At 37.9% G+C, this 243,793-nt stretch overlaps 27 protein-coding genes and 1 pseudogene across 35 annotated transcripts in view; 13 read left to right on the top strand and 15 right to left on the bottom strand.

The window, feature by feature from the left end:
• Window positions 1–288: 288 nt before the first annotated feature.
• LOC131769333 (uncharacterized) lies at window positions 289–3,367 on the bottom strand (the record flags this gene model as incomplete). The annotated part of the gene is made up of 4 exons (XM_066162301.1): window positions 289–1,159; window positions 1,698–1,783; window positions 2,277–2,535; window positions 3,253–3,367. Coding segments are annotated over 4 exons (648 nt in total), but the record flags the coding sequence as incomplete, so codon positions are not given.
• A 7,042-nt stretch (window positions 3,368–10,409) lies between these two features.
• Window positions 10,410–18,388, bottom strand: LOC131769330 (uncharacterized). The gene is made up of 9 exons (XM_066162320.1): window positions 18,254–18,388; window positions 16,935–17,246; window positions 16,584–16,733; window positions 15,421–15,564; window positions 14,712–15,003; window positions 13,472–13,875; window positions 12,501–12,762; window positions 11,851–11,936; window positions 10,410–11,317 (listed from the first exon to the last, which is right to left on the bottom strand). The coding sequence occupies exons 2-9, from the start codon at window positions 17,239–17,241 to the stop codon at window positions 11,130–11,132; spliced, it is 1,833 nt and encodes a 610-aa protein (XP_066018417.1). The 5' UTR covers window positions 17,242–17,246; window positions 18,254–18,388; the 3' UTR covers window positions 10,410–11,129.
• Window positions 18,389–20,947: 2,559 nt separating this feature from the next.
• On the bottom strand, window positions 20,948–29,228 carry LOC131769332 (uncharacterized). Its single transcript, XM_066162319.1, has 10 exons — window positions 29,098–29,228; window positions 27,616–27,927; window positions 27,278–27,427; window positions 26,078–26,221; window positions 25,618–25,761; window positions 24,931–25,222; window positions 23,976–24,382; window positions 23,001–23,259; window positions 22,360–22,445; window positions 20,948–21,812 (listed from the first exon to the last, which is right to left on the bottom strand). Exons 2-10 carry the CDS (start codon window positions 27,920–27,922, stop codon window positions 21,625–21,627), a joined length of 1,977 nt encoding a protein of 658 aa, XP_066018416.1. The 5' UTR covers window positions 27,923–27,927; window positions 29,098–29,228; the 3' UTR covers window positions 20,948–21,624.
• Window positions 29,229–31,676: 2,448 nt separating this feature from the next.
• Window positions 31,677–41,147, bottom strand: LOC131769192 (uncharacterized). The gene is made up of 11 exons (XM_066162691.1): window positions 41,122–41,147; window positions 40,928–41,035; window positions 40,500–40,611; window positions 39,643–39,896; window positions 38,927–39,074; window positions 36,677–36,820; window positions 35,967–36,258; window positions 34,722–35,125; window positions 33,752–34,013; window positions 33,102–33,187; window positions 31,677–32,565 (listed from the first exon to the last, which is right to left on the bottom strand). The coding sequence occupies exons 3-11, from the start codon at window positions 40,600–40,602 to the stop codon at window positions 32,378–32,380; spliced, it is 1,881 nt and encodes a 626-aa protein (XP_066018788.1). The 5' UTR covers window positions 40,603–40,611; window positions 40,928–41,035; window positions 41,122–41,147; the 3' UTR covers window positions 31,677–32,377.
• A 793-nt stretch (window positions 41,148–41,940) lies between these two features.
• On the top strand, window positions 41,941–47,980 carry LOC131769183 (ubiquitin carboxyl-terminal hydrolase 14). Its single transcript, XM_066162300.1, is given in 14 exon segments — window positions 41,941–42,028; window positions 42,118–42,263; window positions 43,071–43,103; window positions 43,677–43,781; window positions 43,896–43,999; window positions 44,695–44,812; window positions 45,452–45,514; window positions 45,868–45,969; window positions 45,972–45,999; window positions 46,536–46,554; window positions 46,888–46,931; window positions 46,934–46,969; window positions 47,525–47,556; window positions 47,915–47,980. Coding segments are annotated over 14 exon segments (912 nt in total). The 5' UTR covers window positions 41,941–42,012.
• Window positions 47,981–56,156: 8,176 nt separating this feature from the next.
• Window positions 56,157–67,730, top strand: LOC131769187 (telomerase protein component 1-like). Of its 2 annotated transcripts, XM_059084937.2 has the most exons (12): window positions 56,157–56,537; window positions 59,662–59,846; window positions 60,188–60,416; window positions 60,701–60,796; window positions 61,850–61,961; window positions 62,341–62,661; window positions 62,906–63,015; window positions 63,309–63,524; window positions 63,850–64,062; window positions 64,463–64,660; window positions 64,916–65,134; window positions 66,778–67,730. In XM_059084937.2, exons 1-12 carry the CDS (start codon window positions 56,325–56,327, stop codon window positions 67,087–67,089), a joined length of 2,424 nt encoding a protein of 807 aa, XP_058940920.2. In that variant the 5' UTR covers window positions 56,157–56,324; the 3' UTR covers window positions 67,090–67,730. The 2 variants fall into 2 exon arrangements, with proteins under 2 accessions (XP_058940920.2, XP_058940921.2); XM_059084938.2 differs by lacking the exon at window positions 63,309–63,524.
• A 5,538-nt stretch (window positions 67,731–73,268) lies between these two features.
• Window positions 73,269–80,400, top strand: LOC131769186 (solute carrier family 15 member 4-like; annotated as a pseudogene).
• A 1,520-nt stretch (window positions 80,401–81,920) lies between these two features.
• Window positions 81,921–89,222, bottom strand: LOC131769188 (uncharacterized). The gene is made up of 3 exons (XM_059084945.2): window positions 89,090–89,222; window positions 88,910–88,994; window positions 81,921–85,124 (listed from the first exon to the last, which is right to left on the bottom strand). The coding sequence occupies exons 2-3, from the start codon at window positions 88,971–88,973 to the stop codon at window positions 82,951–82,953; spliced, it is 2,238 nt and encodes a 745-aa protein (XP_058940928.2). The 5' UTR covers window positions 88,974–88,994; window positions 89,090–89,222; the 3' UTR covers window positions 81,921–82,950.
• An 898-nt stretch (window positions 89,223–90,120) lies between these two features.
• On the bottom strand, window positions 90,121–108,429 carry LOC131769190 (acetoacetyl-CoA synthetase). Its single transcript, XM_059084947.2, has 19 exons — window positions 107,900–108,429; window positions 107,300–107,403; window positions 106,875–106,992; window positions 106,390–106,500; window positions 105,576–105,673; window positions 105,315–105,429; window positions 104,739–104,820; window positions 104,111–104,252; window positions 103,933–104,013; window positions 103,548–103,672; window positions 102,783–102,847; window positions 102,468–102,590; window positions 101,434–101,547; window positions 100,006–100,131; window positions 99,612–99,681; window positions 98,410–98,468; window positions 97,685–97,784; window positions 95,389–96,830; window positions 90,121–90,345 (listed from the first exon to the last, which is right to left on the bottom strand). The coding sequence occupies exons 1-18, from the start codon at window positions 108,045–108,047 to the stop codon at window positions 96,593–96,595; spliced, it is 2,019 nt and encodes a 672-aa protein (XP_058940930.2). The 5' UTR covers window positions 108,048–108,429; the 3' UTR covers window positions 90,121–90,345; window positions 95,389–96,592.
• LOC131769191 (beta-ureidopropionase) lies at window positions 108,400–115,190 on the top strand. Its single transcript, XM_059084948.2, has 15 exons — window positions 108,400–108,453; window positions 108,652–108,803; window positions 110,047–110,218; window positions 110,524–110,611; window positions 111,120–111,214; window positions 111,731–111,815; window positions 112,209–112,285; window positions 112,480–112,534; window positions 112,680–112,794; window positions 113,024–113,105; window positions 113,401–113,443; window positions 113,769–113,795; window positions 113,893–113,933; window positions 114,225–114,311; window positions 114,767–115,190. Exons 1-15 carry the CDS (start codon window positions 108,415–108,417, stop codon window positions 114,854–114,856), a joined length of 1,248 nt encoding a protein of 415 aa, XP_058940931.2. The 5' UTR covers window positions 108,400–108,414; the 3' UTR covers window positions 114,857–115,190.
• Window positions 115,191–116,186: 996 nt separating this feature from the next.
• LOC131797381 (sterile alpha motif domain-containing protein 15-like) lies at window positions 116,187–117,674 on the top strand. Its single transcript, XM_059115004.2, has 3 exons — window positions 116,187–116,398; window positions 116,483–116,581; window positions 117,032–117,674. Exons 1-3 carry the CDS (start codon window positions 116,240–116,242, stop codon window positions 117,227–117,229), a joined length of 456 nt encoding a protein of 151 aa, XP_058970987.1. The 5' UTR covers window positions 116,187–116,239; the 3' UTR covers window positions 117,230–117,674.
• A 325-nt stretch (window positions 117,675–117,999) lies between these two features.
• LOC131797346 (GTP-binding nuclear protein Ran) lies at window positions 118,000–121,904 on the bottom strand. The gene is made up of 4 exons (XM_059114959.2): window positions 121,744–121,904; window positions 121,527–121,611; window positions 119,577–119,890; window positions 118,000–118,901 (listed from the first exon to the last, which is right to left on the bottom strand). Exons 1-4 carry the CDS (start codon window positions 121,780–121,782, stop codon window positions 118,683–118,685), a joined length of 657 nt encoding a protein of 218 aa, XP_058970942.1. The 5' UTR covers window positions 121,783–121,904; the 3' UTR covers window positions 118,000–118,682.
• A 2,992-nt stretch (window positions 121,905–124,896) lies between these two features.
• On the top strand, window positions 124,897–133,791 carry LOC131797307 (syntaxin-1A-like). Its single transcript, XM_059114910.2, has 12 exons — window positions 124,897–125,009; window positions 125,178–125,270; window positions 125,383–125,482; window positions 127,021–127,095; window positions 128,247–128,326; window positions 128,945–129,053; window positions 129,671–129,744; window positions 130,283–130,372; window positions 130,698–130,745; window positions 131,926–132,036; window positions 132,843–132,926; window positions 133,308–133,791. Exons 1-11 carry the CDS (start codon window positions 124,977–124,979, stop codon window positions 132,921–132,923), a joined length of 894 nt encoding a protein of 297 aa, XP_058970893.1. The 5' UTR covers window positions 124,897–124,976; the 3' UTR covers window positions 132,924–132,926; window positions 133,308–133,791.
• Window positions 133,792–136,011: 2,220 nt separating this feature from the next.
• LOC131797306 (phosphoenolpyruvate phosphomutase) lies at window positions 136,012–141,451 on the bottom strand. The gene is made up of 7 exons (XM_059114909.2): window positions 141,316–141,451; window positions 139,827–139,876; window positions 139,394–139,490; window positions 138,512–138,835; window positions 138,238–138,425; window positions 137,406–137,582; window positions 136,012–136,575 (listed from the first exon to the last, which is right to left on the bottom strand). The coding sequence occupies exons 1-7, from the start codon at window positions 141,371–141,373 to the stop codon at window positions 136,492–136,494; spliced, it is 978 nt and encodes a 325-aa protein (XP_058970892.1). The 5' UTR covers window positions 141,374–141,451; the 3' UTR covers window positions 136,012–136,491.
• Window positions 141,452–143,503: 2,052 nt separating this feature from the next.
• LOC131797361 (protein phosphatase 1D-like) lies at window positions 143,504–149,960 on the top strand. The gene is made up of 4 exons (XM_059114977.2): window positions 143,504–143,868; window positions 146,112–146,462; window positions 148,198–148,408; window positions 148,773–149,960. Exons 1-4 carry the CDS (start codon window positions 143,571–143,573, stop codon window positions 149,155–149,157), a joined length of 1,245 nt encoding a protein of 414 aa, XP_058970960.2. The 5' UTR covers window positions 143,504–143,570; the 3' UTR covers window positions 149,158–149,960.
• A 556-nt stretch (window positions 149,961–150,516) lies between these two features.
• LOC131797398 (calcium-transporting ATPase sarcoplasmic/endoplasmic reticulum type) lies at window positions 150,517–166,026 on the bottom strand. The gene is made up of 28 exons (XM_059115022.2): window positions 165,714–166,026; window positions 165,482–165,499; window positions 165,277–165,359; window positions 165,072–165,176; window positions 164,831–164,969; window positions 162,503–162,583; window positions 161,745–161,830; window positions 160,832–160,898; window positions 160,661–160,749; window positions 160,404–160,487; window positions 159,788–159,881; window positions 159,335–159,465; window positions 159,076–159,164; window positions 158,477–158,579; window positions 157,852–158,007; window positions 157,455–157,565; window positions 157,242–157,359; window positions 156,809–156,909; window positions 156,204–156,326; window positions 156,061–156,121; window positions 155,892–155,964; window positions 155,604–155,776; window positions 155,008–155,134; window positions 154,362–154,650; window positions 153,493–153,626; window positions 153,059–153,176; window positions 152,569–152,680; window positions 150,517–151,869 (listed from the first exon to the last, which is right to left on the bottom strand). The coding sequence occupies exons 1-28, from the start codon at window positions 165,829–165,831 to the stop codon at window positions 151,823–151,825; spliced, it is 3,030 nt and encodes a 1,009-aa protein (XP_058971005.2). The 5' UTR covers window positions 165,832–166,026; the 3' UTR covers window positions 150,517–151,822.
• Window positions 166,027–167,979: 1,953 nt separating this feature from the next.
• On the bottom strand, window positions 167,980–170,885 carry LOC131797355 (small ribosomal subunit protein uS10). The gene is made up of 4 exons (XM_059114972.2): window positions 170,753–170,885; window positions 169,563–169,662; window positions 168,787–168,986; window positions 167,980–168,086 (listed from the first exon to the last, which is right to left on the bottom strand). The coding sequence occupies exons 1-4, from the start codon at window positions 170,753–170,755 to the stop codon at window positions 168,030–168,032; spliced, it is 360 nt and encodes a 119-aa protein (XP_058970955.1). The 5' UTR covers window positions 170,756–170,885; the 3' UTR covers window positions 167,980–168,029.
• A 41-nt stretch (window positions 170,886–170,926) lies between these two features.
• Window positions 170,927–173,626, top strand: LOC131797353 (uncharacterized). Its single transcript, XM_059114967.2, has 3 exons — window positions 170,927–172,130; window positions 172,602–172,779; window positions 173,471–173,626. The coding sequence occupies exons 1-3, from the start codon at window positions 171,006–171,008 to the stop codon at window positions 173,623–173,625; spliced, it is 1,458 nt and encodes a 485-aa protein (XP_058970950.2). The 5' UTR covers window positions 170,927–171,005; the 3' UTR covers window position 173,626.
• On the bottom strand, window positions 173,404–177,433 carry LOC131797354 (ankyrin repeat domain-containing protein 66). Of its 3 annotated transcripts, none has more exons than XM_066162399.1 (4): window positions 177,122–177,433; window positions 175,919–176,074; window positions 175,035–175,263; window positions 173,404–174,334 (listed from the first exon to the last, which is right to left on the bottom strand). In XM_066162399.1, exons 2-4 carry the CDS (start codon window positions 176,055–176,057, stop codon window positions 174,124–174,126), a joined length of 579 nt encoding a protein of 192 aa, XP_066018496.1. In that variant the 5' UTR covers window positions 176,058–176,074; window positions 177,122–177,433; the 3' UTR covers window positions 173,404–174,123. The 3 variants fall into 3 exon arrangements, with proteins under 3 accessions (XP_066018496.1, XP_066018495.1, XP_058970953.2); XM_066162398.1 differs by having other exon boundaries at window positions 177,127–177,433; XM_059114970.2 differs by lacking the exon at window positions 177,122–177,433 and adding an exon at window positions 176,799–176,867.
• Window positions 177,434–178,665: 1,232 nt separating this feature from the next.
• LOC131797359 (all-trans retinoic acid-induced differentiation factor) lies at window positions 178,666–184,284 on the bottom strand. Its single transcript, XM_059114976.2, has 8 exons — window positions 184,000–184,284; window positions 183,120–183,191; window positions 182,059–182,142; window positions 181,423–181,538; window positions 180,829–180,870; window positions 180,647–180,702; window positions 179,533–179,621; window positions 178,666–179,016 (listed from the first exon to the last, which is right to left on the bottom strand). The coding sequence occupies exons 1-8, from the start codon at window positions 184,230–184,232 to the stop codon at window positions 178,977–178,979; spliced, it is 732 nt and encodes a 243-aa protein (XP_058970959.2). The 5' UTR covers window positions 184,233–184,284; the 3' UTR covers window positions 178,666–178,976.
• An 83-nt stretch (window positions 184,285–184,367) lies between these two features.
• On the top strand, window positions 184,368–210,516 carry LOC131797308 (intraflagellar transport protein 172 homolog). Its single transcript, XM_059114911.2, has 56 exons — window positions 184,368–184,504; window positions 185,229–185,372; window positions 185,768–185,880; window positions 186,071–186,110; window positions 186,634–186,702; window positions 186,921–187,000; window positions 187,257–187,344; window positions 187,797–187,899; window positions 188,491–188,599; window positions 189,335–189,458; window positions 189,841–189,936; window positions 190,264–190,326; window positions 190,827–190,925; window positions 191,737–191,790; window positions 192,403–192,506; window positions 192,617–192,702; window positions 193,266–193,330; window positions 193,429–193,476; window positions 193,646–193,813; window positions 194,168–194,304; window positions 194,834–195,026; window positions 195,425–195,595; window positions 195,716–195,796; window positions 195,950–196,045; window positions 196,218–196,289; window positions 196,967–197,045; window positions 197,148–197,268; window positions 197,480–197,575; window positions 197,691–197,739; window positions 197,831–197,920; window positions 198,376–198,473; window positions 198,573–198,633; window positions 198,782–198,856; window positions 199,312–199,428; window positions 199,615–199,681; window positions 200,263–200,338; window positions 200,827–200,985; window positions 201,450–201,537; window positions 201,988–202,080; window positions 202,213–202,269; window positions 202,363–202,415; window positions 202,876–203,011; window positions 203,911–204,006; window positions 204,675–204,784; window positions 205,107–205,170; window positions 205,803–205,889; window positions 206,306–206,422; window positions 206,603–206,713; window positions 207,071–207,184; window positions 207,339–207,434; window positions 207,849–207,908; window positions 207,995–208,093; window positions 208,208–208,264; window positions 208,497–208,593; window positions 209,245–209,336; window positions 210,136–210,516. The coding sequence occupies exons 1-56, from the start codon at window positions 184,466–184,468 to the stop codon at window positions 210,223–210,225; spliced, it is 5,247 nt and encodes a 1,748-aa protein (XP_058970894.2). The 5' UTR covers window positions 184,368–184,465; the 3' UTR covers window positions 210,226–210,516.
• A 1,569-nt stretch (window positions 210,517–212,085) lies between these two features.
• Window positions 212,086–217,997, top strand: LOC131797376 (kunitz-type serine protease inhibitor bitisilin-3-like). The gene is made up of 4 exons (XM_059115000.2): window positions 212,086–212,218; window positions 215,679–215,864; window positions 217,247–217,453; window positions 217,901–217,997. Exons 1-3 carry the CDS (start codon window positions 212,167–212,169, stop codon window positions 217,417–217,419), a joined length of 411 nt encoding a protein of 136 aa, XP_058970983.2. The 5' UTR covers window positions 212,086–212,166; the 3' UTR covers window positions 217,420–217,453; window positions 217,901–217,997.
• Window positions 212,213–227,182, bottom strand: LOC131797375 (N-lysine methyltransferase setd6). Of its 3 annotated transcripts, none has more exons than XM_059114999.2 (11): window positions 227,085–227,182; window positions 226,665–226,843; window positions 225,561–225,815; window positions 224,578–224,830; window positions 224,065–224,163; window positions 223,890–223,991; window positions 223,279–223,362; window positions 222,204–222,891; window positions 221,426–221,471; window positions 220,761–220,958; window positions 212,213–212,380 (listed from the first exon to the last, which is right to left on the bottom strand). In XM_059114999.2, the coding sequence occupies exons 1-10, from the start codon at window positions 227,172–227,174 to the stop codon at window positions 220,793–220,795; spliced, it is 1,962 nt and encodes a 653-aa protein (XP_058970982.2). In that variant the 5' UTR covers window positions 227,175–227,182; the 3' UTR covers window positions 212,213–212,380; window positions 220,761–220,792. The 3 variants fall into 3 exon arrangements, 2 of the variants coding, with proteins under 2 accessions (XP_058970982.2, XP_058970981.2); XR_010716686.1 differs by lacking the exon at window positions 212,213–212,380 and adding an exon at window positions 218,211–218,500 and having other exon boundaries at window positions 220,676–220,958; XM_059114998.2 differs by lacking the exon at window positions 212,213–212,380 and adding an exon at window positions 218,211–218,500.
• Window positions 218,464–220,657, top strand: LOC136279055 (PI-stichotoxin-Hmg3b-like). The gene is made up of 4 exons (XM_066162427.1): window positions 218,464–218,657; window positions 218,765–218,818; window positions 219,919–220,127; window positions 220,422–220,657. The coding sequence occupies exons 1-3, from the start codon at window positions 218,600–218,602 to the stop codon at window positions 220,119–220,121; spliced, it is 315 nt and encodes a 104-aa protein (XP_066018524.1). The 5' UTR covers window positions 218,464–218,599; the 3' UTR covers window positions 220,122–220,127; window positions 220,422–220,657.
• Window positions 227,183–227,360: 178 nt separating the features above from the next.
• On the top strand, window positions 227,361–228,219 carry LOC131797389 (uncharacterized). The gene has a single exon (XM_059115013.2). The coding sequence runs from the start codon at window positions 227,475–227,477 to the stop codon at window positions 228,120–228,122; it is 648 nt and encodes a 215-aa protein (XP_058970996.2). The 5' UTR covers window positions 227,361–227,474; the 3' UTR covers window positions 228,123–228,219.
• Window positions 228,220–229,333: 1,114 nt separating this feature from the next.
• Window positions 229,334–231,247, bottom strand: LOC131797380 (uncharacterized). Its single transcript, XM_059115002.2, has 2 exons — window positions 231,131–231,247; window positions 229,334–230,980 (listed from the first exon to the last, which is right to left on the bottom strand). The coding sequence occupies exon 2, from the start codon at window positions 230,763–230,765 to the stop codon at window positions 229,860–229,862; it is 906 nt and encodes a 301-aa protein (XP_058970985.2). The 5' UTR covers window positions 230,766–230,980; window positions 231,131–231,247; the 3' UTR covers window positions 229,334–229,859.
• Window positions 231,248–232,857: 1,610 nt separating this feature from the next.
• Window positions 232,858–238,758, top strand: LOC131797333 (histone acetyltransferase KAT6B). Of its 3 annotated transcripts, none has more exons than XR_009341206.2 (2): window positions 232,858–232,992; window positions 236,500–236,637. XR_009341206.2 is itself a non-coding variant. In XM_059114944.2 (2 exons), exons 1-2 carry the CDS (start codon window positions 233,764–233,766, stop codon window positions 237,981–237,983), a joined length of 1,548 nt encoding a protein of 515 aa, XP_058970927.2. In that variant the 5' UTR covers window positions 233,707–233,763; the 3' UTR covers window positions 237,984–238,758. The 3 variants fall into 3 exon arrangements, 2 of the variants coding, with proteins under 2 accessions (XP_058970927.2, XP_058970928.2); XM_059114944.2 differs by lacking the exon at window positions 232,858–232,992 and adding an exon at window positions 233,707–233,827 and having other exon boundaries at window positions 236,500–238,758; XM_059114945.2 differs by lacking the exon at window positions 232,858–232,992 and adding an exon at window positions 234,667–234,873 and having other exon boundaries at window positions 236,500–238,758.
• The window catches only part of LOC131797334 (aflatoxin B1 aldehyde reductase member 4), a 6,713-nt gene continuing 1,191 nt past the window's right edge, over window positions 238,272–243,793 (bottom strand). Inside the window, exons 4-13 of one of the 2 annotated variants that reach the window (XR_010716643.1) lie at window positions 243,662–243,722; window positions 243,517–243,553; window positions 243,222–243,368; window positions 242,606–242,655; window positions 242,377–242,456; window positions 241,169–241,235; window positions 240,877–240,977; window positions 239,876–240,030; window positions 239,293–239,396; window positions 238,272–239,174 (exon numbers count right to left, since the gene is read on the bottom strand). Coding sequence is in view for 1 of the 2 variants with exons in the window: in XM_059114947.2 (XP_058970930.2) it covers window positions 239,107–239,174; window positions 239,293–239,373; window positions 239,876–240,030; window positions 240,877–240,977; window positions 241,169–241,235; window positions 242,377–242,456; window positions 242,606–242,655; window positions 243,222–243,368; window positions 243,517–243,553; window positions 243,662–243,722 (847 nt within the window). In the remaining variant the exon portion in view is untranslated. The remainder of the gene's footprint in view (window positions 239,175–239,292; window positions 239,397–239,875; window positions 240,031–240,876; window positions 240,978–241,168; window positions 241,236–242,376; window positions 242,457–242,605; window positions 242,656–243,221; window positions 243,369–243,516; window positions 243,554–243,661; window positions 243,723–243,793) is intronic. The other variant, XM_059114947.2, reaches the window with a different exon arrangement.

Raw genomic sequence — 243,793 nt, 5'->3', positions numbered from 1 at the left:
CAGTACTTGTACTGCGAGTGATATATTAAAAAACCTGGCGCCAGTCTCTTTCGCTCCAAATGTGTCAATGATAACACGTCTTCTGATTTACTTATGTTTGTTTTGTGATTTATCTTTTGTTCGGTTTTTAAAGCACAAGGAAATTCATTCAATGGAATATCCTTCGCCCTAAGAGTCATACTAACAGTTCATACTGACTCACCATGTGGTGTACCAACATTTGAAACGTGTCTCTTCTGACCATACGACAACGAGGTGGGATTTCAGTGCGAAGAAATTTTATTTGAGCATTTTCTTTGGTAAAACTCCATAAAGAACTTACCTAAAATTAGTGCGAACGCTAAACTAGTTCCCAGTACCTCCTTCCTTGGTAGAATTTCAATTTACGAGTTTAAATAAAATGAACTAAAAATTTTTAAAACTGCAAACTACAAAACCTTGTTCAAAATATTACAGAACACCCAGCATCGTATTCATTAATTCCCCTTTTCGCCTCTAGAGCAAAGTTGGGACATGACTACTTTTAGCCACAGGTTGTTTGTTGTGTCAATTCTTATAATAGATATGAAAAAAACGGCCTTAGAACGAGTGAAAACAAGCTAAATGTAAGATCTTGATCGTCTTCCCTCAACAGTTTGTGTTCATTCGACTATCATTGTCTATAAAATAGCGAGAAGTCTAATTATTTCAATGTGAAGTCATTTTCAGCTCTGCTTCCAGTGCAATTTACAGTCATAGTGCTGATGTGCTTAAAAGGTGATTTAAATGCACAAACTTATCAATTGATCACGGGCTCAAGTCCTAGCCAGTCAAAGGCCCTAAAGGCAGCAACGTGTTTCTTCTCTTTCGTAGCCTTTGTTTGGGATGCCACGTGACATTTCTGTCATGACATCACAAGCATCAGCTGGGAGAGGACCGCAACCTGTGTCGCCAATAACAACTTGGATCAGCCAGGACTTGATACAGAATTTTTATTCCAGAACACGAATATCAGAAATCTTGAACTTGAACATCCCACACTTGCCAAAGGTGGATATCCCAGCATCTGAAGCGCCGCTCTCTCGTCTCAGACTGACTCCGGCTACAGGTGTATTTTGTTGATTTACCATCCAAAAGTGTTCATCACCACACAAAGCATTCACGCCATCGAATTGATTACCTTGAAAAGAACAGGGAGACAAATCTAATGTAGTTCTACAGTGTTTAATCATGAGCATGCTTATTGTTATCATCAATAGCTGAACTCAACGCAGATGTTTTTCCTGTGTATATTAACACAGTCTTACAGATCTCACCACAATGATCTATTTTTGTCCCAAACAAATTGATGTAACGGTGAGACTTTGGATCTAAGGAGACGTCGAGTGTGATGCGGACACAAGAGTCGTTAAATAATGTTACTACAAGCATTCGCCAAATGCAACCTACCCTTAAATTCATAAATTTATCAATGCCATAACTCTGCTGTATTCTTTTCCTTAAAAAGGGGAGGAGAGAGGGCTTTAAATAGTTTCATATTATATATCACACGGTGAAGTTCCATCGTCACTTTTGAACAGTTTCATAATTTAAATCTGACAATTGAAGGAAAAAACGTACTAAAGGAAATTATTTTAGGCGTATAAGACACACTTCCTTAAGTGACGTTACCAGTTAACTTTGAATCCCTTACAAGACTTTTTAGATGCCTTTATTACCATTTGGGCCAAGATATTCTTCTTTCCAAAGTTCATCCGAATGAAGGTCGAATTCCGAAACACCGGGAGTGTATATACTAGGGGCCCTGTAATGATGAAAGAATTAACCATGGATTGTTACTTATCCAAAAAGTTCCTTTGGCCGAAATAAAAAAGTCACTGCTTTGTTTAAATAACGATACAGCTTGATACATGTTTTGATACACTTGTTTTCCTGTATTTGACGCCAAATACGTAAATTGAGTCCTCTATAGCGCGTTATTTTTGTCTTTCTCCAGATAATATTATGATTGCTTTTTCTCAGGGCTTTAAAACCCTGAATCGAAGCGTTCGAAATAAACGAGGTTGACAGACAGAACACCCAGTGCTTTTCCAAAACTGCTGTTCGCAAATTCATAAATGACAGAGATGTTTCCTCACACACTATAAGACACAATAATTTGGTGCTCTGACCTTTCAAGGGCTTTTGTAAAGTTTAGAATTAATGAATCCCAAAGTATCCCCACCCTCCCCTTCCCGCGAATTTCCAGATGGACGATACTAACAAGAAAAATATGAGAGATGAAGTAAATATCTCACCAATCAGGAACGCTCCCAAAAATTGCAAAACATTCCTGAGTTTCCATGAACGTCTGCTTGTATTTGATTCGTTTCCAGCTTCCATCTACAGATATCAACACGCCGTCAACTGTGGCCGAATCAATTGCATTACTACAAGAGACTGGTGACTGACGCTCAACTTCGATAACTACTCCAGATCCACTCTTAAACGATTTCGTCGCCGAAACATTACTTGTTGTTTGCACATCCACCTCACTATCCAAAACGTCACGCCACTCTAAACAGAAAAATAAAGAATCACCCACCATAACTAAAGTATAGACCCGATAACTCGACTTAGTGTAATAATTAAAAACACAGTTTTTGGTAGGTTTATAGCCAGCGTTTACGTGTTGACAAGGGCGAATCTAGGGGGGGGAGGTCAGAGGGCTCCGAAACTCTCGCCTCTCCTTCAAGCCTTGTCAGACCTTCAAATCCTTTCTAATGATTAGAGATGAGCAGTTTGCTTCGCTTTGCGCTTCAAATAGAGCTTGCCCTAGGGTTATTGGTAAGTCCTGGTAAACGACAGAAAGTCAGGTGTCCTTAAGCACTTTCCTACTCTCCATCCCTTCCCACCCACTTTTTCTAGATAAATTTAACTTTGCATTTAGTACAGCAAATATATCATGTTAGACATTTTGGTGTGTAGTATAACTGAGTATTTTTACGAGTTGTGCCGTATTTTGACGAGCACGGAGGGCGAGTCAAACTACAAACAATGAGTCTACTCTAATAAGATATTTATGATCCAACTGCTTTATTAATTTCAAGCGCATTTCATTAAGAGTAGGAAAAGCGAGGCAGGTAGAGAAGCGTAGTGCGCGTAGCCGACAGGTTAAACAGGCTTAACCACTAGTACAATATCTCAGGATATTTGTACTCGACTCGCACGTTATTCGTACTTTACTTAATGCAGTTGGATAATAAGGCAGAGTATGAAGTCCATTAAACTTACGTCTCCCTGCAGAAGTGACCTTTACAAAATGAACGTCTCCAATCCTGGAAGAAGAACTAAGTTCTGGCCATTTAAGAATGTTAGGTATGTAATTTTTCTGAACTTCGTTGTACCAATTTGTAATTTGGGCATCAGTGAAAGGGTTAAACCAGATGTTTAAGTTTGAAATCCTTCCATAGAATGGGGTGTCGTTTGTAATAGTACCGTCATTGCCCTGATTTTGTCCGACGATTATTTGAGTCCACTGAACGTTTTCGTACTTAACTCCGTCGCTGGTCTTTTTTGAACCGAAATTTGCATTTACAATCGCTTCCATTTTAGGTGACTGGTCAGGTTGGATACGAACACAGAGGAAGACCATTTCATCCTTCGGAGAACTGGTAGCGAATACGTTGGAAAGGGAGGTCCTTCAAAAACAAAAACGCAAGTATGTACTTATAGGTAATCTCTTTATCCCCTATAGTACTGAATATAACTGAGTTTATGTAGCTCTTTCGCGTGCGCCGATTGGCTGGTTCGGAAGTGATTAGGAAGTACTACTCACCTCCAAATGGCCAAAGAGACAAAATAGCGCGTCAAAAATTTAACCGCCGCTCATTTTTTGGTTTGTTGACAGAAATAAGCTAGTATTTTTGGTTTCTGTGTGGTATATACTAAAACAATTATTTACGTCAGTGTCAGTGAGTAGTTGTTAACTAAGATTGCAACAATCTTACCAAAGGTTACATTATTTTTTCCTTCGCTTTAAACACATACTACTTAACTTAAAAATAAACATTAAAATAAACAGGACGACTGAATGTTGATATACTTGTCTTAAAATCAGCCTTTGAAACAAAAAAATGCCAAGCTAACAGGATCGGCAGGAAAAGTCTTCTCTATTTTAACGACAGAAAAAGCGCTTATAGAAATTGATAACGACAAGGTGAATGATTCTTCTCTGATAATTGTGGATTACAAAAACTCCTTACCTGTCACTTCCAAATGAAAAATAGATGTTGCCTTCTCCGTCGATTCTCAATCCCACAACGTTGTGGCTGCCGCCATTCTTCTCGTTCAAAATACTTATCACAGTCATCTCTTGGCTCTGTTGTAAATCTGGTGTGTGTATCCAGGCACAGACGGTAAAGTGGTCAACCCACTTGTTATTCATATCGTGTTTCACATAGCTCGTATGTTGAGTTTCTCTGAAGATAAGCTCAAAGTCATAATCATTTTTATTTTGAGGTTGTCCATTGCCTCTATCAAGACTTGCAACAGTTTCTACGAAATGGAAAACAAGTACAACTGTTACATTAAAATTGGGAAGTTTCTGGCCACACTCTTTGCTACTTCGCTTGTTTTCAGCCATCGTTTTTTAAGATTTAATTGAGCTGAGATTTAACGACATTTTGGTAAAATAAATCATAAATTGGTGCCTTCGTATTCCTTAGTAGGTCTTGTTTCTTCCCCCTCCTCCGCTGCCCCTCCCCACCCCCCACACATTGCATGCACGTTATTTGTTTGGTTCATTTGGCCCCAAACCTCGCTCTTATAAGGAAACAACTGCAACGCAAGCTAATATTGATAAGAGGTTTGTGTTGGAAATTGAATACTTTAAAAACTGCTTATTTTTGATATCTTAGAGGCTTTTCTTAATTTGGTAGGGAATATGCGGCATTTGATCATGGTAATGGCATTATAAGGAATGACAGGTTGAGTTCTTGGGATATCTTTGCAGTGGAAAAAGTGAAGAGAAAAAATGAAGTTTACTATACTCACGGGATGCATCCGTACTCTGCGCGACGGTTGTTGATTCTGAGCAGTTTTTGCCTGTGAATGCATCCGTACAGTTGCATTTGTAGGTTTTTCTACTGGGTACTTCTACACAAGTTCCACCGTTTTTACAAGGATTAGCGTCACAATCTAATGGACGAAAAAAAATGTATTGAAAGTGGTAAAAATTTCTAAGGATGAATTTTACAGTGAATCGATGTAAAGCAAGATGTAACTTAATAATTAATGTCATTGATGTCTTTTTCTTTTTCGTCATCGTCAGTGATCGTCATCTGTCCTGGCCGCATCCCCTCTTTTGAGAGGGAAAAATCGTGGGAGTTATAAACTCTTTACACCCTATCATTAGTATGCATTTCTTCTATACAATAGACAAGAGAGAATTAATTGAATGATCAAGAACTTTTCAAGTTGTCGATCAGTTGTTTTATTCTCGTGCCCTCAGAGTTTGAGGGGGGATCTCTGAGGTGAAATAAGCTGACAGGGTTACAATGTTGAGCGTTAAGAGGCAAATTGTGTTAAGACTCGGTCAACATTGTTGCACGCAGCGTGTTGCACACGTTTGGTCACCCTGTAGCAACATGTTGTTACAAGGTGTAGTAACATTTTGCTCCTTTATAACATCTTACAACGCGATCCAACATTATTACAAGATGTTGAAATGCTGCGTGCATTTGGCCGCGCCTTTAAGAGCAGGTTTTATACTTACATGTCACGGTCTGCGAACATTTCATGCCACAGGAGTTTTCAGCTCACTGACATTTGAAAGTAATATTACTGGCTATCGTTATAAATGCTCCTTGTGAATTGGCGTATTTGTTGTTAAATCGTATCATGAATTACTATTAAGCATCATGGAATTTGATAAATTGATAAATTAATGTGATTCATTGTACATTTTTGTGTGTTCGTTTGTTTTCTGATCGCCATTTTCGCCATTGTTTTCTTATCGTCATCGTCCTTCAACATCATCGTCTGAATTGCCACTGTGACGTCACAAACCAAACAATAAGAGTTATAGAGCATTATGGAAGAGAAGAAAGGCGTCGTTACAATCAAGAGAAAGTAAAGGCTCGCTGGTGGTCCATTAATTTTCTCTTAGACTTGAATGTATAAAATATAAAATATGAAGTAAAAACAATAGAGTGTAATACAAGGGCAGAAGAACCTAAAACTCACCTTTCACTGTATCACTACAATCAACCAACTCTGCCTGTCCCGTGAAACTGCTATCCAGCCAGTGCCTGTTGCTGATGTTGAATTTGCCTTCACTCGCCTCTATTTCCCGGCAAGATATCGCTGGTAATTCAGGAATGGAACCCAAGGGAACTGAAAAATTAAGAGTGTCTTTGATAAGCAATTTCGTTGCAAAGGTTCGCTCCATGTCATCTCGCCGGCCCAAAAAAGTCTGAGCATTTTTGTGATTGCATCTTTATCATTATCATAAGAAGGGCGTTGGTGCTGGTGGGTGATTCATCAAGACACCGAAGTAAACTAACTGTCAGAAACCATTAAAACTGATCACATACCTCTGTCTACGGAACGTCGCTTATAAAATCGTTCAGGGTCAGGACGGAAATTCAGGGGCCTCGCCTCCTTGGTACGGTTATTCAATTCGCAAATCCTCTCCCCTACGACGTAGTTATAGCTTTGACATGTGATTTCTCTTTCGCAATGGACTTCACACTGATGTGGGGCTGTTGCTGACATTATTTTGAAGACAAAACCATCAAGAGCCATACCAGGAATACTGATTTCTGTCCGGCATTGAGCACCAGCCATAACGAGGGCAGTAAAAGATGCCAAAAGATGTAAAATACAATATGTCCAAGTCATGTTACCTGTGTTTTAAAACTAAACGTGTCTTAGTTGAGCTCATAGTGGGAATAAGTCAGTCGCAAAACCAGAGGAAAGTATCGTGCACGCGAGCAAAAACCTATGCACGCACGAGCAAAAAGTCACACGTGCGCGAGCTAAAAGTCATGCGAGCACGACGAAAAAGTCACGCGTATACGATCAAACAGTCAAACGTACACGAGCAGAAAGTCACGTGCACTCGAGCGAAAGATACCGCACACACGAGCAGAAGGTCTCGCGCATACGAGCGAAAGTCATGCGTTCACGAGAGAGAAAGAGATTAAAAGGACAGCTATTCTTTCGCACCGTCAGATATTCATCAAGAATATTCGGTAATAAATTACATATCAAGAGAAAGACGCTCTGGTTTCTTTTCAATCAAGAATGATGCTGCGAGAGTATTATTCAGGGACCGCGCAGAGGGAGGGGCTGGGGGGGCTTTAGCCCCCCCCACTTTTTTGCAAGAATAAAAATAAATTAAACAAAAAACAATTTCACAAAAAAATTTTCCTTCACGCATTCTTCTTTAGCCCCCCTACTCGAAAACTTGTTGCGCGGTCCCTGTTATTCAATTCCTTTCGATCAAACAAGTAAATATAAACCAAGAAGTAGAGTACTTGCTTTCATTGACGCGTTTTAAGTTTCGATATCACTAGCATTAGCCTTATGTTGACCTGTATACAATCGATAGATTTCAAGTAAATTGGTCACCATTGTCTGATAAATTCTCCTTCTCTTTTTCGACGAAAGTGGAAGGAAAATAATTGAAATTTGTGTCAGATCAGTTCGCGGGTCAATTCTGGGCGGGAAAAAAGACGAAGTTAGGAAGAGGTGCCCGTTTATTTAGCGCTCAACATACTGATAAAGAACGAAAAGATCTCGAGTAATATGCTAAGTGTATGTATGGGAGTGTTTTTTGGTCTTTCATGGCGAAATCTGGTAGTAAAATATTAAAAGAGAATAGACTCAGATAGCAACCGAAGTTGAAAATCTTTTTACATAACAGTGAAAAAAATAACATTTCTGGCCAAAAACATTGATCAGGACAACGGCCACATTCTAAAAATCCTATTCAAATAAAGGAAATTTCTCTTAAGTCTAACTTATCAAACATAACAGAATTGTGATTAATATTGTTGATCCTTAGCAAATTTGTGGCGAAATTGCAACCCAAAATGTTCCTCACCTTCCAAGATGTCAGAAAACTGTTTCAGTCCTTCATAGCCTATTTAGCCAATTCTACGTGTAGCTTCAATCTAAGGAGCTTTCGTTGTATCTTTTGCTGACTGATTGCAGTTATAGCTTCCTCGCCAACAGATGGAAAAACAAGTTGTTTTTTCTCTTGTTTACATTTCACCCCAGTCGGCTTTTGGTATTTATTTCCTTTTTTTAACCACTAGAATATTAACTGCATTCTCATTTCTTTGAATAGCCGGAGAGTTTTTCATTTCCGCACCTTTGATCTCCTGCATAAATAGCAGTCTAGAAATTACTAACAATAGAAGGCAGGTTTTTAAAAGTAGACACTAATTTTAGATAAACATTCCCTACAGGTTCTGCTAGGAAATCAGAAGTATATTTATGAGGTAATTTCACGTGCAACCAATGAGGCGAAGCTGCTCCTAAAGTATTCATGTTGTTGAGACTTGCAGAAAGCACTCAAAACCCTCGCATAACCCCCAAAAGCTATCAGAGAGTACTTCTGTTTTCTAAATAAGCTTCATTCCGCAGAATAACATTTTCAACATCCCACCTCGTTGATTGTTTTTAAAATTTCCGAGAATCTTTCTATTTTCATGTGAAGACAGAGAGTGCCTAATGAGATTAAAACTTGCTGTAGCGAACAAAAAGCTCTATCTTTCAAGTTATTACGTATGTTGTCCTTCACAGTTACCCTTCACTACAGCGGCTCTATTTGAAGGCTAAATTTCCCAAATCGAAAGCAACAACTTACTACATATTATTCGGTAAAATATCACCTTTATTTATCTTAAACTGAACGAATTACTCTTTTTTTTCATTGTTCCCTTAATGCCGAACAGGTGTTCTTACATTGCATGATAAGGACGCCTTGATAAAATACATCGCTATAAGAGCACCTAGACCGGTGAAGCACCCTAAAGGTCCCCTGAAGAAACTCAAATAAACAAAATTGAACGTTGCGTATAAACTGTTTCGTTTTCCTCGAAAAACATAAAAAAGGAATATTTTCTTATCCGTGACTCTCTCGGTCTCATTTCAATCGAATAATCGAATACGCGAGCGAAAAAACACCCCGAAAGTGGCTCAATGCGCTTAATTTCCAGCGGATTCTAGCTCAGTGGAGAAATTTTCATTTGAATGTCGAGAGTAATCTGGAATAGTAATTTTCTATTTTCATTTGCTACGTCACTGATCTGGCAGAATCTAACTAAATAAATTATAGTTGATAACATATAACCTCCATATATCTGCAACTGGACGAACTGATCTGATGTTTTAATCGAAATAAAAATATTTATTTCATTGATCTCGAACAGGTGTTCTTGCATTGTGTAACAAGGGCGACCTCATAAAATACCTCGCTACAAGAGCACCTAGGCCGGTGAAGCGGGGAATCCCATTCGACCATCCACTCTTGCACCCTGAGAGTCCAGATATTTCAATTAAAACATCTTCATTCGCTTTATAATGTTTATTTTCCTTTGTTATATATTATGTCTACTGGCGAGGAAAATTTTCCCATCGCAAAGCTAGCTCAGGAAGAAGAATGAAATATTTGTCATTTTCGTCCTTGCTGTTCCCGGTGTATGTGTATAAACTGTTTCGTTTTCCTCGAAAAACATAAAGAAGGAATATTTCCCTATTCGTGACCTCATTCACACCAGCAAACAATGCTTGGTTAAACCGGGTTTTATTAAATGAAAATCACAAACAGATTTTTTTTATGTGCAACAACTGAAGTCGACAAACATCGGTTTAAGTAGCTTCTATGTAGAAAACAATTCTCGATCTTGTTTAACAAAGCAGCTTCAAAACATGTTTAAGCCTTGTATTGGTCTCGGTTCAATTAATTTAGCGGATAAGCGAATAAGCAGGCGAAATAACACCCCAAATGAGTGTCGAGATTAATCTGTAATCCGGTATTTTTCTATTTTGAGTTTCTATGTGACTGGCCTGGCAAAATCTCACACCACATTCTCAAGCAGTTACCAAGGAATAAAAACTATAATCACGAATAGAATATATTGTGGAAACAAGCAACATTAAAGATGGCGTTGGCACCTAGTACTTGTACTTCGAGTGATATATTAAAAAAACCTGGCACCAGTACCTTTCGTTCCAAACAATGATAACAAGTCTTTTGATTCACTTATGTTTGTTTTCTGATTTATCTTCTGTTTGCTTTTTAACACATAAGTAACTTCATTTATTAGAATACCCTGCGCCCTAAGAGTCACACTTACAGTTCATACTGACTCACCAGGTGGCGAACCAACATTTGAAAACTTCTGACCATACGACAACTAAGTGGGTTTTCAGTGCGAAGTAATTTTATTTCAGCATTTTCTTTGGTAAAAATCCTCAGACAAGTTATCTATAATAAGTGCGAAGTCTAAACTAGTTCCCAGTACCTCCTTCCCTAGTATAATTTCAACACGAGTTTAAACAAAATTTTTTGGAATTAATGAACTACAAACCTTCAACATTACATACCATAAACCTTGTTCAAAATATTTCAACGGCAGTACAACACCCAGCAACGTATTCATATATTCCCGTTTTCGCCTCTAAAGTGAAGTGAGAACATAACTACTTCTAGCCACAGGCTGTCTGTTGTGTTAATTCTTATAATTAGAAGTGAAAAAAAACAGCCTTAGAACGAGTGAAAACAAGCTAAATGTGGGATCTTGATCATCTTCCCTCAACAGTTTGTGTTCATTTGACTATCAGTGTCTATAAAATAGCAAACACTCTAATTATTTCAACGTAAAGTAATATCCAGCTCTGCTTCTTATGCAGTTTACTGTCATAGTGCTGTTGTGCTTAAAAGGTGATTTAACTGCACAAACTTATCGATTAATCGCAGGCTCAAGTCCTAGCCAGTCAAAGGTGCTAAAGGCAATTACGTGTTTATTCTGCTTCGAAGCCTTTGTTTGGGATGCCACGTGACATTCTGTCATGACATCACAAGCATCAGGTGGGAGAGGACCGCAACTTCTGTCGCCAATAGCAACTTGGATTAGCCAGGACTCGATACAGAATTTTTATTCCAGAACACGAATATCAGAAATCTTGAACTTGAACATCCCACACTTGCCAAAGGTGGATATCCCGGCAGGCAGCCCGCCGCTCTTTCGTCTCAGACTGACACCGGCTACCGGAGTATTTGGTTGATTTACCATCCAAAAGTGTTCGTCACCGCACAAAGCATTCACGCCATCAAAATGATTGCCTTGAAAAGAATAGGGAGACAAATCTAATGTAGTATTACAGTGTTTAATCATCGGCATGCTTATTGTTATCATCAATAGCTGAACTCTACACAGATGTTTTTCCTGTGTATATTAGCACAGTCTTAAAGATCACACCACGATGATCTAGTTTTGTCCAAAACAAATTGATGTAACTGTGAGACTTTGGAGCAAAGGAAACGTCGAGTGTGGTGCGGACACAAGAGTCGTCAAATGATACAACTACAAGTGAAGCAATCACCAAATGCAAACTAGCCCTGTTATTGATGAGTTTTTCAGTGCCGTAACTGTATTCCTTTCCTTATAGAGGTGAGGAGTGAGGGCTTTAAATAGTTTCATATTATATATGACACGGTGAAGTTCCATCGTCATTTTTGAATAGTTTCATAATTTAAATCTGAGAATTAAGGGAAAAACTTACTAAAGGAAATTATTTTAGGCCCATGAGGCACACTTCTTTAAGTTACCAGTTAACTTTAAATCCCTTACAAGGTTTATTAGATGCGTTTATTACCATTTGGGCCAAGATATTCTTCTTTCCAAAGTTCATCCAAATTAAGGTCGAAATCCGAAACACCGGGATTGAATATACCAGACGCCCTGTAGTGATGAAAGAATTAACCAAGGATTGTTACTTGTCAAATTATTTCTTTTGGCCGAAATAAAAAAGTCACTGCTTTGTTTAGGTAACGATACAACCTGATATGCCCTTGTTTTCCTGCGTTTGACGCCAAAAACGTAAATTGAGTCCTGTATGGCACGTTATTTTTGCTTTTCTCCAGATAAAGTTGTAATTGTTTTTTGTCAGGGCTTTAAAACATGTGAAGTGAAGCCGTTCCAAATAAACGAAGTTGACAGCCAGAAAATCTAGTGATTTTCCAAAACTGCAATTCGCAAGTTCATGAAATACACAGATGTGTCCTCACTCAATATGAGAAAAAATAGTTCGAGGAGGGGTTGAGGAATGGAAAATTGAATTCACGAAACAATTCCATGCACAGTGAGTTCCTTAAATAGAAAGAAAGTTGGCGCACTGACCTTTCAAAGTCTTTTTCAAGATTTAGAATTAATGAATCCCAAAGTATCCTCACCCTCCCCTTTCTTCGACTTTCCAAATGGACCGTACTCACAAGAGAAATATGAGAGATGAAGTAAATATCTCACCAGGTAGGAACGCTCCCAAAAATTGCAAAACATTTCTGAGTTTCCATGAACGTCTGCTTGTATTTAATTCGTTTCCAGCTTCCTGATACAGATATCAACACGCCGTCAACTGTGGCCGAATCGATTGTATTATTACAAGAGACTGGTGGTGACTGACGCTCAACTTCGATAACAACTCCAGATCCACTTTCAACAGTTTTATTTGCAACAACATTAACAGTATTTTTTACAAGCACCTCAGCATCCAAAACGTCACGCCACTCTAAATAGAAAAATATAAATACACCCACTGTAATTAAGTTATACACCCGATAGCTCTACTTAGTTTAATAATTAAAAACAGTTTTTGTGCCATCATTTGAGTGTTGACAAGGGGAAATCTGGGGGAGGGCGAAGGTCAGAGGGTTCCGAAACCCTCCCCTCTCCTTCAAGCCTTGTCAGATCTCCAAATCCTTTCTAATAGTTAGCGATGAGCAGTTTCCTTTGTTTTGTGCTTCAAATATAGCTTTCCCTTGGGTTATTGGTAAACGACAGAAGGTCGGGTGTCCTTGAGCACTTTCCAACTCTCCATCCCTTCCCACCCACTTTTTCGAGATAAATTTAACTTTGCATTAAGCACAATAAATATATCATATTAGACTTTTTGGTGTGTAGTATCGCTGAGTATTTTTACGACTTGTGCCGTATATTGACGAGCTCGGAGGGCGTGTCAAACTACAAACAATGAGTCTAATCTAATGAGATATTTATGAACCAACTGCTTTATTTCATGCGCATTTCTTTAAGAGTAGGAAAAGCGATGCAGATAGAGAAGCGTAGCACGCGCAGTCGACCGATTCAACAGGTTTTTTTCTGTACAAAATAACCAACTGTATAATATCGCAGGATATTTGTACTCGATTCGCGCGTTATTCGCAATCTACTCAGTGCAGTTGGATAATAAGGCAGCGTATCAAGTCCATTAAACTTACGTCTCTCAGCAGAAGTGACCTTTACAAAATGAACGTCTCCAAATCTCTTGGAGGAACCAAGTTGTGGCCATTTAAGGATGTTAGGTCCGGTATATTTCTGACCTCTGTTGAACCAATTTGTAATATCGTGATCGGGGAGATTAAACCAGATGTTTAAGTTCGAAATCCTTCCATAGAATGGGGTGTCGTTTGTAATAGTTCCGTCATTGTCCTGATTTTGTCCGATGATTACTTGAGTCCACTGAACATTTTCGTACTTAACTCCGTCGCTAGTCTTATTTGAACCGAAATCTGCATTTACGATCGCTTCTATATAAGGTGACTTGTCAGGTTGGATACGAACACAGAGAAAGACCATTTCATTCTTCGGAGAACTGGTAGCGAATACGTTGGAAAGGGAGGTCCTTCAAAAAAAAGTAAGTATGCACTAAAAGGTAATCTCTTTATCCCCTAGAGTATTGAGTATAACTGAACTTATGTAGCTCTTTTTATTTTAGTATATAGCACACAGGCGAAGAGAGCCTTTCGCGCGCGCTGATTGGCTGGTTTGGAAGTGATGAGCTTAAGCAGCAATCTTAAGCAATTCAAATGTCCCAAGAAATTTAAACATAAATTTACGAAGCTGATATTAGGTTAACTTCATTATTTAGTAATTTTATTCTTCTGATGTATATTTCTAGCTGTAACAATTATTTTATATTCTTAGTTTTAGTTTTATATCTTTTAACCATTTGTATTGATGCTGAAAAACCCATTCAGGGCGCTTCGATAAAGATCTGTATCAGTATCTGTAAGTACTATTCACCTCCAAGTCGCCAAAGAGACAAAGTCGCGCGTCAACAATTTAATTTCCGTTTTTGGTCAATTGACAGAAATAAGCTTATATATTTGGTTTCTATGTGGTATATATTGCAACAATTATTTACGTCAGTGTCAGTGAGTAGTTGTTAACTAACATTGAAGCAACTCTTATCAAAGGTTACAATATTTTTTCCTTCGTTTTAAACACGTACTACTTAACTCAAACATAGACATTTGATTTTTTTACTTTGTTACGAAAAAACGATTGAATGTCGATATACTTGCCTAAAAATCAGCCTTTGAAACAAAAAATGCCAAGCTAAAAGGATAATAAGGAAAATTCTGTTCTATTTTAACGAAAAAAAAGCGCCTATATAAATTGATAACGATAAGGTAAATGATTCCTATCTGGTAATTGTGGCTCACAAAAACTTCTTACCCGTCACTTCCTGATGAAAAGTAGATGTTGCCTTCTCCGTCGATTCTCAATCTCACAACGTTTTGGTTGCCGCCATTCTTCTCGTTCAAAATACTTATCACAGTCATCTTTTGGCTCTGTTGTAAATCTGGTGTGTGTATCCAGGCACAGACGGTAAAGTGTGTAATCCACTGTTTATTTATATCGTGTTTCACATAGCTCGTATGTTGAGTTTTTCTGAATATAAGCTCAAAGTCATAGTCATTTCCATTTTGAGGTTGTCCATTGCCTCTATCAAGACTTGCAACAGTTGCTACGAAATAGAAAACAAGTACAACTGTTACATTAAAATTGGCAAGTTTATGACCACACTCTTTGCTACTTCGCTTTTTTCAGCAATCGTTTTTTAAGATTTAATTGAGCTGAGATTTAACGATATTTCAGTAAAATAAATCGTAAATTGGTCTCTTCGTATTCCTTAGTAGGCCCCAGACCTCACTCCTCTCAGGAAACAACTGCACCGCAAACTAATATTAATAAGAGGTTTGTGTTAGAAATTGGATGTTTTAAAAACTGCACATTCCTGACATTTTATTGGCTTTTCTTATTTTGTTAGGGAATAAGCGGCCTTTGGCCATTGTAATGGCATCATAAGGAATGACAGGTTGAGTTTGTGGGATATCTTTGCAGTGGAAAATGTGCACAGGAAAATGAATTTTACTATACTCACGGGATGCGTCCGCACTCTGTGCGACGGCTGTTGATTCTGAACAGTTTTTGCCTGTGAATGTATTCGTACAGTTGCATTTGTAGGTTTTTCTACTGGGTACTTCTATACACGTTCCACCGTTTTTACAAGGATTAGCGTCACAATCTAATGGACAAAAAAAAGTGTATTGAAAGTGGTGAAAATTTCTAAGGATGAATTTTACAGTGAATCGATGTAAAGTAAGATGTAATTTGATAATTAATGTCATTGATGTCTTTTTCTTTTTCGTCATCGTCAGTGATCGTCATCTGTCCTGGCCGCATCCCCTGTTTTGAGAGGGAAAAATCGTGGGAGTTATAAACTCTTTACACCCTATCATTAGTATGCATTTCCTCTATACAATAGACAAGAGAGAATTAATTGAATGATCAAGAACTTTTCAAGTTGTCGATCAGTTGCTTTATTCTCATGCCCTCAGAGTTTAAATAAGGGGCGATCTCTGAGGTGAAATAAGCTGACAGGGTTACAATGTTGAGCGTTAAGAGGCAAATTGTGTTAAGGCTCGGTCAACATTGTTGCGCGCAGCGTGTTGCACACGTTTGGTCACCCTGTAGCAACATGTTGTTACAGGGTGTAGTAACATTTTGCTCCTTTATAACATCTTACGACGCGATCCAGCATTATTCCAAGATGTTGAAATGTTGCGTGCATTTGGCCGCGCCTTTAAGAGCAAGTTTCATACTTACATGTCACGGTCTACGAACATCTCATGCCACAGGAGTTTTCAGCTCACTGACATTTGAAAGTAATATTACTGGCTATCGTTATAAATGCTCCTTGTGAATTGGCGTATTTGTTGTTAAATCGTATCATGAATTACTATTAAGCATCATGGAATTTGATAAAATGATAAATTAATGTGATCATTGTATATTCCTTTTTGTGTTTTTTTTTTCTGATCGCCATTTTCGCCATTGTTTTCTTATTGTCATCGTCCTCGTTACCAAACAATAAGAGTTATAGAACATTATGGAGGAGAAGAAAGGCGTCTTTACAATCAAGAGAAAACAAAGGCTCGCTGGTGGTCCATTAATTTTCTCCTAGCCTTGAGTGTCAAATGAATAGTTAAAATATGAAGTAAAAAAAGTAGAGTGTAATACAAGGGTAGAAGAACTTAAAATCACCTTTTATTGTGTCACTACAATCAACCAACTCTGCCTGTCCCGTCAAACTGCTATCCAGCCAGTACTTGTTGTTGATGTTGTATTTGCCTTCACTCGCCTCTATTTCATGGCAAGATATCGCTGGTAATTCAGCAATGGAACCCAAGGGAACTGAAAAAATTAAGGGGTATCTTTGAGAAGAAATTTCGTTTCTGTAGTTCGCTCCATGTCATCTCGCCGCCCAAAAAAGTCTGAACATTTTTGTGATTACATCTTTATCATTATCATAAGAAGGGCGTTGGTACTGGTGGGTGATTCATCAAGACACCGAAGTAAACTAACTGTCAGAAATCATTAAAACTGATCACATACCTCTGTCTACGGAACATCGCTTATAAAATCGTTCAGGGTCAGGACAGAAATTCAGGGGCCTCGCCTCCTTGGTACGGTTATTCAATTCGCAAATCCTCTCCCCTACGACGTAGTTATAGCTTTGACATGTGATTTCTCTTCGGCAATGGACTTCACACTCATGTGGGGCTGTTGCTGACATTATTTTGAAGATAAAACCATCAAGAGCCATACCAGGAATACTGATTTCTGTCCGGCATTGAGCACCAGCCATAGCGAGTGCGGTAAAAGATGCCAAAAGATGTAAAATACAATATGTCCAAGTCATGTTACCTGTGTTTTGAAATTAAACGTATCTTAGTTGAGCTCATAGTGGGAATAAATTAGTTGCAAAACCAGAGGAAATTATTGTGCTCGCGAGCAAAAACCTAAGCACGCACCAGTGAAAAGTCACGCGTATACGATCAAACAGTCATGCGTACCCGAGCAGAAAGTCACGCGCACTCGAGCGAAAGATACCGCCCACACGAGCAGAAGGTCTCGCGCATACGAGCGAAAGTCATGCGTTCACGAGAGAGAAAGAGATTAAAAGGACAGCTGTTCTTTCGCACCGTCAGATGTTCGTCAAGAATATTCGGTAATAAATTATACATCAAGAGAAAGATGCTTCCAACTTCTGGTTTCTTTTCAATCAAGAATACTGCTGCGAGAGTATTAATCAATTCCATCCGATCAAACAAGTAAATATAAACCAAGAAGTAGAGTACTTGCTTTCATTGACGCGTTTTAAGCTTCGATATGACTAGCATTAGCCTTATGTTGACCTGTATACAGTCGATAGATTTCAAGTAAATTGGTCACCATTGTCTGATAAATTCTCCTTCTCTTTTTAGACGAAAGTGGAAGGAAAATAATTGAAATTTGTATAAGATCAGTTGGCGGGTCAATTCTGGGCGGGGAAAAAGACGAAGTTAGGGAGAGGTGCCCGTTTATTTAGCACTCAACAAACTGATAAAGAACGAAAAGATCTCGAGTAATATGCTACGTTTATGTATGGGAGTGTTGTTTTGGTCTTTCATGACGAATAAAATATCAAAAGAGAATGGACACGGATAGCAACCGAAGTTGAAAATCTTTTTACATGACAGTAAAAAAATAACATTTCTGGCCAAAAACATTGATCGACCTTTATATTTAGGACAACGGCCACATTCCAAAAATCCTATAGAAAAAAAGGAAATTTTTCCTAAGTCTAAATTATCAAACATAACAGAATTGTGATTCTTTTTGCTAATCCTTAGCAAATTTGTAGTGAAATTAGAACCCAAAATGTTCCTCACCTTCCAAGATGTCAGAAAACTGTATTCAGTCCTTCATAGCTTATTTAGCCAATTCTACGTGTAGCTTCAATCTAAGGGTCTTTCGTTGTATCTTTTGCTGACTGATTGCACTTATAGCTTCCTAGCAAACAGATGAAAAAACGGATTGTTTTTTCTCTTGTTTAGATTTCACCCCAGTCGGCTTTTGGCATTTATTTCCTTACTTTAAACCACTAGAATATTAACTGCATTCTCATTTCTTTGAATAGCCGGAAAGTTTTTCATCTCTATACCATTGATCTCCTGCATAAATACCAGTCTAGAAATTACTAACAATAGAAGGCAGGTGTTTAAAAGTAAACACTAATGTTAGATGAACATTCCCTACAGGTTTTGCTAGGAAATTAGAAGTATATTTATGAGGTAATTTCCTGTGTAACCAATGAGGCGAAGCTGTTCCTAAAGTATTCATGTTGTTGAGACTTACAGAAAACACTCGAAACTCTTGTATAACCCCAAAAGCTATCAGAGAGTACTTCTGTTTTCTAAACAACTTTCACTCCTCAGAATAACATTTTCAACATCCCACCTCGTTGATTGTTTTAAAATTTCCGAGAATCTTTTTAATTTCATTTGAAGACAGAAAGTGCCTAATGAGATTAAAACTTGCTGTAGCGAACAAAAAGCTCCATCTTTCAAATTATTACGTATGTTGTCCTTCACAGTTACCCTTAACTGCAGCGGCTCTATTTGTAGGCTATAGATTTCCCAAATCGAAAGCAATATCTTACTACATAGTATTCAGTAAAATATCACCTTTATTTATCTTAAACTGAAAGAATAGCTCTGATGTTTTAATCGAATTAGTTATATATTTCATTGTTCCCGTAATGCCGAACAGGTGTTCTTACATTACATGACAAGGACGACCTGATAACATACCTCGCTACAAGAGCACTAAGACCAGTGAAGCACCCTAAAGGTCCCCAGAGGTTTCAATTAAAAAGCTTTTTTTCGCTTTATTGTGTTTATTTTCCCTTGTCATCAAAGAATTCTACCGGCGGGGAAAATTTCCTATTGCAAAGCCAGCTCAAGAAGAACAATAAAATATCAATTAAGACCTCCTTTCGTCCATTCTTTTCGCTATATGTTCTTCGCTGTTCCTTGTGCGTGTGGTAGCCACTGAAGAAACTCGAGTAAACAAAACTAAACGTTGCGTATAAACTGTTTCGTTTTCCTCGAAAAACATCAAAAAGGAATATTTTCTTATCCGTGACTCTCTCGGTCTCATTTCAACCGAATAATCGAATAAGCGAGCGAAAAAACACCCCGAAAGCGGCTCAATGCGCTTAATTTCCAGCGGATTCTAGCTCAGTGGAGAAATTTTCATTTGAATGTCGAGAGTAATCTGGAATGGTAATTTTCTATTTTCATTTGCTATGTCACTGATCTGGCAGAATCTAACTAAATTAATTATAGTTGATAACATATAACCTCTATATATCTGCAAATGTAAGAATTGGTCTGATGTTTTAATCGAAATAAAAATATATATTTCAATAATCTCGAACAGATGTTCTTACATCGCGTGACAAGTATAAGCTCCTAAAATACTTCTTTTGCACCCTGGGAGTCCAGAGGTTTTAATTAAAACAGTTTTATTCGCTTTATAATGTTTATCTTCCTTTATTATATATTATATCCACTGACGAGGAAAATTTTCCCATTGCAAAGCTAGCTCAGGAAGAAGAATAAAATATTTGTCATTTTCTTCCACTTTTTCCCTATGTGTCCTTTGCTGTTCCCTGTGTATGTGTGTAAACTGTTTCGTTTCCTCGAAAAACATAAAGAAGGAATATTTCCTTATCCGTGACTCTCTTGTATCTCATTCACACCAGCAAACTATGCTTGGTTAAACCGGGTTTTACTAAATGAAAATCATAAACAGAGAATTGAAGAGCTCTATTTTCCATAGGATTAAAGTACTCGCTGACTTGATTTTTTTTATGTGCAACAACTGAAGTCGACAAATATCGGTTTAAGTAGCTTCTATTTAGAAAACAACTTTCGATCTTGTTTAACAGAGCAGCTTCAAAACATGTTTAAGCCTTGTATTGGTCTCGGTTCAATCAAATTAGCAGATAAGCGAATAAGCGAGCGAAATAACACCCCGAAGAGGTTCAAGGCGCTTAGTTTCCCGCGGATTCTTACTCAGTGGAGAATTTTTCTTTAGAGTGTCGAGAGTAATCTGTAATCCGGTATTTTTCTATTTTGAGTTTCTATATGACTGGTCTGGCAAAATCTCACACCACATTCTCAAGCAGTTACCAGGGAAATAAAACTATGGTCATGAATTGGATATATTTTGGAAACAAGCAGCATTCAAGGCGGCGTTAGCACCCAGAACTTGTACTTCGAGTGATATATTAAAAAACTTGGCACCAGTCCCTGTCGTTCCAAACGTGCCAATGATAACACATCTTCTGATTCACTCATGTTTGTTTTCTGATTTATCTTCTGTTTGGTCTTTAACGCATAAGTAACTTCATTTAATGGAATACCCTGCGCCCTTAGAGTCATACTAACCGTTCATATTGACCCACCATGTGGTGTACCAGCATTTGAAACGTGTCTTTTCTGACCATACGACAACTAAGAGGGTTTTCAGTGCGAAGTAATTTTATTTCGGCATTTTTTTTGGTAACAATCCACAGACGAGTCACCTATAATAAGTGCGAAGGCTAAACTAGTTCCCAGTACCTCCTTCCCTAGTAGAATTTCAACACGAGCGTAAACAAAATTTTTTGGAATGAATGAACAAAAAACTTTTAACGTTACATACCATAAACCTTGTTCAAAATATTACAACGGTAGTACAACACCCAGCAACTTATTCATATATTCGCGTTTTCGCCTCTAAAGTGAAGTGAGAACATGACTACTTCTAGCCACAGGCTGTTTGTTGTGTTAATTCTTATGATTAGATGTGAAAAAAACGGCCTTAGAACGAGTGAAAACAAGCTAAATGTGGGATCTTGATCGTCTTCCCTCAACAGTTTGTGTTCATTCGACTATCAGTGTCTATAAAATAGCAAACACTCTAATTATTTCAACGTAAAGTAATGTCCAGCTCTACTTCTTATGCAGTTTACTGTCATAGTGCTGTTGTGCTTAAAAGGTGATTTGACTGCACAAACTTATCAATTAATCGCAGGCTCAAGTCCTAGCCAGTCAAAGGTGCTAAAGGCAATTACGTGTTAATTCCCCTTCGAAGCCTTTGTTTGGGATGCCACGTGACATTCTGTCATGACATCACAAGTATCAGCTGGGAGAGGACCGCAACTTGTGTCGCCAATAACAACTTGGATTAGCCAGGACTCGATACAGAATTCTTATTCTAGAACACGAATATCAGAAATCTTGAACTTGAACATCCCACACTTGCCAAAGGTGGATATCCCAAAAATCCCCCTGCCCCTCTTTCGTCTAAGACTGACTCCGGCTACCGGAGTATTTGGTTGATTTACCATCCAAAAGTGTTCATCACCGCACAAAGCATTCACGCCATCGAAATGATTACCTTGAAAATAACATGGACACAAATCTAATGTAGTATTACAGTGTTTAATCATCAGCATGCCTATTCAGTGTTATCATAAATATCTGAACTCTACACAGATGTTTTTCCTGTGTATATGAGCACAGTCTTACAGATCACACCACGATGATCTATTTTTGTCCAAAACAAATTGATGTAACGGTGAGACTTTGGAGCAAAGGAAACGTCGAGTGAGGTTCGGACCCAAGAGTCGTCAAATAATATAACTAAAAGTGAAGCATTCGCCAAATACAAACTAGCCCTGTTATTGATAAGTTTTTCAGTGCGTTAACTCTGCTGTATTCCTTTCCTTGTAGAAGTGAGGAGAGAGGGCTTTAAACAGTTTGATATTATGTATCACATGGTGAAGTTCTATCGTCATTTTTGAACGGTTTCATAATTTAAATCTGAGAATTAAGGGAAAAACTTACTAAAGCAAATTATTTTAGGCTGATAAGGCACACCTCCTTAAGTGACGTTACCAGTTAACTTTAAATCCCTTACAAGGTTTATAAGATGCGTTTGTTACCGTTTGGGCCAAGATATTCTTCTTTCCAAAGTTCATCCAAATCAAGGTCGAAATCCAAAACACGGGGATTGAATATTCCAGAGGCCCTGTGGTGATGAAAGAATTAACCAACGATTGTTACTTGGGCAAAAAGTTCTTTTGGCCGAAATAAAAAAAGTCACTGCTTTGTTCAAGTAACGATACAGACTGAAATTCCCCTGTTTTCCCGCGTTTGACATCAAAAACGTAAACTGAGTCCTCTATGACACGTTATTTTTGCTTTTCTCCAGATAATGTTGTAATTGCTTTTTCTCAGGGCTTTAAAACACGTAAATTGAAGCCGTTCCAAATAAATGAGGTTGACAGCCAGAAAACCCAGTGACTTTCCAAAACTGCAAGTTCATGAAATACACAGATGTTTCCTCACTCAATATAAGAAAAAATAGTTCGAGGAGGGGTTGGGGAATGGAAAATTGAATTTGCGAAACAATTCCATGCACAGCGAGTTCCTTAGATAGAAAGAAAGTTGGCACACTGACCTTTCAAAGTCTTTTTCAAGGTTTATTAATGAATACCAAAGTATCCCCACCCTCCCCTTCCCGCGACTTTCCAGGTGGACGATACTAACAAGAGAAATATGAGAGATAAAGTAAATATCTCACCAGTTAGGAACGCTTCCAAAAATTGCAAAGCATTTCTGAGTTCCCATGAACGTCTGCTTGTATTTGATTCTTTTCCAGCTTCCAGATACAGATATCAACACGCCGTCAACTGTGGCCAAATCAGTTGCATTACTACAAGAGACTGGTGACTGACGCTCAACTTCGATAACAACTCCAGATCCACTCTTAAAAGATTTTGTCGCCGAAACATTATTTGTTGTTTGTACATCCACCTCACTATCCAAAACGTCACGCCACTCTAAACAGAAAAATAAAGAATCACCCACCATAGCTAAAGTATAGACCCGATAGCTCGACTTAGAGTAATAATTAAAAACACAGTTTTTGGTAGGTTTATAGCCAGCGTTTACGTGTTGACAAGGGCGAATCTGGGGGGGGGAGGTCAGAGGGCTCCGAAACCCTCGCCTCTCCTTCAAGCCTTGTCAGACCTTCAAATCCTTTCTAATGATTAGAGATGAGCAGTTTCTTCGCTTTGTGCTTCAAATATAGTTTGCCCTTGGGTTATTGGTAAGTCCTGGTAAACGACAGAAAGTCAGGTGTCCTTAAGCACTTTCCTACTCTCCATCCCTTCCCACTCACTTTTTCTAGATAAATTTAACTTTGCATTTAGTACAACAAATATATCATGTTAGACATTTTGGTGTGTAGTATCGCTGAGTATTTTTACGACTTGTGCCGTATTTTGACGAGCACGGAGGGCGAGTCAAACTACAAACAATGAGTCTACTCTAATAAGATATTTATGATCCAACTGCTTTATTAATTTCAAGCGCATTTCTTTAAGAGTAGGAAAAGCGAGGCAGGTAGAGAAGCGTAGTGCACGTAGCCGACCGGTTAAACAGGCTTAACCACTTGTACAATATCTCAGGATATTTGTACTCGACTCGCACGTTATTCGTACTTTACTTAATGCAGTTGGATAATAAGGCAGAGTATCAAGTCCATTAAACTTACGTCTCCATGCAGAAGTGACCTTTACAAAATGAACGTCTCCAATCCTGGAAGAAGAACCAAGTTCTGGCCATTTAAGAATGTTAGGTATGTAATTTTTCTGAACTTCGTTGTACCAATTTGTAATTTGGGCATCAGTGAGAGAGTTAAACCAGATGTTTAAGTTCGAAATCCTTCCATAGAATGGGGTGTCGTTTGTAATAGTACCGTCATTGCCCTGATTTTGTCCGACGATTACTTGAGTCCACTGAACGTTTTCGTACTTAACTCCGTCGCTGGTCTTTTTTGAACCGAAATTTGCATTTACAATCGCTTCCATTTTAGGTGACTGGTCAGGTTGGATACGAACACAGAGGAAGACCATTTCATTCTTCGGAGAACTGGTAGCGAATACGTTGGAAAGGGAGGTCCTTCAAAAACAAAAACGCAAGTATGTACTTATAGGTAATCTCTTTATCCCCTATAGTACTGAATATAACTGAGTTTATGTAGCTCTTTCGCGTGCGCCGATTGGCTGGTTAGGAAGTACTACTCACCTCCAAGTGGCCAAAAAGACAAAATAGCGCGTCAAAAATTTAACCGCCGCTCATTTTTTGGTTTGTTGACAGAAGATAGTATTTTTGGTTTCTGTGTGGTATATACTAAAACAACTATTACGTCAGTGTCAGTGAGTAGTTGTGAACTAACATTGCAACAATCTTACCAAAGGTTACATTATTTTTTCCTTCGCTTTAAACCCATACTACTTAACTTAAAAATAAACATTAAAATAAACAGGACGACTGATTGTTGATATACTTGTCTTAAAATCAGCCTTTGAAACAAAAAAATGCCAAGCTAACAGGATCGGCAGGAAAAGTCTTCTCTATTTTAACGACAGAAAAAGCGCTTATAGAAATTGATAACGACAAGGTGAATGATTCTTCTCTGATAATTGTGGATTACAAAAACTCCTTACCTGTCACTTCCAAATGAAAAATAGATGTTGTCTTCTCCGTCGATTCTCAATCTCACAACGTTGTGGCTGCCGCCATTCTTCTCGTTCAAAATACTTATCACAGTCATCTCTTGGCTCTGCTGTAAATCTGGTGTGTGTATCCAGGCACAGACGGTAAAGTGTGAAACCCACTTGTAATTCATATCGTGTTTCACATAGCTCGTATTTTGAGTTTTTCTGAATATAAGCTCAAAGTCATAGTCATCTGAATTTTCAGGTTGTCCATTGCCTCTATCAAGACTTGCAACAGTTTCTACGAAATGGAAAACAAGTACAACTGTTACATTAAAATTGGCAAGTTTCTGGCCACACTCTTTGCTACTTCGCTTGTTTTCAGCCATCGTTTTTTAAGATTTAATTGAGCTGAGATTTAACGACATTTTGGTAAAGTAAATCGTAAATTGGTGCCTTCGTATTCCTTAGTAGGTCTTGTTTCTTCCCCCTCCTCCGCTGCCCCCTCCCCACCCCCCACACATTGCATGCACGTTATTTGTTTGGTTCATTTGGCCCCAGACCTCGCTCTTATAAGGAAACAACTGCAACGCAATTTTCTTTTGGTAGGGAATAAGCGGCATTCGGCATCATAAGGAATAACAGGTTGAGTTCGTGGGATATCTTAAGCGAAAAAATGAAGTTTACTATACTCACGGGATGCGTCCGTACTCCGCGCGACGAGTGTTGATTCTGAACAGTTTTTGCCTGTGAATGCATCCGTACAGTTGCATTTGTAGGTTTTTGTACTGGGTACTTCTACACACGTTCCACCGTTTTTACAAGGATTAGCATCACAATCTAATGAATTTAAAAAAAGTGTACTGAAAGTGATAAAAACTTCTACAGGTCATGCACGTTATTTGTTTGGTCCATTAGGCCCCAGACCTCCAGGAATCAACTGCGCTGCAAGCGAATATTGACAAGAGGTTTGTGTTGGAAATTGGAGACTTTAAAAACTGCACATTATTGACATTTTATTGGCTTTTCTTAATTTGGTAGGGAATACGCGGCATTTGATCATGGTAATGGCATGATAAGGAATGACAGGTTGAGTTCTTGGGATATCTTTGGAATGGGAAAAGTGAAGAGAAAATATGAAGTTTACTATACTCACGGGATGCGTCCGTACTCGGCGCGACGGCTGTTGGTTTTGAACAGTTTTTGCCTGTGAATGCATCCGTACAGTTGCATTTGTAGGTTTTTCTACTGGGTACTTCTACACAAGTTCCACCGTTTTTACAAGGATTAGCGTCACAATCTAATGGACAAAAAAAAGTGTATTGAAAGTGGTGAAAATTTCTAAGGATGAATTTTGCAGTGAATCGATGTAAAGCAAGATGTAACTTGATAATTAATGCCATTGATGTCTTTTTCTTTTTCGTCATCGTCAGTGATCTTCATCTGTCCTGGCCGCATCCCCTCTTTTGAGAGGGAAAAATCGTGGGAGTTATAAACTCTTTACACCCTATCATTAGTATGCATTTCCTCTATACAATAGACAAGAGAGAATTAATTGAATGATCAAGAACTTTTCAAGTTGTCGATCAGTTGCTTTATTCTCATGCCCTCAGAGTTTGAATAAGGGGTGATCTCTGAGGTGAAATAAGCTGCCAGGGTTACAATGTTGAGCGTTAAGAGGCAAATTGTGTTAAGGCTCGGTCAACATTGTTGCACGCAGCGTGTTGCACACGTTTGGTCACCCTGTAGCAACATGTTGTTACAGGGTGTAGCAACATTTTGCTCCTTTATAACATCTTACAACGCGATCCAACATTATTGCAAGATGTTGAAATGTTGCGTGCATTTGGCCGCGCCTTTAAGAGCAGGTTTTATACTTACATGTCACGGTCTGCGAACATCTCATGCCACAGGAGTTTTCAGCTCACTTACATTTGAAAGTAATATTACTGGCTATCGTTATAAATGCTCCTTGTGAATTGGCGTATTTGTTGTTAAATCGTATCATGAATTACTATTAAGCATCATGGAATTTGATAAATTGATAAATTAATGTGATTCATTGTACATTTTTGTGTATTCGTTTGTTTTCTGATCGCCATTTTCGCCATTGTTTTCTTATCGTCATCGTCCTTGTTATCAACATCATCATCTGAATTGCCACTGTGACGTCACAAACCAAACAATGAGAGTTATGGAGCATTATGGAAGAGAAGAAAGGCATCGTTACAATCAAGAGAAAGCAAAGGCTCGCTGGTGGTCCATTAATTTTCTCTTAGGCTTGAATGTATAAAATATAAAATATGAAGTAAATACAGTAGAGTGTAATACAAGGGCAGAAGAACCTAAAACTCACCTTTCACTGAGTCACTACAATCAACCAACTCTGCCTGTCCCGTGTAACTGCTATCCAGCCAGTGCTTGTTGCTGATGTTGTATTTGCCTTCACTCGCCTCTATTTCCCGGCAAGATATCGCTGGTAATTCAGGAATGGAACCCAAGGGAACTGAAAAATTAAGAGTGTCTTTGATAAGCAATTTCGTTCAAGTGGTTCGCTCCATGTCATCTCGCCGGCCCAAAAAAGTCTGAGCATTTTTGTGATTGCATCTTTATCATTATCATAAGAAGGGTGGGTGATTCATCAAGACACCGAAGTAAACTAACTGTCAGAAACAATTAAAACTGATCACATACCTCTGTCTACGGAACGTCGCTTATAAAATCGTTCAGGGTCAGGACGGAAATTCAGGGGCCTCGCCTCCTTGGTACGGTTATTCAATTCGCAAATCCTCTCCCCTACCACGTAGTTATAGCTTTGACATGTGATTTCTCTTTCGCAATGGACTTCACACTGATGTGGGGCTGTTGCTGACATTATTTTGAAGACAAAACCATCAAGAGCCATATCAGGAATACTGATTTCTGTCCGGCATTGAGCACCAGCCATAACGAGGGCAGTAAAAGATGCCAAAAGATGTAAAATACAATATGTCCAAGTCATGTTACCTGTGTTTCAAAACTAAACGTGTCTTAGTTGAGCTCATAGTGGGAATAAGTCAGTCGCAAAACCAGAGGAAAGTATCGTGCACGCGAGCAAAAACCTATGCACGCACGAGCAAAAAGTCACACGTGCGCGAGCTAAAAAAAGTCATGCGAGCACGACGAAAAAGTCACGCGTATACGATTAAACAGTCAAACGTACACGAGCAGAAAGTCACGTGCACTCGAGCAAAAGATACCGCGCACACGAACAGAAGGTCTCGCGCATACGAGCGAAAGTCATGCGTTCACGAGAGAGAAAGAGATTAAAAGGACAGCTGTTCTTTCGCACCGTCAGATATTCATCAAGAATATTCGGTTATAAATTAGATATCAAGAGAAAGACGCTCTGGTTTCTTTTCAATCAAGAATGATGCTGCGAGAGTATTATTCAGGGACCGCGCAGAGAGAGTTTTTAAACAAAAAATAATTTCACAAAAAAATTTTCCTTCACGCATTCTTCTTTAGCCCCCCTACTCGAAAACTTGCTGCGCAGTCCCTGTTATTCAATTCCTTTCGATCACACAAGTAAATATAAACCAAGAAGTAGAGTACTTGCTTTCATTGACGCGTTTTAAGTTTCGATATCACTAGCATTAGCCTTATGTTGACCTGTCGAAATCGATAGATTTCAAGTAAATTGGTCACCATTGTCTGATAAATTCTCCTTCTCTTTTTCGACGAAAGTGGAAGGAAAATAATTGAAATTTGTATAAGATCAGTTCGCGGGTCAATTCTGGGCGGGGAAAAAGACGAAGTTAGGAAGAGGTACCCGTTTTTTTAGCGCTCAACATACTGATAAAGAACGAAAAGATCTCTAGTAATATGCTACGTGTATGTATGGGATTGTTTTTTGTTCTTTCATGACGAAATCTGGTTTTAAAATATTAAAAGAGAATAGACTCGGATAGCAACCGAAGTTGAAAACCTTTTTACATAACAGTGAAAAAAATAACATTTCCGGCAAAAAACATTGATCGACCCTTTCTATTTATGACAACGGCCACATTCTAAAAATCCTTTTCAAATAAAGGAAATTTCTCTTTGCTCTAAACTATCAAATATAACAGAATTGTGATTGATATTGTTAATCCTTAACAAATTTGTGGTGAAATCGCAACCCAAAATGTTCCTCACCTTCCAAGATGTCAGAAAACTGATTTCATAGCCTATTTAGCCAATTCTACGCGTATCTTTCTAAGGAGCTTTCGTTGTATCTTTTGCTGACTGATTGCAGTTATAGCTTCCTCGCAAACAGATGGAAAAACAAGTTGTTTTTTCTCTTGTTTACATTTCACCCCAGTCGGCTTTTGGTATTTATTTCCTTTTTTTAACCACTAGAATATTAACTGTAATATTAACCGGAGAGTTTTTCATTTCCGTACCTTTGATCTCCTGCATAAATAGCAGTCTAGAAATTACTAACAATAGAGGACAAGTTTTTAAAAGTAGACACTAATTTTAGATAAACATTCTCTACAGGTTCTACTAGGAAAGCAAAAGTATATTTATGAGGTAATTTCCTGTGTAACCAATGAGGTGAAGCTGCTCCTAAAGTATTCATGTTGTTGAGACTTACAGAAAGCACTCGAAATCGTCGTATAACCCCCAAAGCTATCAGAGAGTACTTCTGTTTTCTAAACAAGCTTCACACCGCAGAAAAACATTTTAAACATCCCACCTCATTCATTGTTTTTTAAATTTCCGAGAATCTTTTTATTTTACATTTGAAGACAGAGTACCTGATGAAATTAAAACTTGCTGTAGCGACCAAAAAGCTCTATCTTTCAAATTATTACACATGTTGTCCCTCGCAGTTACCCTTAACTGCAGCGGCTGTATTTGCAGGCTATAGATTTCCCAAATCGAAAGCAATAACTTACCACACAGTATTCGGTAAAATATTACCTTTATTTATCTACAACTGAACGAATTTCTCTGATGTTTTAATCGAATTAGTTATATTTCATTGTTCCCTTAATGCCGAATGCGTGTTCTTACATCGCATGACAAGGACGAACTGATAACATACCTCGCTACAAGAGCGCCTTGACCGGTGAAGCACCCTAAAGGTCCCCTGAGGTTTCAATTAAAACGCTTTTTTTCGCTTTATTGTGTTTATTTTCCCTTGTCATCAAATAATTCTACCAGCGAGGAAAATTTCCTATTGCAAAGCCAGCTCAAGAAGAACAATAAAATATCAGTAATATTAAGACCTCTTTTCGTCCATTCTTTCCCCTATGTGTACTTTGCTGTTCCTTGTGCGTGTGTGATAGCCACTGAAGAAACTCGAGTAAACAAAATTAAACGTTGCGTATAAACTGTTTCGTTTTCCTCAGAAAACATAGAAAAGGAATATTTTCTTATCCGTGACTTTCTCGATCTCATTTCAATCGAATAAGCGGCTCAATGCGTTTAATTTCCAGCGGATTCTAGCTCAGTGGAGAAATTTTCATTTGAAAGTCGAGGGTAATCTGGAATGGTAATTTTCTATTTTCATTTGCTATGTCACTGATCTGGCAGAATCTAACCAAATTAATTACAGTTGATAACATATAACCGCTATATATCTGCAAATGTACGAATTGGTCTGATGTTTTAATCGAAATAAAAACATATATTTCAATAATCTCGAACAGGTGTTCTTGCATCGCGTGACAAGTATAAGCTCATAAAATACTTCTTTTGCACCCTGGGAGTCCAGAGGTTTTAATTAAAACAGCTTTATTCGCTTTATAATGTTTATCTTCCTTTATTATATGTTATATCTACTGACGAGGAAAATTTTCCCATGGCAAAGCTGGCTCAGCAAGAAGAATAAAATATTTGTCATTTTCGTTCATTTTTCCCTATGTGTTCTTTGCTGTTCCCTGTGTGCGTGTGTGTGTGTAAACTGTTTCGTTTTCCTCGAAAAACATAAAGAAGGAATATTTCCCTATTCGTGACTCTCTTGTATCTCATTCACACCAGCAAACTATGCTTGGTTAAACCGGGTTTTACTAAATGAAAATCATAAACAGAGAATTGAAGAGCTCTATTTTCCATAACTTAATTTTTTTTTATGTGCAACAACTGAAGTCCACAAACATCGGTTAAAGTAGCTTCTATGTAGAAAAAAATTTTCGATCTTGTTTAACAAAGCAGCTTCAAAACATGTTTAAGCCTTGTATTGGTCTCGGTTCAATCAAATTAGCGGATAAGCGAATAAGCAAGCGAAAAAACTCCCCGAAGCGGTTCAATGCACTTAGTTTCCAACGGATTCTAGCTCAGTGGAGAATTTTTCTTTTGAGTGTCGAGAGTAATCTGTAATCTGGTATTTTTCTATTTTGATTTTCTATGTGACTGGTCTGGCAAAATCTCACACCACATTCTCAAGCAGTTACCAAGGAATTAAAACTATAATCACGAATAGAATATATTGTGGAAACAAGCAACATTCAAGATGGCGTTGGCACCTAGTACTTGTACTTCGAGTGATATATTAAAAAACCTGGCACCAGTCCCTTTCGTTCCAAACAATGATAACAAGTCTTCTGATTCACTTATGTTTGTTTTCTGATTATCTTCTGTTTGTTTTTTAACACATAAGTAACTTCATTTATCGGAATACCCTGCGCCCTAAGAGTCATACTAACAGTTCATACTGACTCACCAGGTGGCGAACCAACATTTGAAAACTTCTGACCATACGACAACTAAGTGGGTTTTCAGTGCGAAGTAATTTTATTTCAGCATTTTCTTTGGTAAAAATCCTCAGACAAGTTATCTATAATAAGTGCGAAGGCTAAACTAGTTCCCAGTACCTCCTTCCCTAGTATAATTTCAACACGAGTTTAAACAAAATTGTTTGGAATTAATTAACTACAAACCTTTAACATTACATACCATAAACCTTGTTCAAAATATTACAACGGTAGTACAACACCCAGCAACTTATTCATATATTCCCGTTTTCGCCTCTAAAGTGAAGTGAGAACATGATTACTTCTAGCCACGGGCTGTCTGTTGTGTTAATTCTTATAATTAGACGTGAAAAAAACAGCCTTAGAACGAGTGAAAACAAGCTAAATGTGGGATCTTGATCGTCTTCCGTCAACAGTTTGTGTTGAGGGAATAGCAAACACTCTAATTATTTCAACGTAAAGTAATATCCAGCTCTGCTTCTTATGCAGTTTACTGTCATAGTGCTGTTGTGCTTAAAAGGTGATTTAACTGCACAAACTTATCGATTAATCGCAGGCTCAAGTCCTAGCCAGTCAAAGGCGCTAAAGGCAATTACGTGTTTATTCTGCTTCGAAGCCTTTGTTTGGGATGCCACGTGACATTCTGTCATGACATCACAAGCATCAGGTGGGAGAGGACCGCAACTTCTGTCGCCAATAACAACTTGGATTAGCCAGGACTCGATACAGAATTTTTATTCCAGAACACGAATATCAGAAATCTTGAATTTGAACATCCCACACTTGCCAAAGGTGGATATCCCGGCAGGCAGCCCGCCGCTCTTTCGTCTCAGACTGACACCGGCTACCGGAGTATTTGGTTGATTTACCATCCAAAAGTGTTCGTCACCGCACAAAGCATTCACACCATCAAAATGATTGCCTTGAAAAGAATAGGGAGACAAATCTAATGTAGTATTACAGTGTTTAATCATCGGCAAGCTTATTGTTATCATCAATAGCTGAACTCTACACAGATGTTTTTCCTGTATATTAGCACAGTCTTAAAGATCACACCACGATGATCTATTTTTGTCCAAAACAAATTGATGTAACGGTGAGACTTTGGAGCAAAGGAAACGTCGAGTGTGGTGCGGACACAAGAGTCGTCAAATGACACAACTACAAGTGAAGCAATCACCAAATGCAAACTAGCCCTGTTATTGAAGAGTTTTTCAGTGCCGTAACTGTATTCCTTTCCTTATAGAGGTGAGGAGTGAGGGCTTTAAATAGTTTCATATTATATATGACACGGTGAAGTTCCATCGTCATTTATGAATAGTTTCGTAATTTAAATCTGAGAATTAAGGGAAAAACTTACTAAAGCAAATTATTTTAGGCCCATAAGGCACACTTCTTTAAGTGACGTTACCAGTTAACTTTAAATCCCTTACAAGGTTTATTAGATGCGTTTATTACCATTTGGGCCAAGATATTCTTCTTTCCAAAGTTCATCCAAATTAAGGTCGAAATCCGAAACACCGGGATTGAATATACCAGACGCCCTGTAGTGATGAAAGAATTAACCAAGGATTATTACTTGTCAAATTATTTCTTTTGGCCGAAATAAAAAAGTCACTGCTTTGTTTAGGTAACAATACAACCTGATATGCCCTTGTTTTCCTGCGTTTGACGCCAAAAACGTAAATTGAGTCCTCTATGGCACGTTATTTTTGCTTTTCTCCAGATAAAGTTGTAATTGCTTTTTGTCAGGGCTTTAAAACATGTGAAGTGAAGCCGTTCCAAGTAAACGAGGTTGACAGCCAGAAAATCTAGTGATTTTCCAAAACTGCAATTCGCAAGTTCATGAAATACACAGATGTGTCCTTACTCAATATGAGAAAAAATAGATCGAGGAGGGGTTGAGGAATGGAAAATTGAATTCACGAAACAATTCCATGCACAGTGAGTTCCTTAAATAGAAAGAAAGTTGGCGCACTGACCTTTCAAAGTCTTTTTCAAGATTTAGAATTAATGAATCCCAAAGTATCCTCACCCTCCCCTTTCTTCGACTTTCCAAATGGACCGTACTCACAAGAGAAATATGAGAGATGAAGTAAATATCTCACCAGGTAGGAACGCTCCCAAAAATTGCAAAACATTTCTGAGTTTCCATGAACGTCTGCTTGTATTTAATTCGTTTCCAGCTTCCTGATACAGATATCAACACGCCGTCAACTGTGGCCGAATCGATTGTATTATTACAAGAGACTGGTGGTGACTGACGCTCAACTTCGATAACAACTCCAGATCCACTTTCAACAGTTTTATTTGCAACAACATTAACAGTATTTTTTACAAGCACCTCAGCATCCAAAACGTCATGCCACTCTAAATAGAAAAATATAAATACACCCACTGTAATTAAGTTATACACCCGATAGCTCTACTTAGTTTAATAATTAAAAACAGTTTTTGTGCCATCATTTGAGTGTTGACAAGGGGAAATCTGGGGGAGGGCGAAGGTCAGAGGGTTCCGAAACCCTCCCCTCTCCTTCAAGCCTTGTCAGATCTCCAAATCCTTTCTAATAGTTAGCGATGAGCAGTTTCCTTTGCTTTGTGCTTCAAATATAGCTTTCCCTTGGGTTATTGGTAAACGACAGAAGGTCGGGTGTCCTTGAGCACTTTCCAACTCTCCATCCCTTCCCACCCACTTTTTCTAGATAAATTTAACTTTGCATTAAGCACAATAAATATATCATATTAGACTTTTTGGTGTGTAGTATCGCTGAGTATTTTTACGACTTGTGCCGTATATTGACGAGCTCGGAGGGCGTGTCAAACTACAAACAATGAGTCTAATCTAATGAGATATTTATGATCCAACTGCTTTATTTCATGCGCATTTCTTTAAGAGTAGGAAAAGTGATGCAGATAGAGAAGCGTAGCACGCGCAGTCGACCGATTCAACAGGTTTTTTCTGTACAAAATAACCAACTGTATAATATCGCAGGATATTTGTACTCGATTCGCGCGTTATTCGCAATCTACTCAGTGCAGTTGGATAATAAGGCAGAGTATCAAGTCCATTAAACTTACGTCTCTCAGCAGAAGTGACCTTTACAAAATGAACGTCTCCAAATCTCTTGGAAGAACCAAGTTGTGGCCATTTAAGGATGTGAGGTGTGGTATATTTCTGACCTCTGTTGAACCAATTTGTAATATCGTGATCAGGGAGATTAAACCAGATGTTTAAGTTCGAAATCCTTCCATAGAATGGGGTGTCGTTTGCGATAGTTCCGTCACTGTTTTGGTTTTGTCCGACGATTACTTGAGTCCACTGAACATTTTCGTACTTAACTCCGTCGCTAGTCTTATTTGAACCGAAATCTGCATTTACGATCGCTTCTATATAAGGTGACTTGTCAGGTTTGATACGAACACAGAGAAAGACCATTTCATTCTTCGGAGAACTGGTAGCGAATACGTTGGAAAGGGAGGTCCTTCAAAAAAAAGTAAGTATGCACTAAAAGGTAATCTCTTTATCCCCTAGAGTATTGAGTATAACTGAATTTAGGTAGCTCTTTTTATTTTAGTATCTACCACACAGGCGAAGAGAGCCTTTCGCGCGCGCTGATTGGCTGGTTTGGAAGTGATGAGCTTAAGCAGCAATCTTAAGCAATTCAAATGTCCCAAGAAATTTAAACATAAATTTACGAAGCTGATATTAGGTTAACTTCATCATTTAGTAATTTTATTCTTCTGATGTATATTTCTAGCTGTAACAATTGTTTTATATTCTTAGTTTTAGTTTTACATCTTTTAACCATTTGTATTGATGCTGAAAAACCCATTCAGGGCGCTTCGATAAAGATCTGCATCAGTATCTGTAAGTACTATTCACCTCCAAGTCGCCAAAGAGACAAAGTCGCGCGTCAACAATTTAATTTCCGACCAGTTTTTGGTTAATTGACAGAAATAAGCTTATATATTTGGTTTCTATGTGGTATATATTGCAACAATTATTTACGTCAGTGTCAGTGAGTAGTTGTTAACTAACATTGAAGCAACTCTTATCAAAGGTTACAATATTTTTTCCTTCGTTTTAAACACGTACTATTTAACTTAAACATAGACATTTGATTTTTTTACTTTGTTACGAAAAAACGATTGAATGTCGATATACTTGTCTAAAAATCAGCCTTTGAAACAAAAAATGCCAAGCTAAAAGGATAATAAGGAAAATTCTGTTCTATTTTAACGAAAAAAAAGCGCCTATATAAATTGATAACGATAAAGTAAATGATTCCTATCTGGTAATTGTGGCTCACAAAAACTTCTTACCCGTCACTTCCTGATGAAAAGTAGATGTTGCCTTCTCCGTCGATTCTCAATCTCACAACGTTTTGGTTGCCGCCATTCTTCTCGTTCAAAATACTTATCACAGTCATCTCTTGGCTCTGTTGTAAATCTGGTGTGTGTATCCAGGCACAGACGGTAAAGTGTGAAACCCACTTGTAATTCATATCGTGTTTCACATAGCTCGTATTTTGAGTTTTTCTGAATATAAGCTCAAAGTCATAGTCATTTCCATTTTGAGGTTCTCCATTGCCTCTATCAAGACTTGCAACAGTTGCTACGAAATAGAAAACAAGTACAACTGTTACATTAAAATTGGGAAGTTTATGACCACACTCTTTGCTACTTCGCTTTTTTCAGCAATCGTTTTTTAAGATTTAATTGAGCTGAGATTTAACGATATTTCAGTAAAATAAATCGTAAATTGGTCTCTTCGTATTCCTTAGTAGGCCCCAGACCTCACTCCTCTCAGGAAACAACTGCACCGCAAACTAATATTAATAAAAGGTTTGTGTTAGAAATCGGATGTTTTAAAAACTGCACATTCTTGACATTTTATAGGCGTTTCTTATTTTGTTAGGGAAAAAGCGGCCTTTGGCCATTGTAATGGCATCATAAGGAATGACAGGTTGAGTTCGTGGGATATCTTTACAGTGGAAAAAGTGCAGAGGAAAAATGAAGTTTACTATACTCACGGGATGCGTCCGTACTCTGCGCGACGGCTGTTGATTCTGAACAGTTTTTGCCTGTGAATGTATTCGTACAGTTGCATTTGTAGGTTTTTGTACTGGGTACTTCTATGCACGTTCCACCGTTTTTACAAGGATTAGCGTCACAATCTGATGGATAAAATAAAAGTGTATTGTAAGTGGTGAAAACTTCTACAGGTGAATTTTATAGTGAATCGATGTAAAGTAAGATGTAACTTGATAAATCATTGCGATTGATATTTATTTATTTTCGTCATCGTCATACTGATCGTCACCAGTCCTGGCCGCATCCCCTCTTTTGAGATGGAAAAATCGTGGGAGCCATAAAGCCTTTACACCCTATCATTAATATGCTTTAGTTTTCTCTATATAATAGACAAGACAGAATTGGTTTAATAATCAAGAACTTCTCAAGTTCTGGATGAGGGTCCCCAATAGGTTTTACGGGATCTGGGATTGGGGTTATTTAAAGGCTTGGATCCGGGAATTTAAAGTAAGAGGGGAGCGAGATGCGGGATTGCTATTATGAACAGGACACGGAAATCGGCGATTTTGAGGAGCGGGATTTGGGAAACAATCACCTAAATTAAGCGAGAACCGGGATGTCAGTTGACGAGGATTTATGAAGAAATTGATCTTCTCACTCCATGAAAAGTACCAGGCGTAAAGGTTGTCTAGCATTTAGGAGGCGGTCGGGCTGTTCAGCGACAGTCTACAGATATTGCGCTAGAAAGACAATTATATCCTGAGAAGTGAAGTTGCCAATTTACCAAAAACCCTCAACGGCCCACAAGGTGACGTGGCATCTAAGACTGCTGCGTCAGTTGAAAAGCTTAACGGCCTTGAAAAACCCCCAGCAAGTCTAAGAATCATACCGACATGACGCTCTTAACCTGTTAAGTTGTATGACACTAAACGTGAAGAATAATCACTTGGTTTTGCATCACAAAGGTACACTTTTCACGGTGTTAGATTACTCAAGAAACTTTGGAAATGCAGCCAAAGAGGGGTAAAGAGGACAACCCATTTGGCGACGTACTATTTTACAAATCCGTATTCTTGGTATCCTGTACCCGAACGTGCCATGATCCTGTTGGCCATACCAGCAATTCAACTCTTAACACCTGTACCGATGGCACCACAGAGCATACAGAAGATGAGGGACTGGGCGCTAACAACGATGGCAAGAGCTGGAACTTTTCTGTCTTATCTCTATCAGAGAAATTAAGCCCGGCCAACTGGTCAGCTTCGAACGCTCTGACTTCGAGGAGCAGCGAGAAAACATCGAGAAACAAGACGAAGAGGAAGATGGAATATTTGACCACGATTCCCCGAGTGATGATGGTGACATTCCATCTTTGGAACAAGGGGCTGATTTTCACCTCGGAAGAGGTTCCCGCTTCGTAAGAAGTATTCGCTTCAACAGCAGAACTGTGTTCACTTAATTTTTCTTTATTTCCGTTGTTATGGAACCATGGGATTGCCGTCACCTTTTGCGTTTTATGCACTTGTTGAAATCGTTATTCGTTTCTTTGATAATAACCTGTCTGTACTGATACGTTTGTTCGTGGTCAAATTTTAACGGAAGGAAGTCGTTACCGTGACTATAACGTACGTTATTCGTGCAATACCTTTAAAACTTCTAAACTTAATTAACTATATCATCATTTTAGTGAAAAGAGATAACTTACGCCTTAGGGTGACCATAGACTTCAACAGATCAATGGTGGTTGAAAAAATCATCACCCACCGAAAAAGCCCTTCAAGGTTAAGGAAATGGACTAGGGAAAAATTTTGGGGTCGGGATCGGGATTGGTCAGTATAAACCGTCAGGATTAAGGGATTGACAGAAAATTTTAGTCGGGATCTAAGGGGTGATCTCTTAAGTGAAATAAGCTACCAGGCACTCTACTATATTGAGCGTTTAGAGGCAAATAGTGTTAAGGCCCGGCCAAACGCACGCAACATTCCAACGCAACATCTTGCAACACTGTTGCGCGCCGCGTACTGCACACGTTTGGCCGACACTCTGTAGTAACATGTTGCAAGATGTTGGATCAAGTTTGAAAATGGTCAAATTCTTGTCGCAAATTTTTTAATTTTGCAAGATGTCGCGCACGTTTGGCCAGCTCCTTTATAACATCTTACAGCGTGAGTCAATAATATTGCAAGATATTGCGTTGCAATGTTACATGCGTTTGGCCGGGCCTTTGAGGTTAAAATTTTTATACTTACATGTCACTTTTTGTTTACATTTCTTGCCATAGAAGTTTTCAGCGCACTGACATTTGAAAGTCCTATTACTGGCTATCTCTATACATGTCCCGCCATTTTCACAGGGTTGAAAGCGACAAGGACTCTGTATCACTGGAGGAACAGTGGGCTGTTATCGGGGAAGAGATGAAACAATGTTTTAAAAGATATTTTAAAAGCGTCAATGCGGCAGACAAGAGTTAAAAGTTCGATGAAAAAGGGGGAAAGTAGAAAATGAAAGCAATATTATAATATTAATAGAAGGAAATTCAGTTTCATTTAAGTAGAAGCCTGGTTTTGAACCCAGAATTTAAAATAAGCAGTTTGCATTCGAATATGTCAACATTAAGAAAATTTAGCTTAACCACGTTACTTAAGTCGAGAGGGAGGATGAGAGAGGACCCTGGGAATGAGGTTGAATTTAGTAGTGTAACTGACAATCCTATAGCAACTCGCACATTTCTCCACCGGCTTTCTTGTACCTCGTCGGAGAGTGTATTTACCCGGCTGGTAACATCTCCATTGCATATACAAATCTGAATAAAAACCTTCTTTCTCGGTATTTGAGACAATTCTGTAATAGTAAGACAATTCTGGTAGGTAAGGATTACGGAATATAATGGGAAGATTCGGGGTTAAAAAGTTGTTACCGCATTACCAAGTGACAAAGAGGTCTATAATTTCCTGTTTACACTCACCACGTTTGTGGTTCCAAACTCAGTTTCCTCACTTCGTTGAATATGATAACTCAAATCGTAATGCACAAACTCCTTGTTGATCTTTACGGCCGCCTCGCCCGCCTCCCTTTGATTCAATTTGTTCAAAAAGCAATTCTTTCCTTCCCTCGATTTTTTGTAATTAATGGACTTGCAGTTGAAAGATAGACATCGCTTCACGCATTCGAACACTGAACTCGCTTTTTCTTCTTCGTGTTCCGTCTCTAGAAACGTATCTGTTTAAGAAAATTAGAGTAAATAGGACAAACAGAGTTTTCAAAATTTTTTTGTTTTTTAAATTGGAGCATAAGATCGCAAAAGACCGGACACTATCGTAGAATCTTCCTTTCGAGGGGATCACATCGTTTACAGAGGGAACGGAGGGTGGATCAGTTGTTGTTAACAGAATATATAGAGGGACCATAAAAAATTAACTGCCAATGAGGGGGGGGGTCATTAGAATCCAACAGAGCCTCAGGGGGGGTCGGGTCAATTCTATTGTGACACAACCACAACCAAAATCCTCCTTTAGGGACTTTCAATGTCTCCTAACTCGCGAAAGTACCTCATGCCTTCTATAAATTTCCAGTCTTAAATCAAAGTTTGATAAAAAGTATTCCGAAGGAGGAATTGTACTCAGACGATTCTCTCAAAGACTCATTGTTCCCCCGAACTTTTTCGTCAGGTTTTTTTGTATCCTATCCCTGAAACCTTTGTCAATTTTTCATACACGGTATTGAAAAAAGCATGTCAAAGTTCTTCTACCAAAAAACTGTAACCAAATACTTTATAACCTACCGGGAGATTATAAGCTGCTGGTTATATTATCTTGAACCTACCTGCTTCCGAAATGAATATTGGTACAGGATTCTGTACCGCCGCTGACAGAGTTACGAACGTAAAAATGATCGGTACAAAAAACAGACGTCTTCGACTCTCCATGATGTGGCCCTTGAAGTACAGAAGTATTTAAAAACAGTTAAACATCTTTTGCTTAATTCTGTTGATTCAAAATTTATCTCAGTTTTCTTCACTCATCCATTAAATTTTGGCTCTCTCCTACGTGAGCTCTTACTTATATTTTTTGTGCTTATGACGTAATCATGAAACCATCTCCAATAATTTTGATGATCTGAAACGAATTAGTAGAAATAACTGATAGCACTCTATAGTTTTCTGACGCGTCCGGTTAAAAATAAAGCTCAAGAACTTGATCTATCTAGCGACATATAGTTCTCAAAGGGTGTGGTATAAACTTTAAACTGACCTTCCTGAAAACAAAATTCTATTTTTTCTCCATGCGTTTTGTTGTCTGTGCCAACTGATCCAAAGTCCAGTCAGTTTTTTCTCAACACTTGCAGTCTTGTTTTGGGGACTAAACTCAATAACTTTTTGAAGATAAAATTAATCAGCACTTTCTCAAGGATTCCACGCAAATACTAGCACTTTGCAGAACTTTACCGTAGCACAACTGCGACAGCCTTAGCATTTCCATTTACACAAAAATTTCATCATAAACATCTTGAAACCAGATCAAAACAAATTGCACAAGAACAAAAACAAATTCGACAAGAACAAAAACCACAGCTGAATAAATAAATTATTTTCCCGTGTGATCATAACGTTACCTTTTGTTCCAAAAGAGTTATTACTTGAAGGTTTTTTTTTCTTTCAAGAAATGGCACGCAAAGAAAAAGTTTGAATTTTTTTTTTCGGGCGAAAATAACTAGCTTTTAGGCGCATAGAAGAGTTGATCAAAAAAAGATCCGTTTTCAGGGAAATTGCTTTATTTCATATATATTTTTAACTCATGTACATAGTGCTGGCTGAGAATTGAATTGAAGAGATGACTCAGAGGAAGTAAGTATTTCATCGTCGGCAAAGCAGGAGGGCAGGGCCCCCGCGGAGCCAAAGAGTGGGAGGGGGGGGGGGGGAAACAGCCAGATCTCAGTTACAGAGGATGAGCATCTGATATCCAATTATTGTAACATTTTAATTTTTTATCAAGATTTTCTACTGTTTTTTCCTTAAGTTTTTCAGTGTTTTTCTTGGGTCTTGTAGAATCCATGATTGTTGAGTTACGAGTAACGAAAAAAATTAACGTCTCTGAATTGGACGAAATAAGGACATCAACTTTAAGTTGGTTCTGTTCGGGTGAATAAGATCTTGCCTATAATCCCATCACTCTAGTACTTTGGGAAATAATGTTATCTCAACCCACCCCACCCTGGGAACGATTTTCTAGTTAAGAGACCTGAGCTCTAGTTGGTCAGCGGATAACTTTAAATTAGTTAAAACTTGCACGAGAAAACAAAATTCACCCAACTATTTCTGCTCAAAAATCTGTATAAAATGCCGGTTTTCACAGGTATATAATTCCACCTTCGTGCCATATTTGAATTTTATCTAAATATTGTGTAATTGATGTAATTTCCTTTCTTCATTCTCTTAAACTAGTGTCTGTAAAGTGGGGTCGTGAGAAGTTTGATAACATCGAGTTGAACAGCGATGAGTCTCCGGAGCTCTTCAAAGCTCAACTTTTCGCTTTATCAGGAGTGGCGCCTGAAAGACAAAAAGTCATGTTCAAGGGATCCGTAGTTAAGGTACATTGATCGCTCGATTCATTAACAGAGCAGTTACAATGCATCCTCTTTGAATTGCAAAACTATTTAGGGATTTGACAATTCCTGTCCATGTCTAGATTAATTACCACGTGATTGAATTATCTTATGACACATTGACGCCGGGTGTTACACTTAAATCTGTTATTTTTCACAGTATCATTATGATGATAATTGATTTTGAGTTTACAATATTTCCGTTTATCCTGTATCTACCTGTCGAGCTCGTCAAAATGGAAAAGTGTAACATTCTGTAGCTATAAAAGATTTCATTTCCTTTTAGATTGTCGATCCAAGCTTTTAACCTTAGAAACTTCTGGCAACAAACCGTAGATCAGAAATCCGTAGGCATCCCACAGAAAAGTGGTTATTCAGACATAAGGGTTTCATAGTAGAGTGATGGGATAAAAAATTACTTTGAACAAGAAATGTTATGAACTTTCATCAGGACTGTCAATTCAAACAAAAAAAATACTTAATTTGTAGTATATTAGTTATGTTTCACAGAGTGCTGGGGTATCAAGACATTTTCAAAACATTTAAGATGGCTCTGAACCTCTTCCACATGATAATTTAAACTTTACAAAAGACTTAATATGCTGAACAAGGTGATTATTTTGTTCAAAGAGGTAAAACAAAATGGTGTCACATGACTTGATATTAAGGTAAACCTGTTCAGGCAGGTAATACCATTGCTAAACTGAGGTCACAATGTGAAGGAGCTTCTCATGTGGTCTCTTAGTTTCAGGGTTATACTCATGTTTGAAAAAAATTTCTTCTTTAATTTAGGATAATGACTGGGGAAACTTCAAGCTTAAAAATGTAAGTAAATGATAAGAGCAGAGTACTTAAAGCTATTAGTTAAGGGACCACTGGCTGGCATTTCCTGATCAAATGCCACATTGTTCAAAAACAGTACTTTGCCTCCTTAAAAAATTTAAGTTCTGCATGATGTAACAACACCTTTTGGTACTGAATAAGTTCAATTCACACTTACAAGATCAGTACAAAGTCTAAGTACAAGCATAGTTTTATTTATTTATTACAATCTATGGTCAAAAAGGCCGAAGGATAATCTGCAAAGGAGTTTGAAATCCCATATAAAAACAGATCACCTATGAACTAATATAAATACACTAAAGATAATAAATTCAAGAAATGAATTTATGAAAAGGAAAAATACCCAAGAACACATGTGATGAGAATAAAGAAAAATGTCAGTAAGGGGATTATTAGTTTATCCAATACCAAATTCTCCAAACTGACATGAACATTTTATGGCAGGTAGTTAAGCAGAATTACCATTTAGATCTGGGAGTTAACAGGTTAATGAGAAGCTTCTGTCTGGTCTCCATGTATTGTTGCCTTTAGGTTATACTTTTGGTCTTATTTTAGGGAATTACTTTGCTAATGATGGGATCTGTGGGAGAACTGCCACAAGCTCCTGAACAGAAGACTCTTTTTGTTGAAGACATGACCGAAGCACAGCTGGCATCAGCAGTAAGAGTGGATTCTTAATATTAATTATTAATTTACTTTGAACCCTGTTTGAAATTTCACTTCAATCTGAAACTATTTGCTGTAGTCTCATGTTATGGTTCTACCTCTCCTTAGTATGAAATGCCTACTGGACTACAAAACCTCGGCAACACTTGTTACATGAATGCTACTGTGCAGTGCCTTCGTAATGTTCCAGAGCTGAAGGATGCACTTGCAAAGTAAGCCATGGAAATTATGCTTGATAAAAAAAAATTTCCCAGGTTGTGTTTATCCTTTCACTCCCAAGATCTTTTATTAAATAATTCTCCTTTATGTCTGCTATAAATTCTTATGATGTTAGTTTGGAGAAATTGGTATTGGATCAACTAATAATCCTCTTCTCTATATTTTTCTTTATTCTCATGACTTGTCTGCTTGATATTGTATTGAAATTGTAGAGAGAAACTCTATCTTGATCACTTATGAGAGTTTAAGGGTTAAAGCTTGAGGCTATTCATTTTACCTTTTGAATGAAAATTATGAAATGTTCAATGTTGCAGCGCAAATCGTGCTTCAAACATTCAGTATCATCATTATTTTATCTTTAACCCTTTAACTCCCATGAGTGACCAAGACAGAGCTTCTCCTTACATTATAATACTATGTCAAGCAGACTAGTAATGCGAATAAAGAAAATTATCAATTGGGGACTATTAGTTGATCTAATACCAAATTCTCCAAACTAATGTCTTGAGAATTGTATGGCAGACAGTAAGGAGAACTACAAATGATATCCTTGGAGTGAAAGGATTGAGGAGAAGGTATTTTGATAGTTTCTTTTTACAATATTTCTTTTTCTGATAAATTCCATATGAACACAAATTTAAAGTTTTTTCTTACACATTGACACATTCTTGTTATGATTTTATATCAGATATAATATCAGTGGGAACCCAAGAGATTCTGCACATTCCATTACAGTGGCACTCAGAGATCTTTACAGGATTATGGACAAAACACCAGATTCTATGCCGCCAATTATTTTTCTACAGGTAGGTCTTACCTGTCTTGACTATGAACTTGAAAACAGATTAAACTACTTTGTTTTGTGTTTTATATTGCCTTGGAAAGCTTTAACTCTTTATACCCAGACATCTGTTCAGTATCTATATTCTCTATACTCTTCTCCATACATTTTTTTTAATACTGACAAGGAGAATTTGTTTACAATCAAAACTTCTTAGGTTGGTGATCATTCCCTTCATTCTCATGATTTTAATGAATGGTTCAATAGTAATTACAGCAAGGAGAAGTTAGATGTTGATCACTATTAAAGTTGAAAAGGTCAAGGAAAACATAATCAGATTTCAAGGAGCCTAGCATACAACTTGTAATCAAACCATTACAAAACGTGCCATGAAATTTTGCTAAACTCTTAACACTTTAATCTGAGTATGCATATTCTCCATACTGTTCTCTATACATTTTCTAAGGTGCTGACAAGGAGAATTTGTTTAACAATCAAATGCTTCTTTAGTTGGTGATCATGCACTTTATTCTCCTGACCTTTATAATTGATTAAAGGCTGATACTGTAGGGAGAAATTAGATTCTAATCACTCTGAGCAGTAAAAGGGTTGAGTGGATTAAGGTCAATAACTTGTTGACTTGTGAACCATTTTTTTTTTCCAGATACTGCACAGTGTGTTTCCTCAATTTGCAGAGAAAACTGAACAAGGAATATACACGCAACAGGTTATAAAATACAACATCTTGTTGTTTTTTGAGCATTTGGTTACCAATGTTCACATTGAGTTTGCCATAATCCTGTATTTTTCTAATCTTGAGATACATTAATCAGTTATGTTCCTATACCTTTGGGTTTTTTTTTTTTGTGTGTGCAGCATTTTAAATAAATTTTAATTTAGGAGGGTAAATCTGAGCTGAAGGAAAGTTTTTTTGTCACAATACAGGGAAGTTTCAGTTAGCCATGTAGTGGGTTCTTTTTTTAACCCTTTAGACTTAAGAAGTTTATTTCATAAGTTGGAACAATTATTAACTAATTAAAAGTAAATTTTAGAGTTTGTTTCTGAAAAAAAACTTTTCAGGATGCAAATGAATGCTGGACACAAATAATTCGCATGCTGCAGCAGAAGATACCAGCCATAAAACCTGATGAAAATGGAGATGACTCTGGAGCCAGTGCAGCTGCAGCAAAGGGATTTATGATCAGTATTTTGGTAAGAGAATTGTTTGACAAGTATTGTATCACAGACAGATTAGTAGACTCCTAGAAATTTCCTAGAGTCATAAGCTTAGATTTAAACTCTTTAGGCCATGTCAATTTTATTTTATAGGCTTCCCCTTCTCCCCTCCCCCCCCCCACCCTCACAAATGGATTGGTCAAAATGTACCATTGGGAAAAAACTGCTATGGAGTGCAAATGAATAGAGGGGGAAGGGGGTTAGTTTCTAAGGAAACTGTAATGCTGCTCAATGGAGGAGTCTAACAAGATAATTTGGTTTAACAACTGAGTTGGTAAATGTAAATTGGCCACTGTCAAGTAGTTTTCAAAGCTGAGTGATGTTTTAGCATTAGCCCTTATTATGAAGTACAGTTAATAAAGTGGCCAATAGTCACACACTAGAAATCTTTCTATTACCTAAGATTTTTAATTTAATCAGCTTATCAGATAGTGACCAGAATATTTTCCTCTTGAATTGGCTGTGATACTGTAATGACATACTGACCTTACCTTTTCATTTTTTTATTTTAGGCATTGAGTCAGAGTCAATGTATCCTTTAAAGTTTATTAACCATATTAAAATCATTGTTTGGAGGTCAGGGACTAAGGATTTACTGTAATCTTACTTCAATGTTGCAATGAATGTTAATCCTTTGACCCCTAAGAGTGATAAGCGTCTAATTTCTCCTTTCAATATCACCCTGAATCACACATTAAGGTCATGAGAATAAAGGAAATGATCACTATTTAAGAGGCCTTGATTGTTATTCAAATACTCCTTGTAGCACCTGGGGAATTGTATGGAGAATATGCATACTGATGTTAGGGTGTAAAGGGTTTTAAAAGAAACTTTTACACAGCATTTTCCCTAACTGTGGTGTAGTATGAAGTGTAATGAAGCACCAGAGGAGCCAGAGACAAAATCCAAGGAACACTGTTTCAGTTGAAGTGTTTTATTTCACAAGGTGGGTGATATTTAGCTAGAGAAAAGTGATACCCTTCTGTCCCCGAAATCACAAGATCTGATTGTTAATTCTCCCCTTAGCTGTTTTGCATTTCCTGGTAAATTAGTTAAGAGAATTTGGTGTTACATCAAGATAACAACATCTGCCTGATAAGTTGAGTATTCTCATTATATGTTTGCTGGATAATGTATGGATGTTAGAGGGAAAAGTAATATGTTTTATCATTTCTGAGAGTTAAAGGGCTAAACAAGCTGAAATTGGCAGTGCTTGATTGCAGTGGAAATGTCCAAGTCATTATGATCCTTAGATTTTGAAATTACAAGTTTGCATAGAATTTCTGAAGAGGATTTGTGTTAAAGATGGAGCAACAAAAGGAAATCAGAGGAAATAATAAAAGCAGTTATTTTCAGATCCAGACATTGAACCACATTATTAACTGGAAGACTGTAGAAAATTTTATGCAATTTGTGATTAATTTTGCCTTTACTGCAAATTTTAAATTGTATTCTCGACATGAGTCAATTTTAATTTAAACAACATTTTTGTTGTTTTCAGATGTGAAATACATGCATACTGGTCTAAAAAGTGTAAGTGTTTTTCTTAATTCTCTTCCTTACTTAAACTCCTAGATCAAATTTGTCATTCTCCTTACTGTCAACCATACAATTCTTATAATGTTAGTCAGAGAATTAAGTATTGGATCAACTAATTATCCCCAAATTGATATATTCTTTATTCTCATCACTTATCTGCATGACATTGTATTGATATTGTAAGGAGAAATTCTTTCTTGGTCACTTGTGGGAGTTAAAGGTTAAAGAAAGTTAGAGAGTGTTAACTTCCTGTAAACAATAAACAATTGTTGTATTTTTTTCCTTGTTGTTTGCCACATCCACAAATGTTATGTTTTCAAAATCTTCTTTTAATGTTTTTCCTGGGGATTAGCGTCTTGAAGAAACTATGCAAAAACGTTCACCAACACTTGGTCGTCGATGCAGTGTACACAGATAAATAACTGTAAGCTGTTAATTGTTACTTTGTTTCAGATAATTCACAGAAGCATTGCTTAGTTTGTGCTTCATTTTCAGTGCGAAGGAATATCAAATGTTTCCAACAAATATCAGAACAGCATGACATTAAAAGGGTCAATGACTCTTCTTTATCAATGGGTGGTGAGGGGCAGCTCATTCCTTGAAATTTGGCCAAAGAATTTGCTCTTTATTCTCTTTCAGTCAAAGCTGAGTCGACGCCTGCCCTACCTAACTGTTCCAGTCTTGTCCGCGTTTTATTTCAAAGGACGGATTTGCAATTAATGCCAAGATTCTCAAGGTGGAAGTAAAAACTTTGTTGCATCCTCTCATGAGCTCTCAGACAACTCTCATGCGGTGATTAGTACTATCGGGTAACCGTATGGTAGCTCTCTGCAGGGACTCTGGAAAACGTGGCGGAGTCCATTTATCCCTTTCATCCATGGTTAGTTTCATTCTTTGGCTGGAGCTGAGATTCATTGATGGTGTGCACATTCTTGGAGTTCATTTTCATCGTTTTCATGCCTATGAATATTGTGTACTTTTTATATAATTTAAAAAAACGGATGTGAAGTTCCAATGTCTCTTGATGTCTTTGGATACTGTGCACTGAAGAACTTCAACAGAAGCTGTGCTCAGTTCGAACAAATTTTACAGAAGAACGTTGAGGACAAGAAAGTTGAAGAAAGCTGCTGGTAAGGTTAAGATACCTCCGTTGTCCTTGCAAACTAAAAGTTATTGACTTTCACACATTGGATGGTACGTCACTCAGTCTTTAGGTTGACTGATCAGTCTGTTGGTTGCCAATCTACAGGACCACCACTGAGTCAGTCCGTCTGAGCTCCACAGTCACACAGGAAATCAGTCACCACACAGTCACTCAGTCACACAGTCAATCAGTCACCACAGTCATCAGTCACACAGTAACTCAGTCACTCAGTAACACAGTCACTCCAGTCACACAGCACAAGGTCACTCAGTCACACAGTCACTCAGTCACACAGTCACTCAGGCACCAGTCAATCAGTCACCAACACACAGTCACTCAGGCATTCAGTATGTTAGGTAGTTCATCCTGTCATTCTGTTAGTGAAACAGTCCAGTTTGTTAATGAGTTAGTGGGTCAGTCATTTAGTCAGTCTGAGTCACTAAGTCAGTTAGTGAGTTAATAAGTCAGTTAGTAAGGAATCATTAAGTGCGTAGTAAATGAGTCCGTCAGTAATTCAGTCAGTCGGTTAGGCTGTGATTCATTCAGTAGGTCAGGAAAATGGTCGTTCAGCTGGCCAGCTCATTGATGGCTGGGTCATCTATCAATCACTTCAATTTTTTGCCTCATAAACTTGACACACCCTACTTTGAATTTGCATTCTTCATTTGATATACTATTTGTTGGTTTATAGAATCGTAAAAAGAAGCCAGGAAAACAAACGTGAATGGATGTGGACAAGAAAACAAAAATGGGGAGCCCTTTCATTCACAGTGATGGGCTGTTAGGAACCTCAATGATTAGTTTTAGCTTAGAGATTTAATCAGCCGACCTAAAGAACTGTCTCTAATACAAATAAATAGTTCAATGTTTAGAGGTACTTACTCATTTTCCATAGGCGATATCAGTCAAGTGAATTTCTACAGATATATCTCAAAGCAAATTTCTTCTTCCCCTTTAAAGATATTGGTCTAAAACACACAGCGGCTATTACGAAACTAACAGCAGTAGGAATCCCAAGGACGGTCTTCTTCATTCACGGGACAGGATTCATGGCTTGGATCAGAAGGAAAGGAGTGGTACCACAGTGGTTATTTTTAATCTGTCTAACTTTAGCCAAAGTTCCATTTTTTTTTTTTTTTTTCCCTCCCCCCGTTTTAGTGTGCTTGTTTTTGTTTATTTTTTATCTCTTAAGTTGTGTCTTGGTCTGAAAAGTATTAGTATGAAGTCTATTTTTTGATCGTTATTTAAAGGAAAAGGCTTTAACAGTATGCCCCTAACGACAATGCCCAAGCTGCTCGAAATGTCTAGACGTGGAAGGTTCGTGAACTGCATTCATTTGATGTTTGTAGAGCCTTGAAAACTATAATTATCTTTGAGCTTCTTTTCGGACGTTAAGAAAGCACGTAATGATTTGTCATGTAATGGCAAAGACCACTAAGAACTTTTATTTCGAAGGGTACTCTAAAAGCAGTTGGAAGATGTTTAGGATTAAATAACATAGTGAAAAAAAAAAACTTTTTAATTAAATCAAAGTCGGATGGACTAGTACAGGTAGCTAGGGTGAAATACTATCTCAACAAATAAGACTGTTTGCTAATGATTTATAGTAAGGTTGTTCACTTTTATTCCTATGAGTGACTCGCATCCAGGTCACGAGACCAAAGGAAATGATCACCAACAAAGATGCTCTTGATTGTTTTAAACAAATTCTCCTTGTCAGCGCCTTCGGAAATGTATAGAGAATGGTATGGAGAGATGGCCCATGCTGATGTTTAGGGGTAAAGGGATTGGATAATCGTAGGAGGATGGTAAAAGATATAGTTTTGGATTTGTAGATGAATGGTGAAGTGGGATGAGGACCAAGATGTCAAAGGTCCCAACCGAAGACATTATCAAACTGTCTGGCCCGGTGGTAAGACTGGTGAACCTTTTTGCCATTCACAATAACGTAAGCCTCAATGCTCAGGATTAGATAGTTGATTGCTAAGCGTTCAAAAGAAAAGTGCTGAATAGACTTCCGTATGACTGGAAACTCAGAAAACCGTGAATATTAAAGATGTTTGTGGTATGTCGTTGTGTTTCAAGAGAAAAGCTAGTCCGGAGTCAGAAATAGATCAGAGATGACGTCAAAGCGTGGTAAAATAAAAAAAAAGGCGCAAAGATGATATTCTTACACGTTTTGACGTCTGTGATCTGTTACTAGGGACTTAAGCAACTCACGACGGCAACGGCGACGGAAACGAGGATGTGGCAAAACAAAAGATCTAATGAGCAGAACAATAGCTCAGCACGTGCGTTTTAAAACTGTGTACATTTCTTAGCCGTCCTCTGCAAAATAACAGTGTGAAATCATCAGAATTTGCGTGGTCCGAGAAAGGAAACCCCGACGGCACATTATTTAAGTTTCCATTTAGAACTCAACGCCGCTCTCATACGTTATGCTGAGGTTAACTTGTGGCGCCATAAGAGATGGTAAACACATCCAGTCATTTGCGAAATTCCAACTAAAAATATGTATTCATTTTTAAATCGACGTCTTCCTTAGCGTTGCCGTCCTAACTACCAAAGGTCTCTACTGTACGAAACTACGGCAATGATGATGAATGCTAATGATGACGTCATCAACGTATCTGTCCTTAAATAGATCATGAATAAAGACCAATCGGAGTACGTGATTAGTTCAACACTATCAAATATTTTAAGATAACTATGGTGATTCTTTGTTTAGGTGACTGGCATTGTGCTTACGTTTTGCTTTACCGACCACGTCAACTGGAAGTTGAAGATGACAACTGAAATTGCAAACACAGAACAATGAAATGACATCTTTTACTACAACAATTTATGTTCCATCTTGAGACACAGCAAATGTTGGACTGGAATGTGAAAACGCTTTAAAGCGCAGTGAATCAAATTTCAAATAAAAGACTCTTAATTTCTCGGAAGTCTTCTTTTGTTTTGTTTTGTTTGGTTTGTTTTTTTTCACCGGCTCGCCTCAGTCCTCGTTCAAGACCAGAACCATTCAGGAGCCAAACTCATAAACCACCGTCCTGTGAGTTGCTGCTGAACGTGCCTTATAAATCTGTGTACAACCATTGTGATTAACTCGAATTCGGACCTTACTAAATAGTTAGACGCCGAACTTCTTCAATATTGGGAGAAGATAACTCTTGCATTGGGATCGAAAACGACCTATCGGCTCTAAATTGAAGTAGCCGCTCCTTATTGTGCACGATGTTAGGCTAGCCTCATCAAAATTTCGAAATAGAGAGGCGCTTTTTTTTTCCTGGTTGCAATATCAAGTTAACGCTATAACAGCGGTTTACTGTCAAGTCGCCCGAAGTCATGTTGCCCGAAACCTGAGTCGTGTTGCCCGAAATTTAAGTCATGTCGCCCGAAAAAAAAAGTCGAGTCGCCCGAAGAAACAAGTATTAAAAAGATCTGAATTTCAGACTGTTTATAGGCAATAACGTTGAGAAATTTTTATCACTACGGCGCTCTTTGTTTCCGACAACACCATGAAGATTCTTAAAGTGTTGTTCGTTCCTAACAACAAAGCGAAACATTATTCGTTTCCAACAACAAAATGAAGCGTTTTTCGTTTGGTATGTAACCGTTTCTTACTCACGGACGTTTTGTGAGCTTGAGAAACTCTTTCTTGGTTTCTAACAATACCATGAAGACTTTGACTATTCAGAAATCGATCGTATGCTCGGAATAGAAATATGTTTGAGTAACGATTCTAAAAGCGTTGTTCGTTTCTAAGAACAAGGGGAATTATTCTCCGTTTCAATCAAAAATATGAAGCGAGTACATACCAAACGAACAACGCTTCATTTTTTTTCTAGAAACGGACAACGCTTCCCTGTTATCACGCCTGCGCCCGGCGGACCTATTTTCAGTTCCTCCATCTAGGGCTCGGGTTTTCCCGGTTACTTAAAAAAATTAGAGGAGTTCGTGACTGGATTCAAAATTTCGTTTCATTGACGAATTTTCTCCTTATCGTTTTTTAATGAGAGGAGGTTGTTCGTCGTTTGGGCCGGAAGAAACTTCATACGATTTTCCAGGAGAGGAGAATCAATTAGAAAGCGGAGTGTTATCACCTGGCGAGGTCAGATCGACTCCAAACTTGCACGAATAGAAATCAGAATACAATCAGGAAGCGCTCATTCTAGATTCTGGGCGGAGAGAAATTTCACTGACGAAAAATGAGAAGGTTGTTTCGCAGTCACAATGTCAATATCACGTTGCAGACAGCAGCTCACAAATCCAAAATCATGAGCTAGAAAACTCAATAACCGTTTGTGATGTAAAGACTGAGCAATCTTTCGAAGTTGCTTTATCGCAGTTAGGTCAAGAATGTTTGTTTGTTTGTTGATAGCTCCAACAAAGGTCACGCAACCTGCACAGAAATCTCTACTGACGATCAAGTTTCAGGGAACGAAAAAGCATCAGAAGCTGATGTCTGAACTCTATTATTGACTATTTTGTTACTCATTAGAACGTTGGATTTGTGTTACTGTTTATAATCATTTTAGACTAAGGACATCATTATTTATGGATTCGCTGAGGAATACCAGCTTGTTATTCGAGGGGGGTCTGCAGAGAGACATGTTTTCGCCCAAGCGTCTAAATACCGCAGGAATGGCTCCGACCTGTGATTGGATGATAAAAATAGTAAAAATTAATAACTTATATCTGAACGCCTTCCTCGTGAGTATGATCAACCGCGTCCCTCGAAGCGGAACAATGAAATATAGCTCCAGTCTCTGGTCGTCCACGTGAACTGACTAAATGAATTTAGTCAGCGGAGCTAGTCAGCAGATAACTTTTTCATCGCCGGAATATCGCTGAACAAGCAACACTCTGCCTTCTCTTCATTATGTAAGTAGTCATTTCTTGTTTGACTCATCAACCGACTCATACAAGCGACTAAATACAGGAATGGCTGCGACCTGTGATTGGATGATAAACTTCTAATCTTAACTCCTTGCACGTGGGTATGGTTAACCGCGTGTCTCGAAGCGGAACAATGAAATATCAATGTGAAAACACCGTTGAGTCAAACAAGAAATGGCTACTGAAATAATGAAGAGAAGGCAGAGTCTAGCTTGTTCAGCGAGGTCGTTCAGCGATATTCCGGCGATGAAAAAGTCATCTGCTGACTAGCTCCGCTGACTAAATTCATTTAGTCAGTTCACGCGCACGACCAGAGACTGGAGCCATTCCTGTATTTCACCGCAGACAGGAATAGCTCCGACTCAATTTTAATAATTTTTTAAAATAATTTTTAAATATTTTTTTAACAGTTTTTGAAAAAAAAAATTTAAAACTAAACTAGTGAGCAGCGCTGTGCGAACAGTAGTTTTAAAACAGATGAAGAGCCCGATGAATGGATTTGTCCTTCATGTGAACAATAACCTAGAAAATTAGTTTTCCGCGGAAAAAAACTCCCTCGTTTGTGGCCAAGCCATATTTCTCCAGCAGAGCAGACTGTAAATTAGAAACATCGGTCGCAGCGTCACGCAACATTGCGTGATCTTCCAAACGTGACATGCAGTTGCGGCATTCTTTTAAAACTTAGGAACTACATGGCCCTGTAGTAAGAAAAGAGGGCTTCATTTGCAAGCACTGTAGACTTCAACTTAAGAAGAACCTAATAAATCGCTCTTTCAGTTTTTATCTCAGTGTATGAATTATTTAGCCAGAACGAAAAATAAAATTAATATACGCATGATTTGGAGCCATTCCTGTGTGCGGTGAAATACACGAATGGCTCCAGTCTCTGGTCGCCCGCTCAAACTGATTAAACTAGACCCTGTGAGCAGGGTAACTGGGATACCTGGATGGTACTGGATCCTTGGAATCAAGTGTAGTGATACTACGGGTGTCGGACTAGTATACTGAAATAGTTCGCTCAAGTCTGGCCAAGGGCATACACCTATTTCAAAACATAGGCATGCTATGCATGCAAAAGTTACTTTTTTGTAGGGTGGGTGGATTACTTGAAACATTGTGAGTGATTTCTACATTCTTACAAAAGGAGAGAAGAATATTAATGTGGGAAAGAACGAAAATGTCGAATTACCTCACTCACAGGTATTTTGAGGTAGATTATGTATGTTTTGCGAATAAATGTAACCAAAAATAAACTGTATTGGTGCCACGGATACCCGTTAGTAAAAAATGCAGACAGCAGACTGCAGACCGGATACAAAATATAGACTGCAGACTGCAGAGTAGGTACAAAATGCAGACTAAGAATCTGAAGAGTTTTTACGTCTGGTATATAATAACATGTCATCTTACAGCTTACCGCGCGTCACGCAATCGCTTTTTTCTGCGATCCCCCTTCACGATTATTTGCACTATTGTGGAATATTCCTGGCCCATTTCTTGATGAAAATCGATCGCAATATTATTTCAAGCTTTCAATATAGTCTTCTAACTTTGCGCGCGAGTTGGTTGGTGTGATGTCTGTACAGATTTTACCAACATAATAAAAGTAGATGACGTGAATAATAGTGATGGTAAAGCAAGCTTAAAACGGTAGAAATCGCCAGAAAATACAACGGATACACAGGGTATGAGTAAGTTTTATTGATTTTACGAGAAAAATGTTCATATTTCGAAATATGTATCGTTGTAAATCGACCATACTTCGTTCCCTATACTATTCCTTATAACGTGCAGTTCCTCCCGTAACTTAACACCGAGTCACACAATGCGTGACGCGTTCATGAATTAATCGTTGGCTTTTTCTCGAGACGTGAACTTGGGCCGCCTGCGACAAGACAATTGCGTAAACAATATTAACATAATAACATTATACACAAAAAAACACAGGGTTTTGGATCACGTATTTATTAAAAAAGAATATCCATACAACTACAATGAAAACAAACATAAGATTCACCTTTCTGATCGTGAAATTAATACCATTCGTACTGTTATCGTAGCTACGTTCCTTGCCATCAAGTGAATCCAACATGTCGTCTTTCTTCACAAGCAGTTTGCATCCATTATAGTTATGTTCTTCAGTCTCACGGTAGTAGTGTTGTTCAATAAATTGCATAAAGTATATGCAGTTTGGTTTCAGATTTCAGATTTTGCTTTTTACAACAAGTGAACGTTTTCAACTAAGACATTGGCATACTTAGTATACAAGGCATTCAAGGCTTTCATGGCTTTTAAGCGTTCGCGACTCAATCCGTTCCAAAATTACCGCTTAATAACATCTTTCAGTGTGGATTAGCCGCGATTAATAATACTTGTATATGCGTCTGTAATGCTCCGGGAGATCGCCATCCAAATATGTTGAAATACAAAATAACTGACCAAAGAATTTTATAAGCAAAATCTCGTGATTCGTCATGTGACCCGGCCCTGTTTGCCTTCTCTTCATGATTATGTATGACTCATCGGCGTTTTCACATTGATATTTCATTGTTCCGCTTCGAGACACGCGGTTAACCATACTCACGAGCAAGGAGTTAAGATATAAGTTATTAACTTCGCTGGATGTGTTCGCTTGAGTCGCCACTTTGATTAAACGTTGAATTACTAATTCACTCGTTGAACCTCTTTCTTGTCGGAATTTACCACGGCTGATCATCTGATGAATAAGTTAACACAAACTTCGGAAGAAGAAATCCAAGCAGTTGTTGACAAGTGCTGGCAGGATATTGGGAATATTTGCGGAGATGAAACGGTTAAAAAATCTTTATCATCGCCTTTTGACCCAAGAATTAGAGGTTGGAGAGTCGTTAGGCTATTTGTTTCATCAACGTTCGCCGATTATCATGCCGAAAGGGAAGTTTTAGTCAAAAAGGTAAGTCTTGTGTCTTTTTTAATATTCGCATTTTGTCCTTTAAGGTAGTTTGCACAAAGCAAGCTTTGAATTATTATTGTTTAATTTTTGTCTTTTTCCTAGTCTTCAATTTTCTTATAAAATGGTGCTTCTTAGTTAGCTTGAGGGTATATTTCATAAAGAAAACACGTTCATACGTCAGCGTGCGTTCATCGAAATATGGAGCACGCGGAAGTTTGGAGAGCACGAAAGATGCGTAAGAGCACTCAATTCTGATTAGTAGGCCTCCATCGGTCAGGGTCGACCATGGGTATAGCATCCTAATTGTGTGTTTGGCTGGAGCATCTGCGGCTATGACTGTGAAGGCCAATGCGTGAATGGCAGTCCCTGCCGCAAGTGCTGCACGTGTATGCTGTTTGTTGGACGTTGCTGATACGAAGTTTTCTGCGGGTCCGCCTCCTTGTGGCAGCTTGTGTCAGCTTCTCTTCTCCTGTTTTGAGGTGCCTTGTAACGGCTCCTCTCCATTGTGACCGATCAGCTGCGAGATTTTCCCAGGTCTCTGTGTCAATTCCTACAGCCTTCATGTCACGCTTCAAAGCATCTCGGTATCGCAGCTGTGGGCGTCCTCTGCGTCTACTTCCAGTGGCTAGCTCACCATACAGTAAGTCTTTGGGGATGCGGCCGTCTGGCATGCGATGAACGTGGCCCAGCCAGCGGAGTCTACGTTGCCTGAGTAAGGTTGACATGCTTGGCAGGCCCGCACGAGACAGGACCTCTGTGTTTGGGACTTTGTCTTGCCACGAAATTCCCAGGATGCGGCGGAGGCTTCTCATGTGGAAGGTGTTCAGGCGTTTTTCTTGTCTGGCGTACATCGTCCATGTCTCGCTGCCGTATAGCAGTGTACTGATGACACAAGCGCTGTATACTGCCATCTTGGTCTTCTCTGTGAGCATGGGGTTGGACCACACACGTGTAGTGAGGCGTGCAAGTGTGGCAGCCGCCTTTCCAATTCTCTGGTCGAGCTCGAAGTCTAAGGAGAGATTGTCAGTGACAGTGGAGCCTAGATACGTAAAATGATGGACCACTTCGAGCTCGTAATCGTCGATGGTAACGGATGGTGGTGTTTCTGTTCCTTGTTCCAGGACTTCAATTCTGATTATACAATGGTAAACGGTATTTAATTTCTTTATCATCATCAGATATAGAAAAGATAATTCAGTTGTCGGCTATTTCTGAATAGTCAAGTGTATTGAGTGCTCTCCAAACTTCCAAGTGCTTCATATCTCGATGAACGCACAGCTGACGTATAAACCAATTGTTTTATGACATTTTCAACCCGATGGTTTAAATGTTGTAAATGGGTTAATATTCCTTCTGTTACGCTTCAGCGCGTTGATAATTTTGTTTCAGGAAAGCATTTCGCTACGCTGTGAGCGATCTTGTCTTAGATTGGTAACAGGGAGGTGCGGGTTATGTGACAATTTTAAAATCCAATTGGTAGTTGAATTGAAAAAAAAAATGTCACCAACATGCGTTTCCACCTCTCAAGTAAATTTTATTGTGTTAATAGTGCCGCAAAGCGGCACGAAAACATGATGCCGACTCGAGTTTATTTCACGCATAATTAGTTGCGCGACGAACAAATTATTATCGGCACGCGTGAAAACAAAACCTTGATGGTGACAAAAATTATCCATAGATATCCGGCGCATCAGTAACAAATTTCCATTTAACACTAGCTTGAGCTAAAGAGAATTTTCCCGTTTTAAGGGACTTGTTAGGCCCAATAGAACCGGAGATATCGATTTTTTCAGAAATCGCCGACAGTACTTTATAATTCAACTTTTAATACTCACCCAGCTTTTTTTCAACAAATCATCATGGCGCTGAACGATCGCTCGCACAAAAATGTGGCCACAAATTCGCATTCTGTCAAGTATGAAACGTTGAGATTTGGGCATGGGCCGCTAGTGTTTTTACTATATAATCTTATCAATAAAGTACATGCTAATATTGACACAGAATTGTGCACGCTTCTGAATTTCTTTGACCTTTAAACTCGACAAAGACGCTTCGAAGTTTTCGAAAGTTGGATCAGACAACTTTTAAAAGACTGAAATGTATCACCTTAATGTCACGTTTTCGCCACCGAAAAGTTGAATAACAACGTGCGGGTTATCCACCAGTGCGGGTAATCTGGTGACTTTTTTTTTCGCCGTATGCAATAATCGGCCGGTGCGGGTAATCGGCCGTGCGGGTAAACGATCGGAAATTACGGTAATAGATCACAGATGACGTCAAAATGTGGTAAGAACAAAGAAGTGGCACACGAGGCGCAGCGTCTTTGGTGCCTCCTTATAATGAGAATTATGTACCAAAACAAAACGAGGCATTGCCAGCACCCCTGACCCAGTTGTTTAACGTTGCTTAGAACTGAATTTTCAAAATCTTCAAGAAGTGTGACGTCATGTGAAAATGAGAATTGTCATAAACTATTTATAGAGAGTTCTCTGATTCCCAGGAGACATCACTAAGAGAGGTGTATGGGAGGAGGGTAAGGAGTCCTAGTCACCTTGGGTAAAGTGAGGGTGGATACAAAGAATTTTGTGTGAAGAGAAAGGAGGAAGATGCTGTTGGTGTTAAGACTTATTAAGCTTAACCCTTTACACCCTAACATCAGTATGCATATTCTCCATACTATTTTCTATACATTTTCTAAGGTGCTGACAAGGAGAATTTGTCTAACAATCAAGAACGTCTTTAGTTTGTGATGAGATCCCTTACTCTCCTGACCTTAATGTTTGATTCAGGGGTGATATGGTAAGGAGAAACTAGCTGCCAGTCACCCCTAGGGGTTAAAGGATTAAGTTGTTCTGGCTAAGTCAATTTCAACTTAAGCATCAGATGATAAAGGACTAAATAGAATTTCAAACCAGGTCAAATCACTTTTATTTACCCATGGTTAATTCTTTAGGAATTACAGTATTGTGAACATGAATACAGGAGAAGGGGCCACAAGGCAAAACCTAAACACTTGCAGACTTCACAGACGGCAGCAAGAAGTTTAATAGGGGGGCAGTAGACTGCTCGTAGCCAGCTTTTACTTAAGCCCTTGATTTACTGTGATGAGTCTTGTGTCTGATAGGTTGTTCCAGAGCTGCGTGAGTGGTGTGAAGAGAAGTCAATCAATTTGATTGAATGTGACCTCAGATGGGGTGTCCCAAAAGACTCCACAACAGAAACAACTATCAGAACTTGTTTGGGTGAAATTAATCGCTGTGCAGCAGAGGCAGATGGGGAACCATTTTTCTTAAACATGCTGGGAGAGCGGTAATGTATACCACTTTCAAATTTTTTTCCTAATTTCTAGAGTCTAAACTGAATCCTTAACCCTTAAACTCCCAGAAGTGATGAACATGTAACTTCTCCTTTTTGATATCCATACTTTATCCATCAAACAGGTTACAAGAATAATCAAACTTATCAGATGGAAGTTTTTATCTTGATCTAAAACCAAATTCTTTTAACTTATTGATAAGTTATCTCACAGCTTTTAGTCTCAAATAACTTTTGATTGTTACCTTTTTTTAGTATTTAAGTCACTTAAACTGTATCAAATACACAAATGTAACAGTTATGCTTAAACTAAACAAGATCATTTACACCTATAGATATGGATGGATTCCAGATTCATCAGAAATATCAGAAGAAATTCAAGAGGAGTACCAGTGGATTTTTCCAACATCAATAACACACATGGAAATCATTCATGCTGCATACAAGATGCAAAATAAAAACGCACTATTTCTTTTGAGAGATTCTGAGTTTTTAGCAGATCTGCCCCCACAGATGATGAAAGCATTTGTGGATGATCATCCTCTGAATAAGGCACATTTAAAGGTAATTTAAGGGTAAATTCTGTATGAATAAACTTTTACACCACTGTTTTCAGCTGCTACTTTTTTCCTGAAGTACCAGCTACTTTAATGTAATCTTTTACCTAAAGGAGCTCTTGACTGCAGTGAAACAAATTCTCCTTGACAGCACCTTAGGAAATGTACAGAGAACAGTATGGAGAATATGCATACTGATGTAAAGGTCTAAAGGAGTACTGTTGAGCATCTACTGGTTTTTTTCCTAGTTTGGCAAATTTCTCTAAAACATATACCACAATTCTTTTGAAGGCATTGAAGGAAAATCTGAGACAAAGATATCCTGGACAAGTATTTGATTATTCTTGTCAATATGGTGGGATTGATGAATCAACAGGAAGGTCAAAGGTAGTAATTGCTGTTTCTGTAGCTTTTATATATTTGAAGTACTTAAGTGTGTAGTTCTTAGGATATCAAGAATCCATGATTAGTCCCAAAAAAATTGGAATTTTTTTAATTTTTAATCCAGAATACAAAATTGGCCACCAGTGTCCAAAATACAAAATTGACCACTAGGGTCCAAAATACAAAATTGGCTACTAGAGTCCAAAATACAAAATCGGCCACCAGGGTCCAAAATACAAAATTGGCCACTAGGGTCAAAAATCAAAATCAACCACCAGGGTCCAAAATACAAAATCAGCCAGTAGTGTCCAAAATAAAAAGTCAGCCACTAGTGTCCAAACCACAAAATCGGCCACAAAAATCCAAAATACAAAATCGGCCACTAGAGTTCATAACACAAGATCAATCACTAGTGTCTCAAATACCAAATCAGCCACTAGTGTCCAAAATATGAAATGGGCCATTAGGGTCCAACATACAAAACTGGCTACTAGGGTTCAAAATACAAAATCAGCCACTAGTGCCCAAAATATGAAATGGGCTACTAGGGTCCAAAATACAAAATTGGCTACTAGAGTCCAAAATACAAAATCGGCCACTAGAGTTCATAACACAAGATCAATCACTAGTGTCCCAAATACCAAATCAGCCACTAGTGTTCAAAATATGAAATAGGCCACTAGGGTCCAACATACCTAATTAAGCCCTAATTTGAAATGAATTCTGTATTTAAGGCAACTCACAAAATTCTTCCACTTCTGATTTCTGCTGCTGGAGGGGGGATCAAGGGCTCTTCTTCTTCTTCTTCGAAGTGGGAAGCTTTGGCATTGCAATAAGCTTCCACAACAGTTGCCCAGTACTATTTTATACTAGAAGGTATCTAGAGATGCACTCTGTAAAGCTCTGCTAGGTAAACAACCTCATCACAAATAATTGCTCTGTTGAAAGTCCAACACTCGAGCCAACCACATTATCAGTCATAGTGCTGAGTGGTTTAGACAATTTACCTTTGACTAAAAATAAATTTATTTTGTTCGACTTTTATTGATATTGCAGGTCAAACTCAAAGGGTTGGAGGTTTTCTGTCAAATTGTGCTCGAATTTTTCAAGTCAGCTATCAACAGATTAATTCCGACCGTAAACCAGACATTGTCAGTGGAAGAAATTGGTGAGTTTTCTTTGAAGCAGCTTAATTTCAGGTGGAAATGGGTTGACTTAACAGGTAGCTCGCAGGAGTATCGGTTGATAGGTCCAGGCTCGAGAACAGGCCAAGTCGTAATGCTGCGTGTTGTCGTCAGTTGTGTTATAGTCATAGCAAACCCTCGTCATCAACGCATCGGCACGAGCGTTTCTTCATCTGCGAGAAAATGTGAGGCCTTTTGCAAAGCAAGCTAATAAAAAATGTGCACGTCTTCAATCTTCTTGCAGGCGGAGAAACGCGCATCCTGCAGCTCTTATCATGAGGGCCTGGCTAGCATATTATCAATAGTATCACAGAACATTGTCTGTAAATTTTATTTCTTGACATTCAATCCTCCAAACCGCAGAGCTCTCAATGCATAATCAGTTCATTGAATTGAGAGGCCAGCTTGTACTTGGTCGTGGGGAAGAGATTACTACTGTAATGAACTATGTTCAACATGGAACCATATCTGATGGGTCTGGCTCAGGACGTCTTCCTCCTCTAATAGTTCTAGGGTCTTCAGGCTCTGGGAAGTCAGCACTCATGGCTTATTGTACGCTGGAGATACAAAATCTTGGACTCCCGTTGTTCTTTCACTTTGTTGGGGCATGTCCTGGATCAACGGTACCTTTAAAACTCCTGGAAAAGCTTGTACGATGGTTTAATAAAGGTTTTAGTGTGGAAGGTCTGTACATTGCTACTGAACATTTTTTGTATAAGACACTCGCAAATTCTTGAATGCTGATCTTTAAAACTGAATCGCGATTTTTTCCCTTGAAACTGATGTTTATGCACAGTTAGGACTGGCCGCAGACAATGATAAACCTCAATCTGCGTGTTAAATTCCTGTCTTAACAAAGAATCGAGAGAACTCAGTGATTTATGTGCAGTTAAGTAAGAGAATCATTTCCTTCTTACCCTCGATGCAGACATCGAGCAGATGAGTGTGAAACAACTTCAACAAGAGATCAAGGAAGGCGTAGAAGAGCTTGGTAAACGGGAAGAGGTGTTTGTGATAATGATCGATGCAGTCAACCAGGTAATAGTAAGACCTTTTATTTACAGTCTTTTCCAAGTATATTAAAAAACAAAAGCAGAAAAATCCAAAGATATACAAAATTTCTTGTTTTCCTTCGAGTTTCGCGTTAGTAAATGTCTTGCGTAGCCCACCGGCGAAGCTTTGGCGCGAAAATTTCCCGCCTTTTAGTGTCAAGAAACATGCAGGTCCTTTTTAAACGTGCGCACGTCGCACAATGAAAAGCAACTTTGTGCATTTCCTTTCATCTCAACGCGGACTTCTTTTTTTTACTTAATTTTAAATTTATGTGGTAGCTAGCAGATGTTGAATCCCAAGAACATATGGACTGGCTTCCAAGCTCTTTCCCGCACAATGTTCGTTGCGTAATCAGTGCAGTGACTGACAGTCGTTCTGTTATCCTCCTGTCCGACGAGCGCCGCGCACCTAGTCCAGTACCCCTTCATCTACCAGACCTTGATACGTCTGTCCGACAAAAGATAGTGGAACGTAAATTGGGCGAGTACAAAAAGGTATTGTTCAGTGCTATTCAATACCTGGCATTTTGACCTAACAAAGATAATGTTAAGACAGACAAGTCAGGTTAAACCAAGTGTCGCTTATTCCCTCTACTTGGTTCAAAACATGTCACACCTCCTCAGTCAAAACCAATCAGGTTATCACAACGTGCTTTTTCCCGCGCATGGCGCAAGTGTCACGTATGCTTTCTTTGAGCTCCCTTTGGTTCATTGCGATGTTTACGTTTCTTTTTATTGGCTGTTGCAACTAACTGCTTTATTTTGACCCAGCGTCATTTGATTGTTGGTGATCATTAACTATTTTGTCTGATGTTTCAAGAAACTGGATGCGGAGCAGATGAAACTGCTGATCGATTCTCCAGGGGCGTCAAACCCTCTTTGGCTATCACTGTCTTGTGAGGAACTTAGAGTATTTGGAGTTTTTGAGACCATCACTCGCCACATCGTAAATTTGCCGTCTACGTTGAAAGAACTTCTGAAGTTTATAATGAACAGGCTCACAGCAGAGGACGAAGACGACAACATTCAAAAGGTATCTCACTCTAGCTGATTAGAATTCAGTGGCCGATCAGTCGTTTAACTTTAAACTTGTGTTTGATTGTTCTTCTCTAATCAGAAGGACAAGAAGTTAAATTTATGACGTCATCTTGTCACCATAGGCATATGTCATATTACTTAAGAACACTCCTTCAAGAAGCTGCTGACCTTGTCAATCGTTGGAGTAAAATAAATTTTTTAAAAATGAAACTTGCCCATAAAAGTTGTTCTTTTGGCTTCTCCCTTTTTTTTTTTCGGAGTATCTGTGTGGGTGGATGAGGTTAAAGCACAGAAAGCCAATGTGATGCATACATCTTTATTCTCATCCCTTCCAAGCACTAGTATGTTGATGAAATTAAACTTAGCGAAAATAACGTTCTCTATTTTTCTTGAAGGTTTTGGGACTATTGGCTTGCAGCAGAGGTGGTTTGGGTGAAACAGAGCTCCAATACCTCCTGAGTGATGACCTTTCCAAAGCTGTGGCCATGATGGTCTGGGCACAAGTGCGTCGAACACTGAAACCTTTTCTTAGAAACGTTGCTGGCAGAAGAGAAGAGGAAAGACTTGATTTCTTCCACGCTTCAATACAAGAGGTGAGTAACCTTATTTCACACAGCATCGCCCGATTTCGGACTCAATCGTCCGTTTTCAGATAATATTATCAGATTTTGGATGTCGACATCCAAATTTGGCCGGTACTGTCCGATTTTGGACACTAGGGTCTGTTTTCAGACGGTAGTGTGTAAATTTTGGACACTTGTGTCCGATTTTAGAAATTCGTGTCCGAAGTTTGGTCGAAAATAAATTTCCACATTTCTTAAAATTCGCGTTTTAATATATTTTTACAGGTTGTCCTGGAAACTATTCTCCAGGATTCTGAGGAAAAGGAAAAATTCCATTTGAAACTTGCTGATTACTTTGAACTTCACTGTAAAGATAAAGACCGAGTGATCTTCATGGCACCAGAACAGCTTAAATTGGCCGGGAAAAGGAAAAGGCTGCTGGAATTTCTGAGGAACGAGGAGCGCTCTGGAAAACCAGGACAATGGAAAGACCGCTACTATGAGGTAGTTTGAAATTTGAAAATCTATAAAAAATCTTGCAGTTGGACGAGAAAAGTCCATAAAAGAAAGTACTTAAATTTCTAAAATAGAAAATCAACTGGTTGATCCTCTGTTGGGTTTTAAAGTTTATAGTTGTTGAGATAGCAACTGGAGCTACGTTCTTGGACAAAAGTCAATCACATTCATTTGCAAAAGCACTCTCAGCGCGATTCGAGGTGCTGTCCTCCCCCCGCCCCCACCCCCAAATGGTGATGATTTCAATCTCTCTAACTTTTCCTTTCGTTCTTAACATTGTTGTTAGTGGTGGTGGGAGGGGATGGGATGGATAGAAAGAGAGGTCGATCAATTTGAAGCACCACTACAAATGTTGATGGTGGTAGTAGGGGGGGGTGGGTGGGTAGAGTGAGAGGTCGATCAATTTGAAGCACCACTACAAATGTTGGTGGTGGTAGTAGGGGGGGTGGGTAGAGGGAGTGGTCGATCAATTGAAAGCACCACTACAAATGTTGGTGAAGGGAGGGGGGTGGGTAGAGGGAGAGGTCGATCAATTGAAAGCACCACTACAAATGTTGGTGGTGGGAGGGGGTGGGTAGAGGGAGAGGTCGATCAATTTGAAGCACCGGTACAAATGTTGATGGTAGGGGGGGAAGTGGGTAGAGGGAGAGGTCGATCAAGTTAAAGCACTAGTACAAATGTTGGTGAAGGGAGGGGGTTGGGTAGAGGGAGAGGTCCATCAATTGAAAGCACCAGTACAAATGTTGGTGGAGGGAGGAGGGTGGGTAGAGGGAGAGGTCGATCAATTTGAAGCGCCACTACAAATGTTGGTGGTGGAAGTAGGGGGGGTGGGTAGAGGGAGAGGTCGATCAATTTGAAGCACCGGTACAAATGTTGATGGTAGGGGGGAAGTGGGTAGAGGGAGAGGTCGATCAAGTTAAAGCACTAGTACAAATGTTGGTGAAGGGAGGGGGTTGGGTAGAGGGAGAGGTCCATCAATTGAAAGCACCACTACAAATGTTGGTGGTGGGAGGGGGTTGGGTAGAAGGAGAGGTCGATCAATTGAAAGCACCATTACAAATGTTGGTGGTGGGAGGGGGTGGGTAGAGATCAATTAATTTACAGCACCACTACAAATGTTATCTGCAATATCTATGTATACATGTGTGAGTTGGAGTCATTTAGAGTGTGTTTGCGAGCTTTTGGGACGTTTGGTCACGATTGTAGCTTATGGGCTCAAATTCTACCGCTCTTTCGAATAAGGTATTCATGCTGCCCGACTTGACCTGCCCAGACCTGCTTGGCCGTTGAAGGTCAGGGTACGTGACGTGACTAATTGCTGCTCTTAGAAGAAAGGGGGTGGGGTGGGGGGAAGGAGCGTGGGCTCATTTTCCTGACAGTGCATGTCTCATACGCTATTTAACTCATAACCCATTACATTTTAACATCAAGATGCAAATTATTCATACTATTCTCCATGCATTTCCTAAAGTGTAGACAGGGAGAATTCGTTTAACAAAGTTGGTGATCATTTCCACTCTTCTCATGCCCTCAATATGTGATTCAGGGGTGATATTGTAAGGAGAAATTATATGCTGGTCACTCTTAGGGATCAAAAAGGTTAATAGTGAGCTGCTCGTCTTCTCCTCCAGGATTTGCGTTGTGACATGAGACTCCTACCAGGAACCGCCTTCTCTCACAACGTTCACATCTGTAGGTTCTGCGACATGAAACGTGGAGCTTTTGGCGAGCACTCGTGTTTCATCTGTGGTCGGTTTACGCCTTGGAGAAATGACATGCAGGCTGCTAGGGTTTGTCATGCGCATGAGCTTCCAGGACCGCCAAACTTGGTAATGTGTTATTTGTGCAGAAAACCTGCCTTTATCGACTATGCTATGGTTTATTTATGTGCTCTTTGTGAGAATGTAGCAATAAAGAGATGTGCTATGCTTGTAACCGACTGATCTGGCTTAAATTATAAAGGCTGATACACAAAGGGTTTGCATCCGGGTAATGCCATAAGTACAGCCTTCAAGCCTTTCTTCCTCTGTCTAGGAGACCTTGCAATTACAAAGCCCTACCTTCCCAGGACTAATTGAAGAATTAACATTCTCATGTTTTTTTTCTTCTGTTTTGTTTTTGTTATGCTGGTATTTGGTTATTAGCGCATTTTCATCGAGCGTCCTAAAACCAAAGCCTAAATATTAATAACAGCTAACAGTACGCAGAAAAATATTCCAGTAGGCCGATAAGAATGCAAAGTAAGAACAACCGAGTTGTTGAAGCGCGGGAAAGCGCGAATGACTGGCTCACAATTAGTTTTTGATTTGAATGTGATTGGCTAGGAAAGTGGCACGAACTCTAAGGATCAATCAGAGGACGAAGTGAAGAAAACCATAGCACTGTCGAATTAGTTTCGACACTCGATTGAAAATGTCTCTCTAACCGAATTTGCTCTCTTGAATTTCATAGGATTATTAGGATTATTATCTTATTATCATACCATTTATAGTGTTAAAAAATATAAAAAAATAGAAATATATCTAATCTAAAAACATTGTAAGGGTTTCCTTTATTAGTGTTGGAAAATAAATGGAAAAAACATTGGTCCAACAAAACCAAACAGGCAATCCAACTAGGCTACGCAAATCGTATAATCTATTCCAATATATTATTATTCGATCTAAAGAAAGAACGAGATACATTTGAGAAATTGAACAGGATCCATCGATTCATAAACACACGAGTAAAACTATTAGATAGAATTACAGCACTGAGAACTTACTTCTATGACGATGTCTAGTAGGATTGTTTCACGGTGTATAGCTACGTACAGGTCAACAACAGATGAAACAGGTCAGGGTATAACAGAACACGGGTCAGCAAGACAGGTTAGCAGCAGAACTTGTACGTATCTTCGAATCTTAAGTATCTGAACTGAAAACTGAACTATTGACGTGGCTTGATTACATAAGCTAGTGTCAATCAAAATCAATCAGGAAAATCAAGTTAATAATTCATTATATTGACGAAACAAACATATTTGCATGAGCCATTCAGTAAACATTTTAATAAGCCGGTTGATCATTTCTTATTCCTTTTGGCGGTCTTACCTTACACATAGAGTTTGGTCACCTTTTCCTTATCGTGATCGTGAAATTGACATGGAAACAGATGTTTTGCGTATAGTGCGGTTTGCGGCTAGATACCGGTATATTTCTATTATGTTGCTAAAAAAATAATTAATTACTGGGGAAAATGACTCTACCCTATAAAAATTGATCCCTTGCAGGAATTTCCCGGAAATAACCCTGCTTTATACTTACATCCATTTAATACTCTCGTTTTTAGGCTAAATCCATGTCGAATTCCCGATCAGGAAAATAGTTTTGAGGTTTTTAATTTAGCACGTTCGAAACCTATTTTTCTTAGAGGTGACTTAAAGTGTAGACATGTAGTACTTTTGATCTTCCGCACTGAATTTGTAATTAGATAACTTATACGACTAGCACGTAGCTCTTTCAGGGGCGGTACCTTGGGTGCGCCCTTTCTTCTCCGAATTTTGTGTTTATTCTGCTGTTATGCAACAGCCTTCAAGGACTATTTTCTTTAAAGATATCTTTTCAAGTCTGATTTTAATTCTGTTACTAAGTTTATTATAATTTTTATATTGTCAATCTTGTTTTTGTTTTGCCCGAACTTGACTGTAAGACCAAGAAATTTAAGTTAGAAAGACATTTCGTGAAGCGTAAACATCGCGAAGGTATTTCGAACTCCGTTCTGCGTAGCCTAACGTGATTCGCTATTTAAGTGTGAAAACATGACGAAGCTTAGAGATGCTCCATAAGTGTCACCTTTATAAGTGGTGACCCACACTTTCCTCGAGAGATCAGAGCTAGTCCCCGTTGTAATAACTTGTGTAGTAAGAGAGAATAAAGAAAGAGACAACAAGACAACGAGTGTTGGAGTAATTTCAATTCTAACAATTGTCTATTTATCTTAAAAAGAACTTAAACTGTAGTAATGCTATCTAATGTGTGCTCCTCTTCGAAATACACAACGAATTTGTTTCTGAACCAAAATGTATATATATCTATATATTTCATGAAACTTTAAGATACAACGACTCAAGGAATTAAAAAATAACCTGTTTAGCTGTCTACTGTGTGCAGTTGTTTAAGTAACAACTCTTCGATTGGCTGAGAAAACCCCAAAACTGAGAAAAAGGCTACCTCTTAAACTAAATTAATTGGCTTGATATCTCGAAAAGTTTATGAACGAGTGTCCATTCTTTCAATATTTGTGCGTTTATATCTCTGCCAAAAAGGAAGATTACCATGATAATTCATAGTGCGTTAAAAAGGGAATGATTAGCTGTCTGTTATCTGAAAGAGTAAAAGTCACAGTTCTTTTGTGGGCTGATGAAATCCCCTCTGAATATTCAAACAGTAGAATTTTGTTAATGGCAAAGGTGACCCTTCAGCTTGAGTTTGCTCGAGGTCCCCAAAAGTTCATGGACAAAATTATATTGTTTCAATATTCATACACTTATATCTCAGTCAAAAAGAGAATTTATGGATAATTCGTAACGCTTTAGGAAGAACGGGATAATCTGTCTACTACGGCCAAGTGTGAAAATCACAGCTCCTTAATGGGCCGCGAAAATCCTCTCAGAATATTTACACGATAGAATTTTGTTAATGAGCAAAGTGGATCTCTTGATCAGGGGTTAGGTGTTTACAAAAGCTCATTAACGATTTCTTTTGTTTTAAATATATTATCTTGGCCGAAAAGAGGATTTCCAAGACAATTCATGGCGCATTAGAAGGAGCTTCATTAACTTTCTATTGCAATTAAGTGTTAAAGTTACAGCTCTTTCCTGGGTGGAGAAATTCCTCTCTGAATATTCAAATAATAGAATTTTGTTAAAGAGCAAACTACTCCCTTTGGTTTAGGTTCATGTCCATGTCCTCAAAAGCTCATCAACGAGTTTCTTTTGTTCCAATATTTATGAACTCATCTCTCAATCAAAAAGAGGATTTCCAGGACAATTCATAGCGCGTTAAAAAGGGCGTGATCAGCTGTCTTTTGTGCTTAAGTGTCAAGCTTACAGCTCTCTCTTGGGCCAAGAAAATCACCTCTGAATATTAAGACAATACAATTTAATTAATGAGCAAAAATAGCCCGTTTTATTTAGGGTTGTGTCTATCTCCCCAAGAGCTCATTAACCAATTTCAATTGTTTTGATATTCATGCGCTTATATCTCCGTCAAAAAGAATATTTATGGATAATTCGTAACGCTTTAGAAAGAACGAGATTAGCTGTCTACTGCGGCCAAGTGTCAAAGTTACAGCTCCTTTATGGGCTGCGAAAATCTCCCCTGGATATTTAAATAATAGAATTTTGTCAATGAGCTAAAAGCTCATTAACCAATTTCTTTTGTTTTGATATACATGTGCTTATATCTTTGCTGAAAGAGGATTTTCAGAACAATTCTTAACGTATTAGTTAAAGCGCGATCAGCTGTCTATTTTGATTGAGTGTCAAAGTTACAACCCTTTCGTGGGCTAAGAAATTCCTCCCTGAATGTTTAAACATTAGAAATTGTTTAATTTTTATGAGTAAAATAGACATCTTGAACTGGGGTTACCTTAAGGTCCCCAAAAGCTCATTAACCAATTTCTGTTGTTTTAATATTCATGCGCTTATATCTTGGTCGAAAAGAAGATTTTCTGCACAATTCTTAATGTATAAGATAAAGCGTGATCAGCTGTCTATTTTGATTGAGTGTCAAAGTTATAGCTCTTTCGTGGGCCGAGAAATTCCCCTCTGAATATTCAAACAATTGATTTTTGTTAATGAGAAAAATAGACCCTTTGATTTAGGTTTATGTCTATGTCCTCAAAAGCTCATTGAGAATTTCTTCTCAGTCCCATGCAAATAAATCAGACATTCCTCATGTTTACTGCAGGAGTAAGATAAAAGAAAAATTTACAAAATGAATTTTTTTTAGTAGACAGTCCAGAACAAATTTCTTGAGGAAATTCACGTTTAGCTTTTGTTAACAGCTGACTTGACAGATTTTTTTCCATGATTGCTGACCTATTGTGAATCAAAAGAGTAATCAGATTAGCTGTCAAAGTTCCTGCCATTCTAAAACAGTTGTTTGATTTTGTGCTGTTTGATTGTGGTGTCTCAAGCAGCTTCATTTCGTATTGCTCATTATGCACAAGAAGTATCTAAATACATTATCAATTCTGTGGTCTGGAAAACTGTCATATAAACCATAAAAAGAAGATTTCTTATCCTCTGATGCACACATTTCCATATACCAAATATGATACAAGCAGGTGGAGAGGTGGGCATTTTGCAAGATTTCTAACCAAAGACGTCAAGGGATCTTTTAACAGCAGATTTTGTACAGAAAAATGACGTTTCACTCGTCTGATTGGAAATCAGTATTACCGAGGAGAAGTGCTAGAAGTCAGTTTTTCCAAGTTGTTATGGGCTGTAAGACTTGACTAGCATGTCAGTGTTCCTCAGACAGTTTTGATCTGTTGGCAAAGTTAGCTCCTTGGTACTTAGCTCTTGGAATCATTGAGACTAAACCCTTTACTACCTAACATCAACATGTAAGTTCTCCACACTGACCTTTATGGTACTTAGCTCTTGGAATCATTGAGACTAAACCCTTTACTACCTAACATCAACATGTAAGTTCTCCATACTGACCTTTATGGTACTTAGCTCTTGGAATCATTGAGACTAAACCCTTTACTACCTAACATCAACATGTAAGTTCTCCACACTGACCTTTATGGTACTTAGCTCTTGGAATCATTGAGACTAAACCCTTTACTACCTAACATCAACATGTAAGTTCTCCATACTGACCTTTATGGTACTTAGCTCCTGGAATCATTGAGACTAAACCCTTTACTACCTAACATCAACATGTAAGTTCTCCACACTGACCTCTATATATTTCCTAAGGTACTCACAAGTGGAATTTGTGTAACAATCAAAGCTTCTTTAGTTAGAATCCATTTTTTTTTTAGCCCTTTACACCCTAACATTAGTTTGCAAATTCTCCATACTGTTCTCTATAAATTTCCAAAGGTACCGACAAGGAGACTTTGTTTAACAATCATGAGCTCCTTTTACTTGATAATCATTGCCTTTATTCCGGTGAGCTGAATATGTGAATCAGAGGTGATATTGTAGGCAGAAGTTAGATGCTTGTCACTCTTAGGGGTTTAAAGGTTAATGTGTGATTCAGGGGTGATACTGGTAGGAGATATTAGATGCTCATCACTCTCTGGAGTTAAAGGGTTAACTGATAGCAATGACTGCAGCTTTCATGAAGGACGAAGCTCAAGCAACCTGTCATGCCAATTACTTAACAATGATTTGCTGTAAACTGGAAGAACTACTGAGTGAACTAAGTCTTTCAATCCATCCACTTCATGCAAAGGAAACCGCAATAAGCACCAGCTGAATGGGCCATATAGCTCGAGTACCCAGACCTACCTACCTATCTCTGATGGCTCAAACTTTCTGCAAATCCGTCTGAAAAATCAATACCACTGAAGGTCATTGAACAATTACTACCAGAGTGGTTTGTCGATTCTCTTTCTTGTAAATCTCAAGTCTCCTATCGATAGAAATAGGCAAAAAATTATTTTGACCAACTTATGAGCTAATACTTTCCGAACAAGTTACAAAATTACAACAGTAGGAACAAGAGTAAGAATTTCAGATGCAAAAAATTCTCCTTGGCAGCGCAAGGTCAACTCTAACATCATTTTGACGAGGCTTTTGCAAAATGTTACTATGACGAACTACTGTTAATTGCATGTGATTGGGATTGTTCAAGAATAATATTAAATCAGGAAAACATAAACGATTGGGTATGGCTGGTATTCAAAGAAATCCTGTCATCGTTTGTAAATAATGCCATGTTCAGTCGTGTGTTACACCAAGCCCAGATAAGAAAAGAATTGATCAGTACATTACAGGAACCCGTAATGGTTAAGAATGATGTAATGATTATTTACGCTTTGTCACGCAAGTTGTCATGACATAATTTCACAATTTCCGTCACGATCATGTGACTTAAAACGAAAGTCATAGTCACGAGATCAGTATACTGTGTTTTCCTTCTCGAGTCTCGTTCTTCTCAACATCCCCTTTGAATCCAATGAGTTTGAGAACGTTTCCTCCAGAAATGAGTTCTTCACCAGGAATAGACGAAAAAACTCCGCTGATGCGGTCGATTTCCACTTCGAGTGATGTTTTAAACAGAAGTATGGTTAGTCATCTCCAACATCCAACAGAAGCGCTGCAGAGACCACAACCAACCCAGATACAAACACAGTCTTCGTTCTTTCCTCTGGCGTGCGTGCTAACTACTGTTGTTCTCGAAAGGGTCACGTATTATGGAATCTTGGCGAACCTTCTTATTTTCCTAATGAACGATTCTGAATTTAGCCCATCTGCGTCTGTTGGCCTTGTGTTCGTTTTCACCGGTATGGCTTGGATGATGTCGACTGTAGGAGGTATTGTTGGAGATTCCTACAGCGGTCGTTATAACGCAGTATGGGGAAGTCTTCTTATATACATCGTTGGCGTCTGTGCAATTTTGGGATCGACTTATTTCAGTTGCGGGAGTAAGAATTGTCTTCTAGATTGTAAAATTTTAGTTGTGTTCGCTTTGATATTTGTTTCCATCGGAGAAGGTGTCTACAAAGCGAATGTAACAGCGTTTGGAGGCGATCAGCTAAGAGGCCAGGATGACAACAGATATCGGAAGTTTTTCAATTGGTTTTACTGGTGTATAAATCTTGGTTCTTTCATGGGCTTTTCTGTTATTGCATACGTCGAGCAGGTTTTTAACTTCGGAATTGGGTTCATCTGCTTGTTTGGTTGCATTGCTTTGGCTGCGGTAGTTTTTTGCATCTGTAGAACTCGTTATATTTCCTATCCACCGACTGGACACATTTTGATGAAGATGTGTAACATTATAAAGGAAGCAAAGCGCATTAAAAAAGAAGAATCTACAAGGTATGTTTACCTTTATCATCCAGGCTTCCCATAGGTGTATTGATCAATTATTCCACGAGCCCACGTTGGATATGATTTGATAGATAAGGGCCTCGTAGGCCGTAATCATCTGAAATCCAACCAGTGCGAGTTAAATAGTTGTTTTTATTAAAAACATCCAAAAATATAAATAAATGTTCTCAGCATAGTATAATGGTTCATAACCCATGATGGCTAAGCCAATGAAAACTCTTGAACTGTATTATCCAATGATCCAGTTTTTAATAATGAGATGAATAATGAGATGTAGTATGTACTGAAACAGTGGATGGCATTGAAGTTGCCCTCTGATTGGCTATTCAAACATTATATATATATATATATATATATGCATGTATGTATGTAGGAAGTCTGCAAGTCGATTTTCGCGTGGAACAGTGCTCAATACGTTGAAGCAGAGCAGAATAAATATTATGAGAGGAAAAAAGGACGCAACTACATTTCCCGACAAGCCTGTTTCGTGAATCGATTCACTCTTCAGGGGTTTAATGAAAGAATATTCATGTGACTATCGTGTTTATACTAGGAAAATTTACATAATACGCGGTAAACTTAAAAACTTTAAAGATCAGCTGTTGCGTAGCAACGCTTTGTTTCTGTGTCGGCATGAAGATACGATAAATTAATAAGTAATGAACTAGTATATAAGTAATGAACTAGTATATAAGTAATGAACTAGTATATACACAATAGTCACATGAATATTCTTTCATTAAACCCCTGAAGAGTGAAGCGATTCACGAAACAGGCTTGTCAGGAAATGTAGTTGCGTCCTTTTTTCCTCTATAAGTATTTATGTATGTATGTATATATATACATACAATCCCTGATGAGTGGGCAACCACGAAACAGGTCTGTAGGGATGAACTGGTAGTCTATTTGTCTTTTTCCTCCCACAATATATACATACATACATACATATATATATATATATGTGTATGAATATATATGTATGTGTGTGTATATATATATATATATATATATATATATATATATATATATACACTAAAACAACCACTCACCTCAGTGTTGCTGGCTAGCAATGGATTGCCACTTCACAGTTTGGTAAAGATCTACTAACACACATCTCTACTTTTATAAATAATTGTTAAATATTCAGGTACCGGCAACCCATGCTAGGCAAATTAACCACCAGTACCAATGACAGGACAGAGTGGAGTCCAATTTAATTTGCATTAATTCAAGTGAACAATTGATTCTGGATTCTTTTATGTTTATTGTTTATCATGAGTGTGATTATAGACAAAATCGGATTACACCTGTTCCTGTCATCAATCAATGAATTAATACTATTGGACACACTTCGTTAGACTATGACAAAATGTAAGAGATGAAATTGTATTAATTTATTAACAAAAACATAATAGTTAACTGTAAGAAATTGAACCCATCAAAGTCTGTTAATGAGGCCTACTGTGCAATTGCACTGGTATAACACTTGACCTCTCCTTGTTTGCTGACCTGATTTACAAGGATAACACATGCACTTCACCATTGGTACTCAAATCAGTCCGCTGATAACCTATCATGGTAGAAAGAGAATGTTGGAAAAGTTGATTCTCATATTATAGGTTAGGATAATGAGGTTTGACATATGAATACAGATTTGTAACTTAGTAAAAGCATGTTAGTACCTCTGCCATCATCCTGCTGCATTTAGGATCCACGATGGGGGGGGGGGAGGTTGGACAGGGGTTCAAACACCCTCCTTTATACTTGTGGGTTGTTTCTAATTTCCACTGCGGGAGGGTGGTTGGACAGGGTTCAGAATCCCCCTTTATTAGTCCTGTGGGTGTTTGGCCCAGCTGAATGTTCTTGCAAGGGCAGGATCTCATGTTACTAATCAACAGGAATTAATCATGATGTACTATTGTGAATATTGGCTTATTTAGGTGCCCAAGGCTGTGTTTCTGAATCCACGTTTGCCTGCATCCCCCCTCTATCAAAAAAAATTTTGGAATAGCCCTTGTTTTTTTGGTTTATAATGACCATCCTGATAGAAAGATAGCTACTTTAAATGGTTGAAAATGTTTCTGCTTAGTCAAAAAACACTACATTTGGATGATGTGGCTGGATGAAAGACTCTCTTTATTACATTTCCTTTTAGGGCACGGAATAGTGAAAGCGCACATTATTATCCTGATATGGAGGAGTACATGCCAAGGAAAAGCTGGCTGGATCGTGCCATGATGAAATATGGTGGAAGCTTTTTGGATACTGATGTAGAGAAGTTAAGACAATTTTAAAGATCATGTTTATTTTTGCCATACTCATTCCATATTGGGTGATTTTTTCCAGGTTCTGATTCTAAATTGTTTAAATGATGCTTATCATTTATATTTGTGTGATATTTTGTCTCAAGTGGATAAAAGTCACTGATTAGCTAGTCCATGGTCCAAATTAAAAAAATAATAATTTTAAGTTACCTTATTTGAATTCACTCTGCTTATACATTTCAAATTAGATGGGGTCAGTACAAGAAAGTGCTATGTGACTTTTGCTGCAATATCATCTCCTTCTGTTTCACAAGAGAATACAAGACCACATCAAAAGGAGAATTCTGCAGTTGATCAGTGAGAGCTTATTCCATTTGCCCCTTCACAAAAACTTGAGCTCATAAAGCATATTTGAAGAACTGATTGTTAATTCTCCCCTCCAGGTTCTAAACATCACAATATTGAATAAGTCATGAGAATTTTTGTGTTTTACGAAGGAAATGCTGTTTACCCAATGAGTCTCTTTTCTGTGCTGTGTAGAGATGATAAAAGACAATGAAAAATTAAAAATTTAGTCCTTGAACTCAGATCAAGTTACCATTACCTAGTGAAATATTTAACTGCTTACCTTTTTAGATGATTCAACATTCTTGCTCCAATGATTGCACATGAAAATTGCTTTACAAGAGGATAAAGACAGTCGCTCAGACCTTGCAGTGATTCCTCCAGCTTCACTTTCACTGGCAGATGTCCTCTTCGTTTTGATCTTAATTCCTCTTATGGATAAAATTATTTATCCATGGCTTGATAGAAAGGGATGGGAGCTAAGCGTTTTTAACAGAATTTCAATTGGTAAGTATGATGATTTGTGCTAGATGTACAATGAAATTTTGAACTCACAACTGTTTTCTGCAGAAATGTACTACCTTGCTCATGTTAAATTTGCAATCTATTTGGTTTGAATAAATTTTCAGCAAATGTTTGAACTAAGTTTTAACAGAACCAAGAAATCTTGACCCTTTAATTCCTAAAATACTGATTGTAAATTCTCTCCACTAACCACAAATTAGTTGTGCAATTAGGGGTTAGATCGAGATAACAATTTCTTACCTGATAAGTTTGAGTATTCTTGTTACCTGTTTGCTGGGTAATGTATAAATGTTGTAGTGAGAAGTTACATGTTTATCACATGTGAGAGGTTAAAGGTTTTAAGTACTTTTGGTTAGGAATGTGATTATTGCAGGTCCCCTCCCTTCACAGCATTCTCCGCCTTATTTCTTCCTGATACACACTTTTTAATTATGATAGTATCTCTAAGAATTTGTGTTCAATCAAATCAACCCTTTAACCCTAAGAGTGACTGGCTTCTAATTTCTCCTTACCATATCACCTCTGAATCAAACATTAGGTCAGGAGAATAAAGGAGTGATCACCAACTATAGAAGCTCTTGATTGTTGTACAAATTCTCCTTGTTAGCCCCATAGGAAATATATAGAAAACAGTTTGGAGAATATACATCCTGATGTTTGGGTGTAAAGGGTTAAATCTTTCAGTTGATATTTTTCTTTCTTCTTACAACCTTTCTGCATGACATATATATTGACAATATAAATCAGTCCTGATAGTGAAAGGGTAACAAAGATAGTTTGGTCATTTGCAACAAAGTCAGTGTCTGAGCAACTGCACACCTATAGAAGACTTAACATAACATTAACCTGAACTTGTCATCAGTTGACTGGGGAGGGGTAGTTGAGATACTGACATTTAGAAATTTCAGGAGGGGTAGTTGAGCAGTTTCTCAGATACTGACATTTAATAATCTCTTGAAATTTCACCTTGGTTAAATGTTACTGCATGCTATACCTTCTAAGGAATTTCCAGAAAGAAGAGGAATGTTCAAACAAGAAACATATTTTGACAGCTACATGTACAGAGAACTGGATGGAAGTGTTTTATAAAAGAAGGGGCATGGAAAAAGCCCATTGTCAGTGGCTTCTGGCAGATATGGTAAATTCTCCCCTCAAAGTGTCTTATTTTATCTTGTGACACTCAAGGAGAATTATGTTTTCCATCAAAATTCACTAAGGGCCTCCTTCATTTGTTCATTTATGGACTCACTGATAAAAAATCTAATTTTACCATTTAAGGGATGTTCTTTGCGGTTGCATCAATGATAGTGGCTGGTGGAGTTGAGACTGCCAGGTTGAAAGTACAGGATTCACATCACTGTGAGAATCAGACAATTGATCGTAGAAACTACAACTGCTTGTTTGGAAATCTACTACCAAATTCCTCAGTATGCCCTGATTGGTATCAGTGAAGTGTTTGCAAGTGTGGGAGGTAAGTAACACAGTCAGAGATGGTGCAGAGCATTCTGAAACTTGGGCAGCGGGGGAGGTGGTGCCATTATTAATGAGGCCAATTTTGAACCTCTTCTCAAGTTTCCTAAAATATCCTTTGTGAAGTTTGTTGGTGCAAGTAACTCTCTTTGCAATCTTAATCCTTTACACCAGCCTTTACCATCAGCAGATAGCTTTTCAAATTTGCAATCATTTCTATAATTCTGATAAGCCTAATGTTTGATTCAGTATTTCAGTGAGAAATTAGATGCAAGTAACCCTATGAAGGTTAAGGATTAATGGTGTCCAGTAGGTCTACAGCACAACCCACTATCTTGAAATCCACTATGGCAAACCTTGTGACTTACCAGAACTTTAAGCTTTTCCCTTCAGTTGAATGACATTTCTCATGCATTTATTGTGACTTTCATGTCACTTGACTTCAATGGAATCTGAGCTGTTTTTCATTTTCATTACCCTTTATCTCCCACGATCAGATTTTCAATTCTCCCTTCCAGCTGCCAGACATTTCCTTTAAATAAGTTACAAGAATTTGGTGTGAGATCAAGATAACAACTTCTACCTGATAAGTTTGAATATTCTCATTACCTGTTTGCTGGATAATGTATGGATATCATGGGAAGAAGTTATTTGTTAATCACTTCTTTACAATCTTGTGAAGGTTCTTGATATTAACAATCACCAATGTTTCAATTTCAGCCTTGGAGTTTGCCTATAAAGAAGCCCCAAAGTCTGCTCAAAGTTTTGTCATGGGAATGTTCTTTTTTCACAGTCACTTGGTAGTTTACTTGGAGGAGGTTTATATGAACTATGTTCACTGGGAAATGATTCATGGACTCCAAGTTTTACTCAAAACTCTAAAAAAGCCCTACAGGGCCATTTAAACTACTATTTCTTCTTGCTGGCTGGATTGCAACTTGTCACTTTGATTGTCTTCCTTACTGTTACCGTTAAATACAAACTCATTCAGTTCAACCAGAAAAGGACTATACCTGTGATACGAACAGCCAAAGCTGAACGGCAGAGCTATCTAAGCACATGACACAGGTGTTCTCGATTATTTGCTTATAAACAGGGAAACATTTAATAAAGAGAGATAAGAATTCAAGTTGTTCAAGATAGTTAACACTGTTTATTTTCAGTGGCAAGTTAACTTCATCCTCTGATTCTCAGCAGGGTCATGAAGAGTCAGGGGGGTGTACTCCCTCAAAAGGGTGATCCTTTAAAATTTGGAAGGGAACAAAGGAAAACCTACAGAGTGTTGATTTTTGAGAAAATACAATACTTAAGAGCTCCTCTAAGATGTACAAGTTCTTAAATAATAAATCTTTTTACCTGGAAACTTTAGAGCTGTATCAATCCTCAGTTGTTAGGTAAAAAACATAACTGCCACTCCTGCCATCTAAAAAAAAATCTTGAAGCATGGAAATTGGCCAAGAAAGGCCTGTTTCTACCTCATTTAATAGGTTTATGTTTTTTTTTTTAATTTTTTTCACTCACATCAAACAAGTTTCTTAAACAGCAGTTAGGAATTTAGAAGTTAACAACATTGTATTCACAGTTTTAAGACAGGTAACAGGTACCTCTTTGTTCCCCTTCTCCCCCCCCCCCCCTGCACTTGCAAATTTAACTATGGAAATATTAGACATGGTTTATTAATCTATTAGAAGTATATGCATATGGTTTATATTGCAACAAAAATAACAAAGATGCAAATGAAGCTTTCATTTAGACAAAATGGTGGTCACAATTATATTTAGGACAGATAACACATTTCAGGTTAAGGGCACAGGCAGAGGACAGATATACTCTGGGAAACACATCTTTGATATCTCCTTTATCTCACCCTTTACACTTAAGCATCAGTATCCACATTATCCATACTCTTTGCTATACATTTCTTTTAGTACTGACAAGGAGAATTTGTTTACTGATCTTAGCTTTCTGGGTTGGTGATCATTTTCTTTATTCCCATGATTTGAATGAATGGTTCAATAGCATTATTGTAAGGAGAATTCACATGCTGGTCACCCTTAGGATTTTAAGGGTTCAAAGAATGTTACAATAATGGGAAATGGGAATTTAACAGTGGACACTCTTCAAGGCGGCTCTTCTTTTCCACTGTTTCCCGCTAGAATTGGAATTTTGAATGTTGGTTTTTAAGGATGGAGGAAAACCAAATGATCTGGAGAAAAACCCTTAGAGGATGAAAACCTGCAACAAACTCAAACACAAAATATGAACCACAATAGTGAGAGGTGAGTGCTCTCACCGCTTGCCATTCCTAACCCCCATAATTATGGTATTGACATAGTTTTGCATTTCTTGAGAGTGGTCTATATTTTCAAATTTTATTTTAAAATGAGCTTAAAATTTGTCTACAGTGGTAACCATCATGAGTTTTCCATAGCAACGTGGCCAATATGAGACATGAGAAAGTATCACTCCTCTTTTGTCCATCTCTTAGTGATCTGTTCGAACAATCAACAGAGGGAGCTGTGTTTGAGCACCTAGAGTACTGAGGTGCCTTCAAAGTGAGGACATACAGGATCAAGTTTTAAACATTTTAGAGACAATTTCATAATGATTAGGTTACTCTGACTCTAGATCTGATTTTAACCCTTACAACTGAGACACTTATTTACATATATGATTTCTGTCAAGTAGCATTACAGTGTGTTTAATCTTTTTGCTGGCGTCTTCCTGATATTTTATCCTGCTGGCACATGTAAGAGAAATGCTACAAAAATAAAAGGTTTTATCTGTGTAAAAACACAGCCTAAGGATCACCATAGCTTTTGACACTTGAGGCCAATAAATTCCACTAAGATAGCTACTAAGGAAAAGCTTATAGTAGGACTATAAAGTGGAGTCCAATTTGGAATGGTGATAGGACTGACTGGAGTCCAATTCAGTCTGTAATCATACCAGTGATAGCCATTTGGTGGCAAGTGGTGACAAGTTTGTTGCATCACTGAGTGAAAAAATTGTTGACTTCATTTAGTTTCATGTGAGGCAACATTGACTACACTTAAGGCAGGGTCATACAGTTTGGGGGCAAGATGACTACAATAAAATGACTCACAACCACAAGTGCAAGGGGCCATACTGGCTACATTTACTAGAAATAATAATCCAAGAGAAGATAACAATCCAAGAAAACAAAAAAAAGTTAATGAAGAGAAGTAAAGGTGATTGTAGCTGATTGCAGAAAAAAATAAAACCAAATTAGACTAAATCTTCCCTAATCCATACCGGATGAAAAAATGGCTTGTTATTGCCGTGGTTTACTAAATTTGGCTGGTACAAACAAGTAAAACAACAGCTGGCTTGTAATGGAATGCTGCTGCCACCAAGAATGGCAGAATAGTGTGGAAGACAATCACTAGAGATGGTCTTGGAGTTCTGAATAAACATTTAGTATTTAAAAAAAGTTTCACAACAATTACTAAAACTTTACTGATAATACATTTTAAACATTCCTTTGGTTTACAAATAAAAAAAAATTAAATATTACCTTGAGATCTGACAGGTGATGTCAAGAAAGGAAGAGGTGGGTGATGGAGGTGAAGCTCATGGCTCTCTACCCCACCCCTCCCCCCTGTTGATCATTCTCAGACCAAAACCTTACATGGAGATATAATGTAATGGATATTATACAATACTCTAAGACCAATCAGAAGCTTCTTTGCAAGAGGGTAATAAATTTAACTATTCTTGGCCTTAATTGGGGAAACAATTTCCAAACAAAGAATTGGCCATTGAGTAAAGTAGTGACAAGTTTTTAAATTATTTTCTTTCTTGCTTGTCAATAAAGTCATATTGTTGGATCCACAGAGAACTTTTTGTGCAAATGAAACTCACCTCATTCATTCTAAGATAATGAACTAAAGGCCCATGCACTGAGTAAAAATCTTGCCACATTGAAGTTAAAAAAAACATTTAGGACCAATTTGACCTTCAAAAGAGTATACATCTGTTGGATAAAAAGGTCTGGCAGCTTTCCTTAATTGTACCAACAAGGTCAAGTACGTTATAATTAAATAATTAAATTTATATTTCAACAATCTCATTAAATATAGCAATGATTCCAGCAGTGACAGTCCGGCTGGGGCCAGCCAGGGTCAGACCTGTGCTTCCTTCAATCCTGCATAATCTAACAAAACAACAACTGTTTCATGGGATTGTTCTGATGGCAGGCAACCACTTTGTGTAACACAAGGTGGCTGTCCTCTGCAACTTGCATCAGATATACTACAGTAACTTATGGCTCTACCTTGCGACTCTAAAATTCTGTCATTGTCCTTCGTACTGTGAATATCAAGCTCTCTCTTGGAGCTTTGAGTGTCACACTTCAAGGACCTTCTCTCTGATTCTGATGAAGAGTCTTTCCTTTCTCTGTCTCTTTCTACACTTGATAATGTCTTGAATGTTTTTGATTTTGCTGAATAACCCACACAATACGCATTTTCTGAGCGAATCCTAGGGTTTGTTCTATTTTCTGAGGTGTTTTGAGCACTAGGACAGCTTTGAGATAAACAAGTTCTTACTTTGAGTCTGTCATTAGCTTTCTGTGATGCTGAAAGAGAAACACACTGCAAACTTTTACAAATCTTGCCAAGGCCTGTTTTAGTTTCCACTGCAACAGGAAGATGAGAACTCTCTTTCTTTTCAGAAATCCGAGAAGAACCATTTCCACCATGGCTTGTACCATCTTCATGACTCATCCCAGTTGGAAGCACAGTTTTTGCAGCACCATTCTTTTGAAATCTTCCATTCGCTCTGACAGCCATTAATACACAGTTAACTGTAAACGCCAAAACAGAAAAACAAAGAAATCCTAGCAGTGCAAAAAGTACAATTTCCAAAGAAGAGAAGTCATCTGTATGGACCTTAGCGACAGAAACATCATTAACGGTATTCGCACTAAGAGTGCTAATTGTGGCATTTGTTGGTATTCCTGTGCTATTCGAGACTGGAGCCTGCGTCACTTTTGCAGTAAAACGCTCAGGTATTATGCTGCCAGGATCATCAGTAGGGCCTTTTCTCCAAGTATAATAACATGTGTGCTTCCTTGATATAAGCCTCAAAGAGACATAGAACATTTCAGCTTCTTGGGGACTCTTCTTGATTTGATGTGACATGTAAAGCACGATGAAACACCTTGCTGCTTTACTCAGTTCCTTGTAATATCCAGACAAGTGACCTGGAAACAAACGCTTTGCTTTGCTAACTTGATTCAGTGTCCAAGTGTTGGTTTTTGATGAGGTTTTGGTTATGTTAGACTTCTGTCCACTTAAACCAATGTTAATGATGGTTGCATTGAAAATTTCCTGTAGCTCATCCTCAGTCTTTGTTTTTAAAGCCTGTACAATCTTGTAAGTTGACCGTATCTCACGCAATCGCTCGGATTGCTTCCTCTTCACTTTTAATAAAACCAGTACTGAAAAAGCTACATCATGACCATCTTTTCCTACAATGGAAAGCTGAGCACTGTTTATCTCTTCTGTCTTCTCTGCTAAATATTTAGCAGTGCTTGGAGAACCGAGCATTTTTCCTCGTCGAGTCTCCCAGTCATACCCTAGGAATGCCTTGTAGATATCAGGACCTGTCTTTGAGAAATGCTTTAGCCAGGACTCCCTCTCAATGCCTGCCATATTCACTGTGATATTGACTGGAGGAATTGATGGTATTAAGTGATCCATTTCTATATTGGCACAAGTGTTCCCCAGTGTAACAGATGGAAAGATGTCCTCTAGAGCTTTTTGAACTTGACTGACAGAGATGGAAGATGCAAGATGTCGTCTACGCTGCTTGTTGTATGCCAATGCAATGGTGTTAATAACATGGCATTTAAAAGCAGCCGGAAGTGATGCAAAGAAATCCAAAAGCTTGTGGCTGAAGACATCACCAATGAAAGTTTTATGAGCAAAGCTACATTCCTTCAGTTTCATTTTTCCCTTGAGAAGACAGCTGACATTTACAGGATGCTTCATCTCTGTCAGGTTGGAAAGAGGTTTAATGAGAGATGGCATACTACAGTGTGTTTTTTTCTGCACAGCCGAAAGTATTTTACATTGGTAAGTCTCAGAAAGCCTTGAGAACAACACAACCATTTCTTTCCTGAATCTTGTGTTGACCACTTCATTCAACTCATCAGCTGATGACATATGGTATTTGGGACTTCCTTTGGAGTTGGGCTTTTGCAAAAGCCCTTTTAAAAAGTCATCAGCTTCTTTGTTATTGGGACCAGGCATGGTTTCTGAGGCAACATCATTGTCTACGTTCTGTGAGGCCCCTGAAAGTCAATGACAAGTACAGAATATGTTCATATTTGTTCATTCAAGTATTTTGTTTATAAAGCCAGCAAATAAAAGCCAGTCAACAAACAAATATCCCATAAACTTCTGGTTTTGATGAGCAAACATTTGGCTAGATCAAACACTCTTACCATGGTGATCACAATACAAAAAATATGTCAATTAAAATGTGTTTATTGGTCATTGTGGTGTAAGATAGGAGATGAACTTTATTTGTTTGTCTCACAATGGAGTCACTTTGGATGTTGATTGCAACATTTAGACTGCAATACTGCAAGTCTTCATCAGGTAAAGAGGTTGATTATTTGCGTGTCGCTATTTGTGAGGATCAAAATGCACCAATAGCAGTGAACCAACATGCTACAAATGGCTGCACATAAACAATCGCCCTTATTGCTTGATGAAGACTAGCAGAATTGCTGTCTAAATGTCAAATAAAGTTCATCTCCTAAAAAATATCTTTTAAGATTGGATAGATCCAACAAGGAAGGGTCTGGTATTCAGTCCACTTTCCAATTACAGTTACAATTCAAACATTGAGTTGAACAATGCCTTGCCCCCTAAAAACAACTCAGTGGCTAGGAGAATTGCGAAAGACAAAAATTACTTGCAGGCTTGAACATACCTACCAACTTATCGTAAGTCAGACAAGTCTGATTTTCCTATCAATGCTGCCTTGATTTCCCCCCTAAAAATTCTGATGAGTTGCGATCATTCTGAAAATGCAATTTGCCACATTGGCAAAGTTACAAATTTCAAAGGATGCCGAATGCAATGTATCCTTGCCAGATGTTGAATCATGGAGGCATCTTGTTCAAATGACACATGACTATTTAAGCTGTTACCCTAAGAAAGTAGGGATTTCCTGACAACAAGACAAAAGAGCTTCACAAATTTGTTTTTCATTTTTCCAAACATGGCAAAACTCACGGAAATCATTACAAACACTGTATGCTTGGAAGCCGGAAATTACAACTTAAAAGACAGATCTCTTTAATTTGAAGGTATGCAAGCCATTTTTTTTTCTTTCTTACATTCCTTAGTTGTTGCTAACCTAAAAGTTATGGATGCAGCAAATGCTTTTTTTTTGTTATTCTGGCTTCTACAATGGCCAAATGGGCACCATTCTTTCTATCCCTACAAATTACGACACTCAAAATTTAAGAAACACAAGTATTCATATGGATAAATTACAGTTGTCAATTTCATGAATAATATAACTGAATTTCGATCACATGAATAGAGCACTTCAATATACATTGAGTGATGTGCATTGCATGCCGTGAAATGAAGCCCTGACAAGATGTTTGACACCTGAAAAATTAGCAATGACAGCAAATTTTCAACATCCTGAAGATGGTAATTAACTATTGAAAGGTATTTAATGCCTGTATGTTGCAAATCTGATGAATTTTTCCTTAAAAAATTCCTTGGCAAAGAGAGAGAGGAAAATGCATGACTTTGAGTCAGCAATGCTGGTACCTGAATCGAAGCCCTGGCACCATTCACTTGACTGACTGCACTCTTTTTTCAGATTATGGTTTTTTTAACATCAAATAATCCCCAGTTGTCTCCAGGTCATGCATGAAAAAGTATCTTATTTGCATGTCCTTGACACCTGTGATCCACAGGCATGTGCCGCACTCACTTACATTGCGTGTGGTTTGGTAAGTACCGCCTCGATGATACAGAATCAATGATTGATTGACTGATTCACTTATAATAGTACTGACTTTTACAAAGTGTTCACCAACTGCATGTCCACACAGATTAAAAGCCTGGTAAATTTCCAAAAAAAAGTTCAGTCTCTGCAAGTCTGATACCATATATGGCCATGGTATACTTTTGACATTCAATCTAACTTTAACAGATTGACATAAAATCATAAAAATAATGATGTGTGAGAAGACTTCGTTATGAAACACATTGAAATGTTCTGGTAAACCCTAAATTAAACCAAAGGATACCAATTTAGACATGGCTTGTTCTTTTTTTTGACCTCTACTTGTCCTAAGAGCCTTAAAATTTACTCTGTAATTGAATTATGCAACCAGACCAGTCTGTCTGTATTTATCCTTCCTTAGTATCCTAAAAATCAATGTTCTCCTAGTACTTTTTTGGTAGCCCACCATAAAAAACACAAGCCGACAAAGGCTAAAAATTATTTTGATCAAGTCCAGGTATCAGTCTGCAGCTTTGTGTGATTAAAATAGCTCTTGTTAACTTCTAAAAATACAAAAGAAATATTTTAAAAATAGATTTTGTAGTAAATAGGTTTTTAGATTAGATAAGCACATTTTTATATTGTAAGCAATTATTTTGAAATATTTTAGTTAATTATGTATTTTAATATTTGATCAAGTTTTATCAAATAAGTAAAGATTCATTACTATTCTACATATAATTATTATCATTTAAGAAATGGAAGCTGGAAAGATATGTTTGACAATTTTGCTTCCGGAAAACAATGATACAATGTTACCTTTTTGTTGAGAATACCTTGATTGAGACTTAAATCTATAACTTGCAATCTGAAAATAAGACATGTTCATAGAGGAGTAACAAACACAATACTGAGGAAAATATATCAAAACAATCCTCTGACATAGTGTGCTATACAACATCTGGTTTGGGCTCTTCCATTCACACCCACTTACAATCCATTTCCAGGCCCTTATCTTGATAATTTGTCAATTTTTCACACGGGTGAAATGGGGGACTTCTAAATCATCTAGTCTTCCTGTTTTAATTTAGTCCACAGGCTAAACCTGTACCTTTTATTAACATAAAATTCAAGTCTTGGTGAAATAATAGAAGAGTCATATCAAATTCTTAAATACGTTACTCAACCATTTGATGAAATTTGGCCCATGGAGTGTATTATGATTGGATACTTCTTGTTAATTCCCAAACAGCTGGAAAACACCTGTCACTACACACTGGCTTTGAAAGGACTATAATTACAAGGAAATATCCTAACATATCTGTTCAAAAACTTTCTTTGCCGATAGTTGTCGTACTTTTGTTCTCCTTAAAACAAAAGTACTTACTTTTTGAGGGTAAAGTAACTTTTTTGTCAAATAACAGCATATTATCCTGAGAGATTGAGTTAGTATTTAGAAACTTTCCTTTATTTCAAACAAGGAATAGAAAATGATATGTTAATTTAACAAAGCTTTTGGATTACCCCAACCGCGTTAGCACCTCAAAGGAAATTTGGAACAAGTAAAGCTGAACAGCACGTTTAGCGAATAATAACCACAAACCCTAATGAAATTACAATAATCAGTTAAAAAGGTTAAATAGTTTTAGTTATATATTGGTTTGTTGAGGGAGCGCAAAGTTGTTATGATAAAAACACATTTCTATTGAATATGAAACGAAACATTTTTTATATACGTGCTGGATGTAATAAGTAACAGCGGCGATCACAGTAAATTTTATCTGCGGCTAAAACTTGAACGCGTGCCAGGAGCCAAGCGCCAGAGAATTCTTTTAAAACAATCGGCTTCAAATTGTATCACCTTATCTCACGAGCCCTTATGAAACGAATTTTATCACAGAACGAGGATTAAATGAAGGAACTATGAACACGAACTGTATAATCTGAAAGCGACACGCGACAATATTAAACAGATTTCTGCAAAATTCCTTTAGAACATTACAAATTAGCCAAAACCCTATTTACTCCGAATGTGTGTTCCTGTATTCAAACAACATATCGTAGCAAAAGTTACTAGATTACAAATAAAGAGAGCCTTACCTAATCTCGTGAGAAATAACATTACAACGATGCTGGGAAGATAGGAATGCCTTGAGTCTTGCATAGCGTCTTTTATCGGTATTACCTAAGGAAATCAAAGAAATATCTCTGTTAATCTCTGTACTTACATTTTACCCAAATCCTCCAATATTTAAACAAACGTTAAACTCATTAATAAACCTCGTTTCCTTTCCTTTTTACGCCATGGATGGTAAATTCCGCAAAGAACACGACCAAGCGAAGCCGAAGGATATTTTCCTTCGTTACAAGGTAGCGTGATGTGTGTCATTTAAATCGAATTTCGTACATCATCAAAGTAAAGTAAGACTAAGATTTTTATAAAGCTTAAGTTTCTTGAAACCGAAACCTCGCTAACCTCTTAACCTACCGAGTCCAATTTTGCTCAGCCAAAATCGATAATTTCAAGTTGCGTGATGGATTTTTTTTGTTTATTTGTAAGATAAAAACATGTGTTAATTGAACTCGTTGAAGCCAAGTTCTGTTCATTACCTGACATTACAGGATCGCTCGAATTTGGCATTAACCATGAGAAATTCAACCATTACTGGTATCAATGGTTAGAAAATGCATTAATGCCACAAAAGATAAGTTTATTGTTTGCTTATTGTTATTAGATTTCACATCAGAATATACTATGTCTAGTTCTTCTTTATGATAAGAGTAATTCATGATGGACAACTATTCCCGGCCGTCGAAGAGGATCGCCGGGGCTTCAGACAAATCATTGAAGACAAAACAATTGAACATTAAAATAGCAGTCCTACATGACGTAGGTAACAGCAAATTTGTTCTCAAAAAAACGATTAGTCTAGACTCTGGCCCCTTTTAAACTGTGCTATCTCCAACTTGACTCCTAACTATCCAGAGGATGGCGTTCAACGGTGCAACACAAGAGGCAGCAGTACTCGTACTTGATATACGAAAATGGCCGACGCTAGTAAATAATAGAGTATCTGTCACTTTGACACGAATTTTGAAGACCCGTGTGTTCCTCATTTAGCCTCTAAGCTCGAAAGAAACTCCCACCACTAGAAAAAACTCCCAAGCAATATTTTCAGTGTATCTGCCGAAGTGTGATCGTAAGCCATGCGTTAGTTATCCTTTAGGAAGCGGATGTGGCAATGGCCATGGACGCAGTCAGATACAGAAAATCACCAAAATCAACGTCATTCTTAGATAATAAAATCACCTTTAGACTTGCCGTTGAATTTCAAGGTTGTATAGTCTTGTTTCCTACATGAATCTTGTGGTATTTTCGCCGGCATCAAATAGAAACATGTACCATTCGAAAACAACTGTGGGTCGCCGCGAAGCTCAGTCAGTGAAGTTTGACGTAGTTAATTTGATCAGGTTTGATTGACAGTGCCAGATTGTTGGGTGACAAGATTGGTATGTGGCGTGAAAAGAAGAGGAAACTGGAAGAAGAAAAAAAGAAACAAAATTTCACTATTTCTTCTCGAAAAAAATACTTCGAGGAGCGCTATATGATTTCTATGTATCTTCAAATGGGACAATTTAGAGAGAACCATTAGCAGAAATTGAATGAATTCCTAGCTGAAGGAATGAGGAAACTGATATTTTCCATTCGCGGTTTATCGATACTCTAGCTACTTTGGATTTCGTGTAATTTAACAAATCTTAGAGGCAAACTCTTCTTCATCCTTCTACATTGTTTGGAGTCTAAAACTGCGGGTTCCTGGACGGAAAATGTTCATAAGCTTTAGACATCCAGTTTTCTCTAAAGATACAAAATGAACATTTCAAAGTCGTGATCACGCGGCCATCAAAGACAATGAAACTTAAACCAGAATTTCCGACGCTTTTTCAAGAGCTCTCTGATCACGATAACAACAATCATGTTCCACTTTCTTTTTCAGTCTGTTGCGTTTCAATTTACCTTAAATCAGATCAAGTGTTCTTTGAACACAGCACAATTGCAGAGAAATATAATTTTTCCCTTTTTCAGTTTTTTCATTTCTACACACGCCTTATTAAACTCGCCGACGTTTAAGTTTATCGATAAAGGTGTAAGATGACTCTTAGATTTCACAGATAAAATCAAATTCCACGTCGGTCAGGATTTTCGCGTGCCATCGCAACATTTTCTGTTCTATCACTGACCAAGAAACCAAAAATTGGCAGAGCACCCTTACGTTCTCCTTATTTTTTTTCGTATCGAGTAAATTGCATCCCATGGAAGCTTACCTTTACTGTAGAAAACACGCTCATTCAAAACTTTTTCATCTTCCCTGCAAAATAATGTCTCTGCCGATCGGTTGCATGTTGAGATTTTACCCACTTGAACTTTACATAACAACGATAACAGGGTTCAGTAAAGACGAAAAAAAATAGAGATAAAAGCTGACGGTTGAAAATATGACTTCACGCTAACTAAATTTAGAAATTAGTTCCTCACCGTCTCGTTCAATGGTAAAAGCAAAACTCAGTTTCCTTTGTTTTCTGCTAAGTTTTGATTTTACGATTTGCCACTGAATTTCACATGCCGTATCACACCGTAGATAGTGTGACTTCATGTAGTGAAAACAGTATTTAAAGAGCGCTTAGCAAGGTGTAAATTGAACATTCCCAGAGAGATAAATTAATCAGAGCCGATAACCTTATATGATGACAGAAGTTTCAAAATTAGACAGAATATCGAAGTTGAACCTAAAATAAAAAACTAACTTAAATTGAGAAAACGAGCCTAAATTGCTCACAGCGAGGTCAACTTAAAAAAAATTGAGTTTATAGTTCGGTTTCTTGTGAGGAAATCTAGATGAATAAGACGGATGCTTAGACACGACATATGTGTTTCATTATCCACAAGATGATTCTAGTGAAACCCTTCTTCAGGGGTCAATACAACAATGCTATCGTATGTAACCATATGAAGGGGGCGTAAGTTTTCATTTACTTCGCCAACTAGTTAATTTTGTCTCTTGCCGATTGTGATAAATGAGAGGAGACTATGATGAAGTCAGGAGATTTCCCAGCGGATTTCAAAAGAAGTATCATTTGAATCATGTGATAGTAATCAGGAAATTGGCTTTAAAGAAAAGGAAACGATTTTTGATACTTCCGAGAACATTGTTCAATGAGGTCAATTTCTTCCCTTAACTTCGAAATTTTATCTTTGGCACTCCAACTCTATATCTTTCTTCTGAGGTCGCTAAGTACCATCGTATCGGGTCGCAACAAACCCCACTTCTTTCGTTGAATGAGCCGAAGAGAAAAAGACGATACAATGTTCAGGAAATGGCTTCTCTGACATCTTCCCAAGCTTGGATAACATCAAGTTCAGATAAAACCCCAATTTTAAAATGAAAAATAAAGATTCTTCACAAACGTATTGATAAAAATGAGCAGAATGGCAGCAGTCTTGACATAACGAGAGAATGTACTTCTAAAGTTTCAATCTGACTCGTTAAAGTTTTGTTAGTGTGTGGTCACGAACACAAATATACACACTGGGCACTATGGGGTTCATCTGATGTTATATCCTTGTGGGTCCTCTCGGCCTTTTCATCCTCTGATAAGTTTTCCAACAAACAAGCTTTATCACTAACATCAACATCGATACTGCATATATAGGTTCGCTGATGAATTCACAATTCTTCTCGTCAAATTACTTAAAAAAAACTAGCGACCTCTGTAAGGTTAAGTTTTTTTCCATGACAGCAAAAACTATCAACTTTAGCAGGAAATGTGCCTAATATGGGTAATTTATCTTTTGTTTTGTTAACGAAAGATGAAACATAATACAAAGCTAGCGTGTGTTTAGGATTTGGAAGGGAATCAACCTCTCAAGATTGTTTAGAATCATCAATCATTGTAGAAGGCAAATAAACGCCCACAGACCCACACATTTCCTTTTCTTTAAATTCTTTAAGGCGTGTTCTTAGTTTATTGGTTTTGCATCAAGAGACGTTTTATTTTGAAATGTTTTCGTTCGATAGACCCTAAAAAAAACACTGATTTTCTGATCAATAAGTTCTCGTACCGATACGGCCTCTGTAATTTTCGCATATAAAATGATTACACCATACACTATAGATTACGTTTGCTCGCAGCTTTTGCGGAATCATCTCTCACACGAGGGAATATTTAAATAGTTTTTCTCGGATTTTTAGCCCATAACACGGCACTTTAGTTAAATCGAAGCGATGTCCTTTAATCAAATGCTTATCAACTGAGGTTAGTGTGATAACTCACTTTCGAGAATTTTCAATTTCCTTTTCAGAAGCGGGACAAAGAAGAGGTGTAACCGAGATCATGTTCTATTTATATTCCCTCGTTGTTCTCTAGGACTTTATCGGAGGGAGCGGTTTTTTTATTCCATTACCTCTAACACTGTACAAATGCTAAACGGAAACCAGCAACATTGTGTGGCATCTTTATGGTCAACTGGTATGTTTTCCTGGTTCGGAAATGAAAATGGATCGGTGATTAGCTGATAACCCACGATACCTAAAGAGCATTGAATTTTTTCAGGGTGACTTGATGTTTTTGAAATGAATACACCTAAGATGGGTATGAAATGCTTTCTGAAAGGAAATAAGAACTTTAATGCAGCAACCGCGAGACTGCAGTAAAAATAATGCATTTACCTAGTGAGAAAGTAAACATTATTTGTCAAAATGAGAGGACGCGCAATTTTCCGCTTTTTTTCTTTTCTCATTAACCCTTTGACCCCTATAAGTGACTAACATCTCATTTCTCCTTAAAATATCAACCCTGAATCACACATTAGGGTCGGAAGAATAAAAGAAATGATCACCAACTGAAGAAACTCTCGATTGTTAGACAAATTCTCCTTGTCAGCATCTTAGGAAATGTATAAAGAATAGTAGGGAGAAAATGCATACTGATGTTAGGGTGTAAAGGGTTAAATCCGCAAATACTGGTGAAATGTCACAGTGTTAACCAAATATCAAAACACTGACTCATCTATCGAGGTTTTTCATCTACAAAAATATTCCTGAGGCTTCAATACCTATCCCTTTTGGATCCAGATGGAACTATTGAGTTGGATAACACTTGAGTGTTGCTTCATCGTTATCAGGACCACACAAATTTCTTGCTTTACGTTCAAAGACCTCTTTCAATAAGCAGCTTATACGATCTTAAATCTTGTGCCCGATTATTGTGAAGTGAAATAGTGTCTGGGGACCGAAATTTAGATTTCCGAACGTTTGATCAGAGTTAATCACGAGCAACTCTTCAAGGATTGTCTAAGCCTACGACAATTTCGGCTATCTAATCTTTTTCAGCCACAATTGGAGTCCTAATCAACATTTGTAATTCAGACCGTCAGATTCACAAAGTTTAAATTACAAAGGGCTATCAGTGACTGTATATTATTTCATAAAGAATAGATGCACTATTTCGAAATAATTGAATGTAAAACTCTTTTAAAGTAAACCATTTGATTCTTGCTATTGTAGCTTTCACACATTTTTGTTGTATCCCTTGAATATAGCATCGTTAAGATGCAAAATAATTTCTTATCGAACAGTGATTATTTTTTTTACGAGTAAAAAGTGCTAAAGAAACACTACGGCCTCTTGGAAATACCTTCAGGTATTTGCTTGTAACTTAAAACCAAGTTAGATGACTTTGTTCGTCTTTCGGCAACGTTTTAGGAAACTTTTGGCTGATTCTACGGTTCAGAGCCATCTTAATTTACCCCTCATTAATTCATACCATGAGAAAAGGGGAAAAAACGGCTTAATTCTTGCATGGGGTTCATTCCAGCCAAGTGTTCACCTGGTTGTTTTTAAACGAACATGAGCTAGAACAAACTGATATTGCATCCGTAGACGTTATGAAATTTTTCTGAAAGCGATCGAGCAGAACAAATTCTTATGCTAGGTTCACGTTTCTCTAATTTATTTGTTACCGCATCGAATCGACGGCTGTTGCAGTAGTTTCAACCTTTGAGATAAACAGAGTAATATGCAGAAAGGAAGAGATATCCAAAGTTCGCCTGTTTCATTTCTTTTGCGCTCCTCCTCAAACCCGCCCATTCGGAGATCCCCTAAGAGATAAGTGGAATTCTAGACATGACAGCAATTAATAGGTGCTTTCATTCCAGCCGAAATTTCCCTTTTTCATCAAGGATGTAGTATACTAGGACGAAGATAACGCTTTTAAAGATCTTACCACATATCATGTAACAAGCTTCCAATGAGTGTAGTTGCTAGCCCTTGCATCACCTTTGACCGCTACAAGCCCAATCTGCTAACTAAATTTACCAACCTTCTGTCTAAGAAATGAAGGTAACAACACTAGTTCTGGAAAGAAATAAGACAATTTTCGATAGCATCGCCATTCCCCTAGCCAGCCAACAGCGACTCAAATAAATTTTAAGCCAAATCACGTTCAGGGAAGGGATCATTCCAACTTTAGGATCAGTCACTCAAGGTAAGGCTGAGGGCAAAGCAAAGAGGACATCTTACCTTCAAATACTGAGTGTCTCATATTGATCATGCAAGCGAACTTAACTTGAACAGGAAAGCAATTTGAAAAGTCGATCCAACATTCTAACTTCGTAAGTGCTAACACCTGGATTTCCTCGTTCATTGTTTGAAGAAAAGAGGATTCAGCACAACAGAGATTTCCGCTCCTAGCTCAAAAGCGTTCGTGTTTAGAGCTGTTCACGATGTTTTTATTCTGTCGTAAACAAGAGGAGAGAAGCAACATTTACCTTAATTTTCTCTCTGCTCCCTTTTATCTAATACCATACAAAGACATCAAATGAGCCAGCAAGCGCAACTCGAAAAAGGAATTCCATAGCGTGTTCGCTGTGTCCTTAAAGACAGGAAATTTTCAGAGGTACTTTTACGAGGTGCCGAATTTCAAGTTGACTTAGCAGAAATCTCACCTCAAAGGGAATTATAGCGCATAATTCATCGTGACCTTGTTAAAAATAAAATAAATTTATTGATTCCAAGTCATGCTACTAAAGGAATAGTTCCCAACCTTCAAATAAAACAAAGCTTTAGCATCGGGTATGTGTACTGCACTATCTATATACCCACTGTGACTAAAAATATTTACTTCTGTATAAATACTTTCTTTACCTTTGGATTAAAATCTAGCTAACTGTGCAATAACATATTAAAGTTTAAAAATCAAAAGTGGCACAGTGCCCGCTTTCGACAATTAAATAACTTATCCCTGATTTTCTTTATGTAAAAGAAGCGTGCAATTTCTTGCGAATAGATGCTTTTCGAAACATATTGGGGTGACGTGTAGTGCAGTGAGATGGTTTCCTTAGTCACGTGACCCCGAACACGTCATTTACTGGGGCATCAGTCGGCCCATAAAAATTTCAGAAAAATTCAAAATAAATTTTTTTTCTTTGTGATTTGATTTGGAATATATGATTGTGTTTGAAGAACCAGGAAAGTATCGGAGAGCACGGAAATAATTCCTTGACTGGATTGCTTAAAATGTCTGGAAAAGGAGTTTTAGTATAACAATTTTTGCTTGCGCTGACTTGCTTCCAATATCCCTGAAAGGTTTTAAAAAATTTCCCACCACGGCCCATGGTTGATACATTTTGAGTTTGACACATTTAACATGTTAGTTCCACTCGAGCGTTTGTCTGTTTGTTTTCAAGTTAGATGAAGCGTGTTCTTAGACATGGATTTATAAATTTTATCCTTGATTGAGCTCAGCTATGCCACAGTAAAGATCCAAGGAGTTCGGGTTTGCTAAAGCTCCTCTGTTTTGGATGTGTTCTCCTGCAAGTATCCGTTTGACAGCAACTTCCACTTTCTTCCCACTTGCTGTGTAAGGAATCTCTTTTGTTTCCAGGATAATTTCTGGGACGTGTCTGGCAGACAGCCTTTGTCGGATCGTAGACTTCACGCGCGCCACAAGCTCCTCGTTAAATCTTAAAGTGAAATTAAGAGTTTGGGAAAATGGCTGAAAAGCTAAATGTTGGGAAGGAGTAATCTTCAAGTGAATTTTATTCTGTCAACTCTCCCTTTACGAATTATAAGTAACACGTACACTGTTCTCATAGAGAGCTTTTCGACTGAGTATCGTAAAACCAACGCAGGCAGAATGGCCACTTAAAGCGAATAAAAATACCCCCAAGAAACGATGAGAGCTCAAACTTAAAAAAAACTGCCTGGAGCGCGGGAAAACGCGGGTGACTAAGCCACGATTAGTTTCAGTACTGCATCTGATTGGTTGAAAGTCTGGCGCGAGTTTTCTGGACTAATCCCTATGCAATCTTGGGCAACCTACGACAACCAATTGAACATTTCTGTATCATAACAGTGTTTAAAATAACTCACAAAAGGAGATGGCTGGCTAATGTTTAAAGCAAGATGTTCGCACTGACATTGAACAATAATCTCAATTTCCTCTGCCGATTAATTTCACTTTATCTCCATACGCTCTCATTAGTTACTTTCTTGTACTAAAGTTTCGTTTTTCTCCTGTTTCGACGTAACCCACGAATTTTCTCTTCTATCAATCTACAATCCTCTTTTCTTTCATTACGAAGCATTATTTAACCCTTTAACTACCATGAGTGACCAAGAGAGAATTTCCCCTTACAATATCAATACAATATCAAGTAGACAAGTGATGAGAATAAAGAAAAATATCAGTTAGGGGATTACAAGTTGATCCAATACCAAATTCTGCAAACTAATATCACAAGAACTGTATGGCAGATAGTTAGGAGAATTACTTATGAGATCTTGGGAATTAAAGGGTTAAAGTATTATTTCCGACCTGAATCCGTTGCTCATCTTCAGAAAAAGAACCACCCGTTCTCCATCCTTCGTCTGTTGACCAACACACAAACTATCTTCCACTTCTTCGAATCTCTCAACTACAACAGATCAGGTAAAAACGCAACAGTCTAATGTCAGCCGAAGTACAATTGATTGACTATGTTATTTACTTTTTATGGGAGATTCTACCACAATATTCATAATCCAAATTATTCTGGATATGAAAGTTTTAAAACATAATTCAGTATAACTGTTTGCGTCCACAATTTGATCATTGGATGCTTTAAAAAGAGTGCAGAACATAATCCAAAATAAGCTCTTGAACAAAGAAGTAAACAACCCGATTAAAATTTAACCTTGGGTTAGTACTAATCGGCCTTCGAACAACTGGGCCCAGGAGGAATTGAACCCTAAACTTTCGGATTCCGCGCTCTGATGTTCTACCACTGAACCACAGTGAAATCTCTGATGAGCGAGGTCATTTCATGGTTCATATGTGATACACGCCCTGAATACTACTAAGATCAGTACTGTCAATAGCGCCGTGTGAGTAAATAGGAAACGTTTTCCAAAAACTTTAAATTAGACAGGATCTTGTTACTAAAGTGGGAAAAAGGCATGAGCCAAGCGAATCAACGGTTCAGTGCAGACAAAAAGTTGCCCAGCGACCATCACCGTATATTGCCATTCGATTTCCTCTACTGAAAAAACAAGATTCCTCACCAATATTATAAATTTCCGCACTCCCAAATCTCACACCAGCTGGGTTGAGGGTGCCATCACTGAAACAACAACAACACCCAACAATCAAGTTGAAACTGATCGTCAAAATTGCATCGTAGCCCTTTTGGTCCCTTACAATGGTCAATTTGTGTGTTCTCCATGTTCTCTCTTAACACTTCCTAAGGTGCTGACAAGGAGAATTTATCTCGCAATTACGAGCTTCTTAAGACAGTGATAACTTCCTTTATTCTCGCGACCTTGGTGTTTTTATTCGGCAGCATTACTGTAAGGATAAATTAGATGCTGTTCACCCCTTAGGGTTTAAGGGGTTAATCAAAACTTTTAACCGCTTCCGTTAAAGCTAAATTTTACCGCCTCCGAGAGAAGCTGCGAAATATTTTCTGGTTAGATCGACGCCTGCGTGTTTAGTTCTTTTTAAGACAGAAAATTATAGTTAGCGTTTCAGTTCAGGATAAGACCCCGTGTGATCAAGATCGTTTTTTGAATAGAAGACAAGTTTGACCGTAATCCTCGATAAAGTAATCAAGACCCACGAACGTTGGTAAGCAACAACTTGTTTTGTGATTATGTCAACTCGTAGTTGTTATTCAGAGGGAAACTTATCGCTTGGTTTTTTTCTTTTTCTTTTGGTTCGTTAATTGTCACGTGCTCATTTCCAAAATTGAGATTATTCTTAAGCTATGATCACACAATACTTAGGTAATTTCATCCCATAATGATTTCAGTTGACCGCTTCGATATAAGAACGCCACAAGGAATAAAGAAAGAAAGGATTCTATGTTGGTTTGGTGTTTATCGCGTGCGCGTGTATCAACCCGGGAATCGAGTTTTTTTAAATTCTAGCTTGAAAAGAAACATTCACAAAACTGTCTTGATTTGAAACAAAGATAACGATATACGAGAGGGTTCCAATGCTCTGATTGACTTCAGACAGCAATGTAAATTCTGTGTGCCTAAGCAGTAGCACAAAATGATTCTACGTTTCCACCACGTCAAGGCAGTCCATACTCAAGATATTAACATCAACATATCGCCAACTGAGTAACCGGGAAAAACTCATCAAGCAAATTGGTAAAATAGTTTTGTTTATATAATAGCTAGCGAAGAACTGTCCACAGGAAACCGAATTGAGACTAATAGTAGACGCCGTCTCATTCACGTTATCACATGCATTATTTTACCTTCTCCCCAGCATAAGAATTCCGCCGGTAGATGAGTTGATTGAGCAAAAATCTCCGTGCGTCCAAACACCTACCGCCAAAAAAAAAAAAAAGGCAGAAGAAATTAAAAGGAAGTTGGTCTAGAAACCACTTAATTTTCATCTCCGTAACATACTGCTTTGGGATTCCATTGAGTAATTAAACTTTCAAAAGTTGTCTTCTTAAGCGCTCAAACTCGACAATTTTTGGGGAACAACTTAGTAACCAGGCCGTACGGGATGACGTACGAGAATTGGTTTAAAATCAGCTGCTGCCTCTACTTCCATGACTAACCATACCGACTTCCATACCTTATCAGTTTGACATCATCTCTATGTTAAAACTGAAGTGCAATAGATGCTATTTTGAAGCTCACCTACAAACTTGTTGAAGTAGGCTTTCTTGTATTTGAGGCCTTGAGGGTCATTCCAAAAATAAATAGGCATACAAGGGAAGGGTTTGGTACAAACCAGCTCTCCGCTCTGATCATAAACAGCTTCACCTGAGTTCAGAAGAAATCATGAACACAGTAAGAAAAATAGTTTTCTGTAATTCTCACAGACCGACTTTATATAGGCAAACTTAGCTTGCAGGACAAGGTTGCGGGAGGTAGCGCGAGGCGAGCGCGAGGTAAGTGCGCGTTGAGTACGACCCGAGCACTCGCCAGTTTTTCCAAGCGCTGGAAAAACGCAAAACGATGATGTTGGTAGCGCGAGATATGGCAAAATGAGAGCCTGGTAATTGACCACGAAGAGAAATTCGCGATTTATTTATTGGTCCACGCTCACAATTTAAAATTCCATGCTCCATCACTCTTCAATAACGTCAGGTGAACGGGACGAGCAAATTTTCTTTTATTGGTTGTTGGATCACGAGTAATGGCGTGATCTTCTTGTCTCCATATAATGTACACAAATGATCCTGTATTTAGCTACACTATGACGTAAATCCAAGTGGTTCAGCCAATCAGCCAGCTCCATCACAGTGTGGTTCCACTATCCTCTCTTTCCGTTTGACTGAGGGGAATGGTACGAGTGGCCAGTTGACAGGTCGCAGGTGTTAATCCCTAACTTATCACGGGTTGCCATGCGAATTCCCATCATTTGATTGGCTAATTGCAGTCGCTTTTATTCCGAGGAGAAGATGTAAAAAAATCCGTCAAGAAAATCGAGTCAAACGTCATCCACATCTACAGATCGAGTGAACTTGGCCTTAAAGAACTGAATTTGAACTTGAACTTGGACTTGGCTTTAAAGAACGTGAACTTGTACTTGAACTTGGCCTTAAAGAACTCGAACTTGAACTTGAACTTGTGTGACAGTGTGCGTGACAAGTCTGGCTGCTACGTAAACTAAGCCCCAAGCTTTCCGGCTTTTTAGCGAAGAACACTTTTGACAAATCAATAGTTTACTACTTAGACATGGACAGAAAGACGACGTCAGAGAACAGAATCCAAAAGATGATCACAGACCAGGGATCCGCAAAAGAAAAGATGAGAAAGTAAAATGGAAAATTACTGTCCTTGTGAGAAACATGCGAAATCTGAGACAGAATGACAAACTTGTGATTCAATTTCGCGCCGCTGTCAATCATTCTTGTAACGGACATAAAAGTGCAAAAACAAACAAAGTGGATCGAAATCCTCCGATCACAAGTAAACAAGACGACTTTTCGAAACCCTTGCAACGTCGCACCTGTATCCCGAGAGGTCGGAGTCGTGAAACGAATTTTGATTATCCACGCTGTTCGCATGGTACGTAAAACCACAAGAACAAATTGTTAGGAAATCAGTGATATTTTTTACCGTCGTGGTTCCAGCTCTCCACGGCCATTCCAAGGTTTCTTGTTTGAATTTCTCCACGGTATACAGGGACAGTTGGATTTTGACCGGCAAAACATGAAATAATGTCTGTGCCCCCTGTAAATTAAAAAAAATAAATTAAAAACGTTTGTTCGGCAATCAGAATGAGCAGTCGCCTGGTGGTTTGGACTTCAGATCGAGAGGTCTGAGTTCGAGCCCTACCCAAGTCTTAGGTAAAGACCCTCTCCTTTCAAAGCCCCGCTTTTTTCAATCAAGATCAGAAATTGGTATCATTAAGAAATTTCAGGAGACCAGAGGAAAAGCTAGGAGGTTACTTGTGATGGACTTACATCACATCCAGGAGAAGTAAACATACTCCAACTAGTGTGCACGACAGGCGTCATTTCGGTAAGTTCTTCAGGCAAGCGCGAGGCGAGCGCGAGGCGAGCGCGAGGGAAGAGACTCGCGTGGAAAAATGTGTCAATTTTTTCGCCCTGCCTCTTCCCCGGAATCCGAAGGTCTGAGGTTCGATTCTTCACTGGGGACTCGGAATTCTTTTCTTTGTCCCACGCTCGTGACAAGACGATAAAACATCTTTATCGATACAACCGCTTGTTCTGCAGGTTATACTCCAAGTCCCTTCATGCCGCAGAATAAAAATCATCGGTTACAGGGACAAGAATTGGCAATTATAGGTCACGTGAAAATCAAGACCACAACGCACAAGTCTTACCCCACGTCTGCATTCTCGACATATCGATGATCATCAACCTTACAAATCCTTATATTTGCGCACTGTAATTTAAGTTCTATTCCCTATTCCGCTAATACCCATTTAAACCTTTAGCCCTCCCGCACTCCCGTTAAAAAAAAGCACGACCACATACAGATACATGTATTGTAAGTGACGGGCAGCTCACTTAATCTAAATCCCGCTACCTGCCATGCTGCTACCAAATCCCGCAACCCGGAAAAGCTCTTTTTAGCTCTTAATATCTCTCTACAGAACAGCAGTCAGTAAATAGCTTCAGGCTCACCTGAGATAGAACCAAGGAGTACATCGTGCTTTATACTGTTGTAAACGTAGTCATAACTGGCCGGTTTCAGGGGGGAGCCCGTTGACAGTATCGTGTGTAAACGTGCTAGATTATGCGTCCTAACTAAAAGAGGGAAAATATGTTATATAAAATTATTATGCAGTTTTTGACTTCCATAAACAAACAGGTATATAAGCTACCACATTAGCAGCCATCGTCATGGCATGGCTAATAATTAGATGGCTCCAAAATTAAGATGTCAAGTTCATAAATAACTAACAAAAACAAGCAATATCGGAAGGCCTTATAGCTTACTTGGCTGAACTTCCCTGTCTTCCAAAGCTGACAACCACTTGGCTCCAGTTCCCAAAATGGTTATTCTAGTTAGGTGGAATAGCAACAACTTATTTAATATGAGTAGAATCTTGAGCCAGCCAGAACTTTCAACGAAAATCTGTGTTGTTCGAGATGACATATAAGTGATCTGAGCTGGTGAAGTCAATTTTTATTTCTACTCATTAATTACGCATCAGAGCGCAAAATCTGAAGGTCTGAGGTTCAATTTCACATGGGGATTCAGAATTTTTCTTTGTTCCACGCTTGTGACAAGATAAAAAAAAATCTTTCTCTAATTATGATGATGTTGGATATCAGTGTAAACCTTACTGTAAATGCTGCCACTCTCTAATGAGCCTCAGATGCTTATTAAAAACTTCGGATCAATATCAGTATCTGGGCAACTGCCCACCTACCCCTCCCCTAATTCAACAACAGTCAATTGATAACAAGTTAGGGTTAATGTTGGGTTAGGGGAGGGGTAGGGATACTGATATTGATCCAAAACTTCATTGTAGACCCATTGAATAACATTACAATTGATATTTCATAGTTTCTGATTAATGGGCAGGGGAAAGAGAAAACGAGAAAACGAGAAGTGGGGGGGGGGGGGGAGCTCAAAGCTCAAAACAGGGAACTTCTTAGGGGGTTGTCAGTAAAAAATAATGATTCAGTACATGGTGCCTGCAGTGTATGCATGGTTGTGCTCTACAGTTCACCAAATTTCATTGCCATTCATCTCACCCTATTTTGTCGACTAAGTCCCAAATGACATTTGGTGAAGGAACAAAAGGTGATCCATCATACAACACAACAGAGGCTCCAACAGCGAGGGCAGACACTAGCCAGTTCCACATCATCCAACCTGTCTGTTGGGATCAATGTACAATGATAATTTTATAAGACTGAAGACAAACTAACACAGCAACATACTAATCACACTTAAAACTAATTGGTCTAATTTTCAATTGAACATCAAAAGTGATCTGGGATACATTTGCTTTGCTTCACTACACTTTGTGATTGGTCTGGAAAATTAATGCCCAAGACCTGGAAAGAAATTGTTGATGATTACAGATGTAAAAGATAAATGGAATTGTGTTTTGCAAATCTTATTAATATCACTTACAGTGCTGTAATAAAAGATAACATCTTGTCTGTTCATGTTCCCATGAAGGATATGTTCTTTCAGATGCTGGATTAGAGTTCCCTTGAAGAAAAAGTCCAAGAAAATTTTATTTTTGCTTTTGTTTAAGATGGCAAAACATTTTTGAGTGGCAAAAGAAAATTGAAAAGCTTTTACTTACCCCAACAGAATGTACCATGCATTTTGGAGGACCAGTTGTTCCAGATGAGTACATGATGAAGAGGGGATGATTGAAGGGAACTTGTGCAAACTCTAGAACTGGCCACTCATCAGCAAATTTTTTGAAATCATCCAACAACACACTTGTAAGAAGGAAGCAAGGATTGTCAAATGACTTTCAGACCTATTAAATGGCTATCACAACAAATGAGGATTAAAGATTCCCCTAAAGGTCAAGTTTGCTGGTGGTGCAGTTATATACTATATGAATTATACCAATTTATTGATTTTGATGTCTCTGTTTTTTAGTGGACCATAAGATAAGAAGAATATCATTATGGTACTTTAGCCACAAGCTATAGTTTTTTTTACGATTTCAACAACAAATTTGAGATTGTGAGACAGCTTTGCAAAAAAACTGAGATCAAGAGACCAAGAAACCCAAAATATTTGATAAACATTTTTCACCCTACCTCTCTTTCCTCTTTCCTCCCCCTTTCCCCCTCTCCCCCCCCCCTCCCGAGAAGCACATGTATGTAACTATTGGTTGCTCAGGCTCAGCCAAACTAGCATCAAGGAAATCTGAAGAAACAGCTCATCTACAACAGCCAAAAGAGGACACAAAATACCTGTTTGGGATTCCAGAGAGGTCAATGTCATCTGCTTTTCCAACAAATGGCATCACAACTACTTTCTCTAGCTCGGGAAGACCTGCATTAAAAAAATTTCAGAGATATATAAAACACATTCATATACATGATAACGGCACCATTGCTATCAACATCCTTATTTACTACTAATCATCATCATTACTTTTATGAAATAACTACCCAAAGAGTAGCAGTTTATTGACTGTTACCTCTGAGCTCAGCAAAGTTACTGTTGGTTTTAAGTAACATGTACTTCACTCATTTATAAATGCCGCTAATCCATAAAGAAAATGTAGACAAGAATTAAGCTTAGGTCAGGATCACTTTGTGATATAGAAGACAATCAACTCCCATTTCCTCTATTGAAGGATTTACTGAAGCAACACTGCCTCTGATCAGGCCAGTATCAGTCACTACCCTGGTTTTGGGGGAGGGGGGGCTGCTTAGAACTCTTGCTGAGTGGCCATATTCAGACATGAAAAAATCACACCCTGTGAGATGGCACATACCTAAATACTCACCCCCCTTAGGTCTAAGTATTGTGACATGACATACTTTTCACTACTTGAGTTAACTTCTCCAAATGGTTGTGACTTTTGTTGTTGTATCTGACTGCATCTACTGAGAAAATAACCTTTGGTTTGATTTGACTAAATCTGTCCAACACACCCTGCAAAAAAAAAAACAGTAGCTAATGTAACACTGATCCTTGGCCCTTCAAAATTCAAGTAAAATGTGATAAAACTTGGCCCAGAAATTTTTCATCATAACTTGAAAAATATGAGATAAAGAGACATGTGGATTGTTCATAAGTACCGTAACACCAAAATCTGGTGAAGTAGAACTCCAAATAGCTCCAATGCTTGCAGTAGCTAACATGGCTTCAACAGCTAAGGCACAATTGGGAATATAACCTGCAAAATGAGACAAAGAGTTAGTAAAAACATGAGCCAAGAAATGGCCCCTAGCCCAGTACATCTGGACATGAACAAGAAGAACTGCCTCCAATGGCCAAAGTCAAGCTTTGCAGAAGCTAGAAATAATTTGTTTGGAGAATTACTAATGAGATCTTGGGAGTTAAACAGTTAAGGAAAGGACTAATATGTAACCTGCCTGTACCCAGTCCAGACCTCTCAGTTATTGATGTCTAGATAAATTTTAATAGAGATTAATATTCACTAAAAAACATATTCTAGTGGAAAGTTACTACAAGAACAAAAGCCAAATAGAACCAATTAAGCCATGACAAAAAACTGCTTTTGCTTTCTGAAATTCATTTTATATGAAAAGTTTATAGGCCTCAATTTCATGCATGCAACTCAGTTTTTCTGACTCAAGTCCAAACATATTAATCCTTTACTCCCCAACATACCAAATACTAGACATTTTCTAGGGTTCTGGCATGGAGAATTTGTTCAACAATCAACAGCTTCTTAAGTTGGTGATCATCTCCTTTACTCTTGTGATCTTAATGTTTGATTCAGGGGAGTTATTGCAAGGAGAAATAAGATGTTAGTCACTCTTAGGAGTGAAAGGGTTAAATAAGGACCATTAGAGAGGGTTTCAGTCATAACTAGAGTCACTGATTCGTGTTCTTTTCTAAGAGGTTCATTTGCGCCTTTGTACATACCAACAACTCTATCTCCTTTCTTAATACCAAGATTTTTCAGAGCAGAAGCTAGTAATGCCACACTCTTTCTTAGTTGATGAAAGGTTATGGTCTTGACCTCTTGCCCTTCTCCTGTAAAAGATTAATAGAGATGAATCCTCAACATTTTGACTGTCTGTGAGGCTAAATATATTGTGATAAGAGGGCAAATTGTGGTAAGAGGGCAGGCCTCACTGACATACCTTCTCCACCCCCAATCAAACCCTAATCACACCCCAATCACACTCCTCTCACTTGGGAGAATACGAAAGGGCATCACAACCTGAAAAAAATGTTGGAAGAGAGGAGAGAGGGGGTTCACTGCTAAAGACTGATGTTTTGATTAGGAGGAGGACAAGTTACAGTTCTCTTAACTACAATGAATTCCAAAATTTTATATGAGCTCAAGATGAAGGAATTTATCTTGGTATTTTGGTGAAAAAAAAAAACTTATCACTTAGCTGCACCTGCAGTGTACAAAGCAACTTTCTCATCATCAAAGCGTAGAAGATTTTCTGCAAAATTAAGGTGAGCGCCATGGAACCATTCTGGAACCTCTTCCATTGGTTTAGACTCATCTAAAACCTTTATTAAAAAAATGAAACTGATATTGCATTGCTATTGTAGTGGAAAATTCTGTTTTGGTCACTTATGGAAGTTAAAGGGTTAAAACAGCCAATGAGATTCTTATATCTCATCTTACTCCCAAAGTTTGCCAGTGAAATGAAATCAACAAGTCAGTTTTGTTTAAGGGTGCTTTCCAAGTTGTGTTCTTGAATATGGTAATTGATTTTATTTGTCTATAAATAGGAGATCAAATAGGGTGTTATTGAACATTTTACCTCATCTAGCAACTTGGAACAACAAAAGATATGATAGAAAAATCTGGTACCTCATCATATGGATGGGAGTGGACAATGTCGGCAAATTTCCAAAACATTTCCCAGAAATCTGTATGTTGATTGACACTCCACTTACGCAGCTCCTCATAAGTTTCTGTATGGATTCAAAGTAAAGCAAAATCATATGCAATAGTGTGTTAAAAAGAATCAGGAGATCTGTGTTTTAACTTCAAGACTTTTTCATGGTATAGAACTGATTGAAAATTGAAAACTACATAGAAATTGCATTGTATTTTTTCGACTATTCCTGAAATTATTCAATCAATTCCCTTGAAGCAGCATCTGGCGGTATGTCAACGAAGGGGGGGGGGGGGGGTGGTGAAAATGGGTGTGTCAAGGGGTGTGTTTCTTCTCTGATTACAGTATCTTACAGTAGCTTAACTAACGATGAAAATTAAAATTAACTAAAGGCTATAAAATGGAAATTATAAAGCGACTCGACCAATTAAATAGCCAAACTGAAGAGAAAATCAAAGATGACTTACTATTCAGTTCAACAAATCTCGCTGTTACTGTAAGTGCAAATAGAGTGATTTTCTGAATTTCTGCCACATTACAGGTTCATATTTTAAAATGACTTCTGTACTCACCTAAATTCAAGCCAAATGTCCGATTCACAACTGACTGGAAATCGCCAATATTGGTCGACTGATCTGCATTTGGCTTCCACATACATTTAGGTTTCTCTTCTAGCACTGAAGCCATCGAGTTCGAATCTCCGCTTGTATCAGAAGACATAAATCACAAAAATACGCGTTTCTAGGAACTACCGAGCTGTTCTTATAGATAAGGATAGCTCTGTCTTCCCGAAACTTTTCCTGTCTTATGCTGTCTAGGCAACGTTATGGTCTTTCAACAAATATTTCAAAACTTGTTTGAAAAATTTCGTAACTTGGCGCGCCACGTCACTTAATTAATGCCAGCGCCCTATGGGATTTGTCAGAAAATTTCTCTAAATGTAATTCATTAACAATTAAATGGGCTTCTTCAACCGGTAAGAGAAATCACTCTGGACACATAATTCTCTCTCGTGTAAAACATTGCTGGAAAAATTGTAAGAATAGCATTTTTTTCACTGAGAATTGCCCTAACGCCGCATCATCCGATGTCAACCCACCGTCATTACACTATCTGCTTGGGGAGGGTAGGTAAATTTAGATTTTGAGACGTTAGAAATTGATGTCATTTATTTGCAGCAAACTGCAATCAACTTGATCCTCTTATAAGTAAAAACTCCTGAGAAGAACGGAATGTTTACATATTAGTAATGTTTTAGAACAAAACTGAAAAACCCCATACTTACCCTACTCTAGTTGGTAGAAGTTGCTATTTTTTTATCCAGACTTCCACGGATGAAACTTCGGTCATTGAAGGTCATCGGAGCCAGTTCAACATGGCGGCTGAGTTTACAAGTCTGGAGAGTTGCTTGGAAAAACATCTTCCACCGAAGGAGCTAGAAGAGGTGAAGAGAATTTTATATGGAAAGCCAGTTAGGTAAGTTGTATATTTCAGTCGAGATCACTTTACCAGTGAAGCTTTTTTAGTGTCTTTGTCTGGAAGTAGTTGCGTGGAAGTCGAACGCACCCTAGAAGACTCTAGGACAGCGGTCAATCCATTGGTCAGCTTGGCTGATCGAGACGATTGCGCCCGACAGAAGACTTTCAGCAATGCTTTGGAACAATTTTCCTGGACAATTGGTGATTTCAATACTTTTACGTGTAATCGCCCCCTGCGGCCCCGGTCCCACGGTGCGTACACCTCGCGACGTTCCAAAACATAGATGTTACAAGCCAAGAACATTTGGACTCATTACTTGAAGCTGACAGGATTTGGACGCTGATGACAATTTTCCAAGGGTGAAGACAATAAAAGGTTCCATTTTCTGAGGGCCTTGACAAAAATCAGGAGTTCTGATTTCTGCGTGTCTTGAGGAAGTGGGAATAAGGATAAAGTGACCCCTATCAATCCTGTGGAGTTGTCTCTTTCCAAACCGTTTAACTCCCAAAATCTGATTGTCAGTTATTCCCTCTAGCTGCTAAATATTTCCATATAAATTAGTTACAAAAATTTGGTGTTGGATCAAGATAGCAACTTCTACCTGATAAGTTTGAGTGTTCTCATTACAGTTTTGCTTGATAATATATAGTTATTGTAGGGAGAAGTTACACGTTAAGCACCTCTGGGAGTTAAAGGGTTAAACAGTCCTGCACATAATTATGCCAAGTGACCCAAAGCAAATGTGGCCCTTTTTGGTTTCTGTAGCATGAAGCAACTGTGGCCTTTTTTTATTTCTGTAGCATGAAGCTATTAGGAGTTTTGCTGCCCCCCTTCCTTATTAGGTGGAATGTTAGTTCTAGCATTTCATCAGGCTTACCTATTGGGTTATTATAACCTTGACCAACATGACCCTTTCAATCCGAATTCTTAATCCACTAACCCCTAAGAGTGACTGGCAACTAATTTCTCCTTACCATATCACCCCTAAATCAAACATAAAGGCATAAAGGTCAGGAGAATAAAGGAACTGATCACTTACGAATTAAGCTCTTGATTGTTAGACAAATTCTCTTTGTCAGCACCATAGGAAACTTTATAAAACAGTACAGAGAATATGAAAAACTGATGCTAGGATGTAAGAGTTGACCATTTCATCTCCTCTAGGACAAGACTTAGTTAAAAGTCTATTATCTAATTATTAATTGCTTTTAATGTATAGATTTTTATTTTTTTTGAGCAGTAAATTAGAGCTACCTGAGGGGGCACTAAAAATGGCTGCACATGGAAACTTTGAACTGGCAGGATACAAGTTTGATGTCCAAGAGGAGCAAATGCGTAGACCTCGAATAGTTAGAATAGGGGCTGTACAGAACAAAATAGTGCTGCCTACATCTGCACCACTAGCAAGTCAGGTAAGGAGCTTGTCGATCATTTCCTTTATTCTTGTGACCTCAATATGTGATTCAGGGGTGATATTGTAAGGAGAAATTAGATACTGGTCACTCTTGGAAGCCAAAGGGTTAATGTCTTCTAAAATCACTCCTCATCAACTCAATAAAACCACAGTTGTTCCATGGATAATAATAATTATTGTAGTTACAAGTGTTAGATTAGGTGTTGTTTCCCTAAAAGAAAGTTACCTCACCTCTGGTGATTGTGCTGTTTTTAAACTATTTTTGTTGTGGTATTTACAATTTATTGTTCTTTTGTTGTGTAGCTGTCAGCTCTCCATGCAAGAATAAAAGAAATTACTGAGGCTGCAGCCATGTGTGGAGTCAACATCATCTGTTTTCAAGAATGTTGGAGTAAGTTGTATTAGAGCTAAGAGTGGGATACATCTGATTGTGTCCTTATGAACCTCTTGTAAATCTACATATAAAGAGAATGATGATTGACATGAGTAAGGCTGGAGATAGAGAGAGACATTGAAGAGTAAGGGTACAAAAAATACAGTACCTACAAGTATTCGTCACCTGCCTTAACTTGACTTGTTCAGGTTGTTATAGGCTCTGTGCAGTAAGGGAACTGGAGATTGACAATATAGTTTGTGTTGTCTCATTTGTCAGGTACAAGCGACTCCAAATAGGCACCTGCTTGGTGGTAGAAGAACTTTTAATGATAGAGAATAAATAAAATCTTTAAATTTTTCCTTAAGTAGTTCTGCATCTTGTATTCCTTTTACATTTAATGGCAATTATTACAGTGCTTCTTGTAGCTGTGAGTATTGAAATTTCATATTTCAAATTTGGCTCTTTCTAGGTTTAGTATATTAGTTTTTCTCTGATATTACATCCTCCAATTTGTTTTTATCAGCCATGCCATTTGCTTTTTGCACCCGTGAAAAGCACCCATGGACAGAATTTGCTGAGTCAGCAGATGATGGGCCAACTATTAAACTCTGCCAAGAGGTATGTTAGGGTACTGCTTCAGGCTTTTGGTCAGCCAGGAGGAACAAGAAAGGTATCTTGGTTATTAGAAACAGTACAGCTTTCTGGTAGCTAGGTAGTAAGTAAATGTATCTGCTTGTAAAGTGCTTGCTACCTGCTGATAACCAGTACATAAATGTCATTGCACACTCAACATGTGAGTATTTCTCTTTAAATTTGGTCAAATTGGTTGACTCCAAGGAAAAATGAGCTACATAAATTGGAATACACCTCAAAATACAACTGCAGCAGTCTAGAATTCCAAAATTTTCCAGCAGAGTTTGGACTTCCTTGGAAGCAGGAGACTCTCCAGCCCTTCAAAACTACCTGCCTGTTATTCAAAACTACCTATTTCTACCTTATTTTATTGAAACCCCCCAGAAATAATGATGATTGATATTTTCTGGATAGTCATTAACTATAATACCAGTAATTAGTTTCACTTGCCTCTCATGGCTTCAAGTTCCTCTTAATTCTTTCCCCTATTTGTTTTACCAGCTTGCCAAACAGCACAACATGGTCATAGTGTCTCCAATTTTGGAAAGAGACAGTGTACATCAGGACAAAATATTCAATACAACAGGTAATTAAAAATTCCTAAATTGGTATTGCTGTGATCTTATTGTGTTACTTTATTGATTTTTAAGATTGCAATAATTTTATCAACTTTTACATGTTAGTTTAATCAACCGTCTCTACATCACTGTTAATGACTACGATATAACAGTGCACTTATTACAGTGTTTGTTTGGGCAACTGTCGCACAAATCTAGTTATATTGTGAACCAACTTTGGTTCATGTATAGTTGATGGCAATGCTTGACAATAAAATGAAATTTCATGAAAAATTAATTATTTTTTAAACTTTGTTAACTAATTCATCTGTCAAAAGTGATCTAGTCCAGCAATATTATTTCCTTAAAGTCAATTTGTTCTGAGACAATGTTTGATCCAAACAAAATCTTACATTTTTCAGTGATAATTTCCAACAATGGCTCTGTCCTTGGGAAAACAAGGAAAAATCACATTCCTAGAATTGGAGATTTTAATGAGGTACAAGAATTTTCATTATTACTATTTTTATGGTTAAATAATTTCAACCTGGTTAAACAGGGTCCTATATGAAATCCTCTCAGATCCACTAATATCCTGAGGGAGAGCTCTGTAGTCTCATAAAATTTACATGAATAAAACAGGTAAGCTCTAAAACTTTAGCATTTGTCATTTCTTTTTTAATTTGTTAATAGTCAACCTACTACATGGAAGGAGATACAGGACACCCAGTGTTCCAGACACAGTTTGGTGAGGTTCACTTTTTTCAAATTTCATCAAATGATTTATGTTTATGGATGGTATTGGATCTCCCAAAAATGTTTCTTGTTAATCTTAATCAAACTTGAAGGGCCTTTCAGAGTTTTTTTGTTTTTGTTTTTTTACTCCTCTGCAGGTCGAATTGCAGTGAATATTTGTTATGGTCGTCACCACCCACTAAACTGGCTAATGTATGCGATAAATGGTGCTGAGATCTGCTTTAATCCTTCAGCAACTGTAGGTGCTTTAAGGTATATGTGTCTTTTTGAGCTCAGGTTTCAGTCTCTTTTGATGGGGAAGGGCACTCAAGGGAAACTCCTGTGGGGTTATCCCATCAAGGTCTTAAAATCTTACCCTGTCACTAGCACATACCCCTTTAGTCCAAGTAAGGGAGTGTCCTTTTCCCCTCCCTCTTTTCCACCCATGTTTTTTTTTTTTGCACCATAAGCTTACAGACTAATATTCTTATCTGTTTTGCAGTGAACCCATGTGGCCCATTGAGGCTCGCTGTGCATCTATAGCCAACAACTACTTCACTGTGGCAATTAACAGGATTGGAACTGTAAGTACACTTACCCTGTTAGAAACAAAACTGTCCCATTACATTCACATTTGCCTTGTCATTGGATGAATATCTTCAGCTTTTTATCTCTTACAGGAGGGTAGGGATGTAAGGCCAAGATGTGGGACTAAGGCCCTTCCCTTTTTGTTCAGAGGATCAGAGACTTGAGGTCTTAAATGCTTTTGTCAGAAAGACTTGAAAGGAGACATAGTGCTTCAGATCCATGTAATATTGCATACCTTACATTTGAGAAAATAAAAGGCTTTCTCTTTACATGTTCTTTTGCCATCCATAGGAAGTCTTTGAAAATGAATTTACTTCAGGGGATGGCAAACCAGGTAGCTGAAATAACTCAGTAAAGTAGACATTTATTTTGCTTTTTGCTTTCTAACTTATCTTCCTTTTTGCAACTAGGATTAAGATGATCTCTGTAAGATATATGAGAGTGGAAGAATATTTTTAAAAAACATTTTAAAATGGATGTTTCTCTCAAAAACAGGATCTGCAAAATGCAAAAACCTTGCTGGTTGTAGTTATGAAATGTTTTAAAATGGTCTGAAAGGGCAGGGTTGCATTTATGGTGTTAAGTGATGAACGGAGTACAAGAATTATGAACTTTGGCAATAACAATTAGTTATGTAAATTTTCCATTTATTTCCTCAGCTCATAAGGACTTTGGTCACTTTTATGGTAAGTTTTCCTCTTGCTGATATTTAATTGATTTTTATGATTAAAGTAGGTGATAATGAACCATGTCTGACCATAATATTTAACTTTTAATTGTTAGGTTCCTCTTATGTTGCTGCTCCAGATGGCAGTCGTACCCCAGTGAGCTATTTTGATTTATATTTTTATATTATTAGTCTTCAATAGAATACACAAAATGAAAGATAGACAGTCAGGTAGTGATATATATATATATTTATAGTCTTCTCAGAATGTAAGCAGCCAGTTTTTTTACCTTGTTTGAAGATCAATCTCAGTCTTACTCATTGCACAATGCCCATTGGATGGTTTGGTCCAAGATTATCCAAGGGTCAGCAATATCATGGACTAAGAGACGATTTTTGTGACAGATTACACCTTTTTATTATAATAAGTATTGTTTTTCTTGCACAGGGTTTATCCAGAGTTAAAGATGGCCTCCTTGTGACTGAGGTAGACTTAAACCATTGCAGACAAGTTAAGGACCGCTGGTGTTTTCAGGTGTGTAAGGTGGAAGGTTTCTTGCTATTTGTAGGAACTAAAATCACTGTGGGTCTGCTACAGACTTCAGGTTAAGTCCTGGAGGACAACTTACCATGGTATGCTATTACATCATTGTTAAACCCACTCCCTCCCCCCAGAATTTTGTTAAGTGTCCCTGGCAGTTTGTTTGGTACCATTGTATACTGCTGAGAGGAGATGGGGCAGTGAGGGTGTTTTTCACCACTCCCTAAAAACACAACACTATGACCAGGCCATGGTCTGAACCTGAACTTATTGATCCACAGTCCAGTGCCTCAACCACTAGGTCACCACTTTTCCCTTGCATCTCACTTTACACTCTGAAAGATGTCATGCAACTCTCCCTCTCCAGATCATTGCCTGATATCCAAAAATATCTGCTGTGAAACAGACTTCTTTAGATATCACTAAAATTTATTCTCTTCATTTCCTAGATGACTCAGAGGTTGGAAATGTATGCAGAATCATTGACTCAAGCTGTGAAACCTGGTTACAAGCCACAGATAGTCCATGACGAAGCTTAGAGCAATATACATTGAACTTGCAGATTGTGGATATGTTCTGTGTTGAAGTCAAAAAAATTATCCTGTCTTGACAAAATGCACCAATTAAGAGTTACATTTTTTAAAACACCTACTGACACAAAGAACTCACACAAAAGGAAAAAAACCCTTTTTTTTTAGTTTTGTGTTTGTTGTGATTCTGAGAATGCAAAGAAAAAATTAACTCTTGTATGAGGATCTATGGTATATAAGGAGAAGAGACACTATTTTTGACCATCATGAGGAAATGATGGTAGTTTCCAGTCAGATGATAAGACAGCATAATTAGAATTGATTAAAATTTTTTAGTTCAATTATAATCTCACTTGTTCCTTTGTCTGCGCGCAGGGTGTGCGTGTCCTTGTATCGTCAATAAAAGGTTCTTGTTGGCTTTGCTATAGATACAGAGTTTTTCACCACTCACAGGTGAAACTCTTTCTCCATAAAGCAAAAATATAGAATTTGTACTTTCATTTAAACTTTTTGTTGAGCTCGGTCTACGGTTTATCTTTTTTTTTTTCCAAATGTAAGCTTTGAACTCACCGTTTTCTGCATTTTATTTTTTTATGCTTGGAAAATGTGTCCTAATAAGGGCTTGTTATCATAGGTATGCTTCTTTCCATGAGGGAAACTTTTATAACAGCCTGGGTCACTTGATACACCAACCACATGATCTGAAACTGACCGTTTATTGGCTGCTTGGGCAGCAAGTTTACCAAGGTTTCCATTACTTTCTTAGGCCACTGCTCAGAAAGTTATTGTTGTTTTTGTCTTTGTTCATTCTTCAAGCACTAGGTTGGCCTTTTTTTTAATCTGCTAAGGTTTAAGTACATGAAGGATTTTGTCTTTTTACTTTTTTTTCACATTAACGAGGATATTCTCAGAAAAGACCTGAGAATCAATATTATTGTTCTGCGTTCTGATTGGCTCCTGTGATGACAATCAACGAGCGATGGGGCATAACAGATGGTTTAACAGCAGTACTGGCATCTTTATTTAAAAAAAAGATTTATGAGAATTATGGTTCCCATAAAATAATTGTGTTAAGCAATAGACTCGCAAAATAATTTTCGCATTAGAGGACAAAGTAATCTCGCAGACAACTAACAACGTTGCTGAAGAAACTTCTTTTTGCCTTTACCACACGGAAGTTGCTTTTTAGTTGGATGTGATTTAAATTATCTGCTTTTGTTTTCTGGAATAATAAAATTTGCCCCGTTTCTTCTCATTGACCAAAAAGCAGGAATTTAACCATTTTTAAATTGCCGTAGAACGACAGCTGCCACCCCTCCGACCCCTCCTGAGTAGCATGGTTTCCATCGTGGAGACCTATGGGATTGCGGTTTGTTACCACGGTAAACAAAGATGGCGGACGGACTGATCAAAAGTTCTCGAAAGACACCTACAAAGTTTGACAATGGATATGAACCGACTTTTGACTCCGATGGCACTCCTACCTGTCTAGGCTGGAAAATCGAAGATGTCGCCGACTGGGTGGAATTTTTAGGGTTCCCACAGTATCGGGTGAGACAAAAATTGCAGTCGAGTGCTTTAAATGTTAGTGTTAATCACATTAGGAATTGAAGTTGTTTCATCGATTGTCCACAGGCCTGTTTCAGAGAAAACCTCATAAATGGAAGGAAACTTATAACTGTCGATGCTTCATCTTTACCAAGGATGGGTGTCACAGACTTTGAACATATAAAGGTTTGTGTACAAAGTATCTCCAAGAGAAAATCCTTTTTTTTTCGTCTATCAATCTGGCTTGTCGAACATGTTACCTGTTTTCAGGTGTTCTGTTGACTGCGAAAAAGGTTAATCTAACGACAAGTCACCCTATTCCTTTAATTCTGAATTTAAACGGAAATCAGCGTGTAGCGTATGCATAGTGTAGCATCTTACAGCTGCAAATGCTTCCATCAGTAAAACCACGTTTTGGCGTGAACATGAAATGTAACGCTTCAACATGCGATTTTTCCCAAGAACATGCAACAACCTGGACTGTGTCATTTGACATTACATTCGCACCAGTTCCGGTTCAATTGTTCTATCGATGAAAAGTTTACAGTCTTACCTGAGTTTTGTGCTAACCCATCCTGATCTGCTAACTTTAAGACAAACTGAATCCAGAATTTTTAGACTTCTTTCTTTTCTCAGGTAATAGCAAAAAAAGTTCGAGAAGCGTTAGGAATAGAGGAACCTTATTGGAACCGTAGCATCTCTCTCCTGCACAGGGAATCACTTGGACTGTTTCTTGAAAAGAAAAGTAACACTGGTGTAGAAGCAGATCTGTTGACTTTTCAAGATTACAAACGCTACTTGCAGAAACAAGAGCCTAGTAAAAACAAAAGATAATGCTTCTTTTAGGGATGTGGCAACCTAGCTTTGCAAGTGTGTATGTAAAACAGTGAACATGCCGTAATTTCAAATCATTTTCGTTGGCCTAGAAATCATTGGAGATACTTTAGAAATCAGTGCTATTCTCACTATTTACCTCCTACCAGTGAGAAGGAAGGAAGGAAGGAGTGAACCAGAGGCTTCTTTAAGCTCCCTTCCTTTCATAATTTGTAACAGATTGTTTTTCAATGCAGGCCTTTTTTTTTCATCATTTTCACTGTATTCAATGCTCCAATTCTTGTCTTTCAAAGTCGACAACTTGAAAATGCACAACATGTAACATTCACTTGGTTCCAATGTCCTCCAGTAGTGCTTGTAACAGTGAATTGTGAGTGTGGTGGATAGGGCATCCTCTGAATACATTTTCATGTAAAATAAATTGGTAAGGAAACTTCAACTCCAAGTTTGGGTCTATCTTGCAAAGTTTAAACTGCAATAGCTAATATTTAAATTTGTTTGGCAGGGAGCCAGAAACTTTGCAAAGTTCATCAACTCAAGGTTTTCTTTGGTTTTCTTTATTCTTTGGTGAGTGAGGTTTTTTAAAAAAAAAAAAAAGCAGTTTCGAAGAGGACCACAATTTCCCAACCCACCAATGCAATGGAAGACACTTCACCTAGACTAAAAGACATCAGTGAACTGTCTGCACCCCAATTTCAATCACTCTCCCCAACAGCAAAGTTTGATCTGATGTTATTTTTGCTCAGACATAAATAAGAGTGTTACAAACAAAAGATTAGCAAATTTATTCTTCATGCTTTAGGAGCTTTTAGGGGTGACTGTGTCATAGTTACATCTTTCTCTGAACTTTCCCTGTTAACAGCTGTGAGTTATCTAGACATGTCTTCATATAACTGTTGCAGCAACACAAGATAAAAAAGTTTCTTGAGATATTTTAACAAAGTTATATAAATAATTTCTGTTTAATGTAACCGGTGAGTTATCTGCAGCAGGCCACTTTCCATAAATTTTTCTCCATGCTTCTTTGCTAACTAATTATCCACATGCAAAAGAGTACACATAGTGAAGATTTGTTTCTCACGAGTACTACATAATTAAAACACCCACAGTTACAAATTGACTTAAAGATCTAACGGAGGGTATTTTGAAATGTTTTCAAAACTAGAGCTTCTGCTCTGCAAGTAGCCTTTTGTATATATCTCAGCTGAATTGGCAAACTTAAGCTATAACCTTATATACTTACCTATGAAATGAACTTGGGGGTATTTCAAATTTTTTGATATATCTTATAAGGTGTTACATACTTCCATCTCTCTGATTTTACCCTAAAGCTAGTCAACAAAAATTGCAGAATTTACAAAAAAAGGAATTACATCATGTCATCTGAGGCTGATGTTGATTTGAAGTCAAGAGGAAAGACAAAAAAGCACACATTCCCAGAAGAATATTCAGATTATATATCATTATCATCATCTTCTGGGAGAGCTGTTTGTTGGGCATCAGCAAGCTCCTGCTCGTAGTGTTGCATTAGTGTTACATCAACTTGGACCTCTGGTGGTTCAAGAGCAGGCATCTCCACAAACTCTAGATTTGGATCACCTACAAGTTTTCGTGCTAACCACAAGAATGGCTTCTCAAAGTTGTAGTTACTCTTGGCGCTTATATCATAGTACTGTAAGGAAATAAAGATAAGATAATATTGCTGACAAAGCATTCTACACAGACTGGTGTAAGACTCTTAATCACAAAATCCTGCTTTAAGAGTTCGCAGATTTTAAATGATAGTATATTATCTGTGTAACATGGTGATATCGTTCAGAAAAGCCTTTAGGCTCAACTGAACTGTTAAATAAGAATCATGCTATTTAGGCCCCCCACAATTTTTTCTCAGTTCAATTTAATGTAGGGCAGAGGTCATTTCAAACTACTGACTTCACCCTACTGAGCATGGCTGGAAGAATACAAGGACTTTTACTCCATAATAACTTTAGTTTGGTCTCACATGAGGAGATATATATTCTATAAATCTCTGTTTTTGCCAAATGGACTGGAAATAATGCTGGCCAAGACTAATGGTTGGCCCTTTTCATTTTCTTCCTAGACTAATTTTGCTTGGAAAATGCTTGCAATGCTTGTTTCCTATGTTTGATCAGTTGCGCATTAAGGTAACCATGCTTTGCAGGTATTTCAAAGGATTAAAAAATTGTAAATTGAGCATTCTTTTCTGCTTTTTGGATTGAACTGAAAACAAACTTATAACATTTTTTTTAAGACAAAATGCTACTCTTTTTGCTTCCTTGTTTCTTAAAATATGTTTATTTCTTAGAAAGTTTGCAGGTAACAGTACCTGTAAGTTCTTCTTTCGGTGAAATGTTATTGACTTGGCCTTAACTTTACGATCTTTTATATCAACTTTGTTTCCACAAAGCACAATAGGGATGTTTTCACACACTCTAACAAGATCTCTGTGCCAGCTTGGCACATTCTTGTAAGTTACTCGTGATGTAACGTCAAACATGATGATTGCACACTGGCCCTGGATATAATAGCCGTCACGGAGACCACCGAACTTTTCTTGACCAGCAGTATCCCAGCAATTAAACTGAATAGCTCCTCGGTTTGTGTAGAACACCAGTGGATGTACCTCAACTCCTAGTGTTGCTGGATACAGAAACAAACTAACTGTGAGAACAATTAACCCCTCAAACCCCCCATTTTTGTTTTAATTCACTTTCAAGCTGCCATGGACATCATTGTTAATAGGTTATCACAAAATGATTCCTCAGGTCAAAGGAAAGTTGCACTAGAATTTTTCAATCAACCATTAGACATTTTTTAAAAATATATAAATTTTATCAATTCAGATCCCATATGGCATTTGCATTTAGGTCAAAGCTGTTTTCAGAATGAAATGCAATGTAATAAACTTCTACTTGTGGCAGCTTCTGAAAAAATTCTAACTTATTTACAACATGTCCCTGTCAAAAAAAAATTCTTCCTTTACCGTCAACTTGCACCATACCTTCGACTTCCACTGAAGAAGGATTATTAAGTCCCATTTCAGTGGAACATTTACCAATGAGCTACCAAACATTCCAATGATACCCACACATGAATAATTTTACAAGGAAATCATGAACATTCCTGCATTAATAATTAACGGTTACTCGCCAAGGTGGAGGTGATAAATGGTGGATATTTACCAAACTGCAAATTGGAGAGTTACATATCCACCACTTTCATCGACAGTAAGGTAAATTATTGTTTTAGCACATACCCTTTACTAAAATATTCATTTCTGCCAAAAAAATGATCAGAAATGAAACTCTTGCCACGATTTTGTCTATTCTGCTGCTGGGAGGTGAATAGTACTTGCTAATCCCTTTCAAACTAGCCAATCAGTGCGTGCAAAGGTACTATTCACCTGTATAGTATATTAAACAATTATTTGCTGAAGGAAAAGTGAACATTGTTGAATAATCCCAGAGACAAATTTATGATAATAGCTTAGGTGCTTTCGAATTCTGTCATATATAATTGTTCTGACATAGAAACCATTCTGTTTTAATTGTCTTGATTATCTGCATCCAGATAAGGAGCCAGTTTCTGCTATAATTTGATAGGTACATTTAATTCAATCAGCAACAATTTCGTATCTTTCTTTCAAAAAGTGTTACTCCAAAGTTCATAGCACCATTGGTTCTCTGCGGAATTGAATTTTCGTTATCGTGGTAATCACTTCCATGGTAACACTGGCAACACATGGGCAGTCATCTTGAAATTGTGCTGTGTCCAGCAGAGCCTTTATCCAAAAATAATTTAGCATAATTTAGGCAAATACTAAAATATGTTTTTTTTCCCTTAATCTCTCAGGCTTGGGCAAAATTCTGTTTAATTTTCATACTTTAAGAAGCACATAAACTTCAAAAAATGTCTTCCGGGGAAAATGCCCCTTGTGTTTGTACTCAGAGTAGCTTTTTACCGCTTCCAAATTGGAAAGTTAATGGAAAGCGTACGTAATTGATTTGCAGAATTAATCAAAAAAAGCGCGCGAACTCTTAACAGTTCAAATATTTTACGTCTGTGATGTTTAAAAACTAATTCAAGACTAAATTCCTAGCTTAAGCAGAAAAAAATATAGTATCAAATTGTACTGATAGGTTTGCAGTTAATACTCCTTAACGTAAAACGAATGAGATATCTGTAGCAACGTGGTTTTGGGTTAAATTTAGGGCAAACGGTGTCCCTGATACAATGAAAATTGCGAAATGAAGTTATGATCACGTAGGTTACTCACCCACATATTTTTTTTCAAATTCTCCAGTCAAGTGACGTTTGACAAAGGTTGTCTTTCCAGTACCACCATCGCCGACAAGAACGAGCTAAACAGAAATATAAAATACGAATGTTCAGTACTACCAAATTATGTAGAGGTACCCTCGTGTACAAAACTCAAGACATTGCACAGAAATAGCAAATTTGAGTTGAAACACTGAAATGAAGAGAAAACCTACTTTGAACTTGGCTACTGGTTCAGGCTTTTGCTGTGCCATTTTTCCAGATAATCTGAACCTTTAGAAGACTTCTTCACCCAACAGCTTGAAAAAATTTCCTTCTGAAACACTCGTGGTCTCACTTCTAACCGGTCAAAACCAGTCAGTCACCAAGTGTCGCTTTAACCCAGTCTCCTGTCAGCCCTTGCATTTCGGGCAGCAGGCCTGAGAGAATCTAAAACAGGAAACGTGTGGTGTAATAATCATAGAGAGGGGTGCGCGCCGGCTAAATTTGTAACAAAAATACTCCACTTTACAAAGCTATAAAGGTAAAGGATTAATCAAAGGAAAACTTTGAACGAGTCGTTTGTGCTTTGCTTATGACACGCAGAGATCAGCCGTTCTGATGAAGCAATTAGTGGTTGGGAATGTTTTTTGGTTTTGTGGTTCAATGCGTTTTGAAGAGTCTCGGAAAAATAATTGCTGGCTAATCGCTACAAAAAAAACATCTGCCGTCAAATGCGAACTCTATTAAGCGGCTGTGATCGACTCCTTGCCATAGCAAATAGCCATTCATATTTTTGCAAACTTCTGTTCAAAAGGCGCGAAGATTCTAAGTTGGACTTTTTTTTTCTAGACGGGGCGAGAAATTGAACAAAAATGTCGTATACTGTTTCGTGTTCATTAAGCTTCTTTCGTTTGATAATTTTCAAATTCATCGAAATTTTTATGCATTTTTTATTACAATTATTATTTTGTAGACGTTTCTATTCGTTTTAATTGCTTTAAGTCCTGTAGATTCATTATGGATTAGATCTCCCAATTAGTCCCCTCGAGAAATGCAAACACATTAATAAGATCCTTATCATATTTTATGATACCAAGATTAAGCTCGCCGTCCACGGCAAACGGCAAAGATCAAGAAATTATTGTCTGCTTTCGGTCGTTTGCATGGTGAAAATATCTGATCGTGTAGTCTGATCGTCCGGGTTTAAGTAACGAAGAGAAGAACTATCGTCGTAAGTAATGCCTAACTTAAACTCTTTTCGACGACCTTAGCGGGAGGATCGACTCTGAAAATGGCTTATACAAAATTTGTCTGTGCATAAAATTGTCTAAACATCAACAACAGTCGTTCCCAGGACTACTCTAACTTTAACAATCAGACTGCTTGATCAAATGTTACTCCCTAGTTAAAACCATTTTTCGCAAAGTGAAAATAATTGAATTATCAGTGGACATGATGTTTTCTCCAAATTTCCCGGAGTGATAATCTAAGGATCAAAGGAGATGTAAGCAAAGTTAGCGTTAAGTTTTTGCGATGCCAGATCTGGACCCCATAGGATTTGGACTGGAAATTGGCCGAGGGTCCGAATCTAGGGGTGGGGAGGGGGGGAATCCATAAACACACCGGCACTGGTCTTTGCCTTGAACGAAATACTAAAACGCTCTTGTTATCAAAGCTTATACTTGGACCCCTGAGGGCTGGTAATTAGTCATATATATATTAAGGTTCACACGGCAACCAGGTGGACAATCAGACATGATTTGATGCTACTCTGGTTTACAGATTTAATGAATGTAAACGAAGAAGTTACAATTCATAGACCCAACGTTTCGACACTCCTGTCTAGTGCCTTCATCAGGGGTGATCTAAGCGCTGCAACAAGAGGTCCTTTTGTATAAACACTAATTAGCGGCCTTTTTTCTGACGAGGTGTAAATAGGCGTCAGGAAGAAAACCACCATCGTCACGATTTAGAGGAGCGTGGGCGGAGTTGATATGCCAAGCCTCCAAACAAAGGCGCTGGTGGTAACGCCGATTAGTGGTGATAATTTTAGAATTATCCCACCCAATTGTATGGTTAGTTGGGCATGTGTGCTCCGATAAGGCTGAATTTTCCTTTTTGCAAAAGAAAACCGCTTTTGATGCTCTTTTAAACGTGTACAAAACTGACGTTTGGTCTGTCCGATGTATTCGTTATGACAGTCATTGCAAGAAATAGAATGAATGACGTCGGTTCGTTGTTCTTTCGTGACAGAATCCTTAGGTTTGGCGAAAATATGCCCCAAAGTCCGAAAAGGTTTTTAAGCAACTTTAACGTTGTGGCTATTCAAAATTCTCTTGATGGGTTCTGTAACACCCTGAATGTAAGGAATAACAGCAAAACCAGTCGCTGGTTCCCTTTCATCAAGAGCGTTACTAGTTGTAACTGGTTTTTGGCAGTTACGGAGAAAGGTTTTTGTATAGCCATTTGCCTTTAGGACATTAGAAACATATTTCCTCTCCTCAGCCTTCGAATCGAGTGAAGATGGTAGACAGTCAGCCCTCCTAAGTAAAGTTTTGGCTACAGACTTTTTATGGCAAATAGGGTGGTGAGAATCGAAAGCGAGGTATTTGTCGGTGTGGGTAGGTTTACAGTAGACACTTGTCTCTAAATTACCCTGAACCCCTCTGGATACATTTAAATCAAGAAAGGGCAAATGTCTATCCTTTTCACGCTCAAGGGTGATTGGATCGACGGTTCTACTGAATTCAGGAGGCACTCCGCTTCATTTCCGGACACCACAGAAATAACATCATCGACATATCGTTTCCAGAAAAGGGGTTTAACCGGTGAAGTGGCTGAATGAATGCTACACATGGAAATAACCGTACACATCAAGCCCGCCTTTTTTTAATAGGTTATGACAAGTATCCCAAATATGAACGTTATCCTGAGGAGCTGTTTTTTTTTTACTTTGCTATATAGAGAAATCAATGCTGTTTTGTGCTCACGTGTAATCTTTTCCCGAGAGAAGGCAAGTTTTTGTTTCATCTCTCAACTCCACGGATTGAAGATCAAAAAAAAATTTCTGAACGACATGATATAAATATATTTGTACTAATATCATATGTTCATGAAAGGGACTATGTTGAAATATGCACCCACGTACAGATAAAAGGTTATTTCAAAATCGTTATTATGAACGATTTGACCTTGGATAATATTAGGACAAATATTAGGCGTTTGTATCTGAAATAGCTTTTTTCTTTTACGTTTCATGCTTTCATCTGCTCACTCAGTTTCTCATTGGAGAGAAAATTAAGACTTGAGCCTCGACACCGTGCTGTGTTAACCGTCCCCTCCCCTGCGCGAAATCTTTTTTTTTTTCCTAGACAGACTGCTGACAAAAGTAAGCCCGCAGTCAATCTTGGGGAGGTGGTTGTGGAGTTTGTACTAGATTTACTTTGTATTTACACGAGTTTTCAAAATGAGGGACAGACTACAGGCGTTAAAAAACACTGTGAGTCTATATTCTAGTCCCAAAGAGCCGGAAAATTTCAAATAAGTCTGTTTCTTTTAGTTATTTCAGGCAGAGTGCAAGCGTCTTTCGATTCAATTCATCGATTTAGCGATCGTAACATATTGGAGATTTGATCAATTTATACTATCAACACTGTGTTTTTCACAGGGAAATGCTGACGATGAGGATCCGCAAGATGACGATGAGCCTTCGACAATTGTTAATGTGGAAAATACTTTTATGGATAATTTTTTCCAAAACGTAAGTTTTACTCGACTAATGTCTAAGATTTAGCTTGCACTTTCAAGGTTTGCTTAGAAGAATTGTTGGTATTGCTCTCTCGCTTTAAATCATCTTATTCTTTCTCTTGAAGGTTACTACAGTACGAACGAACATCGATAAAATGGCACAAGATGTGGAACAAGTCAAAAAAATGCACAGTGCTATGCTGTCTGCTGCAGTACAAGATCAAGGTATCTAAAAAAAAAACATGTAGTCAACTTATCATTGCTAATCCACGAACATGTGTATAAATGGGAAGTCATTCGACTTTTTATTCAGTAAGATAACACAGCCTATATATATTGAGAGACCGTGCAATTCATGTTATGTAGAATAAGATCAAATATTAAGTTTATCTCAGTACAATGGCATGTTGAAAGTTGTAACAGGAAGTTTCCTATTTATATGGTATGTTATTAATAGTATGGTAATACAGACCGTCATGTTTGTACTTTAATCTATGGTCAGAACTCAAGGGTGTACCTGTACTTATGAATATTCAGAAAAATGTAGTTCTGTCTACTTTGTAATTAATGTATGCCATTTGCTATTCAATTGAAAAACATTTGTTTTAACAAGTATTGTTGGATTGAACCTTCATATGTCTGAGAAAGTTGCTCTCAAAGTATCATCTGATAGTCAAAAGACAGTATCATCAAAATTGCCGTGTTAGCATTTTAAAACTATTTTTAGTTCTGTGTACCTTTCTTGAAAATCTCTGTTGTTGAAACCTGATAAAATATTAGTCAATTGTTGTTTTTCGGAGCAAATACAGAATACCCACCACCAGATGATGATGTTTATTGCACTATTTTGTTCTGCTTTTAACCCTTTACCTCCCTTACATCAGCATCAATATTCTCTCTACTTCTCTTTATACATTTCCTTTGATATTGACAAGGAGTATTTGTTCAAAGATCAAACTTCATGGGCTGGTGACCATTTCCTTTACTCTGATGCTCATTATGAATGATTCAGCAGTTTAACTGTCAATAAGGAGAAATTAGATTCTTAGGGGCTAAAGGCTCAAGAATATGGATGCAAGAGTAGTTCCTATTTTTGTGCTGTCAATCTTTTACACCATGAGAGTGATAAAAGTCTAATTTCTCCCAACAATATCACCCCTGAATTAAACTTGAAGTTGATGAGAGTAAAGGAAATGAAAACAACCGCACAAAGCTCTTGATTGTGAGACAAATTCCCCTTGTAAGCACCCTAGGAAATGTATATATTATGGAGAATATGTATAGTGATGTTGGGGTGTGATGGGTTAAAATGATGTTGGGTATTGTGAAAATTACCTAGATTTTATTTAACCCTTTTCTCCAAGTAGTGACCAAAAGGGAATTTTCCTGACAATTTGAATGCAATTTTTAGAAAAAAAAACTCAGTGATGAAAAGACAGAGAAAATGTCAAATAGGGGATACTGTAGGATTCAATAACCAACTCTTGGAGCTAAAATTACTAGATATGTCTGGCAAATGGTATTCAGTACGCGGGAGTGAAACAGTTAAAAATTTAACTCTTTTAACACTGTTTTAGACCAACTTAATAAAACTTATTCCACGTGCATGTTTAAACTAACAAATAATGAAAAATGAATTAAAGTTCCAAAATATTTAAACTAGATAATTCTGACAGGTTGAGAAATGTTAAATGTGAAAAAACCCCTAGCACATAATTAATGGATTTGTAAACACTAACTTCTCTTTTTATCTTGCATTTTAGAGGTAAAAGAAGAACTTGAAAGACTGATGTTAGATGTCAAGAAGACTAGTAATCTAGTGAGAATGAAATTGAAAGGTAAAGTTTCAGTTGCACTTCTTTGGTGTTAGGATTGTGATTAAGGTGGCAAAGTTGTAAATAATTATTCCTAAAGAGGATAAGAATGTGGATATTGTCCACCACAAGACATTCTCCTCCTTCCCTGATTTTTACACCTTCCTACCCAGTCTATGTGACTGTCGGGTGAGATTTAAGACCCCTTGTGTGCGTTTTGAGTCTGTGTACGAGTAATTTTGTGTATTTTTTAAATTATTATTTATTTCTATTTTTTTTCTTTTTTATCTTGACTATGTTCCATTGATAATGCCCCACTCATGATTTTTAGTTAACCCTTTACTCCCTATCATCAGTATGCATATTCTCCTTACCTCTCCTTAGACATTTCCACAGGTTCTAATAAGGAGAATTTGTTCAGCAATCAACAGCTTCTTCAATTGGTGATCATTTCCTTTATTCTCATGACCTTAATGTTTGATTTAAGGGAGTTGCTGCAGGGAGAAATTAGATGTTAGTCACTCTTAGGGGTGCAAAAGTTAAGGGAGTAATCTCATAGTCATAAGCCCCATGGTTTCCAGACTAGTTCCCTTTCTAGGAAAAAAAAATTACATTTTAGTAATTTCTGAATGTTGTAAATATTTTCTGGCAAAATAAAATCCATCTATTGATCTATTGCTGTTTCTATCCATCAATGCAACAGAGATTAGAGCCATGCCGTTGAGGGAAACATGATAACATACTTTGCCAAGTTAATATCAAAAGCATAACTTCATTCTTCCTTATACATGAACACACATGTCTCCTCTATTCCCCTTTGTCACCAGAGGAAGGGCTTGTGCTCAAACATCACCTTTTCAAAATTTGTTAAAGTGACTTAACTACATTTATCAAATTACAGTCCATAACCAACCTATAGTTTCACTCACCTGCTGACATAACACAACATGTTCTTTAGGACTTCTAACCCTTACGATTCAAGATGTACTGATGGGGTTCAAGTAAAATTAGTTTAGGAATGGAGAATGTGACATACAATTGCAAGAATTTCCTGTACAATTTTAGAAATAAGTGTCATAAAGAAACAATTATTATCATAATTAGACTTTTTTTTTCCTGGTTACTACTTGCATTATTTATCATCACTCATTAAGTGTTTTTGTGTTTTGGTTAAGAAATGGAACATAGTATAAACCAACAAGACCAGGATGCAGCTTATAATAACTATGCTGAGGCCAGGATACGAAGATGCCAGGTTAATAAATCTCATTATATATTGATATTGTGCTCTGTATTTAATAAGTCTTTCCAGAATTCATATTACCTTTAATATGAAGACTTATTCATTAACAGTAATAAAACAATAATAATAGTTTATGTTCATGGGAATAAATATAATTTGGGCCAGAATCACTTAATTCCAAGTTGCTAGGTAAAAGTTAGACTGACCTTGAGAAGGGTCCAAAACATATATGAATTATATATATACACCCCTGAATATAAACTGCATTGCTGCTATTATCACCTTGGAGTGAACTAAAAAGACTAAAAAAAAAAAAAAATGAAAAAGTGACACCAAAGCAATCTTAACAATCCAACAAGCATTTTCAGTTTGAGTGGCTTAAAATTTCACTGACTTAAAATATATTTTAGCTGGCCAAATTCTCCATCTTGGCCTGAAAATGTGCCAAAATGCTCACCAAAGTGGTAATAATAAGGAGATTTTAACATACAGAATTACAGAGGAGAAAATGGCAACTCTGGTTGAAAATTCTTCAAGTTCTTATGCTCATTGCTTCATTTGCATGACCCACGGTTCAAATCCATTATACTTATTGAAGTGAGTATTTCTTTTTCTTTTTCTTTTTTTTAGCATTCTACATTAGCAAGGAAATTTGTAGAAGTGATGAGTGACTATAACACAACCCAGTCTGACTACAGAGAGAAGTGCAAAGCTAGGATCCAGCGGCAGTTGGAAATAAGTGAGTTGATATGATATGATGGGTTAATAGCTTTTAATTTGCTATGACTTGTTGCCATAGAATCTTGAATCCTCAAAGGAAACCTAAATTGTTCAAGATGCAAAATTTTAACTTTTGCAGACTTTTTTGTGCATTTTGCAAGTTGGTCTCAATCCTTGTAATTGAGTTCCCTGGGAAAATATCAAAATATAATTTATTAAATATTGACCTCTCTTTTTTTTCCATACCACACACACAAACTTAAGTACATATTGGTAATCATTATATTTGGATTGGCTTGAAATATCCATTAAAAAAAAATCAACTACTATCACTACTCAAATCTTCTTTGTATGTGTAACTCGACATGTCAGAAAAATTGAAAATATTTGTCAGGTCTCTTCACTTGTTTTCAGTTGTTCTTGGATATTTAAATAAGACTAGAATATCACTTCGCAGTTTTCCTCTTGGAAAGTTTTCCCAGTGGGCCCTGATTTTGGGTAAAAGAGCCCATTTTTCCTCGCTTAGGTTCAAACATACTGTTAGCTGTTATCAAAAGCTTTGAGATTTTGAAGCATTTATATGAAATCTGTTTTAATTGTAAACTGATATCGGTATTTTTTTACTCTGATGATTAGCTGGTAAAACAAAGACATACGAGGAAGTAGAGGAAATGTTGGAGGGTGGAGATCCAGCGATCTTTACTTCAGATGTAAGTTTGAAGAATGCTGAGCTCTAATTGTATCTTTGTCACAGCAATTACTGTAAAATAAAGTTTCCCCAAAAATGATTTATTACAGTCTTTTATCAATTTTTAATTGAGCATCAGAAGTAATCAAAACTTTAACCCATTGATCCCCAAGAGTGACCAGCATCTAATTTCTCCTTACATTATCACCCTTGAATCACACATTTAGGCCAAGAGAATAAAGAAAATGATGGTCATTTTAAGAATCTCTTGATTGTTAAACCAATTCTCCTTGTCAGCACCTTAGGGCATATGTGGAAAGCAGTATGGAGAATATACATTCTAATGTAAGGGTTTCAAAGATTAAGGCTTGGCCACTCACATTTTCCCAGCACTTTATGCAATTGGCTTGTTTTTTCTTAGAGTTCTCATTGGCCCTTTGTGACATTTTCCTTTGAATACTTTCATTGGTTTTGGTGTCAGGACACTCAACCAAAATGCTCTCCAAATGCTATAATAACTTACAGTCACAAATAAGCATTTTTTTTCTGTTCTTATATAGATTGTGATAGAGACTCAACAAGCAAGACAAGCCTTGGGAGACATAGAAGCTAGGCACAGAGATATTATCAACTTAGAAAAAAGTATTCAGGTACTTTAATCCTTTAAACCCTGAGGGTAACTGGCAACTGATTTTTCCTTTTGCTATCACTGATGAATCAAACATTAAGATCAAGAAAAGAAAAAGGTTAAATGGCTTTGTGAAAAACACCTTCAAACCAGTGACTGTGGAGGCTGATACACATATATGTAGATTTGTTGGTTGATATCATCATCATCATCATTGTTGCACTCAAGATCATCAACATCGTCAGAGCACTTCATGCAGTATGATTGACGCTTGTTTGTTTGGAACTTTATGTTTATACCACTGAATTGTGAAGTGATGTAATTATATTATTTGTTTTTCTTTCAAGGAACTTCATGAAATGTTTGTTGACATGGCCATGTTGGTTGAAAACCAGGTAAGCGGCAAGCTCAACAACAGCTGACATGATCAAATTGTTAAGAAAGGTTAACTTCGCTCATGAGCCAGAAGGCTATTTTGAACACAGTTTTTTTTCTAATTCAGTGAGAGAAAGCAACTAGGAGTATTGCTGGGGTAATTTAGTATTATCAACTGAGTTGATAACATAAATTGGCCACTGCAAAGAGTTCCAAAGGTGAGGTTTAAAGTGTTAGCCCTTTATCAGAGCGAATGGAAGGACTGCTGAAGGGCTAACACTCAAAATGTCAACTTTGAACTCTTAACGGTGGCCAATTTACATTATCAACTCACTTGATTATACTAAATTACCATGTTATACTCTCCCACCAGTGCAGCACCACTGACAGTTTCTTTAGAAAATTACTCCCTTTAGGAGTATGGGATGTCAGTTCAGCACATGGTTACTTCTAAGCAGGTGTCTTCAACAGTTTGTTGGTACCTGTGTGTGCTTCTGGAAGGAGAATTGCACTGTGAGAGCAAAGCCTCTTGTTCACAAACACAGTGCAATATTAGGCTAGGTCTTCAATTAAGACTTTCTTGTCTGTAGCCTTGCATGCTAACAATCACACCTTGTTGCATCAGTGACCAATCGAGTATTTATTGATGTTAACCCTTTAACTCCCTTGGGTGACCAAGACAGAATTATCAATCCAGTATTAAGTAGACAAGTTTTGAGAATAAAGAGAGAGATTAATCAGGAAATTATAAGTTGATCCAATACCAAATTCTCCAATTGTATGGCAGACAGAAAGAAGAACTGCTTAGTAGATAAAATTCAAATGGGATCTAGGCAGTGAAAGGGTTGATAGAGAAAGCGAGTGTGATTGCTACTAACTCTTTGATCCCTAAGAGTGATTAACATCCATTTTCCTCTTACAATATCACCCCTGGATTACTCATAAAGGTCATGAGAGTGAAGAGAATGATCACCAAATTAACAAGCTTGTGATTTTTAAACAAATTCTCCTTGTCAGCCTCTTTTGAAATGTATAGAGAACAGTATGGAGAATATGCATACTGATGTTAGGGTGTCAAGGGTTACGTATCAGCATAGAATGGTTCAAAGGGTTGTCCTACAGCTTCTTGCTTAAGATGCACCCTTCCATTGTAGTGCATTTATTTGCCTGTATCATGCTGTGATACCATTTCCTTGATAGGGGGAGATGATCGACAGAATTGAGTACAATGTGGACCAAGCTGTTGACTTTGTTCAATCAGCCAAAAGTGACACCAAAAAAGCTGTCAAGTATCAAAGTAAAGCAAGGCGGGTCAGTATTATTTGTAGTTTTGCCTTTAGTTTTGTCTCCTACACAGTGAATGTAACATCAGATCAGGAGTTGTTAGCAATCTGGGTATAGATTCTCTAGCCTGTCTTCTTCTTTCATCAGAAGCAAGAGTGTCTGAACAAAGTTTTCTTCAAAACACACAGTTTTCCAGCCTCATCATTGATTTTTTTTTTCAGCATAGAACACATTTCATTTCAGTATCGTAAACCTCAACACCAAAGTCATTAGAGAGACCAGTCTCAAAATAAGAAGAGGTCACATGGAGAAAATGAGAGTGCTCTGTAAAAACTTGCAAATCATGTGAAGCGCTGGAAAATTCAAGCAATCAAATATCAATTAGTTTAAGCTTTAAAATAGACTGATTGAGAGGGTGATGTGAGTTTTCTGAACCAATCACAAAGTAAAGGAAAGTAACACCAATACAAGCCTGCCTCACTTTTGACATCCAGTTGAGAATTGCTGTAATCATTGTTGGTCAATTGTTCAATTATGGCACAAATTTTTTTTGTGATACATTAAAGATAATCAGCTGTTGGTCTTTAACTCCCCGGAGTGATTAAAATGTAACTTCTCCCTATAATATTCCTACATTGTCCAGCAAACAGGTAATGAGATTACTAAAACATATTAGATAGAAGTTTATACCTTGATCTAACATCAAATTATTTTATTTTATATACAAGGAAATGTGTAGCAGCTAGAGGAGAGAATTAACAATCTGATCTTGGGGAATTAAGGGGTTAAGTCATTATGTATAATAACTGTCAAATACTTTTGTTTTCCAACAGAAAAAGATCATGATAGTCATCTGTTTGTTTGTTTTACTGGCGGTAATCGTTGGTATAGTACTTATTTCCATATATACTTAATAGGTAAGATTCCAAGCTGGTGTGATGTGCAGCAAGAGAATTTTTGCATTTTCACAAAGCTGCTTATGATTTAAATGATGGCCTTGACACTTTAAACATGACCTTTAACCCCTGATTGTCCCAACTAATCCCTTGATTTCCATGGCACTCACAATGGTATACTTGTTCATTGGTACTCTGAGAGACTGAGTCATATGTAAGAAACCCAGCTGTGGATGGTTAGCTCCAATCTTGTAAGGTTGCCATGATATTCTAATCCTGTTTGTCAGCATGAAAATGCACAGCTTTTTTTCTGTCACTCCCTCTCCCACAAAATACTGGGGCTTGATCATTTCCTTTGATCTTGATTTACTAACCTTTTCTGCTTTTGTTTCTCTTTTCCAGATTTTGTAACATAATTATTTGTTTTTATATGGTTTAAATATCTTCAATATGGATATGTAATGAAACAGATACATGGGGCTTGATAAAGCAACAAGTTAATGGATGAATGGAGGGAACCACAGATTACATTTTAATGTTAGATTGTAAATAATTTCAGCTAGTAAGTGTAATCTGAAGTAAAGGCTTAATACAGCTTGTAATCATTGAACAGCCGCCTTAAAGCAAAAAACTAAAGTAAACATTTACAGTAGAAGGGAAATAGTATTATTCCAGAGAGCAAAATATTTTTTGTATTCTCATTATTTTTTTTCATTCCTGGTCTAATTTTGTCAGATGCCCTAGATTTATTCACATATCCCTTTTATTCCTATACACTTAAATTTTCTTCGTTTGTTGGGTTTGCAGCTATTCTAAATTTTCAAATTTAAATTAAATTATTCTTGTGATACTATAGCATTAAAATTTCTGAGTCCTATTAAACTTGTTTGTCAGTGTGTGTGTGTTGTAAACTTAATTTGAATTGGTAGGCAAAGATTTTACTGAGACATCTGTATGAAGTGTGAGTGATGTTCACCATTCCACCAAGGGTGCTCCAAAGTTCATTTTGGCACATTTGCAAATGCTCCCAGATTATCCTGAAGTCTCTCAGAGACAGAATCAGTCTCCCTGTCTCTTGCAGAGTTTGCTTAATCTCCCATATAAAAGGAAATTATGGAATCTTTTCCTCTGAAGGGATGAAATCTAGAAATAAATTTTGAGTTTTTTGTTGAAGGATGGTTTGATATTTCTGGATTTTTATTGATTTTGGCTGAAGTGCATCCATTTGTTGAGCAACAGTTGATGGGGAGGGATGGGAAGGAGTGGTCAAGAAAACAAACCTGGGGTAGGGGGTGGGGATATGGAATAAACACATGATTCTTCCAATAGAACATCTCGAGATATCAACTTTTCAGAGATAAGCATCTGTGTTGTGGTTAAAACAGAGGACTGAGGAGAAGGTAGTTTTTTGTAAGAAAAGAGGTTGGATCCTTGGGGAAGGAATCAATTTAGGACTAAAATCTCATTTTTTGATCGTAAACAACATCTCTTAAGTCAACCCAAGTATTTTAAAATTTAAAATACTCTTCAACATGTTTTAGCTTCACCCTTTAGGTGAATGGTGAACAACAGGAAACACAAGATTTCAGAATATAGAAAACTTGCAATTGATTTCAAACTTGCACATTTATTTACTCTTGAAATTTTTTTTTATGCTTAACTATTTAACTCCCAGGAGAGATTAAAATGTGACTTCTCCCTGTAATGTCTAAACATTATCCTGCAAAGAGGTTATGGGAATACTCAAATTTATCAGATAGAAGTTATCTTGATCTAACACCAAATTCTCATAACTTATTTACAAAGAAATGTACAGCAGTTACAGGGGAGAATTGGCAATCATCTTGGGAGTCAAAGGGTTAAGATTCTCAGATTATCAATTTAACATTTCTGTAGCATTTCTTAACATTTCTGATCAGTTTAGATCAGAGTGTTAGCTTAAGATTGTTAGTGGCTCTCTAGTTGTAATTCAAGGAAAGGGACTGAACCATGTAAAGGAGCTATCACTGACATTAACTATGTTATATTTGAAGTTTTGAAATAAATTATTTTGATTTTTTTTTAAAATACCAAAACTAGTTTATCCCTGTTTTGATTTTGGGATATTTTGGAAGCATCTTCTGCAAAAAGAAGTGGAAGAAGGCTAGAAACAGTTGCTTTTTGTGTGTATTTATTCCTGAACTATAAGAATCCTTGCTCTGACAAAGGGTTCATAATTGAAATGTCAGCTTAAGAAACTTGTTTACTGTGACCAATTTACATTATCAACTCAGTTGATAAAACCAAATTATCCTGTTATATCCCCTGCTCATCTGGCACCACAGTTTCATTAAAAACTTACCCCCTTTAAAATTACTTAATATATTGAAAATGTTTTTCAAATTTAACTTTATAATATTCCAATAAGCTATCACCTAAGAAATTTTACCAAACAAATGTTGTCTCTGCAGTGTACAGTCATGACACAGTTTGTCTGTTTTACTTATTGGAACCTCTTTTGTCAAGTCAGAGACTATGAAAACCCTTTTCTGCCAGGATTAATAATATTATATCACTCAGCAGAAAGGCAATGAGGAGTCATAATTTTTGGCAGCATTTTTAGCCATGAATGATACCCAATATGGCATAAAAGTTTTTTTTAAATTTTTTTTTTATAAAATCATCTATCGGTGCTGACTGGGCCTGAATGAAGTTGATCCCCTTTGCAACTATTCCTTGGTCTTGTCAGAACAGGTGAAGGATAGAACACATTGAGTGACAAGAACAGGCAAAAGCTGCCAATAGACCATTGGGTATTAAGCCAGGAAAAAAAGACTTGAAGCAATTGCTTTCATCATGAAGAGTTAACAATCATTTAGAGGTCAAAATAAACTTAAGACACTCCCACTAAATAGGTTTCCAATATTTTCATGATCACCTTAAATCACTGTTACACGAGAGTCCCTTCCCTGTTGTGAGAAAGGGCAGGCTATAGTGGCTTCCTGCAGGTGGTTTTGAAAAAGGCCCACTGTTAAGTTGTTTTGTCTATAGTAAGTGAAATTTATAAAGAAGATGAAGAGAATATGAACCACATTGCAATTGAATAAACAAACTACAGGGTACAAACTCTATTTCAATCATCCCTTTATTGAGGCATTCAAAGAATTCAAAACAGCTGGTTTCTAAGCACATAAAGATATATTAAAATACTATTACTGGCCTTCAAGATCAATATCAAGTCATGGAAATATGATAAACAGTGAGTGCATCCACATGGTTTCCAGACATAGAGTTTTTATCCACTAATGACTGCATTCATACCATTGTCTGGTTGCATGACCCCATACCCCATCAAGAACATTTTTTGAGCCAAAGCTAAACAATGCCTGGAGAGCAGACTAAAAATGAAGGCAGTTGGCTATTTAGCCTACCAGCCTTCTTTCACGCCTCTCCAGGGTGAGGGGGAGGGGGGTGGGGGCTGGAAACTCTCAGGAAGCCCCTTGAGAAGAGTGATGAAGTAGAATTTTGACATATCTGGTTGTGCAATTTGAAAATCATGGACCATACTAGCTACAATCTGTTTCTCACTCCAGGATTTATTTTTCTATTATTTCTCAGGCAGATATTTCTTCTCAGCCTCCTTCAATTCATCATCCTTTTGAAGACGGAAAACCTCCTTTACTGCAGCAATCTGTATTGAAAAAAGATTATTTACCAATCATTAAAATTTAAGATTTGTAACCAGAAATTGCTTCAACTGGCTCAATAGTGTAAGGTCATTGTGTTGTGTTCTCCAAGATCTCCTCAGTAATCCTCCTTTCTGTCTGCCATACAATCCTTATGGTGTTGATTCAAAAAATTTTGTATTGGATCAACTAATAATCCCCTGATTTATATTTTTCTTTATTCTTATCAACTGTCTGCTTGATATTGTCTTAATATATTATTATTAAGAGAAACTCTCTCTTGGTCACTCATGGGAGTTAACCCTTTAACTCCCAAGATCTCATCAGTAATTCTCCTTACTGTCTGCTATACAGTTCTTGTGATGTTAGTTTGGAGAATTTGATATTGGATCAACTAATAATCCCCGACTTAATATATATTTTTTTTTATTCTCATCACCTGTCTGCTTGATATTGTATTGATATTGTCAGGAGAAATTCTCTCTTGATCACTCATGGGAGTTAAAGGGTTAAAGGGATAAGAAACTCCAAGTCACCTCATGTAACCCCACTTTTAATTATTGCCCACTCAACCTCCCCTCCCTGACTAGTTCACCATTTGTCGCTTTTCAAACACCTCTCTTAACCCTTTAGAGTGAATAGCATCTGATATCTCTTTACAATATCACCCCTGAATCACACATTTAGGTCATGAAATCAAGGAAATGATTGCCAACTAAGGAAGCTCTTGACTGTTTAACAAATTCTCTTTGTTAAAACCTTGGGAAATGATAGAAGACAGTATGGAGAATTTGCATACAGATGTTGGGGTGTAAAGGGTTGGTTAACACCTCACCTTCTTTTCAACATTAACAAGTGACTGGTCTTTATAGATTTGCTGTGTGGTGTTCTGCATTGCTGTTATTGATGCCCTCAAATTGTGATTGGCCCAGATCACAAGAGACACACCCCAGTCTCTGAACTGGTCTGTTGGCACAGTGTAATACTTGGTTGGTACAATTACTACTGGACCCTGTTAATAAAGATCGTGAGATAACTTGGTTATAACTTATCTTTAAAAAATTTGAGTTATCATTGAGGTTTATTCAAAGAGCAACCCTTGGAACTACATGAAACCCCAATTAGAAATTGCTTCTTCTTAATATCAACAAGCATAGCTACGACTTTTCAAACAAAAATAGGGGGAAGGTCATAGTTATGAATATCTACGCACCCTTGGTGAGGTAGCTGACAGCTTTGTTCTACCATCTGTGTTAGAGGGCTTACATCCACATGATGAGAAGGACCATTAAATGGAGTATTAGGTAATGGAATAGATTTCTGCCAGGCACACAGATTCTTGCAATTCATGAGCCTCCATTCCCAGAATTATGAAGTTTGTATTTTGTGGATTGAGATCAACTGTCTGCTTGATATTGTTTTCACGTGATCTAGTACAGTAACACATACCAGAGGGGTTGAAAGATACCCATGACCCTTCTTTATGAGATAATTATTATCTCATAAAGAAGGGTCATGGGTATCTTTCAACCCCTCTGGTATGTGTTACTGTACTAGATCACGTGAAAACATTTTGGTACAGGGATAGATGTGAGATTGGGTAATTATTCAGCTTGAAATTAATTTTCCTTAAAATATTAAACTTTTGTCAACAGTCATCAAAGCACCTGGTTTTTCCAAGCTTTCATGAAAGCCTCAATGTCTGAAGGATCAGATTTCTTGCTGTGCATCAAGATGGCATCAGCCCCAGCATTGCGGTAGGCTTCTGATCTTCTGAGAGCTTCATCAAGGCCCCACCCAGCAATAAAAGCTTCAACTCTTGCAACAATACTAAAATCTGGGTCTGTCTGTGTATCTAATAAAAGATCCAATGAAAAAATTTAGCAGTTTATTGATATTAGGGAGTAAGGGGTTACTCAAGTTGTCACCAGAAAATATTACCTTTGCAAGCTTTGATCTTTGCACAGAACTCATCAATATCAGCCAGTGGCTGCGCTCTGCCATCTAATAAAGAGTTCGTCTTGGGGAAAAGCTTGTCCTCAATACATGCTCCAGCAATACCTCTCTGTTCCAGTTTTGTCACCAAACGTCGAGCATTATTGAAGTTACCATAACCAGTATCAGCATCTAGTAATATTGGGATGTCTGTGGCATCACTCATGAATTCCATCACTTCCATGACTTGAGTCCAAGATGCTTCGTTACTATCGCGTACTCCCAGCTGGGCAGAGATTGACAAACCACTACCCCAGACACCTTTAAAACCTGCAAAATGGTATCACTGTAGTGTCATTTCCTTAGAAACAAGACAAGGATTATTGTGGTGAAAAAAAACCAAACCAAATATATTTAAGCCACTGACAGTGCTAATAGAAGTTCAACCTCTATTCTAATGTTATTAATTTTAGAGAAAATAGGCGGCAATTTTGCTTGATATTGATGGCGGACATTGCCCATCACCAGCTCTTATTGAAATACCTGACTGAGGTTATAACATAGAGGAGAAACGATTAATTGGTCTGGGAAGTGAAAGGATTCATTCCCTTGTGAATTTATTTCCTTAAAATAATCATCAATTCCCTAAGTGACTACATAGACTTGACATGTAGAGCCATGCTAATTATATTACCTAATTTTTTTAATCAAATTATCAGGGTTGTAGCTAAGAAATTAAGCTACTGGCTGAAATTTCAAGTGCTTCACATAGCAATCACTACCTAAAAGTCTAGCTGCCAATTTGCCCATTTTTCAATAGGTGAATATTGCCAGTAGCCAGTGCCTAGGGACAACTGTGGGTGATCATATTAAGTATTACCAACCTACCAGCCTCTTGTACAATTTTAGCACTCAATCCATTGTGTGCCTCCATGATAAATTCTAGTTCTGGTGATTCCAGCATCTTTCTCAACTGGGTTGTTTTCTAAAAACAAAAACCAAACCAATGTTTAAATATTTGTGTTTCCTTCACACTTTTGTAACAGGTGTCATATTGAGCACTACTCCATAAACTCTTTGGTTGTTAATGTTAACCCTTTGACTCCCAAGATCTGATTGTTAATTCTCAACTCTAGTTGCTACACATTCCTTGTAAATCAGTTACGAGAATTTGGTGTCATGTCATGATAACAACTATTAGCTGATAAGTTCAAGTTTTCTCAATACCTGTTTGCTGAATAACATACGGATATTTTTAGGGAGAAGTTACATGTTTATTACTTCAAGGAGTTACAGAATTGTTACTCTTAATATTTATTACCTTGGGTTTGGAGGCTGAAGTTGATGAACTAAACCGGGCAACAAGTTTTTCTGTAAAATAGTTTTTGACAATCCTTCATTAGTTGAAACATAAAAATTCACCCATCTTAATAACTTAATATTAAAAGCGTCTAAAGTTCATGTTTGACCGAGGGAAACACAAAATTAGTACTTGGTTAACACAAAACACAGAAGACAAACATGATATCAAGAATATGGAGGAGGGAATCCCCCTTCCAACCAATCTTCTCTAATACTGAATTTTTCCATTTGTATGGTTTTTTCCCTTCTGTTTTATTTTTTTTTGAGAATGAATAATAGATGACTAGAGAGAAGTTAGACATCATCATGGCCATTGAATTCAAATGCACTTCTTCCTCTGCCACTAGTATGTTTATCCATAGTAATAATATCTAGATGCTTGGCAGAAGCAGAAAAAAACTTTTGACAAATTGAATTTTACTCAAACTTACCATTTACATTAGACCCTATGTTTATGGTCAAGTTTGATATGGGTTTATAGTTATCCTAGACTCCACAATCATGAGCTTCACTAAGCTAACCACATTTCATGGGATTATCTTCTTTAATACAAAGTAATGTTGTAAGGATATGCTGGTAAACTGAAAGTTATGAAAAATCCTAGTTTAAAGGAAGACAAAAGAACTTGTGGAGTAGATTTTCCATTGTTCTGGAAAATTTATTTCAAAACCAAGATTTCTTTTGTTTGGATGTACACAGCTTTGAGTGAAGAATTCTTCATACAAAATCATGTTGCCATCAACAACTGACAGACGGTTTTCTATGGGAGTGGCAGGAGGGGGAAAGATTTCCTGTCTGTTATCTGAAGTTGAGAGATATATCAATTATACTAGGACTGGAATCATTGAGTCATGTAATTATTGAAGTTTTTCTCTTCCTGAGAGGTTAAAAATTTACTTATGGTGTAAGACGTGATCAGGTGTCAAATTCAGTAACCACGTGTTTTATTTACATGCTATCCTGTATCTGGCAAAAAATATTACTAGTAAAAAAATCCCTTGAGAGTTACCCTGGAATGTTACACCGACAAAGCAGAACAGACGTGCTCTGAGTAGTTTTAGATAACGGTCGATCGAAACAGAAGAAAACTACTTTACTGGTAGAACAATAGGATAATACAAGGGATGATAATTAAATCAGGGAATATGGAAGATCACGCGCACGATTGCGAAAGTAACGCTTGAACATTTTGGGAAATTGGCAAAACAAAAGCCAAACCATTTTCGAATTCAAAAAAAGATGTAAAATTTTACATAATACACCCACAATTACCCCCCTAAGTCTTGGAATTTAAATGCTAGGCTTCAAAAAGTCTTAAGATAGTTCAGTCCTTCAAGAAAAAATACAAACATAGCTGGTACTTGTGGAAGCTTTTGTGACGAACCTTTCCAGATCACAACAAACTTTCGCATGCATAATTTTACACTAGAATTAAAAAGTGTCTTTACCTGTGACGTTAGGAGATAATGCATTGGATAGTCGGCCGTATGCTTGTCGGAGAAACATTGTTTTAGCGAATAATTTTAATGTGACAAATCGAATGGAAAATCACCAGTGAAAGTTGAGATGAGAAGGACTAGGAACTAGTGGGAAGAGAGGACGCATTTGAAGCAGTCCCTGAGTGGGTCAGTGGGGGTTCAGTTTGCCTGTGACCCTATGCGCAGCCAGCCCCTCCCACAAAAAAATCGTGTTTTATTTTGCGCTGCTCACAGAATAGGGTAGGGGACCTGAAGCTAAAAAGCACTGAATTTGATATCCCTTCCCCCGTTCTGCAGCAAGCACGTGCTTCAGCTAAGGAAAGAATTTTAAAAGCAAAAGTATAATTCCGAGAACTTTCCAATTTTTTCATCTCTATGCAAAACGATCTTCAACCTCCAGGATTCTTACTACCTTTCCCTCCCCTCCCATCCGGTAAGTTTCAAATCACATGAAAAAGGTTTTATGATTAAATTTGTACAGCGAAAAAGGTTACCCGAGGCAATATCTGGTCTCCTGACGAAAGTGTGATTTTGATTATGGGACAGAAACTCTTTTTAACAACTCAAACAATTATCCCATGATGCAAATCTTAAAAAGCTCAGGGAGACATTGACTGGCCCTAAAAGACAATGGGATCATGTCATCTCTATAATTGTTAAACCTATAATTCGCGACCTTCAAGTGCGACATAAAAGCTCAGTGGCAACGGGTTGTGCGGGTTGCGGGAAGCCTGGTGGCAGTATTAAGGAAGTTACAAAGGCTTTACGCACCGCCCGCGCCCATAATATATACTCTTTCGCGCTACCGAGACGTACATGGGATGTCTGAAGTTGCGAGAAGAAGTCAGAGAAAAAAATTAAGTAGTGCAAAGAGAACTCATGGAGCGACAGGAATCGCTGACTGTTTTTTCTCTTTTTTTTTTTTGTTTGTTGCTGATTTCCTTCAATTCGCGCCACAAGCTAAGTTGATGAAGAAGGCCCTCTCTTAGGCTTCATTGGGAGGCATTTCCGTTTTGCTTGCTGCCAGAGAAAGGCATGCCTGATCACGTATTGTCTTGATATGGACTTACAAGTCCGCTTTATGCTTGGTCAGCTGTTTTTAGTTTCCTCCTATGGGTCTATTCCCTAGGGGGGAGAAGGGGCAGATTTTTTTTTTTTCGCAAGGAGTGCTTCGCCCTTAGTCTAGGGCCCAGTTGTTTTGAGGCACAAAGCACTATCCAACAGATAATTCGCTATCCATTGGACCATTGGATAATTGAAAACAAATCGTTGCACTATCCACCGAACAGACAATTATTCAATGGTTAGCGTTATTTATCATTCAAAGAACTAGGCCAGACACATCTACTTGTTTGTATTATACCCTTTTTGACCAATTATTCACCCTTTCGTATCTGGCTTAGAATATAACCACTCCATCTCTTTCCCGTTTATTCAATGCGGGCGTCTTGTTTTACATCACCAAACCATGACGAAACCAAAACATAATGCCGCAAAATGTTAGCGATCAGCCGCACCGTCTGAATATATTTCCTACGATTGAGAGTTCGCAATTGATAAATGTCCGGGGTTTGACTTACGAGGGGAATCGTCATAACAAGCAAGAACCTCTTTTTTGGAAAGGCAACTCAGAAGTATATCAAATTTCACATGCAAGATAGTCACGGTCAACCGATTTTTTGAAAAAGAAATATTTTTGTTATTTAGTAATACACTTTTTGAATGTGAAGAATTTGCGATTCGGCCCCAAAAACCGAGTTTGAACAAAGATTGAATAAAGTTTGCAATTAGATATCTAACCAATTTAAAAAAAACCATGCAATTCCAGATATTCGGGCATGTTTAGAACCTTTCTTTTTTGTCTAAATGGAAATCCAGGCAAGTGCAGGCTTGCTCGTACATTCGTAGAAATTGTGGGTTATGACATCACGGCACGGTTTGACGTTCAGTCGTTGTTTCGGGGCAAGTTTGAGCGCGTACAATGTTTGTGTGACCTGAGGCCATTCCACCAACATGCGCGTTCATTGGCTGCTATCAGAAATTCATTATTTATACCCCGAGTGATCCGTGCCGTGATTGGCCAGATTTGAAAATAAGCCGACAAATTAATGAACAGCTGTCTATTTCAGACAAAGATATGAATAATTCATGAGAGCGGGCAAATTACAAATTACTCGCCGAAGTTTTGCATGGCAAACGCAGTATAACCGAACAACACAACGAAAATGTCCAAAAAAACGAAAACCAGGAAGATTATTGTGCGAGTAAATGGCCAAGCTAACCAAGGTGGTCGGAAAGAAATGGAAGATTTTAAACGCGTGCAGTTCGATCGCGATCCAGAACAGGCATTTTTCGCGGTTTTCGACGGCCACGGTGGAAGGGACGCTGCACACTTTGCCCGGGAACATTTATGGGACATGATTAAGGGACAGAAGGGATTTTACTCGGGTGAAACATCACGTGTTATTAAAGCTATCAAGGATGGATTCATGGCTACACATTGCGCGATGTGGAAACAACTCGGTGAGTATGGATTACTTTCGATCTGTATTTCCTTCTCGTTGAAGCGATTTATATTCCCGCGTGAAAAGCTTTCGCGATCGACCCCATTCTATCTTGTTCTCCCCGTTAGCGATGTAAAATCGAGGATAAGTCAACACTTCGTATTTTTTCCGCCAAAATTATGAGTCCGATTAATAATTCGTGACGCGCTTCGCAGAGACGAGAGTAATTTTATATCCCGTTGTTCGCTTTTCATATGCAAAATAAACATGCTTCTTTCGCCGCTTAAAAGCCTTGAAGGAGAGCAATTTTACTTTGCGAATACAAACTTACGAAGCACTCAAAAATGACCCTTATCATAAAAATACAAAGATTTGCGATGTTTTAGTGTCCGATCCCCCAGGCTATCATATACGTTGAGACGATAGAAACTGTTTGGAAGCTACACAACTGAAATATTTTGATTAAATTAGTAAAATGTTTTGCATGATTGCTACGTCATGGTATTTTTGATATTGAGTTTACATGAATGTACACAAGGCTTAAACGGAATATTTGATATATTGCCGGAAGGAAAAAGTTTGAAAACGATTAGATTTTGGTTTTACACCGGAAGTGAAATATACATCGTACTGTTTTGAATATTCTGAAAAATAGGCTTGTGGCTGACACCTGTCGATCAACTTCGATTATAAAACAATCGGTCACGCACTATCTCCCTAAAAGAAATAAAAACATGCATCGACAAAACGAAGCAATTTACGAAATCAATGCTCGGCACTTGAACATTGTTTTCCTTTCATTTCGCCTGATTTTCCTGAACATCCTCATTCGCTCTCGTCAATGCGTTTGTCGTAAAATTTTAACTTCCGAAAGCTAAGGAGGGAAATTTGGTTTACAGAAGCCCTGCCCAGAGGGCAAATATTTAGTTAAAAAACACACGCACACACCCAAACAATTTTGTGTAGACAAAATTAATAAAAATTGTCTTTACAATTACCTACCCATATTAACATTTAATTCAGACGGGCCAATTTGACCAAGTGAATAAAGAGAGCAAGTTTCTAAAGAAACTGCGGTGCTGCGTCGGTGGAAGCAGAACAAGGTAGTTTGTCAGTCGCTGCGGCGAAGGGCTAACGCTCGAAATGTCAGCTTCAAAACTATCAACGGTGGTAAATTTACGTTATCAACTCAGTCATTAATGCCAAATTAATTTGACTAAATGTCGATGTGAACTTCTCATTCGCTAATTTTGCTCCGAACGCTGCCTTTATGAATTTTTTTTTTTCTAAAAAAATAAATCACTCTAACTTAGTGTTTAGAGGGGTATGTTGTTCGCACCAATCAAATTGCCGCATTAGGGTATGTATCTTACACCTGTCATATCACAATATTTGGATGTCTTGCACCAATCACAGCGTTTGGGTATTGTTTTCTTGTAAATGATGTCCTGGATCAGGTGCTGTGCAGAAAGAATGACATTAGCCAGAAAGTTTGGGTCTTCGCGAGAGCCTCGTCGACCAAGGTCGACATTTATCGGGATATGAAAGTTCGCATTTAAATTTTAAGTTAAGACGTTGTTTTCCTCTCCTTTAATCACAAAGCACACGTCAAACAGCTTACATTCCATCACGTTCGTTCTTTTAAAAGTTATGCTTTTTTCTGGTACAAAAATGAAAACATTAAGTACACAGTGTCCCATCTCAACCCACCCAGCATGAAAATAACTCTTTGCATGCTACGCATGCCTATGTTTTCCTTTTGCTTCCCACACTTCACATTGACAAGTCAGTGGTCTGTCAGATGTCTGTGATCACTTGAGGAACACGTGATCAATCGGCTCACAAAACACCAGCAAATGTTATCCAAGGTCATTTGAGTTGAAGTGACAAAGAAAGCGAAAGAAGCGAATTTTTTTTTCCGTGATAGTCTAGCCACTGTATCTTATTTCATTTTTTCGATTTCGTTTTGGTCGAATTTTGTTCCTTTGTACCTTGTACCGAGAAGGGCGGAAAGATTCTAATCATTCTCTTTTCGCAGATGTTACGGTACTTTGGCTTTTCCGGTGCACCCAACCCTCATCCCCACTTTACTACGTTTCCTGCAATGTTACCATTGCTTATAAGCTTTATAACAGAAAAGAAAGGAAAATAATGCCTATTTTAAAAACAGTTTGCCTCAAGGTTCATTTAAAACAATTCAACGCATCACCTCTGCAAGAAAATTTAACATAAAATTATTTTTAACGTTTTTTTTCCTGCTAGATTCTTGGCCTCGTACAAGACATGGACTGCCAAGCACATCCGGAACCACTGCAACTGTTGTTATTTTTAAAGGTAGAACACTGTACATAGCTCACGTGGGCGATTCAGGCGCTGCTCTCGGCCGATTGAGTAAAGAAAAGAAACTACAAGCGGTCCCTCTCACTGCCGACCACAAGCCCGACGTTCCTTCGGAAAAGAATCGGATAGAGTCACTCGGCGGAAAGGTCCTCTCTCGTAATGGTGTCCCGCGAGTGGCTTGGGAAAGGCCCGTCCATCATGGACACAAAGGCCCTGTCAGAAGAAGCACCCAAACAGAATCTGTACCGTTTTTGGCGATTTCGAGAGCACTTGGTAAGTAAAAATACCTGTGATTCGCAATCATGTTTGAGACGTTTGCACGTAATTTCGGTGTGTTCATCAAATTTGACAGAGTTTTTCGCAGATAGCGCTCACATGTCCCCAAAAATACCTTGTTGGAGGGCGAATTGAGCTCTGGAACATCCAGAATGTAGAATACTTCTGCACTGTGCTTCGTTTTGTCCAGGACGCACAACTGCTCCCCATATTCTGATTGGTTGTCTAGATACCGGCATCTAAAGTTGGATTAGCTAAAAATATGAGAGGCGTGTTGCGTAAATGAACGCCACGGGATAAATATTTTAAATAACAAAATTTCCCGACAAATTTTCGTTTGTCATTATTCCTGGGATGTTTTGGCGAAATCGGACAGGTTGTATTCCTCCCAAAATCAAATGTTCGCAAGCAACTCGCGCCACGCCTCCTGAAACCGCAAAAACAACTTCAGGCGATATTGAAATAGATAGATGTGTTTCAGGGGCTGAGAGAGTTAGATGTATTTCAAAGGATGTCACAACAATTCCAGGCGATGATGAAGGAGTAGGATGTGTTTCAGTTTCCAGTTTTGTTCCTGGGAGGGTCTCGACGATTCCAAGTTTCGTCGAAGGGGTCTGTTGGCTTTCAGTCGAGGCAGCATCGATTCTCATTATAGCAAGCTGCGTAAATGAGGTGAATTCGTCCACTTCACAAACTCCCTCATCTAGCTGAATATCGGTGAAGACTGCAAGGATTTCTTGATCTAAATTTCGTATCGTGTCGAGCTTCTCTTGTAATAGGAGTTTCTGCAGTCTCAATAATGTATTTTTCAGGGGTGACAGTAGATTATCTTCATTAAACGCTTGCAAAATTTCCTCTGCAGACGAAACAATTTTTCTTGTGACCCGCTCGGAGCTTCCATTTTATCGCAAACTTTCCAGACATCAGGATTATCGCAGTTAATTTACCACAAGACTCAGATCACGGCTTCAAAGGACTCACTCGTGTTTCTCAGTTTCCGTATGATCGTTGATCGCAATCCGTTTTCATCCGGTTCAAAGGACCATGTTGAATATCCAACATTATGGCAAGTTAAAGTAGGCTCAAAAGGCTCCTATTTCCGCGGTTCGACTCAAGAATTGGCTCAAACTCGATGGATTACAATCAACTTTAATCACGTGTAAACGGCCACATTGCCCGCATCTTGAGGAGGTGGCTCGCGCTCCTACAATTCCACAATGCATTGCGCTCTTAAAGCGTGACACATTGTCACGATATCCGTAACAGGCGACCTTTATGTTGAAACAAATCTCCGGAGCAATTAGCGCAGAGATGTCAGAGATGTTAGATAAGCGGTTGTCGATTGTGTAAATGACGGCTGTTCCTGCAAAAGGGACCGTAAGACCCCTTTTTCCTTGGGGGGTCTGGGGGCATGCTCCCCTAGAAAAAGAGTTTAAATCTAGAAGCTCGGAGATGTAGTTTCCAGCATTCTGGGCAACAAAAGAGCTTGCAGTTTAAACAGACGACATTAAAAGATCTTTTAAGTGGCGATAGACCGCTACTAACCGCCTTCATTTGACTCCTACGAATATTTTACGCCTGTGGTTGATTGTTGATGCGCCAGAATAAACTGAGAATAATTTAAAAGTGGACAACTTAGATCATCAGCGGCTCTTCTCAGCGCGTTTCGAAGCATTGCATATTTGCTGACCTTAGAAACAAATTATTCTTATTCTATTGTTTACTTGTACAGGAGATCTTTGGAGTTTCGACTACTATCGGAGTGAATTCATAGTCTCCCCAGTTCCTGACGTTCGAGTTTACAAGATCACGCCTGGTATCGATAAGTTTCTGATCATTGCATCGGATGGCCTATGGGGGGTGATGAGAGTTGAAGAAGCGGTAAAAATAGTCCACAATTTTGACAAACATGACCAGTTCAAAGGAGGAGATGTATCGCACAGGTAAGAGTAAAGCTTTGAATGGTAACTGTTTTCGAGAGAATAATCGTTCAAATACGTCTCCATATCAACTTCCTTTACAAAGCTATGTTTATTTGAGTTTCTTCTCTCGAAATTTTAAACAACGAATGAATTTATTCATAACTAAGGAATCGTAATGACCCATCACTAAAGTTCATGAATCAGTGAGAAATGAACGAATATGAAAAATGGGTGGTCTGGCCAAAACTTTATAACTTGATTGGTTAGCCTTTACTGGCATCTGATTGGGCGAAAGGGTGACGTAGGTTTCCCCGTAAGCTAACTCTATCAAAATATCGATGATGAAGAAATAATTTAAGCTTTCGATTTTGTTAAATCCCAACAGGTTAATAAGCCGGGCCTTGCAAAGATGGCGTGAGCGAGAACTTCGTGCAGATAACACCAGTGTAATAGTTGTACATTTTGACGAGACAGAACCTGACGAGCCGCGGAACAAAATCCCAAGACTAGACACTCCTGAGAGTGAAGAAGATGTGGAGACGGACGTAAATCAATCTACGGATTCTTCGCAGGAGAGTGATAGAACACCCAATCAAGACTTCGATTTAGCAGCTGACAAACCAGCTCTGGTGAGAAAGCTAGCATTCCGGTGCGCCGATCCACTCGAATTGTCTACCTGCATGAATAACAGTTCACCAAACAATTCACCGAATGGACTACTATCAACGTTAAACTTACAAACTTCTAAATGTTCATCGCCGGCAGTGTAGAAATCATTTGCTGTGTATACCTGCTCAACAAGCGTGGATGTTCCACTCATAATCGCTACGAATTCCCGCAGTCCACTCGAGAACAGTAAACCTGATCACGTGGTCAAACTGCCTAATATTATTGGTTTTCATCAAGCACTGTAAACATGTTTTAGGAATTGACGGTGGGTCTTTGTTTGTTCCTGGTGAACGGTGTCCGGATTTCTGTAATTGTACATATTGTAGATATCCAATGAATTGCATTCGTGAAATCTTATACCTAATTATGCAAATAGAAAATACACTCAAATGCATTCAGTAGGGCAAAGGAGCTTTCACTTTACTTTGTGTCGTTAAAATATGAGTTCTCACAAATTGCTTGGAGCAGTTTACTACTTCGAAATGTCGGTTATTTGAAAGTAAAATCTCTTCAAATGCATGGATGAAAAATTCATCCCCCAACCAGTTCCACATCGTAGAAAAATATGATTCCTTGATAAGTACTTAAATTTGACTGAATAAATAATTTTCCATGCAATACTTTTACAGGATTAACGCTTTGATTATCGTTGGATGAGAATTCTTTTATAATATAGACACACAGTAAATTATACACAAAGATGATGAGAAGGTATCACGTGTGGGACATTGTCTGGATATAGCGCCAAAATCTTACGGAAGTAACGATTGCAGACAACTGTAAGCTATTTCTATAAAAGCTGAAAAATCTTAGCACATGATTATTAAATTATTTATTAGTACACGAGCTAATGGCAGGACCAACGATACAACAGAAGAGGATTAAAGGTCACGTTATTTCTATACTTGTCCTTCTAATCTTCTTTTTTTTTGGGGGGGGGGGAGGGGAGGGTGGCAAGACCAACAATACAACAGAGGAGAGGATTAGAGGTCACCTTACTTCTATACTTGTCCTTTTGAGATCTACCGGTCCAGAGTCTACTGGCGCCCGGTGACTCCTCTTGGAGTACAGCTTTGGTCAAGCTAGGCTATAAACATTTGATCCCTGAACAACCGAATAGGTGCAAGATTAGAGCAATTTCCAGTTGTATCGAAAGTGATTTGGGATTTATTATCAGTTCTGCACTACTTTGTTCGGTGATTGGTCTAGAAAACTTGCGCCATTTCCTAAACCAAACGTTTTCCCGCGCTTCAAACAGTTTACTCGGTTTTTTAATTCCTATTGGCTCGTGATATTTGACTTTGTTCTGATTGGAAGTTGTGAGTACTTTGGTTTTAGTTCTCCGACACCCATTCCTAATGCGCTTTATAACAAAAGAAATGTTGGATGTGTGCCGTGACACCTCGGCTGCGGAGTTTTCAAGAACTGGATTAAGCAATCAATGACCAAAACGTAGCAGATTCGTCAATAATTTTTTTATTGGAAAAAGAAAAGTCTCGTGGATGAAAAGTGCAGTAAGCAAGGCATGTTTACAATTTTAAAAAGTTGATAATACCGGTTTCACGGTGTAAATCTTCATAAACTATAACATGATTACAGTAACACAGACACACGTGAAAAACAATTAAAAGGCTACGTTTTATCTTTTCAATATCCTAAACAAGCCTCTCTAAGGTGAACATCTCCACAATTCAGTTGTGTGGGTTCATCTTGCATTAAAGGATGAATACCAAGACCTATGAACTAAACTTTTTTTTTCTGTCAGCCCAAATGCATAGCTCAGTGACCGACCTAACATTTTATATAGTCTAGCAGACATGTACATGCATTTGCAATACAATCACAGGACTGAAGTGGCTGCGATTTGAAAACCCAAAAAAGGGGTTGTTACGATCCCCGTTCTTACGATATTTCCTAATCAGTGATGCTTGGTGCATGTGAAAGTGTCCTGACCAACGTAACAAGCAGTGTAACAATTAAAAGTATGAGTATGATACGATAACAAGCTTTGTTAGTGGCCAACGACACCAATTTAATAAATGAGGAATTTGCTATTCATCATCAAGAAAAAGCGACACTAACAACAAGTTATAGCATAATCTACTTTTCGTTCCCTCCTTCCCTCCAATTAACCATCACTCTGTGCTCCTGTACAACTTTCTTCTATACCTCCACACTCAATCCACACACACAAAAAAGAATACCACATTTACTACCAGCAAACTGCTTAATTTCTTCAGAGGAGAGGAAAAAACCCTCTGAATGTTTACTGCAAGATTACACAAAGATTAATGCTTTGATAAAAATCTGCCAAGATCCTCAATTATCAAGGAAAGGCAGATATAAATATATAAATTAGGGACCCTTAGAACAAGTTGAAAACACTTTTATATTATATGCATCACAATCAGCAATATTTCATGTTGCCTTTTTTTTTTCCGTTTCTTTTTCTTTAAATTTGGAGATGATCATTTGAGTTAACAGACTTGGTTTTGCAGTTCTTTTTCTTTTCCTGATTCTTACTAGCTCACCATTTGCAGGACAAATATATTAAGAAGTTTGGACCGTAATTATAATCGTTTGCCATGCTGGATCAGCAACCTGCATGAAGATAACCACAAATGCTATGTCTGGAGGGAGCTGCTTCTTCCAAAGTATTTTTAGTTCTATTGAGTAATATACCCACACAATTAAATTCTCTGCACAGCTGTATCATAAAATCAGTTGCTACACAAGTTGCAAGCATGACCAGCATGCAGGCGAAAATCATTCAGACTTTGCTTTGCCTGGTGAACTTGGGTGGGATGATTCAGCTGAAGATGAAGACAAACACTTCGATAAGTACATTAAGTTTCATTCAATGGCAAATTTTGATGCACATGTCTTAGAGACATGACAATATCTGATGCATACACATCATCTCCGCAACACAGATTCTTGTACCAGTAAACTCCTAGCTTCTGTTCTTCTTAGTTATTTGATAATTTTAAACAAAATCCCCCAAGGTTTTAGCTAACTTTTTCCACAAGCAGCTACCTGATGTTATAGCTAGCTGTGCACAGAAAAGGGGCAGCAAGGATGAGGAGTGGGGGGGGCTGGGGGCATGCTAAAAAGATGAGGTAAGGGTTCTTATAGGCAGTGGTTGACTGCTGGCAACCAGCTTTGATTGAAGTCCTTTGTCACCCCTCCTGGTTTTTTTTTTTTTAAACTCCAGGCTTTCCTTGAATCTGAAATGACAGCTTCAACATGGATGGAAATATTAGACATTTACTGGTTTGGAAATACAGCTGCTAGGCAGACTATAGTAAATACTTGTTTCTCTTTTTCAACACCGTAACAAGTACACTGCTTCTGTAGTTGAAAACCTTTGAGTGGTGGGAAGACCACTCTCCAAACTCAGTTTGGCTGGTTTATTTACATTTTGTAAAAATAAACAATTAAAGAGTTCCCCTAGGGAGTTATATTATCTAGATAAAATATCTACCACATACAGTAAAATAAGGAGTAAATACCTATCTGTCTTGAAACAAACTTGAGAATCTCATCCAGTATAATGACCGGGAAGGAGAAGTAAAGAACTGCAACCCACTCGTCGCAGTTCAAAGGAGTGATACGGAAGATTGTCTGCAACAAAAACAACTCAGTTAAGGATGCAAAAAGTAATCAATAAGAAAAAATACACTGTTAAAAAGTTATTGCTTGGACATCACCATCATTTGCAGTTATGCGCAAGCTTTGAAATATTAAAAAAATTCCTGGGAAGAGATCTCCATTAGAACAGAAGTACTTTCTCATTTTTCTTAGTCAAAATGAACAATGCATTCAAATAATTAGGACTGATCTGGCTGATCTCATCACAGCTTTCTCTAGTTGATGCACATCTTAGTAGTTCCCATGAGTTTTGAATTTGAGAGTCACAAAGCAGAAAAAAAAAAACACTGATTAGATTGGAGTACATGGGAGTCTTCTCTGTTACAATAAATTTATGTCACAAACACTTACATTTGTAATCTTGAAGTAAAGAATGACGAAATGCATGACAAATGATGCTATGATTGCTGTGATAAGGGAAGGATTCCTCCATGGTGGCATTACAAAAAGGCTCTGATTTTCACTCAAGCTGCAAACAGAAAGTGAAAGTAATTGTCATTCACGTATCCAAAAGACAAAAATTTCTCCTAACTTTGGTCACTTCTTTCAGCACAACTATTATCTTCTTTGGGAGTTTTCACCATTCAAAAAACAAAAAGAAAACAACTGAATATATTTATTTCCATTTGCCAAACAACAGCAGGAGTTATTTCAGGCAACTGATATTCCTCATCATCTTATGTAGTTATTTCTCATAATTGTTCTGCACAATAATGTATTCATATGGCTAGAAGAAGAAACAGATGTTGACGAGTGACCATGGGAAACCCACACTGTAGACTTACCTGTTAAGAGCATTAAACATTTCTATTGTGACAAGTACTGACAGAGCCATAGTCATTGGATGAAGGTCACTAAACACCTGACACTCAACACCAACAAAGTTTGATGGATCTGTCGTGCACTGCATGTGGTGTGTCTAAACAAGAACAAAACCAAGGATATTTTTAGTTCAAACCAAAACTAAGGTTGGTAATTATCTCTGACAAGACCTTGCAAAGAATATGGACAAAGGTGGTCAAGAGCAGTTTTGAACTGAATTTGATACCAGATTTAAGAAATTACATACCACAAAATAATTCTGCAAGTCTGAATCAGAGACAATTTAGGTAAAAAAATTAATCATAAAAAATAGAAATAAAAATTAGCCAAAGAATTCTCTGATCTCTGATAACTGCAAAGGAAATGGTGTATGGACTATGTACATCTTTAGTCTTTGTTTAGGGTGTAATTGATAAATCTGAATTATGATAGAGTCAATTTTTAAAGGTACTTTCAATATGCATTTAAGATGTCACTAACTTTTACGTAAAACCATTTAAAACAGATTCTATGCAGTGCATCTGTTCATTATTATATCACAGATTACATAAAAATGTGGTAAGGAAAAAAATGTGGTACACAAGGCACAGTTGAGTGTGACACTGATGTTCTTATCACATTTTAAGTCTTCTGTGATCTATTACTAAACAGATGAACAGCAACATAAATTATATCTGTTTTATATGATCAAAAATAAAAAAGATGTTAATAGTGATGTCATTTATGCCTCTGTCTTCCAATAGATCATAAGTATGAACCAATAGATCATAAGAACCAATCAAAGTGTGTGTGCAATTCAGCTCATCATCATCATATAAATACATCTACTAACCAACTGATAATAGGAAACTTTAGGACCATTCTCATAAACCATAAACCACCAAGCTGAAGCTCCCACAGTGGCAATTCCAACATAGACTCCTATAGCCATGTATCTAAAGAATAGCCAGCCACTGATGAGAGCCTCCTTAGCCTTGCGGGGTGGCTTCATCATAATGTCTACATCAGGGGGGTTGAAGCTGAGGGCTGTAGCAGGGGGGCCATCTGTCATAAGGTTTACCCACAGAAGCTGAACCGGGATGAGGGCTTCTGGCATACCCAGAGCAGCAGTCAAGAAAATACTGCACATGCAAAAAGAATCTGATTAGTATAACATCTTAAAAAAAAAAAAAACCTTCCAGGTGAGACAAAGTTATAGAGTCTTATTTGGTATGCTTTCCACTTGTGATTGCAAAAAGATCTCATCAGAATAAAGCTCTTCCTTCTAGATAATGAAGTTTGTTCATGCAAACCTAGCTGTCAAACACTATTAATCATACAAAATAACACTTAACACGCTCTTAAAGATTTCCATCAATGGAATACATTTTATTTCTTTTGTAGTCACATGAAACACATGTATCTTTTTTACTGTCTTTGCTACTGATTGGTAGTAAGTATATGTATGTACCAAGAACACTGCAAATATGACAACTAACCTCACAACTTCTCCAATATTTGAGGAGATCAAATATCTGATAAACTGTTTTGTGTTATCATAAATGGATCTCCCTTCTTCCACAGCAGCCACAATTGTTGAAAAGTTGTCATCAGCTAATACCATTTCTAACATCAGGTTAAGGGGTACAAATTCATAAATTTTTAAGTAAACAAGTGAGAGTGACCACTTAAAAACTGCAATCAATCAATCAATCAATCAATGTCTTTGTGTGAGAACGAGATGAGGTTACCCTGTGGAACCCAAGTCATAAGCTCTTCTTAAAGATAAAAGACAGTAGATCAAAGAATGGCCAAAAAGAGTTGATAGAACTAAATCAAAATTAAATCAGAGCAATCAGAGTGTCTCATTCTTCCTTGTAGTAGAGTGAAACAGAGTCTTGCATTTAGTCTGACAAAAATCAAAGAGAAAACCTCTCTGAAAATTGCAGAGCAAAATGCTAATGACAAAGCCCACCATTAGGACTCTGAGAATGGATAGACTTTTACATCACTTTGCCCTACTTAAAAAAAAGTGCATATGTTGTGGATGTCTATCAAAGTTTAGAAGTTTGGTGACAAACATATGAAAGGATACCAGATGCAGATTTAGCCACAGCAGTTCCAGATCCCATGGCAACTCCAATCTCAGCTTTCTTTAAGGCAGGAGCATCGTTCACTCCGTCCCCAGTCATGGCAGAAATTTCACCTTCCACCTGGAGGTACTCGACAATTTTGCTCTTATGTGCTGGTTCAACTCGTGAAAACAATCTAAAAACAGAACATACAAATATTAATCATAATTGAACAACATACACAGATTAATTATATATGTGTCATGATGCACAAAACACTATTATCAAGCTATATTTGGAGTGGAACCCACCTAGCATTTAAACAAGCCTCTCTCTGCTCTTCTGGAGTCAGCTCATCAAATTCACGACCAGAGTAAGACAAGCCTGATGCAAAGAATATGAGATATTTTTCTCAATGCAACTAAATTTGCAAAGAATTAATGAGTAAAAATGCATAGCTGTTGATAAACAGTGTAATACCTGTTGTGTCTTCATTGGGCTCAAAAACTCCAATACGTCTACAGATAGCTTCTGCAGTTGCCTGTACAATAAAACAGTGCACTGTTACTAAATAACCATTTTTACTCTCTCTACAAGACAAAACTGATGGACCCTTTACATACCTTGTTATCACCAGTAATGACAATAACTCTGATTCCTGCAGCACCACATTTCTTGATGGAGTCTTTCACCTCTGTTCTTGGTGGATCTAACATGCCTGCCACACCCACAAATGTCATGTTGCTCTGAAAACAAGAAAGGTTTGTGATAAGTGATACATAACCATTAAAATTCCATTGAAGCAATCCTACTATTTCAGAGTCTGGCAGTAGTATTCAGAATGGTGGGTGGGTATTACACTTATTTAAGACAAGTGAAGGGGAATCACACAATCATCATTGACTCTGCCAATGTCCAATGTGTTGCAGGCCCCAAGTTAAACCAGCTTGCAGCTGAACTGGGCTAACCTAATCAAATATTGCTTTCAGATAAATAAATAAATGAATGCGAACTGAGGTAATACATCAAACTTGGAAAATACAAATATGTCCAGGAAATGTTTTCATTCTACAATCAATCAAATAGGAGATCAGGATGTGTAAGTGAAAAAAACAAACAAACAAACAAACAAACAAACAAACTTAGTTGTCTTAGCTGATTCGTGCATTCATACTTAAGAGTATTTCACACATTCATGGTTTTCCAAGATTCACAATAAAACAATAACCTCATAATCCGCAAACTTTTCAGCTTTTTCTAATTCCATTTGGCTGGGTGAAAGCGGCTCATCAACTGTAGCCAGCGCAAGGCAGCGGAGGGTGTCTGCACCTGAAGGAATGTTATCAATGAAAAGTGACAATAAATAATTGAGCTAGTTTTGACTAACATTTGTCCAAGCACAGATTTATAAACAGAGATTCAATGGCAAGTCCTTTAGCTACATTTTCAAGAAAAAAGGTGATAGTAAGAGAAAACAGCTCAGTAAATGATTAATGACTGATTTCACACCAAGCTGAAATTAATTGAGATGTATGTAAGGAAGTGCAGAGAAATGATATTTGGATCTAGGGAATTTGACAATCCAGTAAAGGCTGCACTGGATGTACAGAATTGCTTAGATAACAAGATAACCCTTCCCTTTGCTGGTTTATAAAACTAACCTGTTCCATAACTTTTCACCAAGTCCAGAATTTGCTGTTTAGTTTTTGGTGTCAGCGGTTGTTTCTTGTCACCAACTCTGATGAAGCTGCATCTGTCAATTATGCTTTCAGGTGCTCCCTATTTTAGAAATAAAACATGACAAAGTTAACCTTAATATCTAGGGAAATGTGAAGCAAACTGACAAAATTGAGCAGGGTTTAATTTGTTTTTACCTTGACAAACATCTTTGGGTTCTTATCATGTACAGAGTTTGGTCCATCAACTCTTGGAGTGCAATACACACTCATTGACTTTCTGTCGCGAGAGAACTCCAAGGTAAATTCCTGCAAAAGTAATCAACAATTCAAAGTTCTGTAGACTTTAATTTCCAAGATCCTAACACTCAGTTCAAAAAATTCGCAGCAGGCAGCCATGTAATGACTATAAACGAGTTTGTCATCAATTTTAATGTCAGTTTTCAAGGTGGAAACAGAGGCCACTATCAGTATAAAACTCAATTCATTACAATTAGAAGCTTCCTGTATATCCAGTGTAGTCTTGAACATGACAAAGGAAACTTAACTGTTGGCTTAATTCAGGTCTTCCACAAGCAGTCAAGGACTGTATTACCTTATTAAAATGGGACTTGATCACATCATTACAGGCATTAGCCAGTTCAGCTTTGGATTTTCCAGCCAGATTTGTACCAAACACGTTGAGTTTCTCCACTAAAACTGTTAAAGCAGTTTCTGTAGATTCGCCAACTTTCTCATAGGCATTTTTTACCTAAGAACAAATAATAAAACAAGTTGAGTTACTGTTTAATAAACATGTAATAAGATGATTGGGTGACAGCACTGAGGTTTAAGGCTATCCTTTGAGTTGGTTTTACTGGTGATTGAAAAAAGTTTGAAATTAGGAAGCACTGGATCAGTTGATAAAAAGTTGTAATCAATGAGATGATCTCAGGTGAAACACGGAATAACATCATTTCCAGTGTTGCTTTAATCCTCTACACCCTAGCATCAGTATGCATCCTCTCCATACCATTCTCTATACATTTCCCGAGGTGCTGACAAGGAGAATTTGTTGAACAATCAAGAGCTTCTTTAGTTGGTGAATATTTCCAATATTCTTGAGACCTTAATGTGTGATTTTGGGTTAATATAATGAGGAGAAACCAGGAGCTAGTCACTGTAAAGGGTTAAAGAGTAAAATTAAAATAAAAACCTTGCTGAAATTGTCATGCACTTACTGAATTGTAATCTACACTGGAATCATTGCACATGGCACAAATAGTGGCAAACTCTGGAAGTACTTCATAGTTTTGCGGATCTACTTTCTTTCCATTCAGAGTTCTGGAAAAATGAGTTCAGAAATAAATTAAGTATGTTCAAGCTCTGAACATTGATGAAGCATATTAAATTATTACAACATGAGTGAAATTACACTACAACCACTTTGCTCTTGATTAACCCTTTGCACTCACATCAGTGTGCATATTCTCCATACTGTTTCTCTACAAATTTCCTTAGGTGCTGACAAGGCAAATCAAGTGATCATTTCCTTTATTCTCATGACCTTTGATGAGTGAATTAGGGGTGGTATTGTAAGGAGAAATTAGATACTAGATGTTTTGAGGTTAACTTGAAATGTCAAGTACTGTTGCATGCTGAACGACTGCAGATGAAACCTTTCTAAAAGATGTTGAAAGACATGTTCTGATGCTATATCTCTTTTTTTTTCTTGGCTGCTGAAAACTATGGTTGAGTTAGAATAAAAGGTCTAAGCTGCTCAACTTCCTTGCAATGACCCAAAGGTACATGCACCTAACAACAAAAAGAAAAAACTTACATATCTCCACTGGGTGTATAGGTAGTTCCTTCAACTTCAAATTCATGGAATGTTGCATGATCCCTCCTTACGTCACTCAAAACAAAAAACTAAACAAAAAACAAACATTGTAAGCTGCATCAAAAACAAAAGATTCATAGATTCACACAAAGAATAATTCATCATAATGAACAGTTCAGCTCCAATTCATGGCATTTCACAAAAAGAAACAGTCTCCATTTATCACCATAGTCAATAAAAAAATTACTTTTTTCATTACCTTGTGGACAGACATTTGATTTGTGGTCAGTGTTCCTGTTTTGTCTGAACAAATGACTGATGTACAGCCAAGTGTTTCAACAGAAGGAAGACTACGAACTATGGCATTTTTCTTGGCCATTCTGTGTGTACCTGAACCAAATAGAATGTAACATTACAACCACAAGATATGACTTTACTGCTGTGCATGTTGAATTATTTCTATTCAAAATTCAAGGTTGCTCACTACATTAGATTTAAAGTTGCCAAACTTTTTAACTCCAATGAGTGACAAAGAGAGAACATCTCCTTACAATAGAAATACAATATCAAGTGGACAAGTGATGAGAATAAAGAAAAACATCAATAGGGGGATTATTAGTTGATCCAAAACCAAATTCTCCAAACTAACATTTTAAGAATAGTATAAGAGACAGAAAGGACAATATCAGTAATCATAAATAAATGTCCTCACCAAGAGCTAGGCAAGTGGTTATAACAGCTGGAAGCCCCTCTGGGATTGCTGCAACAGCTAAGGCAACTGCAATCTTGAAGTAATATATGGCTCCCTAATAAAACAAAAACAACAAAAATATAGATACAAGTTGGTCAGCAATTACAGTGTACTATCTTTCATCACAGTTCATCGAGTTATCAATCAAATTAAAAGAATTTATATAAAGGCAAAAACTTAATCTACAATATGCAATACATCAGATGCAACATCTTAGCCTTATAACCAAAATGCAGCTTATGACTTAATTTGAAGGACAGTTTAGATAATCAAATTGCTGAGAAAAAGTTGCAAATACTAACATAAAATATAATTCATCTCCCCAAGGTACAAACACTCTGCAATGTCCTCCCTTATTTTAAGTTCAATAAGTAAAAGAAATTTTCAAAACCAGTAGAGCAATCCTTTTTCCTGTTGAATTTTCTAGAATTCCAAGCAATTTTAGGCAGCAATAAGAGGTATGACAGGCAGTAAATTTTACTAGTTACAGCCTGAAAATGTGAACAATGTACATTTGCAAACCCTACTAATAACTACACCCCTCTGACTCCAAATTGTATTTCAAAAGACTACTCACTTTTAGCCAGGATCCCCCGTGGACTGGATCATTGAAGTGGCCAATATTAATGGCCCATACTGCAATACAAATAACGGTGATTACCTTAAATAGATGGGAGAGAAAAGGAGAAAACACTGGTGTTATGAGATAATCAAGTGCTCGGTCCACTTCTGGAACTATTGAAATTCAGTGTTGAAAATAAGAAATATTAAAAAGGTTTACTTTAATCTAACCTAAAAAATTAAAAGATGGAAAAACAGTCATGGACATCATACCTTGGATAACTGTTGAGCAAATTCATCAAGTTTCTGCTGAAGTGGAGTTCTCTCTTCATCTGTATCAACCATTTCATCTCTGATCTTGCCTAAAAATTAAAGAAAAACAATGTCATTTGTTAGTAAAAGTAAAACACTTCTTAACATTTAGCATAAGTATGAAGTATTTACCTATTTGTGTATTCAGCCCTGTTCCAATGACTACGCCTGATGCTTTTCCAGCAGCAATGTTTGTACCCTAAACAAAATAACATCCAGGTAAAAAGTCATATAAGTTAAAGGTTTACTTGACTTTACATAACACAAAATAAATTATACTATATTTATGATACTATGAGCAACCTGATTGGTCAAAAACCTATACTTTATTTCAACGATAAACCCATAGATAATTGAATACTAATTTATAAAAACCAACAAATTGAACTTTCTATCAGTTAACCTGTGTTATAACCCACATGGGATGTTGGAAAAACATTCAAAAAGTTTCATGAACAGGAGGCCAGTGATTAACAAACTTTGAGCATTTGTCCTACATCCTGCATTGATTATTACACAGGTAAACTGATAAAAAGTGTACATAGTCTATTGCTTAATTTTATGGGACCTCTGTAAAATACTGAAATAGTGGAACAAAGTTGTAGAAGAGAAGATAACTAACCACAATATGCTGAAAGGTGAAAGGGTACCATTAATTGCATGCCTTACATCTACTTGTGTACAAGGGCAAGAGCAAGAGTTTTACCTGATTTTTTCCAAGCATAAGAGTTGTTACTAAGATTATTTTACCTCTCTGTTAATATGTGCACTATGCTTGATCAATTTAGTGGGTTTTATTTCACTTTGCAGTACCACTAAATTTAAAAGTTTGTTTGAATTGAATCTTCCCCCTCAATTTAAACCCAGAGACTTAAGTAATAACTTACAAACCTAATTTTCTCCATCCATACTGTAAGTTACAGAAACTTGTTTTTCCACTTGGATTTATGGCTTCATGCCAAAAATCCAAGTAGAAAAAACTTCCTGGTCCATAACTTACTGTACAGATCTCCAACTCAGTAGTAAGAGGTAAAAATGCACTTACTGAAAACAACATATTTGTCTTGTCTTGATTAACAGCTTTTGGATCAGGAATGGGATCTGTGTGTTTTATCACACTAATACTTTCACCTGATGAGAAAAATATTGAGGAGGATATTAATATATTATTATTATTATTATTATTGATTGGAACAAAACAACCATGACCAATTATTAAAAATTTTAACTAATTCAAAACCATGTGAAAACACCGTAAGAAAGGGATAATATTTTTCATAAGCTTTCCAAATGCTATTCAACTGCCTTTCACATGTATGTGAAATTAACCTATGACTTAACCCTGTAACTCTCAGAAGTGATTACTTGTAACTTCTCCCTATATATCTGTACATTATCCAGCCAACAGGTAATGAAAATACTGAGACTTATAAAAAGTTGTTATCTTGATCTAACACATAACTCTCAGAACTTATTTAAAAGGAAATGTGTACCAGTTAGAGGGCAGAATTAACAATCAGATCTTGGGAGTTAAAGGGTTAAGTGTAAAAATCATACCATGAAGGTGCTTAGATTTCACCCCTTGAACTGCCTAGATACACTTTGATTTGCATCTAGATTATCTTAAATTGCCTTTTAACCAGCCAAAGCCATTCAACTTTTAAAGGAGATGTGGCAAAGAAAAAACATAATCAGGTCTATAATTGTCCATTTCTAACTTCAATGTTGAACTTCCACTAAGGAATAATACCCCACCACCCAGAATTAGCATCAAATCATCAACAACTTTTTCAAAGACATTACCTGTAAGAATTGATTGATCTACTCTTAGTGTTGTAGATTTTATTGTAGTTATCCTTATATCAGCAGGAACTTTGTCGCCAACTGGTACAAAAAGATTGAACTCAAAATAAGTCATGATACAAACATCTCTACTAATACACAAAAGTTTCAACAAGTTAAAAACATACACAGCAGTGAAAACCCTTGATGTATCCTGAAGCATATGGCAATATGAAAAACAACTAATCCAACTTTCAGCTGATTGTAGTAAAATGATCTTATAATACTAATAATCTTTGTAACAGTTTTATCATATATGTTCATTTACAACCTTGTTTCAAGTTTTCTTTTGATGTTTCAAAAGCTTGTGTAGTATACTTTAAAAATGATCCAACATCATTTACATGCCCTTAGGTTATTATTTTTTGGAAAAAAAATAAATCTGACAGAAGAAAGATTTCAAAGACAAAAAGCACTTCCCCCCAAAAATGAAAAATTATCCAGCACAGTTTCCACAAAACTTCTTAAATTAGGTTGGATGTAAAAAATGGTGTCTGATCATTCTACTATGAGCATCATTTCATAGGATAACATCATGAAAAAAGTGATTAAAAAAAGGGTTAATTTCCTACTTCCTCACATTCCATCTCCAAGGAAAATCTTGCCTTTGTGCATTGTATAAAAGGACAAAAAATCTTCAATAGAAAGTACTAGTTTTTCCATAAATATATCATGATAAACAGAGCTCATGATAGAAGATTCTGATCCCATTCAAAGGAGTAAGCAGGACTTAGAATGTTTTCTGAGCCCGAGAGCTGTTAATTGAGTCATATACATTTACTGGCTTAAATGTAACATCAAGTACCCTTCTTCGACCAAAACTAGCTTCTTATTAACCAATTAGACCATATCCAATCGAACAACAAAGGCTATAGTTCCTGTGTTTTTCATTTTTTTTCTTAAATGAAAATTTGAGGCCCAAACTAACAGAGGCACACATGCATAAAACCCAGCTGGCTCAAAACATTGTTCAAACATGGCAAATACTAATGAATCATCAATTCACTGGTGTGATATTTTGATCCTTAACATTTAAAGACAGTCCCACAGACTCCTTGAGGGTGTTCTAAAATGATAACTGCCCAGCATATTTTAGGCATTCATGAAAAATTTAAATTACCACAAAGAACTTCCTACAGATGATCAACAAAAACCATAATGGATTTCCCTGTAAGACCAGAAATTTGAAAAATAAGACTTTTGCCAATGTGTTTGTTAACTTTCTAGCATGGCTGGCTTGGAAAAAATAGTGGTTTGCTTCATTGGCTGAATGAAAATTCACTACTAAACAAGACAAGGGCCTCCAGAGACTTCTGCTTACAAAGAGCTTGTTAAATCCTGGTGAGATTTTTACATGTATCATATAATAAAAAAAACATTAGTGATTTTTCTTGGTTGACAGTGAAACTAGAAAGAGACCTTTTCAGAGCTTTCCTAGTGCTTAAAACCAGCACTTTTCATTCAGCAGAAAAAAAAAGGAAACAAGTTGAAATCTAGTAATGCACAACTTTAATTGCTTTTTCACACATAATAAAACCCTCTATGCAGAAAATTAATAAGATCTTTAAAAAACAGTCTAAAAGGGAGACAGCTTCCAAACTATTCCTTATGATTTCAAATCAAAGCATTAATCAATTATGATAGCAGACTCTCTTTTAAATACTTCAAACAGAATTTGTCAACCAAGGAATTTTGTTGTCAAACAGAGCTAGATTGCAAAACCAATCGCTTTGAAATCCACAGTCACCAAGCACAAAACAACCACGACAATTTCAGCTTTCAAAATTGCCATTAACTGCCCACATTTCCACAATTTCCTGAAAATTTCCTAGTCCCTGAACTGCATACAATAAAGGATATTTTTAACTCTTAAACCCAGAATAAAACTACATTAATTTTGCATGTTGTTACAAAATGCATGATCCCACTCAACGATAAAAGGCTTTTAGGAATCTTATGCTTCAAGAATCACAACCCAAGAATACAATATCCATTTAGCGACTAATTTTTTCCTGGATTTAAAACTTTGGTAGTTTTTGGATTACGTTGCCTTACTGTTTGGAGATGAGAATGCAAACAAGTCGAAACTAGACATTTCCCTTCTTATTTCAAGCCAATTTAACTACTGTTTGCTAAGGGCGAGAAATTACAATCCGATTTTCTTGGGAGTGGACGTAAACATTTATAAAGGTAACCCCTCATTCAATTTTTCTGCTGGAAGTCACGGTTATCTCCAAGCGAGCGTAAAATAACTTGAGACTTCCATAATCCCCCCTGGTTTTAACTCACCTGCAACCTCTACTATGTCTCCCGGAACCAAATCCCGAGCTTTAATTCTTTGAATTCCTGGTTTGTTTTGCCTTAAAACTTTGGCTACTTCAGGTTCATACTCTTTTAAGGCTTCGATTGCGCTTTCGGCGTTTCTTTCCTGAAAAAAAAAATCATCGCCATCAATTTTTTGTCAGTTGCATACATGTAAAATGGTTTCCCACCGAGATGTCGAAAGCAAGGATTTAGAATCTATACTTACTTGCCAAACTCCTATAATTGCGTTTAAAATCAAAATAACAAGGATAACAAATGGTTCTACAAATGCTGTAGTTCTGTCCTCTCCTTCTTCGAATAAAGCCAAAGTCTGGAAAACGAAAAAACAAAATTAACGTGAACTATGATGTGAAGCTCATCAAATTATTGTAACAAGCACATGAGTGTTTGTACCGAGCAAATAAACTTACAAAAGAAATCACTGCGGCTCCAAGAAGAATTTTTACGAGTAAATCATCGAACTGTTCTAATACCAGCTTCCATAAAGGCTTGCCTAAAAATTAAAAGCACCATGTGTTGAGAACAGCTGATCTCGTAACGCAAACGCAAAAGCGACCCCAAACTCAAAGCAAAGGGACAAATGATCACGACCGTGCGTTCAAAAAGCATTCTTACCTTCTTCGGCTGGGAGTTCTGTCGTATGGAACCAAACACGAAACAATAAAAATATACATTAGAACCCACTCACTGATGTTCAAAATTAACCAAAGATTACAACATATAGCCCTCAGATGGTAGTGCATGATAGAATATAAATCATACAAAAGCTATCATATATCTGGATAAATATCATCAAAGGTGCAGCAAAAGTGGTTAAATTGTTACAGCTGAACAAAATATTTCTTACCGTTTGGTCCATATTTTTTCTGCGCACTAGATAACTCCTCTAAGCTCAGACCCTTCGTTTCGTCAACAGAAAAGTGATCTAAGACTTCCGACGCCGGTAATGTGTGCGCTAGTTCCATTTTGTTCAACGAGGATACTATGCGAATTCAGCTATTTCTTTCCCTTTAGAATAAAAACTTGAAACTGCGAGTGTTTTTTTTCCAGTTCAAAGTTTAAATGTGGTGCATTCTGGTGAGAATTTTCTCTAAAGCTTCAAAACTGTCGTGAGGATTTCACCGCATTTTGTTCAAGACTCATGTGCTTCGGTTGAACATCCACGCGGCCTGGACGCGGCTAAATCCTATTGGGTGAAAAAAAGTCATGTGACATACCCTACCACGGTAAAAGTGCTGACTGTATTTCCGTTTCCACGAGTAGATTCTAAACTTTGCATCAGGAGGGAAAAACTAACGTGGCGATCACTGATGCCTCGTCTGTTAGCTTGCGTAAAAGTTGTATACATTTCACACTACTCGCTTTTCGAAAAAAAAAATGTGCCATGATTTAAGTGAGTGTGCGCGGAACCTGAGTTCAAATGATACAAATTCGACCAAACTTCCGGTTCATCCACTGGGATTTAAACGAAAATAAAATTAATTTCCTCGAAGTTACAATAAAGACAGCTTTATTGGAGCGTTATTGTACTCTTTTATTAGGTCCTTTTCTTATCCAATCAACAGCTTGTCAAATAATGTCGGTAAAAAATAAAACGATTAAATAGAATTAACAAAGAATTTTAAGTGTTTCACCTGTTGTCAGAAATGTTTTCCGAGATCTGAGAGATATTGCTAATTTGCACTGCGTTCATGTGGCATGGTTTTAATGCAAATAAACATTTGAGCCCCTATTGATTTGAAGAGTTATTGAATGTGTACATTTCAAGGTGCAAATAAATTTTGCAAAGAAGAGGTAAGTTTTCCATCTAATTTATGCAACGAATGAGAAATCAAGATATCATGGCTTTATGTAGGAGCTCGTTACTCCCGCCTTATAGTAACAATGCCTAAAACTCTTTTTTTTTTCCTTTCTCAAAAAAATACAGGTAACCAAGATTAGCGGATCTTCTCGAATGAACTTTGCGGTTTTTAAGGAATTTTCCAATGCGGTGTCTATTCAAGGAAGGCATTTACCGTACTCAAAGGCAGAATCTGTTCTCGCATAGTATTTCTTTCATTACTGATGACAACTCTTTCAAGTCACTTGAAAACAGTAAAAAAGAAATCCGTTTGAAGTTTCAAGACCTCCCTTGTTTGCTGAATGACATACGCTATCTGGCTTGAGATATTCATTAAAAGGATAGCCTATAATTTCGTGTTGTACTATAATAATGCTTGTAAATTTGTAGCAATCCTAATTAGCATATATTAATATTTTGCCGGCACTTATCAGAGCGTGGAGAGTTATGGGATCGTGGTTTGTGGGGCAAGGCATTCTACGGTCAGCCTTCGCCGTGTTTAATTGTTCGTTTTCGTTTTCGTATCTTTTGTACCTTAAGTGACTGTGTACAACATGTCATTCATAGGATACCCTAAAACCCCAAGGGTGGCTTCGCTGCCATGGTTGGGGGTACGCGTTCCCCGTTTTTTCCACCTGCTGGTTTTTAGGGGTTTTCGTGTCCGGCTTTGGTGCATTTAATTCACTTCAATCCCAAAAGACCTTTCTAAGCATATCGATTTTGCATTAAATAAGCGGTGGCTTGTCTGGCCAAAGTGCCCAGATATCAACTCTTTGTGTGCCAGGTTGATAAGTGGAGGCAAAATTACTAGTTTCCATCACAATCATCAAAGAACGCCGCTAACTTTGCTTCCTCTCGTAGTGTTTTAGTAAGTACACGCTACTTAGCACTTAAACTCCTAAAAGTGACTAACATTTTATTTCTCCTTACTGTATCACCCCTGAATCAACCATGACTGTCACGAGAATATGGGAAATGATAATCAAGTAAAGAAGCCAGAATGTGAAAACAAAAATTCTTCTTGTCAGCACCTCAGGGAATGTATAGAGAACAGTATGGAGAATATGCATACTGATGTCAGGGTTTGAGGGGTTAGTTTGGAGGTTGTTTGGCATTTTATAGCATTTCACTGCAAACATAAGTAGTTAGTGTTGCATCAAAGGCAACTTAGGCTATACTCTGCACACCCCCTTCAGTGAAAATACCCCCAGATCTTGCAGATCTCAGATCCTTGATGAAACTCCATGCATCAAAGAAAAAATTGAGAATTAAGTTTCAGTTTTGTCAACATTTTATTGGTTGTTGTTTTATTTGTTACACCATTTAGACATCAGCAATGGTCACTTCAACCTCAACACCAGGCTCAATACTAATGGATGTCTGAATAATGATGGGTCAAGGAAAAAAAATAAAAATTGAGCAAACTTTTTATTGACAAAAACTTAAGGTAGTAACAGGAGTTCCATGAATAGCAAGTTACCAGCATTCCAGTGCTGCATACAGAAGTTCTTACCACTGTCTGTTTGACTTTCAAGCAGGCTCTCCTGTTTAGTGTTTGCTTTTACTATAACACTCACAGCAGTGGCTTATGAAAAAAGCTTCATTAAACCCCTGAGCAGTACCATCAGTTAATAGTTCACATGTAACACTCAAGGTGGTTAGTGAAGACAAAGACACACAAACAGATAGCTGTATTTCCAAAATGCATACAACCCAAGGATAAGTAGATATGCCCAAACTAACCACTAGCACCATATGGTTGAACTTCAAATATTTGGACTCAAGGGACTGGGCTTAACAGTCTGGATAATCAAGACTTCAAATAATCAAAAGTATGAATATTGATAATGTAAATAATGGTACCAGAAAAGAAAAGTCCAAATAATCCAAAAATCAGGATAATCCAGTTCCAGATAATCACGGTTTGACTGTGATACATCTGCTGTGGCTGCATTTTATGTATAAACCAGCCCTTACACAGTAAAAAAGATTATCAAAGCCATTTTTTTTAAACTAATAATCCAACAAACAAAATGAAAATTGTATCAACCACATCTTCAAAGATAAAAGTAAAGGATACAATTTGCTTGACAATCTCCGATGGACTGTGAAGATCAATCAGACGCTTATGGATCCTCATTTCGAACCTGTCCCAAGTCTTGGAGCCCTCTCCACAGGGAGTCTTACGTGTGGTAATCTTCAGGTATTTTGTTGGCATTCGGACTGGACCCTTCACTCTGAGCTTCTTGTCCTTAGCTCCACGGATCAGATCAGCACACACTTAGGAATAGAAGAGAAGGTTTAGAATAGAAGCTAACGAGCAAAATAGTGACAACTTGTGTGTGGCTGGTAATAGAAGGTTAACTAGGAGGAGTTAAGATGGATCTCACTGTTTATGTCTAAAATGTTCTCTATACTTTCCCCAAAATTAGCAGATGAGAGGTGTAGCAATAGACAGAACAAGAAATTTTAAAAAGGCTTCTAAAACAAATAATAGTTGGGTACCATGAATAATTTTGTGTGCCCTCCTTTGTTCCATACCAAAAACTGAAAATTTTTGTCATTTATTTTGGCTAAGCAGCATGGCAGTACAAAGTACACTTATATGTGAAAGGCTGCATCAGTTTCAGTTTTGAACATCATTGGATTTTCACCAAAAATTAAGATGCATACTATATAGATTTTATAATAAAAAGGGCCACAATTAAAAAACCAAAGTAATGACCAGTATTTTGACTCTTAGTAAAATCTTCATTAACCCCCTTCCCAGGAGGTTTTCAAAAATGTTAACTAGAATACCAGAAAATACTAAACCCCCCCCATATACCACAAGAAAGAGTTAACACTAGCACTGACCCTTTTCCAAACTTTTCACATTTCGGCTGGTGAGAGTGATGCGGATCCTGTGGATCTGAGCCTCTTCTTCTGGCACAGCACTTTTTTCCTTATAGTGAGACTAAAAAGCAAAAAAAATATCAAATCTCTAGCTTATCAGATCCAATTTGTGGTTTGACATTAAGCCTCATTAACATATCATTGTAAATTAGACCCTCTTGAGAAAAGCTTGTCAGTACTGATGAACTGTTTCCAGGATGACATGTTGAAATAAAAACACGAAATTCCAGGTTGATAATTTTAGAAAGTTTAATGTTAGGGGTTAAATATCAACTATATTATCACTGAATTGGGTGCATTCCAATATTCTGTGATCTTTCTGAAGAAAAAGAAATTGGTTCAAAGAAAATTTAAAGATTGAAAAGTCAAGGGTTGGTATTTAAATGTTCCACCAGCAAAGGGAAGTTAATTTTGGTTTAAATAATGGAAAATTTCAGCAGAAGATTCAGTTTATCAAGACATTTATTTTATGAAACTTTCATGATAATTTCCTCCCAGGTTTGAAAAATTATGATTTTGTTCATAGGCTGTCATCTTAATTCAAGCAAATGTTTAGAATACATCAACATCAAAAATCACCGGTTTTTTTTCAGCTGATATGATTGTGTACATCATATAATTGACAGTTTTAATTAACCCTTTAACTCTCAAGATCTCATTGATAATTCTCCTTACTGTCTCCCTTACAGTTCTAGTGATGTTAGTTTGGAGAATTTGGTATTGGATCAGCTAATCCCCCAACTGATATTTTTCTTTATTCTCATCACTTGTCTGCTTGATATTGTATTGATATTATGGGGAGAAATTCTGTCATGGTCACTCATGAGAGTTAAAGGGTTAACATTCTCATTTCGTGAGCAGATCTCGTAAGGTGACACTTTAAAACAATGGAATGATTTCCAAACAAGATGCACCAAGCTACAAGAGGAACATTGAATGTTTGATGAATTAATGCCGTTTCCATAAGGAAAGGAGGGCTTCAATTCCAAAAAATCAGTAGGTTGAACACGAACGTTAAAGGGAGATAACATCCGGTAAGAACTAAAGCGTTCTCGTCTAAAATGAACGATCTGACGAATTATCAACCATTTATTGTTTTCTTCGGTATAGCTTTAACCCTAACTTCTCTTTATAAAATGCTGGTAACCTACCATGCTTAAAATTGGCCGACTTATTCTTTAATGAACAGCGGTGAGCCAGATCTCTGTAACAAAATGGCGGCGAGAGAGAAAGAAAGGAGACACGTGGTGTTAATATATATCAATGGTCCGCCAGGCATTCTGGGTATTCAATCCAGTACCCCTCAGTTTAATATACAACTCAAAATGGCGGAAAAGCTTCGGTGGTTGCTACGTTCAACATAACAGTTATGTTACCATATTCATTGCGGTGATTTCGTAGAAGATGACTCGTAGTGTGAAAGATTTGCGAGAACTTATCAACGTCTCCAGATTGTCATATCGTGATGACGATGAGGAAGAGGAACTGTATCATAGTAGTAGTTCAGAATCATTGCAAGATTTTGGTGACATTCCACTTGAAGTCTCGCAGCCTGCTCTACCAAAGAGACGTAATAAGGACTTAGAACCTTTACCTATGAAGGGAAAGCCTGACAGTCCTCCATTAAGCCCTGGATCTTCAGACAGAGGGTCACCATTACCGCCGATTGGTGCCTCATCAAGTGCTATATCTAGCCCATCTTCTTCTGGTCGGAATTCACCAACAGTTCGCTCCCAAAATGCAAACGACTATGGGGCCCGAAGGAAGGATACTAAACGACAGAAACCTAATTTTGATTCTGTTCTTCTTTACATGGACGCAACTGTCGTCAGTGATTGGCTAACAAGAGCGAATACTTCAATTCAACAACTGACCTCGTGGTTGCATTTTAGTGACAATTTTATTCAATTTGCCCACTTTTGGCTGTCTGAAATGCCAAGATCAAAACAAAGAGAGCTTATAGAAATGGAGTTCACAATTTCAATGGAGGAAATCAAATTTGCTTTTGGAGCTGGCTTGGACGGAGGATCTGTTTCGAGTCAAGATATTGATGCCTTTGCTAGATCTGTGTTTTGGGAATACCCGGAAAAGTTTCATAACTCTGAAACTAAAGATTTCTTCCTCAAAATTTTACTATGTTTGTGTTCTGGAAAGAAAAACACTTACCGTGCCCTTCTCTCAGATGTTCAGTGTTCAACATCAAACAAGCAATATGTGCAACTTATATTAGCAACAAGAGCATTTGCAGTTGTGAATATATGCTCAGGGGTACTGGAATTTTACAAGCAGGCATTCAACAGAAGTAGCTACAAAGACCTTAAAGAAAATTTTCTTGTTAGTAAAACTCTTACTACTATAGCAACTGAATTTGCATTTCAAGCTGTACGGAAAAACCTTCCAGATGTCCTTGATTATTTACTACAGAATTATGGTTTACAGCATAACACCCTTAAGGACAGCAGTGGTAAAAGCCTGGTTTTTGTATCTGTTCTCAGCAGCAAAGAAAACATCCTGAGTTCTCTATTGAAGGTAGGGAAATGTTAGGTGTATTGCTACTGTTGCTATTGTTGTTGTGGCTAATGTCATTGATCATCAGGCAAGCAAGCTGGAGAGAAGCATGTTAGGAAGCAGATGTGCGTGTTGATGTAGCCAGCTTTTTTAGATTATTAAGGTTGCAAGAGAGGATGAGTTGTATGCCCAGATCAAATGAGGGCTGTCGATGAGACAATGTTGAAAAAAGTGGAAGGAACATGCATTTTTTCAAAGTGAGGAGGGTTGTTATGGTAGAATTTAAAGGAACTGGGGGGAGGGGAGGGAAGGGGAGGGGAGGGGAGGAGAGAAAACCTAGGCCTGATTGGTCATCTTGTCCTGTGGTGTCGAAACTACAAGACTTCACCCTGAACATGAGGATATAGAAGTCAGGCCAGGGATTAAAAATTCACTGGTTTGTCTCCCTAATCTTGAATTACACATCTTACTTTTTATGTTTTGCATTCAAAGCTGAATCCAAGAGTGGATATCAATGAAAAGGCACCTTCTGGGAACACTCCCCTTCATGCAGCAGTGAATACAGGTAATATCACCCTGGTGAAGGTGTTGATTAATGCTGGAGCAGATGTCAATGCTTGGAATCCTGAATGTGAAGGAGCAACACCACTTCATCTTGCCATAATGAGTGGTAAGTAGTATTAGTAAAGAGTAGTATATCGTCAGACGAATGCAAAAATTAGCCAATTGCAGAGACTGAGACCTAAATGCTCAAGAAGGCTACTAGTCAGTTCTACTTTGATATGTTTGCATTTTTGTGAGAGGGGAGAGTGAGGCTCAATTGCCAGCTGCTGTTCAGGACATGAGCTCCCCTCTCCAAAAAATAAAATTGAAGACCACACCCAAGAAAATGGCAGATGTTGAGCTGAGGGAGGAGCATGAGTCAGTAACATGTGCTGCAATGCTTGAAATAATTTCTTGGGGGCACCAGTCAAGTTTTCTGGTTAAACCTTTTTTCCTATTTTTGCTCAGCCATAACCCATTTTTGGCCTGACAAATATCCTTTACCTCATATGTCTATAAATCTCACCTTCCCCCCTCCCATACATGAACTATTGAAAAAATGTGTGGCTATCGGAAGAGAGGACCAGACAAAACTCATAGTTGACTGGACATTGATTATCTGTTGTGTTAACTCGCCATTATTTCAAGCCCTGTGCTGCAGTGACACTTAAAAAGCAGCACTATAAAAACTATTTACCCCTCTCCCCCCCCCCCCCTCCCTGCCAAAAAAAAGTCATGGCTGTTCTGCAGGCAGTAGAAAGTAAATTTTATTAAAATATTTATTTCTTCTATTTGAGTAAATTGTTCTCTTTTCTCAGGTAATGCTGAAATGGTCTCAGTAATGTTAGAGGCAAAATGTGATCTGGGCGTTAAGATGGGCATCCCTGCCACTGTGACACCCATGAGCTTAGCTGAGGATTTAGGACTTGATGACATTGTTGAGCTCCTATCTAAATTCACAGTGTCCAGATGAGAAGTTCTACCTCAGAATATTAGCTTTCACTGCAAGATGGATTGTTGGGGAACAGCTAAATTTGATTTTTGGGTGTACTGAAGTGTTGCTTTGTAAAGAAGTGAAGGTCTTTGTAAAACTTGCCTCATCTCATGAACGCAAAACTACTGCTAGCTATATTACCAATAAGAAATGAGAAACATGTAGGATTCATTCTGGTGTAGAGTATCAAGACAACAGCCAGAAGGCTTTTTCACAGATATGACTTAAAATCACTCACATTTCCCTCCAGAAATTCTGAAAACAATTTTCCAAGTATCACTAGGATTCTAAGAAAGTATGTGAAAGTGAACACTGCTGTAATATTCAATGGTTGTCATTCTCATTGGAGACTACATCTCTCATTCTTGTGTGTATTTTTCTCTCTTCCAAGTTTCCAAATTGGGTTTTCTTGAGGAGAGGTTTCAAAACTATAGTCCCCAGAATTACCATGCACGAAGATTGTATCACACTTCTGTTTTATGTCAATAAAAATGTGACCCTTGAGTTGTGATTGTTTTCAATTTCCTCCTCACTTGTTTCTCCTTCCATTGCTGACTGTCCCGTTTGGGAATCTGCTTCTGTCTCGAGCCTCTTCATCGTATCGAGGTTGAAGATGGGCGTAGTCGTCCTGCTTTCATCCTCAGTTTCCGACCCATTTGTTTTTTCTTCTTTAAATTTATTTTCTAATCTGGAACGAAAACCATCTGTTTATTCTTTTTCGTTGTCCAAAAAATTGAACAAGAAATGCATAAAATCATTTTTTCGCCAAGCTGAGGATGTTCTAAGTATATTGGTAAATTAATGAGGCTTTAATCCTTGTGTCGTGAACTTACGTATACACACCATTTCAGGTACCGTAAAAACTTTTCAGTCTAGAGAAAAACAATTATGTTCACCTCTCGTATTTTTGTTGTTTCGAGGCATAGAAGTATCAACTGTCATTAATATTATTAGTGTCCTGCGTGAACCCAAGAGATAATAACCTTGTGAACCGTAGCCTCCGAATTTGACATTTAACTCAAGCTTTTGAAGCATCAATTGGTTGCCGTCAAAGCCATCAATCACCCACAGATTGAGTTCAAAGAAAGTATTGATTTTCACTGGAAACAATGAATCGTTCACATTTACACTCTTGCAGTTTTCTTCACTGCGGCTCACGAAATGGCGTACATCGCAGAAAATACGTTACGTGCAGATCAAGGACAGAACTAAGGTGGCGTTTTTGTCGGCTGGGACCTCTTTTTTTTTTTCCACTTTCGTCGGCATATTTTGTTTTTTCTCGAGTTTCTATTTAAGTGGGAAATATCATTTGTCAAACCAGGATCCTTAAGTTTCACGCAATAGCGGACCAATCTTAGTCAAAATAACCAAAAAAAAACTATTCTCACCTTTCAAAAAATTTTACACAGCCCTTGTGCCCATAGATCTGTGCAACTCGTTTCGGTGTGTCTCCAGTGTTGTCCTTTTTTGTTACACTAATCCCATTTTCAGCAAGAGCCTGCAATATTGCCACGCTGCCATGTTCAGCAGCACAGTGAGCTGGCGTCCATCCTCCTGCCATGCGCATCTCACCATCAGCTCCATGTTCCAGGAGCTTCTCGACGCACCCCAAATGACCTTAATGTACATCACAGGAAAAAAACGCGTGAGACGCAGATTCGGAGAAAACGGAACGGTTTCGTTGCAATTTTCCGTTGAGTTAAATAAAGAATGTTTGGCGTCCGGAATAATAGTTTTCATGGTGACTCAATCTAAGGTGTGATGATTATCATTGCCTCTCATTTGAACCAAAACAACTTATAATCAGCGCGTTACGAAGATTGCGAACAGCAGTGTAAGCTTACGCTAATGTCATAGTGAAAGCCAGCCTGACCGATCAATTAATAGGGATGCCTGAAGACGTTTACAACCCGTCGGAAGTCGTTTGATTTAGTAATGGGTCCCACTGGATTGAACAGTCCCTTGCTAAATTCTTGACCTTGACCCCTCCCTTGCGAACTGCTTAGGTTATCATAATGTTAAAATTATGTTACTAAACGTTGTAGTTGCATGAGTAGGCGGGAGAAGAAATCGCCGTTTTTCGGCAAAGAAGTGAGAAGCCCTAAGATCTTTTTTTGACGATCATAGCCGTCAGATCGGTCTATGCGTTAATACATAAGTGTGTCGTCATAATTTGAATCTCTCGTCAGGCACCGAAAGACACAGCTCACGGGTTGCACATGCTAACGATTCAAACAGTCACGAACATTTTGTCCTTTGATTTTCACCATACCTGCTGCGGCTGCTACGTGAAGGGGCGTCCTTTTGCCCCAGTCCCAGTCCTCCCCGTCCGGATCTGACTCACCACTAAGCAGCAGGTATTCCACGACCTGAGCATCGCCAACAGCGGCGGCCTCGTGTAAATCCGTCATACGTGACGTCACCACAACTTAGGATAAGAAAGATAAAGTTTCAATATTCAAGGCTTCTTTCTAAGGCTTAATACACCTAGGTTTGCGTGCTGTTTGTCCTTCGTTAAGTTCATCATAGCGGTTGGCTTTGGTAGCAATACCAATCGGAAAGTTCACCTTTTCATTACAATCTTCCAGTGTTCTGGTAGTTAGTGCGGTAGGCGTCATAGTAATCAACCAACCCCTACTCAGTCAGTCACTCTCTCAGTCTGACAGTCAGTCAGTCCGACGTTTTTTCCGGATTCGAGAATACTCGATTGAAAAACCTTGTATCCTAAAAATTTTCATCCACGCGCTGTATTCTATGGAAATCCTTCTTCTAAGTACAAGAATAAAATATACACATTTCTTATAGACCAGGATGGTCAAAATTCTTTACGCATGCGAATCTAACAAAGCAGCTCAAAATTCCCTTTTATCCCGGAAGATATTAGATTAGGTAAAACGTTTCAACTTAAGTTCAAGTACTGATCTTTGGTAATAACTTAGCTTAATTGAAAAGTAATAAGTGCTTTAATACACGAGGTAAGGCATCACTGTTACTTTTAATGCAAAAGTTGCTTTGGTTGAAAAGCCGTGCCCAAGGCATCTTTAAAATCAATCGTAAACAAATTTCGAAACAGAAAATGAAATTCACGCCACAATTTCCTACTTTTTCCATACTTAAATTTATGCACCTTGCTCTCTTATTTATCGTATTACCTCCATTGAGATATTCGTTTTTGAATGCTGGTTGGAGGTCAGCCAGTTTATTTGTTAACGTGGTGTTGCTTCTGGACACATCGCAATTAATAAAATACGAGTAATGAAACGTTGGTGTATAAATAAAAATAAATTTACTCAAACATGCAAATTTTACGTATTCTATTTCAGTGATATAAATTATAAAAAATCTACCTAGGGTTTAAAAATTTACTCTGGTTCATCTCATTTAGATTAATTTTCGTCGTAAAGCAGTCTTAATGCGATTGATTTTTTTTAATGTTACACACAATCGGCCAATTTCAGTCCTTACCTTACCTTACCTTACCTCTCGTTATATCTGGAGCTACTGAATATTGTGAAGACTTTCACCTGATCTTCCCACACAACATGATGGCAATTTCATCCTACTTCTTTGATATGAAAGCTATAGGCCAAAGATTATTCTATTCCTCAATTAAATGACTTAAAATTGCGGTGTGAAATTGCCACTGAGCTCTAAGCCAAGGACTCTTGCAGATGGAAGCGCGACACTTTGAGAGGTATTTTATACATTGGTACTAAAACGACACGGTGTTTTTTTTTTAGTACACAGTAAGCTGTTTTGTTGTGTCAACATTACAGAAATCAACAGTAAGTAGAAGATATTAACATATGAATATCCCAATAGCTTGCCTCGTCAAAATACACCTGCTCAAATTGATTTATGCACATGAATTAAATCAAGCTGGAATCAATTTATGTGCATACATGACGATCACGTCGCGAGGATATGCGGGATAAATTCTGTTCTGCTCCCCTATCGATCATTGGTGGCGTACTAACCCTTTTTTTTTTTAACTCACGTCGGCTTCTTATCGATCCTTTAGTTTTGTTCATGCTACACATGCAGCTTTTAAAGTTCCTCTTTTTAAAACTTTCTGAACTGTGTTGGACGCAATCACTACATACACCTCGTTAAATCAGTGAATATATCGCAGAAACCTTTACACCCTTGCTTTAAGAATTCACATTCTTCGCAATTTTCTTACATTTTCAGTGACTCTGACAAGGAAAATTTGTTTGACAATTAGGAGCTTCTTAAATTGGTTCATATTTTCGTTTTTCTCATCATTTGATTTAAGGGTGAGAAATCTAATACCCGTCACTCTATGCAATTAGAGGCAAATAACAACATACAAAAATGCAATCGAGGAAATTTTCATTAAGAATTTATTTATTCGCAAAAATTTCCAATTACACAAGTCAATCTACAAGATAATTCTTTAAGATTAAGAGTATAATACATATATGGAGAAGCTAAAGTTGAGAATAAGATTTATGTAACAGTAACAATGACAGATTTAAAAAAGGTTTGGACTTAAAAAACACAAGTAAAAGAATGAAACAAATTGATAAATTCGGTTTGTGTTTTGAAAAACCATAACTTTACTGTTTTTTGAGAAAAATTCAGTGGGAGAAAGCTGCAGGATATTAATTTAATGTCACATGAGATTAGCAATGAATGAACTTTTTAATCTTTTTTTTCTCTTTTTGCAAAGTTGGGCTTGGGTGGATGTATTAAGAAATTTTTCTGTGCAAAACATGAAAAATGGACTTACACTTCAGTTTATGAAGTAAGTCATACTTACAAACTGAAACTTATTAAAAATTTTCAAAACAAGGTAAAGCAAAAACAAAAATAACTTAAAAATTTAATACTCTACTATTCTCCTCATTTAGTCACATTGTAAATTCTAACAAAAAATTGCACGTGGAAGACTTGTACAAGCATGATTTGTTCAGCAAAATAACCCCCTCTCCACCCCCTCTCCTCCCCCCTCTCCTCCCCCTCTCCTCCCCCCTCTCCATCCCCTCTCCTCCCCCCCTTAACAGTTTTGAACAAACCTTCATTAACTTTATTTTCAAAGTAACTGTACCCTGAGAAATAACATAAAAAAATTGATCTCAAAATAAATAAATAAAAAACTATTGTATAGTAGGAATAATTGATGACACTGTCAAATCAGAATCCTAACTTTTTACTTCGTCTAATAGAGAATTTCCTGAAATGCTTTGTAATGATTACATGACAGCACATATGATGTAGAGAAGCAGTACTGATAATTTCCTCCCAAGAGCAGATCAATGATTGGCTGTTTTTCAGCAAGGCTTGGCCTTAAGTAACAGTCAGTTAGGTCAGTGGAGTACTGAATAACGTGTTGGCCTTTGTCCACGCCTACAAGGAAAAGCAGAGGCAGGAAATAATTTTAATCATTTACACCCTTGCAGCAGTATGTATATTCTCCCTACTCCTCTCTACACATTTTCTAAGGTGCCGAAAAGGAGAATTTGATCAACAATCAGGAGCTTTTTCTGTTAGTGATCATTTCCTTCATTCTGGTGACCTTAGTGTGTGATTCAGGGGTAACTCTGTAGGGAGAAATTAGATGCTAATCATTCATGTCAGGCACTCTTAGGGGTGAAAGGGTTAATTTTAGAAAATGGCGTACATGAAAGAGTCAAAGAGTCAGTTTTATTCATTTTATTATTGGCAGCCTTGGCTGCTATGCTGCTTTTTTTTGCAAAAAGGCTTGCATGTAGAAACACTTTATGTTTAGAAAATTCCCACTAAAAGTGTTTTCAGAGCAAGGCAACATAAGGAATCAGTGTGACCAAGTACATTAAATCAGAGTCCACAAATGTCAGGGGTGTTTGCCCATGGAAAACAGATATTGAACTGCAACAAAATTACCTTCTTCGCTGGATGAGCAGAATAACAACTATTAAAACTACTGTTGATCCACCAACTGGAGCAAAAATTAACAGCCAAGGAAATCCACTCTGGAAGTTGAATATTCACGTTAATGAAGTCTAACAATCATGTTAATCAAGTCTATCCACAGTAAAAACACTCTTCATCCATGCAATACTGAAAAACTAAACTAGATAGAGAAAACCAAACAAACACCCTCTGCAGCAAATCCTTTTGACTGATCCTTTTAAAGCTATCTTTAAAAAGTGTGTACCATCAATTTTTGTGCTTACTGATCAGACCATTCATCCTGATGTGAGCTGGTTCAAACCAAACATGCTGACATAATTAAAGGAAAATTTCATTCCAGAATGGATCATTTCTATCTCTAATACTAAATAGTATACTGTAAATGAAATTATCATTATATGACCCATTCTGCCTTGCACAAGCAATCCCAAAGAAAACCATAGTGAAAGCTGGCATGTCTAGGGCCAGACAGGTTGAAGTGACTCAGTGCAGAAAAAGTTGACCAGCACTGCACTCATACTGCTTTGTTGCAAAAACTTAACAGAAAAAAGAAAAGAGAAGAATAGCCCATATAGATGGATTGTGAGTCTCTTGTTCTGACTCCCCCAAAAAACAAAGGATAAGTTTTTTTACTGCAGAACTTCTTTGGGTAATTGTCCCCCACTTGCCCATCTATCATGGACTATTTAGGTCGAAACAACATTTTCGAAATTTTCAGTGCTTAGTAGTCATACGATAAAATGCTTATTGACTGAGTTTGGTTGGGCTGGACAGGAAAACAGACCTCGCTGTGCAGGGTCAGTACATCATTAAATGATTAATTGTCTGGCCCTCCCACCCAGTCAATAAGTACATATCATGGTGCTAAGCCAGTGGTTTTAATAACTATTTTCAAAAGTGGCTGCCAAAGGTGTAACAAGCTGTGCCCAAAAAGGGGTAGCAAGGCTACACCCAAACACTAGAAGCTGCTGGCTGGCTAAACAGAGGGTGGTCCTCAGTAGACTGCCGGTAACTGGCTTGTACCAAAACCTATATGAGTCTGTTGTAAGATTTCAAATTTCAACCTCAATGTTTAACAACATACCTTAACTAAGCATTTATAACCATGCCAACCTGGTTTACAAAGACATTGTGAGAATCCTAATAAAAAAATAAAGTCATGTTAAGGAAAAATAAGATACAGAATCTACACAGAAGGGAACATGTGACTTAAAGATATCTTTAGCATGTTCAAATTCAAGTTAAAAAATTTTCGGCAATAAGTACCTGGACCATTTGAAGAACAAGCAGAATTCCCAGGGCAGGTCACTGGAAAAGAATGTCATGAACAAAGTCAAAATGAATCAATAGTAAAATATGCTGTTACCTGTCACCATGAGATATAAGCGATCCTTGCAGCTATGAACACTACTGAACTAGTAGTTGAAATGAGAGCTGAAAAAAAAATTCAGGCCCATACCAGATTTTAACCAATGACCTCTACCAACTGAGCTAACAAGCCAACTGGAAGCTGGTCACAATGTTGGATCCAAATAAACTTTCCAAGTGGTGAACAATGACTGGAAAATTACACAGGCAGTAACTGATGAAATTTGAAACAAGCATCCAACTTAAATGTGCTGAAAATCTTTTGTCAGAGCAAAGGGCCCACTAACCCTACCCCTGACCTTAACATCCCTCTGATGAAAGGCTAACACTCAATTCTTCAGCTTTAGAAATTCTTTACATCACGAATTCTGTTGATTAAACCAAATTACCTTGTACTCTTAGTTTCCTGCTATCATGATCTCTAGGAGAAGTTTCTCTTAAAATGCAAATTCAAAAACAAAGCCTGTTTGCTTTTAAACATAATCTGCTAACCATTTAGGACTTTGCAGGAATTTCTCTGCCCATAGCACTGTCTTACTGAGCCATTGATAATGTGTTGTTTCCAAACACTGTCTCCCCCTGTACAATTACATCTCCTTGGCAAAATCCTAAACATTTGACATTCAATCATTAAAATGAATTCTGTTGAGAAACCCAGATAGGATTAATATTGATATAAATAGCTTGAGGCCCCACATCTTTTACTAACCGTTCACTTCCTATATTCTCAATACTGGCCTATGCACAGTTCCTGAGGTACTCACAGGGAGAATTTGTTTAATAATCAAGTCAGAGCTGTTTAAGTGGGTGATCATTTTCTTTATTCTCATGACCCTAATGTTTGACTCAGAGGTGATGCTATAACAAGAAATTTGATACTAGTCACTTAACCCTTTTACTCCCACAAGTGACCAAGACAGAATTTCTCCTTACAATATCAATACAATATCAAGCAGGTAGGTAATGAGAAAAGAGAAGAATATCAATTATGGGATTATTGGTTGATCCAATACCAAATTCTCTGAACTAGCATCATAAGAATTGTATGGCAGATAGTAAGGAGAATTACTAATTAGATCTTGGGAGTGAAAAGGTTAAGGATTAGAGGGCTATAAATTCTGTACTTACAGCTTTGTCAAGTTTGCAAAACCCTTAAAATGACCATGAAATGCTGAGCTGTTACATTCAAGAGCAGGATTGTTCTGTAAATATCTGAAAAAGGAGAAAAACAGTCAACTTCATTTCAGATAAAGTGGTGCATGGAAAGAGAGGCCTAAGAGACTTCTGATCAACCACTAGATTCTCCTTCCAAATTGTCTCATATTCCCTTTTGCAAAAGAAAAAGAAGTAAGTGTTGTATCATATATTACTCAAGGCTTTATTTCACACACCCCTTCAGTTTTATGTGCCTCCCTTCTTTGCAGAGAGGATGAGGTAACATTTCTGCCCTAACATAATAATACTGATTGGGAAATAATCAAAAATATATTGGTTAAAGCTGCATCATGGTTAGGAAATCTTAACCAATCTCCAACACTCTCACCATTTACAGTCCTTAACAAATCCATGTTTACATTTTTTGTCTCTAATATGTTTGGTGTCTGTCTACTTTAGAAAACTGTCAACTCTTTGCACCCTAACATGGGTATCAAAATTCTCCATACTATGCTCTATTCATTTCCTATGTAGCTGGCATGGAGAATTAGTTTGATTATCGAGAGCATTTCGAGTTGACTGTCCTTTCCTTTATTCTCATGATCTTAATGTTTGATTCAGCAGTGATACTGAAAGGAGAATTTATAAGCCAATCACTCTTAGAGGTCAAAGGGTTCATTCTGATTCACAACAATTTTTAACAAACCAAAGAACAACTAAAAATAATAGTTGTGATTCAGCTCTTTGAAAATGTCTTTTTCTCTACTTGAAAGAAAAGTTTAGAAGCTCTTTACAGTGGCCAATTTACCAACTCAGTTGATAAAACCATATCATCTTGTTACACTCATCCACTGACCTAGCAACAAAGTTTCTTAAGAAACCTGCCTCCTTTATGAAAGAAAAGAGATTGAAAATTATGCTGTACTATGTAAAGTATACAGATGTACAGTATTGTTCTAATAAGAACATTTTTACTTTCTGATTGGAAGAGGTAATAGTTTAAATTAAGTACATAAAGAACTTTCTGTACTTACAACCAATTTAATGACATATTCACTGATTGTAAACTTGGTAGAGTTTTCAAAGAGCAGTTAGTGAGATCAAGCCTGGAAACAAGAGATAACATGTTTCTGTTAGATATATTTAAAATGGATCTCTAGGAGAGTGTAGGATTGGGTTCGTGGTGTTGCACTATCATTTTGAATTTCCACCTAATTTTAGACCAACACTCTTCAAAACTTTTCAGTTTTAAGTGACTGACTTTTGTTCTCTGATCTATTTTTACAGTTTCTGGAATCGGATTGAATCAGATTGAGCATGAGTTACCCATCAAAGCAAATGTGTAAGAGTAGTAATTTTATTGTTTATGGAATAAAGAAGATTGCAATCCATGATTTTTCAGCCAATTTTCTAGTTAGTGATGCCTAATGTATGCCCCTATCCTTAAACTGACAGGGTAATCAGAAGTGTAGCTCTTAAATCTACTGGAGTCCACAATAAAAACTTACCTTGTCTTTCTATAAATTATAATTTTGAGAGCCAGATTTTCCTCCATCCGAAAAAAATTGTATCTTAGCAAAATTTACTACGAGACAGGAGAGAGTCTTAAGAAGTCACACCAACTTTACTCGATCAAGGCATCTCTGAATTGACTAATTTGGACAGACGTACTTTTTCAATAGTTAGATTGTTAAGGCACTTTTCTACGCAGGAATTCCTGGGCTGTTTTGAATACAGGGTTTAATTTAGGAAAAGTTAATTCTAAGTTTACAAAGTAATCCATCTACTGAATCATCTATTGAATGATATCGAAGCCGGTACACTGCAAAAATTGCAAAGCTCGATGTACAAAACTGAATAGAGATGTTCAAAACGTAAGAATAAATAAAGAGTATAATACAAAAAAAAACTTACCCAATGATTCCTGTTCCATTACTCACACAACATCGCCATATGGTTGTTTCATTTACCTTACAGGATGCTGTGACATTGTGGCCTCCATCGAAGCAAGACCTCAACTTACAAATCTCAAATTTTTTTGAATCGTGTGACCATTGCCCTTGAAAACTACCGAAGCTCGTATTTACAATAAATAAAAAATAGAAAAGTAAACAGCCTGAGAAAAATCGGCGAAGATTTAGAGACATACTTAAAATATTAAAACCTACAGAGGGAAACAGAACCGTCTCGTGTTTTGAGAATCCTCTGAAAATCATGTGATCAGCTACCATGGGGTCACCCGCTGACTAATCAAGCCAGTATCTAGGATACACAATACACCAGATACCTCAAGCGTTAAAAACATGGCGGCTGCACTGTCATGAAAATATAAATTGAATCAGACCTTTACTGGGAGACCTTAGAAATATAAACTGTAAAAATGCAGCTACGTTATATGAAGACTCTTCTGAACCCGCAGGTAAAGAAGCTTCCTTTTCTAATTTTGTTTTAGAATGACAATTATTATTATAGAGCTTTCATGTTACCATATGCATCGTGAACGAGAAGTTGTCAAGTTGCAGCTCCGATTTTGATCTTTTGTCGCCAGTAGACAGTTATGATGCATGTAATAAACTCACAGGAAATATTCTTTTTAGATTTCAATGACTTTTTTGCGTTTCGCGATGTTTTTTTAAAAAAATTATTATGTAAACAAGGTTAATTCTTTTTATTTTGAACCCAAATTAAGCTTAGCACGTAATCATACCTTAGTTGTTTAGTTCCTCAGAAAATGTTTTGGTGAAAAGTTTGACACTGTCACACAAAAGTTGTTAGATCTTTTTTAGTTACCGACTATGACAACTTCGGGGAGGTTCTTTTAGCTAGAATTTGAGGCCCAAGTGCTTCACCCTTGAGCTATAAATGTGAGTGGGAAAACAAGGTTCGGTCACTTACAGTACAGACTAAGAAAACAATTTTTTAAAAGATATTTTAATTGTTTAGTAAGATATTTCAATTCAAGCAAACTTTTGAATTTAGGGGGCTGTACAATAAAATATGGCCTGCTAAACTGACCAATCATAATGCATGTTGATCTACTAACTGAGAGATATGATACAATAACTTATATTAGGATTTTGATCGTTGTTATATCATTTACAATAAGAATGACTCTGTCAGTAACTTTATTTTTTAACTTAAAGGATGGAGCCTGTAAGGTTACAGCTTTAGCATGGTCACCAAACAACACCAAAATGGCTGTAGTCACCATGGACAGAGTAGTTATACTTTATGATGAGCTAGGAGAGAGAAGAGATAAGTTTTCAACAAAACCAGCAAATTCTCAGGTATTTCACAATAGTTTAATCATTTAACCCCTAAGAGTGACTAGCATCTAAATTATCTCCTTACTATATCACCCTTGAATTGCACATTAAAGTCACGTAAAGCAAATGATCAGCAACTAAAGAAGCTCTTGATTGTGACAAAAAGTCTCAATTTCAACACCTTAGGAAATGTATAGAGAACAGTATGGAGAATATACATGCTGATGTTAGGGTGTAAAGGGTTAACCCTGATATTATGAAAAATTTTGTGGTTATTTTCAATGGTGAGTAGACTTGAAATGAAGTATTACTGTTTGTCTTGAAATGTAGTCACTTCTAATGTGGATACCACCATTGATCAATTTGGCATCACATAATAGATTATTATTAATAAGTTATTTTGCCTTCCCTCTCAGGCAGGAAAGAAGAGCTACATTGTAAAAGGACTTGCCTTCTCTCCAGACTCTACAAAGATTGCTGTGGGCCAAACTGACAACATTATCTATGTGTACAAAATTGGAGAAGAATGGTATGGACTAACAAATACTCAGACATACTGCCATGTCCAAGTCCTAATTACAAATGAGATTTACATTAATGAAATAAGGTCTTCTAAACCTCCTGTAATAAAGACGATAAGTAAAGATGACATGTAAAAAGCAAAAGTGCATCAAAGAACCTTTGATTTTTGTATTGATTCTTTTCTCTGACATTTTTAGGGGTGAGAAAAAAGTTATCTGTAACAAGTTTGTTCAACAGGTTTGTTGATATTTCATTTTCAGTTTTGTACCTTAAAGAAACTTGCTTTGGTATTTTGTTTCAGTGAAAATGGTGACTCTGTGAGATGTGATATTTTTTTAGACCAGGTGCTGCCAGTTTTCTGTGGGCTTTATAGAGACATGGGTGGTGGGGAGAGGGGGGCGGGTACATTGGCTGAGGTCCAGGTTCCATTGGGCTAGAAACTTAACTCTTGCCTAGTGCCCCTCTCCACTCAAGATTATAATTGGGTTCCAGTGAACTGTCAGGAAACCTGATAAAATGCTGCAGGGTGGAGAGGGAGGAATGGGGAAGGCAACCTACCGTAAACTAACATCTTATCCAAGGAGTGTACAAGCATCCTATCAGGGGGAGGTAACTACCTGCTGTGGAGTAGTATCCCATCTGGGGAGGGAGGAAGGAGGCAATGTTACCAGTCCTCTCATGCTACAGATAGTTGGATATTAAGCTTTGTCAAAGTGAGCCTCCAATCAAGCAACCTGACTTTATATTTTTTTCTTGGTAGAGTCCTGTTACCTGTTTGATATGGCCACCTGAGCAACAGAACATTGTCTTCGGCTTAGCAGATGGAAAGGTAAGTTGATAAGTGTTAATAAACAAGATAAATTGGTAGACACTTATTAAGCTACTTGTTTAATAATAATATCTGCATTGTAATGCCTGGTTTGTAACTATGCATTGACAAACTTGAGCTTGCCCAAATAACAAGAAAATAATGTTTGTATTTGTCATTAACATGTAATGATTCAGTCAAAAAATGGTACACAATGTTTTCCTTCTTAAACTTCACAGGTCCGTATTGCTAACCTCAAAACAAACAAATCAACCACACTCTATGGAACTGACAATTATGTTGTGTCTCTGACTGCAAAGTAAGTTTGGTGATCTCAGTGTATGTACTAAGTAAAAAATTTTAATGATTACATAGTGAAATAGTTAAAAAAAAAATAGTCTATCCTATGTTTAGAAATAGATGATTATTTTAAGCGAATAAAGAAGAAGAATTGGTGAGTGTAACCTGAGATTTGCTCTTCAGAATGATGAGTGATATAGAAGTTAATTTTCCAGCACTGTCAGTAGTTTACTACAGCATCTGTTTTTTATTATTTTTATTATTTTACCTTACAGTGTCTCTGGAAAAGGAATTCTCTCTGGTCACATGGATGGTGCTATTGTAAGGTACTTTTTTGATGATGAAGGAACAGGCTTATCTCAGGTGAGTTGTGTAGGGCGTGGTCATTGCCTCAGATACTTTGTAATGAGTGGTATTTTAAAGTCAATATCTCTGATCTTTTACTGGTTATCCCTGCCATAAGGTTTTGAGAAACCAAGGACTGGCTGTTCAATTAAATTTTCTTCAGCTTTTGTTTCACAAAACTACTTTCTACACCATCTTTAACTTTGCCAAAATTAATGTTTAATCTAAACATTAATTTTTAGTAAACAGTGTCAATGAAAGAAGCATTGATTTTTTCAAACAACCCACTTGCCAAAGCTGAATTTTTTCAGGCTTCTTTCTGCAATTGCTACCAACCACTGATCTCAGCTAAATATTTTTTATGCTGAAATATTCAGATCCATTAATTGTCTATTAGGGAACTGCTCAAGATAGAAGTCAATTGAGCAATCAGCCCTGTTTCCTTCATTCACCCCGTTTGATTTTTGTAGGGTCAGTTGTGTAAGCATTCTTGTTCCCCATATGCCCTGTGTTGGGGCTCATCAATTGTTGCTGCTGGTTGTGACAAAAGAATCGTAGCATATGGAAAAGAAGGTAATAAGTTTGAGTAGAATTGAACTACACATGTGATCCATAGCAAGGAATTTTTCTCTTACATTTTATTTTATTGTGTCATTCCCCAACCACTGAGACTACAGTTACTATAGTTGGTTTAAAACCAGCTTTTCTTTCTTCAAAAAATTTTAGTTTGGTTCTTCATTTTAAATATTGAATTTTTGAAGTTGGCTCCCCATGGATAGGCTGAAAATGGGACCGCACTTTTCTAGAAACAAAAAAAACCCTTTAACAAAAAAATACATTCTAGAATGTGTGATCAAGTTTATGTTACATGTTCATGTTGTGATTCCTTTTTACTTGGTTTAATTTTTTTAAAAACAGTTTCAATTGATTTCTATTTTGCTTTATCTTATAGTTATTGTCATGATCTGAGCAAAGGAAATGAAATTAAAATTGAACTGGTTTGCAAACTACTTTGAACCATGAAAAAAGAATCCATTGCATACAAATTTCAATATTGTTTTCCTTGCTGACCCCTTTTTTCATGAAAGCTTTACTGTAATTTTTGTTTAAAAAGAAATGTGTCATTGTTCCTCACAAAACTATCCATTCTCTATCTACTCTTAGGAAGGGTTCTTCAAAACTTTGATTACACCAGAGATGATGATGAAAAAGAGTTTACTGTAGCAATCTGCAGCCCTAGTGGACAGTCAGTAGTGGTTGGAAGCTATGACAGGTAATTCTTTCAGAGAGTAAGATATGTAGTGGCCTAATAATAATTTCACTGGACTCCGGGGCTGGGTTGTTCAAAGCTGGGTTAAGGTAACCCTCAGTTAGTGTGAAATCTGGTATCAGATCTGAAAGTTTTTAAAAGAAAATTCAGTACAACTCCCTTGATCTATGGTTTGATGATTGGATCTACTAAAAAGAGTAGAAAAAATTATCCCAAAACAGCTTTTGATTAAAGGAATAAAAAAGACCTTCATTAAAAGTTAACCTTGATTTAGTGCTTATTGGCCTTTGAAAAACTGAGCCCTGGACCTGGGTGGGGTCATTGTGTTGTGTTCTTAAGCAAAATGGTTTACTCTCACAGGTGTGTAAATGGGTACTGTCCCTCTTCACCTAGGAGTGTAAATGGGTACTGTCCCTCTTCACTCAGGAGTGTAAATGGGTACTGTCCCTCTCCACCCAGGAGTGTAAATGGGTACTGTCCCTCTCCACCCAGGGGTATAAATGGGTACTGTCCCTCTCCACTCAGGAGTGTAAATGGGTACTGTCCCTTTCCACCCAGGAGTGTAAATGGGTACTGTCCCTCTCCACCCAGGAGTGTAAATGGGTATAGGCCAAGTGTCAGGGAGGCCTGATGAAATGCAGCTGAAACACTAACCACTCAGCTACTTCATCTTTTATCAATGCTGTTTTGAGAGAAAAAAGGGGAACAATTCATCAGTTGTATTATTGTTTTCTCAAGGCTGAGAGTGTTTAACTGGAGTCCAAGGAAAGGTTCATGGGATGAATCAAAGCCTAAGGACATTCCTTATCTCTACACAATCACTTCAATGGCTTGGAAAAGGGATGGATCAAGACTTGTGGCGGTAAGTGGTTTGCTCTTAAGCATGATTTCCTTAGTTGTCCCAAGCCCAATCTTAATTGCTCTGATATTGGTTTGATTTCATGGTATCTCTATTTAGTGCACTCTTAAACCTGTATTTGGCAACTGCCAGAATACTAAGTTTTCTTCAATTATAGGAGAAATTATTGTAATGTGTGAATGAAAAAGCTCCAAGCCATGAGCATGCTGTCAATTTGTTTTACACATGTATGCGCATTGCTAGGAGGGTACAACCAGCAGATATTTCTGAAGTATCTCTGAATTTCCAAGTTCCCAGAAACAATAATATAATAATAAAGGCTGTCAAGCATATTGTTGTATTTAACTTTCAAAGTATTATGTTTGATAACATTTTTTGTTAATAGGGTACTTTGTGTGGAGGTGTTGAACTCTTTGACTGTTGCTTGAGAAGATCAGTTTACAAGAACAAGTTTGAGATGACCTATGTTGGTCTCAGTCAGGTAATTATTTGAGTATATTTTCTTTGCAATTCTTTTTTTGGAGCTCACTCAAATATATCTTCATTTATGTTTGTAGTCTGCAACTGGAGAGGAGTGGTCACAATATGTCCTCTCCTTGAGGTCTTTCTTTTCTGCCTTTGGATTGAGCATGTCAGATTGTGTTGATATGCTGAACAGTTACAAAACATCATGAAAAGAGGGAGTCTTGTTTAGTTTGTCATTTGATTGACAGGCAAACACTTATAACATTATCCTCACTCTTCTGCACACAGTTGGTACTATTGTACATGAGTGAAGTTCATGTCTGAGTTGTTCTCTTTACTGCAGGTCATTGTGAAGAATTTGTCATCAGGAACTCGAGTCGTCCTTAAGTCCCACTACGGATATGAGGTACTGCACCTGTTGATCAGATAGTAACACTACACACTATTTGCAAAAAAAAAAAAAATCAATAGTCAGTGGTGTATGATAAATAGGTATTACCAGTTTTTCATGGTAAAGGGAGGTTTAGATAGAAGAGGAATATTTTATGTTATAAGGAAACAAGTTGCAACATTGGGAGCAAACTGGTTAAGGTGGGGGGCATACTTGTATTTCTTCAGGGGGTGAACCCACAAAGGTGGTGGGGGAAGAACTTGCAATGGGGGGGGAACCTCCATGAACCCACAAAATGAGTAATCAAGGACAATTCTATGAATTCTATAATGTTGCCTGTCCAGATTTCCCCCCTTCAGTCCAATCTCCCCATTACCAAAACTGATGATTTTGACGAGGGTCGTCAAACTCTAGGCTTAATTTTTTCCTGTCTTTAGAGCTTGGACCTCTTCCTCCCTGAGATTTCTCTAACTTTGGTGATACCAGACTGATGAGTGAGTTGACTTCATTTGTAGATTGATAAAGTGAGCATCATGGGCAAGGACAGATACCTCGTGGCTTACACCACAGACACTCTTCTTGTTGGGGACCTTCAAAACAACAAGCTAAGTGAGGTGTGTGTTAACATTATTTTATTCAGCTCTTATTTCTTTGATTCATCTTTTCTACTGCCGAGCTTGAAACAAACAAGTTTCTTAGGTCTCAAATTTCAGTGTGATTCAGAGGACAGTTGTTAAACTATTTACCCCTAGCAGTGATAAGCATTCATTTTTTTTCTTACAATATCAACCCTGGAATACAGGACATTTTGCACAAAAGACTTTTCGCACAAGTCTTTTAGCACAAGTTTTGGACCTTTCACACAATTCTTAGTTGTCATTTTGCACAATAATTATAAGCGAGAAACATCAATATAAAAGGTTTACTAATTGATACTGATAAGACATTTCACCTTCACATGTCGCTTTCAATAAGATCCAATGGCAAGAATGTAGACATTTATTTACGTAATAACTTCAACTATAATTATAGCTATAAAGGAAATGATTGGAAACTCGAGAAGCTCTTGATTATTAGACAAATTCTCCTCGCAAGAACCATAGGAAATGTCTAGAGAACAAAAAGGAGAATATGCATACTGATGTTAGGGTGTAACGGGTTAAAAAAGAAGGGTTATCACTAATCTAGGATTGCAATTTCAACTTGGCCTGTTTTGCCGGTATAAGAGCATACATTAGGGCTAATTTTATGGAGTTTTGAATATTTGACTGTTATGGAAAACTAAAGGAGGGCAACAACATGTAACCGTAAGTGTCTGCAAACCTGCCAAAAATTTATGCAAAGCCTAATTGTTAGCATTTTGAACAAACTGGCCTTGCAGTATATTTGAATTATTTTTCTTTGTATCCTGTTCTTATTTTTTAGGTCCCTTGGCAAGGTACAGGTGGAAATGAAAAATTCTTCTTTGAAAATGAAAATGTATGTATGATAATGAAACAGAACTCATAAATCATTGTCACCATGAGTGGCAAATGTCCTGGTTCATAAAATTTTATCCTTGTCAACATAATACAGAATTAAAATTGTGTTGGGTATATCTGGTTTTTACCAAAGATGGAGGAAAATTTGGAGTGATAATTAGAAGGCCAGATTGATATAGTGTAGACAAAAGACACTCCACAAAATTTAAGCAGAATAAATATCAAAAGGTATTGTTACTTAAAATTCGGTTCAGTTGATGGATGGTATCAGACTCTTCATAGAAAGCCCTGGAACTAGTATAATGATTGGTTGGTTCATCAGCTCCTCTGTGTGATTCTGAAAAAGTTTACATTTTATAAGAGCAAAGGTGGTGAAGGGTCAAAAAAAAAATGGGAAGGAACAGAGAATGTCCTGATTTTCCAAGTTTCATTCCTCAAGCCTCATGATTCCAATTATTACAACTGTACTCTGATTTTCAATATTCACAGGTTCACAGGGGGTTCCTGCAACTCTTTTGCTAGTAAAAGACAGTTTTAATTAAACATAACTTGTAAGTTAATTGAAAAGTATACTTGGGCTGTTCTGTTTACTATTTATTTGTGTTTTCAGGTCTGTATGGTGTTCAATGCTGGTGAGCTTTCCTTGGTTGAATATGGAAACAATGAAATACTTGGAACAGTGAGAACTGAATTTATGAACCCTCATTTAATCAGGTAGAGTTGTGGCTCCTTCTGCAAATCTTCTCTCTGATGATTGCATACCTCTTCATATGTTCGTTTTGAGAATTTGCTCTTATTGATTTTGGTTTTCATTACCTTTTCAGCGTCCGCCTGAATGAAAGAAAACAGAGAGGTGTTGAAAACAACAAAAAGATGGCATACCTTGTAGACTTAAAGACTGTTAATGTTGGTAAGTGAAAAAGGCACAGTCCAGAAGCACGAGTGTCCTATGGGGGCATGGGAAGGAGTTCAGTGTTTACCATAGAGGGTAGCAAAGACAGGTCCTGATCCCGTTTCTCGCACAAATTTTTAGAAAACTTCACGCGTCACTTGTGTAAAAGGAAAAATTTAACTCCTCGTCTTTTTTACAAGGTTTTGGGGAAATATTGAGGTTTACTTATATTTCAGAAGACAAATCACGCCTCACGCGTCACGAATCACGCTGACCTTTCCTTAATCACGCGTCGTGCGGAAACCCCTAACCATTCTTACAATAATTCACTGCCGTATTTTTTCTAAGTACAGTGTTCATGCTTAAGAAATAGTTAATTTTTTTCACCTCATCCCTCCCCCCTCCCCGCTTAACAGTGCAATTTTTTCTCTAACACTTTCCTAGTTCCTTCAGGCCTCCTCAATCTTCCCAATCCAATATGGCAACTAGAGTGACACTCAGCACCACTCTTCCCACCCAGAAATTTCAACTAATGTGAGCTAATGACCATAATCTTTATGTGTGTAATTTTACCTATCTAGTTGATATGATCAGCGGATTTAACGTTGCAAGCGTGAATCATGACTCAAGAATTGACTGGCTGGAGGTTAGAAACTATTCATAAGAAATTTTTGATAATCTTCTACCATTTTGTGTTCCTATACACAGAAGATGAAACTGTTAATTTTGTTCTTTTTATTTCAGCTCAATGAGACCGGAAGGACCCTGCTTTTTCGAGACAAGAAACTAAAAGTAAGTTTGTGTAATGTATCAGCTCAAAAAGCAACTGTTGGTAACGCCATAAATTGCAAATCTCGAAGAATGTGTCTGTTCCTCTTTAATGCATTTCTCCACCTTCTTTCCATCAGAATATTTTAGGCCTAACGGTCGTTATTTACCTGTTTTCTTTGTTGGATGTTAGCTCCACCTGCTGGATGTAGAAACACAAACGCGTTCGACGATCCTAAACTACTGCACGTATGTCCAGTGGGTGCCTCTCAGTGACGTGGTAGTGGCCCAGAACAGAGGGAACCTATGCGTGTGGTACAATATTGACTCACCTCAAAGAGTCACCATGTTCCCAATAAAGGTAAGTATTGCTGGGCGCCTTTGTGGTGCTCTTTAAAAATTCTTGCAGTACACTATTGTGGGTGAGTGCCGCTGCGATCTTAGTTCGTAACATGAAGCGCGAAATTCAAGGTCAGGGGCTTGATTCCTCACCAGATACTCACACGCACGTCACAAAATGAACGAGGTCCTTCTTGTGACACCTGCGTGAGACACTTGGCCGGGTCATTGTGTTGTGTTCTTGGACAAAACGCGTTACTATCACAGTGCCTCTCTGCACCCAGGAGAGTAAATGGGTACCATGAACTGTCACGAAAAAAGAAAAACAAAACGGTGAATATTATGCTATGCTGACTTATCCATTCTTTCTCTTAAGGGAGACATAGTCGATCTGGAGAGAGCTGATGGTAAGACAGAGGTTCTTGTGAATGAAGGAGTCACAACCATCTCCTATACTCTGGATGAAGGATTGATTGAGTTTGGTACAGCCATTGACGATGGAGATTTCCCAAGGTACTGATTCCTAATAGTTGGTGGCTATCTGTGCTGTGACCACCCTTCGGTGGATTTTAGAAACGTCTCCTCCACACCAATGTCAGTAGGGCTAAGCGTGCAGTTTCTTCTCATTATCTCACGTAAGCGTGCATATAACCATTGAAACACTGTCAAAAGGTGCGCGATGAGAGTCTTCGTACAAAAAAAAACTGCCTCTCAGATTTCAGGTGGGAAAATTTTATTAAGTTAAGGACTGGCCGTTATATATTGCCGGGGGAGTTCACAATAAAATTTACCTGATCCCCCTGAGGCTCTGTAATATTTTAATGATCCCCCTCCCTCATTAACCGTCAATTTGTATGGCCCCCTTTCAAATTCTGTTAGAGACGACTGATCCCTCCCCCCCCCCCCCCCCCCCCGCCCATTCCCTCCTGAAAACTATGTGATCTTAAAATCCCTTCGGTGATTGGGGAAGAATTCTTCGCTCAGTGAAGAAGGACGAAGAAAAAGACCTGCAAGGGAACTAAAAATTGTGTTGATTTTTCAGAGCTGTTGCGTTCCTCGAGAGTCTTGAGATGTCCTTAGAAACAGAAGCTATGTGGAAAACGCTGAGCCGCCTCGCTCTGGAGGCGAGGCAGCTGCACATTGCCGAGCGATGTTTTGCTGCTCTGGGTGATGTTTCCAAAGCCAAGGCATTGCGGCAGATAAACAAGACCGCTGAACAATGTGCAGAAGAAATGGTTGGCATCACTTTTTTCCTTTTCCCTTTTTTTTCTTTACAAAGAACGAAGATTCCAGTCGAAGTCTAAAAAGGTTTATTTCATGTTTTCGTGTTTCAAGTTACTTTGTCATTTTCCAGATGGAATCTGCTAATGTTGGCCATCTATTTTGCTAGGAGCAGTTGAGACTTAAAGGCTTTTCGACTTAAGCTGGGATTTGTACTGCCTCCTTTAAAATTGTTTCGTGAATACTTAAGACTCTAGAATGAACGCGCTAAATTCCATGGAAGACACTTGACCTAGAGAGAAAATCTTCAGCAAATTGCATGTACTTTAGACTGAAATAGCCACAAAAACCAGTTCAGAGTGGTTTTGGGCTGGTAAGATTATGTAGGCTTAAACGTTTTGATATTTTTTAGGGTGGTGATGGTACAAACCATGTTCGTGTCCGAGCAAAGCTGGCAGTTTTAGACAAAAACTTCAAGCTGGCTGAGACCATTCTTCTAGAGCAGGGATACGTGGATGAAGCCATTGAGATGTATCAGGAGCTGCATAAGTGGGACGAGGCTATAGCTGTGGGGCAGGCTAAGGTATGCGTGACGGCTATTGGAGTAACTGACTAACTGACTGGCTGACTGACTGACTGACTGACTGAAAAGCTGTGATCGCCAGGTCCTCATATTTAGATCATTATTTATCGTTAACCTCAGGGTCACCCAGAGCTGGAAAATTTGCGCACAGCTCATTACCAATGGCTCTCGGAGACGGCTCAGGAGGAGAAGGCTGGGGAGGTAAGATTAAGTCACTAACTAACAAGGAAGTGATGAAGAATAAAAATTAGATATAGCATGGGCATGCGGCACTACAATATTCAATCAAGCTGTTCTCAAGGCTAAATTTTAACCACTATTGACCTGAGTTTGTTGGTTTGGTTTTCTGTTCAGGTGAAAGAGAGAGAAGGAAATTACATGGAGGCCATTAACTTGTATCTCAAAGCTGGTTTGCCTGCGAAGGCTGCAAGGCTGGCTTTGAGTAAAGAGGTGAGGATTTTTTGTCGGTACTTTTTGAGGTTAAATTAGAATTTATCTGTAAAGAGACGTGGAAAGGATTTTGAGTTCAACAGCATTGGGTTTGTAAGAATTTACAGGAAGAAATTAGTAAAGAGTATTCTTTTCGTTAACTTTGAACGTGAATGTTGCTTTTGGTCATTAGGAGCTAATTCACTCATCGGAGTTACCGGAGAGAATTGCGGCAGCTCTTCTTAAAGGCGGATTGTACGAGCAGGTTAGTGTCTGAAATTCTTACATAATCAGTTAAACCTCGAACAAGAATGTCTTTCGATTGAGTGTCGTTAAAACCAAAAGCATAGTAATCACAACAGCCAATCAGAGGCGAGGGAAATGTCACAACGACCCAATGAGAATTGAGAATGAGCAGATTGTTCAAAGCGCGGAAAAGCGCGTGTCACGAACTCTCGATTGGTGCATGTTCTGAAATGATGGCGCGGTTTTCAAATGAAATTGCCAAAACACCAGAACCAAACCAATTATAAGGCTCATTCAAAACAAGGTAGAGCAATTTTTCACTGAGTGTAGAAAGTAGACCGGGGCTACTTTGCTTATTATCTACTGCGCTCTGTGATTGATCTAGAAAACTCGCGCCAATCCCTAAACCAAACAGAAGCAAAACTAAAACCAACTGCGACTTGCTTCCTTGCATTTTCACGCTCCCCTAGCAGTTTGCTTGATTTTAATTCGAGTTCTTGTTGGCTTATTGTGATATTTTCCTTTTTTCGGCGAAGTTTTACTTACTGTAGTGATGGATTTATTACAATCAAACGAGAAATGCACTCTGCACAACACAACCAACCAACGAGATCTTTACAGTAACATACGACATTAGCCAGGTAAGGGAAAACGCGCGTAATGAATTGTATTAAATGTTTTTCTCTCATGATATAGGCTGGAGAACTTTACGAGAAAGTTGGCAAAAACGACAAGGCGATGGATTCCTATCGCAAAGGACATGCATATAGGAGGGGTAAGATATGCAAGTTGCTTTTTATTTGTTCTTCCTGTTTCACTATGGAAATATTTAGTACTAATTTGCCATACCTTTTTTCCTTCCCCTTTCGCTGTTCAGCGGTTGAACTGTCCCGAGCGGCTTTCCCGAGAGAGGTTGTGAAACTAGAGGAGGCCTGGGGTGATTATCTGGTTTCCCAGAAGCAATTGGATGCCGCTATTAATCACTACATCGAGGCTGGGTGAGTAGATCGACATTTTGTCCCACCCTTCCCCAGTCTATCTTGTAGCCATTCTTTGGAATGTCACGCAACGCTTTTGGGAGATGGGGATTGTTGATTAGTTTTGAGATTGGCGCGAATATTTAAACCAGTCACAGGGCGAAGAAAAGCCAAAAAAGCTCGACACTCGATTGAAATTTTTTTGAATGAATTTGATTATTCTCCTTGTTAGGTGTTCAATTAAGGCGATCGAGGCGGCCATACAAGCCCGTCAGTGGAACAAAGCTGTTCAGATTGTGGAATTACAAGACGATAATGTGGCAGAAAGGTGAGTTTACTTTTTTATGCCAACAGGAGTTTTCTGCTGTCTGGCAAATAGGGGTATATGGTTACATTTAAAGATTCACAACTGTTATTAACCATGATTTTCCTTCATATTCCAGGTACTACCATCAGATTGCTCAACACTATTCTCAAGTTCAAGAATACAAGGTATTTTACAATTACTTTGCGGTAATTTCTCAACTTGTTTGTCTGCAGGATTTCATACTCAAAGATTGTTTTTGTTTTGTTTTGTTTTTAGCTTGCAGAGAAATACTTTGTCAAGGGAGGGGACCCACGGGCTGCTATTGAGATGTATACCAAAGCTAATATGTATGAAGCTGCTCACAAGGTAAGGTTTCTTAAATAAAACAAAAGAGAAGAAGGTGTTATGATACGAAGAATTTAAGAGTAAACAGAGTTAAAAAAAGAAATAACAATATCCCTAAGCTAGGAACGTGGGAAGTCGTGTTGCATGAGTTCTGCATAGAGCGCATTTTGAGTCGTCGGTGGCGTTAAACCAAAACTAGCACAGGTACAACGGCCGATCATATTTAAGGAATATACCTCACGGAGCCAGGGAAAACTCAAAGTAAAAACAACAGTGCTGCCTGAAGCGCGGAAAAACGACGGTAACCAAGTCGCGATTGACCCTAATCTTGCATCTGATTGGTTAAGAGAGTGGCACGATTTGTCTTGATCAATCACAGAAAAATAAAGGAAAAGTTATGAGATCCAAGATTATTGTCCACATTCAACTGATATTTGCCCTTATTCCTAAGGATCTTTTTTTTCATGTTTCCACAGCTTGCAGTTCAGTGCATGACACAAGAAGAAGTCGCTGTCATCTACATATCGCAAGCTCAAGAACTTGAAGCTCAAGGGAAATACAAAGAAGCAGAGAGGTGATTTTAGCCACTTTGATGCTTTGAATTGTAAATTAGCAGCGCTTTTTTCCTTTTTTCCTTTTTGCAGTCTCATAGTTTGCTTTAAAACATTTCTAGGTTATACTGCACAGTTGATGAACCAGACTTGGCCATTAATATGTATAAGAAACATCGTCAAGTAAGTTTATGAAGACTTCTTTCAGTCTTAAGACCGAGAATTTCACATCCCGTCACATCACAGAGGTGCATATGAGACTTTTGTCTGTTTAGCTCCACGCTATTCGGTAGATAGACAGGTGCTAATGAATGATTCTTTACGTTTGTAGTTTGACAACATGATCAGACTAGTGGCTATCCACCATGAGGATCTTCTCGCCGACACCCACGTTCACCTGGCAAAGGTATAGTTTGGTTAGCATGTGAACAGTCTCCAGGTTGAAGAGCCGGGGGGGGGAACTGGCCTCAAGTGAACTAAATCGGCCGGCGGGGTGGGGGTGGGGTTGGGGGAACGGTTCGTTCTTTTGTCTCTGTTAGACCAGTCTTTAAATGTTGGAGACGTGGGGACTCACTGGCTCCTCTTACTCTTTTAAATTGGTGGCAACGCCTTTAATAAGCGGGAATTTATAGATTTTGACGTAAACGGCCCAGAGGATAGTTGCTTCAAATATAGACGAGTTAATTTGCCTGGACAGAAGAGTACCACAGAAATCTGAGTAAAGCGCCGTTAATGATGGTTCCTTCACTTCTATTTCTCACAGTGGGCGTGAAAACCTGATTAAGTATTTAGTAAAGGATATTCTTAAACCTTTAACCAACTTCTATTGTAGCCCGTGAACACTTTATTCTCTTTCTACAGGAACTGGAGGCCGAAGGTCAACTCCGCCAAGCTGAGCATCATTTCTTAGAAGCGAGGGACTGGAAAGCAGCCGTGAACATGTACAGGAACCAAGACATGTGGGAGGAGGCTTACAGGGTGAGTTATGGAGGGGGGAGGGGCTGGGGAGATATTTTCAGGCGTGGGCACAAGACAGGTTTTGTGAGGGCCCTGCATGGGTTAGGTAGTCCCAATATGGTGACAAGGACTAGAGAAGATAAATGATAACTTGAGTCTGCAACATAAGGGAGCAGTGTGAGACTCAATGGACACTTTTTACTGTAGGTTGCCAAGCAACACGGAAGTCAAAATGCCTCTAAACAAGTGGCTTACTTGTGGGCCAAGAACTTAGGTAAGTTTGTGAAAGTTTGTTTTTTTTTTTTTGAGAGTATCATCGGTTCTGTTTTATCAGAGAATCTTCGCAACGAAAATTATGGTAGATTTTCCAACATAGAAGATTGCTTTATGATAAAATGAAACCTTAAAAATTGTAGTTTACCAAAAATGAGCAAAGGTGGCTGAAGATGGGAAAGATGAACCTGTTGTGTAAATTATGAACTTTAGAAATTTAGGTCGATGTTTCCAAAATACACGTGCTTTGTTGAAACTCCTCAGCCATTTCGTTCTAAGATGTAAAAAGAATTCTCCTCCGTCTCTGTTCGCTATGTCTTGTGCATTTCTCTTAATTCTATCTCCCTGGAATTTTGTATTAAAGTAAAGAATATCCACTGTAGTTGATAGTTTTCTTTCCTCTTCTGGCCTTTCTGCTCGGAAATGTGTCGATCTTGTTGACTCGAGAGAAATTCCTTTTTGGTCATCACTGCGAGTGAGAAGGAGATGAACTTCCTTCTATCATTTGACAAACTTTGAGTTGCCTCGCACTGATGTCGATCAGCACTGATTAATCGCTCTTTCAATCTTGATCTCTCTTAGGAGGGGACTCCGCTGTCAAGTTACTGACTAAGTTTGGTCTGCTGGAATCAGCGATAGACTACGCTGCAGAAAACTGGTAAGATTCAATTCAATACTGCAAGTGTCTTCACTCGTCACATCTGACTTACATAGATAGTTTTAGTTTCTACAGTCGAGTTGAAATGCATGATATGCGCGAACTATTGAACACAACAACGTAAAGAAGAGAATGGTTCGAGTCGATTCTTGTGAACTTAGACAGTGCGAAGTGTTTTGAGTCCAGATAGGGAAATGTGTATCTTTAAACTGATTGCAATTCAGTATTAAGGAACTGGGATCAATATCAGTATCTGGGCAACTGCCCACCTACCCCTCCCCTAACCCAACATTAACCCTAACTTGTTATCAATAGACTGTTGTTGGGTTAGGGGAGGGGTAGGTGGGCAGTTGCCCAGATACTGATATTTATCCCAGTTCCTTAATATTCCTTGATCCAGGAACTGTTTGGTTGAAGTTTCTTTTTTTTTTACGTAATACACTTTATGCCGTAAAGTGTTCAAATAGTCTTACATTGTTTGTTTTCAGTGCTTTTGAATTCGCGTTTGACTTGTCTCGAACGGCGATGAAGTCCAAGTTGCCAGACATTCACCTAAAGTATGCCATGTTCTTGGAGGACGAGGGAAAGTTTGCTGATGCTGAAAAAGAATTTATTAAAGCTGGGAAATCAAAGGAAGCTGTACTTATGTAAGTCGCAATATTTTTATCGAAATAAGGAATTAAGAACTGAAATTTATAGGCCGTATAATAGGACACATTAGAAGATAAAGTTTTAGTTTAGCTAAGAATGTTACTTGTAAATTATGTTATACGGTGATTGTGTAAAAGAAAAAAAAGGACTCGCGCCAAAACCAACATCGACTTTGACACTGGCGTTTTCCCGCGCTTGGACTGGTCACCTGTATTTTTCTTTGCATTTTCATTGGTTCATCATGTCTGTTACGCTTGTTCTGATTGGCTGTAATTTTTGTCACAAAGAAAAATCCTAGCCAATTTTTGTTGTAGTTGGTGAAAAGAAATCGTGCCGAAGTCTCTCAACTGCAATTTTTCGCGCACCTTTTAAAATTTATGAGAGAACATTGCACGCCTTTTCAAATAAGACTTTCTCTCTTAGAAGTTAAAGAGATATGTCCCATTAAATCGTGTTTCAGGTATGTTCACAACCAGGATTGGGACAGTGCTCAGAGAGTGGCGGAGGAGAATGATCCTGACAGTGTAACTGATGTATTAGTAGGCCAGGTAAGATATTTTTCATCCAGGCTTAGTCAAGTGGCAGAAATGTGCTTCGTGCACTGCCATTTGAATCTTGCCCAATAAGGCTGCTAAACCTGTCATGTAACCGAATCTTACCCCTCTTTTTCCATTGTTTGGTGATCTGTTCGAATAGTTAGGAGCTGCACAAAGAGACAATGTTGGGACAAAGAATTATTTTATTTTTTAACTTTTGTAAGAAGCAAAGCAGCAGTTTATGGAGTGTGCATTGTCGCTCCTACCATTTGGCTTAAACTCTGTGACGTCATACGTGTGGGGCCAGGTTACTGAGTTGTATGGTTTGTGGAGTATACCTCTCCATTAAGCCCCTGTTTATTCATAGTTTATAAAGTCGAAGCTAAAGGAATGATCAGCAAAACTCTGAGATTTATTTTTCATTAAAGGAGTTTTAACCTATTAATTTTACTTTTATTGCAGGCCCGTGTTGCATTCGACAAAAAAGAATATCAAAAAGCTGAGACGTTCCTTCTCCGAGCTCAAAGACCCGAACTTGCAGCTCGTTATTACAAAGTAAGTTTGCAGGAACAGTTAGTTGATACACAATATTGAAAAGAAATATTGCGAGCCACCATTCTTAGGTGTTCATCCTAATGAACAAATACATATTTAGCCTCATAGTCTTTATCGTTTGTTTGACTCCAGGAGGCTGGTATGTGGACAGATGCTTTGCGCGTGGTGAAGGAATACTTGCCTCACAAGGTATGCACATACTGAATTCAAGGCTGTATTCTATGACAAAACTAAGCACAGTGAGATACATAATCATTGTACGCTGATTTTCTTTGCCAACAGCTGGAGCAATGGCAGGACGAGTACGATAGAGAAGTCATGTCCAAAGGAAACAGGTACTCCCCTATAACGTTAAGACCTGTAGCAGTACCTCACCAAAAAGGTGCTCAGTTCCACATGATAAGAATGGAACTACAACTAGAAATAAAAAACAGATCAGTGTCAGTATCTAAGCAACTGCGTAACTACCCCTCCCCTAGCCCAAGATTTATCGTAACTCGTTACCAGTTGATTAATATTGACATTGATCCTAAAGAATATTACTACAGCAGAAATACTCACCATAAACATACCAGTGTTCGCCTATAAACGTAACCGTTTGAAATTCCTCATACTGTTTAACAATAAGAGTCAATAGTGATCACTGAGGGATACACGCCACTAAGGCTTTTAATCACGAACTAAGATTTGAATCCTTCCTAATTACTGTGGGTTTTGTTTTGTAATCAATTTGAAGACTCAGGATGGCAGTAATTTCATCGAATTTAACTGTCTGGTTGATGTTGCTTTTTTCAGAGGTGCAGAGTCGTTGCTGAGTCAAGGAAAAGAATGGGAGAAGAAAGCTGAATACAACAGAGCTATTGACATGTACTTGAAGATTACACCAAATATGACCACTGACCATGAACTGGTGGAAGACGCTATGGTCAAGGTAAGAGGCGCGTGACATGGAGTGTTGCCTAGCAGCGCGTAGACTTATCCAGGTGGTTTATGCAGATCATCGCGCAGAATGCCATTGTTCTCACAACATTTACTTACAGTCGCGAAAAAAATATAGATCTGTAATATTAGCTGCGAAGCGTAATCTGGAGAGCTTTGATTGGTCATTGATTACACAGGCTTTCCTCCTCAGGAAATATCGCTTTAGCTCATTAACTGTTTAGACAGAGCTAAGAAACACTAGCTTAGAAAGTTATTGTTTACGCTATTGGTAGAAAAAATCACATATCTCTTCTTCAAAATCCATAGGCTAAAAGTGGTTCATACAAAGTGTTTTTATTGAAAATAAGAAAAACATGCACCCCTCTGGTGATTTTCAAGCCATTTTCTCTATTGTATGGCGCGCGTTTCGCTAATTCAGTTTCACATTTACCGCTGGTCAGTCATAAAAAGTCCCGGATTTGTCGTGGCATTCTGCGCGATGTATCAATCCATTGTGGAGTTGTTCAGAAATGAAGATACAAGCGATAGAGCAGTTTTCAATCGAGTGTGCAAAGCAATCTGGGATTGCAAAGGTTTTCTGCACCGAGCCATATGATTGGTGTAGAAAATCTGCGTTCTGTCACTCAATCAAATCAGTGCGAAACCTCCACTAAGAGCGACTTGATTACTCTCGTTTTCCCGCGCTTTCAATCATTTCTGTGTTTAGATTTTGATTTCTCTTTCTCATCCTAGAGCTTCGGTGTACAAAATGCTAGAAAACTGGGTATATAGTTTACTACTGCTGGAGTAAAGAATAACATTAGTATTTTATAGTTGACACAACCCGCAAAGGAAAGTTACCATTAAGTATTTTTTCAGTGTTTTTTCATTTTTTTTTTTATATTTCAGGCCGTTGAACTTGCTATGAAATTCGTAGGTGACCGTGCTTATGATGTGGCAAAAGCTGCTTGCCCCAGGCTGGCAGAGATAAAGTGCTATGAACAGGTTTGTTCAGGACAGTCTCAGTATTGTTCTACAATTCTGTTACTCTTAAATTCTTACGAAGTTGTCAAGAAGTCTCTACCTAGCAAATTACGCAGTTATCTCTAGCCGTGCACTCTCCCGAAAAGTCTTTTTGAGGTCTTATTTTCTTCTTAGCCAATCAGTGAGCTAACAAGGTGCCATTCGACTTAGGAACACGCTTTTATTTTGGCGTTTTCCCACAAAACGTTTTTGTTACAGAATCGGAAAAAAAATGTTTACAGATTCTTTATCTGTATGGAAGTTTCCAAAAGGAATGGTTGAAAATTGGATTAGGGAACTTTGGTTGAGTGTGTTAGCAGTTTGTGTGTGATTTATAGAAGCTTTTAGTGTGGATTAAATTGCTTCGAAGTATAAAGTAGGCTTTTCTCTGCTAAATCCACGGATAACAGAGTTGTTGTTGCTACCCACTCTTCCCCCCCCCCACCCCTACGAAAATACAATAAAAACGTCTCAAAAAATCGGTTTTAAAATGTTTTTGCTAAAAGAAAAAAAATTGGCTGACTGCTGACCGTTAGCAATCAGGCTGTATGCACTTGTGCATGTAAGGGTAATCCTAGCGGGGTGGGCTGATGGAGATACAAAAGAAATGTGGAAAGGTGTTTAAACATTTAATTTGTCTTTTTCACCAGGCAGGTGAGTTGTATCTGGGCGTGGAGATGGTCAAGGAAGCCATTGATGTGTATATTCAGGGAGAGCTTTGGCCAAAGGCGAAGAGATGTGCAGCAGAAATGGCACCCAAGTACGTGAATGTTCAATTAACACTTTGAGAAGTCAGTTCTAATGTCACAAAAGGGTACCTATCTAAACAATCGAACAATTATTTAATGGTAGACACCATAGGTAAATTTAACGAGAAAAAGTTAAAATACAAAAGAATGGTGGAGCTGGACCAGATTGCAAATGGCGAACCTTTTTTGGTATGATACAATAGGTGCTAGAAAGGAAAGTCGCCTTTTCTGATAATTTAAGTTATTTGCTTTCTCGTGTACGATTTTCCAAAGTTTTTTCCATCCGAGTCTCAGCGAATTTGGGGTTAAGTATCTTCTCCCCCTGTCATGCAGGTATGAACAGTACGTGGAAGATGCATACGTTGCGTTCTTGAAACAGAAAGGCCAGGCTGAACAGGTTAGACTGGAGTCAATTATGAACAATGATGAACTGAATTAAATAACCTTCTCAGGCAGTTTAAGGAAAATTTTTGGTTGGTCACTTTCCAGTTTTCTTTATGTTGTGATAAAATTCAAAGAGCGCAGGCTCAAAAAATGTAGCTTCAAGTTTTTAAGGTGCCTCTCTCTGTATGCTTGGTCCTTTTTTGCCTCGTAGCCCCTTTTTGTAGTGTAGAAAACTAATATGTTCAAGTTTTCTTAAGATTAGGAAGTGCTGTTTCTGCAAAATACACTGACTGAGCTTCTTTACGTAAAGCCCAAATTTTCCAGCGTAGCTGGGTTTTCCATGTTTTGTCCTAATTTCATTCGTGGATTATTCCCTGTCTAGATTGTAATTTCTCACTGATTCCAAGCTGAAGGAAAAGAGACCTAAATTGTCCTTTTGTTCCTTTTTTTAATATTATTACTATTTTTTTTTTTGAGTGGGGGGGGGGGGGGAGGAGGTTATAACCTGCCGAAAAGGAGTGGGGAGGTTGATAGTGCACAAGGCAGTTTCCCAAGTTCAAGAATACTTGTGTGTGCTATACGCTCCTACCTTGTATGTTGTAGTGGAAAAATTCAGTCCTGAGCAGTTCTCAATTGATGTTTTAGTTGGTCGACGTAGATGTCATAGCTGGTCTGGATATGATGATACAACGTGGGCAGTGGGATAAAGCCATTGAAACTGCCGAGCAACAGGTGCGTGACATGGCGTCACGAGATTTCTTATGTGACAAGTTGAATTACACCTGGCCTTGTAGGTTTTTGTGTGTGACCTTGTCATGCCTCACGCTTGTGTAATAACGTTCCTTTTAACTTATGCAGAAAAGTCCATGACGTTTGAATTATATGTTAAGTTAATGTTAGTGATAGCTGTGTACTGGAGCTCTAAAGGACATAGCCAATCAGATTTCAGTATTATGACTACATTAGCATCCAATCATGTCGCCATCTTGGATTCCAATCCGGCTATATGATTGGATTATTTGTACCTCCTAGTACATAATACTGAAATCTGATTGGCTATGTCGCATAGTGCCCCAGTATACTACCACCTTTTTCCAAAAAAGGAATCTATTGCGTGACATTTAGTAACACCGTCTTTTTTCCTTAAGGGCTACGAGGTTCTTAGTAAATATGTGGCCCTATACGCTGCTAATGTTATCAAAGACGGAAACACATTGAAGGCTTTGGACTTATTCTGCAAATACGGTGCACCGGCTAATCCTCAGGTGAACTAAACGTTCTCTTTGACTTACGACGCGTGTTATTTATTTGGTGACATAATTGAGATAACATCCTCTCACCAGTACTTTCTCTTTGCCCTTTACATTTCCGCTTTTTTTTTGTATTTATATTGCAAGGAGAAGACACATTTTAATCACTTCGTTAATCGCTGTTCTTGTCGGCAGAATTTTAACATTTACAAGCGGATCGTTATGGACGTTATATCAATGCCAGGGCTCAGGTCTGCTGACAGTTATCGCACATGGGCAGACCTCAGAGATGTGCTGTTTGAAATTGTAAGTGCGACTACACTTGAACAGTTTTCAATTGAGAGTGTTGCTTTCTCCTCTCATTTCCTTCCCCACGTGATTGGTTTAAAAAGAAACAAATACTAATCCGCTCATCCAATCAGATTCCAAAGCTATACCAACCGCGACTTGGTCAAACGCATTTTCCCGCGCTTGGTGTAGTCACGTTTGTTTTCTTTTAATTTTGATTGGATTGTGTTATTGTTTACGTTTGCTCTGATTGGTTGCCGTAATCTTATTGTTTTGGTATTTTGACATTTCCTTGATACTTAAAATCAAGTTGCAATTTTGAACGTCCTTAAGAATTTTGACAAATGTCTCATACATTCTTCTGAATCACTTAAGGTTGAGGGCTTAAGTAAAGGATCCAACTCGCCCCAAGCTCAGGAGTTCGGGGTCATGTTAGAAGTCGCCCATTACTACAGTACTAGATGCGCCTGCATGCAGCACAAGTCACTGGTAAGTGAGGCCTCCGTCTGATTTCGGACGTTACCGTTCGACTTGGATGCTATCATTTGATTTATGGATATTATCGTTCGACTTCGGATGCTATCGTCCGATTTCGGCATTTTCCGGGTCGTGATTTTGTTGTAATTACATTTTTTTTTAACAGGATACCTTAGCCGCCAAATTGTCGACCTCCCTTCTACGACATTCCGATATTATTCCCTGTGATAAAGCTTTTTATGAAGCTGGAGTTGCAGCTAAGGTAAGACATGTAATTTCCCACGTTTTTGTAATGCATTGCCTGCGTAATATTACTGATTTAAGAAACAGTTCTCAGCTGATATTTGTCGCAAAGCAAGATTTTTATAAAGTCTGAATATTTAGTGCCTGCCATGAAAAAATTACAACTGTCTATCATTGAGATCATTGTCTAAATTTCGAAGATATGAATCCATTTCTTTGTACCTTTCGTACCATTTGATAAATACCATTGAAGTCGTTTTTGCGATGTCATTGAATAAAGGGCGCCAGAGCAAAGAGCTAACGTTCGAAACGCCAGCCCTGAAACTCTTTACGCGGCCAATTTACGATATCAACTCAGTTGATGATACTAAATGACTTTGCGATGTCATTGTTGGATCATTTATATTTAACAAAATACCTTCTTCTCCAACAGGGCGTTGGCTGGGACAATATGGCTTTTGTTTTCTTAAACCGCTACTTGGATCTCAGCGAGGTAGAAAACCTGTTTTTCTCACTTTTTCATGAAGCCGGAATTTTCGTCTCTGACGATGCCTAATGTGATAAATTACCTTTTGGCAGGGTATTGAAGAGGGTAGTCTTGATATGTTGGACAACAGCGATTTTGCAGACACAGATATTCCATTCGAGGTACCGGTTCCAGAAAAACAACACTTACCGGTGAGTCAGAAGAGAGTCAAGCGAAGGAATGAAGCGTTTGTTGTTTTAAACGCGGTTTTATTAAAAGTTTTCATTTTCCAACAATGTTTTCTTTTCATGATGTGAACTTTTCAGGAAGAGAAACGCGAGGAAGTGAAGGAATGGGTATTAGCTGTATCAATGGATCAAAAGGTTTGTTTTGAAATTCTTTTCCTGTTGAATAGAAGAACAAAATCAAACAGCCTACCGTTTACTTGGGGAAGCCCCTTCTCTTTGTCATCAATTCCTCTTTGTTAGCAAGCGAGGATTAATCGCTATGATTAGTTTGGCATTACTAGCGCAAAAAAAGAGAATCGTTTTCTACTAGCAAAGTCGCAGCGTTAATTTTAAAGATAACTCTTCATAAGACGTGATTTTTTGCCAGGTGGAGCAAGTTTTGCCAACAGATGAGCGTGATACTTATGAAGCTTGCCTTGTGGCAGTGAACACTGGTATAACGTCTCCGCCGTGTGTCATCACAGGTAAGGCTTTCCAGTCGATTGTAACCCTTTAACCCCTAAGAGTGACTAGAATCCAAATTCTCCATACGATATCACTCCTGAATCACACATTATGGTAACAAGAATAAAGAAAACGATCACCAACAAAAGAAGCTCCTGATTGTTAAATTCTTTTAAATTCAATCCTTGTTGGCACCTTAGGAAAAGTATGGAGAAGAGTATGGAGAATATGCATACTGATGTGAGGGTGTAAAGGGTTAATTGTCCTAACCCTGAACCATTCTTGTTCCTTCTTGGTTTATTATGGCCTCTTTTGTCATTTTCTATTTTACTGAAGTCCTATTTTGTATTTTCCATTGAGATAAAGGCAAGTTTGTGTGATACAAAAAAAACAACCGCCACCTCATCAAAGGACACTAAACGGCGAGGGGTTTTTTTTAGGTGATCTGTGATCCGTATCAATCTTATCCATCAATACCCATCTTCTTTTCCTCTAGCTTTATTTTTCCTCCTTTCGCTATTTCTTATCTCACTGAACTTATATTTTGTAGTCTCCTTTGAGGTGAAGGTAGTTTTTGTATGTATGATGCAATGAAAACAAAAGATGACCGTGAACTCATCGTGGGAATGTGTAACAGAACACTAAACTACGAAGCGTTCTCTTATTCTTAGGATATCCTGTTCTGCGAAACAAGATTGAATTTAAACGACCGGGCAAAGCTGCGAACAAAGAGGACTGGAATAAGTTTATCATGGCTACCAAGGTGAGCTTATTGCAATTTTGGACTGAAATTGTCTCACCAGAGAGCACAAACTTCTCTTTAGAAGTTATCAAGAAACACTATTAGCGGTACAGACAATATTTCATAGATGAAAGCAAGGTGCCTATCCTTCTTGAAAATGGAGGTTGCGGTTTTAATAACTGGACAGTGGAGATGAGATGCAGGAGTTGTATTTGTCACGTTTGCCACAGCATCTTACACGGCGAAAATGGGACACAACTCGCTTGGTTTTTTATTTTTTATTGATTTATTTAGTTGTTGAGTTATATTTCAATCATAACACTGACAATATAAAATTACAATACCAACACTACGCTCAAAACAATACTTCCAGTGGTAAGGTTCACTTACTTATAACAATATTTTACATTACAAGACGCTTCTGTCCTATTAGTTCACCGCCAATCCACTCTTTCTCTTTGGATAACTTTATTCTTCATGTTTCATATCTTTTACCCTCTAAGATTCGGTACAGCGCTCTTTAACCCTTTGACGCCTGAGAGTGACTAGCATCTAATTTCTCCTTACAATATCAGCCCTGAATCACACAGTAAGGCCACTAAAAATAAAGGAAATGATCACCAACTAAAAAGCTCTTGACTGCTAAACAAAGTCTTCTTGTCAGCACCCAAGGAAATGTATAAAGAGCAGTATGGAGAGTGTACATACTGATATTAGGGTTAAATGGTCAAACATTGGTTTAATGCTACATTACTTGAGAAAATTAATCTTTGAGATATCTGTAATGAATTGCTCTGTTTTTCTTTTCTCTCTTCTTTAGGTTTCTCATAGCCCTGAATGTCAAGATGTGCTGCGTTTTCTGGGAAACTGGTGTGGAGCGCCTCAAAACCCCTCGTATTCCTTTAATTAGGAGTTTGCACGACGTCACTTTATTCAACTCATGAGTTATTTATTATTCTCAGATCCGTTCCGTGACTTGTAGAGATCCATGACGTCTACAGATCATTTAAGATATATGTCACGCAACGCGCAACGCTTTGGATTCATATCCGAACACTGCGTGACGACCCAAATGAGGCTCCGCATGAGACTACGGTCTAAATCGCTTAGTGGTATTTATTATTGTTGTAAATAACTTGAGTGTTACAGTATTGTTACAAAAGTGTTACTTCTTGGTCAGAAAGTAAATTAAGTAAGCTAGTATTCTGTCTTTTTAGTCATTGATTTGGGCATGCGCAGTGATGCATGCACTTTGAGGCCCGTTGCGTGTCAGTTATGGCTCTTTTTGAAGTTATCTGCTCCAGTCCTGCATGACCTGAACATATCGTGACCACTTATGAATTTGGCTGTTCAAACACGTTGTCCGCACTTAACCGCACCCCTTCCTCTTCCCCCCCCCCACCCCTCCCAATACCGTCAGCTTCAGGTAAGCATTTTTAACAAAGGTTTATCGTCATCCTCAATTAGACCAGCTACATGTTAAAATACTTCTTGCCAATTGTCGTCTTTGATGATAGCTTCCTTCTCAACGGTGTTTAGAGATTTCCCAAACGCAAGCTTTAACCTGGAAATCAACCGAAAACTTACTTCTAGACTGCCTCCGTTATTACAATAACTGGTTACCTTGGTTGAAACTGTACTGAACAACTAGATTACGCGTCTTAAATTAAACGTTTTAGGCGACAAACATTGCGATAATTATTGCGATATATAAATTCAAACGGAGCACGCGCGTAACAGTAAACATAACCAGCGTGCGCGTTAAAGTTGTTAATTAATTATAATAAAATGAATGTTCGGTGAAACATATGAACTTGGTTTCGTAAGATACGCACCTCGAGATTTTTCTTCAAAGCTTTCCACCCAGATCACGCTCGGTGAAACAAAATATTGTAGGACGTAGATTAGTCTTTCGACATATTTCGGTTCTAATTTGCCTTTTTTTTCGATGGGATATCTATATTTTAGGTGTTCTTCTTTCCAAATTTTGGTCAATTACGAAATTTGGCATCAGGCCACAACTTTGCTCGAGCCTCTCTGTGTAAGATAAGAGCAAAGACAGTGTCAGTGGCTCTTGATTATTTTTTAAGGAAACAGAGCTGCATGGTTAGAGTTTCCCGTCTTTTGTAATTATCTCTTGATCACGACAGCGTCCTGTCCTCCTCATACGAGTTCAATCTCTCAATTATTCCTGTAGAGCTCAAACCTAACTGTTGTCTGAAAATTTTGACCGCGATCATTTTCTTAACCTGAAATTTCATTGTTTTAGCCCTGAATTGTCAATGAACTTCGAGAATCATCTGACCACTAGAAAACAATTTAGGGAACGGATTACCTATCAGGGTGTCGATCTAGTGGTATCAAAGACTTTTGAAACATTTGAATGGCGATTCCTTTCATTGAGCCGAAAGCTTAGGGCCTGCTCCACAAAGACTGTTTGCGCTGTGAATTTTTAACAGAGATTTAAAACAAAAGTTCCTGTTGTATTTTCATCTAGGTTAACTTGATTTCAAAATTCTTAAAGATTATTCACGTCATTTTTTTTTCGTAGCAAGGTGCTTTTCTCTCCTATCCGCGTTTGTTAAGTCGCCGCGTTACGTGACTTCCCGTCCTCCTCTTAGAAGGTCAATCATCCAGCAGAATCACAAGCACGTTGTAACATCACTTCCGTGTCGTTGACTTCCTTTTGAAATCATCAACCAATCATAGTAGCTCACGTACGCTAGAGTTGGTACTCAGTCTCCTGCGTTAAGAGTAGATAAAGATTCGCGTTCAAGTAGGTCGAAGCACAATCACTGAAGACACCGAGGAGGAAAGACTGTATTAGTTTGAGTTTGTGTTGTCTGGAGACATGTTGGTTTATGTACTTTTCTGTTCCTTGGTCGCCACCACCGCTGTATCTGGTAAGTTGTTAAACCGCTTTTAATTAATCATTCAGGTCACCCACGGGAATGCATATATGGCGGGCTGACTGCTGAAGACAGGTTCCACAGAATAGGGGTAAAAAAAAAACGCCACTTTATGCCACGTAGCTATCTGAAATTTTTGTACTCTTCGTTGATAAACTACATCAACAAAATGGTGGAATGGCGTGAAAAAAAGAATAAAAACGTAAAATTACTATATATCATCATCTAACGGTTGGACCACTATGTCATAACTAGCAAACGACAACCGATTGTTTAATACAGAGTGACTGCCTAATACCGTGCTGCTTAATACCGGTTTGACTGTAATATCTTGTAATACGGTCAACGAGGAATGCATTTCCTGTTTTATAATGGCAATAAATGGTACAAGTATACTGTCTTCGTAAAAGTTACGGTCAAATTGTGGGAACGCGCAGCAGGGAAATTATAAATCCTCAAGAAGAAAACGCGCACTTCAGGAAGAAGATACCTAGAATTGCAAGTCAAGTAATTCATTTTCGAGAAAAAATTATTTGAAATTGCTCTTACTTTCTGAAATTTGAACGACATCGAGTGTAAACATATCCCCAGCAAAGTAAATCCCTGAGGCTTTTTTCATCGTTTCATCTTAATAATTTAATTTTCTCGGCCGTAACATCACTTCGCTAGTGGTAAGTTTGAAGGATTTTCCAGATAGGATACTTGTTTAGCTACAGGTAGAAATGAGTATTAGTGTACTGATTTTCATTTTCAGACGCGGTTAAGGGGTACATTGTTAAGGTTAGCCAAATTAAGCGCTCACGAAATATCTTGTCTAAAAGTTTTTAACTTAAAATACAAAAGGAAAAAAAAATAATGATTCACACCAAAATTTCCAACAGTTTCAGATCTTTCAGTGAATTTTTTCATAAAACCTACAAGGAGTACAGTTATCGCAATTTGAGTAAGGGCCTTTCCGCATTAGCGGACTAAACTAGAATTGTGCCGACAAAATCATAGGTCAAACTTTATCATGACAAATTTTTGTTTTGTCTGTTGCAACCGCATTAAAAATTTCAAAGCCGTCAAATTCCATCAGCGCCTGAGCAGTTCATAGGACCGGCCGGCATAGTTGCTAAAGAATTCCTCCTCCTATTTCCAGGATTTATTCTAAGTTGTTTGAACATTTTTGGAATCCCCGAGTTTTGCAGCAAAGGCAATTTTTGTCTTTCTCGTAAACTGATTTCAGTTCAATTACACGTTTGTCGTAGCTTATACGACAAATGATTGACAAGTTTATCACGGTTTTGTTTAATGAGTCGATTTTGCCAAATTTTTACCCGCGACAAATTTTTGTCGGCGGTGCGTCTAAAGGTTTGTTGGCTGCGGCCAAAATTTGTTAAGTCGCGACGAATCATCCGCACTTGTAAAGTGCTGGTGATGACAGAAAATTTGTCTAAATAAACAATTTTGTCGCCAATGCGGAAAGATTCTAAATTACAGAAGAAGAAATTCCGAACTAAAAGAAACCAAATGCAAGAAAATTGTTATCTACCAGTTTTTTTTGCCGAAATGGATCGCCTTTATTCGTATTTCATCACATGAAACTAGTTAAGTTCGCCATGGAAATTTCGCGTTCTAATGATCGCCGTTATGTAGCCTAGCAACTAGAACACGATGAATTTTTCTCCATATGGGGACAGACACTAAGTTTTCGTTTATCTTGCCCATCAGTCCTTTCCATTTCCATTTCTCTGATCAGGAGAATTGTTAGCTCAGCGAGAGATCGCGTTAATTGAGGCACGCTGTGATGCTATGCTCTCTTGAGTCTGTCTTTCGCGACTTCTCCTCCGCTCACCCTTCGCCCACTTGGTTTCCTCCGCGCCGACTTTTGCCTTAGCCACGGTGGAAAGAATTATTTCCGTCACAATAAATCTATTTGTTTAAAAATTATAACAATTGTATTTTGATCCTAACTAGAACAAACACGTTCATTAATTCAATTTCCTTGCCTCCGTGCTTTTGTCTATACTATCCTTAATTTCATTATATTTTCCAACGTGATGATAATACATTATAATAAAAGATAAATTTAAACAAGGAGAGGATAAGTACCAACAATTAAGAGATGGAAAGGGCAGAGAATATTGGAGAATAATTATATGCCCTTTTGTCGGGTGATATTTGTTCTGAGATGAAAAGGAAAAAAATACAACAGCAGGGGTTTCATTAAATTTTTTTTTTTCCCAAGCGGCTGAAATAGGCAGCTGTGTCGTAAGGCGAAACCCAAACAAGCGATCTTACACGTAAGCTGAACAGATGGCGTTAGGAGGTCTTAATGGCAGCGTTAGACCGAAACCAGCCTTAATTGAAACCCCTGCGATAGATATGACGATATCGATAAGAATATAGGTTGTTGAGAGGAAACGGTAAAACGAGGGATAACGAGATATTAGCAATAAGTGCGGTGTATTTTGCTATAATTTTCTCGTCGGATTTTTCTTAATTATTCCAGTAATAGCATTCAGTAAATGATAGGCAAAGGTATGTATGATTTTTTCCGTAAGACTTTGGGTTTCGGTGATGTAACGGTGTATTTCGAGTAGTATGATAATGCAAAAGACGATTATAATTATACGAATTAGATAAATTTCTGTCGTATTGATTGATTGTGAAGCGCATTTCAATTATTCATATCACAGATGTGATTCAAAGATAGATCATGAATAAAATGTAAAGATCCCTCCCAATCGATTCCTTTTCCTGCCGATTTGAGTACCCGTGTACTAATTTTAAATGATTAAAAAGTCAAGATTTATATCGTATCACTAGTCAATTCGAGCCTGCGTCAAGTTCAAGTCAAATTAGATTTTTCCTTTTTTAGCCATTAGTCTTTTCTTTTTTGTTTTGATTTGATTTCCGTGTTCAAATTATCTACCAGGGATAGAAAAACGACTTGTTTACTTTGATCCGAGACCGATTTTTCTTAAATTCTCGCCAGAAATAATGTTTTTATCTACTAAAGTGGTGAATTTCGCTAGATTTCACTTAAATACTTAAGATTATGCAAACAAATCATCATTTGGAGATACCTCGTCTCGGAAAGTATCTTGTATACTTAAGTTACCTCGAATAGCTTCGTCCGAGTAACACACACTTGTATATAACATAACAACTCTGAAGAAGTCGAGGTCGGTCTCAACTTTGACGAACATCCAGACGTTCTTTTAGGGTTATTATTACTCAGACAGTTGATGCGACAGCGCGTAAAATTTCGCAATACATTGCTAAAGTTGGCATGTTCGTTTAAAAAATGACTACGATTGTTTAATGGAAATGTTTTTGTTATAATACTGATTTTAGATAATTTAACCCTCTTAAAGAGTGATAAGATGTAATTTCGTTCGTAATTAATTTCGTTAGGTTCGTATATTGAGAAATCAGGATCAATTTTACCTTTCTGTCAACCTTTTAGGCTCGGGAAACCATTGCAGTCTTCCGATGGAAATAGGGTTTTGCAAAGCAGCGATGCCCCGTTTCTACTACAACAGCCTGAGTGGAGAGTGTGAGAAGTTTACTTATGGAGGTTGTGGAGGAAACAAAAACAATTTTCTAACGAAGGAATCGTGTTTGAAAGAATGTAAAAAGGAAGAAGTTAATGGTAAGCGATATGTCCCCTTTGGAAGCAAGTTGGTCAGCAATTTTTTTTTTCCTCTGGCTGATCTCTCCAGAGCAAAAGATGACCACAATAGTGATGACGTCAGGACAAGAGATTCAAATTTTCTACTTGTTTCTTAGGGAAGTAATTAACCAAATCTACGTAACTCTTCTGTTGATCGTGTCGACATATGTATGTCCGTTCCCCTTTTGTTAGCTTTTACGTGTTTATTATAAATCCCTTGTAGCTTTATAGCGTTTTTAATTGAGTGTCGAAAGACCAAATCCTTGCTAATCACATCAACCAATCAGTAGAAAGGTTTACATCATCATTAGCCAATTAGATCTTAAAGTGAAAACAAACAAATTGATAAAAGGGCAAGGAAAACGCCGATGAATAATTTGCAGTAGATTTTAGTTTTACATCTGATTGCTTGAGAAGATGGCTCAAGTTTTTTTCTGGACCAATCACGGAGCGTGGTGAAGTGAAACCAAGGTAACCCCGGATTACTTTACGAAGCTCAATTGAAAATTACTCTGAGCTTTAATTGAGACTTTCTAGTTCCTTTTTTTTGACTCACTTGGTTGGTGCTGAACTCGATTAAGATTACGTGGTTTAAGGGATCAGTCGTTATTTATCGTCCACGAGAGAGAGAGAGAGAGAGGGTGGGGTTAGGAGGATTTAAGTTGTGTCACGATTAAATTTATCTGATCTCTACATAAGGTTCCGTGACATGATTCCCCCTTCATTGGCAGTCAATTTTTTACAGTCCCTCGTTATACTGTGTTGGCGACGAGTGACCCCCTCCGTTCCCCCTATAAGTTTCACTCCCCTCCCCGCAGGTGATAATTTTTGACTGGTTCTCTTAGAATAGTAAGCTTTTCTGCTGGTATAGTGAGGCCCAAACCAAAGTAATTACAATGGCAAATCCGTGCAAAGGAAAGTATGGCTATAAGCCAATGAGAATTCAAAGTGAAAACAAGCAAAACTGCCTGAAACTCGGAAAAATGTGAGTAACCAAATCACGCGCGCGATTGATTTCCAGTTTTGTATCGGATTGGTTGATGGGGTAGCCAGTTTTCCAGTGCGAAGAAAATCAAAGCCAGTGCAGTCCTGTTTTTTCAGTACGGTTTGGTGGTTGTTGCTTTAAACCCTGCTGTAATCTACATCTGGATTTTTGAGGGTTGTCCAATACAGACAAATTGAGTGTATTTGTCTGAGGCTTTGAGAACGAGGAAGGTTCATTTTGTCATTTTCCCGTGCTTATGCTCCTCCACTTCCGGTACGTTAACCCACGATTCGACTTCCGGTGAGTCGATTCGTCAACTACCGTAGCCGAATCGAGTCACATTGGGTGTATTGGACATGTGTTGGATTTTTTTCAGATTGCTGTCTCCCGTCAGATACAGGACCATGTTTTGCTTTATTTAATCGCTTCTACTACGACAAAGTCACCAAGAGATGCAAAAAGTTTATCTACGGTGGATGCGCTGGAAACGGAAACAACTTCACCTCTAAGAGGAAGTGTAAGAAAACTTGCCGGGATGTACTGTGCTAGAGATGGAATTGCTGAGCAAATATAGTTTACCTTGGTAAGCCATGTTTTAAGATCTGCTGTCCTTCTGAACACAATAAACGTTGTTGTAAACGTAACACGTTTACAACAAAGCATAATATTGTTCCGCATATTATCACATAGATCAGTCGCTATTGACTCTTAAGCGTCAATTTTCGTTTCGTTTGGTTGGTCTGTTTGTTTTTAGGTATGGTGCTGTTCTCTAAAAAACGCTTTGTCATCCATTGGGTTCATAAGGGCGTTTCAGAAGTGTAGAAGGAATGATGGAAATGATGGATTTAACATTGCTAAGTTGAATTATACGAGCATTTTGATTGGCTATTACTTATGATCTATTATCGAATAGACACATAAGTGACGTCACTGTTAACAACATTTTGCCTCGTTACTATATAAAACAAATTAACTTCACGATGCCGTGGGTCTGCCATGTTTTTACTAACTGTTTTCCTCTTTATTTCAGGGCTGGAGAAGAATTCTGATGACCGTAGTGCATTCTGAGTGCTTTTAATTATTTACCTAAAGTTTCCTGAAATAAAGATGTCTACAGCTTATGATGATTGCTTTGTATTAACTAATTGTTCTAGCTGTGAGACTATTGCTTTAAATAGTGAATAAAATATTGTGCTTTTGCTGTTTAGTTAAGTGCAAAGAGTTCGCAATTTCCACATTAATTTGCAACGCTGTACTTGAAATTTCTCATTTTGCCGAACTAGCAATATTCTTCATCAGTATGCACCACACAAGTGAATAGTGCTTTTCAAGCGCACTATTTGCCAAATTCGGAAATGAGTAGCAAGTACTGTTCATCTCCTCTTCGTTGAATAATTGTTAATTACATACGATAAATTATGCTTCTTCAAAGTACACAGATTCGACGGTTTTTAACATTTTTACTTTCAAAAATAAAATGTTTCGTCATCTTGAACAACTCCACACGGAAGTAAACGTCCGTGTTCTGGACTTCATTTTGAAAATATGCGCCAATCACAGCCCACGCGGGCCATCACGTAACCCGTTCCAGAAGCCATTGCGCCGGAAGTATATCCTGCGGCTTTAAAAGCTGAAAAGAGGAAATAACGTATCAAAGAGTGTAGTGATTTCACTATAGTGATTGCACGCACTTCGGAGTTGAGTTAATATACCTCTACCTTCTTGCACCATGCTGGTACATCTTCTCTTTATCTGTTTTTTTCTAATTGTTACTGCAACCACGGAAGGTAAGCAAGTTGCTTAATATCTCTTTTTCCGTTGTTGCAATTGACGAGGAAATCAACACGTCATCTGTTTTATAAGCTCAACATATCATTTCTTGTCCATTATACAGATAGTTCACCACTTACATCAACTGAACCAGGACCTAAGAAAGTCAATTCGCCAGGTATGTAAAAATTTTTTAAGAAAACCATTCAATCACTTACTTTCATTTCTTAACAAGCTTTTTAACCCAGAGCAGCTAAACGCCATTGCTTAAAGAAATTTCCTTAAACTCCTTCATTATTGACGTCGCTAATAGTGAAGATTCATTATTCGGTAAATTTTTTCCTCATCTACTAAAGAAACTACGTTCAAGGGCTAGGATATTTTCAAAAGAAGGGTATTTAAACCACTAATGTAGACAAATAATATTTTTCGTCTGTGTAGGATCAACTCTAGTTATGGCTTCAGCGGGAAGGGAAGTAGTTATGAATGGCGCCATAAACAAAATGTCGTCCCAGTGTCTAAGCCCTTTAACCCTTACGAGAAACTGGCCTGGCTTCAAATTTCTCCTAATAGATCACCCTTGAATCAAAAGCAAAGGTTATAAAACAAAGGAAATGATCACCAATTTGATAAGCTCTTGATTGTCAAACAAATTCTCCTTGTCGGTATCATAGGAAATGTAAAGAGAACAGTGTGGAGAATATGAGAACTAATGCAAGGTGTAAAAGGTTAATACTCAAACAATAAAATACATTAAACAGATGATAACATTAGTTTCTCTCGCAAACTCTACTCTGCGAAATACTGCGAAAAGTCTTAATCAACTCATTATTATTATTGTTATTTTAAGTAACTTAAAAGGAGATAACAAATAACTGGACTCGTACATTTGCGCTCTTGACTTGCATGAGGTCAAAACGGCTAGATATTCGTCTCGGAGCATGATAAGAAAAAAATTAAAATATTCTCCACAAGAAGCCTGAAATCCAGTCACTTTGACATGATAAGCGAAAGCGATGAATAGTTCTTTGACTGAAAGCAAAAAAAACTTCTTGATAGTAGTTTTCCTATTTTCGTGTTTGTCTATGAACATGAACAGTATAATTTGTAAGCCGATTATAGTTGTGTAGTCATCCTTATTGAGAATAAAATTGTGAACGCGATGGGCTGTGTCAAATAGAATGCTGGTATTCAGGGCTGTAGTGGTTCAGTATCTTTGACGTTCATCACAATAAAGCTAACTTTGAATATCAATCTTTTTGAATGCATTCTCTTTAGACTCGACGCCAAGAATTTTCTGTTGTCTCCCGAAGTTCACAGGACCTTGCAGGGCTGCGTTTATACGTTACTACTACGACAAAGTCACTAAAAAGTGCAAGATGTTTACCTTCGGTGGATGCATGAACAATGGAAACAACTTTAAAACCCTTGAAGAATGTCAGAAAACTTGTCGTGAAACAAAATGCCCACCGATCGAATAGTTTCTGGTAAGCAACAATTTTGTCACGAATCCGTTCTGTGTCAATAATATGAGAAGTAACTACGAAAGATCACGCGACAACAAACTGCACATGACTGTCACGCAACGTGAAAAGGAAGTGAATAAAAAAACACGTTTTGAATACAATATTTCCATTAATGCTCGAGTAAAAAAAGATACAGCACTCATTTAGTAAAAAATTCGATGAGTGGCCTTTCTAGACGCAAATTCCTGTTCAACTTTGGTGTATTTTATGGTCCTCGTAACACAAACTAAATACAGAAATTTCTTTTCTTTTCAGTTACTAAAGGATGTCAGATGAAGATGTACAAAAAAAGACAGACAACTTTCATCACATTAACTTTGGATGGATTTGTAGAAACTAACCCAGAAAACCTTTAGTAGCTGATTCCAGAGACAAGATAAAGCATGTATTAATTTGTTATTTTTGAACACAAATGTATGCATGTTTGTCTACAGAATTAGTATTTTTAAACACCAACTAAAACGATTGTAATAAAAACTCATTTTATACCATTTGTGAAATGTGTGTACCTTGCTTCTCATACATTTTTCAGTGAACGACACCAGAACTTGAAGGTGTGAGTTTGAAACAATCACCACATCAAATGATAAATACCTTGAAATCTTCAAGATATTCCTCCACCATTCCTATGCATTAACGTCAGTGGCTAGTTCACAAATGCGCCCGAAAATAGATTTCTGTCCTTGCTTGATTCTGAGTACAGACAGATGTCTTCTGCTGCAGTTCTCGACTGTATTTTCTTCATTCATAATGCTGTCTCCGTATCTTTGTTTTACACAAAACTCTGCAACACTAGTATAGGCAAACGGTGATGATTAGAGAGATTAAATCTATGAAAGTACATTTATAGGCGTGAGAAGAAAACGGAAAGGGTGTAAGTGATAAGACCTGTAAAAACATTAAATTACGTATCAGTTGTCTAACAATTAGACAAAGACGAAGCACAACTCACAGGAAATAAAGTTGGTTTGTGAGCTCAGTTAGACTTTTAACTCCTGTGAGTGACCAAGACAGAATTTCTCCCAACGATATCAATACAATATCAAGCAGGCAAGTGACGAGAATAAAAATATCAATTATCATTTGATCCAATACTGAATTCTCAGAACTAATATGATGAGCAATGTATGGCAAACAGCATGGAGAATTACCGCAGAAATCTTGAAAGTGAAAGGGTTAACTAGTCATTTGGCAAACAAAGCGACGCCACGCTCTCTATCCTCCCCAGTCCCCCTTCATCAAACAAACAAATCCTGTACCTTTTAAGGGTTCTCCTCCATTCCAATGGCCACTGAGATATCATCTCTGTCATGACCATGAAAAAGAAATATTTCATATGTGAGTTGATAACAAAGAAATATCATGCATGAAAAGGCAGGTTAATGCCTTAAAGCTTCAATGCCTCTCTCCATCCAGGAGTATAAATTGGTGCTGCATAGTGTCAAGGAAACTTACATCCTTTAACCTCTGAGAGTGACTAGCATCTAATTTCTCCTTACACTATGACTGCTGAATCACACATTAAGGTCATGAGAATAAAAGAAATGATCAACACCTAATGAGGCTCTTGATTGTTAAACAAATTCTCCTTATCAGCCCCTAAGGAAAGGGGTAAAGAACAGTATGGAGATTATAGATTCTGATGTTAGGGTGTAAAGGGTTAACAGGATGCTAGAAGTTGTTTGTGATGGACTAACATCCTATCCAGGAAGAGTACACACACCCTTAGCTTAACCCTTACACACTAACATCAGTATGCATATTCTCCATACTGTTCTCTATACATCTCCTAAGATGCTAACAAGGAGAATTTGTATAGCAATCAAGAGCATCTTCAGTTGGTGATCATTTCCTCAATTCTTGTGATCTTAATGTTCAAATATGGGGTGATATTTAAGGGAGAATTTATATTCTGGTCACTCTTAGGAGTTAAAGGATCAAGTTATACAGAACTAACTAGCAGTTATGTCAGTCACAGGCTTCAAGATTCAAACCCTACTTAAAGTAACTTGCCCTAACAAAGCTTGTGTTGTTTACCATAACTCAGAGATAGTTTAGATTCTTCTTGGCTATCATCCCCACTATCATCATCCTCATCATCCTCACTGTTGTCATCAACATTGCCATCATTGTCATCATCATCATCATCATAATTGTCATTTCTGCTGTTGGTTTCATTTTCATTACTTATGTGATCCCCACTGATATCACTGCTGCCACCAGCTTTGCCATCCTCATCACAGCACAGCTTCTTTTTCCCTGTGCTTCTTACATCTGAAGCTTCATCTCTCTCAGCATCACATTTTCCTGGGTCTGAAGTTCTCTTCACACAAGCACAAGCGTCATCTTTGGACCAGGGATTTAATTCATTTCCACTTTCAATTTTGTTTTTTTCCAAACTGCCATCATTAGTTTGTATGTGTCTGTTACCGCAATCTTTAGTGCTGATCAGTAGACTCTCCATGGAGTCTGAATTTCCATAGCCAGTAGTTTTAATTTTCTTCTGTGTCAGTTGCAAGTCCTTTTCCTTGATTTTCCTTTTCTTCTTCCCTTTGTTACATTCAGCCTTATAAACAAGCTCCAAGAATCTCCAACATGTATCCTTTTTAGTTTCATCATCAATTTGATCCAGCACATGTCCAATGTCATCAAATTCTTCACTTCTCTGTTTCTTTACTTGCTCTTCCAATAATTGTTTGAACTTCTCTCCAGACAAATGAAGGATCTTAAAACAAACATGTTACAAAATTTGACAAAAATTATAACGGATAGTTCAGCCACAATAATGCACCATACATAACAAGAAAAGAGTATTTAATCGTGTGGTGTGATTGTCTGGGTAAGGGTAGTCCTGGGAAGGACTGTTGTTGGTAGTAGTGACTGACAATTCAACAACCTAAGCAGAAGTCATCATCAGAGTCTAATGAAGAGTTGTTGTCAGTCCAGCATATAAATCTGGTTCATGTAAACTGTTTGGTCAGTGTAGCTGTGTTGTTGTTGGCTATGAGACTCAAGTTGCACAAGTCAGTGATGAATAGTCACAGCATTTCATATACAGAACAATGATCTGTTGTCCTGATAACTGATCACATTAAATATTTGCATTACTTACTCTCAGAGTAGCATACAAATCTGGACCAAAGTGTGAACATCCCTCACGTCCAAAAAGAAACAAGTCATCCTTGGAAGCCACACCCTGCCAAAACAGCAAGCTGGATATCATACCAATGGAATTAACTAACACTACCAAGCTGTAATAACCTGCTGAACAGGTGCAACTTTTTTGTGCTTTTGGGAAATTGAGGGTAAGCATGAGATGCTCGGTCACACAAGAGGGGAGGAGTGGCTAAGGTTTTATTTCCAAAAAAATTACCAGTACACATGTTCTGCAGGCTAAGTTATAAATGACAAAATACTTTCCAGAAAGTCCTGTTGATGATGAAAGTATTTTCTGCAGAGGGGGGTAATCCATATATTGGAACCCCAAGAGTGACTAGCATCTACTTTCCCCTCATAATATCAGCCCTGAATCACACATTTACCTCACAAGAACAAAGGAAATAATCACCAACTAAAAGAGCTCTTGATTGTAAAACAAATTCTCCATGTCAACACCTCAGCTAAAGTATAGAGAGCAGTCTGGAGAGTATGCATACTGATATAAGGGTGTACATTGTTAAGGTATTGTTGCCATGAGAAACAGGTCCTAATTAAGTTACTTACTGCTTCTTCTAGAAACTCAAGCTTAGAGTGGAATATTCCTCTCTCCTGTTGGGACTGATTGTCCTTCATTACCTCAATAAATGCACTAATGGGTAACTCTACCTGTAAACAAAACAGATTTGTCACAAAATAATTCCTCTTACAATGTATAGTGGATATTAAATGAATGTCTCACCATGTCATATGGATTTGGTAATTCTTCCTCCACAAATCCATATGACTGCAGCAGGTGACAGTTGGCAAGGTTACCATAAGTATTGAAAATTTCCTGTCCCTGAAATAAAACACAGAAGGAAACATTAAGTAATTGTGACATGGTCGTGACTGGGAGGTTGTCTCCAAGTCTGTGGAAATACCAGTACTTCCTTATAAAATGGATCTATAAAAATGTTCATCACTTTGACCCTTTGATCCCTAAGAGTGACAAGTATCTAATTTCTCCTTACAATATCACCCCTGAATCAAACACCTAGGTCAAGAGAATAAAGGAAATGATCACCAACTAAAGAAGCTCTTGATTGTTAAACAAATTCTCCTTATCAGCACCTTAAGAAATATGTAGAGAACAGTATGGAGAATATGCATACTGATGCTAAGGTTTAAGGGTTTAAGCCTAATTACATAAATTATTATCCTCGATCATACATATACGACAAATCCAGTTTAAATTCACCAACATTGATTTCACCTTTGGAATATCTTGCGTTGCCACCATTGTCAGAGTTTGAGCACCAAACTCCAAGTGAGCATTATTGTTACTGATATGATTAAGTATGTCTGCCATTGGCACCATGGCAGGAGCTGCATCATTATTCTCATCTTCATCATCATCATCTTCACTATCATCGTCATCATCAGGACTTGACTTATGTTCAGTAAAACTGTAGGCCATGACAAATGCTGCCATGTGTTTGTACAGAGAAAGACTGTGACAGGACTCACTTCAACCAAAAAGAAAATAATTTACATTGATTAATTCTTTAGTGATGCCCACTTTAAATTGCAACAATTTTTGTTAACCCTTTCACTCCCAAGATCTGATTGTTAATTCTCCCCTCTCGCTGCTAAACATTTCATTTCCCTCTTAGATCAAGAAAACAACTTCCACCTGATAAGTTTGAGTATTCTCATTACCTGTTTGCTGGATAATGTATGGACATAATAGGGAGAAGTTACATGTTAATCAATTCTGGGAGTTAAAGGGTTAATTTAGTACCAGGCTCTCAAATTCACCATCTTTCCCTCTCCTTTACAACACAGTCAGCAATCTTTTTCTTCTTGATGCTTGCCTTAAAAAAACCTCTATTGTGTCTAAAGGCCTCAAGTTCCCTTTTGCTTATGAGCTGAACATAAGACCAATAACAAATAGGGTCTCTGGTGGAGAGAGAGTGGGGTGAAGCCCAAGAAAAGAGAGGTGAGAGGTATAGGAGAAGAGAGAAAAGTAAATGGTGGATTCATATGGGTGGGAAGCAGGAATAAAATACAAAAATGACCCTCCTCCCCACCCCCCCACCCCCTCCCTCCCACTTCCTTCCTTAACTTCCACCTATTGGTTCCATTCTTCACTCGGACAAAAATTTTCTTAATTGAACTTATTCATACCAAACAAATTTGACAACTTTCTTAAATCTGTTTTTCTTAAAAATAAAACTCCTAATCTAGGATCTATACCTGAAATACTGTGGATACTTCTTAATAAAAGGTAAAGCTGTAGTATTATATTCCTCCTCAATGCCCTGTACATCATTTTCAACATCTTCCTCAATCCCAGTCCCTTTCAGTTCTCTTTGTCTCTCCTCTACGTTCCAAAACATGGGTTGGTCCAAGACTGTTACTTCAGGCACCAGGTTCAAATATGGCTTCCAGTGAGATGTTGGATTAGTGTACTCGTACATCAGTGTCAGGAGAAGAGGAGCCCAGCCAGACCTAAAGAACATTGGGTTATTACCAAAACTCAAGTAATAGGTGATTACAGTAAAAGCATAAAGGGGGTAAGTTTCTGAAGGAACTGTGGTGCAGTGTCAGTGGGAGAGTATAACAGGGTAATTCAGTATTATCAACTGAGTTGATAGAGGAAATTTGCCACCGTAAAGAGTTTAAAAGCTGATGTTTTGAGTGTTAGCCATTTATCAAAATGACAGACGAGGGCAAACACTCTAATGAGAGGCTAACAATCAAAACTTCAGCTTTGAGACTCTTTACAATTGTCAATTTATGTTAAAAACTCAGTGCTAAAACTAAATTATACAGTAGAAGCAGCCTGGCTGAGTGGTGAGAGTGAGTAAACCTTGAAATCTGCATATGGTGGGTTCAATACCCACTCTGACCATAGCTTGAATTTCTTCCTGAGTAATCCCAAATTCATCTCCTTCACCACATTTTTAAAACAGACAACTAATTTGCCCCCTGCCAGTTAAGGTTTTAGAGATAGGGGAGGGGATACTTGGGATACTTCCTTGTTAAAGGCTAATGGGTATGTGTCACTGGATGGGTTGCATTTTCATAACTGAATTGACTACAATGGAGTTGCATTTTCAATGAAGTTACTAGAATGGGGTTGCACATCAAATGATTATCACATAGCGATTAAAATACCCCTACGTCACACCAACAATCTGATTTAAATTTTTATTCTAACTGGTATTCTCTCTCTCCCTCCTTTCAGCACAGCAAGATCCTATTGACTCTAAAGACACAGAATGATCCAACTTCCCCCAAAAAATAACACTAGCAACACACGCGATTTCCACTAACATCAGATGTAATTATCTTTACCCTCTTTCTGATTCAAACTCATCCTCATCAGATAAATCTTCAAAAAGTTTGGAGATGGATGAAGTCTTCGGTTGCAAAACAAGTGACCGTGGAATTTGAAACAAGGATTCCCCTTCCTCAATGTTCTCCACAGCTGTCATGCCATAACGATGACAAGATCCCTTCAGTCCAACCTTCACCTAGAGGCAAAAAAAATTAAGACATAACAGCCCTAATTCCCTGCACTGTTTCCTTTCATCCAATACAATTTTGGATGCGATGAGAAGAAACATTTTTCGTGGATGCGTTGGTGAAAATTTATGTTTTATCAGTAGAGTAAGCAGCTGATTTTGGCCAACATGTTAATATCTACCAACTCTTTTTTAGACAAAGGAGGGACACTTTAGTACAATAAATGCCAGTTTTAATTTTTTAACCAACCTTTTCACTTAATTTAAGGTCGTTTCGCTCACACCAGGACAAAAATTCAGCCAATATTTGGTCCGTTTCTTCTGTGTTCTCACTTGCCATTTTGATAACATGCACCACGTGCAGACTGAGAAGACTGGGTCTGAGCTAAGCAAAGCCTTACCAGGGTGAAATAAATTCAAACTTGTTTTTATCACGGTGCAAAACAAATCAAATTTCTCTTTTGCTCAAAAGATAGAATACAATGAGGTAATTTTTTTTAAATTCAAATATCCAAGTGTGAAAACATCCCTTGAATCAGAGCCAACTCTTTCAATTCATATTTTTCTTAAGCCCACCCCAGACAGTACTCATTCGTCAAGGCACAATCCAACATGGCGGACGAATTAGTCTACTAATAGTATGTCACTTCTTGGACTTGTTCCGGATTATGGCAGCGATTCTAGCAGTTCCTCTGGATCTGATGAGGAAGAGAGTAAAGAGTGCGAATCTAGTACAAGTATAAATGACAACAATTCCGGCAATAAGGGAGGAGAAGCTCAAATACCACTTCCATTACCATCGTTGGATGTAAGTACAGATAGTTGTTCATCTCGATCTGCCTCTAAGGAACTCAACCAGCGAGCTTACAAGACATCTTCGGTATTCTTTAACCCATTTCTTGCTGAAGAGAAAAAGAAACTATCAGTTTTGGAGAAACATGTACAACTTTCGGATGGAAAATCTGAAAAAGACGAACAAAAATCGAATAAGATTTGTTTCAAGTTTCAGAAAGGACGATGCAGAATGGGAGACCGCTGTAAGTTTTTGCATGGCATCGATTCAGGATCTGTTAATCTTGGAACTGAAAAACCCAGAGAGCCTAGTTTAGCTGCAACTATTTCAACTGCAGGGACAAGATACGAACCAGACGAAGGAGAAGAAAGATGGGAACCTTCGAAGAAGAAACGAAAATCAGGAGTAACCGACTCACTTGTTCCACCGAAGCGAGCTTTGGCAGCCTTCGAGAAACAGCGGCGTGATGACAAACCATGGACACAATCATTGTAGTTTTGTATATATTTTAAAGGTTGTGCAGTGTAAGAATCGTTTAAGCTGTTACTGAATTAACTTTGACAATAAATTAGTCATAACAAACAAAAATTAATGAATATGCGTGCTTTAACTCTAGCCTGATTCGTACACTCGAGAACGAAAGCGTGGGAGCTCAAACCGTCCAATAGTCATAATAAATAAAGGGGTAAGTTTTAAAGAAAGTGTGGTGCTGCATCGGTTGGGGGTAATTAGTTTTATCGCCTGAGTCGATAATGTAAATTGGCCACCGTAAAGAGTTTCTAAAGCTGACTAAGCGAGCGTTATGTCACCGTCTTAACTTTGTCATTCGCTCTGACAAAGGCTAACGCGCTAAAAAACAGCTTTAGAAATTCTCTTCAGTTACCATTTTACATTTTTAACTCGTTCATAAAACAGATTAGTGGTTAGCTGATGCTCTAAGTCGTACTCTGTTATTATGGTGGTGCGAGACTGGACACTGGTGAATGACAGCGAGAAACAGAGGAGAGAGGATGGGCCGAGTCGGAAGGAGATCTACCTTTCAAGAAATACAAGCTCATCACAAGCCAACTGCTATGTTTGCTTTCCGTTCCTTCCATTACTGCAACCCTCCAGAAAGTTCTTGTGGTCTGCTCTTTTTAATGAGAAGGTTTTAAAATACTCCTTCACACTCTCCCGCTCAGTGGGTTGCCTAAACTCCTCCCCCACCTCACAACTATCATTCACTCTTGAAAAAGAATTTTATCTAATTTTCTTACACAATTATTAGCAGGGTGCTGAAGCTAGAATAGCCAAATCAGGGTGGAAAGTTGCTAAGATGGACGGTTCTAGATGATGTTTCCATGAACCGAACAGGGACGGCGGAGCTGGGGGGAGGGGGGTGTGGACACTTTTGCAAGGACGACGTCTTATTTTGTCTTGTATAAGGAGCGGAAAGAGACTACAATCTCTTGGTACTTATGTAGAGTATATTTCAAATTTTTCTGGGGGAGGATGGCCTCAGACCTCTCTAAAAACTAGCGCCGCCAGCGCTCGTTTTCAAGCTTCCCCAAGTTGAAAATAGGCTCTGCCCTCCCTGATGAGAGAGAAATTCGTTTAACTTTCGGTTTGGGTATTTTACCTCTGATCACCACAAAGAAATTCCCCCAAAGAAATTCTAGACGCAAAATAAATGTAGAACAATGGTTTCAAAGTTATGGAAGATGCGCACGAATGTTTGTCTCACACTTTTATCACTACATCAGTATGGTGACAAGTTAGCACTGCCTGAATAATAAATAACATAACGAAACTGTACTGTTACTAAACGTTACTTGTGTCATATTGATTTGTAATGAAAAATGTAACAGGAAAGATAAAGATGAAAACATGAAAAATAACAGTTAATAAATGGTAAAAACATAGAAAAAAGACCAAAATAAAAGAGCTTAGTTTCAGTTTCAGTTTGTGGTTCCTGTTTCAGTATTTTGCACCTGTGATTATTATGTTTTGTTGCTGTTTCTTTTTGAGTTGACACAATATTTCTGTTAAGGGTTCGACAACTTAAAAAGGCGACGCACTGAAACTTCAAAAAATAAAATCAATGTCTCGAAAAACTGTTTCATGTGGACTTATTGAAATTTTTTTAGAAAAAAGCCGCTGCTTAATTCATCAAATCGAATTAAGTATAAATCATTCAAATCTGAAAATATGCCTCTTCTCTCGTGCACTGTACTGTAGCACACTTTGCACAGGTCACAGGTTCTCGAGGATACCTTCCAGGTCCAGTCCCTCATGAACCACTGGCGGGCGTTCCACACTCTCAATTTTCTCATCAACAGACGACTTGTCAGTGTCGTTGTATGACTTCACTTTTGGCATGGCTGCGGGGAGCTGAAGAAGATCCTCGACGCGAGTCCCGACTTTAAAAGGCTGTGGTTTCGGTTTTTCCAATCCCTTTCGCCAAATCGGTTTTCTTTGCACATCCATAACCACAATCACCTCCTCGAATTCATCGTAATCATCATCGTCATCATTGTCATCTTTTTTGTCAAAATCATCAAGGCTTAGAATAGGAATAGCTGCTTTCTCCCGTTTGGCGACTTCAGGGCGGATTCGACTCTCGTATTTTGTCTTCTTCGGGTCCAGAATGCTTGCATTAGGAGAATTATCCAACGGATATTTCAACAAAAGATCGATTAGTGCGGTGTCATAGATCTTACGCTTTGGCTCGGGTGATTGCTTCTCTTCCATCCACTCCGGTGTCTGAATATCAGATTTTTCTTTGACGACTGCCTCCATAGGGGGTTCGTAGTCACGACCGGAAGACTTTGAACCATTTTCAGTCATACCTCGGGCTTCAGTTTGCGTTCTGCCGACTCCAGAGGTGTTGAATGGGAGTGATCGCCGATCAAAAGAGTTGAAGTCGATGCTATTGTTGCTGCCACTTTGCCAACGCATAGATTCCGTGCTGGAGTCAAAGACATGTCGAGTAAACAAATTAACTTCTTGCGCCGGAAAAGGCGAGCCTTTAATTTCCATTTTGACCTCTCTGCGTTCACTGCTCACACGTCGTAAAGAAGTTGTTCTAGTTGTGGTCGAGACCATGGAAGTTCGCACCACTCGTCTAGATTGACTTTCTTGCCGTTCTGTGTGCGCCATTACTCTGATTTGCACTCGCTGTTGTCTCTGCACTGATTAAGTTTGCAAATTTCAACCTTGTTTGATTTATCTGCACTGTCTTTTTGCTCAGGCTTGATGAAATTTCGAAAAAGCTGCTACGTTTGTTAGAGTTTTCACCGCTGTTTAGAATCCTAGCGTTTCTTCGGAATACCCGGAGTACACTTCTAGCTTGTAGACCATGGATAAACACGCCCCTGTAATGAAGGAAAGGACATTAATAAAAGAAGAACGAATGTGTAATGACAGCGAGCTGTGAATGATGCATGCAAATCAGTTTGGAATTACACGTTTTAGAAGCGAACAATTTAACATTTGATCACATTGTTTGCAACGCAAGCACTCACTTTGTCCTCGTTTGCCAAGCCTTGCAAATTTGCAACGGTTGTCTTTGCGTGTTAAAGCCCTGCTCAAGAATTATACTTTTAGGCCGATTGGAATACGTTTTATCAACAAGCAAGGCCCTTATGTTATTTTGAAATCACCAGGGAATTGTTGTCTGGAAGGTTAACCCCATCTATTGTTGTTCTATTCTTGGTCTGACATTGGTAGGGATGTTAATTTGAATGCAGTCAAAATTTAATCCTAGCATTAGTTTGAGGACAAAAAGAATTTCGAAGGCGCTGGTCTAAAAAAAAAGATAAAGTGAATCTAAGAAAGTTTGAACATTTTAAATTTTGTAATAAAATATGTGCTTATTGTTCATCGTAGTGTAAGATAGGAGATGAACTTTGTTAGTTTGTCTCATGATAGACTCACGATAGACTCTGTCGTGAGACAAACGAACAAAGTTCATCTCCTGTTTTAAATTTTGTCTCGCAAATGGTTCAAATATAGTGACTTCCGCTGGATTCGAAAGAAGTTAAGCGGATTTTTATCAGTACTGTTGTGAAGAATTTGCAATAAACTTTTCAAAACATTTGACTCGACTTCAATCAGAAATGATACCTCCCGAGCTCTAAGGGAAAATGACTTGTGGCAAACATTTGTTCTGTGTGCTGCTACGAGTCAGAAAACTTAGTAATTGAATATCAATTAAGCATTGTTGTTTGTATGCAAATAAACTCCCTCGCTATGCAATTTGACTGCTGTGGAACTCGTAGAAGCTGACGATAAGATTCCGCTTTGACTGAATATGTTAAAGGGGTTGTAATTAATAATTTTCAAGTGGTAAGTTTGAGCTCAGTACAACACTCGCCTTGTCTTAAACTTAGAATGAGCAAGCGTGTTAATTCGCGAGGGGTCCGGGCGTGAGGGTTGGGGACGAAGTTACATGTTGGGTTCCCTCGATTCCCAGGATTCTCTGAATCATAGATCCGTGACTTGAGAAACGTGTGGAGATCTGGAGCGAGCCTCGACTCGCAGTTCCTTGCGAGACCTCTAATAAAACTGCGTGACTTCGGTCGGCACCGAAGAAGGAAGAAATAAGGATTGGAATGTTCTAGCAGAATGCTTGTGAATGGAAACAAACGTGAAGCATAGGCGACGCCCGCCCACTTTTTCAAGAGGTCCAGCCTTGAATATTCAACATGCCGTTCTCGAAATCTTCGTGGTACTTTTGGTAGAATTAGAGAATTCAAGAAGTTAGTTGAAACGAAATGAAGGGTTTTTAACCCTTTCACTCCCAGTAGTAACCAAGACAGAATTTGTCCCTACAATATCAATACAATATCAAGCAGACAAGTGATAAGAATATATAAAAATATCAATTAGTGGGTTATCACTTGATTCAATAACAAATTCTCCCGACCAAAATTACAAGCAATGTATGGCAAACAGTAGGGAGAATTACTAAAGAGATCATGGGAGTGAAAAAGTTCAGCAAGTCTTGGAAGTTTTTCTAAAACCGCTGATTAACCTTGATCCAGGTTCAGAATTTATCCTGGGCCTCAATACTGTTTAGTGGGAACGGTTCAACCTGCTTTCGGTTTAAGGAGCTTAACACCAAACAAGGGGGAGAGACCACAAAAGGCTGACAAAAGAAAATAAAAAAAGTTGATCCAATCGTGCATCGAACAATCCAGAGTTAAATCATTTCAGTAGTAAATCATAGTGGATTAGACAAGGTTGAGTTATTTTATTGTTCACCCTCAAAGCCTTTCTGTTCGAGATTAAGCTCAAAGCGTGTCTTAGAAGCACTTAAGGTGAGGCACGATAATCACGACTTAACCTGGGCAGGCAGCAACTTTTAGCTGACCAGTGGAAACAGGTAAGTGATGAAAACCAGTGAGTTCCACTATCTAGCAAATTTGGCCAAAGCTTTTGAAACAAATGAGAAGCCTTCAGGGTATTTGAGGTTGAACTGTTTCATCGGAACTTATATTTTGTCAACTATTTTCTGTTTTGTAAACATGGAAAAGACAAAGATTCGATGGCAGATTTAAATGCTTGAAGACCAGTCCACTTCCCTACCAGAGTCATTAAACAATTTAATGTCATACATACCTACGTGATGACATTTTTGGTTTTGGCGACCGCACAATCTTCGAGACTTTTATGAGATAATTTATGGTTTTCAAGTTGTATACACCAACAAAAGTAATTTAAAAAATGCATTTCACATCTCCAGAATCTTAAGTTCTTCAAAAAATGGTTAATGAATTTTAGAAACCGCTAAACACTTGGAAACAGCTCAGAGAAAAATTTATATTTCTTGTTACTCAACTTTCCTATTGTTTCTGGTTTGTTCTAAAGTTCACGATCCTTTCCTAAACAAAGACATGCATAAAAGCAATAAAAGTTAGTTGTTGATTTTTTAGCTCTTAAAAATTTTTTTCAAAATTTGATTTGAATTACAGAAAACAAAAATGGTAAAGATAATCACTTATCTTATGTTTTTAGTTGGTAAAATTAAATATATTGTGCAGCGGACACATCGTACCATTTTTTTAAAATTACATATAAATATTCATAAATTGAGCAACCCACTTTTGTTATAATTATAACAAAGTTGTAAAGAAGACCTCGTCGTATATACAACATGTCTGCAAGAGTACCTCGGTACGCCGCAAGGAGGTCGGCGGTGTGGTTTGGAATTCCTTTCGGTGAGCTTTTCAATCATTTATCCAACCTTTTTGAGATAAGTATTTAAGTAAAGTTCATTACTGCGTAAGATTTATGCACGATTTTTTTTTCACTTCATTATCAAGGTTTATAATTACTGCTATGGCAGTCGCAAGAACTGCAAGACTTGTTCTTCTTTGTCCTGCATTTTAAATGTAACCTCGTATGAATCGTTTTACTTTAACTAAAACAGTACTTTCAATTCTGCGACTGAACTAAATTTAAGATCGATTAAGGTATGATTTTAAGCGAACATTCCTGAATTGATTCCTCGACATGACCTGAAGTTAGGATATAATTAGAATTTGGCATATGAGGTTTACCTATTTCTACCTGAGTTGCGTAGCAAAATTTATTTCCAAAAACTATGTTAATCTTCATTCAAAAAAAAAATAAACAAACTATGAGATTACTTCTTAAAAGCCGTTGCTCCTTAGATGCTTGCGTGAACACAATGCTGTCACGGATGATTTCACGTGTAAATCAATCAAAGAACCGTTAAACAATAAAATTTGCATGAAAATGTATTCTATACATGAAGATTATGGGCGTCAAGGCACAATGATGCGTGTAGATCTGGGAACTCAAAATGAAAGTGCCTAAAAATTTCACCGCAGTGGAATTCTTAATACCATAACCACGAAATTTTAACAGCATCTGATCGCGTGTATATGGGTAGTTCGTGGACGCCTCGTAAATCCACGTAAATTCAGCATTCTATCGGTATTTACACGTGGTCCGCCACGTCAAGCTCATTCGCAGATTTTCACACGCTTCATTGGTCGCTTCTGTTGTCAATTAAGTATCGAAATTATTCAATGTGCTTTCACAAAACCGCGCCTTTTCAGTTCAGAGTACGACGAAAATCGAAATATAAAGTTCGCGTGTATCACGGTACGATCACGAGATCACGGGATTAACCAAAAAACCCCTGGATTATAGGGAGCACTTCTTTCCATACATCGGTTATTTCCACGCTTTTCGTCAGATTGTAAATAAGGAATATTCTCGTGATTTACGATGAAAGGTAGGTTTTAAGATCCTCATCTGTTATGCACCTTGGACAGTGAATTGTTTTGCCACCAGAAGAGTTGCAAAGTTTAAAATCTTAAGTGTTTCAGATTCTGGAGCGAGGATCTTTGCGGATCAAGGAATTTTCGACACTTTATTTTGATTCTCACGCTGGTGTACAATTGTGTTTATAAGAGTCGAAATCGTTTTATCCCGCTGGTTTTGTGGAGGCTTAGATATACTTTAGTTCTTTGCCATTGCTTTCTCGGTAGGAGCAAGTCAGGAGAATTTTTCAGAGAACATTTTTATTACGTTGGAAGTCTTTTGGAAGATTTAAATCCACAAGATCGTATTCGCTCGCCATATGGCACGATGCCTCCGGCGGAAATCAAGTTATCTGTAAGCGAAATACACATTTTATGCCGCTATTTCGAAAGTTACTGCAAAAGCACAAGTTTTAATGTTGCATAGAGCCCAAATTTTCCATAACCAATTGAGTGAGAGAACAGATAAATGACGCACACGTTTGATTAGAAAGAGATATTTCGAATACTACGTTTATTTTTAGTCTCCATTGTTTGCGGTGTTTTTTCAAACTTTCAAGATCGATTTATGCTTCACTGACGACAGCTCAAAATCAAACATTTTACAAGTTAAAACAACGTCCAACTTAATACGAGACAGTAAAAGTTTTAAACCCAAAAGTTAAAGGAGAATGAAACTTTTTCCATGTCGGAGAGTGTAAAATTGTATTAGCTTTACATCTAAGATGATTCCGCCTTATTTTAATCTCCCCTGATCCAATATCTGATGGGTGAAGTGCCGTCTCAGTTAAGCACTGACCCTTTGGCGCAGGCGATATCAATTGACGTAATGTTCGCCATAGCTTCACCACCTCACAGCAAAACCTTAAATTAAGACACAATTGATATTAACGACTATTGAAATAAACGTGATAGAATTTCAGAAGCGGATATATGGATTGTTGGCACCCACTAAAAATATTTGTTTGTTTATCCACTCACGTTTATCAAACTAATCTTGAGTAAATAGAATGAGAGAAATGGTAAGTTTTGAGCTCGCTAAAGAAATAGAAAAAGATTTATTCGTCTCGTCCCTACGAGGAATCAAACCTCAAACCTTCGGATTCCGCGCTCCGATGCTCAACCGCGAAGTCTCTGTGGCTCAGTGGTAGAGCATTGGAGCGCGGAATCCGAAAGTCTGAGTTCGATTTCTCATGAGGACTCGGAATTTTTTCTTTGTCCTACGCTCGTGACAAGACGAAAAAAAATCTTTCTCTAATCTTAAGCAGTTTACAATACTCCACTGAGGTCCTAAAATTTGGAATTCTCTTCCAATATCAATCAATGGTTCGACTAGCTTTTCTACATAAAAAAAAAAAACAGATGATTGAATTTCAAATGAAATGAGTCTGAATTGGTCAAGCTGCACATCCACAACCTAATTGCAAACATATTAATAACCAAGCTAGCCTCCCCCAGAAGCCTGAAGATTTCTTGTGGGTCTCCTCCCCTCTACCATACTATTGAATTTTTATAAATGTTACTTCTGAAGTGACTAATAAATGATGATGATGTTAGTAATAATAATGGTGAAGACGTTTGTAATTTTTTTCTCACAGCTTGTTTAAGGTGGTGTTGCCCGTGCTGTTTACGTGGCGAACCCGAAGAAAAACCGCGGGTTAAAGTCGCGTACGGCGCTGATAAAGACTTGAACGCAGACGAAAACATTAACTTACTAAAACCCGAAGAGTTGCCGGAAGACACCGTGAAAGAAAACGGAAGCACAGTGGTGAAATCTGATAGCGACGAAGAAGTTAAGGACGACGAAGGGGATAAAAAAGACGAAGGAGATAAAAAAGACGAAGGAGATAAAAAAGACGAAGGGGATAAAAAAGACGAAGTAGATATTGAAAACGAAGACGACGATACTATGTGGTACACGGACGAAAACGGACGGCGCGTACGACGTGTGCTGACAACGGTGACAACGACTTCGACGAAAACAACATCTGAGAACGGTGATGATGGTAAACACCTTACGAGGGATATATTACAAATGGAAGGTAACCATGGAGGAGTTGACAAAGATGAGGATGTGGAAGTCAGGGAATTCGTCGATGAGAATGGCCGGAAAGTTCGACGAATAATTAAGAAGACGATTGTAACAACAACAACCACGAAGAGAACGACATCCAACAACGACGGACCCACCACTAAAGAGATAAGCAGCGGAGAAGTGCTCCTGCAGTTTGGCAGCAAGCCTCCAGCGGATGAAGTGAGTAAGATCAACTTCGACATCAAAGGGCAGCCGTTTGGAAACCACGACCTCAAGTTTACGACCAGAGGCCATACGACAATCAGTACTGAGTCAACAGGAGGAGACAATGTCGGAAACAGCACATCTTACCATCGGTCGGTCTTCACCAAGACGATTGGAGGCGGAGGAGGCACGACAGTAGTCGAGCACTCTACGAAGAGTTCCGGTCATGGCAACGACCACCCGATAACAGCTGTGACGAAGGAGTCCCGTATTCACGTCCCAGAGTGGATGGAGAAAAAGTCTTCGCCTGAAACAACACGCCGAAGCCATGGAACTTCAGACATAAGTGTTCACCTAAATTACCCAAGAGATTTCACAACCAAGAAGGAACCAGAACCTGTTGCTAACGAGAGCAAGATCCATCCTCAAGTCACGAAACGGGACAAGCCTGTCATCGATATTCTTAGTCTTGAAGACGTGGTCAAGGAAAAAGAGAAAGAGAAAAAAGAAGAGAAACCGCCATCACCTCAACCACCTCCCACACCAGAAGACGAGGAAGAGGAAGAAGAAAGTGAAGACGAACAAGATGAGGAATATGATGAATTCGAGGAGGAGATAGTTGTACTGGAAGTACGAAGAAAGCCTCGCTACCACAGGGGACTGGAAATTGCCAAAGATGAACCCGAGAAGGTTGGGATCCCCGTGGAGGATCTACTAACAGTGCCAGTAATAGAAAACGTACAAGAAAGTGCCCCTATGGATTTCATTGAAGAGGAAAAAGTCGTAGCTGTGGAACGCGAGCCAGTTAATGAAGGTGCTTTTGACTTTTTCAGTTTTGAGTGATAATTTTCAGGGAACGAATGTATCATTAGAAAATCCTATAGCGTCATCACAGTAAACATAAGCGAACTAGGACCATAACAATTCACATACGTAAATGGCAAAAATTTAAGTTAAGCTCTTTAAGAATATTTGGGAAGTGACATTTAAAACGCTGCTTGATGCCTATCATGCTTTCCTGACCATTATTAGAGACACTAAGGGACTAGACGGGTAAAGATTTCATATTTTAGCCGCGAATGCTTCATCGATTCACCTCTGACATATTAGCAATTTCAAGTGTAGCCTAACTCTGTTGCGAAAATTTTTTATTCTGTCAAAGTATGATAATAATTGGTTTCCAAGAGGGGGATTAATTTTTAAAATAAATACCCACCCACATCCTGTCGTTGATACAAAAGTGAATCCCCTACCCCTCCCCTGTCAAAAAGAAAGAAAATTACAACAACAGAGTGACTTTCCACGTGACAGAAATATAACATTGACCAATGACAACTGTCAAAACTACCGAGGTAATCACAGAAAGTACGCATGCGTGGGAAATGTGTGTGACAAAGTTTCCGATCGGTTTTAGTATTGAAAGCATGTAATTGGCGAAAATAGTACGAACTCAATGTCAGCCAATCACAGCTAAAGTACTAGAGGATGCTTTGCTGTAATCAATCGAATCATTTTAGAAAGTAGGCCACTTATTTCTTAAAAGTTATCGGGGACATCTTGCAGTTAAATTGGTACCTAAATTGAAAATATTGCAATAAAAATCTCTTCAAACTCTTGATCACCCTCGTAATAACATTTTTTATAACTAAAGCGGACAAGTGAAGCCAGAACAAGTCATCCGACCGTTTAAAAACCTTTCATTACCACTGTTCCAAGATGTAATTTTCTTAGTTTTCTGTCCAAACAAGCCGAAGATGGTTGTAAAACTTAGTCGAGAAACGTCTTTATAGGTCCTCACACTTCTCTCTCATGTCCATAGCATGTACCTTGTTGTTTTTTCCTCACTTTTCTGATATAAATCTTAATTCTTGGTTTCGATGTACAGCGTACATCTGTCTCTCGGTGAAGGAAACATCACGACACGAAGACAAAGGTCAGATGAGCCTTCGGTGACTAAAAATTCGGTTCAGCGGAAATACAATGGACAGTCGCCTTGAAGTACGCCCCAGGTCTCTTCAAAAAGCCCCACTACATCTGCAGAGAATGGAGAAAGTACGGTGTTGACATAATTCCTTGTGGAGACAGAAGCGTACCGATAATACCACAAATATCCACTACACTTAAGATTCTTCGAATAAGTACTTGCTGGTACCTTCATGTAAGGGTGGGTGTTTTGTACTCTTAAGATTTTCCTCCAAGTGTTTCACAGACGAGGCTCCAATAATAACAGCATCTGAAACGGGAAAACCAGTAGCACTGAAATGAAATAGAACAAGGTATCTAATTAGGGCGGAAAGGGGAGGGGGGGGAGGGCTCGTAAGAAACCTGAGGTTTTAAATGGGGAGGGGGGGAGCTTACGAACTGGAGGAAGACTTCGGTGTCAGGAGCCTAAGGGGGACCTATCCCTTTCTTTCCTAGTTTTTTACTGGTTTATGCAGGAGAATTAAGACGATTCCCAGCAAAAGTAGGAGATCTGCACAAAACATCATCTATGCCTCTGTCCCCCTACAGATCATATTTAAGTAACATACAAAACGCGTGTATGATTTAACTTATTTCAGGTTTAGCGTTCATCGGGACACAGACGTTTTTAGTGTCCTACTTACAACACACGAATCTAAAATTATCTGTCACTACTTGGGCCATATCAAGAAACTATCGAATCTGGCTGGAAGAATGTTATTGGAACCAGAGTTACCATGGTACTAGAAAATCAGAGAAAACACTGATAGTACCTCCACAAGCACCGTCCATCTTTGAGTGATGGTACATCCATCTGAGAGATGCGTCAATCAAAGTCACTTTTCCTTCACCATAAATACGATCCAGTGTTGTTCTGAGTTTGTCAAGTAAATCAAACAACGGCCTCTTCCAAAAACGCTTCACGTAGCTGGAAAAAATGTTGATTTGAATTGGCCAGTGTGTGCGAACAACTTGGAAACTCTGACTAATGAATTGGGCCATTTAGTATTTTGTAATGCTGACGGATGTTGTTGCTTGAACAACAAGCACAAGCACTAATTAAATGCGAGCTAACCACCGTAAGCGTGTGCAGAAACAAATCCTCTATAGCTCAATGGCAGAGTATAAGAGTGTACAATCCGACCAGATTACGAGCAAACCCTCCCTTTCGGCGAAATCTGTCGCGCAAGTCAAAAAAATAAGCGAAAACAAAAACGATATTAGCGCGACGCGCGGAACTCTTGTGAGTAAGTCCACAACCCCTACTTTTCGAGCGCCGAAAGGGAGAGGCTGCTCTAGAATCCGACCAAGATCTGCGCATGTTGGCTTATACGCTTGTGTGGTTGCGAACCAGCTTATAAAATGCAATCTCATAGAATCTTTGTTTTATGTCTACACCAGAATATCTTCAATAATATTATGTGACCTCCAAAATAACTTCACCATGTAGGTGAATAATAAATATAGATGAATAATAAATATACGCGTGATAACATAGAAAAACACCACAGAGGCAATAATAAAAAATGGAGAAACAAGGAAGAATGAAGATGGAGAAGATTTAGACGGATTATAAATCACAGACTTGAAAACTGTCAGGTAAAAGGTTCACGATCATTAGATGCACAAACGGTCGGATGAGGCCCAGTGGAAAAACACCCTGGTTGTGCAGTCACGAAAAGCTATTAGCACTAGTTGACCCTCGGGAAATATTCGGAAAAGATTCGGAAAAAGCTTCGGGAAATATTCGCCGTGAATTTGTAAGCTAACTTACACATCAGCCCACTCGCCCGTGCCTGCATAGCGACCATGTTGAATGTTACCGCTATCTCTGTCCTCGTAGCGATGTTTTCCCGTCAACAGTCCACCTGCCAACTGCAAAAAAAAAAAATTTAATAAATAAATAAAAATAACAATTTCATTCTTTGTGTAAAGCAAGACTCTAACAGCATTCATTCCCTACATTCCCTTTTATTCGCAATATCGAGATTTAGCTTCTTTTTTCTTCACTCTTTGGGGTCGATGGGTTGATGCCTTAGCTGAAGTTCTTGCCATGCAATACTTACAGGGTTATACGCATAGAATGCTATTCCAAATCTTCTCAAGCATGGAAAGAGTTCTTTTTCTATATCCCTGAAAATAATTTGTAGGTCTGCATTAAAACACATATCAACATATCTCTAAGTTAACTGAAAAGAAAATATCACTAACTTTCCCTTCCCCTTCACACTCCTAAAATCTGTACCCATACATAACTTAACAAATGCTAAAGGCTGGTTATTTACATGAAGTCTGACCCAAACTGCGGTTTTACTTAAGTAGTTGGCTTCAGGTTTGCTCTTTAATAAATATCATTCCAGCATTAACTTTCAGCCCCTTTGACACTGTTCACAAAACTAAATGTTCAGATAGTTTAGAATGAAGATGAAGATAGTTTAGAATGCGGTTTTGTTAAACAACGGCTAAAATTTGTTTTAATAATCAGCCCTAGAAGTCTAATGGTTTGAAATTGAAATTTGACCCAGCACCAAGGGCTGTAAACATCATTAGTCAACCAACCAATTGAGATTTCTTTTTTTCTCTTTTTTAACGCTTTAACTCCCATCAGTGACCAAGACAGAATTTCTCCTTACAATATCAATACAATATCAAGCAGACAAGTGATGAGAATAAAGAAAAATATCAATTAGGGGATTGTAAGTTGATCCAAAACCAATTTCTCCAAACTAACATCACAAGAATTGTATGGCAGACAGTAAGGAGAATTTCTAAATGAGATCTTGGGGGTTAAAGGGTTAACAAATAGATTCCATGTTGCCACACGCCTGTTCAGTAATAAATCCCAGCTGACGTCAAAATGCAGTAAGAACAAAAAAGTAACATAGGAGATGCAGTGGGGTGTATCACTGATGCTCTTACCGCATTTTGACATGAGACTGAGATCTAGTACATGACTGTAGAAACCCACAGCAACACAAAATCTATTTGTTTTTCTCGGATAAAAAAGCTAATGTTGTTAAAGGTGATGTCATCTATGTGTCTGTCCTCCAATAGATTATAAGCAAGTACAAATCAAAATGGATGTGTAATTCAGCTTATCGTATAACATGCGACCCATTTACACATGTTGGAATCTTTTGTGTCAGTTATTCTCTCAGAATGGTTTCCTTTGTCTGGGTGCCTCAGTTGCAACTGAACCACTGTAAATTTCAGCCAAATCTCCATAATGTTCTTTTGTATTTAATATCTGCTAAAAATCTTAATTACCCCTCACCTGGTAACTGGATTATACATCCCTTGATACACAGTTGGTACTGGGTAGTTGTTCATCCTGCACAGGTAATAAATTTCTGCCTAAATAATCAGATCAGGTAAAATAAGGCTGATGGCCCCCTAAGAAAATGCTATTTAGATGTACAAAATGGATTTAATGTCTTTCCGGTCGGCTATCGAATGTAAAATGAAGGACTCAGAAAAGTTCTTTAACCTATGAAAACTCTTACCACTTGCCATGAAGAATAATTGGAGAGACCAAAAGATTTAAATTTGCCATCTGTAAAGAGAGGAGAGATGTAGACTATGTAAAATAGCAGTTACCTCACCCAAATCTGAAAGTCAACGACAAACCATTTGCCTGTGAGGTGTCTAAATCGGACCCTAGTGTCTCAAATCTGACACCAGCAACATCCAAAACCAGGCAATAGTGTATAAATTCCAACACTAATGTCCAAAATTGAATACTCATGTCTAACTCAGAAACTAGAGTCTCAACTCAGATGCTAGTGTCTCAAATCAGACACAAGTGTTTAAATTCCAACACTATTGTCTAGAATTGGACACTTATGCCTAAAATTGGACACTAGTGTCTAAAATAGGACATTTATGTCTAAAATCCCAAACTGGTGTCTAAAATTGGACACTTGTTTAACTTCACTGTATCACAGAAAGTTTTCAAGTTATGGAGAAGCAATTTGAATAAAAACAGTTGAGAATTGATGAATTTCATCTACTCCTACTCAAAACAGCAGCACTTATAACTACCAATCCCTCATTTAGTCAGTACAACCACAGTCCCCTGGTATAAATATACAAAACAGTACTTTTTAGTCCCTTAATTACCTTTGTAAAGTTGATTGACAGCATGGAGTGTCTCCTCAATGGGTGTGTTATGATCTGGTGCATGGAGGTAAAAGAGGTCCACAGAGTCTCTTTTCAGTCTTTTAAGAGATTCATTCAGCTGTTCCAACACACTGTCATACTTCAGACCTAACAAGATGATCAAATGTCTTCATTATCTATGGCATGAGCCTTCCATGAGGAGCTGAGTAACATTGTGTAGCATTTGTTAGCATTATTTATCAAAATCAATGATTCGATATCCACTGGATAAGCAAAGATGAGGTATGAAAATTACCTTTTCCCCAAGGATTTGCCTTTGTGGCAATAAACACCTAAATTAAAACAAAACTATCTGTAAGAAATCAGGTTCATTCTGTATTGCATCAGACACTAGAAGTTGAACTTTTTATCATAAACTCTATCATGTTCAATATTTATACCTTGGAATCCTTCAAACAGTCCATATCTCCTATAATCTCCTCACTCCTACCACCACTATACCTAAAAATCAAGACAAAAACTACATAACTGTTTATATTCATTTGGGAAGGGTTTCATTTGTTTGTGCACAA

Source organism: Pocillopora verrucosa, chromosome 2, assembly GCF_036669915.1.
Source record: "Pocillopora verrucosa isolate sample1 chromosome 2, ASM3666991v2, whole genome shotgun sequence".
NCBI lineage: Eukaryota > Metazoa > Cnidaria > Anthozoa > Scleractinia > Pocilloporidae > Pocillopora > Pocillopora verrucosa.
This window is presented reverse-complemented; position numbering and strand designations above follow the sequence as displayed.

Excerpts from the sequence above, each read along its gene's own strand:
- LOC131769330 (XM_066162320.1), bottom strand. The coding sequence starts at position 17,241 with ATGACTTGGACATATTGTATTTTACATCTTTTGGCATCTTTTACCGCA. Across the intron at positions 13,876-14,711 it reads TTTTCATCAGGAAGTGACGG|GACCTCCCTTTCCAACGTAT; the intron begins GTAAGAAGTTTT and ends TTTTTTTTGAAG. Across the intron at positions 11,318-11,850 it reads AGAATATCTTGGCCCAAATG|GCAATCATTTTGATGGCGTG; the intron begins GTAATAAACGCA and ends ATTCTTTTCAAG.
- LOC131769332 (XM_066162319.1), bottom strand. The coding sequence starts at position 27,922 with ATGACTTGGACATATTGTATTTTACATCTTTTGGCATCTTTTACTGCC. Across the intron at positions 24,383-24,930 it reads TTTTCATTTGGAAGTGACAG|GACCTCCCTTTCCAACGTAT; the intron begins GTAAGGAGTTTT and ends TTGTTTTTGAAG. Across the intron at positions 23,260-23,975 it reads GGTCACTTCTGCATGGAGAC|AGTGGCGTGACGTTTTGGAT; the intron begins GTAAGTTTAATG and ends TTTTCTGTTTAG.
- LOC131769192 (XM_066162691.1), bottom strand. The coding sequence starts at position 40,602 with ATGGAGAGTCGAAGACGTCTGTTTTTTGTACCGATCATTTTTACGTTC. Across the intron at positions 36,259-36,676 it reads GCAGAGTACGGACGCATCCC|CAACTGTTGCAAGTCTTGAT; the intron begins GTGAGTATAGTA and ends TCTATTTCGTAG. Across the intron at positions 34,014-34,721 it reads GGTCACTTCTGCTGAGAGAC|AGTGGCATGACGTTTTGGAT; the intron begins GTAAGTTTAATG and ends TTTTCTATTTAG.
- LOC131769187 (XM_059084937.2), top strand. The coding sequence starts at position 56,325 with ATGAATAAGTTAACACAAACTTCGGAAGAAGAAATCCAAGCAGTTGTT. Across the intron at positions 59,847-60,187 it reads TTAAACATGCTGGGAGAGCG|ATATGGATGGATTCCAGATT; the intron begins GTAATGTATACC and ends TTACACCTATAG. Across the intron at positions 64,661-64,915 it reads TCCACGCTTCAATACAAGAG|GTTGTCCTGGAAACTATTCT; the intron begins GTGAGTAACCTT and ends ATATTTTTACAG.
- LOC131769188 (XM_059084945.2), bottom strand. The coding sequence starts at position 88,973 with ATGCAAGACTCAAGGCATTCCTATCTTCCCAGCATCGTTGTAATGTTA. Across the intron at positions 85,125-88,909 it reads GTTATTTCTCACGAGATTAG|GGGCCTCACAGAACGTAGAC; the intron begins GTAAGGCTCTCT and ends ATTGACTTTCAG.
- LOC131769190 (XM_059084947.2), bottom strand. The coding sequence starts at position 108,047 with ATGTCTTCTGATACAAGCGGAGATTCGAACTCGATGGCTTCAGTGCTA. Across the intron at positions 98,469-99,611 it reads ATTCTTATGCTGGGGAGAAG|TGATGGCACCCTCAACCCAG; the intron begins GTAAAATAATGC and ends TTGTTGTTTCAG. Across the intron at positions 96,831-97,684 it reads AAGATGAGCAACGGATTCAG|ATTTAACGAGGAGCTTGTGG; the intron begins GTCGGAAATAAT and ends TTTCACTTTAAG.
- LOC131769191 (XM_059084948.2), top strand. The coding sequence starts at position 108,415 with ATGTCAACCCACCGTCATTACACTATCTGCTTGGGGAGG. Across the intron at positions 113,106-113,400 it reads CAATTAACAGGATTGGAACT|GAAGTCTTTGAAAATGAATT; the intron begins GTAAGTACACTT and ends TGCCATCCATAG. Across the intron at positions 113,796-113,892 it reads GGACTTTGGTCACTTTTATG|GTTCCTCTTATGTTGCTGCT; the intron begins GTAAGTTTTCCT and ends TTTAATTGTTAG.
- LOC131797381 (XM_059115004.2), top strand. The coding sequence starts at position 116,240 with ATGGCGGACGGACTGATCAAAAGTTCTCGAAAGACACCTACAAAGTTT. Across the intron at positions 116,399-116,482 it reads TAGGGTTCCCACAGTATCGG|GCCTGTTTCAGAGAAAACCT; the intron begins GTGAGACAAAAA and ends GATTGTCCACAG. Across the intron at positions 116,582-117,031 it reads CAGACTTTGAACATATAAAG|GTAATAGCAAAAAAAGTTCG; the intron begins GTTTGTGTACAA and ends TTCTTTTCTCAG.
- LOC131797346 (XM_059114959.2), bottom strand. The coding sequence starts at position 121,782 with ATGGCACAGCAAAAGCCTGAACCAGTAGCCAAGTTCAAA. Across the intron at positions 121,612-121,743 it reads AACCAGTAGCCAAGTTCAAA|CTCGTTCTTGTCGGCGATGG; the intron begins GTAGGTTTTCTC and ends ATTTCTGTTTAG. Across the intron at positions 118,902-119,576 it reads ACCGAAAGAAGAACTTACAG|TACTATGATATAAGCGCCAA; the intron begins GTACTGTTACCT and ends ATTTCCTTACAG.
- LOC131797307 (XM_059114910.2), top strand. The coding sequence starts at position 124,977 with ATGAGGGACAGACTACAGGCGTTAAAAAACACT. Across the intron at positions 129,054-129,670 it reads CCAGCGGCAGTTGGAAATAA|CTGGTAAAACAAAGACATAC; the intron begins GTGAGTTGATAT and ends TCTGATGATTAG. Across the intron at positions 129,745-130,282 it reads CAGCGATCTTTACTTCAGAT|ATTGTGATAGAGACTCAACA; the intron begins GTAAGTTTGAAG and ends GTTCTTATATAG.
- LOC131797306 (XM_059114909.2), bottom strand. The coding sequence starts at position 141,373 with ATGTTTCTCCGACAAGCATACGGCCGACTATCCAATGCATTATCTCCT. Across the intron at positions 138,426-138,511 it reads AAAGATCAAAGCTTGCAAAG|ATACACAGACAGACCCAGAT; the intron begins GTAATATTTTCT and ends ATCTTTTATTAG. Across the intron at positions 136,576-137,405 it reads TTGTTAATGTTGAAAAGAAG|ATTGCTGCAGTAAAGGAGGT; the intron begins GTGAGGTGTTAA and ends TTTTCAATACAG.
- LOC131797361 (XM_059114977.2), top strand. The coding sequence starts at position 143,571 with ATGTCCAAAAAAACGAAAACCAGGAAGATTATTGTGCGAGTAAATGGC. Across the intron at positions 143,869-146,111 it reads CGCGATGTGGAAACAACTCG|ATTCTTGGCCTCGTACAAGA; the intron begins GTGAGTATGGAT and ends TTTTCCTGCTAG. Across the intron at positions 148,409-148,772 it reads GGAGGAGATGTATCGCACAG|GTTAATAAGCCGGGCCTTGC; the intron begins GTAAGAGTAAAG and ends AAATCCCAACAG.
- LOC131797398 (XM_059115022.2), bottom strand. The coding sequence starts at position 165,831 with ATGGAACTAGCGCACACATTACCGGCGTCGGAAGTCTTAGATCACTTT. Across the intron at positions 161,831-162,502 it reads AGATCAATCAATTCTTACAG|GTGAAAGTATTAGTGTGATA; the intron begins GTAATGTCTTTG and ends TTTTCTCATCAG. Across the intron at positions 157,566-157,851 it reads TCAAGTCCCATTTTAATAAG|GAATTTACCTTGGAGTTCTC; the intron begins GTAATACAGTCC and ends TTACTTTTGCAG.
- LOC131797355 (XM_059114972.2), bottom strand. Across the intron at positions 168,987-169,562 it reads TGTGAAAAGTTTGGAAAAGG|TGTGTGCTGATCTGATCCGT; the intron begins GTCAGTGCTAGT and ends TCTATTCCTAAG. Across the intron at positions 168,087-168,786 it reads CGGAGATTGTCAAGCAAATT|ACATCCATTAGTATTGAGCC; the intron begins GTATCCTTTACT and ends ATCATTATTCAG.
- LOC131797353 (XM_059114967.2), top strand. The coding sequence starts at position 171,006 with ATGACTCGTAGTGTGAAAGATTTGCGAGAACTTATCAACGTCTCCAGA. Across the intron at positions 172,131-172,601 it reads TCCTGAGTTCTCTATTGAAG|CTGAATCCAAGAGTGGATAT; the intron begins GTAGGGAAATGT and ends TTGCATTCAAAG. Across the intron at positions 172,780-173,470 it reads TCATCTTGCCATAATGAGTG|GTAATGCTGAAATGGTCTCA; the intron begins GTAAGTAGTATT and ends CTCTTTTCTCAG.
- LOC131797354 (XM_066162399.1), bottom strand. The coding sequence starts at position 176,057 with ATGACGGATTTACACGAGGCCGCCGCTGTTGGCGATGCTCAGGTCGTG. Across the intron at positions 175,264-175,918 it reads TCACGTAGCAGCCGCAGCAG|GTCATTTGGGGTGCGTCGAG; the intron begins GTATGGTGAAAA and ends ATGTACATTAAG. Across the intron at positions 174,335-175,034 it reads TGTGTAAAATTTTTTGAAAG|ATTAGAAAATAAATTTAAAG; the intron begins GTGAGAATAGTT and ends TTTTCGTTCCAG.
- LOC131797359 (XM_059114976.2), bottom strand. The coding sequence starts at position 184,232 with ATGTCTCTAAATCTTCGCCGATTTTTCTCAGGCTGTTTACTTTTCTAT. Across the intron at positions 180,703-180,828 it reads TTGTTCTTCAAATGGTCCAG|GATTCTCACAATGTCTTTGT; the intron begins GTACTTATTGCC and ends TTTTTTTATTAG. Across the intron at positions 179,017-179,532 it reads CTGCTCATCCAGCGAAGAAG|GCGTGGACAAAGGCCAACAC; the intron begins GTAATTTTGTTG and ends TTTTCCTTGTAG.
- LOC131797308 (XM_059114911.2), top strand. The coding sequence starts at position 184,466 with ATGCAGCTACGTTATATGAAGACTCTTCTGAACCCGCAG. Across the intron at positions 186,703-186,920 it reads TCGGCTTAGCAGATGGAAAG|GTCCGTATTGCTAACCTCAA; the intron begins GTAAGTTGATAA and ends TAAACTTCACAG. Across the intron at positions 200,339-200,826 it reads GACTACGCTGCAGAAAACTG|TGCTTTTGAATTCGCGTTTG; the intron begins GTAAGATTCAAT and ends GTTTGTTTTCAG.
- LOC131797376 (XM_059115000.2), top strand. The coding sequence starts at position 212,167 with ATGTTGGTTTATGTACTTTTCTGTTCCTTGGTCGCCACCACCGCTGTA. Across the intron at positions 212,219-215,678 it reads CGCCACCACCGCTGTATCTG|GCTCGGGAAACCATTGCAGT; the intron begins GTAAGTTGTTAA and ends TCAACCTTTTAG. Across the intron at positions 215,865-217,246 it reads TAAAAAGGAAGAAGTTAATG|ATTGCTGTCTCCCGTCAGAT; the intron begins GTAAGCGATATG and ends GATTTTTTTCAG.
- LOC136279055 (XM_066162427.1), top strand. The coding sequence starts at position 218,600 with ATGCTGGTACATCTTCTCTTTATCTGTTTTTTTCTAATTGTTACTGCA. Across the intron at positions 218,658-218,764 it reads TGTTACTGCAACCACGGAAG|ATAGTTCACCACTTACATCA; the intron begins GTAAGCAAGTTG and ends TCCATTATACAG. Across the intron at positions 218,819-219,918 it reads TAAGAAAGTCAATTCGCCAG|ACTCGACGCCAAGAATTTTC; the intron begins GTATGTAAAAAT and ends CATTCTCTTTAG.
- LOC131797375 (XM_059114999.2), bottom strand. The coding sequence starts at position 227,174 with ATGGCAAGTGAGAACACAGAAGAAACGGACCAAATATTGGCTGAATTT. Across the intron at positions 226,844-227,084 it reads ACCTTAAATTAAGTGAAAAG|GTGAAGGTTGGACTGAAGGG; the intron begins GTTGGTTAAAAA and ends TTTTGCCTCTAG. Across the intron at positions 225,816-226,664 it reads GAGTTTGAATCAGAAAGAGG|GTCTGGCTGGGCTCCTCTTC; the intron begins GTAAAGATAATT and ends AATGTTCTTTAG.
- LOC131797389 (XM_059115013.2), top strand. The coding sequence starts at position 227,475 with ATGTCACTTCTTGGACTTGTTCCGGATTATGGCAGCGATTCTAGCAGT.
- LOC131797380 (XM_059115002.2), bottom strand. The coding sequence starts at position 230,765 with ATGGCGCACACAGAACGGCAAGAAAGTCAATCTAGACGAGTGGTGCGA.
- LOC131797333 (XM_059114944.2), top strand. The coding sequence starts at position 233,764 with ATGTCTGCAAGAGTACCTCGGTACGCCGCAAGGAGGTCGGCGGTGTGG. Across the intron at positions 233,828-236,499 it reads GTGGTTTGGAATTCCTTTCG|CTTGTTTAAGGTGGTGTTGC; the intron begins GTGAGCTTTTCA and ends TTTTTCTCACAG.